Here is a 288,358-nt window from a genome sequence, read left to right as displayed (position 1 = left end):
CATTACTCTTTCTGCTTTTACTTTTTCAGTTTGTACCATCTACAGTCCACCGTCATCTGCTGTTAGTCGGGCTGACATGATGCACCTCATCGTTCAGCTTCCCCTGCCGTTTTTATTGTTTGGTGACTTCAATGCCCATCATCCCCTTTGGGGCTCTCCTGCATCCTGTCAAGTAGACTCACTCTTGGCGGATGTCTTCAACCATCTCAATCTTGTCTGCCTCAATACCGGCGCCCCAACTTTCCTCTCGGACTCTACTCATACCTACTCCCACTTGGACCTCTCGATCTGTTCTACCACTCTTGCCCGTCAGTTCGAGTGGTATGTCCTTTCTGAAACCTATTCGAGCGACCACTTCCCCTGTGTCGTTCGTCTCCTGCACCACACCCCATCCCCACGTCCTTCGAGCTGGAGCATACCGAAAGCTGACTGGGGACTTTACTCCTCCCTGGCGACCTTTCCGGACCACGATTTTCCCAGTTGTGACAGTCAGGTTGAATACCTCACGGCTGTTATCATCAATGCTGCCGAACGTTCTATTCCTCGTACTACCTCTTCTTCACGTCGCGTTTCCGTTCCCTGGTGGAACGAGGCTTGTAGGGACGCTATCCGTGCTCGACGACGTGCTTTACGCGCCTTTCGCCGCCATCCTACGTTGGCGAATTGTATTGAATACAAAAGACTCCGAGCGCAATCCCGTAGAGTCATCAAAGGACGCAAAAAAGCTTGTTGGCCTCTTTCACCAGCTCCTTTAACAGTTTTACTCCCTCTTCCATCGTTTGGGGTGGCCTGCGCCGGCTGTCGGGCATTAAGGCCCACTCCTCGGTACCTGGCCTGACCTCAGGTAATGAGGTCCTTGTTGATCCTGTGGCTGTCTCCAACGCCTTTGGCCGCTTTTTCGCGGAGTTTTCAAGCTCCGCCCATTACCACCCTGCCTTCCTTCCCAGGAAAGAGGCAGAAGAGGCTCGGCGACCTTCCTTCCACTCGCTGAATCTGGAAACTTACAATGCCCCCTTTACTATGCGGGAACTCGAATGTGCGCTTGCACTGTCCCGGTCCTCTGCTCCGGGGCCAGATGCCATTCACGTTCAGATGCTGGCACACCTTTCTCCGGCGGGCAAAAGCTTCCTTCTTCGTACCTACAATCGCGTCTGGACCGAAGGTCAGGTCCTCATGTGTTGGCGTGATGCCGTCGTTGTTCCTATACCCAAACCCGGGAAGGATAGACACCTTCCTTCTAGTTACCGCCCCATTTCTCTTACAAGCTGTGTCTGTAAGGTGATGGAGCGCATGGTTAATGCTCGGTTAGTCTGGATTCTTGAATCTTGACGGCTACTTACTTACTAATGTCCAATGCGGCTTTCGTCGCCGCCGCTCCGCTGTTGACCACCTTGTGACCTTGTCGACATTCATCATGAACAACTTTTTGCGAAGGCGCCAAACGGTAGCCGTGTTCTTCGACTTGGAGAAGGCTTATGATACCTGTTATGATACCTGTTGGAGTGGAGGTATCCTCCGCACTATGCACGGGTCGCCTGCCCCTTTTTATTGATTCCTTTTTAACGGATCGAAAGTTTAGGGTACGTGTGGGTTCCGTATTGTCCGAAGTCTTCCTCCAGGAGAATGGAGTGCCTTAGAGCTCCGTCTTGAGCGTAGCCCTTTTTGCCATCGCGATCAATCCAATTATGGATTGCATTCCACCTAATGTCTCAGGCTCTCTCTTTGTCGACGACTTCGCGATCTACTGCAGTGCCCAGAGAACATGCCTCCTGGAGCGCTGCCTTCAGCGTTGTCTAGACAGCCTCTACTCATGGAGCGTGGCAAATGGCTTCCGGTTCTCTGAAGAGAAGACGGTTTGTATCAACTTTTGGCGATATAAAGCGTTCCTTCCGCCATCCTTACATCACGGTCCCATTGTTCTCCCATTCGTGGAAACAACTAAGTTTCTAGGGCTCACGTTGGACAGGAAACTGTGTTGGTCTCCACATGTCTCTTATTTGGCGGCCCGTTGTACACGTTCCCTTAATGTCCTCAGAGTTCTTAGCGGTTCATCTTGGGGAGCGGATCGCACTGTCCTGCTTCGCTTGTATCGGTCCATAGTCCGATCGAAGCTGGATTATGGGAGCTTCGTCTACTCGTCCGCTCGGCCATCCCTCTTACGCCGGCTCAACTCCATCCACCATCGGGGGATACGTCTTGCGACCGGAGCCTTCTACACTAGTCCTGTCGAGAGTCTTTATGCTGAAGCTGCCGAGTTACCACTGACCTACCGGCGCGACGTACTGCTGTGTCGGTATGCCTGCCGGTTGTTGTCTATGCCTGACCACCCCGCTTACCAGTCCTTCTTCGCCGATTCTCTCGACCGTCAGTATGGGTTGTATGTCTCTGCCCTGCTGCCCCCCGGAGTCCGCTTCCGTCGCCTGCTTCGACAATTGGATTTTGCCCTCCCTACCACCTTCAGAGAGGGTGAGAGCCCGACACCACCTTGGCTCCAGGCCCCGGTTCATATTTATCTTGACCTCAGCTCACTCCCGAAGGAGGGTACTCCGGCTGCAGTGTATTGCTCACGGTTTGTCGAACTTCGTGCTCGACTTGCCGGTCACACCTTTATTTACACCGATGGCTCCAAAACTGACGATGGTGTCGGCTGTGCCTTTGTCGTCGGGGCCGCCACCTTTAAATACCGGCTCCTCGACCAATGTTCGAGCTTTACGGCCGAGCTTTTTGTTCTCCATCAGGCCGTTCAGTATGCCTGCCGCCACCGCCATTCATCGTACGTACTCTGCTCTGACTCACTCAGTGCTCTTCAGAGCCTTGGAGTTCCCTATCCGGTCCATCCCTTGATTCAACGGATACAGCAGTCCCTCCATTCTTTCGCTGCTAATGGTTCTCCTGTCAGCTTTCTGTGGGTTCCCGGACATGTAGGAGTGCCTGGGAATGAGGCTGCGGATGCTGCAGCCAAGGCTGCAGTCCTCCTGCCTCGGCCAGCCTCCTATTGTGTCCCGTCATCTGACGTTCGTGGGGATGTGTGTAAGAGGCTTGTGTCGTTGTGGTGGGATGCTTGGTCATCCCTCCAAGGAAACAAGCTCCGGGCAGTCAAACCGCTCCCAACTGCTTGGACAACCTCCTCCCGACCATCTCGGCGAGAGGAGGTCCTTCTGACCAGGTTGCGGATTGGGCATTGCCGGTTTAGCCACCGCTACCTGCTCTCCGGTGACCCAGCCCCGCAATGCCCTTGTTGTCAGGCATTCACAGTGTGCCATGTTTTATTGTCGTGTCCCCGTTTTAGTCAATTTCGTGTTGTCCTGTCCCTGCCATCTACTTTACCAAATGTTTTAGCTGATGACGCTCGAGCAGCTGCTCGTATTCTGCGTTTTATAACTTTAACTGGCTTGTCCAAAGACATTTAACCTTTTTACTTATTTTATCTGCATCCTTGTCAGGTCCTTCTTGTGTTCCCCCCTTCCCCTTGTGTTGTACTAGATTCCATGTGCTCTAACAACAGTGACTGGGCGCTAATGACCTCAGCAGTTGAGCGCCCTTAAACCCCACAAAAAAAAAAAAAAAAAAAAAAAAATAGCTGCTCTTAGAACGCCTACTGCAACGACAGTGCTACCAGCAAACATCACAGTCTTGCACTCAGAGCTTCTGTGGCGTAACATATACTCGAAAATTACTGTTTGAAAAATATTCAGTATAGAATGTGACATATGACGCATCGAATGAAAATCGAGCTTACGTCACTTTCCTTGAATACTAGAAATAAAGCACAAACCTTACACTGATCCAACACCTGCTCTATTGGGGACAGATCTGGCAGTCTCGTAGGCCAGGAGAATAGTTCGACATCGTACGGCATACGTGCCATGTGTGGACGAGCATTGTCCTGTTGAAAAAGGAGACCATCATACCGCCGGATGGGAGGTAATGCAAGAGAACGCAAGAAGTCCGTAAAGTATTGTTGTGCCGCCAGAGTTCCCTCAGTATCTTTATCTTTTGAACAGAGTTCCCTCAGTGACTGTCAGCCTTGACCTAAAGTTATACTCGATGTCTTTATATACCACGACCCCAGGAGTAGCGCAGCTGTGCCTCTCACAAGCATTGGAACAACGGGACAACACACCAGGTCGCCGCCATGCCCGCTGACGATGGTCTTCCGTGGCAGTGCAGAACCGCAAATTGTCACTGAAAGAAATCGACAGAATTCAACGGCAGTGCCTGCTTTTCGCTTACGGCAGCTTACGTGCGGGATGGTAATTCCCCAGTCTGCTGCTGCTGGTCTCTCACCAATGGTGCATGGTGACACAGAATGTTGCTGGGAGTCCATTACTTGTTCTCGTGTGGCACGCGCAGACGCGAATGTCTTAGGAACGACGTGGTCAGACATGATGGATTCGAACCTTGACGACGAGTAGGTCTACCCCCACGCCCCCATGGAGTCCAGCACCGGGCCACCGTCCCATTCCAGTGCCCCACAAAACTGCATGTCGCGTGATTCGACCAGTCGGCCAGGTGGAGACCCACAATGAGATCCCTCCGTTTCATTTTATGACCGATGCAGATAACGCTGTCTCACACGAGTGCGAGACATCTCCGTGACGTTCACGGTGATCATTCAACTTCTGGCGCTGTTCACGCCCCTTACATATAATACCTAGCCTGGCACCGACACTAAACACGAACAACAATAACGCTCTCAGTAGGCCATTCTAGCTGTCACAGAGAATTGGTTGGTTGGTTGGTTTAAAAGAGGGGGCGGGGTGGGGGGGGAGGGGGTAGGGACCGAATTACGAGGTCATCGGTCCCTTGTTCCGAATAAAACAGTGCCACAGGGGTGAAAATAAAACAAACGAGACTTACAACACAAAACGGAATGAAAGGAAGAACCACAACAACGACAGAAGGGCAGCAAACACTAAAATGGACAAAATTGGACAAGAAAGCCATAGAGAGACGCAAGAAACAGGTACAAGGGAGAAAAACAAGAAAGCAGATTAGCATGGCTGGCTGACCGTAAGAATAGAAAGGAGAAGCCAGCCACTCTGCAACACATTGGAACCTCCACCCTAAAAGCACTAGGGTGGAGGACACAGAGGGAAAAAGGACATGGCTAAAACTTACATCAAGTGATAAAACCTACCCTCACGAATAAAAAACTAAAGCTACTGTTGAGGTATTGTCGCCCAACACCGAAGTTAGGGTGTTCGGAAAGTTAAAAGTCCGCCGCAGAGCGGCTGAAAGTGGGCAGTCCAGCAAGAGGTGGACGACCGTCATTTGCGAGCCCACGGCGACACTGAGGTGGGTCCTCGCGACGAAGGAGGGAACTGTGTGTTACATTGACATCTGACCATGTCTGCTGGGTGCTTCACGTTTCTTGCGAGGCAGTGTACAATGACAGACAAAAAGATCACACGGCTCGAATAATTCAGTCCGAGAACAGAGCGTTGCCAATGCCCAAGTCCAGGAGAGCCAGTGTTCACAACTCAGGCGGTTTTTGCAGCTTCAGCTTGGTGTTTATATCGTCAAATAGAAGCAATATAATAGTTAGGATACAGTATTTATCGAAACTCATTGCAATTTAACTCATCGTATCATTTCGTTTGAAAATCATTAGTCGAGCAAGTAGACACGATTGAAATATAAGTACTCCACGTCCGTAGAATTACTATCTCGACGAACGTTTGGAATCTGTTTCGATGGCTCAGTTTACAGCCTCGTGGTTTACGAACATAAAGGACGAGCGTTCGAATCTAACTGGAGTCAACTGTGTTTTATTTGTTTGTTTTATTTACACCTGTGCAGATAATACTTTAAACCTTAATTCGCTACAAATTGTGGAGCTGTAGGCTTTTCTATGTTCCGCAAGCTTTCAAAAGATTCCGATTTTATAACAGTCTAATATTTAAACAAACAGACGAATGGTCATAGTAAAAATATTGAAAATGGACGTATTAATTGTGATTACCCTCAACCGCCACCAGGTGTCTCTATAGTTTTCAGCTAAGAGGAACGTATCAGCTGACTGGTATACGTCATAGGCACCAGTGGTCGCTGAAATAATGCGTAAACACTGGCAACATAGAGTTACGCACGTTTAGACTGTGAAACAATACTTGGACGACTAGAACTATATCTGTACTGCATATTCGTAAAGAATAAGAAAGAGGAAATTAAAGCATGGAGAATGAATTGGTCTGAAACAGACGTGGCGATGTTAGGCGGTCATTTGTTTAAATGGTTCAAATGGCTCTGAGCACTATGGGACTTAACATCTGAGGTCATCAGCCCCTAGAACTTAGAACTACTTAAACCTAACTAACCTAAGGACATCACACACATCCATGCCCGAGGCAGGATTCGAACCTGCGACCGTAGCGGTAGCGCGGTTCCAGACTGAAGCGCCTAGAAACGCTCGGCCACACCGGCCGGTTAAGTCCCATATTGCTCAGAGCCATTTGAAAAATTTTGTAATAATAATAATAACAGTAATAATAATAATGATAATAATAATTTCTCTATTAGTTTGTCTACCAGCTCAGAGAAAAGTGGAAGCATTGATACATTGTTAACTGTTTCCACAAGCATCGACTGAGTTCACAGGCTAATCACACAAGTAAATTACGCTTCACGTGGTTGTAAATCGCCGAAATTACCAAATGAACCTCAAAATCACCAGAAATATACACATCGCTTTACTACTGAGGAAGGATGTAATATAACGAGGAGCCCACAAAAACATTAAATCAATCTTTTAAAGGTTAGTGGATAGTGAGGAGTTGTTGCCATAAATCCAGAAAAATTGCCCGTGTTGGCGAAATTATTTAACTAGCTCATAAAGATCTGAGAACTGGAGGCACTCGACAACCGGGAACGAAAACGCATAGTTGGACACAAGTCATATTACCAAGAAAATGAGTAAATTATTCAGCCTGTCACCTAAATCAGCAGTGGAAAACAATAAGAAAATCTACTCCCACGATTTATTTATGTTAGTTGTTCTGGACAATCACATGGGATAATGTCAAATGTGAAACAAATTGGAAATACATGTGACTCCCAACTGTACCGAATAAAAGCGTCAGGAGCTGATCAACGAACTCCAGTGCCAGACAATGCAAGAAAACGATTCTTCACCGCGGTGTGGCTTGCTGTTAAAGAGAGCGTACGTTCCTAGAACAGGCAAGAAATGTATTATTTTCTCCTACGTGTATCCCGCAAAAGAACCGTGAACATAAAATTAGAGCGACTCGCGTCCAATCGGAGACTTACCGGCAATCAATCTAACCGCGAACCATTCGTGAGTGGACCGGGAAAGGTGGGAAGTGACAGCGGCACACAAAATAGCCTCCACCACGCACTCCAAGGTGGACTGCGGGGTATACATGTGGAAAAGCTTTTCACCGAACATCATGACAAAGGATCTCGTCTGCAAGTGAGAGGTTGCTCTCTTTTCTGTATGAATGAGGTACGTTTGACTAGATAAAAATTTTGGCGAAAAACATCGAATGGATACTCTCATCCACGTGGTCACCTACCGGAAAACCACTCAGAGAATGTTTGAGTCTCAGACGCATATAAAATGGTACATAAACGTTTTCGAAGAGGGCTATTGGAATCAGGAAACTGGTTATGGAGGCCAGCCAAAATTTCTGCTGCAATGCCTTTCGCGCAAAATACACCACTAGATCTCACCGAAGATAACTGCACAACAGACCATCGAGGTCAGCGTCCCTCACCTGCAGACCCTACAACCTGTGCCCAAACTCTTAACACAGCTCCACTGAACACGTCCTTGCGCGCCACGCTAACTCTCGACACGTATAGACCATCTTCACAAGTGCACGAAAAGTCAGCGAAATTCCTGAGCTGATGCTGTAATAGGAAGTTCATAGCTCACTGCTGAATATCACTGATACTCGCCAAAAGCATTTTATATGAGTATGAAAACTGCAGGATTTCTGCACCAAGGTTAACTGTGCCATGTCAGTCAATAGTAACAAAATATCTTTCTTCTGAAAAGTTATTCTTCATGGTGTCTATGTACTATGTGTAACTCAACAACTCGTAACTGGTTATGAAGTATAAAACGCAATTATCGTGATATTTCGCCTATATTTCTGCAGATAGCGTGAAGGAAAATAATTACATTGTTAATGTCACGCTAAAGTGCCGCATTAAACGAAATATATCAACAGTGTTGTTACCAGTTGTTTATCGGAGTCTTTGCAGATGGGTGTTGCACATTAACCTACAATTTCATTCAGTTCCTGATCAACTGCGTGTAGGGAACTATAGTTCAAACTGGTTGCAGCATTGACTATCACTGGTCGCCTTTAAGACACAGAACAGCTTTTACAAGATAGACTGCCGTTGAGAACTGCATTAAATCAGACCACGTGCTAAGAACCACTACAACAACCCAGCAACAAGAGAAAATAAAATAACGCGAGGAAATAATTATGCAACCCATTTAAATAAAGAGAATCAGTGACATAGCAAACAGTGATTAAAAATGTCCGCAGCTCGTGGCCTAGGGGGAGAAGATAGTGTCGCATTGCGCGTCGAGCGAGCAGGTCGTAGTGAACTTCCGCCTGTGCTGCAGCGCCGCTTGTGTGGAAGCTACTCTGTCTTGCTTGTGTATCGGCCGGAGTCACATCGTAGTTGCGTAGTCTCCTATATCTGTTCCTCGTCGAGCTACTGTTCGTTTCAGTTTTGACAAGAGTACGCGTCGTGTTCAACCTGACTCTTTACAAACTCACGATTGGTTGGCTGATGTTATCCCTGTTACACCTGATCAGGTAGATACTGCTTGCTTTGTGAAGATTTATGATCCCGTTCAAGTAGAACGGCTTCTCTCTCGAACTGGTTCTAAAGTGTCGTTTACACATCGAGATTGTTACGTTAGTCAAGTCCTCCTTGAAAATGCGCCACTTGAGTATACACCGGTTGGAATTCATAACCTTCCTCTTGAAGTGGACGATTCATTTCTTAAAACAGCGTTGCTTCCGTTTGGAGCAATACGGCATATCCGATGTGAACACTGGTCAGCACAACATCGTTTCTGCTGCTATAATGGTACCGGACTGTGGACATGTGCGTTAAAAGGAATATTCCTTCGCACTTAACTGTTTCTGATTACCGAATCCATATTACGTGTTGTTGTTGTTGTTGTTGTGGTCTTCAGTCCTCAGACTGGTTTGATGCAGCTCTCCATGCTACTCTATCCTGTGCAAGCTTCTTCATTCCAAGTACCTACTGCAGCCTACATCCTTCTGAATCTGCTTAGTGTATTCATCTCGTGGTCTCCCTCTACGATTTTTACCCTCCACGCTGCACTCCAATGCTAAATTTGTGATCCCTTGATGCCTCAGAACATGTCCTACCAACCGATCCCTTCTTCTAGTCACGTTGTGCCACAAACTTCTCTTCTCCCCAAATCTACTCAGTACCTCCTCATTAGTTATGTGATCTACCCATCTAATCTTCAGCATTCTTCTGTAGCACTACATTTCGAAAGCTTCTATTCCCTTCTTGTCCAAACTATTTATCGTCCATGTTTCACTTCCATACATGGCTACACTCCATATAAATACATTCAGAAACGACTTCCTGACAAATCAATACTCGATGTGAAGAAATTTTTCTTCTTCAGAAACGCTTTCCTTGCCATTGTCAGTCTACATTTTATACCCTCTCTACTTCGACCATCATCAGTTATTTTGCTCCCCAAATAGCAAAACTCCTTTGCTACTTTAAGTGTCTCATTTCCTAATCTAATTCCCTCAGCATCACCCGACTTATTTCGACTACATTCCATTATCCTCGTTTTGCTTTTGTTGATGTTCATCTTATACCCTCCTTTCAAGACACTGTCCATTCCGTTCAACAGCTCTTCCAAGTCCTTTGCTGTCTCTGACAGAATTACAATGTCATCGGCGAGCCACAAAGTTTTTATTTCTTCTCCATGGACTTTAATACCTACTCCGAACTTTTCTTTTGTTTCCTTTACTGCTTGCTTAATATACATATTGAATACCATCGGGGAGGGGCTACAAACTTGTCTCACTTCCTTCCCAACCACTGCTTCCCTTTCATGCCCCTCGACTCTTATAACTGCCATCTGGTTTCTGTACAAATTGTAAATAGTCTTTCGCTCCCTGTATTTTACCCCTGCCACCTTCAGAATTGGAAAGAGAGTATTCCAGTCAACATTGTCAGAAGCTTTCTCTAAGTCTACAAAAACTAGAAACGTAGGTTTGCATATTCTTAATCTTTCTTCTAAGATGAGTCGTACGGTCAGTATTGCCACACGTGTTCCAACATTTGTACGGAATCCAAACTGATCTTCGCGTTAGTATTTTGCAGCTGTGACTTATTAAACTGATAGTTCGGTAATTTCCACATCTGTCAACACCTGCTTTCTTTGGGATTGGAATTATATATTCTTCTTGAAGTCTGAGGGAATTTCGTCTGTCTTATACATATTGCTCACTAGATGGTAGAGTTTTGTCAGGACTGACTCTCCCAAGGCTGTCAGTAATTCTAATGGAATGTTGTCTACTCCCGAGGCGTTATATCGACTTAGGACTTTCAGTGCTCTGTCAAACTCTTGACGCAGTGTCGTGTGTCCCATTTCATCTTCATCTACATTCTCTTCCATTTCCATAATATTGTCCTCAAGAACATCGATCCTGTGTAGACCGTCTATATACGCCTTCCACCTATCTGCTTTTCCTTCTTTGCTTAGAACTGCCTTTCCATCTGAGCTCTTGATATTCTTGCAAGTGGTTTTTTCTCCAAAGGTCTCTTTAATTTTCCTGTAGGCAGTATCTATCTTACCCCTAGTGAGATAAGCGTCTACATCCTTACATCTGTCCTCTAGCCATCCCTGCTTAGCCATTCGCACTTCCTGTCGATCTCATTTTTGAGACGTTTGTGTTCCATTTTGCCTGCTTCACTTACTGCATTTTTGTGTTTTCTCCTTTGATCAATTAAATTCAGTATCTCTTATTAACCAAGGATTTCTACTAGCCCTCGTCTCTTTACCTACTTGATCCTCTGCTGACTTCACTATTTCATTCCTCAAAGCTACCCATTCTTCTTCTACTGTATTTATTTCCCCCATTCCTGTCAATTGTTCCCTTATGCTCTCCCTGAAACTCTGTACAACCTTTGGTTCTTTCAGTTTATCCAGGTCCCATCTCCTTAAATTCACACCTTTTTGCAGTTTCTTCAGTTTTAATCTACAGTTCATAACCAATAGATTGTGGTCAGAGTCCACATCTGCCCCTGGAAATGTCTTACAATTTAAAACCTGGTTCATAAGTCTCTGTCTTACCATTATATAATCTATCTGATACCTTCTAGCATCTCCAGGGTTCTTCCATGTATACAACCTTCTTTCATGATTCTTGAACCGAGTGTATGCAGAGCAAAAAGGAACACGGTTTCTCTGTAACGAAGGCGGTCATCTCAGATCTGATAAATGGCAACGTGCTACTGTTCTGACGTAGTCTTATCAAAAACATCTTCCTTTAACGTTAGCAGACATAGTATCTTCGCAGTCAACTGTCAGTCAATCTCCAGCTTTAAGCGATGTAGGGGCGACATTACCCCCTACTCCTCGCGAATTTCCACTGTTACGGCGCGTCTCAGAGGGAACGACGGCTCCTGCAGCGCAAGTCAAACCCCGCGCCGGCGGACAGAGGGTGCAACTTAGCTACATAGTTTTCTTTCTTCTTTGATTAGGTTAAGAATACGTGTAGGACGATTGTGCATGTCGTCGCTTGCTGTAATGATACATATACACATGAGTGATGCTAAATCTTATTAGCTTTACGCAAAGAAATGTATTGTCTTCTCTATAACCTTCAAATCGTGAGCGACATCCATAATTTTGTATATGAAATTGGTGAATTTTCTCATGGAAGTTTTTTTGACTAAGCCTCCTGGACACTTTCACAACTCAAACTAATAATCAAATTAATTAGTTTAAGAAGACGTAGCCTTAAATTGCTTGTGCACCCATGTACGACAACAATAAACTATAAAAGTGGAGCGTTGAGGAAGTATGAATGAGAACAGTGGCGTATTTAAGTTTACAAAATAATGACAAGTTCTATTAATCCTTTTGTAAGTACAACTAGCTGATAAAGTTTATACAAAAATCACAAACACAAATCAGAAAAGGCAATAGTATTTGTTTGGCAAAGCATTCATTGGGATGGAAGCTATACAAAGTCTCCATTGAATCAATCGTTTTACAACACAATATGACTTTGTTGACATGAATCCACTGCGAGGCCCAACTTTATTCAAATGGAATAAACTACGACCAAGTATACCACAAACTGTGGTTCACCTGATACCAGGAAGCTGCGAATAACATTTAACAAACTTCCACCGGCGCAGCAGTGTCTTAGCCTTTGACTTTGATTCAGGCGGCAGCAGGAAACGGCGCGCTGTGCACGGGGAGCGGTGCGCTAGGCAGCTGTAGAGTTCTGACGTGTCCACGAAAATGTGAGAACTGAGCGCTCTGCCGTTCTGATTATCAGAACGCGGGAAACTTCCCTTTCAGATCACTGAAATCCCGGCAGATTTCAGTGTGAGGTGCACCCGTTGACTGTTCTGGCCAAATCAATCTGACTCACAGGCACCACGGTGTGTGCTGGAATTATCAAACGTCAGACGGCCGACTCAGGACTAATAATTTCATCTTCATGACCCACGATATGTGCGAAGTGATATGCAGTTCCACTGTCAGTACAGGTGGAAACTGCCACTGGCTCTTAGTCCACCACAAGATGCAGACAACAGGTCTCATCCATTAGGGAAAGGCCGGACGACGACGAAGGTAAAGAACCGCAACCAATTTCCGCCAAGCCCCGCTACGGGAGCCGAATTAGCAAAAACCAAACCGCCCCACAGTGCAGAAACCAATGGAACTATCCTCTGTTCATTGAATCTCCCCTCTTGACTGTCCTATTGGCCTGGTAACCAATCCATACGCAGCTAGGGCGTTCCCGCACTTGCTGAGCAAGCCTCCATTTTGCGCATGACGAGAGGAACCAATCAGCGACTCCAATTTTATCTTGTCCGAAAAAAGAAAATTTTACACTAGGGTAGTGTCGTTCTCATGGTAAGCATGCCCATGTTTTGGCGTAACAGCATCTGCATAGACGAGGTCATATCCCTCATTTACGAGGAGGTCTAATCTTTCCACGCTAACCAATTTCAATTTCTGAATGAATGGTGTTAAGCTTCCCAAATAGTCGTGCCCATCAAATATATTTCTGGCGCTGACTAAATGAACATGGCGACTTCCTGGTGTCAGGGGGGCTTACAGTCTTGCCTCCTCTAGACAGGTACACCAGCTGTTCTGTCCGTATCGTCCCAGGATCTGACATGAGAATGCACAGACCTTTATGACCTTCACACCGTTTGCACATTAGCTCAGTTTACAGCAGTCTTTCTTACATGGCTTCCTCCACCCACTTTCTGCCACATGGTCGCCGTCACAGGTGGACCTAGGGATGTTTACGAGTGTGGAAATCTCGCGTACAGACGTGTGACACAAGTGACACCCAATCACCTGACCACGTTCGAAGTCCGTGAGTTTCGCGGAGGGCAATGGGGAGATCGCCGTTTTTGTTCTTGGTTCCTTCACCAACAACAGTTGATCTGGCATTAAGCTCTCCTGTGATGATTTCTGGGCCAAGTATAGAAATTTAATGAGAGATATATTGGTAGATCCCTAGTGGAAGGTACATATACAGTTGCGAAGAAGATTGGTTTCCTATGTTTTTTTCCTACTTTTTACGACAATAGCTTGTTGTGTTTTCAGTTTTTCCGGTAAATCAAGTCTTATAGCAGCCTGTTGATTTCTATGAGAGAAGGTAACTCTTCCTTGTGAACATCTTCCTCTGCCTGTTTTGGGATTGTGTAACGCGTGACATACGTAAACGAGAAGACTTACGTCTTTGATGATGCATTTTTTTTTCATTAATTCCAAAAAATGTAATGTTTTATCCTAGAATCAACTTCTAGGAGCTTATCTTTAGCACAGAAAGCATTGGCGTGGACAAAGCTATACTATAGTACTATAGTATCACTGTCTTTTCTGAAAGTGAATGTGAGAAGGTTACCAAATTTGTAGAGTGCAACAATATCTTAGACTTGGGCAGATGAGTCTGACGCGTTGCAGATGTAGATGTGTATGTCGCTCCACACCTGCAGAATTTTCATATACACACATCAAAAAAAGTGGTCCACCACCTCGGTACCGAGAGTTTGGGAACCTGCACAGAAAACTGGAATAGAGGTCAATATAAACATCATTTCCGCCCTTCTTATTGCTCATTAAAACCACACATTGCATGTTGTACCACTATACAGCGAGACCTTCAGAGATGGTGGTCCAGATCGTTGTGCACACTGGTACCTCTAATACCGAGTAGCACGTGCTCTTGAACTGATGCATGCCTGTATTCGTCGTGGCATACTATCCACAAGTTCATCAAGGCACTGTTGGTCCAGATTGTCCCACACCTAAACCTCGATTCGGCGTACACCCCTTAGAGTGTTTGGTGAGTCACGTCGTTCATAAACAGCCCTTTTCAATCTATCCCAGTCATGTTCTATCCTGAAGGAAGTCATTCGCTAGATGGGCACTATGGCGTTGCGAATTGTCGTGCATGAAGACAAATGGCTTGTCAATATCCTGCCGATATGGTAGCACAGTCGGTCGGAGGATGGCATTCACGTATCGTACAGGCTTTACGGTGCCTTCCATGACGACCAGCGGCGTACGTCGGCCGCACATAATGCCACCCTAAAACAGCAGGTAACCTCCACCTTACTGCACTCGCTGGACAGTGTGCCTCCAAACACGTCTCCGACAAATGTCCGGTTAAAGGCATATGCTGCACTCACCAGTGAAGAGAGCGTTATGCCAGTCCTGAACAATCCATTCGGCATATTGTTGGGCCCATTTGTACCACGCTGCATGGTGTCGTGATTGCAAACATGGACCTCCCCATGGACGTTGGGAGTGAAGCTGAGCATCATGCAGTCTATTGTACACAGTTTGAGTCGTAACACGACGTCCTGTGGCTGCACGAAAACCATTATTCAACATGGTGGCGTTGCTGTCAGGGTTCCTCCGAGCGATAATCCGTAGGTAGCGATCATCCACTGCAGTAGTAGCCCTTGGATGGCATGAGTGAGGCATGCCATCGACAGTTCCTGTCTCTCTCTATCTCCTCAATGTCCGAACAACATCACTTTGTCTCACTCCGAGACGCCTTAACACTTCCCTTGTTGAGAGCTCTTCCTGGCAGAAAGTAACAATGCGGACGTGATCTCACCGCGGTATTGACCGTCTAGGCATGGCTGAACTAGACAACACGAACCATGTACCTCCATCCTGGTGGAATGATTGGATTAATAGGCGCTGAACATGCATGCTTGTTTACATCATTAGGCGGGTTTAGTTACATCTCTGAACAGTCAAAGGGACTGTGTCTGTGATACAATATCCACAGTCAACGTCTAACTTCAGGAGCACTATAAATTGGGGTGATGCAAAACTCTTTTTGAAGTGTGTGTTTTCGCAGAAACTTTCTGGAAATCGTTTTTATCGTTTCAGTAATGAGGGATCTACGTTCCGGAAGAATGTTGACTAGTTCAGTGCTTAATGCACGCAGAAAATTTTCAGCTTGTAAGCATTCAGCATGAGGTACGGTGGATCATCAGTTCACTTGATCTCATCTGTTCTGCCAGTGGAGATGGATTGCTCCTGCCATTTTGAGCATTTTAAATCGTTAGGGAAGTGAGTATCATTGCAATTGCTGCAGTCAGGTTTTTAGAATCACATTTGCACTGGAAATCAGCTGAGATACACTGCATTTCCCACATTTGGATTCGTTGCGACAATTTTAGAAGGTGTGCTGAAAATTGTTGCTTTCTTTGAATTGTTTGAGTTGCGGAGGTAGTGGATTGGATGGTTGAAACTTATGTAGTACGCAGTGCATCCTGAAATGCTATGAAAGCAGTTTCTCTATGGTTTCGTTGTATTCGTAGATAACACGTAATTTTTTGCTGGGTCGTTTGGTGAGTCGTGAGTAGATGCGGGCTGCTTTTTTTGAATGGGTGTCCCCGCATCTTTAGTTCATCTTCGACTTCTTCATTGGTGACGTCGTGATCGACTCTAGTGGTGACGCCACTTCGGAAGGGTCCACGTGGTTTCCAGTCAGGTTGCGGTTTACTGCGTGAGTTCGTTGACTTGATAGTCGCTCACAGTCTGGTGCCAGTTGTTTTCTTGAGTTTGATTTCAAAGTCAGTTGATAAGTGCTGAGTCTCACGTGGTTCCTTCTAAAATTCGTGTCAGTCACAAATTATGCTAGGTTGAATTGTTTTAGTGAAGGTATGAAAAGACTTAGTAGTTCCCTTGGAGACAGATTTTTAATGATAACAATTCCAGGTTGAATGATCATATCAAACTTCAGAATGGTTTGTTTGACAGTGAGTACCTGGCTGTCGGTCGGACTGAGAATGTTGAGGTTGCTGAGATTGTTGAGGGTAAGTTGGTGACTCTTGGGATTGGCCTGTGTGGTTGTGTCGGATCTATTGTTTTTTGTCAGGTTCCTTGATGGGTGTGTACAACGTTGATTCTGCATGGTGGTGATGGGATGACTCAGTAGCCTTCAAAACCTGCTCGCATTTTCTATTTCTGGCCCTAAACTCTGTGCCTTAGCTTTTGTACACGAGGGCTGACTGTCCTTGGGATAGGACAGTAGCCTGCTGTAACTGGAACTATTCGTCCCTAGGTCTAACACATCTACTGGAACGCACCATTGTGCTCCTCCAACCACTTCTACATCTACATCTACATTTATACTCCGCAAGCCACCCAACGGTGTGTGGCGGAGGGCACTTTACGTGCCACTGTCATTACCTCCCTTTTCTGTTCCAGTCGTGTACGGTTCGTGGGAAGAACGACTGTCTGAAAGCCTCTGTGTGCGCTCGAATCTCTCTAATTTTACATTCGTGATCTCCTCTGGAAGTATAAGTAGGGGGAAGCAATATATTCGATACCTCATCCAGAAACGCAACCTCTCGCAACCTGGCGAGCAAGCTACACCGCGATGCAGAGCGCCTCTGTTGCAGAGTCTGCCACTTGAGTTTGCTAACCATCACCGTAACGCTATCACGGCTACCAAATAACCCTGTGACGAAACGCGCCGCTCTTCTTTGGATCTTCTCTGTCTCCTCCGTCAACCCGATCTGGTACGGATCCCACACTGATGAGCAATACTCAAGTATAGGTCGAACGAGTGTTTTGTAAGCCACCTCCTTTGTTGATGGACTACATTTTCTGAGGACTCTTATAATGAATCTCAACCTGGTACCCGCCTTACCCACAATTGGTTCAAATGGTTCTGAGCACTATGGGACTCAACTGCTGTGGTCATAAGTCCCCTAGAACGTAGAACTACTTAAACCTAACTAACCTAAGGACATCACACACATCCATGCCCGAGCAGGATTCGAGCCTGCGACCGTAGCGGTCGTGCGGTTCCAGACTGTAGCGCCTTTAACCGCTCGGCCACTCCGGCCGGCTTACCCACAATTAATTTTATATGATTATTCCACTTCAAATCATTCCGCACGCATCCTCCCAGATATTTTGCAGAAGTAACTGCTCCCAGTGTTTGTTCCGCTATCATATAATCATACAATAAAGGATCCTTATTTCTATGTATTCGCAATACATTACATTTGTCTATGTTATGGGTCAGTTGACACTCCCTGCACCAAGTGCCTATCCGCTGCAGATCTTCCTGCATTTCGCTACAATTTTCTAATGCTGCAACTTCTCTGTATACTACAGCATCATCCGCGAAAAGCCGCATGGAACTTCGGACACTATCTACTAGGTCATTTATATATATTGTGAAAAGCAATGGTCCCACAACACTCCCCTGTGGCACGCCAGAGGTTACTTCAACGTCTGTAGACGTCTCTCCATTGATAACAACATGCTGTGTTCTGTTTGCTAAAAATTCTTCAATCGAGCCACACAGCTAGTATGATATTCCGTAGGCTCTTACTTTGTTTATCAGGCGACAGTGTGGAACTGTATCGAACGCCTTCCGGAAGTCAAGGAAAATGGAATCTACCAGGGAGCCTGTAACTAATATTTTCTCGGTCTCATGAACAAATAATGCGAGTTGGGTCTCACACGATCGCTGTTTCCGAAATCCATGTTGATTTCTACGGAGTAGATTCTGGGTTTCCAAAAACGACATGATACTCGAGCAAAATACATGTTCTAAAATTCCTCAACAGATCGACATCAGAGATATAGGCCTATAGTTTTGCGCATCTGCTCGACGACCCTTCTTCAAGACTGGGACTACCTGTGCTCTTTTCCAATCCTTTGGTACCTTCCGTTCCTCTAGAGACTTGCGGTACACGGCTGTTAGAAGGGGGGCAAGTTCTTTCGCGTACTCTGTGTAGAATCGAATTGGTATCCCGTCAGGTCCAGTAGAATTTCCTCTGTTGAGTGATTCCTGTTGCTTTTCTATTCCTTGGACATCACACTTCTGGCCCTGTGACTTGGCACATTATATTGTTGAAAAATACCACTGCCATCACGAAACGTGATCGTCATGAAGTGGTGTACGCGGAGTGCAACCAGCGTACGATACATTTTGGGCATAATGGTGTCTTTTACGAGCTCTGCTGGACCCATGGACGCTGATGTGAATGTTCCTCAGAGCATAATGGAGCCTCTGCGAGTTGTCTCTTCCTGCAGTACAGGTGTCAAGGAGCTGTTGTACCGGAAGACGAAGGACTCGCACCCTGCCATCGGCATGATGGAGAATTTATGGCTATTCGTCAGATCATGTATCTCTCTGCCACTGCTCCAACGTCCAGTGCTGGTGGTCGCTTTGCCATTTCAGTCGTAGTTGGCACAAGCATGGGTCATACGCTGCAGAGGCCCATTGTTGGGAGTGTTCAATGCACTGCGTGTTCAGAAATGCCGGCAATCTGCCCAGCATTAAAGACTTATGTCAGTTCCACCAGAGTTCGCCACCTGTCCTGTTCCACTTGTCTGCCCAGCTTATGACGTCCGACACCTGTAAGGAGGGGCGGCCGCCCAACTCAAGAACGTCTCCACATGGCCTCACCTTGGTCCCACCGCCTGTTGTAGACATTCATCAAAACTCTCCTCCAACACCTGCCAAGTCGTTTAGTTTCCGAAATGCTTATGCCTAATCTCCAGGCCACCACAATCTGCCCTCAGTCAAACTGGTTAGATCACGCGCATTCCCCATCCTACACACGGACAGCAAGTTCACTGATACTACATGCACCGTGCGTGTGTCTGATTAACAGTCATTCCTATAAATGTTACGCTGCTGTCACCTGGATCGGTTTATAAGTATGGTGGGTCACTGGTCATTGACCAGCTGTGTGGCTGGATTGAAGAGTTTTTAGCAAACAGAACACAGCATGTTGTTATCAATGGAGAGACGTCTACAGACGTTAAAGTAACCTCTGGCGTGCCACAGGGGAATGTTATGGGACCATTGCTTTTCACAATATATATAAATGACCTAGTAGATAGTGTCGGAAGTTCCATGCGGCTTTTCGCGGATGATGCTGTAGTATACAGAGAAGTTGCAGCATTAGAAAATTGTAGCGAAATGCAGGAAGATCTGCAGCGGATAGGCACTTGGTGCAGGGAGTGGCAACTGACCCTTAACATAGACAAATGTAATGTATTGCGAATACATAGAAAGAAGGATCCTTTACTGTGTGATTATATGATAGCGGAACAAACACTGGTAGCAGTTACTTCTGTAAAATATCTGGGAGTATGCGTGCGGAACGATTTGATTGGAATGATCATATAAAATTAATTGTTGGTAAGGCGGGTACCAGGTTGAGATTCATTGGGAGAGTGCTTAGAAAATGTAGTCCATCAACAAAGGAGGTGGCTTACAAAACACTCGTTCGACCTATACTTGAGTATTGTTCATCAGTGTGGGATCTGTACCAGATCGGTTTGACGGAGGAGATAGAGAAGATCCAAAGAAGAGCGGCGCGTTTCGTCACAGGGTTATTTGGTAACCGTGATAGCGTTACGGAGATGTTTAATAAACTTAAGTGGCAGACTCTGCAAGAGAGGCGCTCTGCATCGCGGTGTAGCTTGCTCGCCAGGTTTCGAGAGGGTGCGTTTCTGGATGAGGTATCGAATATATTGCTTCCCCCTACTTATACCTCCCGAGGAGATCACGAATGTAAAATTAGAGAGATTAGAGCGCGCACGGAGGCTTTCAGACAGTCGTTCTTCCCGCGAACCATACGCGACTGGAACAGGAAAGGGAGGTAATGACAGTGGCACGTAAAGTGCCCTCCGCCACACACTGTTGGGTGGCTTGCGGAGTATAAATGTAGATGTAGATGTAGATGTAGATAATGTCCTGGCTGATCGGTGTACACTCTCTTATACACTCTCCCTAAACACCCCAAGAAATCAGTCATGTCGCTTACTTACCTGACCTTGACCTATAAGGCACATAATGCGCCATATGTGTCTCACCAATTCCACGTTCCTGCTTTTTACGTATTGTAGCTTTCTTCTCCTGGTTGGTTGTCGATACATTTAACATTCCTTAAAATGACGTTACCGACAGACATGTATAATAGAAGTTTTTGTGGAGAACTATATCTTCACGTTGACCAGTGAGGTCGTTTCTACGATCTAATAAGATCCTTAGTACTTAATTAAAAATTTCTTTATATCAGTGACTGGTATATAGGAGTTTGTAACTATTATCCACTGTCCCACGCACTACTGAGACAGCTTGTCTATGCCCTAGTTCACCTGTTCCTGTCGTTCTAGCACCTTCGTGTTTGCCTTCTGCGCATTCCTAAAGACTTCCCTTATCCAGGCTTAATTTAGAAGACAAGACGCTAAAAGCGGTGCCTAATCTTTCTCGATGATATGTGAAATGATGAGAAATCTTGTAATAGACTAACCGAATACGGAAGCCTTCATCGGTTTAGCATTTTCGTCGTATGCGTCTATAAGAATGTTCCCAACTCGATAACACTAATACTCATTAATAACGTATTCAGAATAAGGTATCGTACTTTCATCACATGGAAGGGAATTTTATTCATGACCGCTCTCTTGTTCTATGGGGGATGATCCCAGATTAAGCTATTGGCAGTATCGCAAGAACCCAGCCATAACATGAAAAGATGCAAAATCCTTCCGACCTTACTCATTCCGCCGACCCAATGCATTTATTAATTAATTACCTTGCTAATCACAATGATTTTACAGGGGACTTGCAAACTATTCCCATGTGGGGGGGGGGGTTGAATTTAAAATGAATGAAATAAACGTAAATTGATACTAGTATTGCATCTTTATTAACAAAAGATGAGAAACAGGATCTTTTACGAGAACAAAAGTGAACCTCGTTATTCTTACTCGCTCTGATGGCGTAAGAACATGACCCTATGAAAGGGGGGGCCGGCGGGTTGAAGTGAGGGAGATGGTCCAGCATGACGAGGAAAGAAAGGGATGGCGGGCAAGGAAGCGAGGAATATGACTATTGTGACTAAAAGTTACGTTTCTTTTTAACGATAGAATGAAGTTATCTCCATACGATCGCCGCTACTGTAAACTAAACAGAACAAGTGCTGAGTATTAGGATAAGAACCCGCCAAAGCGGCCTACCGTCGTGAAACAAGTAAGTCTTATCAGTGTCTATGATAACAACTTTCGCCTGAGCGAAGAGGATCAAAGAGTGTGAACCTTTGAAACGGAATCAACAGAACGGAAGGCCAGCCGCTCGCAACCTGGTCACGTGAACTAGTACGAAAACCAAGCCTGTTTCACAAAGGTTGCATATCCAAGAATCTTAGTTCAACGCCCATATCACAAAGAAACGAAGAAGAAAAGAACTAGAACTGATATGTGATTACATTTTCATGCAATTTGGGTGCACAGATCCTGAGAAATCAATAACCAGAATAACCACCTCTGGCCCTAATAACGGCCTCAATAAGCCTGGGCATTGAGTCAAACAGCTCTTGGATGGCGTGTACAGGTACAGCTGCCCATGCAGCTTCAGCGCGATACCACAGTTCATCAAGAGTAGTGACTGGCGTATTGTGACAAGCCAGTTGCTCGGTCACCATTGACCAGATGTTTTCAATTGGTGGGAGATCTGGAGAATGTGCTGGCTAGGGCAGCAGTCGAACATTTTCTGTATCCAGAAAGGCCCGTACAGGACCTGCAACATACGGTCGTGCATTATCCTGCTGACATGTATGGTTTCGCAGGGATCGAATGAAGGATAGAGCCTCGGGTCGTAACACATTTGAAATGTAACGTCCACTGTTCAAAGTGCCGTCAATGCGAACAAGAGCTGACCGAGACGTGTAACCAATGGCACCCCATACCATCACGCCGGGTGATACGCCAGTATGGCGATGACGAATAGACTCCTCCAATGTGCGTTCACCGCGATGTCGCCAAACACGGATGCGACCATCATGATGCTGTAAACAGAAGCTGGATTCATCCGAAAAATGACGTTTTGCCATTCGTGCACCCAGGTCCGTCGTTGAGCACACGATCGCAGGCGCTCCTGTCTGTGATGCAGCGTCAAGGGTACCGCAGCCATGGTCTCCGAGCTGATAGTCCATTCTGCTGCAAACGTCGTCGAACTGTTCGTGCAGATGGTTGTTGTCTTGCAAACTTTTATCAAAGTCGGAAACGTGATGTTACGCATTTCGCCTCCTTACACGAGGCATCACAATAACGTTTCACCAGGCAACGCCGGTCAACTGCTGTTCGTGTATGAGGAATTGGTTGGAAACTTTCCTCATGTCAGCACGCTGTATGTGTCGCCACCGGCACCAACCTTGTGTGAATGCCCTGAAAACCTTATCATTTGCAAATTACAGCATCTTCTTCCTGTAGGTTAAATTTCGCGTCTGTAGCACGTCATCTTCGTGGTGCAGCAATTTTAATGGACAGTAGTGTATTTTTGCTACTAGATGACTGTCCCTAATGACCTCAGTGTTAATTGGAAGCTAAACACTAGTCTTAGAATCTATAGAATTTATGCAGGGTCAAGTGCAGACCTCAGTGTGTGGATGTGTGAAGGTACTGTATTTTCTGATGAAGTATCTAGCATAACATATCTAGTTTCTACGTTTCTTTTGTAACTCGGTTCTTTCCATGCGTTGTCTTTTGACTATATTTTCACGTTTTAAAGAATTTTTTTTTGCATGAGTGAGGTATTAGTCACGTTTCTAGCTAGCTTCTTCTGTACGAGTGGCAATATATCTAGTGGTCTTGCCACATCAAATCTCACACGATGAAGAAAGTTCAGCAGTGTCTGGCCTGGTTAGTAATTGGATGGATTATATTCTGGATATTGAAGGTGCCATTGGATTTGAGGGACTTGTACTCAGCTGTTTCACAGTATGAATATTATTACTATAGATGCAACAAGTGTTAAATAATGCAGTATTCTTGAGGAATAGTATTGATGGGAGAATTTTGTGAGGTAATGGGTGAGATATGGCGCCCTGTAAATATATTAAGTTTGGAGTTGGCGTGGCCACACGGGCTGTTCAGTAAGTCGGGGATCGTCAGCAACAGTGGTGCTGAACAGTAGCTGGAGCAAGTGGGGTAACCCCAGCGCGTGGTCCAGGCCGACCGCGTAGCAGAGAATTCTACACTCCTGGAAATGGAAAAAAGAACACATTGACACCGGTGTGTCAGACCCACCATACTTGCTCCGGACACTGCGAGAGGGCTGTACAAGCAATGATCACACGCACGGCACAGCGGACACACCAGGAACCGCGGTGTTGGCCAAAGAATGGCGCTAGCTGCGCAGCATTTGTGCACCGCCGCCGTCAGTGTCAGCCAGTTTGCCGTGGCATACGGAGCTCCATCGCAGTCTTTAACACTGGTAGCATGCCGCGACAGCGTGGACGTGAACCGTATGTGCAGTTGACGGACTTTGAGCGAGGGCGTATAGTGGGCATGTGGGAGGCCGGGTGGACGTACCGCCGAATTGCTCAACACGTGGGGCGTGAGGTCTCCACATTACATCGATGTTGTCGCCAGTGGTCGGCGGAAGGTGCACGTGCCCGTCGACCTGGGACCGGACCGCAGCGACGCACGGATGCACGCCAAGACCGTAGGATCCTACGCAGTGCCGTAGGGGACCGCACCGCCACTTCCCAGCAAATTAGGGACACTGTTGCTCCTGGGGTATCGGCGAGGACCATTCGCAACCGTCTCCATGAAGCTGGGCTACGGTCCCGCACACCGTTAGGCCGTCTTCCGCTCACGCCCCAACATCGTGCAGCCCGCCTCCAGTGGTGTCGCGACAGGCGTGAATGGAGGGACGAATGGAGACGTGTCGTCTTCAGCGATGAGAGTCGCTTCTGCCTTGGTGCCAATGATGGTCGTATGCGTGTTTGGCGCCGTGCAGGTGAGCGCCACAATCAGGACTGCATACGACCGAGGCACACAGGGCCAACACCCGGCATCATGGTGTGGGGAGCGATCTCCTACACTGGCCGTACACCACTGGTGATCGTCGAGAGGACAGTGAATAGTGCACGGTACATCCAAACCGTCATCGAACCCATCGTTCTACCATTCCTAGACCGGCAAGGGAACTTGCTGTTCCAACAGGACAATGCACGTCCGCATGTATCCCGTGCCACCCAACGTGCTCTAGAAGGTGTAAGTCAACTACCCTGGCCAGCAAGATCTCCGGATCTGTCCCCCATTGAGCATGTTTGGGACTGGATGAAGCGTCGTCTCACGCGGTCTGCACGTCCAGCACGAACGCTGGTCCAACTGAGGCGCCAGGTGGAAATGGCATGGCAAGCCGTTGCACAGGACTACATCCAGCATCTCTACGATCGTCTCCATGGGAGAATAGCAGCCTGCATTGCTGCGAAAGGTGGATATACACTGTACTAGTGCCGACATTGTGCATGCTCTGTTGCCTGTGTCTATGTGCCTGTGGTTCTGTCAGTGTGATCATGTGATGTATCTGACCCCAGGAATGTGTCAATAAAGTTTCCCCTTCCTGGGACAATGAATTCACGGTGTTCTTATTTCAATTTCCAGGAGTGTATGTTGACGCTGTGTCCAGGAATGTGCTTTGTGTTGATGAAGGAGATTTGTATGCCGGGAGTGCCAAAGATGGCGGACTCTGTGAAACCATAATGGCAGACATTTCACAGTTAGTGTAGAAATTAATGGTAGCCAGAGGAATCATGATACCTCAAAAGAAATACGTATGGTACCATTATTTGCACGACAATCAGATTTTTAATATCTTTGTTAGTTTGACGTTTAGTATCTGATTGTATATTATACAAGTAACATTCAGCAACGAATTTCCAAAATCTACACGGTTCATTCGATTTTGTCGATCAATGTGTCTTTAGGAAGCTATTAGTGTAAACCTAAATTAGTATGAATTACAGGCGTGTAACTTGAATAATACATGAGTTATTGGAGGTGAAAGTGGCCGATTACCATTGGTCACGTCAGGCTATAAGTACTCAACAGTTACATGAAAAACGGTAGCTGCATGCTTATAAATATATATTGAACGAAACTTCCTGGCAGATTACTTGCCCGCGAAAGGCAAAGGTCCCGAGTTCGAGTCTCGGTCGAGCACACAGTTTTAATCTGCCAGGAAGTTTCATATCAGCGCACACTCCGCTGCAGAGTGAAAATCTAATTCTGGAAATATATATTTCTTAGTCTATGTCTTTGTTTATATCTGATTTATACTATTCATGAAGAAATTGGTCAAATATATACTGTGTGTCAGAAGGCACAGAGACATTAGGCTACTGGCCTACTTTTGCTTCTATTCCTTTGACGTGTGTTCATGTACTTTCTTTATGTAGTTAATAATGTCTGTTAGAGGGTGTTTATGGCCCAGCCATAGGAATTTTATTTAATTTAAAGTTATTTAAATGTAAATCCAGTATTTCATACCTGTTTTAATATTTTTGTGACTGTGCATTGGCTTGGAGACATTGCGGGGGTGCTCTAACCAATCACAGCGCTCGTTACAATGGTAGGCGACTACTGAAGACAATGTAGAGACTGTAGTGCAGTGGGGGAGGAGCATCAGGTCGCACAGGATACGAGGGGGCTCTGGACGGGAAGGCGCAACGAAGGGTCGCATGAAAAACTTGAAAAGTGTTGAGAAGTTTGCGCGTGGTCACGAGAGACAGAAATATTTCGTATTGCCGATTTGTGCACTTATGAGATTTCCATGGCTTCTGGAGTGAAGACGTAGTATGCGTTTAGAAGTGAATATCTCGTGAGCTATGTTGTTCTTCAAAACTAAATACATGAAGTAGAAATGAATTGTTTCCCTGTTACTCAACATATATTTTATTTAACTGCTGGACCATCGACATCAATAAGTGTTTTGCAGAAATAAACAGCATTCTTAAAAGCACTGCTGATATCGTATTCAACATTTAAAGTCGTTAAAATGGAACTTGTAAATTTTATTTAATAGCAATCTTTCATTTATAAATTTCTATGTTACATTCACAACACGCAGTTGCCGAGTGAAAGGAATCTTCGACCATTCGATTCATATGTGTATTCATATTGTATACTGTAGACTCAGTATTATTTGGAATGTAATGTGGAAACTACGTATCCCACCCCTTAGACAACGAAAATAGCCAAAACTTTTAATATTTCAACTCTGAGGTTGAGGGTACGTACGTAATTGAGGACCACATTTTTTTTTTTTTTTAAAGGCCGCAGAGTACATGATTTTCTTGAGTATAATGACGCGTGAGATAGTTTGAAGTGCTCTTACACCATGTAAAATATATAATTTCCTAAAAAATTTGAATAAAAAGTACTAATGTTCCACAATAATACTTATTAGTTCGTTATGAACTGGCTTTCGGGCTCTACAGTCATCGTCAGGTAACTTAATGCTACATCGATACTCCACACACCTTCAGCAAGCATTCATAGCTGTAAGAAGAATGCTGTACAGATATGTGACATTTTATAACTGTATCGATACAAAACACAGGCATGATGTAATACCTAAGGACTCTAATAAAATAAATCTGATATTACAGCATATTCGAATATAAAAGTATTTGAGTATACAAACAGAAATGTTCTACAAGTTAGTAATTGCATGGGCTACTATGTAATCTGTTCAACTGGTGAATGTAATGAACAGACCAAATAAAGAGAGGGGAAGAAAGAAGTCTATGGGATGTGGGCGTGGAACACTTATAACAAGCATATTAGCTAACGATGAGAGGAATAATAACTGGATGCTACTTTAATAAGGGTGAGTAATGGGACTGTGTTTGGTCATTAAGGATCAACTCAGGGTTCTTTGATTGTGGTTTATTATTGGCCATAATTCAAAGTAATATTAGTTTTCTCCCCTTCGTTACTTTATGGAGAACATCACATGTCATGACATGAATCACATTTACTCAGAGCATGTTCAGCAAAGGTGGAATCTTTCTTTCTCAGTCTCCAGCTCCCTTCATGCTCAGTTATTTTAGTACTTATAGCCCTACTTGATTGACCAACATATAATTTGAAATTCTATGAATTCCACTCTGTTCTATAAGTTGATGGTCTTCTCCCAAGTCCATTGTAAACTTGATTTTACTGTGGTGTGAATTCAGTTGTTGAAAAAATTTACTCAGTTGTAAGGGGTTACCTGTCAACAATCTGGGAGAAGACTCTATCAACTGTTTGGACCTGGCCATTGACATCAGGAACCAACAGCAAGGATTTAAGATGTACAGGAAAGGCACCTCACCATCCACAGCAGTATCAGATAGTTCCCAGCAACCTTCCACTCCATGGAGGACCACATGCTTTCTGCAATCAAAACCAATCCAGACTTTAAAAATGAATTGAAAATAGTTAAACAAACAGCATAAAGTACATCTACATCTACATTAATACTCCGCAAGCCACCCAACGGGGCGTGGCGGAGGGCACTTTACGTGCCACTGTCTTCACCTCCCTTTCCTGTTCCAGTCGCGTATGGTTCGCGGGAAGAACGCCTACCGGAAAGCCTCCGTGCGCGCTCGAATTTCTCTAATTTTACATTCGTGATCTCCTAGGGAGGTATAAGTAGGGGGAAGCAATATATTCGATACCTCATCCAGAAACACACCCTCTCGAAACCTGGACAGCAAGCTACACCACAATGCAGAGCGCCTCTCTTGCAGAGTCTGCCACTTGAGTTTGCTAAACATCTCCGTAACGCTATCACGTTTACCAAATAATGCTGTGACGAAACGCTTCTCTATCTCCTCCGTCAACCCGACCTGGTACGGATCCCACACTGATAAGCAATACTCAAGTATAGATCAAACGAGTGTTTTGTATGCCACCTCCTTTGTTGATGGACTACATTTTCCAAGTACTCTCCCAATGAATCTCAACCTGGCACCCGCCTTACCAACAATTAATTTTACATGATCATTCCACTTCAAATCGTTCCGCACGCATACTCACAGATATTTTACAGAAGTAACTTCTAGCAGTGTTTGTTCTGCTATCATATAATCATACAATAAAGGATCCTTCTTTCTATGTATTCGCCATACATTACATTTGTCTATGTTAAGGATCAGTTGACACTCCCTGCACCAAGTGCCTATCCGCTGCAGATCTTCCTGCATTTCGCTACAATTTTCTAATGTTGCAACTTCTCTCTATACAACAGCGTCATCCGCGAAAAGCCGCATGGAAATTCTGACACTATCTACTAGGTCATTTATATATATTGTGAAAAGCAATGGTCCCATAACATTCCCCTGTGACACGCCAGAGGTTACTTTAACGTCTGTAGACGTCTCTCCATTGAGAACAACATGCAGTGTTCTGTTTGCTAAAAACCCTTCAATCCAGTCACACACCTGGTCTGATATTCCATAGGCTCTTACTTTGTTTATCAGGCGACAGTGTGGAACTGTATCGAACGCCTCCGGAAGTCAAGGAAAATGGCATCTACCTGGGAGCCTGTATCTAATATTTTGTGGGTCTCACACGATCGCTGTTTCCGGAATCCATGTTGATTCCCACAGAGTAGATTCTGGGTTTCCAGAAATGACATGATATGCGAGCAAAAAACATGTACTAAAATTTTACAACAGATCGATGTCAGAGATATAGGTCTATAATTTTGCGCATCTGCTTGACGACCCTTCTTGAAGACTGGGACTACCTGTGCTCTTTTCCAACCATTTGGAACCTTGCGTTCCTCTAGAGACTTGCGGTGCACGGCTGTTAGAAGGGGGGCATGTTCTTTCGCGTACTCTGTCTAGAAACGAATTTGTATCCCGTCAGGTCCAGAGTTCTTTCCTCTGTTGAGTGATTTCAGTTCCTTTTCTATTCCTTGGACAATTATTTCGATATCAGCTATTTTTTCGTTTGTGCGACGATTTAGAGAAGGAACTGCAGTCTTCCTCTGTGAAACACATTGGAAAATTGTGTTTAGTATTTAAGCTTTACGCCTGTCATCCTCTGTTTCAATGCCATCATCATCCCAGAGTGTCTGGATATGCTGTTTCGAGCCACTAACTGACTTAACGTAAGACCAGAACTTCCTAAGATTTTCTTTCAAGTCGGCACACAGAATTTTACTTTAGAATTCACTGAACGCTTCACGCATACCCCTCCTTACGCTAACTTTGACATCGTTTAGCTTCTGTTTGTCTGAGAAGTTTTGGCTGCGTTTAAACTTGCAGTGAAGCTCTCTTTGCTCTCGCAGTAGTTTCCTAACTTTGTTGTTGAACCACGGTAGGTTTTTCCCGTCCCTCACAGTTTTACTCGGCACATACCTGTCTACAACGCATTTTACGATTGCCTTGAACTTTTTCCATAAACACTCTACACTGTCAGTGTCGGAACAGAAATTTTCGTTTAGATCTGTTAGGTAGTCTAAAATCTTCCTTCTATTACTCTTCCTAAACACATAACCCTTCCTCCCTTTTTCATATCCCTATTTACTTCTATATTCAGGGATGCTGCAACGGCCTTTTGATCACTGATTCCCTGTTCTGCGCTTAGAAAGTCGAGAAGTTCGGGTCTGTTTGTTATCAGTAGGACCAAGATGTTATCTCCACGAGTCGGTTCTCTGTTTAATTGCTCAAGTTAATTTTCGGATAGTGCACTCAGTATAATGTCACTCGATGCTCTCTCCCTACCACCCGTTCTAAACATCTGAGTGTCTCAGTCTATATCTGGTAAATTGAAATCTCCACCTAAGACTATAACATGCTGTGAAAATTTATGTGAAATGTATTCCAAATTTTCTCTCAGTTCTTCTGCCACTAATGCTGCTGAGTCGGGAGGTCGGTAAAAGGAGCCAATTATTAACCTAGCTCGGTTATATGCCTTTATGGTTATAGGTCTACACCTCATTGACAATATACTCAGCAAGAAGAAGAAACAGAGGGTAACAACTCTCCTTTACCCACTTCAGATAGTACAAAACCACACTGATAACAAATGGGACCTCTATGCTATATATAGGCTTCATAGGCTCTTGCCAGAATCCAAATTCCAGGAAATATATTCAAGGTCCTTACATTAGGAATACTGTTGCCCACCTTGTGTTCAACAGCAAGAATCAGATTCCACCTATAGAAAAGGATGGAATTTGTAGAATTTTCTGCAGTCTATGCGGCAATTTATGCGTAGGTCAGTCAGATAGGGCTATAACCACTAGACTAACTGAGCATGAAGGCAGTTGGAGACTGAGAGAGACCTTCCACCTTCACTTAACATGCTTTGAATGAATGTCATTCATATGATGGGAAATGTGTTCTTCATAATGGAACTAAAGGGAGAAAACTAACATTATTTAAAATTTTGGCCATTAATGAACCCAGTCACAGAATGCTGATTTGGTCCTTAGTGACCAAACACAATTCTATTACCCATCATTATTAAAGTTGCAGCCAGTTGTTATTCCTCTCACCATTGGCTAATAAGCTTTCCATAACTTTTTTCTTCTTCTCTCTCTTTCTTTAGTCTGTTCATCACTTTCATCAGTTTGTCCATAAGACGCAGCTGTCTGTGCCATTACTCATTTGTAGAACATTTGTTTTTATACACTCAAATAGTCTTAATGTTTGAATATACTGTAATATAAGATTTATTTATTCAGAGTTTCTTTAGGTGTTACATAATGCCTGTTTCGTATTGATATAGTCATTAAATGTCACATATCTTTGTACAGTATTCTTTGTACAGCTATAAATTCTCGCTGAAGTTGTGTGGAGTAACTGTATAGCATTAGGTTATCTGACGATGGCCTCAGAAGCTGAAACGCTGTTCATAAAAACAGACTAACAAATATTCTTGTGTAACATTAACACTTTGTATTGAAGTTATTAATATGTCTATGTTCCTCCAAGAACTGACAAAATATTTTCATAAATATTGATGTTTATTTTATATTTGGTTTATTCCTTAATGAGGTAATTCGCTACATCAATTGTGCAGCTTCTTCTCTAGGTATCAGATCTCATTTGATGCATGTCCTGTTTCATCATATGTTTGTCATGAATATTTTGGTATAGTGTATTGGATTTATGTGAATAATGTATGATGCAATGAGAAGATACAGGCAAGAACTTGTTTGTTGTGGATCTCAAACGGTGACACGTGATTATGAGTGGATTTTTCTATGAAGTAAGGTTCAGTATATGCTGTCAATGTTATGTAGGAGCATTTATGGCAGTTACTTTTAACTTTCACTTGATGTTATATTTGATGTATCCCTGAATACGTGACCTTCTTTGCTAGAAATCAGGCTTGATGGAAGATAAGTGTAGGCACCATCTCATATGTTATGCGTATTCGTATTTTTCAAAAGTTTTAGTTACAGCTATATGATTCCACAGTTGTCTAGATGAAGAGATGGTCCTGCCATAGTATGTTAAAGAGTGAAATTTTATTTGCAGTGATGGTCTCTCGACCTGTGTCAGATGGGTATACAATGTGAAAGATGCCTCGTTTGGTCGATATTTGAGCTATAGTGAGTATCCTGTGAGGATGAGAGGGAATCTGGTGTGTCACAGCTAGCCATTTCCGACTCTTGCTCTGTACTGTGCCTGTGTGAGTGCAGATCTGTTACAATCACTGGACTATCTTTGAGAATTGTTTAAAAAGGTTGGCCTTCTAAGAGAAAATTTGTATGTCCACATGATACAAAAGTGGAATAATCCTTTCGTGTAGCGTGAGAAATAGTGTATTGTATGGAGAGAAATAATAATTGTGATTAAGGTCTCGGTGTGGATCTCATTTTACTAATGCTCGATTAAGATTTACGATGATTATTCCAGACTGTCGTGATATTTAAGACGGCGATGGTCCCATTTCTCTATTCAACAAAGCAAGTATCAGTCAACCTTATGCCCGAGATTCACACTAGTATAATTTTGATAGCGACAGCTTTTTCATCCTGGAATAACTCATTTTTAATGTCTGATTGAAGACAGTGAAGTAACGCCGTTTACATTCGCCTACTTCAGGTAGTGTTTGTGACCTTCTTTTCTTGCCGTACGCTGTTTTTGCTTCCTGTAACTCTGGATCGCATTTAAACTTCCTTGTCAACCTTCCGTCTTCTACTGAGGAACGCAGATTCGCTAGAGTCTCTTGCGACACTCTGTCCCCGATAAAAAACATTCCAGTTGTTCCTGAAATTTTATCTTTCAGTTAAAGCAATAACTCATCATGTGCCTTAAGAATTTTAAATACGTGCAGTTTACATCTAAGTAAACCATTTCAGTCTTTCTATTAATAATTACCAATTGCGTGAAAGTTTGACGTAGTGATGAAAGTGCAGCACTTTTAATTTTTCTGCTATGTTTACCACATATGGTAGGTTATATGTTGGTTTCAGTGAAGGTAGCCACGTTGTAACTCGATATACTGCACAACAGACTTGAATACGTCTATGTCTCTACCCTTCGGCCGTGTTGTGCATTGCTAAGCAAGAAAAAAATTTAAATAGGAAGTGCTCACCATTTACAAAACTAGAGTCTTTTAATGCCTGCTTGTGGTGCATGTGAAAATTAATGTAATAGGAGTGTATTCTACAAGCTCATTATCATAGCAACACCGCTATATAATTATAGCTCAGAACAGTCCATGTTCACCAATGTTGCTGTCATAACATTTAGCACACTCTACTTCTTTCTTCACAACACTTCCCAGACCGTTAACAAAATCACGGTACAAGTTGTAATGAAAGACAAGGACGCCACCAACATCTGAATATCCAAGGGAACGAAGCCGTAAAGTTGATGAGTGGGACTCTGACTATGGGCCAGGCGGTAGAAGCAGCGCAGCTCTATCGTTTCTGGCTGCGGAGAGTCGAACCCAGGAGTAGTCGGCACCGGACAGGAGCTGTCTGCGCCGCCTCTCTGGACAGCGCGTGCGAGATCGCTATCACCACTAACACCTGCGACGACTGCCACGATAGAACTAAAATCTGTATCACCACTGGTTGTTTCTGCTGCTGTGTTAAGACTGTGGCAACTGCATTCCAAGAAGTACCGCACAGTACTGCCGTCATGAATAAACCTAGCAGTACCTGGTGCGCTGAAAGAACCTCCTGGGACAGCTGGCACAGTGCTGAGTAGACTCTCCTCAGCTTGCGGTAGCGATCTGCAAGTGGTCGCCGCTGGCATCTCACTTGCGCTGTAGCTCTCAGACACTGGTTGAGCTAGCGCAAGTCACTCCGCACAAGAAGAACGAGCCCCGCATACCTGGAAACAGCTGTAGGTATAATACCACTGGAGAACAATGATAACATATATGCCCAGTTCATGCCGTGCCACAGATATTCAAACGTCACAGCAGCTACATGTAGCACGAAACACCCTGCATACACCACTTGGCAGAATATCCTCACCGCCCTGCTGGATAAATGGCGCGACTCCAGGACGCCACTATCCCGATAAGACAACAGAGTGACGATCCTCTGGTAGTCGTGGGGGTTCCAAAACAGGTCTGCGGCGACCGCCATCTCCACGGAGACGCAGTGTATCACCATGTAGGCTACCAACCACAGAAAAGTGATGGAATCATTTTTTTTTAGTGTTCACAGCTTGCAACCTGTTTACCGTAAGCGCTGTTATTGCCAGGCTCATGACGAGAATAGCAGCTGCGTACAGAGTACCAGCACGTGTCCTCCGTATTTCAAACCTGTCAGTGTCCACTGTAAATGGCGTCAGCCCGAAAATTCTGCAGATAGCGTGGTATGGTGCTGCAGATCTTAAGAGGTCTCTTCTATTGGCCAGTTCAACGTCGGCTACCATTCCAGGATACCTTCGTTACCTGTCATGAAAGAAAAAAGTTCCCGAGTTATAGCTGCTTGCGTTACACACAGAATTAATCTAAAAATCTCAAGATAGATTTTATTAATAGAGTAAACTCAGTCCTGAGATAGCACTTCCAACATAAATGCGTTTTCCTTAACGAATGTTTTCACAAACCATGATGAAATTGAGTGACGATAGACATGATTAATAAGCGCTGTCATAATTATTCTTTTCCTAAATGTAACATCAGTACAAAGGTGTAGCCAACGTTAAAACACAAAATGTAGACCATCCAGCATAGTTGCCGCATCTCTGGAAACTGCAAATAGTGAAAACTAAGATGACTCGAAAAAAAAAATGGCTCTGAGCACTATGGGACTCAACTGCTGTGGTCATTAGTCCCCTAGAACTTAGAACTACTTAAACCTAACTAACCTAAGGACATCACGAACATCCATGCCCGGGGCAGGATTCGAACCTGCGACCGCAGCAGTCGCACGGTTCCTGACTGCGTGCCTAGAACCGCAAGACCACCGCGGCCGGCTAAGATGACTCGAATCACTCACAAATTGTTGAGTATGATGTGTAAGTAAATCTTGGTTGTCTGGTCATATGTACATTTAACAAAATTGAGAAGACTGACTTTGCTATAATACGTTAATTAAGTACTACAAGTATTTTTACTGGATCGTAAAAACCACCTATAAAGCACATTGCAAAGTTTATTGTTTTGAGTAACTTTGAGGTGTCTTGGTTATATAAGAGACAGAACATGAAAGATTTAAACATTCTGGATAAAGTAACTAGATAAACGAAAGTAAACAAGACAGTAATGAAAGAAAGTTACGCGGAAATATTTTATCACAATAGGGAAAATTACATCTCCTTAGAGATGGAAGCAGTGGTTGCCACTTGAAGGAGCAGGGTCAACAGTCATAAAGATAACCCAAGCAATTCTAAATCATCTGGAAGAATGGAAATGCATACAACATTTCTCCCATATACGAGTCTGGATCCCCCCCCCCTTCCTCCCCCACCCCCCCTGGCCCCCATGAACCACGGATCTTAGTTTGATGCAGCTCCCCATGCCACTCTATCCTGTGCAAGCTTCTTCATCTCCCAGTACGTACTGCAGCCTACATCCTTCTGAATCTGCTTGGTGTATTCGTCTCCTGGTCTCCCTCTACGATTTTTACCCTCCACGCTGCCCTCCAATACTAAATTGGTAATCCTTTGATGCCTCAGAACATGACTAGAAGAAGAGATCGGTTGGTAGGACAAGTTGTGCCTCTAACTCCTCTGCCGGCCGCTGGTGGCCGAGCGGTTCTGGCGCTACAGTCTGGAACCGCGCGACAGCTACGGTCACAGGTTCGAATCCTGCCTCGGGCATGGATGTGTGTGTTGTCCTTAAGTTAGGTTTAAGTAGTTCTAAGTTCCAGGGGACTTATGACCTCAGCAGTTGAGTCCCATAGTGCTCAGAGCCATTTGAACCATTTCTTTCAAACTCCTCTTCTCCCCAATCCTATTCAATACCTCCTTATTAGTTATGTGATCTACCCATCAAATCTTCAGCATTCTTCTGTAGCACCATATTTCGAAAGCTTCTATTCTCTTCTTGTCCAAACTATTTATCGTCCATGTTTCACTTCCATACATGGCTACACTCCATACAAATACTTTCAGAAACGACTTCCTGACATTTAAATATATACTCGATGTTAACAAATTTCTCGTTTTCAGAAACGCTTTCCTTGCCATTGCCAGTCTACTTTTTACATCCTCTCTACTTCGACCATCATCAGTTATTTTGCTCCCCAAATAGCGAAACTCCTTTAATACTTTAAGTGTCTCATTTCCTAATCTAATTCTCTCAGCATCATCATACTTAATTCGACTACATTCCATTATCCTCGTTTTGCTTTCGTTGATGTTCATCTTGTAACCTCCCTTCAAGACACTGTCCATTCCGTCCAACTGCTTTTCCAAGTCCTTTGCTGTCTCTGACAGAATTACAATGTCATCGACGAACCTTAAAGCTTTTATTTCTTCTCCATGTATTTTAATACCTATTCCGAATTTTTCTTTTGTTTCCTTTATTCCTTGCTCAATATACATATTAAATAACATCGGGAGAGGCCACAACCCTGTCTCACTTCCTTCCCAACCACTGCTTCCCTTTCATGCCCCTCGACACTTACAACTGCCATCTGGATACTGTACAAATTGTAAATAGCCTTTCGCACCCTGTATGTTACCCCCGCCATTTTCACAATCTGAAAGAGAGTATTCCAGTCAACATTGTCAAAAGCTTTCTCTAACTCTACAAATGCTAGAAACGAAGGTTTGCCTTTTCTTAATCTAGCTTCCAAGATAAATCGTATGGTCAGTATTGCCTCACGTGTTCCCATATTTCTACGGAATCCAAACCGATCTTCCCTGAGGTCGGCTTCTACCAGTTTTTCCATTCGCCTCTAAAGAGTTCGCGTTAGTATTTGGCAGCCGTGACTTATTAAACTGATAGTTCGGTAATTTCCACATCTGTCAACGCCTGCTTTCTTCGGGATTGGAATTATTATATTCTTCTTGAAGTCTGAGGGTATTTCGCCTATCTCATTCATTTTGCTCACCAGATGGTAGTGTTTTGTCAGGAATGGCTCTCCCAAGGCCGTCAATAGTTCTAATGGAATGTTGTCACTCCCGGGGCCTTATTTCGACTTAGGTCTTTCAGTGCTCTATCAAACTCTTCACGCAGTATCATATCTCCCATTTCATCTTCACCTACATCCTCTTCCCTTTCTATAACATTGCCCTCAAGTACATCACCCTTGTATAGTCCCTCTATGTACTCCCTCCACCTCTCTGCTTTCCCTTCTTTTTGCTTAGAACTGGGTTTCCATCTGAGCTCTTGATATTCACACAAGTTGTTCTCTTTTCTCCAAAGGTCTCTTCAATTTTCCTGTAGGCAGTATCTATCTTACCCCTAGTGAGATAAGTCTCTACATCCGTACATTTGTCCTCTAGCCATGCCTGCTTAGCTATTTTGCACTTCCTGTCGATCTCATTTTTGAGACGTTTGTATTCCCTTTTGCCTGCTTCACATACTGCATTTTTGTACTTTCTCCTTTCATCATTTACATTAAGTATCTCTTCTGTTACCCAAGGATTTCTACTAGCCCTCGTCATTTTACCTACTTGATCCTCTGCTGCCTTCACTACTTCATCCCTCAGAGCTACCCATTCTTCTTCTACTGTATTTCTTTCCCCCATTCCTGTCAATTGTTCCCTTATGCTCCCCTGAAACTCTGTACAACCTCTGGTTTAGTCAGTTTATCCAGGTCCCATCTCCTTCAATTCCCACCTTTTTGCAGTTTCTTCAGTTTTAATCTACAGTTCATAACCAATAGATTGTGGTCAGAGTCCACATCTGCCCCTGGAAATGTCTTACAATTTAAAACCTGGTTCCTAAATCTCTGTCTTACCATTATATAATCTATCTGGAACCTGTCAGTACCTCCAGGCTTCTTCCATGTATACAACCTCCTTTTATGATTCTTCAACGAAGTGTTAGCTCTGTACAAAATTCTACCAGGCGGCTTCTTCTTCCATTTCTTACCCGCAATCCATAATCGCCTACTACGTTTCCTTCTCTTCGATTTCCTACTATCGAATTCCAGTCACCCATGACTATTAAATTTTCGTCTCCCTTCATTATCTTATTAATATTTTGTTTTATTTCATTATACATTTCTTCAATTTCTTCGTCATCTGCAGAGCTAGTTGTCATATAGACTTGTACTACTGTCGTAGGCGTGGGCTTCGTGTCTATCTTGGCCACAGTAATGCTTCCATATGCTGTTTGTAGTAGCTTACCCGCACTCCTATTTCTTTTATTCCTTATTAAACTTACTCCTGCATTACCCCTATTTGATTTTGTATTTATAACCTTGTATTCACCTGACCAAAAGTGTTGTTCCTCCTGCCACCGAAATTCACTAATTCCCACTATATGTAACTTTAAGCTATCCATTTCCCTTTTTAAATTTTCTGACCTACCTGGCCGATTAAGGGATCTGAGATTCCACGCTCCGATCCGTAGAACGCCAGTATTCTTTCTCCTGATAACGACGTCCTCCTGAGTAGTCCCCGCCCGGAAATCCGAATGGAGGACTATTTTACCTCTGGAATATTTTACCCAAGAGGACGCCAACATCATTTATCCATACAGTAAAGCTGCATGCCCTCGGGAAAAATTACGGCCGTAGTTTCCCATTGCTTTCAGCCGTTCGCAGTACCAGCACAGCAAGGCCGTTTTGGTTAGTTTTACAAGGCCAGATCAGTTTATCACCCAGACTGTTTCCCCTGCAACTACTGAAAAGGCTGCTGCCCCTCTTCAGGAACCATACGTTTGTCTGGCCTCTCAACAGGTACCGCTCCGTTGTGGTTGCACCTACGGTACGGCTATCTGTATCGCGGAGGCACGCAAGCCTCCCCACCAACGGCAAGGTCTATGGTTCATGGGTTAACCACTACGCCAAAGTTTCACTCGCCGCTTCAGTCAGTAAGCTATTGACAAAGTTCTTTGGAATGTGCTGAAAACAGTATATGTAACTTATACGTTGCATGAAAAGTAACTGGTGTGGAATAGTACACACCCGAGGTAATCGGACTCTGCAGTGCTGATACCACTGATGAGTGATATGTGTCCCAATTGCAGTCTGTAATTAAATAAGAATAATATTATGTATTGGACAGTTTCTGGATGTTAGCCTAATTCTGTCACCAATCATGCACAAGTTCCGTTTAGCTGCACATTCAACTTATCTTTCGTATCCCACTACTTTAAAGACTTTTTCCATTTCAGTTTTATTGATGTCTACCTCACAAGGTATAAAGTAATCCCAGAGAGTAACCCATCGCAACTTTAACGTAGCACACTCACTCCATCAGAAGTGAAGTCTCCAACTCATTCTCTTCCCGCAGAGCTGAAATATTACGTATCTCCTAGTTGTTCTTCGTCACTTTTGCGTTTTCCCAGACCCATGCAGTATCGACATTGTTATATAGATTGAAGCAATGTTAGTGACTGCTGGCGATCGGATTCCCTTCCTGACCCCATCGCTCCCTTTGGGATAGAGTGTGCGTATCAAATCTGACTGTGTCTAGTGTACAGCTCATGCGAGAACATTCTTCTAAATGTTTACGTAGCAGGTATCTGACGCGGGACGGAGGTTACAGCGCAGTATCTACACAGGTGGATGTGGGAATCCGCATAAAAGCCACCTCTATGCTGGCTGGCCGAAGAGTGCTCATAGGTAATCCATTAGGAAAATTGTACCTGAGCCAGGGTCACCTCCCCGAGTCAGTAAAGCAGTGCGTTAACTCAATCGGATATCTGAGCAGGTACGTACCTCCTACTTACTACATTCCAGGTAACAGCTATTCCCAACGTAAGCATCGCACATCCGTTTTCAAGCAACATTCCTCCCAACACTTTCCTAATCTTGACTCCTTACCTATAGTTTCGATCAGCCCCGTTATCACCAGCCAGTTATGCAAGATATCAGGACTAAGTGGAAGAAAGATAATATGCTTAGGCAACGTGAAACTCGAAGAATCTTGAGTGTGAAACTCATACTGTCGATAGATTTATCACTTCTAGATTCCATAATTTTCATAATGAAAGGTATTTTATGACTAGGAAAATGTTTGTGGTCCGAGTCGGATATTCGATAGAATTTCATGTATACTCCCTTGGAGGCACAGAATGTATTCGTTAACTTAATATGGAGTTCATCGAAGATTAGTACTTTTTTTGACCTAAAAATAATCCTTTACAGTCAAGTGAAGAATCTTTCCTGAAAATAGTGTCCACTTGCAGTCAGCATGATTTATTACTCCATGCTACGAAAGTCAGTTAAATTCGTTGTAATATTATCACCTAACTGTTTCTGTTACTAAGCAGTTGGGTCTTACAGTGTTTACCAATCTCATTGTACATCAGTATATCTGTGTCGCTGTGCTTGCTGAGAGTAAGTTGCTCCTATTCAGATCAATGCAATAATGACGACAAAAATTAGTCTGAAAGTGAGTCGTGAAACATACTTTTCAAGAAATAACTGGATAAAAATCTTCAGTACTAACATAAAGTCAGTGCAACAGTATTTAAATGCAGTCTGTAGTATAAGATTCATTGGTGTAATAACAAGTGAGGTCCGCAGCTCGTGGTAGTGCGGTAGCGTTCTCGCTTCCCACGCCCGAGTTCCCGGGTTCGATTCCTGGCGGGGTCAGGGATTTTCTCTGCCTCGTGATGACTGGGTGTTGTGTGATGTCCTTAGGTTAGTTACGTTTAAGTAGTTCTAAGTTGTAGGGGACTGATGACCATAGATGTTAAGTCCCATAGTGCTCAGAGCCATTTGAACCATTTTGAACAAGTGAGGAAAATGGCGCTTGTAGAAAGTTACGTCAACACACAAGTTTCAGAGTAGAGAAAAATAAAGGTAGAAGATAGAATGTCATGCCAAGAATGGCTGTTATGTTAGAAGCTGATGGAAGTTTTAATAACTGTTTCTCAATAAATGTATAGGAAAAACAAACAACCCTGACAACATGAAGTGCTGGTAGGAAACTGTGGTCGAATCCTTTTAGGTATTAAGAACTAATTGTGTCATGGCTGTATTCCATGTACAAAAGAACGTCACCGGCCGTTAAAAATACAATGACAGGAAGAATACGAAGTAGCTGAGTTGTACTTATTGTGCATGTGCAGTGTAACAGGAGAACATGTGATTCTAGAGCTCTAACAGCAACGAAATCGGCAGAGCACCGATTCTAACTGAGCTTCGATGACACATACAGGTATGTCAGTAGCGTAGCAGTGGGCATATACGAAGCAGAAAATCACTGGCATCAGCAGTGTCAGGTTTCAGCAGATAACATTGTGCTTACTGTGTATATTTAAGGTCATCCCTGTGGAAGGGGGGAGGGGACAGGAGTGGTGCGGAGCGGATGGGAGTGGAGGTCTGGCAATTGTGTCGTCATGTTCTAGGTCAATAACCTCATGACTCCACTGTTCTTGGATAATAGGGCTCATTTGGTTGTGGGTCCCCTATGTACTAATAAATAGACAAGAGACTGAGAAGCGACTCTTCTCAATATTTTTAGCCTCTGGGTCTCATGTGCTCGACTGACAACACAATTGTATTGAGCAAGTTGAACACAGAAGACTTTAACAATTGTATTTGCAGTTAAAATCTATCAGAGAAGTGTACACACAGACCTCTGGGGGGACCTTAGCATGACTAGCTAACAGAAGCTCTTTTAAGTTTTCCATTGTGGTTTGACCTTCTTTTGTTCATTGAAACTCCAGATCTTTATTCAACAAGTGAATGAGTGGTCATGGCATAATAGGAAAACTCAATTTTATTTTCCTACAGCAGTTTGTTAATCTTGAAAGCCACTGTATCTTTCTCGTCATTGGAAGTGTTGGATACTTTACACTGCCTCCACTAACCTCAGTTCTGTTTTCCACACTCGCTAATTATATGCTCCAAATAATTTACTTGCTTCAATGCAAAATGTCCCATTTCTATGCTTAATGTGAGGCATGATGAATGGGACCTTTTAAAAACTTCCTTCTACCACTGAATTTTTTGATTTATATCCTTTGCGAATTCCGTAATGTCATCGAGATTCACTATACACTTCTATCGCCTCAATCTCCTCAAAACTCCATCCAACAGTCGTTGAAACGTGATTGGTCATTTTTCGAACCACATGGCACTCACTGATACTGGGAATGACTCAAATGAACTATAACCGTAGTTTTTGCTCGGTTCTCCTGTCCTACACGATTGATAATATTCACGTGGAGAAATATTTACAATGTGCAAAGTTCTCTAAAGTTTCCATAACTTTCGGTATCGTGAGCATACACAAAGTGAAGTGGGAAAAGTATACTGCAGGACTTTAAAAAGAGAGTAACACAAAGCATAAGATAATATTTAATTGTGTTTATAGTGCGACAGTACGTATACAGTACGGCAGAGGAAAACCTGATTAAATTTTTTCATTGTTCGAGGAGAGGCAGAATGCAGTATAGCTTCAGTACGGCGCTTGTACTCAGGTACACCAGTGCCGATTATGGTAATACTGAGTGCTGCTTGGCCACGCAGCAGAACTGGAGCCATGTGCATACCAGTTAGTACGTCTGAAAGTTATTTGCTGTGAATAGATCGTTCTCACATAAAAAAATTCCAGCATAATCAGTAGCAACAGCACAGCATGAATAAATCGTGCCAGCAGAAATATGCTAAAGTAAAACTAAACCACTGGGACAAATATTGGGATGATTTCCTAATACTAAAAAATCGTCTTACTTGAAATAAAAATGCTAATCCATTCATTATAATTACAATGCTCTATTTTAAACTTTCGCAAGAACAAAAAAAACTGCCAGGAAACCGAAAGCTTTACATTCTTCGCAAAAGTCATACCATTCAATCATTTTACTCTTACGCAAATTGAAATGAATTAAACGGAAGTTACCTAAACTTATTCCATGTCCGACAAACGACTACTCTCCGCTCTATATCTGAGCCAAAGATTCATAAATTCAGTGATACCGCTGTCACTGTCGTGAGTCAGCTATTTCACACATGTCACAGACGACTGCTTCACCCTCGTAACATGAAATTTCCACTCGTTCTGAAACAATCCGGAAATAAATGTCCAGCCCACCTATAAAAGTCCATCTTTTAAGTGAGGGAAATGTAGAAGAAGCATTAATTTATTTATTCCATTAGTTATAGCATTTGTGTTTTTGCCATCATTAGCGAGTGTCAGACCTCGGCCTCGGAGTGTTAGTGAAGCTCTGAACTCAGTGAGCAGCCTGCAGACACTGGGCAGTTTACACCAGTGGCAGGCTGAGGTGAGGTGTCACGGCGTCAGTACCCGGGCAGGTGGAGAACTGCGAGGTCAGGCCCCTGGGCCACCATCAAGCTCCTGTGGAGGCGAGGAGAAGTAGGCACGATGTTGTGAGTGTGCTGAGGTATCCCAGTGTGGACAGGAGCGACAATGGCCTGCAGAACTAGAGTGTGTCGGCACAGGACAGCACAAGACAGCGTGCGATAGGGATGCAACATCTCTCCGGTGTGAACCAGTGGGTGCTCCCCAGGCTGCAGGCAACAGTTCGACACTCTGCAGCATCAAACCTAGGTCTTGCTAGTAGCAGCTGGTGGAGGCCACGTCTAGTAGCGGCAGCTAGATGAACCATACTAGGACGGTGAGTGGCATGGAGCATTTCTCCAACTCTGCTGGCAGTGGCTGATACTGCCTGGCCAAAATTAGCGGGGGTTTACCTACGAAAGGTTTTCTGAGCCAGCATATCTTGTCAGACAGGACAGACAATAGCCAAGTTTTGGGCCAGGACATGTGCTAACCCTGGTAAGCGTTATTACAGCCTGGCTCCTTTACTTCTGCTGTCATCAGTGTTTGGCCGTGGTGGAAGCAGTGAGTACTAGATGTGTGGTAACTTTGTATATAACAATGCCTGGATGGTGATTTTTGCTTCGTTAGCCCAGGGCATCCAAAGCTTCCAGCCACAGAACGTCTAAGCACCCTCCTCTCTCCAGCTATTCTGAACCTTCTTGCGTTAAGGAATGATACATTATCTCTCCCATAAAAGTACAAATAAACCGTGGCACAAAAAAGTGTGATATTTAGAACACTGAGCTTCCTCCTCTGGCGGTAACAATGGCTCTAAACACGCGGGGTATGGAGTCGAAATAGAGTTTGATTACGGGTATGGTTACGACATATCATTGTGCTTCTACACTGTCCTGGACTTCATTACTGTTGTGTCTAGACAAGACAGCCTAGACACAATGAGAGGAAGCCGACAGGCACGCCCTAAGCCAAAGAGGGTGCGTGAGGTCTGAAACAGGATACGTAATGATTGCTATAAAGAAAAGTACGTAGATTCTGTAATACTTAACTTTAATCCATCCTTTTGGTACATCTGGAGATTGTGGCGATACAAGTGAGACTCTTTAGATACATGCAATGTTACTAATGGCGCCTTGCTAGGTCGTATCCATTGACTTAGCTGAAGGCTATTCTAACTATTGGCTCAGCTAATGAGCAATGCTTCGTCCATGTAGTCGCTAGCAAAGTCGTCCGTACAACTGGGCGAGTGCTAGTCCGTATCTCGAGACCTGCCTTGTGGTGGCGCTCGGTCTGCGATCACACAGTGGCGACACGCGGGTCCGACATATACTAATAGACCGCGGCCGATTTAAAGCTACCACCTAGCAAGTGTGGTGTCTGGCGGTTACACCACAATTACCACAGTGGTTGGTTACTAATGACGGAATGCCAATGTCTAGGGAACTTATTACTAGATAATTTAACTGGATGACTCATCTCCAGATTATGGTAAGCTGGGTGAGCGTTGAATATCAACAGTATCAAGGCAGGTCATGACGGGACTGGCAGCCTGTGGCTTCGTAGTGACTTCTTTCTGCATGTTGTTATGGGGCCACCGGCCCGAGTAAAAATACAATAATTATTCGTCATATTATCGACTATGCGAAGCAGAAATTATCGTGTAGGTTACCCAGCAACACCCCATAACAATACGCCGTGTGCTGCTTCCAGTGACAGTATCGTCTTCATTTCAGAGCCTTCCACACACGGATACGTCTCTCGTGACACTATATGTGGAACAGAGAGTCGTCTGGAAAGATGCCGTGGTGCCACTCTTGTCTCCATTACTGCCATACGTCAGCTGGTGAGCCTCCCTCTGCTCCTCCAAGAGTGGTCGCCATGCCGATATTCCGTGGTGGTCCGCACGTCGTTGCACTGTGCTTGCTGCAAGAAAGCATTTCCTGACTCGAAGCAATCATTTCCTGACTCAAAGTAATGATACTACACGATGTTGTAGGGACTCTAGTTCCCTGTGACCATTGAGATCCTGCCTGACACGCTCGCTACCCTCTTAACAAATGACACTGCCATGGCAGGCTTAGTTTTGCGTTTTATTCGGGCAGGTGGTTTTAATCACGTAATCTGAGTGTTAGATATGTTATTTTTGTTTTGAGTGCGGCCTTTGGCCTACGATTTTAGACTGAGTTTTAGTGTGTTTCTTGGTGGTCGGCTTTTCCTTTTTTTTATCTCTATGGTCAGCCAACCACTGTCACTCTCTGTGCGATTTTAATTCGTTTTGTCTGATCTCTGTCTGCGTCTTTCTTGTCCTGTGTCGTCTGTTGTCGTCTTCATCCTTCGTTATTATTCTGTGTGGGTGTTTGCAGTTCTGAAAAAAACGGACTGATGACCAACGCCGTCTGGTCCTTTCAGTCTCACAAACCAACCAACCATTGAGATCCGTGGTGTTGAGTATAGCCCTTCCGAAGCTATCAGTTTCATATTCACCCGGCAGTCGTTGGATGCCAATCGATGCGTGCAGCAACATTGCGGAATGATAAATTGCAGACCCGATAGGTCACCATACTGCTGCAGTCGAACTCCTAAATTTGTTGGTCCTTCCAAAATAAATTTTGACAACTAACATTCACAGGCAATTTATGAATGAGAAACGCGCTATGTAACCTTTCCTTGCATACAGAATGTAGATGGCGTTAGTTTTACCTATTCCAGGTGGTTCTGCTGAAAGGACAACTACCTGCATAGCCAAGTCTGTGGTACAAATACACTTCATGCCAAATGGTCGTTTATTGCATGCCATCTTCATGTTCGTGTTGTTTCTATTTTAATGTGCAGCGGCGTACAAATATTTCTTATGTATTAAAATTCAAGGCGATCGTTTGCCATTATTGTCATACGTTAGTCTGTCTGAAAGATACTAACCTGTTTAACCAAAAAAAAAAAAAATACTAGGATGACTAGAACTATGTCTCAGCAGCTGCACATACTTAAACAACAAGAAGAGGAAGTAAATTCATGGAGAAGGGATTCGCCTGAGCCATTTGTGTACAAGCGACAACCATTTTAATATCCTGTCTAAGGTAACATGGAATCGATACGGACTTTCTTTCCAGTCCGGAATAAAACACATTAACGGTTAATGTGATGAAAGGGAATTCAGACGTATGCCAAAAAATTACATTTTATCTTATCGATTTTCTTAACTTCACAATTTATTTGTTTGTGCAGTTTCTGCAGATCATTTAAGTAAATCTATTGTTCAAGCCTACCTGAGATCCTCGATGTTAATGGTCAATTATTTAATAAACTGCGAGTGGTTGGGTTCAGTAAAAAGTCACTGCAGAAAGAAAGCTGCACAAGGAAACAGAAACTGCTTACGGCATTGTGGACGTATGAAAGAGCACAACAACACCCCTTGTTGTGTACGGGCTGTTTTTCGTTAACTGACTGGCGGAGGGATGGCACTTTGAATGCGAACAATTAGAATTTGTTATAGCGTAGTACGACTAGAACGCATTCAGAAGTATTCATACGAACCTACAAACTGAATTACTATTTAGACAATCTTGACAGGAGTTTCTAAGTGAGAAGCAACTATCTAGAATAATTAGTTAATGTAGTGACTCCGTTAATACTGATGGTTCTTGCAGACGCATACATATTAACCTACTAAATGAATTATTAGTTAGACAATACTGACAGGAGTTTTTGAGTGATAGGCATCTACGACAACTGATTGAATTTAGTAACTGAATTAATAGTGGTGCTTGTCGCCAAGTGATTGCCATATCTTAAGTTTACCGAGTTAATCATTCAACTTCTGCTCTGATAAACAGACTGGAGACCAAACAGGCCAATCTAAAGCTTAATCTCTGGAAAGTTACTAAATTATGAAAGTAATTAATTGTGGGAATAACCGGTGGAAAGCGCATATTTGTATTGAATGAATGAAAATAGTGTTGTCCCATTGAGGGCAAATGCCTTAATTGTGTTATTATCATGGCGTCACATGCGTCGCAGGTGATTCCACCCATAGGAAGAACACAGGACGTCGAATATCTAAATTCTAGTGTCTTTCTCACAAACCCTACTGGAGGCTCAGTGTAAGACGTTCATCAATCCTACTGACATGGAGCTGACTGACGTCGCGGTTTTTCAGTTCTGCAGAAGGGGCTTGAGTTTGCTGCCACAGCTAAGTTCACACCGGTCGCCGTCATCATCAGCGCAATTGAACTGGTTGCGGGGCGACTACCGCCTGAAGCAGCTGAATAAGTACGTCGTGAAACTTGGCGAGCTCTGGCGAGAATAAGCCTACGCACTGGAACGTTAACAGCAGAGAAAGGGTAGCTACTCCAGACCTGAGAGACTGCCATGAGATTGTTGTCTTACACGCTGACAAAGGCAACGCTACTTGACACACACAGTGGTTACGGTTACTACAAGCCACACCACAAGTTGGGAAACGGGGCCAAATTTCTAGTAGTTTACTGTCGAGTTGAGATTTTCACAAATGTTTCGTTCGTATCTTACAGAAAGTAGCAGTACGTCAATAAACAGCCGCTAACAGCAATCAATTAATTTATAGCAATACAACAATTTTAAAAAATTTAAAAAGAAAAACACAGAAGCTAGCAGTACGGCAATAAACTACCTTATAAAACACGCCGCTAACGCCAATCAAAGTAATTTATAGCAATGCAACAATTTAAAAAAATTAAATATCATTAGTAAACAAGCTACTAAAGTAAATACAGAACTTTGCTAATAAAGTACGGTGGGGTAGTGAAGCTACCAACATCGCCATTAAAAAATTAAACAGGTCTCAGCAAACACACGATTAATGGCAGTAAAAGGAAGTTGCAAACTTGGAGGAATTTTAAAAAATGTTAAACAAAAGTGTCCTGGAATATCATTAGAACATAACAGATACGACGAACCCGTGTAAGGCGACCACAAATCACCCACTCAGGGATGCTCAGGCTAGAGAGAATACTGACCAATTTAAATACGCCCGTAAACACAATTGCCACTCTCAGGCTGGTCACTGCACCAACTTTTAGCCAGCGAAAACTTGTTATAAGATGGCTTAACTTGCTGACAGAATTAGAGCTATCCTCGTACAAGGAATCATTACACCACACTGTTCTGAATGAGTGACCACATGATCAACCAACAAGGAGCATGAATTTACTCATAACCCACGACAGAATAGCGAAACAATTAAACTGCCAAAACTACACCTCCCATCGGACGGTAACGAGAGGAGGAGGAAAGATCACTGTCTTCAATTACACCGGTGCCAGGGACAGGAAACCCGGTCGCCGGAGGCCACAAGGCAGAAGAGACGCTGGTTACACAAAATTATTACTTAAGGATTAAACCCTCCAAGAACTTAACTTGAAGTTATGCTCGAACAGGCAGTACACGACCTCCGACGGCAAGGATCCACACATTCGACCGCGCAAGCGTCGCCAGCGCACCCAACACGCCACGGTCACGCGACAACACGCTCTGTCACCGGAGTTCACGTCTTCTCTGCAACGTTGACGGGTAGTGGCAACTCCTTCATTTTAGGTGTCTGCTTTTAAACTCCAGTGTTGAAACGGAGGATTTAAAGTAGCTTGTTAACGTCCCACCAAGGCGAAATGAACAGCAACTACTCGTGGGACGATTCTGTATACAACCAACACACGGGGAGCTCTTCCGTCCACTCGACCCGCTCGTTACACACATCCGACATACATCACGTGACAACTCGGTACAACCGACCACGCCTGCTTCGCGCTGGAGAGCCACACTGCCATCCCGTGTCCACCACATTCTCTGCGCGCAACGCCCTACTTCAGCGCCAGCACACGAGGGTACAACCGGTCAAAGATCTCACTTCCTCCATAGTAGTTTCCCGGAAGCAAAAACGCAGATATGGATAGCAGAGGGAAAAGATAACGAAGCACCCACTTAATGGCAAACAACATATCAAACAAACGCGTCAGGGGAAGAAAAGGAAAAGCAATGCAATCTAAACACAAGGAGTAGCACGTGTCGATACACGGCTCACTACTGTTGTTCTTTCCCACAAGGACTACACTGAGAAGATGCAGAGCCTATTAGATGACGACTTCTGCCGGAAGATCAACAATGACTCGACAAAGGAGGTGGAGAACAGGAATAGGGTTCTTCTCAAGGACGCGGATTTACCAGAGGTGGTCGCCAAGAAACTGTTACCTCTAGGATTTGTACCGAAAAGTCTTTATGGACTCCGTAAAGTCCACAAAGATGGGATGCCATTGCGTTCCATTGTCAGCAATATTAGTGCCTCTACATATTTTCTGGCGAAATACCTGACGGAAAGGCTCAGAGCTTATGTGGATTAATGCCCTCATCGCATTCACAATACTGTGGATTTTGTAAACCGCCTCCACAACTTCAGCGTGAAAGACTCAGACATCCTGGTGAATTTTAACTGCGTTTCCTTATATGATAGGATGCCTCTACGAGAGGCTACAGAGCTTATTGATCAGAAATTTGACGAGAAGACCACTGACCTCCTCAGACGGATTCTTACTTCCACGTATTTTGTGTGTAATGAAGAATACTGTGAACAAATGAAAGGGATCGCAGTGAGCAGCCCACTGTAGCCTGTGGTTACGAATTTGTACATAAAGTACTTCGAGTATATTTGAAAGCACCTTCACAAAGGAATGCGGTACTAAAAGCACTAGTACACAGGGTGCGCACAATCTCAGACGCAGAGAATCTACCACAGGTAATGGAACACCACAAAACTATATTCCGAAATAACCGTCACTCAGAATGGCAGATTAGGAGAGCTCTCCGCCCAACCACAACAATACAACTTGTGGAGACGGAAGTAGTTACTGTGAAAGAGGCAACTACAACTTTTATACTGCATATTGCTGCACCACGGAAAAAAAATCAGACGCATATCGAATCACACAGTAAAAACTGTCTTTCGCCCTCCCAATGAAACAGGAACATTGTTTTGAACCGTCAAAAATGATCTCGGTTTGCGGAAAGCCGACATATACCGGATTCCAAGTCAGTGTGGAAAAGTATATATTGGACAGACAGTGCGCACCGTCGAAGATCGTTGCCGAGAACACCAGGGGCACACTCCAATGACATATGTCAACAAGTTAGTGGTCGCAGACCGCAGCTTGTCCTAGACTCACGCAAAGGAGAAAGAACGTACCAGGTTCTTGGCGCAGACATCAAAACACTGGTACAGCGCTGTTAGAGAGGCCACAGAAATTCGCATCAGGGACAATCGCATTAATCGAGATTGCGGCTTTAATTTGAGCAAGACTCGGGAGCCAGCACTGAGTTTAACTAAGAAGACTGTTAGCAAACGAATCGATCTGGCGACCGTGGTGGGCAGAGTAGCTGTATCAACGCCATCATTGACGCCGATTGCCCGCATCTCGTGGTCGTGCGGTAGCGTTCTCGCTTCCCGCGCCCGGGTTCCCGGGTTCGATTCCCGGCGGGGTCAGGGATTTTCTCTGCCTCGTGATGGCTGGGTGTTGTGTGCTGTCCTTAGGTTAGTTAGGTTTAAGTAGTTCTAAGTTCTAGGGGACTGATGACCATAGCAGTTAAGTCCCGTAGTGCTCAGAGCCATTTGAACCATTGACGCCGACGCTAGCGTCTCCGCGAGTGCTGACGCTCTGCCGCCGGCGGATACCCCGGAGGGAACGGCAGGGATATAAGACAGCCCCACATCCTCAGGAGCTCAGTTCATCAGCGTGACTGTCGGTGGCGACATGTCAGACCGCTGAAATACTGTGCCCGCTGGACTCTATGTGGTGGTCACAAAGTATCCCCCACGTCCTTGGTAGGAAGTGTGAGTTATTATTGCCAAGTGTGTATGCTAAAAGACAGTTTCAGGTGCTGGACCATAATTAAACATCTGTACTTCTTTAAAAGGTATGTTTTTATTACAAACGAACGATCATAAAATGTTGGGGCAGCGCTGTGTACCTGGCGAAGAGATCTTTTGCTTCTAAGTTCTGTCTGACAGAATTTAAAATGGAAGTGTTCGAAAACAGTAAGATAATTAAGCTTTCAATAGCCTACAGCGTCTTTCAAGATCATTGTAATAATGAGGATAATGACCTGTGTTAGACGTAAATACCAAGGCACCGAACAGCGCCGAGATTAGGTAACACCTGGTCCTCCGCTAATTCAGAATTAAATGTAGTCAGTTTGACCATAATCATCAGTAACTGTTATCAGTGCTAGCGAGTGGCATTAGTAACAGTCAGTTATTTTACAACACGCAGAGCATTCGTGCAAGTGTCAAAACTACAAACTAGTAATACTTTAGCTAACCACATGTTGTGCGAGTTTACACAGTCAACACCGAATTCGTCATATGAAAGAACATGTCGAAGCAAAGTAAAAGATCTAGCAAATGGACTCAATGATAGATTAGCGAAAGGACACTTCTGTCTCAAATAAAAATCCTGTTAAGTAACAATGTACTTTCTTTAAAATGAAATTGGCACTTCGGTGAAAGAATGGCCTAGTTAAACACTAGGACAGCTAGCAGTTCCTAACTAAAACGAACCAACCTATTAAAGGTTTGGAAAGCGATTGTCTGAAGTGTAACGCATTTCAGCTGCTCTAACGGGATGGAATATCCGATATTCATATCTACGACGCACTAAGTCACTTCAGCTCAAAATGATGTGTCCCTTGTAACACTATACGCCGCAGTAACAGGTTCATCGTATTTATAAGAAGGTTGCACACTACCTGTTTAAGCTGGGCACAAGATGGTCGGTTGGTTTGGGTGACGGGACCAAAGAGCGAGGTGATCGGTCCCATCGGATTAGGGAAGGATGGGGAAGTAAGTCGGCCGTGATCTTTCAACAGAACTATCCACAATTTTCCCGAAGCGGTTTAGAGAAATCACGGAAATCTTAAATCAGGGTGACCGGACACGAGTTTGAACCGTCGTCCTCCGGAATGCGAGTCCAGAGTGCTGACCACTACGCCACCTCGATCTGTCTAATCACACGTTTCTCGCGCTCGCTTTCTTGCGTCCGTTATTTCCCACATTTTCTGATGGAATAATTAATGTATACCGAGCCCTTTCAATAAATCAATGCACGAGTGCTGGAGTAATAACCGCACGAGGCATATCGTTAGCGCTGTCGTGTGTTCGGTGGTTGTTCCCGTGGACCTGTTCTCCTGATCACAACTCTGTTGCCAGATTATTCTTCTCCAAGGTCAACATACATTAATTCCGGACCACTGGCATTGCTTGACGTTCATATTTTCATTTGCTGTACGTGATGCTACTGTCCGCAGCAGAAGGTGTAATGCGTGAACTTTGTTTCACTTGGCTATACCGTTTCAAAAATATTTCAAATTATTCTCTTTCTTTACGAAGAACAGTTTATAACAAAAAAATCACAACTTAACGTTCACTCGGTAGCGATTACAAGGGTTCCATCGAAGTAATACAACTGTTCATATGTGTGTGAAATCTTATGGGACTTAACTGCTAAGGTCATCAGTCCCTAAGCTTTACACACTACTTATCCTAAATTATCCCAAAGACAAACACACACACCCTTGCCCGAGGGAGGACTCGAACCTCCGTTGGGACCAGCCGCACAGTCCATGACTGCAGCGCCTCAGACCGCTCGGCTTATCCCGCGCGGCGAAGTAATACAAAGCAAATACATCCACGTAAATTACTTATATCTTTGGGTCACACTTTATCGAGATAGGGATACAAAATACCAGTTTTTTCATTTAGTAGACTCTAGTGGTAGCTACAGTATTGTTCTAAACTCTCCATTTACCCACAGTAAAGCAAAGTACAGGATGAGGCAGAAAAATGAACTATTTTAATTAATCTCTAAGAGTGGAATGTTATTATTGGTGACAGTTAATATCAGTCACACGATCCAGGCAGGGCCGCCATTTGCCGAGAGGGAGCAGTGGAGAGGGTCTGTACGTGCTGTGGCTGTGAAGGCCTCTCACGAGGACGGTGGCTGTGTGTTGCTGCTGCTAGACGGGAATACCGCCGTCCATCCGGCGTTACACGGAGTGCTTTACCGTCGGCACATGAAATCATGGTATGGGTGAAAAACATTGAAGTTACAGGAAGCGCTCTAAGCTGAAATCGCTAGGAAGGCCCAGAAGTTGTCACTCACAGGAACGGATAGAGGACGTTACTGTCGCGAGGATACTGCTCAACAGCACCACAACGGCCCTTACACAGCCAAAAAGCCACAGGTTGGTGCGCTGCCTCCTCAATGGACATAATGGATACTTCCTTTTTTCAGGACGAACATGAACTCGCGACCACAGCCTCATCTCAGCGGTATGCTGCCATCGGTGGCACATACCTCGCACCTCAACTTGAACAGTTTCCTGCCAATGAGTATTGGTTTCGGCAAGATGGTGCTACGTCTCAATGTCCGGTTTGGCAACCACATCCTTTCAAGGATTAGAGACATTTTGTGGCTTTCAAAGCCTCCCGACTTATCGATCTGTGACTATTTCTTTTGTGAGTCCCTTAAACAAAGCGTGCAAGATAGAGTTGTACACACAATTGCCGAAATGAAAGACAGCATTCACGCTGAAATCTGAATCATTCCTATAAAGTTGCTTGTACGTCCCATAAACGATTTACAGCGAAGATTGCAAGGGTCAATGTAACAATGGTGCCCATCTACGAAACATTATTTCCCAAACATGAACGGTGCTTGAAATGGCAATACGGAAGGGTTTCGTTGTTGTGACAGAGAAATATACTGTAAGACATTTTCAAACTGTTTTGCTACATCCAAATCCGCCCGCTTTACTTCTACACACTGTATTTGTTAACAGTTACAGATTTCTCCCGAATACGCTTACAACCGCTACATTTCTCTCTACGCGCTTAGTACCCAGGTTTACTGTAATCAATAATTCTTGAATTAGTGTCTCGATCATACACACCTCCCTACAACTATTTGTCTGCGTCCCCCGCTACAGACTTCTACGCCAGCTACTCTTATTGTTACGTTCTGTGAACGCAGCACAGGTCCGTTGCTAGGCAATGTTCTTTTGAACTGATTAACCCAGCTGCTCTAGCCGCATTTAGAAGAAGTTTCGCTGCTATACATCGCCATACTTTTACAACCTGGGAGACACCGGGCGCCTACTAATGGAGGTAAAGAACACACTTCTTCTCTGTTATACCTTATATATCCAGTATGCCGTCCTTTTCACGCTGAACGGTGTGGATTACGGAAGGTCATGGAGTAGCTGAAAATGAAAGCTCACTTTGGTGTATAAAAATGTACAAAAAGCAATAAATTACAATTCTAGTGTCCGATACCACCCGTCGGCTTTGACCAATGACGTAATATGTGCTGTTATTTTGTTTGTGCCGCGTATTGCTGTCAATCAACGTTAAACGATTTCTCTCGATTTCCTCGTTTAGCGCGTATATTAAAAATTCGATGTAGATTGTTTTGTTTTAATCTCGTAATTTTTTTTCGGCATCTTTTGTTGATGAGAGTAGTCGTGATTTATAAGTAGTCGTGATTTATACGGTCTTGATTTCTCACGCTGTTTGTTATGGATGAGTCAGTTGTTTTTACTGCGCTAATTCTACTTCAGAAAATGAGTGACCGTAAATCAACTATAAAATTTTTTCAATCTTTGGACGTCATTGTGAGGTGAGAGAAGGATTTCAGTGTTGCAAGGCCATTTAGATGAATACTTTTGAAGGAAGAGTATTCCTAAAGGTTATTGTTAATTTTTGCATTTATGAAAGTAGTCAGCAAAAGGTACAGGCCTCGTTTTATTAGTTAGATGTTTGTGGGTCTGATACTTTTTCCTTGTTTCACGTTGCTTTTTTTATGTTAGTATATTGTGCGAGTGCTACTTTTTTGGTTTCTCTCGAGGGAGGTTTTTCTGTGGCTTTAATATTTTCTGGTTACAATGGTGGGATAGAGTAGCATGGAGAGCTGCATCAAACCAGTCTCAGGACTGAAGACCACAACAACAACAACATGGTGGGCCGAGGGGTATTGCTGTGTCTTTGCCGGAGGGCTTATGTGATTGACTCGTGGTTTCATTTTTTTCATTATTTTAAAATTTTGCGTCTGATTGAGGGTGGGAAGAACTGATTTGAGTGGTACCTCATTCGTGCCTGGAGTTTGTGTTTCTTATTATTTTTTCATCAGGTTTTCTGGATTTTGTTTCTTTCGTTACGGTTTGACCTTCTGACATTATTATTTCTTGTTACGTCCTTATTTCATTCTTGTCAGCCTCGGTCTTTTACTCCTTTGGAAGTTCACATGCGGTAAGTTTCTATTTATGTAGCCACTTTTATGTTTTCCTTTTCGATGTTCTTGTTACACTTGCCTTATTTTTAATGTGACCCCTAGTGTATCGACTTTACTGAGTGTTATTTGGAGCTACTGCAGCTGGTGTGACTTTCGTGTAGCATAGTTATCGGTTGCCAGGTTTGGTCTTTTTGCGTTTTATTTCTTTGCGTGTGCAGTGATGTGTGCAAAGTCTAGTCGTATTCTGTAGTTCACAAACAAGATCATTTTTTACGCACGTTTCTGATATAAGATTTTTGTACAGATAGTAATATTGGAATTGGTAACTAGAAATGATCTCCTACTTAGGTTGCTTCTACTTACCGATTCCAACTATTCGACAGTTGATTATTTAGATCGTTTTTGCAGTACGTGTGGAAAATATAATAGAACAGGCTCTGCTAACGTTATACTACGCCTTCCACATCGCTGGCAACAGGTTTTACATAACGCTGTTCTATTATATTATATAATATATGCACTAGTAATTGCTCTCGTGTTCTTTTTAATTTCAGTCATCTTCAACTCTTTTAAATGAAATTCGCGCATAAATAGTAGTCGCGTTCAATGTATTATTTTATGGCGTGCTACATTCGTTAGTTTACGAGTATAATCCGTTCCATTTATGGATTATCCATTGCAGCATCTTTGCCTTACGTATGATGTCATTGGTCAAAGCCGACGCGTGCTATCGGACACTAGAATTTATCCGTAGAAAAATGTACAAAAAGCAAAAAATTACAAAAGAATTGTTTGGGTACAGTAAAGAATGAAGATTCGTTTCTCTGACACATGGTCAATATTGGTGGTTGGTTGACGCACTTTTTATCGTGACGGTTCTAAACAGTTTACCATTAATTACTTTTGCGTCAAAATTGTGTTTCGTTATGAAACTAACTTGACTGAAAGTCTGTTCGACTAGCTCCTCCAGCCTACACTTGGAAATGTTTGTTTTTTTTGTGTTTAATATATCAATCATGTATAAAGTGAGATAATCAATGTTCCCTCGAATAATGATATATGTGAAACAGGCCGATTAAACACCATGCCTAAGATTAGGCTAGTCTAACTTCATAGCTTATGGTCCTCTTCGTCGTTCATAAACTAATCTATTAGGTCTACAACTTTGCTTTCGCCACTTGCAATAGATGGCAGCAGCGGGAAGTGGTGGTGCAGGTGGCAGAGTAGTAAGTGTCACAAAATAAGCTGATGCATCTGTGAGCATAGCGCCATCAGAATATTTGTCTGTTTGTGATGGCAACATAATGTTAATCTCGACGGAATATATCAACTTCCATGCGCAGTTCTAGTCGCCTGCTAGAAGTATTAATTTTCTGCGTTAACATGAAGAAATTTGCGGCAGAGGCTCATCAAATGCTGGGTAAGATTTATGGTGAGTTACCTATTAGTGAAATAACTTGCAGAGAATCTGTGATTCAAAAACGGTGATTTTGACATCGAATACCGGAGAGGTGGTGGAAGAGAAAAGATTTTCGTAGCTATTGGAACAGACGGAAACAATCACAGGATATAGTTCTCGAAAGCAATTGATGCATTTGAGCCCAGTCCTGGAAGACAAATGGCCACAATACAGTGACAGTCATGAAAATGTGAATTTGCAGCATGACTGCGCCACGGTTTGATGATGCCAAGTTAAGAAATGATGAAAATACAGAACAATAATGTAAAACTATTTTGGCAAATAGACTTAACGAAGCCAAAAGTTGCGCAGGAGAGGTTACTGAAGAAAGATGGAAACGGTCATTGAGACTGCTGTAACTATACAGGCTAGAAAGAAGCAATCGAGATCGCAGGTCATGTTTCATGAAGATTGTAGGATGAAGACAGAAGGCAGAAGGAAGGAATGAGGCAATGAAAAGAATGCTGGAGAGGAGAACAAGAATTACTGTAAAAGAATACCAGGAAAAGAGAAGTACATAAAGAACATAGGAGGAAAAAGAGAGAATTTGGAAAACGGTGGACTGATGAGTTAGAAGAGAGAAAGACTTCTCAGAAAATAAGGAAATTATATAAGTGGATGAAAGATCTAAAGAAACGATCCGAACTCAGAGCAGTTATCTGTAACTGGAGGAAATGTAATTAGAGGAAAAAGATCAAATTTAGACTGATGGGTGGAGTATTCTAGTGAACTGAATACAGAAACGGAAAACGAAGGTGAGGTTGATGATAGTATCGTAGAGGAGCTGCAACAAGAAGTAAACAAAGGAGGAGAGTCTCAGGTATCAGCCGATGGACCTACACTGAAGAAGTTAACGGTAGTATCAAGACTCTTAAAAACAATAAAGCTCCGGGAGAAGACAATACTACAAGATAAATGAGAACATATGGCGGAGAAAAACTAATAAGGATTTTTTATGAGATTATAGTGGGAAGAAAATATGGCTGAACAGTGGAATACAGTAATACTCTACCCTATGCAGAAGAAACACGACAAAGCCGACCGTGCGAGTTATAGAGAAATTACAATTTTGGATATAGTACATAATGTATAAGGAAAAATCATGGTTGGCCCTCTAGCAATGTATGTATAAGAGTATCTAAGAGACTAACTGTGTGGTTTCAGAACTAATAGATCAACTAGAGATAAGATTTTTAATATCACGCAGATCCTTGAAAGATTTTATGAGCATAACATCGATGTCTACCAGCTGTTCATTTATTTCAAACAAGCTTATGATAAAATCAAAAGGGATGAACTCTCGAATGCAATGCAAGAGGCAGGCGTACCCAACGAACTGGAAAGACTAGTTCAAGTGACTTGAGAAAAATAGTATCTAAAGCAAAGATTGAGGGAGCATTATCAAAGGCATTTGAAGTTAACCGAGGACTGCGGCATGGTAATGTGCTCTCCACTATTCTGTTCAATGTCGCCTTGGACAGGGTAATACGAAAGACACAAAGTGGCAACACTGGGGTACCAGTATTTAATAGAGGGACGTAACGATCTTGAATACACTGAAAAACGGTGGATTGATGAGTTACAAGAGAGAGAGAGACTGTCAGGAAATAAGGAAAATGTATATGCGGGTGAAAGATTATAAATAACGGATCCGAACTCAGAGGAGTTACACTGAAGAGCCAAAGAAATCGGTACACCTGCGTAAAATCGTGAAGGGCTCCCACCAAGTGCTGCAACACGACGTGTCATGGACTTGACTAATGCCTTAAGTAGTGCCGGATGGAACTGACACCATGGATCCTGCAGGGCTGCCCATAAATCCGTAATAGTACGAGGAGGTGGAGATCTCTTCTGAACAGCACGTTACAAAGCATCCCAGATATGCTCAGTAATGATCATATCCGGAGATTCTGGTGGCCAGCGGAAGTGCTTAAACTCAGAAGAGCGCTCCTAGAGCCAAGGCACTCTGTAGCAATTCTGGACGTTCGGGGTGACGCATTGTCCTGATAAAATTGCCCAAGACCGTCGGAATGCACAATGGACATGAATGGATGCAGGTGTTCAGACAGGATGCTTACGCACTTTGTCACCTGTGAGAGTCGTATCTACACGTATCAGGCACGAATACAGAGCTGCACACTCTCCACACCATTACAGAGCCTCCAACAGCTTGAGCACACCGCTGCTGACATGCAGAGTCCATGGATTCATGAGGTCACCTCCATACCCGTACACGTCCATCCGCTCGATACAATTTGCAACGAGACTCATGCGATCAGGCAAAGTGTTTCCAGTCATCATCGGTCCAATTCCGGTGCTGAATGGCACAGGCGATGCTTAAAACTTTCATCAAGGGTACAGATTGGGCCTTTGGCTCCGAAAGTCCATAATCGATGATGTTTCGTTGAATGGTTCGTACGCTGACATTTGTTGATGGCCCAGCAATGAAATCTGCAGCAATTTGTGAAAGGGTTGCACATCTGTCGTACTGAACGACTCTCTTCAGTCGTCGTTCGTCCCGTTCTTGCAGGATCTCCCCCCCCCCCCCTCCCCCCTCCCCCTGCCCCGCAGTGATATAGGAGATTTGATATTTTACGGGATTCCTGTATACACGGTATGCTCGTGAAATTGTCGTACGGAATAATTCCCATTTCGTCGCTACCTCGGAGATGCTGCGTCCTATCCCTTTTGCACCGAGTATAACACCACGTTCAAACTCTCTTAAAACTTGATAGTCGGCCATTCTAACAGCAGCGACCGATCTAACAATTACGCCAGACACATTTTGACTTATATAGGCGTTTCCGACGGCAGCGCCGAATACTGCCGGTTTACATATCTCTGTAATTGAATATGTATGCCTATACCAGGTTTTCTGGTGTTGCAGTGTATAACATTTTGATATCCAGGAGGAAATGGGACCTGGGAGAAAAGGTTAAAAAATTAGAAACATATGGAGCGGAGATGTGACTGACAATTAATCAGTCAAAGACCAAGTGTATGTTAACATCTAGGAAAAGGTATGGTGAAGGAGAAAGAAGCATGACTTTGAATGGCGAGGAAAATGAGCACTGTGAGAGCTTCAAATATCTTGGGCCACTGATAACTGAGAATAATGATATGAGAAAAGAAATGCGTACATGAATTGCAACTGATAACAGGAGTTACTTTGGATGGATTAAAGTGTTAAAAGAAAGAAGTCTTAGTAGGAATCTGAAGCTGACTGTGTATCCTAGAGCAGTAAGACCTGTAGTGATGTATGTTTCGGAGACTTGGACGACAAGGCAAAATGGTGAGGAGTTGTTGCATGGATAGGAAAGGAAGATACTTAAAAAAACTTTTGATGATAGGGGAGCTTTGGCTAATCGGAAATAATGAGATCAGATAGGTGTATAACAAAGCAGGTATCGTGAACAAATAAAGAGTAATAGACTACGTTAGTTGGGACGTATACAAAGACTGACGGAGAACAGCACAGCCAAGAAAGTTTTCAAAGGAAAACCAGGGGGACGGCGTATAAGAGGCAGACTAAGAACCACATGGATAGACGACGTGGAGGAGGAATTGAGAAGAATGGGAGTCAGAAGATGGAGAGTCGAGGCACCCAGCAGAGTAGATTGGGCGTAGATTGTTGAGGACGCCAAGGCCCTACATGGGCTGTAGCGACAAGGAGTAAGTAAGTAAATGAGATCTATGGTGACGTACTTATTAGTGAAAGTACTTGTAGAGAATGGTTACAGCGCTTCAAGGTCCGCCCCCGGTAGCTGAGTGGTCAGCGTGACAGACTGTCAATCCAAAGGGCCCGGGTTCGATTCCCGGCTGGGTCGGAGATTTTCTCCGCTCAGGGACTGGGTGTTGTGTTGTCCTAATCATCATCATTTCATCCCCATCGACGCGCAGGTCGCCGAAGTGGCGTCAAATCGAAAGACCTGCACCAGGCTAACGGTTTACCCGACGGGAGGGCCTAGCCACACGACATTCCATTTCAGCGCTTCAAGAACGGTGATTTTGACGTCGGAAACAGGCAGGGTGGTAGAAGTGGGAAGCTTTTTAAAGCGACTGACACCGAGTGGAAACAATGACAGGAGATACGTGTGGCAATGAATTGACACGTTTGAGCCGAACACTGAAGAGCAGATGGCCACAGTACAGAGCCAGACATGAAACGCTCATTTTGCAGCATGACTGTGCTCGACCGACTTACTGTCGCAAAACGCGTCGAAACTACCCGGAAACCTTGAAATGGGAAGTGATATCCCACTCGTCGTGTTTTGCAGACATTGCTCCCTCTGATTACCACCTTGGAAAATTACTCAAGGCCTGGCTGACCAGTGCTTCCGGTCCTATGAGCAAGTGCAAAATAAAGTCGATCCATGGATCTCCACAAACGACGCCAAGTTCTTCCGCCGCGGGATTCCTTTGCTACCCGAAAGACGGGAGAATGTGGTAGCCCGCGATGACCACTTCGAATCGTCAGTTTTTATAAGCTTTCCGTAATAAAGTCACGAACATCGAGAAAAAACATAGGAAGCTAAGTTGTAGTAATATTCAAATTTCCTCTCGTACATCTGTCACCCTTTTCCTTTGTAACTACCTGCATGTGGAAAATTATTATTATTATTCTCGTATTTTCAAGAGACGGATTTTATAGTTCAATGTCATTAAGTGCTCAGTAGTAAAGGCGCAAACGATTTGGCAATGTGACGAGATCTGACATTTTAAAAAACTTCTAGAAAGAAATTTTTGCCTACAGTTGCATAATTTCTTGAACAGCACATGGTTGGCTGTTCTTGAGATATGTAAGCGTACCTGGCGCTGTACAAACATCAGCACGCTGCCAAGGCATTTACTAGCGCCACGGAGCACTGAACTGTGTACAGTGACATCTTCTGGCGAAAACGCCGTTAATAATGCTGCACACAGTTCAGAGACATATCACGCTAGTAGAAAGCTTTCCTGTGTGCTGCTGTTCGTGCGGAATCGGTTATCATTGATACAGCTGTCAAACCCGACCAGTCACGGAATACTCATGAAATTATATGACTATCCCGACACATATGTGTTTAACGAGTTTAACATTATACTGAAAGTGCCTACAAAGAGGAAACATCGTGTTAACTAAAACAGATATAAAAAAACAAGCAAAGCAGGGAGTCAATTTCTTTCAAGAAGTTTACCATTGGCGAGGAACCTGTTGCAAATAAAAGCTATTAAATGAGAGTGTAGCCTAATCGGATTTTGAGCTTTATTTTTTTAAAAATATTGTTGTTTGTTACCTTCTAGTGTGTCAGTGAGCATAGAGCGCTATTTGTCACTCATCGATTAATATCTAATTGCTTTGTATATCTTCAGTACTACATTACTTTACGAAAATATGATGTGATATTGTAGTTCATTTCCTTTTGTGTTTCAGTCATGCTGAGCTATGGTCCTTCACGTTACCATTCTCTCATTTTTGTACGTATCCCAGTATTCTGTTTCTTACAGCAACTTTGTAAGTCAACTGAAGCTTACGTATACCTTTTGCTCTTCTCGCTGGTGTGGTACTGATTCCATCTCATTGATCTCCTAACGACTATCTTGCTGCGGTACCATCTGCTGCTACTTGCATCCCCCTAGTGCAATAAATTTGGTATTTAATTTAGGTCACGACTCTTCTCGATTCTGGTTCCTGTTTAGGTGCGTATTGATAAAAATATCAATACAGAGCCTGTTTCTGACGCATATATATTACCGTGGAAAGTCTTGAAACATTTTGCACGTATTATGCTAAATTTTCTCCACAAATTTAACGTTAAGAATTCCTATCAAGAGAAGCAAATGAGATTCTGGTAAAAATTAATGTAATAGCCATGTATTCTACAAGTTGGTAATGATAGCAACGCTGTATAGAATTTTAGTGCAGAACAACCCATACTCACCAATACTGCTGCAATAATTTTTAGCTCAGTGTTCATTTTATTTTTTTCAGAGCAATTCCCAGAAAATTAACAAAATAATGGTGCAAGTTGTAACGAAAGGTGATGAGGCCAATAGCATCCGCGTATCCAAGGGAACGATGCCGTAAAGTTGATGAGTTGGACTCTGGTTGCGGGTGAGTCGGCAAAAGTGGTGCAGCTCTAATGCCTCTGAGCTGCGGAGAGTCGAACCCAGGAGTAGCCGGCACAGGACAGGAGCCGTCTGCGCCGCCTCCCTGGACAGCGCGTGCGAAGCCGCCGACACCATTAACACCCGTGACGACTGCCACGATATAAGCAAAATATGTGTCACCACTAGGTGTTTCTGGTGCTGTAATAAAACAGCGGCAACTGCACACCAAGATATAATGCACAGCGCTGTCACCATGAATAAAACTAAAAATATCTGGTGGACCGAAATGACCTCCTGGGACAGGTTGCACAGTGCGGCGTAGACTCTCCTCAGCTGGCGGTAGCGGTCCGCAAGTGGTCGCCGCTGGCATCTCACTCGGGCTGTAGCTCTCAGACACTGGTTGAGCTGGCTAAGTCACTCCTCACAAGGAGAACGAGGCCCACATACCTGGTAACAGCGGTAAGTACAATACCACTTAAGAACAGTGGTGACATATATGTCCACTTCATCTCGTTCCTCTGACATTTCAACGGCACAGGAGCTACACGTTGCGCGACAGAGCCTGCATACACCACTTTGCAGGAGATCCTCACTGCCGCAGTGGAGAATTGGCGCGACCCCATGATGCCACTGCCCCGATAAGACAACAGACTGAGCATCCTCTGGTACTTGTAGGTGTTTCGAAACAGGTCTGCGGCGATCGATATCGCCGTGGTGGCGTAGTATGTCGTCATATAGCCTACCAACCACACGAAGGTATTGGAGTCCTTTTTTCTTGCATTTATAGCTTGCAACGAGTCCTCCACATGTGCTGTTTTTGCGGGGCTCATGACGAGAACATCATCTGCGTACAGTGTACCAGCACGTGTTCTCCGTAGCTCACACTTCTCAATGTTGGCTGTGAACGGCGTCAACCCGAAAACCCTGCAGATGGCGTGGTGTCGCCTATTCGCCATTTCAACATCGGATAGCACTCCAGGATGCCTAAGTTACCTTTGCTGAAAGAAAAAAGTTCCCCAGTTATGGTAAGCAAGATGCTTGCATTACAAAGAGATTTAATCTAAAATTAACGACATACGACTGATTAACAGAGTAAACTCAGACTTAAGACAGCACTTCCTACATAAATGAGTCCACAAATCAATAGGAGAACAATGCAGTCAACATAGCCATGATTAAAAATCTCCTTCATAGTCAATATTTTCCGGCATCTGAAATCGATACAAAGGTACGACCATTGTAGCAAAACAAAACTTGGCCATCCAGTACAGTTGCTGCATCTTACAGACAGCAAATAGTAAAAATTGAGAACTCGAATCACTCACGTATAAGTTCTTGTGTTGACCTACATTCAACAAAGTCAGTAAGACTGACCTTGCCGTAATATATTTATTAAATACTACAAGTATTATTATTGTTACCCAAAAACCACCTATCAAGCTCATTGCAAAGTTTACTGATACGAGTATCATTAAGGAGTCTTGCTTACATCTCAGACAGAGTTAGAAAGATTTCAAAATTTTGGTTAAAGTAAGAAAATAAATGAAAATAAATAATACAGTAATGACAGTGAGTTAAGATAATGTATTGGATCATAATCGGAACCATTACAGGCTGCGCACTAAACTAGCTGGAATGGGAAATGGTTGTTGCCACTTGAAGGAATAGTGTCGACAAGCAAACCTACATCATCTGGATAAATGGAAATTCGTATTCCGTGTCCCCTATACATGAGTTTAGTATCTCAAATTTAATCGGAAGCTTTTCTGCCAATATAGTATTACAGTAAACTGATCTTCTTTGTTATCGTATTCCTCGTTAGTGTAATGCTGCCTTTATTTTATTTGCCTTCCATTTAGTTGTAGCATTTTAATAAAAGTTTTGTCGTGTAAACTCTAGTAGTAGCCATAGTTTTCTTCTGTTTTTTGGTAATTAAGTTAGATCTAAGAAGTTTATTTTATTATGGTGTTCATCCTCGATTGTACATACATTTTTGTGTGAAATAAGATAATGGAGTAACAATATGGGAAGATCAGATTGCTGCTCATCACACAGGCGAGGCATTCAGCTGCAGACAGGCACAATGAAAAAACAGCTTAAATCCTGAGTTTCAAGACAAAGTCCTTCTTCAGAAATAGAAAACACACATGTATACAGACAAGCGCAGTCCACACAGACCTGGCCATTGTCGCTGGACGCCAGGACCTGACTCATGCTATGTCGTGCTTCGGCGCATAGGGACAGTGGTTGATCTGCATCTGTGTGAGTTGTGCTCATGTGAATGCGTGTGTGTTACTTATTTCTGAAGAGGAATTTTGCTCTAAGGCTCATGTCTGTAACAGTCTGTTTGATCTAGCCTGTATGTGACTCAATGGCTACTCACGTGGTGAGCAGCAATCTATCCTTTCCATATTGCTTATTTTATTGGATAATTTGTTCGATTCAGTGGAATTTAACTATTTATTTTTCTGATCGGCCTTGTAATGGTAGGTGTTATCTGCACACCTGTACAAGAAAGAAATATTATTAATGAATGTGAGATGGTGTAAGGAAATTAGATCTCAGTGTGGTGTAGTAAAATACTAGCTAGTGTACCAACAAGGTAGTTTCCCTTTACTAAACCGTATCCTAGTACATATAGTTCAATGGTCTCATCAACTGCTCTGTTGGTGAACATCTTCATTACATTCAAGAAATTGTTTTAAAAGATGTAGAATGTCGATGTCTATAATTTTTTGTATCATTTCACTCAAACTATTCACTGTATACTGACTTCTGCATATACAGTCTTGAGTAAGTATATACACTGTCTTGGTGCTTTTTTAGTCAGATTGCAGAGGTCTTATGCAGCTTATTACTAGATTAATAGGGCTGCCACCTATATGAATTTTTGGTAGTGACTGCAATGTATTTGCGGATGGGTTCATTATGGAGCAATATGTATTCTTCTCTTTTGTGAAATAACTGTTGAAAACTATTTAGAGACTTTTAATTTTTTATAGAAATGAAACTCGAAGATTCTTTTTCTACAGACAGACTTCAGCATGACTTCTACTGTATTCCATTGTCAGTTACTATTGCGTTGTTTATTTTCTCACAAATGGTACTGATGGTTTACATATTGGGGAAAGTCTCAGATATTATCAATGTTCATGTCAAAAGTCCAAGTTGGGAATAAGCATCAGAATACGCAACAGAAGACAAACTTGTCATTCTATGGAACAACCCTGTAAATTCACACATTCAAGAGTGTATAAGTTAAAATGCGGTTGCCGTGAAATAACAACCATAGGACTAACAGGAATATTTCAAAACACTATTCAAGGAAATTGCGAACTTCATTAACATGAAACTGTCTTCACTTAGTTCACACCTAAAACTACAGAAACCCATTCAGTCACGTAACACAATGCCTGGCAGGCCCAGCGACTGCTGAAAACCGTAGGCAAGGAAATACTTTAGATGAAAACATGAAGTTTTACATATCTGGCGAAACATCTTGCGTTGCTTTTAACAGAGGGACGGAGTTAAAAAATAAAAAAATGCATCGAAAATTTCACGAATTCTCTTACAAATGTCTACTGTCGAAGTACATTCCTTTGTAAGATATTCTGTTAACAAAGATAATGTAATGTACAAATGATTAGGTATAAACTGTGATCAGTAGCCGGCCCGTGTGACCGAGCGGTTCTAGGCGCTTCAGTCTGGAACCGCGGGACCGCTACGGTCGCAGGTTCGAATCCTGCCTCGGGCATGCATGTGTGTGATGTCCTTAGGTTAGTTACGTTTAAGTAGTTCAAAGTTCAAGGGGACTGATGACCTCAGATAGGTCAGGAGTCCACTACACGCAACAAGCGGCTACACGGGTATCAGGGGTTGTGTGGCGTGGGCTAGGCGGTTTTTTAGGTTAGATGGCCTTGAGCAAGTACAGAAAGGGCAACAGCCTCAACGGGTGCGGAGCAAAGTCAGGACATGCGGGGACCAAGCAGCAATCGGTATTGTAATTGTCAACTGTCGAAGCTGCGTTGGTAAAGTACCGGAACTTCAAGCACTGATAGAAAGCACCGAAGCTGAAATCGTTATAGGTACAGAAAGCTGGCTGAAGCCAGAGATAAATTCTGCCGAAAATTTTACAAAGGTACAGACGGTGTTTAGAAAGGATAGATTGCGTGCAACCGGTGGTGGGGTGTTCGTCGCTGTTAGTAGTAGTTTATCCTGTAGTGAAGTAGACGTGGATAGTTCCTGTGAATTATTATGGGTGGAGGTTACACTCAACAACCGAGCTAGGTTCATAATTGGCTCCTTTTACCGACCTCCCGACTCAGAAGCATTAGTGGCAGAACAACTGAGAGAAAATTTGGAATACATTTTACATAAATTTTCTCAGCATGTTATAGTCTTAGGTGGAGATTTCAATTTACCAGATATAGATTGGGACACTCAGATGTTTAGGACGGGTGGTAGGGACAGAGCATCGAGTGACATTATACTGAGTTAACTATCCGAAAATTACCTCGAGCAATTAAACAGAGAACCGACTCGTGGAGATAAAATTTTGGACCTACTGATAACAAACAGACCCGAACTTTTCGACTCTGTATGTGCAGAACAGGAAATCAGTGATCATAAGGCCGTTTCAGCATCCCTGAATATGGAAGTTAATAGGAATACAAAAAAAGGGAGGAAGGTTTATCTGTTTAGCAAGAGTAATAGAAGGCAGATTTCAGACTACCTAACAGATCAAAACGAAGATTTCGTTCCGACACTGACAATTTTGAGTGTTTATGGAAAAAGTTCAAGGCAATCGTAAAATGCGTTTTAGACAGGTACGTGCCGAGTAAAACTGTGAGGGACGGGAAAAACCCACCGTGGTACAACAACAAAGTTAGGAAACTACTGCGAAAGCAAAGGGAGCTTCACTCCAAGTTTAAACGCAGCCAAAACCTCTCAGACAAACAGAAGCTAAACGATGTCAAAGTTAGCGTAAGGAGGGCTATGCGTGAAGCGTTCAGTGAATTCTAAAGTAAAATTGTATGTACCGACTTGACAGAAAATCCTAGGAAGTTCTGGTCTTACGTTAAATCAGTAAGTGGCTCGAAACAGCATATCCAGACACTCCGGGATGGTGATGGCACTGAAGCAGAGGATGACACGCGTAAAGCTGAAATACTAAGCACCTTTTTCCAAAGCTGTTTCACGGAGGAAGACCGCACTGCAGTTCCTTCTCTAAATCCTCGCACAAACGAAAAAGTGGCTGACATTGAAATAAGTGCCCAAGGAATAGAAAAGCAACTGGAATCACTCAACAGAGGAAAGTCCACTGGACCTGACGGGATACCAATTCGACTCTACACAGAGTACGCGAAAGAACTTGTCCCCCTTCTAACAGCCGTGTACCGCAAGTCTCTAGAGGAACGGAGGGATCCAAATGATTGGAAAAGAGCACAGGTAGTCCCAGTCTTCAAGAAGGGTCGTCGAGCAGATGCGCAGAACTATAGACCTATATCTCTGACGTCGATCTGTTGTAGAATTTTAGAACATGTTTTTTGCTCGAGTATCATGTCGTTTTTGGAAACCCAGAATCTACTCTGTAGGAATCAACATGGATTCCGTAAACAGCGAATGTGTGAGACCCAACTCGCTTTATTTGTTCACGAGACCCAGAAAATATTAGATACCCGGCTCCCAGGTAGATGCTATTTTTCTTGACTTCCGGAAGGCGTTCGATACAGTTCCGCACTGTCGCCTGATAAACAAAGTAAGAGACTACGGAATATCAGACCAGCTGTGTGGCTGGGATCAAGAGTTTTTAGCAAACAGAACACAGCATGTTGTTCTCAATGGACAGACGTCTACAGACGTTAAAGTAACCTCTGGCGTGCCACAGGGGAGTGTTATGGGACCATTGATTTTCACAATATATATAAATGACCTAGTAGATAGTGTCGGAAGTTCCATGCGGCTTTTCGCGGATGATGCTGTAGTATACAGAGAAGTTGCAGCGTTAGAAAATTGTAGCGAGATGCAAGAAGGTCTGCAGCGGATAGGCACTTGGTGCAGGGAGTGGCAACTGTCCCTTAACATAGACAAATGTAATGCATTGCGAATACATAGAAAGAAGGATCCTTTATTGTATGATTATATGATATCGGAACAAACACTGGGAGCAGTTACTTCTGTAAAATATCTGGGAGTATGCGTGCGGAACGATTTGAAGGGGAATGAGCATATAAAATTAATTGTTGGTAAGGCGGGCACCAGGTTGAGATTCATTGGGAGAGTGCTTAGAAAATGTAGTCCATCAACAAAGGAGGTGGCATACAAAACACTCGTTCGACCTATACTTGAGTATTGCTCATCAGTGTGGGATCCGTACCAGATCGGGTTGACGGAGGAGATAGAGAAGATCCAAAGAAGAGCGGCGCGTTTCGTCACAGGGTTATTTGGTAACCGTGATAGCGTTACGGGGATGTTTAATACACTCAAGTGGCAGACTCTGCAAGAGAGGCGCTCTGCATCGCGGTGTAGCTTGCTCGCCAGGTTTCGAGAGGGTGCGTTTCTGGATGAGGTATCGAATATATTGCTTCCCCCTATTTATACCTCCCGAGGAGATCACGAATGTAAAATTAGAGAGATTAGAGCGGGCACGGAGGCTTTCAGACAGTCGTTCTTCCCGCGAACCATACGCGACTGGAACAGGAAAGTGAGGTAATGACAATGGCACGTAAAGTGCCCTCCGCCACACACCGTTGGGTGGCTTGCGGAGTATACATGTAGATATAGATGTAGATGTAGATGTCAAGCCCATAGTGCTCAGAGCCTGTGATCAGTCAAGTTAATCACCTTCCGATTTAAATTTCATCACATTTGACATTCATCTACCATATCTACAGGGTGAGTCAAAATTATGTGAAGAATTTTAATTCTGTTTCGTTTTTTTACTCCAGTTTGTTAGAACCGATGTCTGATAGACTCACACTTGAGCAGAAAAGAATGATTGCAAGCTTACTGTAAGTTGTGCTGCCGGCGAGAAAAGTGTGGCGAAGGCTTGCAGAACGATTTTCAGGTCGATGCTCGTTAACCAGAAGATTTGTAGCAATTGGATTAGTAGCACACAGTTATCACTAAACTGTATTGCTGAACGTTGAGTGCATTAACTGTGTTCATCAGGTTGAGACTCTGTAAAACGAAAACTCGGAGCAAGTCCTTTTTCTCAAATAGTATTCACATAATTATAACTCACCCTGTATGTGCTGAATACCAGTGGCATACGCTAAAGTAATAATATGTAAATTATTGACAAAAGTTATTGGCATGGAAAATTTACGACAGTCAGCCTCAACCTATCACCAATCCCTGACAGCTGCGCTCGTTATATCTGCATATTCCTTCTGTCTTCCATATCCCAATACTTAAGAGTCTTTTTTGCAGATCACTTTTTATAATCTGCACCTCACAGGGTATAAACAAATTTCCAGAGATCAAACCAACGTATTAACTCTCATATAGCACACTCGTCCCCTCAAAAGTGAAGACTCCAAATCATACTCTTCCCACAGACCTGAAATACTACGTGTCTCCTAGCTGTTCTTCTTCACCTTTGCCGTTTACCAGTTACCTACGCGATCGAAATTGTTATATGTGCTGAAGCTATGTTGGTGATTGTTGGCGACCAGATACCGTTCCTGACGCGACCACTCCCCGTGGCACAGAGTCTGTGTACCTCATCTGTCTGCGTCTAGTGTACACCTCGTGTCTGAGTGCCAAAGCTTCCTTCTGAATGTCTGTGTAGCAGGTATCTGGCGCGGTGTGGAGGCTACGGCCCAGTATTTACACTGGTGGCTGAGGGAAGCGAATAAAGCCACCTCTAGGCCGAGTGGCTGAGGGGCCCTCATCGTTAATCCGAGAGAGGAATTTGCGCGACACGAATCTTCAAATATTGCTCAGTGCAGAGTCTCAAAAAGTGTGTGTAGTGAATACTCAATAGGGCTTGTTTAAATATTTGCGTTTGCCTCGTGGAAGTGTTTCTGCACCCGCCGTTTTCCAACGGTATTTTGAACAGCTGACTGCTGAAGGTCCTAACTGTTCAAACTATTTTGACGATACTGTCGTAGCAGGTCGTACACCTGAAGAACAGTTGCTAATTTTCGTGCTTTGTTTCGTGTCTTATCTGATGCAAGACTGAAGTGTATACTGGACAAGAGTGATTTTTTTAAAACCTGAACTGAAATACCTTGGTTATGGCATAAACCGTCAAGGTGTAAATCCTCTTAAGTCGCATTTGTTAGCTATACGAGGTTTGCATGTTCCTCGCAATGTTACAGAATTGCAGTCAGTTTTAGGGAAAATGAACTATTATATCTGGTTCATACCGAATGCTGCACAAATTACAGCTCCATTGCACCGCTTGCGTCGGAAGAACCTCCCCTTTGTTTGGACAGTTGAGTACCAAGTAGCTTTTCAAAAACTTAAAGATGCATTGTGCAGGGATCGATACTTAGTTCACTTTGATCCTGAAAAACCATATGTGATGCAAGTTAACGTTTCGTGTTACGGCATCGGTGCCGTGCTTTCACACAGAACTGGTGATATAGAGAGACCTATTCCTTTCGCATCAAATGTGTTGTCCAGAGTTCAGTGTAACTATTCACAAATTGAGAAGGACGCTTTGGCTGATGTGAATGGCGTCACCAAATTCTACCACTATTTGTGGGGCACAAAATTCTACTAAATAACAGATCACAAGCTTTTTCAGTCCTTGTTTCATCCCACGAAACCCGTTCCTTTCCGAACTACCCAAAAATTGCACAGATGGGCCTTGTTGTTGTCTCAGTACCAGTACGAGACTGTGTATCGTCCGACTGCTCAACATGGCAATGCGGACGCACATTCACGTCTTCCGATTGGCCCTGATACAGATTTTCTGCTGCATCTCGTTGCCACATCGATGCTCAGGTTTCAATCTTTTCCGCTGAACCATAGGAAAATTACACAGGTCACGGAACCTGATCCAGATTTGTACATTTTTCTAAAATACATTGGCACGTCTTGGCCTCGTTCCATGTGTAGCATAAAGAACTCTGTCGTGCGCCGATACTTTGCATGTCGGCGTAGCCTCGCTATACAGAAATGGGTGATTTTTGTTCAAAATGACAGTGGACACCCATGTGTGTTGATCCCTAAAGCTATACAGAAAGGAGTGTTCAACTTACTTCACCAATGGGGATTTTCGGACGAAACATTTAGCGCGTCGACACTGTACGAGGCAGGGTTTGGACGCCCAAATAGAACAGATGACGTCACAGAGTGACGCATGTGCGGAAAATCAGTCCGCTCCGCCACAAACATCACCTTGGCAATGTGTGCACATAGATTTAGCAGGACCTTCTTGGAACACTCGTTGGTAGATTGCGGTTGACTCGAATAGCAAGTTAACTTTTGCTGTCGCAATGAACTCGACAACGTCACGTAGTACAATTCAGGTGTTTTCCTCTATTTTTTGCCTGGAAGTTTAACTGAAGTAATAGTGTCAGACAACGGACCTCAGTTCACGTCACATGAAACTTTCTGTGCACGCAATGGCATACAACATGTAACTAGCGCACCGTTCCGTGCACAGTTAAACGGCGAGATGCAACGTTTTGTCAGAACCTTCAAACAGTAAATGGCCAAACTTCGCTCCGCACACACCAGGGATAAAGCATTGCAGCTGTTTCTCGACTCCTATCGTTCGCACCCACGAGACGGACCATCGCCGGCGGAATTGCTTCACAGCCGCCGCCATCGGACACTGCTCCACCTGCTCCAGCCTCCTCAACGTCTGGCGCCGAAGGGAGGCTGCAAGTATCGCTTCGCGTCGCATGTTACTGTCTTTTAATGGGTGTTTAGCGGCAGCACATGGTGGGCGCGAGGCGAGATCGTCCGTCGACTAGGCACATGCATGTATCTTATTTCAGGTCCAGACGGCATGCAGCGCCGCCATCACAATCATCTTCGCCACGGTGATCTTTCTGAGCCTCTTGCCCCAGATTCATGGATCCCGAGGACAGCGCGGCCACAGCAGCCGCCAGAGAGTGTCATCACGACACCGCGGGACGATCCCATGGAGACGGAGCCTCCGCCTCCTCCGCCTTCTGTAGTCCTACCGATGGAGCTGGATCCGGCCACACATCAGCAGTCGACACCTTCCAAGTCAGTTTCTTGGCCTCTGGAGGTGAATGCGTACCCTTATGGTTGTTTTCCGGGGGACGTTTCCACCAGAGCGGAGGCCGGACGGAGCGGTACGAAGCTTGACGCCCCCTGCAGCCCCAGCATAGCGTCCACTCGCCGGCCTTCCCTGCCGCTGCCGCGCTCTCTACCCGATGATGGTCCGTCTCTTGGAGGGGGGGAAGTAATTTTCCGGCGTAACATCAAGCGCCGGCACGTCCGCATGGAAACTCACAGTAGAGGAGGCTGTGAGACGAAGTCAGCCAATAGAACGCTGACTAGGACGACACCACGATAGGAACGGCATCTATACGAAGAGAATGTAAGTGCTGCTCCAGCTAGCCTCGATCGCACAAGAAGAGCCGCACTAGAAGACGAGCTGTGATGTAAACTTTATAGCAGTGACTTATGAGCTTGTGTGATCTGCTTGCGTGGAAATTGTATACATAGAGAGATATTGTTTATTTGCATGTCGCCATTTGCTTGCGGCTCATCTTTGTAGAAACGCAAGTTAAGTATTGTCAATTCAACATATCCTAATAAACCCTATTAATAGGATTTGCCTGAATTGTTTTTTAGCTTTCCGGGAAAGGAGATTCCTAGGCATCCTACATTACACGATTGGGCAGGATCCCACAAATAGGATCAGTAAGGTCCTTCGGAAATTCTTCAGTCACCTTCCTTGGCACATCAGTCAATGGTCCCCATAAGAGACCGTCTAATTTCCGGTGTTCTTGCTGTAGAATGATTCTACTTGCCTCAACACTATCTCTCCACTGATAGGTATTAACATTGATCCACCATATTATATCTAGAAAGTTTTCGACAAACTCATTCTCCTTTTGTGATACAACATTGAAGTGCTCTCGATAGAATCTAGCGTTGTCCTGTTTCGCATACGCTGTCCTGTTCCTTATACCACTGTACCCACCTCTCTTTGTTTCCTCAAACCTACTATATTCCAAATACGAAGACTACACTGCTCGACATTAAAACAGAGTAACAAGAAGCATAGTAGATCATTTAATTCTATTTGTAGTGCAACAGTGTGTAACAGTATGGCGCAGAAGTACGTTAGTAATTTTTTTCATTCAAGATGTACAAGGTGCATAGTGGTGTCAGAATGGCGCTTGTATTCAGGTGTCCAGCTTCCGATAATGGTGACCGTGAGTGTTGTTTAGCCGGGTAGTGGAACTGCAGCCAAACGGATGCCAGTTAGTAAGTCAGGGATGTGTGAAAGAAAGATTAATTTATCTATCGTATTAGTTGATTTGTTGCCCTCAGCAGCGAGTGTCAGACGTCGGTCCTGGATGTAAGTGAAGTGCTGAACTCAACTAGCAGCCTCCACAGACCAGCCAGTTTACAGCGGTAACAGGCCAAGGAGAGGTGTCAATGGCGTCAGTGCTTTGGCAGGTGGAGAAGTGTCAAGTCAGGCCCCTGGGCCAGCGTCAGGCTGCTATGGAGGCGAGGAGATGCAGGCACGATGCTGTGAGTGTGCTGGGGTAGGCAGTGTGGGCGGGAGCGACAGTCGCCTGCAGAACTAGTGTGCCAGCAAGAGACAGCAGTCGAGTGTGCGTGAAGTAGGGATGCAATGACTCGTCGACTGGTCAAGCTGAGGTGCGAACCCTAACCCACTGTCAGCCAGTGACTGAAGGTACCAGGTCGACACTACGCAGCATCGGGCCTAGGTCCTGACGGTAGCAGCCAATGCAAGTCACGACTAGTTGTCCCAGCTAGATCAATCATATAAGGTCAAAATGGCATGGAACATTTCTCGAACTCTGCTGGCGGTGGCTAATGCTGCCTGGCTAAAATGGGCAGTATTAATGTGACTTTCACCCACGAAAGGTTTGCTGAGGCAGCATATCTTGTTAGATAGGAAAAATAATTGTCAGATGTTGGTCCAGGACGTGTGGTAGCTCTGGTCGACCTTACTACATTCTGACTTCTTCACTTCCACTGTGTCACCAGTGTTCGGCCCTGATGGAAACGGTGACTCCTAGTAGTATGGTAACTTTGTATATGGCAAGGCCTGAATGGTAATTTTTGCTGTGTCAGACCAGTCCATTCAGAGTTTCTTGCCAAAGAACGCCTAGGCGCCCTCCTATTTTCTGCTGTCCTGTACCTTCTTGAGCCAAGTAATGATGGCTACTGACATCAATCCGGCCGAACCAAGTACAAAGAAACTGTGGCACAACAAAAGAGTGACGTTCATAACACAGAGCTTTCACCTCTGACGGCACCAGCTCCGTTTCGACTAGGTACCCTGCGAGTTTAGAGCCATCTCTAAACACGCAGGGTACGTAGTCGAAATGAAGCCGGATCACAGATATGGGCACGTCATTCGATTGTGCTTTTACTATGTCGTGGAGATGGTTGGTTTTGATGATGGCATTCCAGTAACTCTATAACTTATTACCAGATAGTTTAACTAGATGACACATCCCACAATAAGCTGAGTTGGGCAAGAGTCGAATATCAGCAATATCAAGGTAGGTCATATTAGGATTGGCAGCCAGCAGCTTTATAGTGTCTTGTTTAGATGTAACGTCATGGGGCCACCGGCCTGAGAATAAATATATTAACTGTTGTTCATCTTATCGACTATGCGAACCAGAACTGATCGTGTAGTGTACCCATTGACACCCCACACCAACACGCCATGTGCTGTGTCCATATGACAGCCTCGTGCTGACTTCAGAGACTTGCACACACGGATACGTCTCTCGGGACACAATACGTAGAGGAGAGACTCGTCTCAAGAGATGCTGTAGTGCCACTCTAGTGTCCATTGTTGCCGTACCTGTGCTGGTATACCTCTCTCTGTTGCTGAGATTCCGTGGTGCTCCACTCGTCGTTGCACTTCGCGTTACATGCTTGCCTTGCTGGAAGCAAGCCCATTTCCTGACTCAAGAAAAGTGACGTTACTGTACGATCCTGTATGGCCGAGCCAGTCCTCTCGCACTCTAGTCACGTGCGATCATTGAGGCCTTGCGTGGTTTACGGCAAAGTCAGTATGCACTCATAAATTTCATATTTACGTGGCAATCGTGGCATGCCAACCATCACATGCAGCCACATTGTGGAACTGCAGACCTGATAGGTCATGATACTGCTGCAGTCGAGTACCAGAATGTGTTGGTAGACAGTCCTCGTTCTTATACAAATTACAATAATCAACATTCACATGCCATTTATGAATAAGAAACCCTCTGTGTAACCTTTTATTTTATACAGAATGTGGTGCAAGTAGTATTCACGCCCACTGCTCGTTTGTTGCATGCCATCTTCATGTTCATGTTGTTCCACTATTAATGCGCAGAAATTTACAAACACTTCTCAATGTATTAAATATTAAGGCACGCGGATGCCATTGTTATTACACATTAGTTTGTCTGAAAGACATTAACCTGTTTACCCTGAACTCGCAGACCATGCGTGTACAGGTTCGGTTGCGCGTCCTTCTTCTACCGGCCATGGCAGCTATGATCGCTGAAGTAATGCGTAAACACAGGTAACAGAAAGTTACGTATCTTTCGACTGTGAAAAAATACTTGGATGAATACAGCTGTGTCTGCATTCGTAAAGAACAAGGAAGAGAAAATGACTGCACGGAGAATGGATTGGCCGGGAACAGACTTGTTCGTGATAGGTATTCATTTGTTTCCAAGCGAGAGCCACTTTAATACCCTCTCCGAGGTAAAATAGAATCAACACGGACTTTTCTTCCCATCCCCGAATAAAAAGCATTAGCCATTAATGTCATGAACGGGAATTCAAGATTATAACAAAAAATTACATTTTGTCGTATACATTTTCTTAGCTTCACAATTTATTTGCGCGCGTAATTCGCACCATTGGCCGTATTTCTGCAAGCAATTATAGTATACGTAATGTTCCAGTCCGCTTGAGTTTCGCGATATTAATAATGAATTATTAAATAAAATGCGAGTGGTTTGGTTCAGGAAAAGTTTGCAAGAGGAACAGAATTGCATAAGGAAGTAGAAACTGATTCACGGCATTGTGGACATACAGAAGATCACAGCACCCCTTGTTTTGTGCAGGCTATTTGTCGTTAACTGACTGACCGAAAGTTGGCACTTTGAATGGGAGCAGCCAGAACATGTGTTTCCATAGTACGACTGGGACGCATTGAAACATATGCATATGCCCACCAGCTGAAATATTAGTCAGACAATTTCGACGGGAGTTCCTAAGTGACAAGCATCTATAAAGCATTTCTTTTTTTAATTCTTTCATTCAATCTTAAAGGAGATGTTGGGTTACAGGCCTTTCCAGCCAAGATATTGTTCATTAAGTTTCTTTCGTGCCAAGGTCCTGCATATGCCTTACGTCTGAGAGAAAAACCTCTCTGTCGATAAAACCCGTGTAGAAATTGGTTGCCTGTTATTTGTCTTACGTACGCACATATTGTCTCAGTGGTCTTGATAAAGCTATAGTGTGATTTTGTAATTCGTTGGTCTACAAACGTCCCTGTCCAACTCTGTGGAAGACGAGAAACTTTAAAATCTTGCCGCTGCAGAGAATATTATCTTCTGCTATAGGAGTTGATTGAAGTAATTTGGCTCAGTAAGTTGTTCTCCTCTATATCAGGCCGCTTCATCTTCCCAAATACTTGCACGTGCTCTTGGTTTGTGGACAGTTTCATTGAGTTTTCCAGAGGATTCTGTTGGAGTGAATTGGATACTGCTTCGAGAAAAATATAGGGGGAAAATGAACTTTTGAATTTCAGAAAATTAAACGTTGTATGATAGTGCTACAAGAGTGATTTTGCGAGTCTGTTGTTACGTAGTCTGTTGAGCCCAAATCAGGTGATTTCTTGTTTTATTCCGTATAGTATTTTCTTAGTTTTAAGTGTTCCGTGAAGGGAGTTTGTTTGAAAGCTATGCCGTATATCTTCAGCTAATCGAAGCATCCTCTGGTCAGCAGACAGAGTTTATTTTTACTTTTCGTTAGAATGTAAGAAGAGAAGCTGGTCGCTTCAGTCCACGTGTTTGATATTTCTGAGACGTACAAAATGATGTCGGCTTTCAGCTTATTCAATCTTTGCAGTCGTCTTTCTGGCTACTTAAGAGGTCATCTAGACAAATGTAGACAAGGTATTTACGTTTAGTTGTGGAGCAATTTCTTGTAGACAAAGTCGAATGTGGAGTTTTGGGGTATCCTGTAGTTGGCGATTTAAAAAAATGGCTCTGAGCACTATGGGACTTAACATCTGAGGCCATCAGTCCCCTAGAACTTACAGGTACTCAAACCTAACTAACCTAAGGACATCACACACATCCATGCCGGAGGTAGGATTCGAACCTGCGACCGTAGCTGTCGCGCGGTACCAGACGGAAGCGCCTAGAACCGCTCGACACCCGCGGCCAGCCAGTTGGCAATTAGCAAGATTGCTATGTCTGAATAGTAAAAGTTTACTTTTAATTGGATTAGATCATATTCTCCTTTTACTGGGTTACGTTTCAAGTTTGCTGATGTGGCTGTTGACTTGTTCATTGATTGCATTCGAGGTGGGCGCATGACACCGATAAGTGGTGTCATCTGCGTATAGGACCATGTCTTCATTCCACTACGTGGGTCTTGGGATATCCGCTGTGTATATCGTACATAACAAAGTGGATATGACGGCAGCGTGAGGTACTCCCGGTCTGCGTGTAGAGTAGGACGACTTTTACCCCTGTTTCGTAGTTGTACTTTTCAGTTTCAAATGAGGTAAGCTAATAATTGAACTACTGAAGGTGGGAAGTTGTGCTTTAGCACTTTGTGAAGATGTCTGTACCTTATCAAAAGCGCGTTCTGTGTCCAGAAAGAGGGTAGCAGTTGCACCTGTGAAATTGCAGGCTTACGCTGCATTGTTAATTAGCCGTAATCATGTATCAGCGGGATTTTGTTTCTGAAACCAGCTTGTTCATATGATATAATGCTGTTGTCCTCTGCAAAATGTTGTAGTATGTTGTCAATTATTTCTTTCAAAGTCTTGTCAGTTATTGATAATTATTTTTATATTTTTAAGTTCGGTTTCAAAGTCGGTTTGCTGAGTGGTGAGTTTGACACGGATCTTTCTAAAGTTCATGTCACTCACAAATTGTACAATATTGAATTCTTCGAGTCCAAGTATGAAAAGACTTACCGGTCTCCTTCGGGTCCAGATTTTCAATGATAACAATTCTAGTTAGAACATTCAGACCAATCTTTACTGGGTTCTCACCGGATTATGTGGACATGCTGGAGTTCCATGTCGAGTTACCCCTGAAGCGTACGCATCTCGTGGTCGTGTGGTAGCGTTCTCGCTTCCCACGCCCGGGTTCCCGGGTTCGATTCCCGGCGGGGTCAGGGTTTTTCTCTGCCTCGTGATGGCTGGGTGTTGTGTGATGCCCTTAGGTTAGTTAGGTTTAAGTAGTTCTAAGTTCTAGGGGTCTGATGACCATAGATGTTAAGTCCCATAGTGCTCAGAGACATTTGAACCATTTGAACCCTGGAGCGTACCTTTTATTATCCTTCGCCGTCATGTATCGCAAGAGATTCCGTTTCATGAGGAGAATCATTTGTTTAGCAATGAGTAACTGGTTGCTGGACGCACTGAGATTCCTGAGGCTCCTGAGGTTGTTGGGGTCGATTGGTGACTGTTGAGATTCTACCGGTGTCGTTGCGTCAGATCTGATCATTTTCTGACGTTTTTCGCTTGGCTTGAAGATCGTTGACTCTGCATCATGGAGATGGGATGGCTCCGTAGACTGAAAAACCTACTAACTTTCTGGTCCTAAACACTGTGACTTAGCCTCGGCACGCGCAGGCGCGTTGTCCATAAGTCTGGCTGTCCGGGCTATTAAGCTTAGTAGCAGAGGGCAGTAGCTTAGCAGAGGGCACAACAGTTTTGAATTTTCCTTAGAGGGCGGTGAAAGCGGAGATGTGTACTGAGCGAGAGCTTCGCTGCGCTTCTGAGACTACGCAGCCGACATATATCCCCTTCGCCGCGAGTCGTTCCCTCCGGGGTCCGCTCCCGCGGCCGCGCGTCACATCGAATCTTTGGCAGCCAGGAGAATTAAGAAGCGGGACAGTCTTGCCCTGGTATGTGAGAGTGTGCACTCTTACCTTCAAGAGCTTTGAGTACAGCTCCTAGGAACTATTTAGACAACATTTACAACTGACCAATCATTTTAATTCCTGGATCTGGGACTGCACTGATGGTGTTACGCGGCTGGCAGCCTATTCCGCGCTTAGGAAGGCCACAGGACGTCGAATATCAAAATTCCTACGTCTCTCTGACAAACCATCACTGGAGGCCCTATGCAAGACGTTCATCAATCCGAGTGACATGGAGCTGAGTGACGACGCGAACGAAATTCTGGAGAAGGGACTTAGCTTTGCTGCTATCCCTACCCGTTCCGGACATCGTCAAAGCAGTTGAACAGGATGCGGCGCGACTATAGCCTGAAGCAGCAGAAGAAGTACGTCGTGAAAATAACTGATGAGAACTAAGCCTGCGAAGTCGAGTGTTAGCAGCAGAGAAAGGGCATGTATTCGGCACCCGAGAGACTGCTCTGTGATTGTTATCATACTTGCTGGAAAAAGCAACGCTGCTGTTGCTATTTCCCACAAGGACCACATAGAGAAGATGCAGAGCCTAACATATGACGACTCCTACAGCAAGAAGGAGAACAAGACTAGGGTTCTTCTCGAGGACACGGATTTACCACACGGGGTCGCCTAGAACCTGTTACCTCAAAGACGTGTACCGCCATTTCTTTATCGACTCTCTACAGTCCACAAAGATGGGGTGCTGTTGCGCTCCATTGCTAGTAGCATTAGGGCACCAACATATTTTCTGGAAAAATACCTGACGGAAACACTAAGCTCTTGTGGCGGTAAATGCCCTCATCACATTCGTAATTCTGTAGATTTTGTAAACCGTCTCGAAAACTTCAGGATGAAAGACTCAGATAGCCTGGTGAATTTTAAAATCGTTTCGTTATTCACCAGGGTGCCCTTACAAGAGTCACTGGAGCTTATTGATGAGAAATTTGACGAAACGGACACCGAACTTTTCAGGCATACCTTGACCTCCACGTATTTTCTATCTAGCAGAGACTATTACGAGAAACTGGAGGGAGTCACAATGGGGAGCCCACTCTCGCCTTTGGTCGCAAATCTGTATGCGGAGTGCATCGATGGAAACCAAAGTGTTTTTTCCGTTATGTTGATGACACGTTCGTCATCTGGTCCCATGGAAGGAACAAAGTCCTTGGATTCCTTGCACATTTGACCTCCGTACATGCGAAAATCAAATGCACTAAGCTAACCGAATAAGGAGGAAGATTACCTTTCCTTGACGTCATGGTCAGACAAGAACTGATGGCACTCTGGGTCAGGGAGTCTATCGGAAGAAAACGAATATTTTGGTGCAGTCAGCTGCCACCATCCTTCGCAGAGGAATGCCGTACTAAAAGCACAAGTACAAAGGGCCTGCTATCTCAGACCCAAAGAGACTGCCCCAGAAACTGGAACACCACAGAACTGTATTCCGAGACACACAGCTACGCAGACTGGTAGATTAAGCGTGCTCTCCGCTCCACCACAACAGTAGAACCTGTGGATGCGGAAAAAGTTGTCCAGGAAGATGCAGCTACTGCGTTTATACCATACAATGGCACACTGTCAGGAACAACTGGACGCAACTGAAGAACTACCGGTTAAAAACTCTCTTTTGCCCCAGGTCCTTTCCCAATAAAAAAACTAGCATTATTGGGAACCGTCAAAGATGATCTCGGTTTGCTGAAGACTGGTGTGTACCAGATTCAGTGTCTCTGTGGAAATTTTATGTTGAGCAGGCAGCACGCACCTTCGAAGGCCATTCCCGATAACAGCGGAGGCACACTCCAATGGCGTATCCAAACAAGTCAACGGTCGGAAAGCACTGTTTTTCCGACAATCAGGTGATAGAAAACGAACGTACCAGAAACGTAGCTCTGACTTCCAAATACTGGGACAGCGTCGTTGGAGAGACCACAAAAATTCGCACAAGGAACGATCTCACCAACCGAGATTGCGACTGTAATCTTAACAAGGCTCGAGAACCAGCAATGTGTTTAGTTAAGAATACTGTCTGCAAACGGAACGATCTGGATACCAGGGCGGAAAGAGCTCCATCAAAGGTATCACAGACGCCGATGGTAGTGCCTCCGGGAGTGCGGAGGCTCGGTTGCCGGCGCGAACCACGGAGGGAACGGCTTGAGGACGGCAGTGGTATAAGTCGGCCACACATCCACAGGCGCTCAAATCTTCACGCACGACGCACGGAGTGCTGCTCGAGAAGTCGATGAGAGAGGTGACTTTGCATGCGAAGGATGTGACGGATCGTCGTCCGTTGGGACTGAGCTGATCCCGGTGGCGGCCCCGTCCGATCCCCACCTATGACGAACCAGCTACCGACTCCTGACTATACTAAGGATGACTCTTTTACTTCTGACGCGCACTCTCGTGACCGAGCGTTCATTCTTTTGAACAAGCTCGCTCACGGGGGTCCTACCTTGGCCGAGACGATGATGAAATGGCCAAACTCGCCTTCTGGAACATTCTGAAGGCTGCTGCACTGCTGCACCCGAGGCAGCAAGAGTCGGGTGTGCCACCGAGAGCCTCGCCGGCCGCACTGCAAGAGTTTGCGGGCCCGGCGGCGGCGGCCACGGCGGGTGTTGCGCCGCTGGACTCGACCATTCGAGAGGTCGATGTGCCCCCGGTTGCCCCTCTGGCCCCAGTGACACAGGAAGAGCCCGTGGCTGCGCTAGTTGATGCCCCGTCCTGCGCTAGGGAAAAGTCCGCGGTCTGGACGGGGGCACAGTCTGCTGCAGAGGCCACCGAGATGCGCGCCATCGAACTGCCGGACGCAAATCTTGGTGAGGCGATTGCCGAGGCAGAGCGTCGCGACATCGACCCTGACGATGCCCGCGCCCCCAGAAAGCGCCTCCTTCACAGAGGCTGTGAAGACGGTAGCGAGCTCCTCCCGGAGCACCGCCAGGCCGAGACCGGCAACGAAGACGCAGCGACCCAGTCGTTCACATTCTGTCTCCTGGCAGCCTAATTCGGACGACTTTGTTGCCCCACCCAAACGGCACACCGCCAGGGCTGATGCGCTGCAGCAAACGCAGCCGCTGCCGACCGCCAACACCTTCACGGGCGCCGGCGTAGACGCGCTGGAGGACGGCGACGCGCCTCTGGCGCCGCCCCAGAAGAAGCCGCCACCCCCGCCGGCTATCGTCGTCCAATGGGATGGCGTCTTCAAGAACTTCCAGCGGAAATTTGAAAGAGTGGCCGCGTCCACTACTAACAAGGCCACCGGCCGTGACCTCTACAAGGTCACAGTGACGTCCAATGCAGAGTACCACGCGGTGATGGACACCATCAGCAAGGATGGCCTCCCGTGCTACACGCACCCTTCCCAGCCGCTCAAACTTCTAAAGGTGGTTTTCCGCCACCTGCCCCGCAAGTTTGGCGCGGACTACCTCCGAAAGGAGCTCGAGGACAGAGGCTTTGGCATCCGGTCCACCAGCCTGATGAAGTCCCCTCGAACTCACCGTGACATGCCGCTGTACGAGGTTGTCCCCGTTGACAACCTGGAAAACCGGAAGATTTTCAGATGCACCTGGTCGGCCGTGTCAAGGTCGCGGTAAAGTCGCTTCGGTCCAAAGGCAAGGAAGGCCCACAGCTTATCATGCTAGGAGCTGGACCACGTCTTCCGCTACTGCTCCATGCTGCCCCGCTGCGTAAAGTGTGCGGGACAGCACGAGAGCAAATCCTGTCAGCTCAACCGAGAAGAAAAACCGACGTGCCGCACGTTGTCAGTTACAGAGGCTGTTCGGCCTCCAAACTGGGCCTAAACCAGTAACGGGGCGTGGCTGTTCCTTCTCGTAAAGTGCACCCGTCCACCAGCTTTGCTACGGCCACCGAGGGCGGACCGTCTGCCTCCTCCACCCAGCGTCCGGAGCAGGCAGCTGGCGAGCGGCATCAGCCGACTGCGCCGTCTGCGGCTTCGCCTGGAAGAGTGGCAACCGCGGTACCCACGACTGACGCGCGGTATGCCGCCCCACGCAGGCGTAGCCAGCGCGCGGGCCATGCCACCCCTGCCGCTGCGCAACGGACCGCCGGCGTCACCCTGTCGCGGCAGCAGCCGGCAACTCATCCTGCGCCGCTACTCCAACTAGCTGCCGATGTTCCACGGCAGAAGTATTATACGGAGCTGTCGCAACGAGCCGCCCCGTAGCGGAGGCCGCCCCAGCGGCCCACGCCGCCCCTCGGCTCCCATCGTAGCAGTGCTCCGGTCGCTTTTGCGGTCGATGAGCCAGCTGCTCGAGCAACTCCCAGTGCTCGTCACCGCGATCACGACGGCCCTCCAGGCCGGCGTTGCTGCTTCTCCTCGCCACGGATAATCGCCACATCCGTGAACTCACCGTTTGCGCCTTCAACGCGAACAGCTTGGTCCCCCAGCAAGGGGAATTCAGGGCGTTCTTACGCGAAGAGGCATTTGACATTTGCCTCATGTGGCAGACATTCCTGAAACCGGGAATTCATGTGAAGGTGACAAACTATCGGTGCTACCGCACCGACAGGCTGAGCCACGGTGGCAGGACGGCTGTCTATGTCAAAACTTCCCTCAAACATCACGAAGTCCAGCTACCGCAGCTCACCGCGGTGGAGGCCACTAGTGTGGCTGTCACCACTACGGCGGGGGTTATCAGCTTCGTTGCGGCCTACAGGCCGCCGAGGGGACTGTTCCAGGAGGCTGACTTCCACGCACTGCTGACGTTGCGCGGCAAGATCTTCATTGCGGGCGACTTGAATGCCAAGCGTACAAATGGAAGTCCCGCATCACCAACGCCAGCGGCCGCCGCCTCCTTCGCGCCACACCACGGCATGGCGCGATAGTCCTGGGGCCCTACGACCACACCGTCTTCCCCCATCGCGGCCAGCCTGACGTGCTCGACACCGCCGGACTGAAAGGTGTCGGACACTTCACGTCTGTCACCGTTAGATGCGCCATGTCGTCCGACCTCCTTCCGGTGGTCTTCGACATGGACGTCGTCGGTGCCTCTATGCCGACCGACCGCCGCAACTTCCTCGGCATAGATGAGGCCAGATTTCGTGCCGAGATCTTGGATCGCCTCGAAGGCGCGCCCGACGTGGATGTACAGGGAGCCGACGCAGGGTTGGCCTTCTTCACCCGGCACGCTCTCGGTGCAGCAGAGGCCGCCACTTCCAGGCGGCCGGGACGGCCGCGAGAAATGTCGTGCCAATTCCCGCCGCACATCTTAGAGGCGATCACGCGCAACAATCGCCTCTTTCGAGAGTGGCAGCTCACGCGGCTGGCCGAGACGAAGCGCCGACCCAACAGGGCGCGACGAGAGATTCGGGCCTCCATAGTTGACCACCAGAATCGTGAGTGGGCGGGCCTTGTGGCCACCCTAACGACGACGGGTGGCAGTGATTGGCGGACGGCCAGGCGTTTCTTTCGCCGTCACCAGAGTCCCGCCTCTCCGTGTGGATGTGGACGTTGTCTGCGAGCCGGGTGCGAAAGCCATCGTCCTTGCGGACACGTTCGCGGAAAATTTCCAGCCCACCGATGGCGTGTTCGATGCTGACCACATCCGCCTAGTGGAGGACAGCATCCCGGTTTTCGTCACTGTGCGTGAGCAGGACGACACGATAGAGGAAATCACGGCACCAGAAGTCGATCTGCAGCTGCTTCACCTCAACACCAAGAAGGCGGGTGGCACGGATAGTGTCACCAACTGCCTGTTGAGATTGCTACCGCCAGTGGTGCACCAGTCTCTGTCGGACATCTTCAACAGCATCCTCCGCTCTGGGACTTTCCCTTCCACGTGGAAACGCGGAAGTGGTTGCCATCCCCAAGAGCGGCAAGCACCCACGTCAGGCAGCGAACTACCGGCTGATCAGCCTGCTCCCGTCCTTCTCAAAAGTCTTTGAGACGTTGTACGTGGAGCGGCTGCTACGCCACGTGACGGAACAGCAGCTCATCCCCGAGGGACAGTTCGGCTTCCGAAGCGGCCACTCTACCACCCAGCAGCTCTTGCATCTCTTGCGGACGCACCGCGGGTGACACGCGTGGAGTTAGCGCTTTATGCTGACGACATTGCGTTGTTCACCCGTAGCACGAATGCGGCCGAGATGCGCCGCTGCCTGCAGCTCGAATGTGACGTCCTGGGCGCCTGGTCCACGAAGTGGCACCTAAAGTACAACGCTGCGAAGAGCCATGCTGTCGTCTTCAGGAGGTAGAGGCTACCTCCGCACCTGCCACCGGTCAGGATCGTGGGGGTGGGAGGGGGGGCATCCCACGGTTGCGGACCGGCAAGTACCTCGGGGTCACACTGGACAGGCAGCTGACTTGGCTGCTCCACGTCCGCGACGTCAGAGGGTGAGCGGTGGGGAGACTACGTGCGCTGTACCCGTTGCTCAACCCCTCGTCTAAACCACCTCCACGCCACGGCCTCTCCATGTACCTGGCCTCGGTACGGCCAGTTATGGAATATGCAGCCGTGGTGTGTAACGCAGCAGCGACGCACATTGCGACGCTCCAACGCGTCCAGAATAGGGCGCAGCGACCTGCGCTCCACAAGCCTCCTCGCTACCCCATGAGGCTGCTCCGTGAGGAAGCAGGCATCCCTTTCCTGCGGGATCGCTTCGGGCAAGTCGCCAGGTTGCTCTACAACGACGCAAAACACTCTGACAGCCGTCTAATTCGTGCGCTGGGCCAACAGGTCCACCACAGGCCGACAACACGCTGGTCCGAGCTACTGCGAGAGTAGTTCTCTCCCGCAGTCCCGATGAAGATACATAGAGCGCCTCTATAGCCAGCGACGCTCACTGAGGACAGCTCGTCAAGACAGGCCCCACTGCCAACACCATAGGTGGTCGCAGGAACAGCAGCTCCGCTGCTTACACTGCCTCTACACCTGGCATATGTCGCCAGTGTTTTACAGCGAGCGAGCGAGCGACAAGAGCTCAGCTCGTCAGCGTACCTGACGATGGCGATATGTGTGAATGCCGAAATATTGTGCCCATCTAACACTATGAACCGGCAGTAGACTTCCAGACTGTTAAACTAAGCAAAAAGATTGTTACGACCACCCAGCCTCAGAGGCGCAATGCGCCGTGATGGTTGAGAGATGTGGTTTGGAAGAGATCTGTGAATGACGGCTGGCTGTACAGAGATACACAGACAAGTACGGAATTGACTTTTGTGTCTATAACATAGACTCTCTGGAGGGTATGAGTGGAATTATAAAATCTTCTGTATGTAGTCCACTTTAGCCTCATCATACAAGTACTTGGGCGCTGTTGTATTTGTTTTCCATAACACGTCATTACCCTGTATTGCATATGATGACTTCATCCTTGTCTCCACAAATGTTTATAGCGTCTGTCACGCCATACTTCCTCGTCTGTGAGTGGTTCCATAAACCTGCCACGTCTAAACCTTCCCGTAATAACAACATTGCCAGGGCCTGCTATCTGATGTGTCCATCTGTCGCCTAACTTCTACCTTCCGGAAATAGCTGCCCAAAATTTTCAAGAAGTCTCTAAATCCATTCCTCATCTCGTCCGAGAAGATTCGTTCTGAATTTTTAATATCTGGGTCCCACTAAATTACCTTAACCATACTTATTTATATGTTGAGGACAATCCCCCTAATTCGCAGTGTAGCGTCCCCACACTCAGCTTCTCCCCACACTTGTATTCCATCCTTAACTAACTACCACGTAGCCCTAGCCCTATCATCCCCCTATTAAGTGCTCAAAACTAATTGCTTCCCCGACCAATGCTGGTCAATCATTCTGCTGGCAACTAATTTGTTGGCACATCTACAGCGTGTGCTTGCTTGCGTGTTACACAGAAATTTAGTACGCAAAAGCCTGCTAGAAACACACACCATTCGTAGCTGAAACGCTTACTACAAACACTGCGTGTTGCTGCTGTTCCGGGAAATGGTGTATATGCTGCCACATTTGTTCCATCGAAATTCTCACTTGCTGGGACTCTATTAATTACTCCGACGAAGGCATAAGTTGTGGATTGAGTCTGTTATTTAAATATGTTGCATTTTGAATTGGAAGCTATTTCCGCCCGCGTTTGACTGAACATGAATCGCTTTTCCAGGTTCTAACTCACGATAAAGTTCGAAATTTCTGTGCCTTTCATGCTCCAGTTCCTCTCATAACGCGTGCACTCACGGAGTTGAGGCAGCAGCTGCTTTGGTGTTTGCGGTAGCAGGTGTTTCTACGATTTTATGTATTGTAGTTCTACCCTAATTCAAGTGTTTAGAAAAACACACACATTCCCGTTTAACTATCTCAGACAAAATAATTTACCCACAAATTAATTCTTAGAGCGACTCACCAACCATTTGCACTTAGTACAGTTACTATACAGAAAAAGTTGATGTTACAAGTGTGGTATATGGAAGTTCCTGGCCAGACAAACTACAAAATGGGCACTTCAGAGGTCCTAAATTATAATACCCATCATTACCCCTAAAGAAACATAAGTAAACGGTCTTCTGTGGTTTCGCAAAGGTAACTCTAAACTCGGCGTACCCTAGCTGAAGCAACTAACTCTGACACCGAAAGCATACACCTAAAGTAACGTCAACAAAAGTTGGTAGGAGTGCCAGTTTAATGAGTGGTTTACTTTTGAGTTTATAGGGCTACTTCCATTATTAATTTCTGTTTGGGTCCAGAGTTCAGGTGAAGATGAGCTCATCATGTCTCAATAAGTTTATTTGTCAAAAAAAAGTTCAGTTATGACTAGGAATAGGACACTCAATCGATTTTCTCGGTATTTTTCTCGTAAATAATGTTTTTTTTCCTACATAACCTGAGCGTTCTCTTCATACAGTCTGATTTGGACATGATTCCTGCCATATACCATTTGTTTCTTTTTCTAATTTGACATTCATAGTACCTATATTTTGTCAAACAGTAAAAATATTTTCTACTTTGGGGGAAACTAACAGATCTAATTACACTTACACCTAAAAAAAACCAGTCTGAGAAAATAACGAGATCACAAATATCTCATTCTCTAGGTCAGTCCTGTAAATTTACTGGACCTTGTATTTATAAGTTGACATATTGTTGCCAAAAGAAAATATACATTAGAATAGACAGAAGGAATTTTCAAAACATTATTTATACCACATATGAATCGGACGGCCATGATATTATCTTCATTGGCTCACAGTTAAAACAACAAGTTCCAAGCACGAATGAAAAAGGACAGGTGCTAAATATTTTACAAGAAATAGAAAGTTTCTTATATGTGGTGAAACATCAAGACATTATTTTGAACGAACAGGTCGAACCAAAAAAAAAAAAAAAAATCATTGTAAATTTCACCAATGTCATTCTAAATGTTTCATGTTGAAACGCATTCCTTTCTTTAGATAGCGTGTTAACGTAGGTAACACTATTTAGGAGTGAAATTATATAGTCTCTGGTATAGGAAAGTTAATCATTATCTTCGTATGTAAAGTAGTCTACCATTGTAACTTACACAATAACCAAGTGTATGTGCTGATTGCCACTGGTTTATTATCACTTACTATTATATATGTCACTGGCTAACGTCTGCTATGTAAGTTGTGTGAAAAAACAGTTGTCATGTTAACTAATACGAAATAGTAGTCACTCGACGTAAATCTGCCTGGAAGGATATTTTGTCTTCTCTAAAGTTAGTAGTGCTACTAATGGACATTTGCTTTTGTTACTATCCCAGCAATGTTTAAATAAAGGAATTCTCTGTTGATCAGTTTACGTGAGTCAACCCCAGTACCAATAGCCCTGGTGCCTCGTACTTTTCGTAATCCAACACAAAAGCTCTTTTTCCTGGTTTAGTTTTAATAATCACTATCTCCCAATGTATAAAATAGTCCCAGAGTCCTACCCATATTTTAAACTGCAATGTAACGCACTCATCACATCAAAAGTGAAAGCTCAAAATGATTCTCTTCCAACAGAACTGAAATATTAAATACCTCCTAGTTCTTACAAAGTACAAATTAGTTCCTGCCCTCAGAAGTACAGAAAACATTTTTTCTTCTAACACTATTCGAAATATTGTCCTGATCATGATTCCTTACGTATAGCTACGAGCAGTCCCCACTATCGTCAGCTTCGTTCACTACTAGATGAAAAAATGCAGGTGTACAAGCTATGAAAGCAATACAAAACTGTTGATACTTTTTAAGGTATGGGCCTCGCTAACTCATAAACCTGGCATCTGTATTCAAGCCAGGGTCGCACAAAGGCCTTATAGAGTTGGTGCAGACGCGCTTTGTCGGCTCCCGAAGGCCTATGACTGACACTTTTTAGGATGTTTAACCCTTTGAGACATCTCAGTTTCAGTTCTTTAAGTTGTGGCAACCATGTTAACTTCTCATCAAAGATACGATGCAGATACTTCACCTTTCACTTAAAAGTGAGAACAGTGGCCCCCAGTTTTAAACAGAGGGAAATTAAACAGACTGCGGGAACGATTAAAATCAACACAATCCGTTTACTCTAATGAGAACTTAAAACTTGTGGTGCAAGACCATTCCTCAAACTGCCTGATCGTCAGTTGCAATCGCCGAGTAGCCGTGGTGAGGCTGGAGGATGCACAGAAGATGGAGAAGTCGTCCACAAACAAGGAACATAGTACTGGACGTCGCACTGTGGTTGTAATACTATTGACTGCGCTGGCGAAAGCCGTGACACTTAAAACAGTCCCTTGAGGGACACCATTCACCTGCTTAAAACGTTCAGACAGGACATTGCCAACCCTGTATCTAAAATATCTGTCCGAGAGAAAGGACGCTATGAAGGTAGGTAGACATCCACGGAATCCTCACTAATGGAGCTGCGACCAAATATTATGCCACCAGGTAGTGCCGTCGGCCTTTTCCATATCTCAGAAAACAGCGATAAGCTGTTGCTTACGAAGGAAAGCTTGTTGAATTGCACCTTCGAGCAGGGTCAGGTTATCGAGAGTGGAGCGATACCTCCTGAACCCACACTGGGAGCGACTGAGCTGGGACCTGGTTCAAATGTTTCAAATTGCTCTGAGCACCATGCAACTTAACTTCTGAGGTCATTAATCGCCTAGAACTTAGAACTAATTAAACCTGACTAACCAAAGGACATCTCACACATCCATGCCCGAGGCAGGATTCGAACCTGCGACCGTAGCGGGCGCTCGGCTCCAGACTGTAGCGCCTAGAGCCGCACGGCCACTCCGGCCGGCCAGGGACGTGGTTTCCAGAATCCACACTAGGCGCCGATTGACCATACGCTCCAGTATCTTTCCTATGCAGCTTGTTAGCCTAACACTAAGATAACTAACAGGGTCTGTCCGATCCTTTCCTGGTTTTAAAATTTGGATTAAAATACAGTCCTTCGAAGAGTTAGGAAAGTCGTCAGTTATCTAAATTTTATTGGAGAGCTGAAGGAGGACTTTCTTCTACTGACAGTCCAACTGTTGCAACATGCTGTAGGTTATCAGGACGCTTCCAGGATTCGTATCACAAGCAACTGACAATGCAGAATCCAGCTCCCACAGAGAGAATGGCTGGTTGTATTGTTCCATGATGATGGAACGGAAATCAAGATCGGCCTTCTCCCGTGTCTCCCGATATCGACAGAAGTGTAATCCTGGCTGAAATCGTCCGTAATGGATTTATATGATTCAGCTATTGTCTGAGCTATATTCCTTGTCGATGTTACAACAGACCCGTGTATTCGTACAGCTGCTATTGGCATTCGAGGGTTGTGCCTTGAGATCCTCCTAATGGCTTCCCATACTTTACATGTGAGTGTGGACCTATTGATGTAGTTCAGGAACTCTTGCCAATACCTCTGTTTGCTCTCCCGAATTATTCTCCTTGCCTCTGCATGCACCATTCGAAAGTTTTCAAGATTCTCATCTGTAAGGCAAAGACTAAATTTGCACATTGCTGCCCTCCTGATTGCAAAACGGCACTCATCGTTCTACTAAGAGACAGGTCAATTCCTAGGCTTTTTTGCAGCTGTAATGCGATCCACCCAGTCATGGATGCCGTCACATTGCTCCAAAACAGCTAACTATTTGTAAAGAATACAGTTAGCCTTTCTGAACAACCATCTCGGTGGCTTTCTTTCAGGATCTTCTCAATCAGGCAGATGGATCCAGATAAGGAAATGGTCACGACCAGGAAGGTCATCGTCCACTGCCCACTGAGCAGTGTCTCCAAGTGCAGGCGAGCAGAAGGAGAGGTCTATGGCCGCAGACGAACCTGTAGTGGTGCCATAATCTGTAACTTGACCCATATTCAACAGTATGAGATCTGTTATGTGCAGTAGATCCTCAAGTGGCCGACGCTTTGGCCAAGTGGTGTAAGAACCCCATAGTGCAGTGTGTGCATTGAAGTCCCCTAAAATGAGGAATGGGTGGGGGAGTTCATTAAGAAGATGAGTGATGACCCCACTGTCAAGAGGTGGTAGGTAAAAAGAGCACACAGTAAAGTCAACATGGGCCATTATCCGAACAGCAACCGCTTGTAGTGGTGTTGTTAAGGAAGTAGGTGAGGAGTGAAAAGTGTCCCTTACGAACACTGTAACGCCACCTCTTGTCCTATCGCCAGTAAGGTCTTCTTTTCTGTAAAGGTGATACCCTCCAAGTACAGGTGTGTCAGTTTCGTTAAAATGAGTCTCTTGAAGGCAAGGGCAAAAGGATCTGTCCTGTACAAGCAGTGTCAAGTCCTCCAGATGAGTCCTGTGCCCATTGATATAACATTGGAGTATGGGAGCCATTTCATCAATGTGGTCTTGATTTACCCCTATCTTAGCGCCGAGGTGGTGAGGCGCTTGTAGAGCGAGGCAGGGTGATGAGGCTGACTTTGTCTGATGATGAGGCATCAAAATCCATGATGTCCTCACCATCAGTCAGACATGTCAGAATGACATCTGATGGCGCCCGGGTCAGCTTTTGACCCTAATGTTGAGTTCCTTTCTCCACTCCCTTTCCCAGTAAGAATAAGGGGTAAGGGGGTGGTGAGAGTCACCTTTCTTTTAAGAAAGTTGGCGTTGAGGGGCACTCTGCTTTTGGGGTTCCTTTGGGCTGCGCCCTGCGGAATCATTACTGGTTTCTTCTATTGTAGCTGCCTGGATCACTATGTCTTCACTCGGATTTACAGGTGCTGGTGGTGGATAAAGGCACACTGTACGTCATTTGAGTCGAAGTGTCGACCTTAATGACAGGTTTCTTCAGTATAAGAAGTGGCAAAGACATGGGGTTTCATTGCCTGATACTCCTTCTTGGCTTCTGCGTAGGGGATCCGTTTGGTCACGTAGATTTCCTGAATTTTGCGTTCCTCTGCAAAAAACAGGGTGGGCTCGGATCCAGATTGGGTGGCTCCCAGAGCAGTTAATGCAGACTTCTGGAGACGGATAGTCAGTCCGAGCTTCATGGGCTGCCTTTCTACACTTCCCACAAGTCGTTTCACCTCTGCAACTTAGCGTTGTATGGCCAAAACGGTGAAATTTGAAGCCTCGCATTGGGTTAGGTACATAGGATCGAACCCTAAGTCGGAGTAAAACTGCCATGATGTGTCCAGGTAGCGTTGGAGAATTTAAGGTCACAATAAAATTTGCAGTCTCCTCAGTCTCTCCATTGGTCTTGTGCTGCTTTTTTTCCACATCCATGATCCTCTGTGGTGCCCATTCATGTTTCAGTTCAGGAACATCTATGTCCATAATATCACCGTAGGTTACCACACCTTGGCTGGACTTAAGGGAGTTATGCAACTCAACAATGATGTCTTACTCGCCCAATATCTGTGACTTCATAAGAAGTTCCAACTGCTTTGCCTGGTTAGTCTCGACAAGCAAGGAACCATTTTGCAACTGTTTAATAGCCAGCCAACCAACCCTTCTAAGCCTTTATGGATATAGGAGGGGGACACTTTTTCAAGCGCCCCCTCCTTCCTCTTGATCACTACAAAGACGTTGGGATTTATGACTCCTTGAGCCCCATTACTAATAAAAAGTTGATTATCAGGAGGATTAGCCTCCCTCATTCTTTCTGATGAATGGGTGAGAGAACTCCCAGGCGGTAGACCCTGCCCGCTGGGAAGAGGAAAAGAAGATTTCGAGGGTTCCATTTCGGTCCCACGAGCAGCTAGGGAAATAAGGGTCCACTCAGACAGAGCCCCGCCTTCCTGAGTAAGCCTTTATACAACTGAGGTGCGACAGGTTCCCCAGAGGTTGCCCGCTAACGACTCTTCCACCTCAACAGCCATGGATCTCATCAGCGAGCCGCACACCTTGAGATTGAGGGTTTCTTATAGCGGTGTATTCCATCCTAGCGATCCGGTCAGTGAAGCCAAGATCCCCATTCCCTGAGACACACTACGTTCCACCACCGCGCCGCATGGTGGTCGCTGAAGCGTGCCCAGAGCTTGCGGTGGCAGGGGCTGGCGGCGCTTACCAGTTCGTAGCTGAGGAACCCCGGGGGCGCCAAGCCCGTACTCAACAAAGAAATGCTGAACCCTTGAGATCGTCGACATTCGGTAGGTACTGGTATATCTACTTCTTACACGAGGCATATCTTTGTCATCTCAGAAACAAATAACGTGGAAATACTGTTTGTGAATGAGAGACACCATGCTTGTTCTTCAGTTTATTCAATATGCATGTGGCGTTATTCCTATCCACGTTGTGCTGACGCTGATATTCAAACCGTTCGCATGTAAAAGCATATAGTGCACTTCAGCTAATTTGCCGCTTATTGCATGTCGTCTTCAAGGTCAAAGTCCCACAGCTTTAATGACCATTGGTGTAGATGTGATTCTTCTGTGCCAAATTACGAACTACTCAGGTGACAGTCATTCGTCATTGAATATTATTACTTATGAAAGCACTAGCCTGTTCCCAAGAGCACGGAGTTCACTTGCCTTGGCGGCTGGAGCTGAGAGTTCCTACTGCGCCTTCCTCGGCATTTGTGGTCGCTGAAATAGCATCTGGGAGGTGACAGATCTGTACACTGCATCTGTGTGAAGCGATGCAGAATGTCTGGGCTATCTCTCAACAGTAATAAACGAGAAACACATTGATTAAAACACGAAAAATGAATGGTATGACATTGCTGGACTTTCTCAAAAAAAGGAAGGTAGAACACTTCACGTACAGGACAGTCCTGGAAAAAACTCAGCAGTACGTGATAAAGGGGATAGACTCACGACCGACACAGTACACAATGAACTCTCTGCTCTCGGGTGGGAGTGCTTTCGGGTAAACCGAATGTCAGAGTTTGGCACAGCGAGACCGTCTCACAACAACATGGCGGAGTTGGACGACACGGCCAAATCCCGCGACCTGCTGAAGTTGAAGCTATTTCTTCACATGGTCGTAAATGTAGAAATTTACAACACGCCGCGCACCCCCCAACAATGCCACAACTGCCAGCGCTATGCGCACGCGGGTATCAGATGCGGTCTCGCACCCCGCTGCCGCATTTGCGCTGGCGGTCACACAACCCAACGCTGAAAACTCCCCCATACAGCACCTCACAAGTGCGCCAACTGTGGTGCTGCCCATCCGGCAAACTACAGAGGGTGCATTGCTTACAAAGCAGCTCTGAGGCGCAAAATCGCGAAACATGCGAAACCTACCGCCATCACAGTTCCAAAACCGCCCCGCGCCCAGTAAGAAGTGGAATATCCTTCGCTGGAGTGGTCGCTGGCAGCCCCAGCAGCGCGGGACGGTCAGAGGAGCCCCAGAGCTCAGAACACGCTCAGCAAACACCCCCAGCAACAGACACACAACAGACAAGCACAACGCCTGACACCACACCCGCACCGGGCACACCACACGAAACAAGCAACAACACCCTACCCCCTGAGATCGCGAACTGCAGTCCACCACAGGCTACAGAAAACGCACCCACACAGGGACAACCACAGCGCCAGAGGAGGAGAAGGAGAAACAGCCGAAGCACGAGGAACACGACCACGCCACAACAACCACACAGGCAACAGAACACCAACACCCACGAACACATCCCGGACACCAACTCAACAACTCACATTACACACCCACTCACCACAGAGAATACACAGGCGACCACAACTGCCACACGAACAACCGACTCGCAGGCCAGCCCTCACCAAACGCCAACACTGGAACAAGCGGCCGCTAACACGACCTATAACTCGCAGGCCGACATGACCAACATTACTACAACATTCCGGAGAATAATGGAAACATTATTCCCCGGACGCACGACCACCGAAATAGTCTCGAAGATTATGGGGTGTGTCTTACAACTCTTCATGCAGTTCATGTCGGGTACGCTCAACTGGACTAGCTTCCAAGCCACTATCACACCGCTTTTCACACTACTACATGGATAATACACCACAACAGCCCCGAAACGCAGACTTAAACACAATCACACAGATCCTGTTTTGGAATGCCAACGGGATCGCAAGCAAAAAAGCCGAGATGGCCGCGTTCATGGAGCGAAAGGGTATCCGAATCGCTCTTGTGAACGAAACACTGCTTACGCCTCGCAAACAACTAAATTTCCCAGGTTATTGCGTCTATCGTACCGACCGAGCGGATGACAGGAGGGGAGGCGGCACGGCAATCATCATACACAGAGACATGGACCACACGAACATCGAGCTCCCAACACTTGAAAGACTAGAGGCTACGGCCGTCAAGTTCAACGGAGCCAACGCCACACTGTTATCGCTATACAATCCTCCTAATCACATAGTAACACGCGATATCAGCACAGTACTCAACATAGCACCGCGGGTAATAGCCGCTGGAGACCTCAACGCAAAACACCCTGATTGGAACTCACGAATACGAACCTCCAACGGCAAGAAACTGTACGAACACGCGCTAGGCCGAAACTACATTATACTTGGACCGGACGTACCCACGTTCGTGCCTACACAGGCCCGACATAGGCCAGACGTGTTAGACATAGCCCTCATAAAGGGCATTACATGTACACTCAACCTAACGGTTGAAAACGATCTGGACTCAGACCACATGCCTGTAATACTGCACATGGAAGAGACACTGCAGGACATCGAATCACGCAGGATGCTCAACTACAAGCGTGCGAATTGGACACTGTTCAAGGAAACGCTTGATAGACGCATTCCTGACACACACGAAATTAACAACACACAGCAAATTGATGAGGCTGTGGAGGCTCTCACAACTACCGTCCAAGACGCAATGACTGACGCCATTCCATTTACAACACCAAGACAACACTCGACGGCCCTGCCCCAGGAAATCCTGGGCCTTATCTCAATGAGGAACCGCCTCAGGAGATACTGGCAGCGTACCAGGCGCCCGTTCTATAAACTGCACGTCAACAGACTCCAGGGCATAATACGGAATAAAATTCAAACATTCAGAAACGAACAATGGGGACAGAAACTCGCTGGGCTGGATACCACACGTCCTGGCGTGTGGCAGCTGGCCAGACACTTCACCAGGGAGAAACATTACATTCCCACGTTACAAGGAGCAGACGGCCCAGCCTACTCCGCGACGGAGAAGGCAGAGCTTATGGCCACAACACTTGCAGCGTCTTTCATGCCGAATCTGGTTCCTTCAGACCCAGCATTCACACTTGAAACGGACCAGGAGGTTACACGACTTGTAGCCCAGCCCTCGCGCAACGAAATAAGACGTGCTAGCACAAATGAAGTCACATGGGCTATCAAGCACACCAACGCTAGAAAAGCCCCTGGGCCTGATGGCATTCAAAACCGTGTCCTCCGGAAGTTCACGGATAAAGCCGTAGAATACCTCACACACCTAACGAATGCCATCCTGACACACCAACATTTCCCTGACTTTTGGAAGGCGGCCAAGGTCCTGATGTTCAGGAAGCCAGGGAAAGACCACACCCTCCCACAAAATTACCGACCTATCAGTCTGCTGTGCTCGCTCAAAAAAAATGGTTCAAATGGCTCTGAGCACTATGGGACTTAACATCTATGGTCATCAGTCCCCTAGAACTTAGAACTACTTAAACCTAACTAACCTAAGGACAGCACACAACACCCAGCCATCACGAGGCAGAGAAAATCCCTGACCCCGCCGGGAATCGAACCCGGGAACCCGGGCGTGGGAAGCGAGAACGCTACCGCACGACCACGAGATGCGGGCTGTGCTCGCTCAGCAAGATTGTTGAGAAGGTAATACTAAAACGTATCACTAGGCATTGCATCGCCAACGACACCCTAGGACCGGAGCAATTCGGCTTTAGGAATCACCACTCGACAACACAACTACTCCTCCGCGTAGTCGAACATATAACACACGGCTACAACATGAACAAAGCCACAGGGACCGTGTTCCTAGACATCGAAAAGGCTTTCGATCGTCTCTGGCACAATGGACTCATACGCAAACTAAGCGAAGCTGGTTTCCCGGACGGACTCGTGCGTCTCATACACTCATATCTCACGAACAGATGTTTCAACACTAACGTGCAGGATAAACAATCAACACAACACGGTATCCAAGCTGGAGTACCCAAAGGAAGCATCCTAGGGCCCATCTTGTTTAACCTGTACATTAATGACTTCCCAGCGACACGAAACACGACGTTAGCCGTCTACGCGGATGACACAGCCATCCTCGCGCAAGACTGGAAACCGTCGAACTTCAACTCACGAATACAGACAGCACTCAGAACAGCTGAGCCTTGGCTGGAGCGATGGCGTATTAAAGTAAACGTCGACAAGTGCGAAGCAGTTCTGTTCACACGAAGACCGAAACTACTGTGCAAACACCAACACTGTAGACCGATAACACTACATACACGCCCAATACGTTTCCGAGAGAAAGTCAGATACCTTGGTGTCTGGCTGGACCGGAAACTTACATGGGGGGACCACATCGAATACGTTGCCAACCGAGCGCACGCGAGGCTCAAACAGCTCTACCCAATGCTCAACAGGGCAAGCACACTGAATAGGAGGGTGTCGAGGTCCTTATACATGACACTGAATAGACCTCTGATGACGTACGCAGCTCCCGTCTGGGGATATGCAGCTCCCACACGACTGCGCCGCCTGCAGATAATACAGAACAAGGTGCTACGAATCATCAGCAATGCTCCACGCTACACACGCACCATGGATCTTCACCATGAATACCGCCTTGATACCCTCAAGGAAGTATTCAAGAAACACGCCACACGACTATACAGGAACTCGAGACACTCGAACAATCCTTTCATCCTCACTCTGGGAAACTACGATCACAACCACAGGTGGAAACACGAGCGGCCAAAGACACTGCTAGCTAGGGCAAAACCACCTATGGTAAACTAACATACGCAACAGCGACAAACGCCGGTAAGCCCCTGCATATCAGCAACACTGATTGGCAACTACCAGCTGCTATTAGAACCAACCAACAGGCCACAGCAGGGACACCGACGAGCTCGCACACAGACGCACGAACAATCTGCCAACATTCCCTCACACTGTGCCTCCGGTATATGACCTATCGGACACAAGACCGATAACAAACCTAACTGTTGCAGGTTGCAGGACGCTGAACGAGGACTCTGTACCAGCACCCAGCGCCAGCCGCCGAGCAGCACAAACGCACAACGTCAAGGTATCGACATGCATGATACCCACTACTAACAAAGCCTATCCTTACACAACCTATCGCAGGCAGCAAGACAACCGCTACCGCTCTTGCCGCCCGACCTAACTTTCGCAGAGGTTTTTTTCCCTTGGCTCTTGCTTTGGCACTTTTTTTCCTCTGCCCTTCAAACCGCTACCCTTCGTCAGATTTCGACCAATCTATCTCCAGATGAGCGCGTATTAATGGTTAATCCTAACCAGACGTACGCAGACATCGCAGTACCCACATCCTGCGACACCTCACTTTAGTGAATACTAACCCTTATGCAGAGATGGCAGTAGACCTTTTGTGTTGGCCATCATGCCGGTGTGGGCGTGGAGGGGCTCCACCTCTTTTTTTTTAAAAAAAATTGATGTAGCGTAGGAAGGAAGTAATATTTTGAGTAAGTAATATTTTTTAAGGTGGCTGTCATTTCAATAGCTACTGCAGGAACCGTCGAATCAATACAGAACACTAATAGCCACATGCTTTTTTCTGCTCCATAATTTATTTGTTTGTCTACTTCAACATTTCGTATATTCTCAAACCCTTTGGTGTCCATTTTATATTTTATCGTGCTTCATACTATCGGAATTAATTATCTAACCATTATGTAGCACCGCGTAGTTTCATCTTCATCTCATGAGAGAAACGCACTCGGGCTGCGAACTAACAAGTAAGCAGTTAGTACTTTGAATACATGCAGCCTCTAGACTGACGATTATTACGACAGTTTTTTATTATTTATTTTTTTGACTATATTTAGTGAGTTATTTTATCTCTAAAATACAACATACATTACTTGTGAAAATCCTCCACTTTATATACACTGTGTAAGACGTCGTGGTCTCCTGACCTTCATTGCTTACATATTTCGCCCCCACAATCATATTCCGCACATCAAGATGCTTCATTCGAATCCAAACTCGATAAGATAAAGTCAGTGTCGTATGAATTCATGCAAACGATATGCAAATAACTAGCAAATCGCAAGTGCGCACCGTGGTTGAAATACTCTGGGCTGGCGTACACACACACATTCAAGACACGACGGTCAGAAAAGCTTCTAGTTCTGGAGAGGCAAAACCCGCACGCCAGGACGCCGGTCCCTTCAGAGGTATTCACAGGCAGCTATCTACGTCGCTAGGCCGCCGCCCATAGAGCGGACAGCGTGTGCGTTAGTGAAAGGGGGAATGAACCCATGTTCGGCTTAAAAGCAAATTCCGCTACATTGTGTGGGAGCGCCCAACCTACGCATTCTTTACAAATATAGCACGCAGTTTCAGAGATTTTCACAGGGAGACAGCAAACGCCAAACGCCGATGTTACGGATTTCCAGATTGGTCGCCTTAAACGAAACGTCGTTCTCCCGTTTTAGAAGAGCAGTGCTGATTGGCAGACGATATTTCTGACGCCTTGAGCTGAAGGAGTAATGGAAGGGACCGAAAGATATACCCCTTCACGTCTGGCGTGGAGAGGGGCCGTTCCGTTGTCACTCTTGGAGCGAGAACACATAATGAGAGCGTGTGCGCTCGTACGTGTACTCAAAGAGTGAGGAACAAGTCTCTCCTCAGTACTTCACTGGGAGAGCACCTCTGTCGAGAGCGAATCGGAGAGTGACTCTATATGGAGTCCTGTGTTGGCCGCCACACTTATTGCGCGGTGTGAATGGACAGAGTAATAGGTAAACGCCTGCGAGCGAATTTTTGAGTGGCATCGCAGTAGACTGGTTATCTGACCGGTGTACCACGCCAATAGTTGGACTAGGGGCGAATAGGAGTCCTCGACTTCATCAAGGCATAGGGAGAGTTTGATTGGCGAAGGTCAATCCAGATAGAGTTATCTTATTTGTCAGCAGCGAGCGGGGCAGACAGCAGTCATTGCAGCTTACGGTATTGTGCGCTACAGCTCTTGCGAGCCCCATATTTCCTCGACAACAGTACACTTCACTGCATTTCACATGCGACAGCCTCGACCGTACCTAGCAACATTCTAATGGATAATTATTCAAGTTGAGTAGGCACGGCTCTCAGCCATTCTGCCAAGTCAATACGAATCTTAAACTTTGTATAGAAATTTCATTCCGAAATGAACCCGGAAATAACTTCAGTTCATAACTAAAGGTGCCATTGTGATTTCTCAGAATTTTTGCAAAATAAATAATAATTTTCGTTAGTTTCATGTTTTTCTTACACTAACTAGCACTACTCCAGTACCCAATATCCCACTAGTTACGTAAGAAATTTTGTGAATTTTTGTGTCATTTCCTTACAGCGGACGACTCCAGAAGATATTTATTGCTGAAAGTTCTTCAGGCATTTCTCCTTACAACGTTAGGAGCGACTGTCTGACTCTGTAGTAGTGTGGGGGTGGAAATTGCATCTTGCAGGAGCCACTGGGTAAAGGGTACATTTCAGATTAATCCGTTGCACAGAATGACGGAATAGCAACTCCACACGCTCACAACTGAAGCGCCGAAGAAACTGGTATAGGCACACATACTCAAATTGAGAGATATGTAAACAGGCAGAATACGGCGCTGCGGTCGGCAATCCCTGTATACGACAAGTATTTCGCACATTTGCTAGATTGGTTACAGCTGCTACAGTAGCAGGGTTATCAAGATTTAAATGAGTTTGAATGTGGTGTTGCAGTCAGCGGATTAGCGATGGGACACAGCGTCTCCGAGGCAGCGATGAAATGGGGGATTTCCCCGTACGACGATTTCACGAGTATATCGTGAATATCAGGAATCCTGTAAAACATCAAATCTCCGACATTGCTGCGACCAGAAAAAGATCCTGTAAGAACGGGACCAACGACGACTGAACAGAATGTTCTTCAGAAAATAAACCAGGTAACCCTTCAGTCAATTGAGTAGTACTGCCTTTTGGGTTGAAGACAGAAACAGAAAGTACATTGTCGTGAATCGGAAGACCAACCAAATGAAATGAATCAAATCCAAAAATATTTTCACAGGGACGTGAACGCAGAATTGTAAATGTCCTCGTTTTGGTGTGAGACTGGAATGTGGCAGGTAAACTACACGTACCAAGTAGCGGAATGTCCTGACCGCTACCCGCAGTAAGTCGCATGCAAAATTTTCTTAACTGTGCCGAGCCCAGCTGTCCATAAGTGGCACGATTAAGCAACGAAACGGAAGTGTCAAGTGTCTAACTGAAGTCGCACAAAGCGTCTGACATTGACTAAGTTCTGAAACAGTTTATCTCACTGTCGTTGCACAGCATTTTGGCGGGGTGAAGGCACATCCTGTATTTAATCATTACCAGTACCGGTAGGCGGATGGAGAAAACTAGATTCTCTGAATGTGAAGGTGTTTCACACTTATGAAAGGGAACGTGGGTAGAGTTCTTTTTCTGATGCAAGCATGCAGACTGCACATGAGCTGGCATTCCAGAAGGAAAGCAGGTCACGTTCCAAGAGAGGAAATATTGTCTTGACATGGTTTGACAGCAGAAACATGCTTAACGCTTGTTTACTCTATCCATGACGCGCTGGCCCATTTGCGTGTGGTGGTTGGTGGCACCGTATTTGTTTGTCACTTTGTGTTACACTCCAAATGGGCGCTACCTCAAAGTTTTCCACGGCATTATCACATGAGTCCTGATATTCAATATTTTGTAACACTTGTTTCAAAGTAGGATCTGTCACACTGTACATAGCTGCATCACGAACCATTGTGTCACTATATTGCCGTCCACAGCTACATTGCAAACGACACTGTCGTGTCAAAGACTGAAAGCAGTGACCTATGGATGGCATGTCTGTTCTGACCTTCCCCACAATCGAAATTACTTGTAACGAGCTGCAGCAACCTGCACCTGATCCTCGTATTACTTAGTGAGGGCAGAAACTAATTCTTCAAAAACCAGCAACTGTAGCCTACTAGCGAGAATAACTTCTGAGGGAGTTGATAAACACCTGTACCACCCATTGACAAGAAATGAGAAAGTTTCACAGTACACAGCACTTGACGTGTAGCAGACTGGGCGTCGAAATGAACGTAGTGCTCGTTCCATTGCTCTTGTTGTTCACTGAAAGTTCGGGACGGTGGAATAGCACAGAGACTCTGTCGCGGATGTGGCTGGCTGTTGTGGCGGAGTTGATACAGAACCTGCTTGTGTATTAAGTTATAAAAAATACTTATTTAGTTCGAAAACTTTGATTCGATAATACGAAAACCCTCCGTGTCTCCACGTAGGGTGGGTTTTGAGAGAGAGCAATTTGTTATTTATCCGTAAAAATTTTCCACACAAAAATGAGAACATGGATTTTCTTGAATTACAGCGCCAACTGCCAAGAATCAAAACAAATAATTAAAATGTACGTAGTTTTTATGCAGAATCTGATTCTGCAATAAAAAATGGGGGTTCCCATTTGAAATTTTAAAGTTGCCTCCCGCCCCACCCACAGGGGTCGGGGGGGGGGGGGGAGGGCCTAATTTTAGCACCGGCAGATGTCCTCCTCGAAAATAATCATCTTTGGATTCTGCTCATTTTTTCGTGTGAAGCGTATTTTTCGATTATTCTGGTTTGTCAACTTAAAATTTACACCTTGTATATACAAATAACTGATCTTCTTGAAATTTTTATAAGAGTCTTTGCATGGAATGGAAACTTGAGCGCTGCCAGCCCACCGTTGTTCTTGAAGACAGCTGAGCCTATGATATGGGGTGCGATTTCATATGACAACAGGAGCACTGTCCTGGTTACCCCACGCACACTGACTGCGAAATTCTACGTCAGTCTGGTGATTCGACCTGTTATGCTGTTATTCATGAATTGCATTCCAGGGGGTGTCTCTCAACAAGATAACGCTCGCCTGCATACCGCTGTTGTAACCTAACATGCTCTGCGGAGTGTCGACATGTTGTCTTGGTCTCCTCGATCACCAGATCTCCACTTGAGCATATATGGAACATCATCAGACGAGATATATTCCCGAAATTTCATTACTCTGCGTAAATTATTTTTTAGTGTTTAGTTTTTTGCGTCAGTGTATTTTAAAATTTTGATATAAATATTTGTGTTTGTAATGAAATATTTCATGAGAGCTTCAAGGAGGAGCTTCTAGTTTAGGGACCATTGTTAGACATAAAGATCTCTTTAAAAAGTATGCTGTGAGAAATTAACTAAATTTGTATTTACTTTTGTGTGTGTGTGTGTTAAAAGATAGAAGTTCTAGACCCTACTTAAACATTAGTACCTATTTAAAAAGTGTGATGTTAATATATGTCAACAACAATTTAAAAATTTTGTTTTTTCTTAGTTTTTTACGGTGCGTAAAAGTCATCCTTGAATAACGTTGGTAATGAGAGTATTAATATTACAGGTGTTAGAAAATGATGTCTTCATTACCAATACAGTGAGTTATTCACATTTTGAATTTCCGTACGTATGCACGCCTGTTGTAACCAAACATGTGCGGGCTATTGCTGAGAATATATTGTCCTACCAGTGTGCAAGAGTCTTCGGTCGATCGGTGTACAGAGTGGATTCTGGAAAGCCCCTAAGAAACGTCCCAGGGGCCTAAATCGATGAGGCGACTGTCACGGAAGACCAGATGAGCTGCCCGGAGAACTTCCCTGCAAAACACGCAAACCAGTTGGCGCTGTGTGCGCCGTCGTCCCACCTACGTGCAACTACACAACCACCATATTAATTTGTCCAAGAAGAGGCAAAAAACATTCCTCAATCATGCTGAATACTCTCTGAGAATTCACATTTCGTGTATTCTCAACACTGCACACCAAAGTGCTACACGTAATGAATACCTAAGAGCTGTGTGGTCCTCTCGTGAAGTTGTCCGGGTTTGTTAGCCCACTAGCACGGCGTGTCTTGTTTATTAGCGCACTCGGATAGGTCAAAGTGTGCCTCATCACTAAATAACAGCAGCGCACTGTGTGGCAACTGTTCAAACAACTCTCCACATGCAATTTTTCGCAGCAATAAAATCGCATTTTGCACCACACCCAGTTTATATGGGTTAAAATTGAAAGCGTGGTGAAAAAATCGTCTCACAGAATGATAGTAAAGTGTAAGGACAGCGGTGTGTGTGCCTGCCGAGCAACGACGACATAATTTGCTTCTACGTTTTGCTGTAAAATGGAAATTTTCAGGAACAGAATAATAATTAAGTTTACAACAACATGTATTCTTTTTGAAAATCAGTGTAGTAATGAAGTTAATGACCCACGTTGGACGTAATTACCAAGGCATTGTACAGTGCTGAGATTAGGTAACACCTGGGCCTCCACTGATTCAAAATAGAATATAATCAGTTTGATCATAAACATCAATTTCAGCAGGTACAGCGTCATCGAATATCCCGCATTCACACCTATGACGCACTACTCACTTCAGCTCAAAAGCTTGTAACGTTAAACACCGCAGTATCAGATTCATTGTATTTATATGAAGGCTGGACACTTCCTGTTTATGCTGGGCACGATGCTCGCTCTCTCTTTCTTGCCTTGGTTATTTCTCACACTTTCTGATGGAATAATTAACGTACTTTGATGACATTCCGTACGATGTTATGCATTTCAGTTGTCCGGAGAGGCCGGCCGGAGTGGACGAGCGGTTCTAAGCGCTACAGTCTTGAACCGCGCGACCGCTACGGTCGCAGGTTCGAATCCTGCCTCGGGCGTGGATGTGTGTGATGTCCTTAGGTTAGTTAGGTTTAAGTAGTTCTCGGTTATAGGGGACTGATGACCACAGAAGGTAAGTCCCATAGTGCTGAGAGCCATTTGAACCATTTGTCAGGAAAGCTGGACACAGCCAAAAGTAATATGTGGGGATACAAGAATATTAAGTTTGGATTAATAGACAAATAGTTATTATTATTTAACATTATGGCTTAGTTTTAAGGAGATATCACAGTCGGTAAAGAAACATACAAGAATACTGAGTCCTTTTAATAAGTCACCACGCGAGTGATGGGTTATTAACTGCACCACGCATACCGTTAGCGCCGTAGGCGAACCATTTCTTCTGTGGTTCATTTGCTTGGAACTGTCCTGATCACATTTCTTTGGCAGGATTATTCTTCTCTTAAGTCAGTTCATTGAGTCAGGACCACTAAGTTCACTTCAGGTCTTTCTTTTCATTCACCAACCAAACCACTGAGCCGATAAAACAAACGTTCTTCACATCGTGTTTCCACACACCCATTTCTCCAGTACGCGCCAAAACTTCGCAAGTATCTTTCTTGATATATGTGGTACCATTACTTACAACCTTAACTGTGTTGCGTGAGGTTCTGTTTCAGCACCTTATATAAATTCAAACATATTTCAAATGATCCTCTCTTTTTTTACGAAGAACGGTTTACGGTGCTAAAGCACTTATTTATATAGGCTCAGTAACGATTACAATGCATTCCAACGAAATAATATAAAAGAAATACTTGTATATAAATGTCTTTGGGTCCTGTTTTAATCGAGTTACGATATAAAATACCAGTAGTTCCATCTAGTAGATTTAGACGATAGCTACAGTGTTACTCAAAACTCTCGTAGCCACATAAATTACAGGTAGTGGCAGGAAACGGGCAGTTTTAATTAGTCTCTAAAAGTCGAACGGTATTATTGGTCACACTGAATGTCTGTCATCTGATTCGGATAGGTCCGCTTTTTGCCGACATGGAGTGCTGGAGTGGGCCTGAAATTGCTATGACTATGGAGGCCTTTCACCTTTCACAGGAACGTTGAGCGCTTGTTGCTGCTACACAGGAATACCGTTGTCAGTTCGACCTTAGACGGAATGATCCTGTACCACGTTATAGGTGAGAAATTATGAAGCAACGGGAAGTGCCCTTAAGCTGAAATCGCCTGGAAGAATTGGAAGTTGTCAGTCACAGGAACGGATAGAGGAAGTGCAAAATGTTGTCACCGAGCGAGGCGGCGCAGTGGTTAGTAGACTGTACTAGCATTCGGCCATCCTGATTTAGATTTTCTGTGATGTCCCTAAATCGCTTCACACAAGTGCCAGGATGGTTCCTTTGAACGGTCACGGCCGACTTCCTTCCCCATCCTTCCCTAACCCGGTAGGACCGATGACCCTGCTGTTTGGACCACTCCCCAACCCACCAAGTAACAATCCAATGCATTCTGTGAGACACATTGTGGTTCTAGTGGGATTGTTCAACCGTAGTGTGCAGAGAATTTTACGGAACAATTTAACGTTACAAATATGCAAGATAGAGGCTGTGTATCAGTTAAATGAAAATGGTTACGAAAAGCAAATACATATGTCTGTTGAACTGTTTACTAAAAGTAGGGATAACGAAGTTCTTAAATTTGCTATGGCTGAATGGCAAGGCACATTCTCATCGCAGCGGTTGTGTCACCAAACAAAACTGCCGTTACTGGAGCGACAATTTCCTCAGTAACTCCATCAACCCCCTCACACAGCCAGAAAGTCACAGCAAAGGGAGCCCACTCCTCAGTGGACATAATCGACGCTTTCTTTTTTGAGGATTAACGTTTACGTGCAGTGGGCAGAGGGTTTGTTAACCACATCGTTTCAAGAAATGAGGATATTTCGTTGCCTTAAAGGCCTCCACACTTGTTGATCTGTAACCATTTCTTTTGTGGGTGCTTAAACAAAGGGTGCGTGCTACAAGACTACACACGATTGCGGTACTGAAAGATACCATTCAGGTGGAAATCAGAAACATTCCTATAAATATGCTCGTTCGTGCCCTAAACGATTTGCATCACAGATTGTCCGTCATTGTGACAATGTTGGCCATCTAGGAGATATCATTTCCAAAACACGAACTGTGCGTGAAATGGCAATACTCAAGGGTTTCGTTGCTGTGTATGAAAATGTTTTACAATATATTTCTCGGCCTGTTTCGTCACATCGAAATCGGTCCGTACTTCTGCTACAGTTTTCTCCCGAATAGGCTCACAACCATTACAACGCGTATTTAGGCGTTTAGTACCCCGTTACTTCCACTCCTCTTCTTTGCACATTTCCAGTTCCTCGGCGTGTTTTGATCCACGATGCAACTGACTGCCGACCAGCAACAGGACGTGGGTACTTACTATAACTTCCTTTCTATGTCAGGGCTGCTCCCTCCCTTCTGCCTCTCCATTTCTGCCCACCACTTCAGCTCCTGATGTCAGGGCTCTACACACCCACCAAATCAATCCTTCATTTCCGTGTTCCCACTATTCATCCTACCACCTTCATTTTCAGTATCATCCAACGGCTTATATACTAACTCGCGCACTCCAACCCACTACAGAACAACCAAAGTTTAATCTTCCCACAACTTTTTTAACCAGAGCCGGTCCTTCATCTTTTTAAACGGTAGATGTTGCTCCTTTTTAATCAACATCACCATTTTTTCAACTTACTTTAAATATCTATTTTGTCTTTTTATTCTTGTCTGTTGAACTGTTTATTTCTATTTTTATTTGAAAGGAAGGAAACAACATTATATTTTGTAAGTATCATCGAATAATCAGCATTATATAATCTTTAAAAACATTTTTAAATTCTCCACCTATAAACCTTGCTGTAATGTCCGTACTTACATTTTGTAAAGGCATTTGGCTCAAGAGCGATATATTGTAGCGGAGGGAGACCACCTCCAGCACATATGTGGCGCGAACGACGAAATAACAATAAACAAAAAATCAGAAGTTGGGTCGAAAATTCTGAAGTGCATACGTGATGTACGCTGCTCTGCCATGATCCGTCAGCCGTTAGAAAAGCGAGCCTCTACGACAACGGCGCGTTGCTCCTTCAGCGAATGCATTGTTCCTACTGGTAAACAAACTTTCCGAACAACTCCTTCCAATGAGACCATTCCCACCCTCTGCCTACCATGGCTCGCTTCACCCCACCTCACCCCACCCTGAATAAAAGCAGTAACCTTCGTTGCCATATCCTTTGCGGAAGAAGAGGCAGGATTGGAAAAAATCTACCTTCATCGCGATAGCGCACCTGGACAAAGACGTGCTTTGGCAGTGGCAAAACAGACATTTGAACTATGAATGGTTTCAACTTCCATCCTGCGGTTTTGACGCCTTGACTTTTACCCGTTCCTACGTATAGAAAAATCTGTGAATAATTTTTTTTAGAATTAAATGCGATATTGTGCACACACAGAATCAGACTTCGAAGGTCAAAGCTACCAACTGAAAGGTATTGGACAATGTAAAATGTCTTAAGAAGAGCATTTACTAACAAGTTTCTTGCGTTACTTATACACTCTAATACAAAAAAAAAAAAAAACGACGACTGTGAAGGAATTATGTAAATGGAACGTAAATACAGTAGTAGACGTGCTGTACATGTACAGACAAATAAACGTTCACCATTTCAGAAAAATTGAGCATATCAGTAACCCGTTGGTCCACCTGTGGTCGTTATGCAAGCACTTATTCTATTTGGTATTAACTGACAGAGTAGTTGGATGTTATCCTGGTGGATATTGTCCCAGATTCAGTACAAATGGCTCGCCGGGTAACCAGAATCACCAGATGGTTGGAGTGTCCTGCCCACAACGCTCCAGACGTTCTCAATTGGGGAGAGATCCTGAGGCCTTGATGGCCAAGACAGAATTTGACAAGCACGAAGGCAAGCTGTAGAAACTCTCGGCGTGTTCAGCGGGCATTATCTTGCTGAAATGTAAGGCCAGGATGGCTTGCCATGAAGGGCAACAAAACGGGGTGTAGAGTATCGTCAACCAACGGCTATGCTGTAAGGGTGCCATGAATTAGAAGCAAAGCAGTCCTCTTAGAAAAGAAATGACACTCGAGACAATCACTCCTGCTTGTCGGACCAAATGGCGAGCGACACTCAGGTTGGTATTCCACTGCTGTCATGGGCGTCTCTAGACACGTATTCTGCCTTAAATGGCGTTGATTGGTGAACAATTGTCTTCAGTGAAGAGTCTCGGTGACCAGCGGAGACCTGTCTGAAGACGATCCAGGCAGTTGTGGGATACCAAACTGTCTCTCTAAATGGACGAGTTAAATGCTCACACCTGTCACACAGAATCGTGAAGAAGGAGGGAAAATCCACTACATTGTCTGTTAAGACATGTTTCGAAAGGAAATAGAAATGTCATCATTGATGCTGGTTGGCAGGACGGTTTTGTACTGAATGTGTACATGAGGTTTAAATCCGGTCAGACAACAGGGGCTTATAGCAGCGACATACATTCCTCAACTTATGAAAAATGGTTCAGGGAGAAATTGATACCTAATCTACTTTCTCATACTGTCCTTGTTAGATATAACGCCACTTATCGCAGTAATTATCTGCCTCGTACTACAACATCAAAGTCCACGAGGAGTGAAATAACGTCTTGGTTAACAGAAAAGGAAATTTCTTTAAACAGGAATGTATTGGGGCCCTAGTTGCATTTATTGATAAAATGAACAAACCAGGGTACATCACTTATAAAACAGACAATATTTTAACCCAACATGGTCATACTGACGTACGAATTCCTCCATATCATCCATAGTTATATCCTACAGTGCAGATATGGGCAAGAGTCGTGGACGGTGTTTCTGAACGTAATATGCCATTCAGAATGAACACGTTATTAACACTTATAGATGAACAAATTGCTCCCATAGCAGAAGAAGACTGGAAGAGACGCTGTGAGCACGCAAGTAAAATTGGAGAGAAGTATATTTCACGTGTAGGCTTGCTGGACCGAGCGCTGGAGACGATCGGAAATATGGAAAGTGGAACAGATTCTAACAGTGATAATCATCGTGATGCAAGCAGTATTGATTCCGCAATTGAAGATGAAAGTGAATCTGCTGACACTGCTAGTGGAATTGAAACAGACGTGGCTACTGAAATTGAAGAAACGTGGGGCAGAGCGTTTCCTAAATGTGTTCTGTGTGTGGAAATATTGACAGTGAAATATCCACAGCATTATGTCAACTGACGAACTTATTATTACTAATGTGGAATTGCGTCTGCAATTAGTCTAAGAATCTGTGGACATGCTCTCAACAGTGCAGCTACCACATATGCCCAAATCTAAAGTATCTCACGGCGATGCTTGTGAAACAAAGCCACTTAACGCCTCCAGCCCCAGTGGTCGTCCGCCGCTCTTGCCCTCCCTTGCAATGGAACTCCGGCGCAAAGGAATGTCCTCTGTTTGCAGGAAGTGCGCACCGACGTTCATGTGTGGACGCTACGTTGTGTATTGCCCCGTTTATATGTTTTGTGCCCAGTAACTAAGATGCTCGTCTGGTTGTAACGCAAGACCTGGGTGATTTAATGATGAAAATTCCGTCCGAAACTAATGAATAAATAAATCTTCCCGTGCAGTTTAAAGTGGCCCTCTAAATGTTACTGCAATCAATAATTCTTGAATCGGTTCCTCGTTCATACTCACAGCCTACAACTAGTTGTCTGTGTCCCAAACTTCAGTCTTCTACGCCAGCTGCTGTCATTGTTACGCAGCTCTCGTCCGTTACTGGGCAACGTTCTTCTGAACTGGTGAACCGAGCTGTTCTCGCCGCATTTAGAAGAAGCTCGCTGTTATACATCGTAGTATTTTTGTCAACTGGTGGACACCGGATGCGTACTGATGAAGGTAAAGGACATACTTGTTCTGTGTTATAAATTATGTAAACTGTGTATCGTTCTTTTTACGCTAAAACGTGCGGATTATGAAAGGCTACTACGTACTTTCTTAGACGTGAAAATAAAAGCTCAGTGCGGTGTATAAACCTGTACAGAAAGCAAAAAATGACAAAATAATTGTTTAGTTGCACAAAAGAACGAAGATTCGTTTCTGTGACACATGGCTAACATTCCTCGTCACTTGGTGTGCTTTCCTGTCTTGACAGTTGGAAACAGTTCCCCATCAATTACTTTTTCGTCACCATTGTGTTTCGTTATCAAGCTAACTTGACTAAAATTCTGTTAGATTATCTCCGCCTGCCTGTATTGTGACTTTTTTGTCGTTTGATGGTTAAAGTATCAGTCAGGCATAAAATGAAATACTCAGCGATCCCTGGAATAAAGACATGTAATTGAAACAGATCGGTGTCGCACGGAGTGGTCGCGCGGTTTGAGGCGTCCTGCCACGGGCTGCGCGGCCACTGCTGCCGGATGTGCGAGCCTTCCCTCGGGCATGCGTGTGTGTGATGTTCTTAGCATAAATTAGTTTAACTAGTGTGTAAGATGATCTGACACACATCTGAACATTTGAGACAGATCGGTCAAACACGGCGCATAAGATTGGTCTAGTCTAACTGTATAGCTGTGAGTACTTTTGTGTCTGTTTCTTGTATGTGCCGTTTCAAACTGATTTCTTATGGTCCTCTTCGTCGTTCATAAACAATTGCATTAGGTCTACAGCTTTGCTTTCGCCGTTAGCAGTAGATGGCAGTGGTGACAATCATTAGTGCAGGTGATAAGTCTTAACTGTCACAAAGCAATCTTAAGCATTTGTAAACATAACTCCGCCAAAATATTTGTCAATTTGTGATTGCATTATAAAATTATTCTCCAATGAATATGTCAAATTACGAGCTCACTTCTCGTCATTTGCAGAAAGATGGAATTTTCTGAATTAACATAAAGGAATCTGCGGCTGAGATTCATTAAATACTGGGCAAGATCTCTGTTGAAGTATCTGTTAGTGACTGAACTTGCGCAGAATGATTTCAGCGCTTTAAGAACGTTTGACGTCGAAGCCTGACATGGCGGTGGAAGAGAGAAGATTTTCGAGGTGAGTGAAACCGACGCAAACAATCACAGGAAAGAATTATCGAAAGCACTTGACGCCTTTGAGCCGAACACTGGAAGACGAATGGCTGCAATACAGCGACAGAAACGGAACCGTGATTTTTCAGCATGACCGTTCTCGACCTACTGTCGCAACACACGTCGAAATATACCTGGGAAGGTTGAAATGCGAAGTCCTGCCCCATTCACCTTACTCACCGGACATTGCTCCCTCTAACACGTTTCTGGATCGGTGGCACAAGACCTGGCTGACCAGCACTTCCGGCCTTATGAACAAGTGCAAAATTAGATCGATTCATGGATCTCCTCAAAAGATGCCCAGTTCTTCCGGCGCGGGACTCGTATGTACCCGGAAGATGGGAGAAAGTAGTGATCCGCGGTGGCCAATACTTTCAATCGTAAATTTTTTGTAAGTTTTTCACAATAAAGTCTCTACCTTCGAGAAAAAACAGCGCTGGCAAAGTTGTAGATCTAAGAAGTAACATTCAGATATCTACTCCTACATCTAACATCCTTTTTCTTTCTTACAGTCTTGATGTGCAAAATTATTGCTATTATTATTATTATTATTATTATTATTATCGCCGTATGTTCAGTTAGTGGCCTATAAGAGGCGGATTTTATATTTTAATGTCATTAAGTGTTCAGTAGTAAAGGCGCAAACGATTAGGAAATGTATCGAGGTTTGAAATATTAAATATCTTGTTGAGATAAATTTTTGGTTACAGTCATATAATTTCTTGAACAACACATAGTTGACAGAGCTTGAAAGCTGTAAATATGTTCTAACAGCAGTATACAGCCAGGGGAGCGCTGAACTGTGTACATCGGCTCCTCGTGCCAAACAATTCGTTTGTAATGTTGCATACAGGTCAGAGCCAGCCCACACTAGTAAACGGCTTGGCTGTGGGCTGCTGTTCGTGCTAAACCGATTGCCATTGCAACAGCTCTCAAGCCCGACCAATTATGGACAGTTCATGAAATTATAAGGCTGTATCGCAAAATATATATGTTTAACGCGTTCAACATTATACTGAAAATTGCTACAAGGAGGAAACGTCGTGGTGTACAAAGCAAAAATAAAATGGGTATAAACCAACAACCAGTGGACGAAATAAATAGCTTTTAAGAAGATTGTCATTGGCATGGAACCTGTTGCAACTAAAAGCTAGTAAATAAGCTTCTACCATAATTGCATTTTGGACTTTATTTTGATGTAACATTATGTCTGTTACCTTACAGCTTTTCAGCGAGAGTAGAGTACTATCTATCTCGTATCGATTAATATCCAATTGCTTGGTATATCTTTAGTTCCATATTATTTTTCGAAACTATGATGCGACATTGCAGTCCATTTTATTTTATGTTTCAGTCGTGCTGAGCTGCAGTCCTACACGTTACCATTCTCTCATTTTTTGACGTATCTAAGTATTTTGTTTCTTACTGCAACTGTAAAAGTCAACTGAAGGTCTTGCTTTTCTCGCTGGTGCAGTATTGATTCCATCCCACTGATGTCCTAAGGAATGTCTTGTTGCGCCACCATCTGTTGCTAAGTATGTACCTCTGGTGGAATGCAGTTGATATTTAATTGAGGACACATATGCTCGTGTTTTGGTTCCTATTCAGGTGAATAGAGCTATCTATCGACAAAAATATCACTGTGGAATCTGCTACGCTACCATGTGTAATGCAGCGAAATGTCTGAAACGTTTTGCACATATTGCGACAGTTTTCTCCACAAATTTGAAGTAATAAATTCTAATAAAAGGAAAAAATAAATTAAGTGCTAATCTGCAGTTTGTCGTCTACAATTGACATATGTAGGAGAGAGGTGCCTTTATTTTACGAGGTCCCAATGCATAAGACTACTACAGAATACTACCTCTAGCACTGTCCGACATCTTGTGATGTCGGAGTGAAATACGTTCTTCTTGGTGTCATATTATCGGCTACGTGTTGAGGAACATGTCTTCTGACGGCAGTGTTAATTTTGTTGTGGTTTTCATCGACTGTAACCGTTCTCTTGTGCACGTGCCGAAGAGATTTAACGTTAAAGATAATGGGAACATAATGTTTAATTTTTGGTTAACGTACATAAAACAGCTTTAATTTAGAGACATTGATGACTCTGTATTCTTTGCGATTCGTTTGTAGGAAACTGACAATAGCGACGTTGCTTATAATCTACCGCTAGAAGCTTCCTATATTCCACTGGTAGAATTTATGAAACTTTTTCGCATAATGAGCTTTAAAAATGTGTTCCGCTTTATTAGTGCAACATAATGTTTAGAAACCACGTGGTGAGTCTTATCATGCGTTCTTTATGCTAAGTTATTAATCGAATAATCATTGTGTATTATAGTACAGAAACAGATAGGCGTTATGGCAAGTGAGGCGTAGAAGAATTGCATGTAGTTGTAACAGTATATTTAACTGGCAATCACGGATTGAATGTATGTGAACGAATATAAAATGTTCCTAAGCTAACTATGGAGAGGCATGCTGAAAATGAAAAGAAAAATGCTAACGGGGATACTAAAATGTTTTCCAGCGAAACTTAAAACGAATCGCAATGATATGTTCTTACATTTCAAAAGATAATGTTGGATTCACGCTTTTCGGACGTAAGAAAACTTGCGTTAGACTTTGCACAACGAGTCGGTTTGCCCCAGAATTTCAGTGCAGAAGAAGCAATGGCAGACAAAAAGTGGGCTGAAGATTTCCGTCCAAGCAAAGGAGAATACGAATAGAGCTACAGCTCGACCTGTGAAAAGGAAGTATTTTCGAGACTCTGTGCGGAAACCCCCACAGAAAATCATTCCTAAAATACAGGAATGGTGCAGTGAGTTTTTTAGAAACAGCGAAAGGAAGAAGTGACCAGACGCATGAAGTAAAAAAATGTGGACTTCTGCACTCCTGCGAAGTGGACAGGGATGGGGAAAGGAGGGAGGAAGTTGTGTCGTGATGGCAGCAAATGGTGTCGTGAGAACTAAAACATGGGACATTTCCTTAAACTTAGACTGATAGATATCTTTCAGGTCAGGGATCTAGTTTATAAGGATGTTAAAGTCCATGCACACACTTACACATATTAAGATATCAGATACTTAAGTCGTATCATTTACAGATGTTTAGAAAATTAGATGTAGTGTGGTTTAGTTTTCCAAGAATTTTAGTTCCTTAAATCAGATTCCGAGAACAGCGTCCCACAGTTGAGCATGGCATTGTTTAAATAGCTTTATAACTGGCTGTTTAGACTATAGTAAACAAAATCTCAAAAGTGATTAAATTTAGGCAACTCTTCCCTAGTCGTGTAGGTTATTGTATGCAATAGTAAGGAAATGATTGTCTTAATAGTTACGAAATAATTTCTCTCACTACCTTCATTTAATTTCATTTTTTTAGCTATGGACGATACTATTTGTTACAATTACCACGATTGTAATTTCGACCTTCGGTCTTTTTAAAGTGGTTAAATGTGCTGAAAATACAACAACTGTCAATAAAACAGATAAAATGGATTGAAGCCTACGTTCATTTCATTAACGTTGATTATTGCTGTGTTGTCAGTACCTTTAACGACTATAAAATGACCAAAGGTGGAAATTACAACCGTGTAAATCATAGTAAATAGTACAGTGGATGGTGAATGTGATGCCATTAAACAAATTCTATGGCACTGCCATCCCACAACAAATACAACTGTGAAATTTGTCGTTTATTTCGGTGGTATGGAAGTCAGGAAGAAATGCGAGACCGCAGAGTAGCTTAAGAATTCTCAAAGATTACGTCTGGAAAACTTATTCGTTTTGTGTGAAACATATTAGCAGGTAACATGAAGCGGACCAAAGAAATGTACATCTACATCTGCATCTACATAGTGTTCCGCAACCCACATTACGGTCAGTAGCGGAGGGCACTCTGTACCTCTACTAATCATTTCCCTTCCTGTCCCACTCGCAAATAGAGCTAGGCAAAACCGATAATCTGCACAATGACGAGCCAGAACGTTATGACCACCTGCTTAATAGCTTTCTGTCTGTCTCGGAACGAAATACATAACCTATTCTGCGTATCAGGGAGCCGATAGTTTGTTGGCAGGTTTGTGCAAGTATGTCGCATTATGTGTGTACGCACAGGTCATGTTATTCTCGTAAATAACAGGTCGCTGATTTATGTACGCGGTGATGACGCGCGATAGCGACTCATGCGGGTTGCATAGGATTTATATCAGGCGAATTACTCACAGAGACATCAATGTGATTTCACTACAATGCTGCTCTAACCACCGCAGCGCGGTTCTGACTTCGAGTCACGGGCAGTCATACTGTTTAAAGGTGGCATGGTCGTCGGGGAAGACATTAAGCATGAAGGGCTGCAGGTGGCTCGCAGCTGTCAGCGTGTCTTCGGTTACTACCACAGGTCCTACGCAAGACCAGGGGAATGTCTCCCATAGCTTAATACTGCTCCCCTCGGCCTGCGTCCGTGGCGCACTGCACATTCGAGCCACCCTTCACCACGATGACGGCGTTTGTGGAGACGACCACTGACCTAGTGTAGCAAAAATGTTATTCACCCGAAGAGACGACATGTTTCTGTTGATCGGCCATCGAATCCAGATGGCCCCGTGCTCACTGGAAGCGTAATCGACGACCCCTTTGGGTCAACATGTGAACACGTAGGGGTGGACTGCAGCGGAGATACATGTTCATCAGTGTGCGATGCACGGTGTGCTCCGAAACACTTGTGCGTGCACCAGCACTGTGCTATTTCGGCGGAGATGCCACGGATCACCATCTATCCTACTTTACAGAACAGACAACCCACCGAACCACACGTTCTTTGAAGAGTCGCGGACGTCCAACCATTTAGCACCTAGTTGTAGTTTCGCTGTCCTACCTCTTTTCCGTAGCCGCAAGTGAACAGTCAATCAGCTTCGCCGTTTTCGAGATACACGTTCACAGGCTCTTCGTAATAATAAATTGCCGTTTGTCAAAGTCGCTTACTCAGCGGATTTCCCATTTTCAGCCCATATCTTGGCTAGGGTGGTCTCGCGTCCGTGTCTGCTCCGTTTACATACTTTTGTTATCGCGTCACGTGCCCGCACCGACACCAGCCGGCGTCGTACGTAGCGGTGGGCAGAGGTCCAAACGTCCTGGCTGCTCACTGTACGAATCCGCGCGAGCCCTGCTCTCTCTGACCTTATCCTCATAGTCCTTACGCGAAATGTACGTGGGTGGCAGTCAGCTTCAAATGCCGGTCCTCTAAGCTTACTCAGAGTGTGCCTTGAGAAAAAAGTCGCCTTGCCCCAGGAATTCCCATTTGATTAATGAAAACTTCTGGGCTGAATTGCCGTGGTCCATATATAAAACTTCTTCTCCTTCCTCACGTTTCGTTGCCTACTGCGGTCAACATCTACCGTGGTGAGTCGGCGACTGGCTGCTAGGCTCGCTCGCTCGCTGTAAAACACTGGCGATATATTTCAGGTGTAGAGGCAGTGTAAGCAGCGGAGCTGGTGTTCCTGCGCTTACCTGTGGTGTTGGCAGTGGGACCTGCCTTGACGAGCTGTCCTCAGTGAGCGTCGCTGGCTATAGAGACGCTCGTTGTATCTTCATCGGAACTGCGGGAGAGGACTACTCCCACAGTAGGTCGGGCCAGCGTCTTGTAGGCCTGTAGTGGACCTGTTGGCCCAGCCCACGAATTAGACCGCTGTCAGATTGTTCTGCGTTGTTGTAGAACACCCTGGTGATTTGCCGGAAGTGATTCCGCAGGAAAGGGGTGCCTGCTTCCTCGTGGAGCAGCCTCGTGGGGTAGCGAGGCGGCTTGTCTAGCGCAAGTCGCAGCGCCCTATTCTGGATGCGTTAGAGCGTCGCAATGTGTGTCGATGCTTTATTACCCCACTCCACGGCCGCATATTCCAGAACCGGCCCTACCGAGGCCAGGTGCATGGAGAGGCCGTGGAGTGGAGGTAGTGCAGACGAGGGCTTGAGCAGCGGGTACAGCGCACGTAGTCTCCCCACTGCTTTCCCTCTGACGTCGCGGACGTGGGGCAGGCACGGCAGGAACCTGTCCAGTGTGACACCGAGGTTTCCAGAATGAGATTTTCACTCTGCATCAGAGTGTGCGCTGATATGAAACTTCCTGGCAGATTAAAACTGTGTGCCGGACCGAGACTCGAACTCGGGACCTTTGCCTTTCTCGGGCAAGTGCTCTACCAACTGAGCTACCCATGCATTACTCACGCCCCGTCCTCACAGCTTTACTTCTGCCAGTATCTCGTCTCCTACCTTCCATACTTTACAGAAGCTCTCCTGCGAACCCTGCAGAACTAGCACTCCTGAAAGAATCTCATTATGGAAACATCCCCCAGACTGTGGCTAAGCCATGTCTCCGCAGTACCCTTTCTTTCAGGAGTGCTAGTTCTGCAGGATTCACATGAGAGTTTGTGTGAAGTTCGTCGGCGGTGTACGGACCCCTACGGCACTCCCGCTCGAATCTGCCGGATGTGCCACCATCTGCTCGGACGTGGAATGTGCGGCCCGATAGATACGAGCGCTGTAGGACCACGAGCGACGTCGGTACCCCGTGTACATAAAGTTTGTACACGAGGCCGTCGTGCCACACACATTCTTAGGCCTCGGAGACGTCGAGAAGCACCGCCCCTAGGTACTCCCGCGTGTCCTGCACTCGCATCGCCTGCTCCAGGAGGCGCAACAGCTACTGGGTGGTCGAGCGGCCGCTCCGGAACCCGAACTGTTCCTGGGGGATGAGTTGCTGTTCCGTCACCTGGCGTAAAAGCCGCTCCACGTACAACCTCTCAAAGACTTTTGGGAGAGACTGGAGCTCGCTGATCGGCCGGTAGTTGGCTGCCTGACGTGGGTCCTTGCTGCTCTTGCGGATGGCAACCACGCGGAAGGGAAAGTCCCAGAGCGAAGGATGCTGTTGAAGATGTCCGCCAGAGACTGGTGTACCTCTGGCGGTAGCAATTTCAACAGGCAGTTGGTGACACCATCCGTGCCACCCGCCTTCTTGGGGTTGAAGCGACGGAGCTGCAGATCGACTTCTGCAACCGTGATTTCCTCTATCGTGCCGTCCTCTTCACGCGCAGTGAGAAAAACAGGGAGGCGGTCCTCCACTGGCGGACGTGGTCCGCATCGAACACGTCATCGGCGGGGTGGAAATATTCCGCAAACGTGTCCGCGAGGAAGCTGGCTTTCGCATCCGGCTCGCAGACAACGTTCGCACCCACGTGGAGGGGCGGGACTCGCTGGTGACGGCGAAGGAAGCGCCTGGCCGCCGCCAAGAACTGCCATCTGTCGTCTTTAGGGTGGCCACAAGGCCCGCCCAGTCACGATCCGGTGATCATCTATGGCGGCCGGAATCTCACGCCGCGCCCTGTTGAGGCGGCGCTTCGTCTCGGCCAGCCGCGTGAGCTGCCCCTCTCGATAGAGGCGATTTTTGTGCGTGATTTTCTCTAAGATGTGCAGCGAGAGTTTGCTCGCCATTTCTCGAACCCCTCCTACAACTTCTGGATGGGGATGACAGGTCAGACGGAATCGTCGCCTACGCAGATGACGTCTTAGTTGTAGTAACTGCAAACAACAGAGCCCAGTTAGAAAAGAAAGCCAGTGGAATACAACAAACAACTACTCAGTGGTGTCACAACAACAAACACAGGATAGCCGAAAACAAAACAACGTACACTTTACTGAAAGGATCACTCCAAAGGAATCCTTCGGTTAAAATTGGGGACACAAACATCAAATGAGCACGCATTACGCGCTATCTTGGGGTACACATAGATGAAAAATTGAATTTCCACGAACACATAAGGCTAACAACAGACAAACCAGAAAAAATACTGCACAAACTGGTGAGGCTAAATTCAAAACAGCACCGACTACCTCTACCAGTCATACGTACATACCACTCTGCGCTCTTCGAATTAGTACTCAGCTTCGCAGCTAGCACGTGGGCACATAGACTGAACGTGGTCACCAACAAAGCATCCGTCAGACGAGGGCAGAGAAGTGTCCTACTTAGGCTATACATGGCAAGGTGAGTGGGATGTAAGTGATAAGGGACGTAGACTGCACGACTTCCTCCCTGACGTAAGAGAGAGGTTGAGAATGAAACATATGGATCCCTGCCGCGGTATGGTACATTTCTTAAACGGACACGGAACTTGTCCCACGCACTTAAACCGCGTGAGTCTGAGGCAGACACCTACATGCACAAGCGGGGAAGAAGGTTCCCCAGAACACATTGTCTGTTTCTGCGGGCAATAAGCAGACAATAGACATACACTACACTTAGATTACACAAATACAGACATAGATCTATACACAGCAATAAGAGACGAAGAACATTGGGCACAATTAAACGCACTGCCAAACAGTATTTCAAAAACAAAACGTGAAGAGTATATGCGGACACGAGATTACGGACATGCCTATGTGCAGCGTAACAGTAATCTCCAGAGGATGGACGGCGATATCTACAGTGACAACGAAAATAGTGACAATGAGGAGGAACAGGAGGAGGAAGTTGAGATGTGACAGTAAATAAGCAAAAGTGCTGGCAATCTAGCCAAGAAAACACCAAATGGTGTACATGGATGGGCACCTAAAGTAGTTAATACTTAGGATTAGTAATAAATAGGAAAAGCAACATAATTTCTCTACTAATAACTATTTGTGAGTGTATGTGTGTGTGTGTGTATGTGTGTGTGTGTGTGTGTGTGTGTGTGTGTGTGTGCGTGTGTGTGTGTGTGTGTGTGTGTGTGTGACTGGCGGTTAACGGCTCGAAGAAACCATTCCGAGGTATTCGCCGTCAGACCCATTCGGTGATGGTACTAACATATCTTCTATCTATCCTACCTTCCTTTTATATTCTTCTTAAGAAACAACTACATTTTATTTATATTTCAACCTTAAATTATTGTTATTTTGAAAAGTATCATTCTGTGTAAATGTTGTAGATAAAACAAAAGGAAAGAAAACTGTAAAAAGATGAAAAAGTAAAATTGTAAGATGTACGACCTGTTATAAACAGCGGGTAACAGGTCTATAATTTGGCAATAAATAAAATAAATAAAAACCAATCTAACGGTGACAGACGTGAAGTGCCCGACACCTTTCAGTACGGCGACGTCGAGCACGTCAGGCTGGCCGCGATGGGAGAATGCGGTGAGGTCGTAGGGCCGCAGTACTGTCGCGCCCTGCCGTTGTGTGGCGCAAAGGAGGCAGCGGCCCCTGGCGCTGGTGATGCGTGTGCTTGCGTGTGCTTGGCGTTCAAGTCGCCAGCAGTGGAGATCTTCCCGCGCAACGCCAGCAGGGCGTCGAAGTCAGCCCCCTGAGCAGTCCCCTCGGCGGCCTGTAGGCCGCAACGAAGGTGAGGACCCCCGCCGCAGTGGTACCAGCCACCCCAGTGGCCTCCACCGCGGTGAGGGGCGGTACATCTACATCTGCATGATTACTCTGGAATTCACATTTAATTGCTTGGCAGAGGGTTCATCGAACCATAATCATACTATCTCCCTACCATTCCACTCCCGAACAGTGCGCGGGAAAAACGAACACCTAAACCTTTATGTTCAAGCTCTGATTTCTCTTATTTTATTTCGATGATCATTCCTACCGATGTAGGTTGGAATCAACAAAATATTTTCACATTCGGAAGAGAAAGTTGGTGACAGAAATTTCGTAAATAGATCTCGCCGCTAGGAAATACGTCTTTGCTTTAAAGACTTCCATCCCAGCTCGCGTATCATATCTGCGACACTCTCTCCCCTATTACGTGATAATACAAAACGAGCTGCCCTTTTTTGCACCTTTTCGATGTCCTCCGTCAACCCCACCTGGTAAGGATCCCACACCTCGCAGCTATATTAACAGAGGACGAACGAGTGTAGTGTAAGCTGTCTCTTTAGTGGACTTGTTGCATCTTCTAAGTGTCCTGCCAATGAAACGCAACCTTTGGCTCGCCTTTCCCACAATATTATCTATGTGCTCTTTCCAACGGAAGTTGTTCGTAATTTTTACACCCAGGCACTTGGTTGAATTGACAGCCTCGAGAATTGTACAATTTACCGAGTAATCGATTCCAACGGATTTCTTTTGGAACTCATGTGGATCACCTCACACTTTTCGTTATTTAGCGTCAACTGCCACCTGCCACACCATACAGCAATCTTTTCTAAATCGCTTTGCAACTGATACTAGTCTTCGGATGACCTTACTAGACGGTAAATTACAGCATCATCCGCGAACAACCTAAGAGAACTGCTCAGATTGTCACCCAGGTCATTTATATAGATCAGGAACAGCAGAGCTCCCAAGACGCTTCCCTGGGGAACACCTGATATCACCTCAGTTTTACTCCATGATTTTCCGTCTATTACTACGAACTGCGACCTTCCTGACAGGAAATCACGAATCCAGTCGCACAACTGAGACGATACCCCGTAGGTCCGCAGCTTGATTAGAAATCGCTTGTGAGGAACGGTGTCATAAGCTTTCCGGAAATCTAGAAATACGGAATCAACTTGAGATCCCCTGTCGATAGTGGCCATTACTTCGTGCGAATAAAGAGCTAGCTGCGTTGCACAAGAACGATGTTTTCTGAAACCATGCAGATTACGTATCAATAGATCGTTCCCTTAGAAGTAATTCATAATGTTTGAATACACTATATGTTCCAAAACCCTACTGCAAACCGACGTCAATGATGTAGGTCTGTAGTTCGATGGATTACTCCTACTACCCTTCTTAAACACTGGTGCGACCTCCGCAATTTTCCAATCTGTAGGTACAGATCTATCGGTGAGCGAGCGGTTGTATATGATTGCTAAGTAGGGAGCTATTGTATCAGCGTAATCTGAAAGGAACCTAATCGGTATACAATCTGGACCTGAAGACTTGCCCGTATCAAGCGATTTGAGTTGCTTCGCAACGCCTGAGGTATCTACTTCTAAGAAAGTCATGGTTGCAGAAGTTCGTGTTTCAAATTCTGGAATATTCCATTCGTCTTCCCTGGTGAAGGAATTTCGGAAAACTGCGTTCAATAACTCCGCTTTATCGGCACAGTCGTCGGTAACAGTACCATCGGCACTGCGCAGCGAAAGTATTGACTGCGTCTGGCCGCTTGTGTACTTTACATGCGATCAGAATTTCTTCGGATTTTGTACCAAATTTCGAGACAATGTTTCGTTGTGGAACCTATTAAAGGCGTCTCGCATTGAAGTCCGTGCCAAATTTCGCGCGTCTGTAAATTTTAGCCAATCTTCGGGATTTTGTGCTCTTCTGAACTTCGCATGCTTTTTCCGTTGCCTCTGCAATAGCGTTCGGACCTGTTTTGTGTACCATGGGGGATCTAAATAAAATAAAATAAAATAAAATATTAATTATGTATTATTGTATGATAGTGTTTGGTTGTACTTAATATTTGCGTGACGTTTAATTATTCGGTATCAGACGCTTGACAATGGCTTTTTCGTAAATGTAATGTTATTCGTAGTTGACCGTGAAATAAGACTCAAATAATCGGACTTCGTATTTAAATCGTTTCCAAAGACTGCTGCGGTAGGTGCGGACTCAAATCTAAATCTCAATATTAGAATAATTTGCCAGCCATGTCAATACGTCGTACAGAGGTGACTGTCTACTAAACATAAAAAGTTTACACAGTTAGTTAAATCAGATATATTCAACGAATAAGCCTACAGTTAAATAATTCTACTTACTTTCATAAATATAAATTCTTTACAGATTCGAGTGCCTAGTAAGATTGCAACTCGCAGTGATCTTATATAACATTAAATATGGCGGTGTGCCAGTCAATGAAATATACGTGCTTCCCGCACCACTTATCCAAGACCTCTCTTTCCTTAATCAAACATACGAGTAACGAAAATGTGCTTTTGTTTTATCAGCGACACAGCGCTGCAGTTGTGTGCCATAGGCTTTATTTATTTGTCACTGATTATTTATTTAATTAATATCTCGCGTTTCCGAGGAAACTCACGCTCGGTATGCAAATGTGCCTTTATATTGCCCCCTGAATTGCGAGGCGAAAGGACACACCTGCAGGCGAGCAATTCACCTAAAGGCACAAGAAAATCTAAGTTATCTACAACTATTTACATGACTTACATTATACACATTATACACATTATATACAAACTTTGAATGACGCGGGTGCGCCGTAAAAGTTCTTAAGTTGGCAGATAGAGTGCGCGCATGCGCAGAAGCGTCTGTGTAACTACGGCACTGCCGTTATTTCGTAAATTTAGATCACGCGGCACAGTATTGCAGTTCATATTGTTCGTGTGCGCGCGCATTTCTTAGTCGTTGCACAAAGAAAATATTCCACCAAGATTACATATGAAGACTACATTCTATGACAGGTAACTTAGTTTTAAAATTACAATATTTGTTATAATACAATACAACTTTAGATTGTTGAATGTTCTTAGTTACATAGCATTGCAATGAAATGCTTCAACGAAAAATGTTCTGTTGTTTCAGGTGCGTTGACCTATGCACATCGTGTCGTTATCACAGTTCATATTCATCTGCTGCACAGTACTGTTTCACAGGTTAGTGTCGTCGTGGTAAAGTTTTTTGATCACAGTAACATCGCTGTATAACAACGTGATTGATACATAAGCATGTCCATTTCCTATTTCCATTATAGTCGTTGTGATGCAGTTCGTTGTGACAAAAGGCATTGTTTATTACCGATCAGACGTGACCCGTCGAGTAATTAGTCCATATGCAGTTCGTTTTCGATATTCCGTGGAAGCTTGGTTGCAGAACCTCGGACGGCACATAGCTGGCGTCGATCCTTGGACAGTCCAGGTAAGAGTGTCCGTCACATTTCGAAAACATTTCATTCCCTGAAGTTCCAACCAAAATTCTTCCACCCGTCGTGTTGTTTTCTGGACAGGCACTTTGTGTCCATTTAATCCAGTTAACATCTTGAAGTTGGGTACTGTAGTAATGTCACTAGACGATGCACGAATTATGAACTTCACATATTCAGTTTTTTTTTTTTTTTTTTTTTTAAAGTTTTTCACATTTTGGCACTCGTTATCGTTCAAATTTTCACACAGTAACAGTTACATTATACATCAGTTAAAAAAAAACATAAGTAATCATACATATACACGTCACATATTTTCTTAGCATAAACATAATACAGTTATACATATACATGTTTTCATCATTATTACATAGCTATAAATTATTACATTGTGTCACATTTGATTACATGGATTGCAGATATTTACGTCCTCTTTAACGGTTTTGCTGGGATTTTATCGATGTTTTTTGTGATGTCATCTGAAATTAAGATAGGTTAGACACAACATTCATTACATCAGTAGGCAAGACCAGGCGTTTTCACTACTCAATAAATATTCAAAATAATAAGAGACGGAAAGCTGTTAGATTCCTCGCGTTTTGTGCGTGTGTGTATAGTGTCTGTGTGGCCTTGGCTACTGGTAGATGCTTTTCTTGCTGAGAGATGTGCGTCTAATCTATTTCTCGAAGTAAATGATCGCTTCACAGATGACGTCTGTCGGTTCGTCAGATGTCATACCAAGTCAGTGGTACCTACAGTCACAAATGTTCCGTGAAAAATTTATATATCATTCACTGCTACGTAATCATAAATTTTACTTTAATATTCAGTCTTCTCGGTGGTGCCGCGGCGTTGAAAGAAAAGTTCTTCTGTCTTCAACTGCGTCACTGGAACCGCTGAAATGAAAATTTCTATACTGCTTATTATCTGTGTTGTAGCAAACAGAGTTTTGCGAGTTGCTTAGCAATGTTTTCATGGGTATGACTTTGACATTATTTGGCATGAAATGCTCTAAGATCTCGGTGTGCGTATAGCCCAATAATTTTGTTAGTTCTAGGATGTTGTAACAGATACGCACCAGGATGCGGTATGTTAACAATTATATAATGTCCTTCATATAGCAGACGCCACTTAGCATTGCGTCGTTTGAGTGCTACAGATTTATGATGAGTACGAAGTAGCACAAGCATTCCTACCTCGAATTTTTGTTTTCTTTTTATTATGTTTCTGTGATGTTTGTTTCGTATCCGTGCGTGATGTGTCAGTGTAGTCAATACTTCTTTTATTTTCTGTTCAGGTGTGATTTCCTTGTCTGACAACTTAGGTAATGGTTCTATCCATTGATCGTTCTGTTTGCAACTGAACATGATCTCGTTAGGTGTGTAATTTGTATTGTAAATATTTAAGTTATTGTGTACGTCCTCGAAAAGACTTAGGTAGGACACCCAATTAGTATGTTTTGATGAAATATAGGTCCTCATGAATCGATTTAGTTCTCGGAAAAGTCTCTCAGTCGCGTTACATTGTGGACTAAACTTTGAAATAAATATACTTTTAATGTTATTGTCCTTCAAGAAATTTCTCCATTTGTACCCAGAGTAGTATGCTGCATTATCTGACAGAATTGCTTTAGGTTTTCCCACGTGCGTCAGGTAATCACTTGAGAATCTTCGTATTATAGCATTTGCAGAGGCGGATTTTAAAGCATAAAGTTTTACATGTTTAGAAAATATATCGTAAAAAGCTAAGACATATTTGACGCCTCCAGAGCTTGCTGGATGCGGTCCACTGATGTCAGTACACAGAATTTCCAGGGGTTTACTAGGTAAAATAGAATGTAAATCTGTTTTTATGGATAAATTCTGAGGTTTTGATTTTTGACATATGACACATGTTTTTAGTTCCCTATAAATTTTTCTTCTCATATTGCTAAAATAACAGTATGTACTGAGCTTTGCCAAACACTTTTTCGTCCCATAATGACCCCAAACTAAGTGTGTGTGCCAAATTAGATTACGTCCAGACTCTTTGGGAATGCATACACACCAGTTAGTAGCATTTGGATGTCGGCGGTAAAATAACACATCATTGTGTAACTTGTAATACTTAGTCAAAGGATGGTTGTGTTTTTCTACCAGTAATGTTATTATCTTATACCAGTGAGGATCAGATTTTTGTAATTCAGCCATGTTTCTGCACATATCAATATAATATTGGTGATACTGCTTGTTTTGCATTAAGAGAATCCTGTAGTCATTTATATTTTCTATGTCACTGTTGGTATCATTCATACCTTGTGGAAGTCTAGACAAAGTGTCTGCAATGGTGTTGTCCTTACCTCTTATGTACTTAATTTCAAAACAGTAGTTCTGAAGTGTAACTGCCCATCGTGATAGTCTAGGATGTACAAGTTTACAAGTTAACAAAAATGTCAGGGCCTGGTGATGGGTGTAAATTACCGTATGTTTTCCAAATAAATAATAATTGAATTTCTTGAATGCCCATACTATGGAAAGTGTTTCTAACTCAGTAGTGGAGTATGTACGCTCACATTCAGTTAGAGTGCGACTCGCAAACCCAATAATTCTTATCTGTTCCTCCTCTTTATTCTTTACAACTTGAAATAAGCAACAGCCCAAGCCAGTACGTGAAGCGTCACAAGTCATACAAAAATCTAAATTGAAATCTGGATGGCTCAATATGTTAGCATTCACTAAAGCGTGTTTAATTGTATTAAAGTCATTCTGGAACTGTTCCGACCAGATCCAAACTTGATTCTTTCTGAGTAGATTTAGCAGATGTTTACTGTTCAAAAGTGGTTGTGGCAAAAAACGTCTGAAAAATGAACATAGCCCAAGGAATGATTTTAACTGCTTTTTAGTTCGAGGGCTAGGAAAGTTTCTGATAGCATCTAATTTACTGGGATCCGGACGTATGCCCTGTGAATTAATGATATGTCCTAAATACTTTATCTCACTGCAACCAAATTTTGATTTTCTTAGGTTGGCTGTGACTCCAGCTTGTGCAAATTTTTTTTTTAAATTCTTTGAAGAGTGTCAACGTGATCATTCCAAGATTGTGTAGCTATCAGTATATCATCTACATAGTGTGTGACTGTCTCAACTAAATCGTCGCCAAGCACGGTATCCAGGGCTGTAATGAATACCCCAGAGCTGACATTCAGTCCGAAGGGTATAACACAAAACTGATAGGTTCGCCCCCCGAACATAAATGCAGTATATTTCCGAGAATCAGGAGTGATACCCACCTGCCAAAACGAATTAGCGAGATCTATTGTGGAAAAATATTTTGCATCTAGAAATTTCTGTAATTGCTCTTCTAAATTTTCAGGTTTTGTGTGAACCGGTAAAATTATTTCATTAATAGCTCGTGCGTCTAACACTAACCTAATGCTTCCATTTGATTTTTTGACAACAAGTAGAGGACTACAATAAGGTGAGGTGGATGGTTCAATGACCTTCCAGTCTAACATTTGTTTTAATTCTTGCCACACAGCAGGTCGTTGAGATAACGGTACGTTATATGTCTTATGGTAGAAGATCTTGTGAGGCTTAACTTCAATCTTGTACACATACGTGTTGATAACACCTAATCGTTTGGTAAAAACTTGTAAATATTTGGATAACACTTCCTGTAGTTTTATACGTTCATGTACACTGAGAGCTGTAGCTTCACTTATCTTATGATCAAGCAATGTTTTCAAGTCCATTAGCTCTGTGTCAGATGAGTGTGTTTGCATGTCTTGAATGTCTTTGTCAAGTACTAACTGAACCTTGTACCCTGTACAGTGTTTGTCATGCTTTAGAGTTCTCCTGTCCAAATCAATAATAATTACACTGCCTTTATCATTTAAAATACATTTACCTTTGGAGAAGTCTATAATGCAGTCCTTCTCGCTCATAATATCTATTCCTAATATGCAATTTGTCACAAGGTTTTGTACAACCAGGAATGGCCATTGTACGGTTCCATTACCTATTTTAACGTTTACAAAAACATGCTTCGTAACCCTACATGACTTATTACCTAGTGCAGTAGTTATTTTACAGTTTTGGGCAGGAAACTCAGGCACAGGCTCCAATTCACACATCTTTTTATAGAAATTAAAAGACAAAACGCTCACAGCTGCACCTGTATCTAAGATAATAGTAGTTGGAATCCCACCTACTACACCAGTAGTAGATGCTAAAACAATTTCATTTGTGTTTAAACGACATTGTGTACTGTCTTGTAAAAGTTCATCTGATATATTGTTATTGTGGTTGTATCTTATAAATAAAACAGGTAGTTTTTTGTTTAGAATTACTCGGCATATCATTATTCTGTTGTTCAAGTGTGGTGTCAAATAACTGATTAACATTGAAGTCGCCCCCCAAGAATTCTTCAGCCACGACCTGGGGCAAAGTAGTGACTGTTTCTAGTTTGTTGGATTATCATTTGTACTAGGTACTGACACAGATTGGGGTTGTGCATCAGGTGTCATTTCTATTATATTCACATTCGGATATTGCCTATTATGATCTCCAAACTTTTGCGGTTGTTGTTGCTGTTGCGCATTATAACTTACCTGTCGGTCGTAAGGTATGCTCCAATTTTGTCCTGGTGGCTGCTGTGGTAAAGCAGTGTTTGAATGAAAATATTTATCGCTACGAGTCCAGCCTTGATGCTGTCTTGGCTCGTAGTTATTATTATTTCTATTTCTGTTTGTGTTTTTGTTGTTACATTCGTATCCGTTGTTACCATTGTTGTTATTACCGCGGTGCCTTTTGTATGGATTGCCGCATGAAATGTTATTACTGTTGTAATTGTTGTTTGTATTGGAATACGCGTGTTGATTTTGATTTCCGTATTGAGACGGCATGTGAGTTTGCTGTTTTTGCTGTACCGCGTATCCAACTGTGGGCGCGCCAGAATTGTGTTGGCAAGCATGCATGTTTTGCATACCACTAGTGTAAACATTGTGGCTGCTGTTTTGCCGCGCGAAGCGCTGATCTTCAAGTAACATGTCAACCGAATCTAAAGCTGTTAAAAAATAATCTGAATCGTCATCCGGGATATGTAGAAGTTTTTCCTTAATGTTGAAAGGCAATTTGGCCTTCAACGCTCGGAGTATATCACGCGTTGCGACTGGTTCGTCTAAAAAATGTCCCATGTTCAAGTATTTTTCAAAATATCTGCGTAAGTTACCATTTTTACTGTTAAAAGTTTCAGGTTCTAAAATTTGTCTTCTGAGTCGCTCCTGGACGGATTGCGACCAGAATTTGTTCAGAAAAGCACGCTCAAACTCACTGTACGTGGTACATACGTCAGCTTGACTGTATGCCCAGACAGCTGCATCGCCTTGGATGTAACCGACGATATATGAAATCTTTTTCCGGTCACTCCAAGTGCGTGGAAATGCGTTACTAAAAGATTTAAGAAAAATCACCGGATGAATGGTTCGTTTTTCTGGGATAAAAGCCTGAAATTGCCTGTGTTTTATTAAGCTTTCTTCTTCCTTTGCATTATGATATGGATTTGTTCCACTGTAATTACTGCAATGCTCAGCTGGCGAGTAATTACGATAATGTTGCTGTGGTTTACCATGATAATAACTTGTGTTTGTGTTTGCACGTTGTGGTATGTGTTGTTGTCGTGGTGTGTTTTGTTCTTGTGTGTATGTTGTGTGCGGTATGTGTGCGTCACACTCGTATGTATATTGGTTTCTGAACTGTACATTTTGACTGATATTTTCGTTACATTCAGACTGTGGTTGATCGGTGAATTGTCTCATGGGTGCAGTGACGGATTGTACTGCGTCACTAATCAGCTGTTTGTTATTAGTGATGTATTCCGCTACGGAGTCGTGCACAATTGTTGGTAAATTTTCACGTATGCATCTATCAAAATATTTGTCTTTGTTCTCTACCCAATCATGAAATTCTTTATTAATATTTTGAAAATGAGCTGTGGCATCAGATTGTAAGATGTCAGTCAGGTGTTGTTCAACATCGTCAAATTTATTCTGCACGTCAGTAATTCGTTTTTCAAGGTTGTCGTGTACTGAAGGATATGTTTGAATTTGTTCAGTAAGAGCTTCACACGTGACATTAAGGTTTTTTAATTGTGTCTGTAAAAGTGCTACGTCATTTGTAGTCTTTTCTTGTCTCGTATTAAGCTTGGAAAATTTCGTACTGAGTTCAGTCATCTGTTTGGTCAGTGTGGAGTCTATAAGTTCCACACGATTACACAAAGTGTCATTACATGCCTTGATTGCTATGAGGTCAGATTTAATTTCGTCATTTTGTGTCTTTAAGGTTGCCATGTTTTCCGCGTTCTGTTTCATTAGCACTTGTAACATGTTGGCAATGTTTACTGTTTGCAAGGTCTCTGCCCCCGCCGCGTCATTAGACGTGACGTCATGTATTAACATGGGCTCTGACTGAGACTTTGAAATTTTTGTGGTGGACGGCCTATTGTCAAAACTTCCGTTAACACTTGCGTCAATATTTGATGAATCGTCACTACCGGTTGCTGTCGTAAAGTCATTTTCTAACACTTGTCTCTCGTCCGAGTCGGATTGCGTCTGAATAGTATGTCTTTGCTGTTCCATCTTCGCGTATTGTTTTCTAGTTATGACCATGCCACACGTGATATATATTTCAAGAAATTAATGTTTGACACTGGTTTTAAAATAAAATGCACTTGAGCATGAATCGCTCGTAGCAACAATGGCTGTTTGTTAATTTAAAAATATAAACTGAATATGGGATTATTGTTAATGGCTGCTGCCCATGTTACAACGTATCGTACAGAAGTCGGCCATATTGTACACTCGTGTATTGGTATTGTTGCAGAAGTTATTGTTTAAGGAAAAGTACTGAGAATGAAATTTATCACTGAAAACTGCTACGCGCGAAAGAAATACTACAGAATCTACTGAAGAGCTAATACACTGAATTATGCGTCTGGTCAAGCCTGCCAATGCAAAGATGCTGCGTCTTACCTTATTTTGCTGGAAGCTTCATTGCGTCTTCCCGCAAAATTTTAGAATTGGAAAATATCTTCAGATCTTTGTTATTTCTCATACATTCACGTCCAGGTCCAGAAAGTTAATTTTTCACATGAAACAAAGAGAACAATGTAACAAATGACAAAATAACAAGTCCGACACGCAGTCGCCAATATAAAATAAATAAAATAAAATAAAATAAAATATTAATTATGTATTATTGTATGATAGTGTTTGGTTGTACTTAATATTTGCGTGACGTTTAATTATTCGGTATCAGACGCTTGACAATGGCTTTTTCGTAAATGTAATGTTATTCGTAGTTGACCGTGAAATAAGACTCAAATAATCGGACTTCGTATTTAAATCGTTTCCAAAGACTGCTGCGGTAGGTGCGGACTCAAATCTAAATCTCAATATTAGAATAATTTGCCAGCCATGTCAATACGTCGTACAGAGGTGACTGTCTACTAAACATAAAAAGTTTACACAGTTAGTTAAATCAGATATATTCAACGAATAAGCCTACAGTTAAATAATTCTACTTACTTTCATAAATATAAATTCTTTACAGATTCGAGTGCCTAGTAAGATTGCAACTCGCAGTGATCTTATATAACATTAAATATGGCGGTGTGCCAGTCAATGAAATATACGTGCTTCCCGCACCACTTATCCAAGACCTCTCTTTCCTTAATCAAACATACGAGTAACGAAAATGTGCTTTTGTTTTATCAGCGACACAGCGCTGCAGTTGTGTGCCATAGGCTTTATTTATTTGTCACTGATTATTTATTTAATTAATATCTCGCGTTTCCGAGGAAACTCACGCTCGGCATGCAAATGTGCCTTTATAAGTTCCATCTCTTACCAATTTATGAGGTATGAAACTCTCAAGTGCTGTTGCTACTATATCTTTGAATTTGAGCCACATCTCGTCTACATTTGCATAGTCAGTTCGGAAGGAATGGAGACCGTCTCTTAGGAAGGCTTCTAGTGACACTTTATCCGCTTTTTTAAATAAAATTATTTTGCGTTCGTTTCTGGTGGATTTGGAAGAAACGGTATTGAGCCTAGCTACAACGACGTTGTGATCACTAATCCCTGTATCAGTCATGATGCTCTCTATTAGCTCTGGATTGTTTGCGGCTAAGAGGTCAAGTGCGCATTCGCAACCATTTATAATTCGCGTGGGTTCGTGGACTAACTGCTCGAAATAATTTTCGGAGAAAGCATTTAGGACAATCTCTAAAGATGTTTTCTGCCTACCACCGTTTTTGAACAAGTATTTTAGCCAACATATCGAGGGAAGGTTGAAGCCCCCACCAACTATAACCGTATGAGTGGGGTATTTATTTGTTAAAAGACTCAAATTTTCTCTGAACTGTTCAGCAACTACATCATCGGAGTCTGGAGGTCGGTAGAAGGAGCCAATTATTAACTTAGTTCGGCTGTTAAGTACGAGGGCTATCCACAAAGTACATAACGTTTTTGAATTAAAAATAAATAAAGTATTGGAAATTTTTTTTATTATATACAGATGAAAGCCACACTTCTATACTACTTTTCTACATAGTTGCCATTTAAATTAAGGCACTTATCGTAGCGATGGGAGAGCATGGAAATTCCTTCGTCTTAAAATTCGGCCGCCTGCGCCTTCAACCACGTGCTTACCTTTTCTTGAAGCTGTGCGTCGTCATAAAAACGCTGCATAGCCAACCACTTCTTCATTGCTGGGAATAAGTGGAAGTCGCTCGGTGCCAGGTCGGGACTGAACGGCGGATGAGGAAACAACTCCCACTTAAAAGATTCGCGAACTTCACGAGTGGCATTTGCCGTGTGGGCCCGGGCGTTGTCGTGAATCAGCAAGATCTTTGAGCCCAACTTTCCCTTGCGCTTGTTTTGTATAGCTCTTCTGAGGTTGTGCAGAGTTTGGTAATACCTTTGAGAGTTTATTGTAGTCCCTCTTTCCAGGAAATTCACAAAAATTGTATTTCTACAGGGTTACTGAATAACCACGTGGTTGGAGGCGTAGGCGGCCGAATTTTACGACGAAGGAATTTCCAAGCTCGTCCATCGCTACGATAAGTGCCTTAATTTAAATGGCAACTATGTAGGAATGTAGTATTTAAATGTGGCTTTCATCTGCATATAATAAAAAAATTTTCAATACTTTATTTATTTTTAATTCCAAAACGTAATGTAGTTTGTGGATAGCCCTCGTATAACCTCCACCCATACCAATTCGCACGGAGTATCTACTTCGACTTCACTACAAGATAAACCACTACTGACAGACACAAACACTCCACCACCAATTCTGCTAATCTATCTTTCCTGAACACCGTCTGAGACTTCGTAAAGATTTCAGCCGAACTTATTTCAGGCTTTAGCCAGCTTTCTGCACTTATAACGATTTCAGCTTCTGTGCTTTCTATTAGCTGGCCTTCGTGATGTTTTAGGGGCGCCTTGACGTAGATGGCCGTCTCGCCACCAAGGGTCAGCCTGTCGGTGCGGTAGCACCGATAGTTGGCCGCCTTCACACGAATTCCCGGCAACAGTAATGACTCGCACAAGAGGTAAATGTCAATTGCCTCGTCGCGCAAGAGCGCCATGAATTCCCCTTACTGGGGGACCGAGCTGTTCGCGTTGAAGGCGCATACGGTGAGTTCACGCATGTGGCGGTTATCCATGGTGGGCAGAAGCAGCAAGGCCGGCCTGGAGGGGCGTCGTAACCGCGGTGACGAGCACCGAGAGTTGCTCGAGCAGCTGCCTCAACGACCGCAAGAGCGATCGGGATCCGAGGGTGCCGTTGGGGCGGCCTCCGCTACGGGGGCGGCTAGTTGCGACCGCTCCGTAGAAGGAGATGCCGTGGAACACCGGCAGGTAGTTGCAATGGCGGCAGTCCGTTGCGCAGTGGCAGGGGTGGCCCGACCCGCGCGCCGGCGACTCCTGCGTGGGGCGGCATCCCGTATGCCAGGCGTGGTTGCCGCGGTTGCCACTCGCCCGGGGGATACCGCGGACGGTGCAGTCGGCTGCTGCCGCTCGCCAACGGCCTGCTCCGTTCGATGGGTGGAGGAGGCAGACGGTCCGCCTTCGGTGGTGGCAGCAAAACTCGTGGACGGGTGCACTTTAGGAGAAGGAGCAGCCACGCGCCGTTGCTGGTTTAGGCTCCGTTTGGAGGCCGAACAGCCTCTGTAACTGGCAACGTGCTGCCCGCCGCGTCTCGCCTTTGGCTCGAAGCGGCTCCACCGCGAGCTCGACACGGCCGACCCACTGCACCTGAAAAATCTTCCGGTTTTCCAGGTTGTCGATGAGGACAACCTGGTACAGCGGCATGTCTCGGTGAGTTCTAGGGGTCTTCATCAGGCTGGTGGACCGGATGCCATAGCCCATGTGCTCGAGCTCCTCTCGGTGGTAGTCAGTTCCAAACTTGAGGGGAAGATGTCGGAAAACCACCTTCAGAAGTTTGAGCGGCTCGGAAGGGTGTGTGTAGCACGGGAGGCCATCCGTGAAGATGGTGTCCATCACCGCGCGGTACTCTTCATTGAACGTCACTGTGACCTTGTAGAGGTCACGGCCGGCGGTCTTGACAGTAGTGGACGTGGCCACCCTGTCAAGTTTCCACTGGAAATCCATGTAGGCGCCGTCCCATTGGACGACGATGGGCTGCGGGGGCAGCGGCTTCTTCTGGGGCCTCGTCGTCCTCCGCCGCGTCCGCATCAGGCTGCCGGGAGGCAGCAGGCGAACGACTGGGTCGCTGCGTCTTCGTTGTCGGTCTCGGCCTGGCGGTGCTCCGGGAGGAGCTCGCTACCGTCTTCACAGCCTCTGTGGTGGAGGCGCGGGAGGCCCTAGACGCCTTCTTCCGCGGCCTCGCGGTGTCAGAGGTCAGGGAGGCGTTGTCGGAATCGTCGTGCGTCACAGCCCGGCGCTTTCTGGGCGCGCGGGCATCGTCAGGGTCGATGTCGCGACGCTCTGCCTCTGCAATCGCCTCAGCAAGCTTTGCGCCCGGCAGTTCGATGGCGGCCACCTCGGTGGCCTCTGCAGCTGACTGTGCCCCCGTCCAGACTGCGGGGTTTCCCCTAGCGCAGGACGGGGCTTCAACTAGCGCAGGCACGGGCTCTTCCTGTGTCTCTGGGGCCAGAGGGGCAAACGGGGGCACATCGACCTCTCGAATGGTCGAATCCAGCGGCGCAACACCCACCGAGGCCACAGCCGCCAGGCCCGCAAACTCTTGCAGAGCGGCCGGCGAGGCTCTCGGTGGCACACCCGACTCTTGCTGCCTCGTGTGCGGTAGTGTAGCAGCCTACAGAATGGTACAGAAGGCGAGTATGGCCGCTTCGTCATCTTCTCGGCAAAGATAGGACCCCCCCGTGAGCGAGCTTGTTCATAAGAATGAACGCTCGGTCACGAGAGTGCAAGTCAGAAGTAAAAGAGTCATCGTTAGCGTAGTCAGGAGCCGACTGCCGGTTCGTCATAGGTGGGGGGCCGGACGGGTCCGCCTTCGGGATCAGCTCAGTCGCCTGAGCTGGCCCCGACGGACGACGATCCGCCACACCCTTCGCATGGAGAGACACCTCTCTCATCGACATCTCGAGCAGCACTCGAGTGCGTGCGTAAGCGCGTGTGTCGTGCGCGCGTCGTGTGGCTGCTAGGCGCTGGAGGTCCCGCTTATACAGAGAGCTTACATGGCGCCACCTCTCATCACGTGCTTTCGCCTTTAAAACTATCTCTGGCTAGTTCCATCTCTCTCGACTACAGGTAATCGATTGTCACTTCGTTGGTGCAAAGTCGACCGCCATATCTTGTCTAGTTTTATTTCTTCTTATTTTTTATTAAAATTATTTTCGTGCTTGTAGATCTCTATAGCTTCTCTATACATGCGTATATAATAATGTGAGGTCGTAGCTATCATCACCGTCTTTGGAAACGTGTTCCGCTACAGCTGATTTGGCAATTTGTCCCAATCTACAGTCCCTTTTGTGATCCGTTAGGCGGGTATTAACACTCCTTTTAGTTGTTCCAATGTAACAGCTACACGGAATTTTATACACACTTGGGGTAGCTAACGGGTGTCGTGCGTCTTTCACCGATCTTAAACTTTCTCTAATTTTCTTGGTGGGTCGAAAGATTGTCTCCACTTTCTCAATACGATCCGTGGTGTTATTAATAAATGGAAGTAAAACTTTTCCAACCGACGTTTGTTGTTGTCGTGTATTTTCGGACACTTTTCTTCTAGGGTGGAGAGCTCGATCTATCTCGTTGTCAGTTTACTCATTTCTCTTGAAAGCCGTTCGCAAATGGCTTAATTCATATTGCAAATAAATAGGCTCACAGGTTTTATTAGCCCTGTCCACAAAAGTTTTTATGACTCCTCTCTTCTGCCTAGGATGATCATTCCGTGCAGCTGTGGCATGGTATATATTGGAACAACTAAAAGGAGTGTTGATACCCACCTAACGGACACAAGAGGAACTATAGATTGGGACAAAATGACAAATCAGCTGTAGCGGAACGCGTTTTCAAAGACAGTGATCACGAAATAAAATTTACTGAGACAAACGTGATAGCTAGGACCACACAGTATTATACCTGCATGTGTAGAGAAGCTATAGACATCTGCAAACACGAAAATAATTTTAATAAAAAAGAAGAAGAATTAAAACTAGACAAGATACGGTGGTCGACTTTGCACCAACGAATTGACAATCGATTACCTGTAACCGAGAGAGACGGCACTAGCCAGAGATAGTTTTAAATCGAAAGCACGTGATGAGTGGTGGCGCTATCTAAGCGCTCTATATAAGCGGGACATCCAGCGCCCAGCAACCGGTCCCCGATTCACCTCGGAAGATATTGCCCGCAGTAGGCAACGAAACGTCAGAAAGGAGATGAAGTTTTATATGTGGACCACAGCAATTCAGCCCGGAAGTTTTAATTAATGAAGACGCCGGCCGTGAAATCTTACATGTTATGATTAATTCCCATTTGAGTTACATAAGCATCTCCGTAATACTTGCGTGTTTTACGTACCTATCGATAACAAATCTAGCAGCGTGCCTCCTAATTGCTTCGATGTATTCCTTTAATCTGACCTGGTACGTATCCAAACCACTATAGCAGTATTCAAAAATACGAAGCACTAGTGTCCTATATGCGGTTTCCTTTACAAATGAATCACACTTTCCCAAAATTCTCCCGATTAACCGAAGTTTACCATTCACCTTCTCTATCACACTCCTCACATAATCGTTGCATTTCATGTCGCTTTACAACTTTACTGCTATATATTTAGACAATGTGATTGTGTCAAGCAGTACACTACTAATGCCGTATCCGAACACTACATGTTCATTTTTCCTTTTCATCCACATTAACCCACATTTTTCCTCATTTAGAGCCAGCTGCCTTCCATCACACCAGCTAGAAATTTTGTCTTATTCATCTCGTATCCTCTTACAATCAATCGACTTCGACAGCTTCTCCGAATTCTCAATCCACCTACTACGTTCATAGTTCTCCAGATCACGATTTACAGTCCGCTGACACTTTGTCCATAAAAACTTTACATCGATGTTACTGGAACTACATGATGTCAGATCACTGACTAAGTGAGACGCTAACGACTGTTTATCTGCTCTTTGTAGCAGAAATACTCTCCTAGCCTTCTTGACTGATGAAATAACTTCCGTAACCATAGTCGTTATGATGTCATCATGATCCCCGTCTCTATACTAACGCTATCGACAAGGTCCGGCCTGTTAGTACCTACAGGGTCTGAGAGATCTCCATCGCGTGTGGTCTGCCGAAGTAGGTGCTCAAGACAGTTTTCAGAAAATATGTTCAATAGTCTGAAGTGTGGTATTCTAGCACACTCTTGACACTGAGGGTCACGGCTCAAATGGCTCTGAGCACTATGGGACTCAACTGCTGAGGTCATTAGTCCCCTAGAACTTAGAACTAGTTAAACCTAACTAACCTAAGGACATCACAAACATCCATGCCCGAAGCAGGATTCGAACCCGCGACCGTAGCGGTCTTGCGGTTCCAGACTGCAGCGCCTTTAACCGCACGGCCACTTCGGCCGGCCGAGGGTCACGGAATATTAAATTCCCTTACAGTTTCCGAAATGGAATGTCCCGTGTTTCTAGCTCCAGCGTTCACAGTCTGGTAATTCTTGTCGTGCGGCCATAATCACGGCGGAAGCCTTTTCAGATGAATCACGTGACTAAAACTGACAGCTCCGTCAAAGCATTGCCCTTTTATACCGTGTACTTGATATTACGGCCATCTGTATATACGTATATCGCTACGCCAGTTTTGTCACCTCAGTGTAAACGAGTCTGAGGTGAGAATATTCTTAAACGACTGTAATATGATTTTTATTAATTAACTCAGGACTTATAGTCGTACAGAAGTAATTGAAACATTCAGAACCAATTGGATCAGCAGAGCACGGTATTTTGGTAGAAACACCTGAAAACCAGTCCTCCATTTGTTCCATACAAACGTAACATAAATACTAAACTGCACTTGACCTTGTATTGAAATGGAGAGCTTTTGTCTTAAAGAGAAAGTTGTTATGGTGCGCTATACTAATAATATAGGTTGATAGCTTACAATTTTTGTCAAGTTTGCTTGCGCTTAGAAAAGTTATCATTTGCTTCTTACATTTGCTTTCAGTATGAAGTTAATGTTGGATCGTTAAAACATAGACTATGTCCATACATGCAGCGTTTCGTTCTTAATAAGAAAAGCTTAGAAATAAATAAGCAATCAATACGTTTAGGCGGCTCCGGTACTAGTTAACTTTTCCGATATCATCGAGGTATCGCATCGATTCTGGTTCCGAACCCCTATAACTGAAGTCAGGGCTGCCCAGAATCATAGTGCCGAATGAACAATAATTTGTCGTTCACAGTACATTAATCGTATTCCATTGAAACCACGAGGAAGGTTCTGGGACCCGCAAATAAGCCAATAAATTTCATTTTTTGTAATTGTAATACAATGAAATTACTAAACATTGTGAAACAGTACATATTCTAGGCTCGAAATGGCAAACTTATTGACGTCGTGGTTTGCTTGGGCCCACATTGTTATGATGTTTATGTGTAGTGGAACAGTTGTTACCTCACTTTTGGAAGCTATTTCTGTTGTGACGTATTTATCCCATTAGACAGAATGGAAAGTTTTACTGCTGCAGTAACATAACGGCTGCACTAGTTGCACCAATGTTATACACGGACGTTATCGCTGCATTTATTTCCTCGAAATCTATTTATTTCGGCCATGACTGTATTGACTGTGACTATCCACTACACGACTACTAACTGATTCTGGTCGTTTCCCCACTTGTTAGTGAGTGCTACGTTGCTAGTTTGTCAGGACCTGCCCTCTTCAATCTCTTTTTCAAATCATTTAACACGCAAGTGGCACAATACTGCAGCGTAGCTAATAGCATTTCGTGCTGCAGATCACAAACTCAAACACAGCCACTAGCATTAATTTGCTATTAAGTATTTATAAGTTAAGGAAGGTTCTTGATATGTGTAATGTTTGTGATGTTTGTGTATTATGGAATATTCGATGTAAGTATGAATACCAGCATTCTGAAGTATTCGCTGTTTACATCAACACCAGCATTCTGCAATATTTGATGTCTGTATAAATAGCTACACTCTCCGTGCAGGAGTTCACTTCTGTTGTAGCTCCACGTTGACGTCAGTAATAAAAATTGCTTTAGTTCTAAGTGGTCTGTTTCGCTGATGACCATACCTACGGAATTGGACTTGACTATGGTTTCGACGTGACAACATTACGAAACATTAGTGTCAAATTGCACTCTTAAAGTAATTTGCAGCGAAGCAATATGTCAATAGAACATTGCTCTGGCATTATTCCGGTTACTAATATGTGGGGTTTTACTAGTCATGAGGGATGTTGTGAAATCCAGTTTGAAAATATCGGGACTTACGGACTTGAGAATAAAAGATGTCTTTGTGACAAGGATCTAAGATTCGGAACATAAGAGGCACGTAAATTAATATTTTCTTATAATACATTGATACAGCTACACTTGCATACAAAAGATAGGTTCTTCATATACATATATATATATAATTAGTCATGACCTTTCACCACAGACAACGCTGTGGCCGATAGCCTTCACTGAACGACCGACAGCAGCGGCGTTTCCGTAGAGTTGTCAATGCTCACAGACACGCAACACAGCGTGAAACAACCGCATAAATCAATGTGGGACGCACGACGAGCGTACCCGCTAGGACAATACGGCGAAATTTGGCCTTAATGGGCTATGTGCAGCAGACGACCGACGTGAGTGCCCTTGTTAACAACACGACATCGCCTGCAGCGCCTCTCCTGTGCTCTTGACCGTATCAGTTGCACCCTGGATAACTGGAAATCTGTGGCCTGCTCAGACGAATACCGAGTTCAGTTGATAAGAGCTCGTGGCAGAGCTCGAGTGTGGTGCAGACACTACGAATCCGTGGACCCAAGGTGTCAACAAGTGTTAGCTGTTGGTGGCTCCATAATAGTGTGGTTTGTGTTTATATGGAATCGACTGGCTACTCGGTTATGTTCGGCTACTTGGAAAACATTAGCAGCCTTCCATGAACTTCATGATCCCAAACAGCTACGTAATTTTTATGGTAGACAATACGCCATGACAGCGGGTGACAGTTGTTTGCGAATGGTTTGAAGAATATTCTGGGCAATTCAAGCAAACGATTTGGCCACACATGAACTCCGTCGAACACTTATGGTATATAATCGAGAGATCAGTTCGTGCACAAAACCCTGCGTCGGCAACACTTTCGCAGTTGAGTCGAAGCTACGTTGAGTTGCTGCACTACGCCGAAGAAAAAGAGCTGCGACCAGATATTAGGAGGTACGCCATGTCTTAAGTCGCTTGCTTGCGTCCGTCTGTGTAGGTAGGCTAGTCTCACGAAATTCTGTGGCGCCTTTTACCCGATTTTTACTAACAGATACGCTGATTCGTGAGGAAGGTTTTAGCATGTAGTTCATATACATTTGATACATACTGTCTGAATTATGACGAATTGAAATGGAATTGTGAAAACGATACTCTACACTAAAGTATCGTAGTAAATATGGGCAATGACGGAAAGATAACCACTTCATTATCTGGCTGTGATGAGACACAGTTTGAAATAATGAACCAACAAATCCCCTCCAATCATTTGAGAAAAATTGCATTGCGAAGAAAACATGCGAATCCAAAATATGTGGTGTTTATTTTTTTTTCTAGGAGTAAAATTTTTTTCCAAAAAGCAACTTTGATTCGTTGACTGGCTAAAACCGGTACGGATATTTTTCGGTATTTGTTTGGCCTTTGTCATATCAGGTGCTTTTATTTTTTATTAATAACCGGATAAAGTAGTCGCAATATCAATTACCCATTGCAACAATGCTAAACCCGTCCGTTTTTAAATAAAACGTTTCTTAAGGTTCAAATGGTTGAAATGGCTCTGAGCACTATGGAACTTAACATCTGAGGTCAACAGTCCCCTTAACTTAGAACTACTTAAACTTAACTAACCGAAGGACATTACACACATCCATGCCCGAGGCAGGATTCGAACCAGCGACCGTAGCAGCAGCACGGTTCCGAACTGAAGCGCCTAGAACCGCTCGGTCATAACGGTCGGCTTTTTTTAAAGCAACGAGTGTTTTTTATTCGTAAAATTTGCATTGCTTTGAAATATTGAGTTATAATAGAAAACGAGAAGAACGGTCAATTCTATGTTAATAACAATACCAACAGAAACGGGCATCAAACGAATAGTATAAGAATCGGTATAGCTTTACTGGGTCTATAATGTACCAGTTACCATGTGGCGTGGGCTATCAGATGGTATGCGTGTAGAAGCAGTGTGCAGGACTTGGGCTATCAGGTCTATACGGCAGTTTCTCACTGTCATAGTCGAACATCACTCGTATTACAAAATGGAACCATTCCTCATCTGAGGTATTGAAGTGTGGTATCAGTGAATTACGCTATTCCATTACTTTAAAAGATTAAAAATGGGAGAAGTCACAACAAATTTGCGACATCATATAAGGGTAGAACTTGGAACTTAACAATTCACTCTCAGTTTAAAATAAAACCACAAACCAACTCATCTACTGCCTGTATACACAACATGCCTTTATCTGCTTTTAACAAATGAAAACGGACAAATTAACACAAAAAATAGAGTTCTTCAACCTCAGTTTTTACCCCATAGCACAGACTGTTTGCAATGCCCAAGAAGTGGTATGAACCGCTATTACAACACGATTTTTGAGCAGAGATACAAAAATTTCCAATCAGTAGGATAACACTGGGTATTTTTAGTAGTACCCAACCACGTCTCACTTTTGGAGAAAAGCGGCTTTTTTGTTTGACTGTTAGCTCAATATTGTGATTCTTTGTGTTTTGAAACTGAGGGAGAAAATATGTTTCAATCTTTGTTCGATTTCCATCCTTATTTACAGAACATAAACGGAAGAAAAAACCGTATATCGGTTATTTCTTAAACCAGTTATTTTGAGCGCTTTTCACAGTTCAGTTAAACTGTCATTGAAAAAACCGATATAACCGAAAACCCGTCGTTTCAGCCAAATAATCGCCATCGTTACTGTCAGCTTTCTGCCTTTCTTTAATCAAACCCAGATATGGACGCAGTTCTCTATGCGGCATAGAGAGTCTGTAACGAGAATTATACGTATAATAATGTTTTTCTTTATGAATTTAGATAAATTAATAATAGCAATGTGTTGAATTTCTTTTTCGATTCTTTTCGTGTCATGTTAAAGAAACTGTGAGTAACTTTTGAAACGAATATTATTTATGTTAGATTTCAAATAATGTGGTAATCAAAGGAAAGTGTATTTAATGTTGAAACTATTGTAAGATGTGAAAATTGTAATTTATACACTTGGTCCATACGTAGGTAATGCATTAGGATATGTGTAGTAGAAAACCTGTGGTGAATACCCTACCTGTAGGGGAGCGGGAAAAGGTGGAGGCAGACGAGGCGGGAAAACGCACACTGGGCGCGGTTCGACACAACGGGCTCAGTAACACAGTCGGAGGCGAGCAACAGTCGGAAGTACACGTACTGTACCGAGGAGGCTACCCAGGAAACGTGGATTCCATTGAGCCTCGGATGAACCGATTCCGACGACTACTTGGCATGGCTATATTCTGAGGCACAAAATTGTAAAAATTACGACGCTAAGAAGATGGAAAGTGCCGATGTTGTGTGAGCCTTAGCCGTGCTTGTATGTGTGCCGTGCTGCCCGCTATCTCGCTGCCCGCCAACCGCCGCACCGACTTGCACAGGTCAAACATTTATTTCATCTTTAGAAGTGTATCTGTGTGGACCAGTGTCGAAACTGATTCTAATGGTTCAATAATAACGTGACTTTTACCAGAATTGCTTTAGCCATGACTTATCCCGATCACTGACCTAGACAGGATCCTTACCTCGTATTGTGCAATCCGAGTATCCTAAACTGAAAGTTTAATGTTTGTGTTAATGAAAATTATCAGCAGATTAATCTATGCCATAAAGGGATCTAAAGTTCTGTGTGTTGTTGCAAATGTTGGTAAAGAACAAAAGAGTTTTTTTTTGAATTGAGTTAGCGATGTTATTTAATTAATTTGAGACAGAAATAATGACAGTTAAATTATTCAGAAGTGAGACAAAAGAGTAGTTATCCAGAGATTGATAAATTTTGTGTGTTAATTTGCCTTCAGTACTTAACAGTTTCAGTATAACCACTATAACAGTTTCAGGCCCCCCCCCCTTTTTCTCTTATCCATTCGTTCAAACCTTGATGTGTACTGCTCAGATTTGACCAGTAAAGCTAAATTCTATATTATACCTAAGTGTATTATTGTTTTTCCATCTTTAATAGTAACATTGTATATGTGCTTTCAAAACTGCTAATTGTAGGGTAATCTATGCCCGATTTCAGTCTGCTCAACATACAAAATGCAGTTAGTAGCAATCATTACTGTGTGGTGTTGTGTAAATGTAGTTCGTCCAAATTAGTACAAAAAGAGAAAACTTTAGTTCAGTGGATTTTTCGAGTTCCAAACTTTGCCATATAACGCATCATTACTACGTGTTACTATGCTTGTACATGCACCCACTTGTACAAGGAAAAACTCACTAATTGCCTAAGTAGGCTGGCGACCGAATTGTTAATTATAGGTAGCACCTACTGTGTGCACTTCTTGTCCATGCGAAAGAGCAGTTATACTCTACATTTACTTGATGCATCACTGTAGTTATTGACTGAGTACAAGTCCGATCTTGCTTCTATTAGGTACACGCGGTCAACTAATGTACTAAAATCCTTGTTTATAAGGTGAAGCCCGTGAACTTATTACAGTACAGGCTTTATATAGCTAACCTACGTCCGAGCAGGGCGGTAGTGTTACAAGTGGCTTCCCGGTGACAGGACATCCAGTTGTTGTCGGTTACAAATTAACGTAAAGATTGAACAGTGGCTGTTCAGTGGCACGAATAGCAATAAACTTTAGCAAAATAAACTGCAGTGTGAGTCAAGTATAATAGTGTGGTATAGTTGGCATTCAATATGGACAGGAACGTAGGCAGGGTAGATGCGCCAAGTGAAATGGAGAATGCGGCTGGCAGTAGCCGGAGTTTACGCGGCCAGATAACAGATGGCGTTAGCGAAAGACAGTTGGCGTACATACAATACCACGAACATGTCAATGAACAAATTGAAAGGTTGAGATCGCCTCGGACACAGCAAGGGACAAAACAGGAGGCAGAGGGCGACTTTGTAGATGATAGTGGGTATGTGAACGAATCCACTGACATATTTGATTCACCACAGATAAAGAAAGAATCGAAAGAAACTTCTGAAGTAGAATCGGAACACATCGATCCTGTAGAACAAAACAGTATAAAAATTTTAAGTATGAACGACTTATTTGAACAATTAACCAAACAAATTGCAGGACAGAATGATCAGCTTCAAAAACAAGTCGGTAGTCAGATTAATCAGCTCAAAACACACGTTGACGAGCAACTCAAAACACAAAATGAGCAACTTCAAAAACAAGTCGGCAATCAGGTTAATCAGCTTAAAATGCACGTTGACGAGCAACTCAAAACACAGGTGGATCAAATTAAAGCACAGGTCGAAGGACAGGGAATTAAAATTAGTAAACAAATAGAACAGGTAGAACAAAAAGTGGGTAATTTAAGTTCTGTGGTAAATACTCTGAAATTTGAAATTGATGTTATTAACAAAAATATGGATACTATGCAGGAGGAAATTGGAAACATTAATAGTAGATTCGATGTTGAAATTCTCAACATCCAAGAGAAAGTAGAACCTCTGGTTGAAACTAAGGTAGACGAAAAAGTTTTCGGTCTTAAAACTGAGGTCGTAAACAAATGTCAACATGGGATATCGCAATTGAAAATGGTAGTTTTAGACACTGAAAGGGATTTAAGTAAAAAAGTATCCGAATGTGTTCAAAATTGTGAACAAAATACTACGAAAATTCAAGGCAGAATTTTCGATCTGGAGAGCAAAATTAATGATAGGCCTGGTGTTGTCTGTAATGGCACACCAATTACGAAGCTGTTAGAAGGCGAGGAACGCTTCGATCCAGCCAAGAAACATAACGGGTCGCATCCGTTAGATTTTATCAAAAATTGCGAGAGAGTATTTCCTGAGCACTTGTCTGATCAGGAAAAGATAAACGTAGTAATAAGCGCCTTAGCAGGCGATGCTAAGCGCTGGGGAATAAATTTAAATACCGAACGAATGACGTTCGAAGAATTCAGGCAAAGATTTACGGAAGAATATTGGTCTGAACAAAAGCAGGACCATTTATGGCGGGAGTTCATCATGGCCAAACAGCATGATAACAGGGGCAGGAACTCTTTGAAAGATTTCTGCGAGTATTGGTACCGGAAATTAACGCATTTAAGAGGTCGAAGATCAGATTCAGAAATTATCTGGGAGTTATATAAAAAACTTCCAGAAGATTCAAAGAGGTATGTAGGAAGCAATCATCGCAGCTTCCAAGCATTTCTCGAAAGAGTCGAAGACGAAGATCATTGGCGCGAAAGTCGTGCCAATTATCAAAAATTTGGTAACCACACTAACCGACGCCATGACGAACGAAACGATGGCGATGGATTTCGCGTCAATGTAATACAAAGAGGAAGAGACAGAGGAAGAGGCAGAGGAAATAATCCAGGTCGCGGTAGAGGGTATACCGCGCAAAACAATAACGACGCGGGAAACTAATTTCCGCGAACGTTGCGGGCCAAACGGAAGCGGACAATACATACCGGCCCCGATTCAAGAAAAGATACCGGACCGACCGTAATGTAATGAGACAGGCTAGGGACGAGCATGGAACGCCGCGACGTGTTGTGGCGAAACAAGCGTCAGGTGCGAGCCAGAATGAATCATCGCTGCCGCACAGAGCGCTACATGTTAACAGGCGAGTGGAGCATCAGAGGGCAACGGCCCAGCCTAGCCGAACATCTGTTCGGAAAGAAGCCGCTAGCAATACGGCAGCAGTAGGTACGAACGTAGCAGTCAGAGCTAAAGAAAATTTTACGAGTGATAATTCCGTGGCAAAGGAAACAATAATTGAAACTGTGAATACACAGAGAGGTGCGGTTAGCAGTGTTTGCAATGAGGTAAAAGGCGATAATGAATTAGCAGAAGTAACTGATTGGCGTGTGCAGATCGATGATCTGTACAAGGGCCTAAAGCAATGTGAGTGGGAGGATTTTAAAAGGGAGTATGAGGCGAAGAAATTAGTTGGTGGAAAGAAAGATAGTAGTGACGTCCATAAAGTGACGTGGCCCAAATTTGAAGAGGGGAGAATAAATAGCGCCGCGCAAAGTACGCGTGCTGCCGATAGGAGGAAGGTTAATGATAGGAAGAATTTGGAGAATGAAATCCTCAGCATTGACGAAGAATTAACTTCTGCTAACAGTCCGCCAATAGTACAAGCTGCTACCGAGAGGCACCGTGGAGAAGGGGTAGATGATTACCTGAAAGTAATTAAAGTCCACGAGGATTACACTGAATATGAAGTCACAGTGGATATAATAAAGCTGAGGATGAGGTCGTTTTGCCAAAGGAGGAGATTGAATTAAGATCTAAGCCTGACGACAATACAGAGGAAGAACTTAGTGCCTGTCTCAGAAAAGCTTTTATGTTAGAACCTGAAAGCGATCCGGAATGGTCGGATTCCGACGATAGTTCAGATGATGAAAGATACGCAAATACAGACGAAAATGAATGTACTAGCGCTCCCTATTGTGCAAAAGTAGCGTGCTTAAGTGAATCTGATGTTGAGGAAGAGAGTAGTGATGAATCTAGTGAAGATGAATTTTCAGGTGTAAAGGAAAATGAATATACTTTTACTGAAAGAGGGTATGAGAAAATCAGTGAAAATAATAGGGATGCAGTTAATTGCGGTATTGTACCTAACGATGACGACGTATCAAAACAAAATCCAGACGTTGAAACAGAACAAAGAAAGAAAGAACCACCGGACGACTCAGGGTTTATTTCGCGAAGAGTTCAGGTAATTAATGACTTTGAACTTCCGGAACCCAAGAAACCGCCAGATATATGTGAAGTGAATGTTAAAAGCATATCTTGGGACGATGTTATTGTCGACCCGGATTTGCTCAAGGAAAACCACGGTAATGAAAAACATTCGACGGTTAAACAAACTATAATACCAATTGAAATTTATAACGTGGAACTGCAAGTACTTCTTGATACTGGGTCTCAGATAAGTGCAATTTCTCAGTCATTTTTCGAACATATTTGTGATAAGCCTGGGCTAGTAATTATGTCAGTGACAGGTGTAAAAATTGTTGGTGCAACTGGTAAGGCTAGCAAGCCGGTAAAGAACCAGATTTTGGTTGAATTTAGTATAAAAGGACAAAACTTTGAACACGATTTTTTGGTTGTGCCAGACTTGAGTACTGAAATGATTTTGGGGATAGATTGGTTGGATAAAGAAAAGGTTATTATTGACTGTAGCCAGGGAGTGATCAAAATAAATAGTACATTTAGGAATTTGGAATTAAATTTTGAGGAAAGTGGGAAAGTGTTTGATTCAGAAATCGATTCTTTGTTGTTGGAGATCGACCAAGGGAATGATGGGTTGACAAACAAGTACGAGGTGTACCATGTCCAGAGAATATTAAATGAGAGTGACGAGCAGGGGCAGGAATTTAAGGGAATGGTGGAAAATTTAGAGGGAATATCTCCCGTACAGAAAGCAGAATTACTTGAAATTTTAGATAGTAACCGCCCCGTATTTTCGGACAAACCCGGCCTAGTTAAGAATTTTGAATATCAGATTGAGATCATAGAGCATAAACCTTTCTTCGTAACACCGTTTTCGATACCCATATCAAAGAGGCAGGCTGTTCAAGTGGAAATAGATAAAATGATAGAGTGGGGGGTAATCGAACGAAGTAGCAGCGAGTATAATAGTCCCCTTATCATAGTGAACAAAAGGGATGGGGGAGTGAGAGTAGTTATCGACGCCAGAACTTTGAACAAAATTGTAAAGAAGGAAATAGACAGACCTGAAAATCTGGACGAAATGCTCCAAAAATTTTATAACGTGAAGTATTTAACCAGTCTGGATATGACAGCCGGATACTGGCAAATCCCATTAAGTAAAGAATCCCGTAAATATACCGCTTTTCTATTCGCCGGGAAATGCTATCAGTATAAAGTAGTGCCGTTTGGGCTTAGCACTTCTGTGGCAGTATTTATTAGGGCACTGGACTTTGTGTTAGGGAGAGAACTGAGTTCCCGGCTAACCATTTATGTAGACGATTTGCTGATTGCTACAGAAGCATGGCAAGAGCATTGCGAGTTGTTGCGGAAAGTTTTTGTTGCTCTACAAGCAGGGGGCATGACACTTAAGTGGAAGAAATGTGAATTTGTGAAATCGGAAATAAAGTTTCTGGGGCACATTATTACTACAAACGGCATTGGCAAGGATCCGGAAAAGTTAAGTGCAATATCAGGATGTCCGGCTCCTAGAAATAGAAAACAGTTGAAAGTCTTTTTAGGTTTATGTGGATTCTATAGAAAGTTCGTCAAGGGGCAAGTTTTTAATAGTCCTCATCTGAATAATTTACTTAAGAAAAATAGTGCTTTTGTGTGGACTGAAGGGTGCATGAGAGATTTTGAAAAATTGAAGAACGAACTTTTGAATGACAATATTTTGCATCACCCCATACTATCAGAACCTTTCCATATGAGTACTGACAGCAGTGCTTATGGAATTGGTATAGAAGTTTTCCAAGAAATCTGTAATGACAAAGAAATCGAACACAGGACTATCGCATTTGCAAGTAGAACTCTAACAAAATACGAGAGGAACTACACTATTTCGGAAAAGGAAGCTTTAGCCATTATATGGGGGCTAAAGAAATTTAGAAATTATCTGTGGGGCCATAAGCTCATCATACATACTGACCACAAAGCTTTAACTTTTCTTAAAGATTGCCGTTTACTTAATGGTAGGCTGACTCGTTGGGCTTTGTACCTACAACAATTTGATTACGATATTTGCTATGTTAAAGGTACTGAGAATTATGTGGCAGATGCTTTATCTCGATTGCCTAATGGTATGAGTGAAGTGCCAAATGAAAATGGTGAAGAGGGTACTTTTCAGATAAGGTATATGAAAGAGGTTTCAGGAAAGAGGAAAATGGAGCAGATATGTAAAAATATGAGATACCATCAGAATGAGGATTCAACCTGGAAATCAGTGAAGGTAAATTTTGACAGTGTACAGTATCCTCAGATTAAGAAATATTACAAAATATTTAAAGGCATTTTATATAGGAGGAAAGATTTAGCCACTGAGGAATGGAGAGTATGTTGGCCACACCAGTTTGATACTGAGGTCATAGATTATTTTCATTTAGCATTGGGGCATAGTGGGCCAAAGAAGTGTTTGGATAAATTGAATAATGTAGTAGTGATTGTTGGTAGTGTCAGTAAGAAGGTAAAGGAACGAATTAAGTCATGTGATGTCTGTCAAAAAGCCAAAGTGCCAAACAAAACTAGTAAGGGACCAATGCAAAGCACGTTGCCTGAAGACACCCTAGACTTATTATCGGTAGATTTATATGGTCCCCTCCCAAAGACTTCGGGGAATTGTGCATATATTTTGGTGATATTGGAAGTATTTTCAAAATTTGTGAAATTATACCCCTTGAAAAAAGCAACAGCAAAAGCTGTATTTAATAGGATGGTCGAATACTTTAGGACCATCGGGAAACCCAAAGCAGTACTATCTGACAATGGACCCCAGTTCATATCCAAAATTTGGAAAGAAGGAATGGAGAGAAATGGTGTGGAGGTTAAATATATCTCAGCTTATCATCCTGCTAGCAACCCGGTTGAAAGGTACATGCGAGAAATCGGGAGATTGTGTAGAACATACTGCAGTCACAATCATAGAGCCTGGGGCAGATTTATATCGGATTTTGAGAATGTCATGAACACATTACATCATGAAACTACAGGATTTCTACCGGAAGAAACTTTGTTAGGCAGAAGTAGTAAAAGTTTAATTGAAGAAAAACTAGAGTTTCCATCTTGTACAAGTTTGGTATTGGATCAAAAGAAAGAATTGGTGATAAAAAAGGCAAAGCAAGAAGCTGAATCTAGATCTAAAAGACACAATAAAAATTTAAAAGTTTTAAAATTTAAAATTGGAGATTATGTTCTTTTAAAAACCCACGAAAAGTCTAGTGAACTAAACCATGAAATTTCAAAATTTAAATATATTTATAATGGACCATATATAATACAGAATATTCCACACGACAATGCTTACTACCTGATCCACCCAAAATCCAAAAGACCTTTAGGTGTAAGAAATATTGTGGACCTGAAACTGTATGTACCTAGGAACGAGTAAATGTGCTGTATCTTATGCTGAACCCAAGTTATTCTAAATGTATCTAATCTTTGTAAATGTCTGTATACCCTTGAAAGTGTGCTAATGTAGTTATGTGAGTTTCAGATTACCAATTGTACTGTGACTGTAAAAATGTATGGAGAAAAGGACTGAAAAGAAAGGATAAATGCTATCAGCCAGATAAAAGATGGGACTGTCAAAAATGAAAATAGGCAGTGTATAAACCATAATATGAAGGACTGCCAAATACCAATGAGGGCAGATAAATAATCGATGGAAAATTGCAAATGTGATCCAGGAGATGTGACAATATGAAGTGAGAAGGACTGCCCAAATCCGCATAATAGGCAGCAAATATATGTAATTAATGTTCTGAATATATGTGTGTGTGTTTTGTTTAGTAAGTAAGAAAATGGACTGCTATTCAAAGCAAGCAGTGACAAATTATCTTATGGTGTATACAAAATATGAAATTGTTTTTGTAGTTAAATGTTTGTATTCCAGAATTTTAAATTATTTCTTTGAGAAATTTAGAAAAAATAAGTAAATTGCTATTTTAGTGAGGTTATGATGGGAAGTTGGACTGTGCAAAAAGGCACTCGAGTAAATGACAAGTAGTTATTCTTGAAGTGTTTAAAAAATGTAAGCTTATATACAGTGAGTAAAAGGAAATATGTAGTGTAAATCTTTTTGGGCAATTAAGTAAAGATTCGGAACCACTGTATAATTGTAAGATTTAGTGTTCCCATAAAATTTGGACTTAAGAAAATTTTCTGGAAACAGGGGCATGTGTAACGAGAATTATACGTATAATAATTTTTTTCTTTATGAATTTAGATAAATTAATAATAGCAATGTGTTGAATTTCTTTTTCGATTCTTTTCGTGTCATGTTAAAGAAACTGTGAGTAACTTTTGAAACGAATATTATTTATGTTAGATTTCAAATAATGTGGTAATCAAAGGAAAGTGTATTTAATGTTAAAACTATTGTAAGATGTGAAAATTGTAATTTATACACTTGGTCCATACGTAGGTAATGCATTAGGATATGTGTAGTAGAAAACCTGTGGTGAATACCCTACCTGTAGGGGAGCGGGAAAAGGTGGAGGCAGACGAGACGGGAAAACGCACACTGGGCGCGGTTCGACACAACGGGCTCAGTAACACAGTCGGAGGCTAGCAACAGTCGGAAGTACACGTACTGTACCGAGGAGGCTACCCAGGAAACGTGGATTCCATTGAGCCTCGGATGAACCGATTCCGACGACTACTTGGCATGGCTATATTCTGAGGCACAAAATTGTAAAAATTACGACGCTAAGAAGATGGAAAGTGCCGATGTTGTGTGAGCCTTAGCCGTGCTTGTATGTGTGCCGTGCTGCCCGCTATCTCGCTGCCCGCCAACCGCCGCACCGACTTGCACAGGTCAAACATTTATTTCATCTTTAGAAGTGTATCTGTGTGGACCAGTGTCGAAACTGTTTCTAATGGTTCAATAATAACGTGACTTTTACCAGAATTGCTTTAGCCATGACTAATCCCGATCACTGACCTAGACAGGATCCTTACCTCGTATTGTGCAATCCGAGTATCCTAAACTGAAAGTTTAATGTTTGTGTTAATGAAAATTATCAGCAGATTAATCTATGCCATAAAGGGATCTAAAGTTCTGTGTGTTGTTGCAAATGTTGGTAAAGAACAAAAGAGTTTTTTTTTTGAAATGAGTTAGCGATGTTATTTAATTAATTTGAGACAGAAATAATGACAGTTAAATTATTCAGAAGTGAGACAAAAGAGTAGTTATCCAGAGATTGATAAATTTTGTGTGTTAATTTGCCTTCAGTACTTAACAATTTCAGTATAACCACTATAACAGTTTCAGGGCCCCCCCCCCCTCCTTTTTCTCTTATCCATTCGTTCAAACCTTGATGTGTACTGCTCAGATTTGACCAGTAAAGCTAAATTCTATATTATACCTAAGTGTATTATTGTTTTTCCATCTTTAATAGTAACATTGTATATGTGCTTTCAAAACTGCTAATTGTAGGGTAATCTATGCCCGATTTCAGTCTGCTCAACATACAAAATGCAGTTAGTAGTAATCATTACTGTGTGGTGTTGTGTAAATGTAGTTCGTCCAAATTAGTACAAAAAGAGAAAACTTTAGTTCAGTGGATTTTTCGAGTTCCAAACTTTGCCATATAACGCATCATTACTACGTGTTACTATGCTTGTACATGCACCCACTTGTACAAGGAAAAACTCACTAATTGCCTAAGTAGGCTGGCGACCGAATTGTTAATTATAGGTAGCACCTACTGTGTGTACTTCTTGTCCATGCGAAAGAGCAGTTATACTCTACATTTACTTGATGCATCACTGTAGTTATTGACTGAGTACAAGTCCGATCTTGCTTCTATTAGGTACACGCGGTCAACTAATGTACTAAAATCCTTGTTTATAAGGTGAAGCCCGTGAACTTATTACAGTACAGGCTTTATATAGCTAACCTACGTCCGAGCAGGGCGGTAGTGTTACAAGTCCACGACAAACAAATGCAGCAATGAGCCTCGACAATGCATCACACTGCGTGCTAAGCTTCACAAAGGAAGTACTGTATCACAAAATAAACAACTTCATTTCGCCAGTACTTCATCTCCTTCCTTCTAAACTTCACAGACGTTCTCCTGCGTAACTTGCAGAAAGTGTACTGCGGAGAAATTGCTAAGCCAAAACTTGGAGGATGTTTAGAGAATGAATTTTCACTTGCAGCAGAGTGTGCGCCGATATGTAACTTCCTGGTAGGTTAAAACTGTGTGCCTGAACGAGGCTTGAACCTGGGATCTTCGCCCTTCACGCACAAGCACTCTACCAACTGAGCTACCCAAGTACGATTCATGACCAATCGTCTCAGTTGGTAGAGCACTTGCCTGTCGAAGGTAAAGGCCTCAGGTTCCAATCTCACTGCAGCACACAGTTTTAACCTGCCAGGAAGTTTCATATCAGCGCACACTCCACCTCAGGGTGAAAATTCATTCCATAAACGAGCTAAACTTGTATTGTCATGCGTGGTTTATTATTATTATTTATTTGCGTCACCTCTGCCAGCCTCTGACAAAAATTGAGTCATTCACACACACATACACCCATGATTCGCATACAGTTTTTGCATTCGTTGTAAACATATTTCTAACAAAACGTTTTGCTCCCATTATTGCCATGAGATATCACTCCCTCCCCAGTTCAATATGGAACACATAACATTCATGCCTCCAGTCAACTTTCCTGTCGCGTACCACTTACATTGCATAAGTTATATGGAAGTGACGATATTTAATTAGTTAACGTTGTTCTCTTAAATTTATTCATAACTCCACGCAGTAGCCTGCTAGCAAAATACGCTACGCCACACAAGCTGTCTGACTCTACATACTTAATGCTACCTGTGCGTAGTCGGGCTGGGTCACTCGTGTGCGAAGGCAGATCAGAAAGTCTTTGCCCCTATTTTCTATAAGCTACGTAGTTTCCACACTGATTCATACATGTGTCCCATTGCAACACTAAATCTGATGTGCCCCTGGAAAAGAATTTGTCTGGCCGATTATGGAACCACCTTCGTACTGCTGTCTTCGTTCATTATTACTTGTGAATGGCTGGTCTACCAGGAACTTCTTCAGTGGTGCTAAAACGTGCAAATCAGTAGGGGCGAGGTCTGGACTGTATGGTAAGTGGTCCACAATGGCTGGAGCTTTTTGGCAGTTCTGAGTGCCACATGTAGTCTCGCATTGTCGTGCAGCAGAATCACGTTGTCCACATCGAGAATCCCTCGGCCTTCACCTGACGGCAGCTCTTGGATGTGACAGTGTGGAACAAATACTGTCGACGTTGACGGCTGAACCTTGTGGCGTGAAATCCATCAGGAGCAGTCCACGCCTATCTCAAAAGGTCGTTAAAAAGGCTCTGAGCTCTATGCGACTTAACTTCTGAGGTTATCAGTCGCCTAGAACTTAGAACTAATTAAACCTAACTAACCTAAGGACATCACACACATCCATGCCCGAGGCAAGATTCGAACCTGTGACCGTAGCGGTCGCTCGGCTCCAGACTGTAGCGCCTAGAACCGCACGGCCACTCCGGCCGGCAAAAGGTCGATAACGTCACTTTCCCAGCAGATGGCGCTGAAAAGATTTATTTTATTTTATTTATTTATTTGTTTATTTTTTATGTCACAGGCGAACCTGGATGTTTCCACAGCATGCTCTGGTGCTTGCATTCCGTTATGAAATGCAGTATCCACGTTTTATCGCCAGTAATATTGGGGTCCAGGAAACTTTGACCCCCCTTGGAATACCATTGCAGATGATTCAGGGAAGACATCATTCGCTTGCCTTCCATCATGTCGTCCAACTGCTTAGGCACCCACTGACATGAAACCTTCCGATACCATAGCGCTCCTGGAACGATGTCGAAAGCACTCCCATACAATACGCCAAGATGTCGGGAAATGGCCGTGATTTGCACGCAACGATCTGCTTTCAACATTGCATCCGCGCGGGAATATTGTCATCAGTCAGCAAAAAACGCGGCCTCCACGATCGCTCATTGAGATGCTAGGCTTCATGGCCTTTGTCGAACTAACAACACCACCACGACCTCACAATTCTCAAAACGAATCAGTTTTCCCCACATGTGGGCTGCATTTCCCTGTAGATCTCGATGGATGTTCGTCCCTTGCTCCATAGAAAACAAATCAAGCTTCGTTGCTCTAACGCCACGGACGTGTGAACCACAACCGCCGTGCGGCGGAGCTACCGGAAGATAAGGCCGGAACGAACAAAGGTGGGTCCAACGCTGGGAATGGATATGTCGACTTCGCATTTATAACCGTAATTAGGCTACAAAAAGTAGGGGCTAGGACTTGCTGATTTGGTCTCACACATGTAGTGTCCCCCGTCGCGTTTCTCAATCTTTATCTGATGGATAATTTCGAGAACCACTGTAGGTATTTTGATACGGTTCTCACTGATAGACAAACTGTTTTATTTACAAGGAAGGCTTGTGTCTAACATTTATTACCGCTACGCCAGACAACTCGTCCGGCTGCAGGCACAAGGGGAACCCGCCGTAGGCGGCTCTCTGGCGCAGTGGAAACTTGGTAGGTTGAAAGAGGAGCGAAAATAAAGGGACACGTACTTCGACTTACAGTCAATATTTTTCGAGAAAATCACACTCCAGCTTTCGACGCGACTCCGTCAGTCCACTAGCGCATCGTACACTACTGACCATTAAAATTGCTCCACAGCGAAGATGAGGTGCTACAGACATGAAATTTAACTGACAGGAAGAAGATGCTGTGATATGCAAATGATTAGCTTTCCACATTGCGCACTCACACAAGGTTGGCGCCGGTGGCGACACCTACAACTTGCTGACATGAGGAAAGTTTCCAACCGATTACTCACACACAAACAGCAGTTCACCGACGTTGCCTGGTGAAACGTTGTTGTGATGCCTCGTGTAAGTAGGAGAAATGCGAACCATCACGTTTCCGACTTTGATAAGGGTCGGATTCTAGCCTATCGCAATTGCGGTTTATCGTATCGGGACATTGCTGCTCGCGTTGATCGAGATCCAATGACTGTTAGCATAATATGGAATCAGGATAATGCACGACCGCATGTTGCAGGTCCTGTACGGGCTTTTCTGGATACAGGAAATGTTCAACTGCTGCCCTGGCCAGCACATTCTCCGGATCTCTCACCAATTGAAAACGTCTGGTCAATGGGTACCGAGCAACTGGCTCGTCACAATACGCCAGTCACTATTCTTGATGGACTGTGGTATCGTGTTGAAGCTGCATGGGCAGCTGTACCTGTACACGCCATCCAAGCTCTGTTTGACTCAATGCCCAGGCTATCAAGGGCGTTATTACGGCCAGAGGTGGTTGTTCTGGGCACTGATTTCTCAGGATCTATGCACCCAAATTGCGTGAAAATGTACTCACATGTCAGTTTTAGTATAATATATTTGTCCAATGAATACCAGTTTATCATCTGCATTTCTTCTTGGTGTAGCAATTTTACTGGCCAGTAGTGTACTCATCCTAAATTATACTAAGGACAAAGACACACACCCATATCCGACCGCTCATCTAATCCCGCGCGGCTGTAGTTAACTGCCAAAGCATTTGCAGCGAAGCGGCAGAGTTCGATGTGCATCTGGAAAGCAATGAAGCCTACGGAATCTGAGGTACAGAAACGTGGTTGCGCCTGACAGTGATAGCTACAACGGTTTTGGGAAAATTTAATTTACTGTAAAAAAGATAGGGTAGTGGGAAATGCGGTTGTTGTATTTGTCTTAGTGAACAAGGAACTCAGACCCACCGAGACAGAATTTGAAGCTGAATGAGAGATTCTTTGGGCAAGACTCTTTGGGAAAAATGGCAATTGTATAATTCGATCGACATCGGATTCACGTCCTAAATTTAGAGGAAACCTCATTTGTTTGCACGTAAGTTCCCCAATCATACCGTAATCATTGATGGAGATTTTGGTCATGCAGCAACCCAATTGTAAAATTACAGTTTTGGTAGAAACGATCATGACAATTCATCCTTGGAAATGTTATGCAATCCCTTCTTTGAAAACTACTTAGAACATAAAGATTGGAAACGAACTCTTGTACACGAACTTTTGTGTACAGTCACCCGTGAGTGAGACAGGAACTGAAATTTAGGCTACCGAAGCAAAAGCTAAAGTGTTTATCTCCAGTTCATATATTCCTCTGCAAAGAAAAAACCCGGAAGAATTATCCTACTTTAATTTTCGTAGCATGTATAACATACCTTGAGCCAAAATATAATGAGATATCTCGAACAAAATGACAAAATGACCTACTTCATGCCAGCCAGCTTATTTTCTGTATACGTCGAAGATGGGAGACCCAGCTCTAACATTAATCACGTGATATAGTCAGAGTTTTGACCAAAGCAGTCTGACAGATGCAGTATTTCCTGATTTCCGAAAAGTATTTGACCCAGTACAACATCTGCACTTCCTATCAAAACCAATTCTAGAATATTGCTCATGTGTGGAACCTGTACGAAACAGGAGAGCTTTAAGAGTCCGAGGAGTGTAGTTCACATAGTAACACTGTCAGCAGGGGAGTAAGGGTGGCGGCACCCGATATTCAGGACAGAGATGGTGCTGGTTCATCTGAAGGGCCGCAAGGTATACCTCCCATGAAGAATTTCGACCATCAGTCCCGCTAAACAACACTTCCTCAACGGTGGGAAAGTGCGCATAGTATGTCATGTAAGAGGGAATAACACATATACAGTCGATTTTGAAACTGTTCTTCCGTATTTTTTTGTGAAAAAAGTTACAGTTTCCCTTCACAAAGTATCATACAATGAAAGGATAAGAGATGTTAATATCAAAAATCTAAAAACAAGATTTATGTGACTCCTTGCTATATTCGCAACAACTTCTCAGATATAAAATCATTGGAAGGCTAAAAGCTCTTAGAGAAGTCAGTGAGCACGTAAGGCAATAACTCAGGGACAGTGCTTTACCGATCCCGAACACTACGTTGTTTTAAAAGTATACGATACTTACGAATGGCAGACCTCTTTCTGTTCCAGTATAAATAACTGCTTGACAGCTACTACATTAAGATACGTTATTCGTGACGTGCACAGTTTGCCAGCCGGCCGCGGTGGCCGTGCGGTTCTAGGCGCTGCAGTCCGGAACCGCAGTACTGCTACGGTCGCAGGTTCGAATCCTGCCTCGGGCATGGATGTGTGTGACGTCCTTAGGTTAGTTAGGTTTAAGTAGTTCTAAGTTCTAGGGGACTGATGACCTAAGATGTTAAGTCCCATAGTTCTCAGAGCCATTTAAACCATTTGAACAGTTTGCCCGTAAAATGCTGTTCAGCTGTGTTTCAATTTTATTAAGGCAGATTCAGCAGTGAAATCATGGTTGTCTAATGGGGTTGTTTTAAATATGATCTCAAATTGAAAAAAAACTACTGTTTACAACAGACAGTGATGAGAAAGATGTGTAAAACGATATAGAATGTCCACGAGATTGGTATGTCTCCACAGTATAAATTGCAGTAATTATCTGATCAAGTTTTATATTGTAAAATCGTTAATTTTCCAATTTATTGTTTATTCCTCACTACTATATTATAAAATAATGAAGTAATTATGAAACAGATTGTGTCTGTGTCTGTATGCGTATGTAAGTGGGCGTATGTGTGTGTGTGTGTTTGAGAGAGAGAGAGAGAGAGAGAGAGAGAGAGAGAGAGAGAGAGAGAGAGGAAGAGAAGAAATTATTACTTTGGATAAGAGGCAATACAAGGTTGTACAGTATTTTGGAGCTTAGAGGTTTAGATATACAAATACGTCTTTACATAAATGATGCATAATTGTAATCCTAGAATCACTTTTCACATTATTACGGAGCTATGGTAATGTATACAGTCAACACTGTGTTTCACAGAAATAATTAAAATACCATTTTCATCTGCCGTAAATTTCTAGAGATCTGTAATTATAACTGCATATAGCAATAGCGCTTAGCGTTCATCATTATCTTTCACCATTTAGCGTTAACTATTTGCTGTTTACCGTTAGTTATTCAGCATTTACTGTCTACCATATAGCACTTACCATTTAGTGTCTACCATTTAGCTTTTAGAGTTACCTGTTCAGTGTTTAAAGTCAAGCATTTAGTGTTTACGATTAGCTTTCAGCATTTACTCTTTAGCGTTTATCATTTATGGTAGTATTTAATGTTTAGTGTTTATGGTACGATATTTACCATTCACCATTATATGTTTTATGTTTACCTTTTAGCATTCACTGGAGGTTATGTGGGGCATAAAGAACAAAACTCATCTATTTCAACCATATTGGAATTTTGTTACTTCTCTATAACTGGTCCGAAAAAATAGAGGTAAATTATAAAGGATACATTCGCTCTATAAGTAAGTTATGTAACTTGAATACCATTTTATATTGGAAATAATGTATATATTTGGCTTTCAAATACATAACGAATATTTTTGACTTTCAAGTGTAGGCTGCACGTTTTACTGCATTTCTGACACGTCATTTAAATATTACAAAAAATGGGAATGAGGGTATGGCACCGTTGGCCGAGAGGCCCCATCTGGGGAAGTTCGGCCGCCAAGTGCATGTCTTACTTCAGCAGAAGCCACACTGTGTGTCTTGCCCGCCGGTGATGAAGATGGAATGAAGATGAGGACAACACAACAGCCAGTCCACGAGCGCTGAAAGATCTCCAATCCGGCCGGGAATCGGACCAGGTTCCGCTTGCCCGGAGGATGGGTCGGGGGGAGGGGGGGGGGTGAGGCAAGCACCCAGCAAAGCAGGTGGACATTTAAATATTACTCTCTCACTGGTTGGAAAGATGAGAGAATTGTTCTGTTTCCGTCATCTTGGAATTTTAGTATTGTGATGGAGGTAAGGAGTACTACACTGTGAACGGTTGGAGATACAGTGGACTGGGAGGGGAGAGGGCAGGGGAGAGTGTTTTTAACTTTCTGTTTACAGGATGTCTTGTTTTAATACTTTTCTCCGATTCCTTGGTAAATGGCAGGAGAGATGTCGGGGAATGAAGCACAGCTGAGCTAGCTACTTCACGCCGAGTCACACTTCGTCGCTGTGTTAGCGGTTCTATGTGCCTCACCCGTCGCTGTTGTCGCAAACCTCATGTGGACGGAGTGTTTTGGCAAACTGTCAACAGTACTGCCCATTGGCTTATTTCATTACCACACTGGTTGTGCTGGTGCCCACTGCGTATATGTGACTTGCAAATACTTAAAAAAAAATTAGCCTTCCAGCGAGTAAATAATCAATGCACTGCCGTTTATTGATTCGCAATAGAAGACAGCAGTCATTAGTATGATGTACAAGAATCTTCCAGGTGTTATTCCTTCATATACTTTTTCTACATTCATATAATGAGTTCCATACGCAAATTTTCTTACAAGGCTTTATGCCGGTGTAATATTTTACCCTTGTGTATACTCTTTCGTAAAGTAATGTATGATGAAGAAATATAGCGCTATGACTAGTCCTAGGTCGTTGTCACCATGTAAAAACAATTGCATTAGAAATTACAAACGACGTCGTTTATGAGCTAAAGAAGACAACAGCTAGCCTTGTTGATTACAGACGGTATACTAACGGCAGTTTGCGATCTTGAACCGTGTGGCTGGCTGTGGTTAGGATGTAAACAATAAGTTTATTTCAACTAGCAAGCTGCTGCACGCACACATTTTGAGGTGGTTCTATAATGAAGCTAATAAACTTTGCCTTATTGGCGTCTTGCTTAAAAACAAAATGTGGGGGTGCAGCAACGTGTAGTCAGTCGTCAGTTTTTCTGCAATCATAATATCGTCTGGCGAAAGGGCGGTCATTTTCTAATCTTGCGGAAGTGTTACAGCATCAAGGAACCGTGCAGGATTTGAGGAAGAATATTGTTAGGCATAAATGTCTCCACATACGAAAAATGAATTGACCAACATATACTACCTCCCCGTTCAGGATTTTGCGGAGATGTTTTTAATGTATCAACAGAGTGGCTGGCTCACCCAAGATTTTTGTAAGCGGTCAGCCGGTTACATTTCCCTGTGTTGTTATTTTAGCTCTTCTGTGTTTTGTTTTCACTCTGTTTTACTTTCTATATCTTTCTTGATCTTCCCTCCTCACTGGTTTTAGTGCATGTGAGATTGCCTGTCCGATAGGGAGATTTTCTGGTCATTTCGAGGGCACGTTTGTACGACAGATTTAGTTCTTATCCACATTCGTTTGTTTCAATAAATGTCAGGGCGCTGATAACCTCGCTGTTGGGCGCCCATTAGATGCCAAAACACACACATACACCTTTCAGGAATATATAGAAGGGGTTCGTAACGCCGTTATGGCTTTGGAGCTTGAGTGATGAGGAAGCGATCGAAACTGCTGTATTCTGCAAGGGGCTAAGCTCGAAGACCGATCGCGCTTGATATTTTGCAATAAGCCCGTGACTTTTGCCGAATTACACAGATTAGTGCATCAGGTTGATTCGATTCGTTTCACCGGTACTAAGCGGGAAGGTGCGAGGTGCTTTTCACAAAAACCGAGAGTTGGACAGGGCGCGGAGAGTAGTCGAGATGCCACGTTGGTTAAAGCCAAGTGGTGTTTCCGATGCGGTGATCCTGGACTAATGGTGAGCCGGTGTCTTGCGCCACGTAACCAGCTTCTGACCAGCTGACACCGAAAGCGTGCGGGTGTGTTGAAGTTAAAATCTCCTATTTAATGCTGCAGCCGCATTCGACGTTCTGTAAATTCACTTTTGCCCCTTGTTTGTGCTGCAGTAAACCATGAATTCGTGTGTGCTGTAATTGATTCAGGCAGTATCCTTTAACTGCTTGATTATTACTTGTATATTTTCAGTCGCAGCAGTTGTGAGTTTCCTAGCCTAAAGCCGGTCTTGCAGGGAGGTCGTACTGCCAATGGGCAGGTGTTGCCTCTGACTGGTAGCTATGAGTTTTCTTGGCCCGTCCAATTCGAAATTGTCAAGAATTTTTTGCGTTAATGGCCTTGTGTTGCGACTGGATTCAGCGTAGTAGTTTTATCATGAATTATGTGGGTAGGACGTTTTTTTTTAAATTTTACCCCAAAAAGAGCTACGAATTGTGCCAGTGTATTCCGGTCACAGCGAAAAACAGCGTTACTGTGCATGATGTAAGTCATGTAGGTCATGTTTGCGATCCTGAGGTCAGTGATTCCGGTGTCAACCTGTGGTTGATTATAGGCTATTAAATAAGAAGTTGGTCTTTGAATCTGTGCCGCTGTCCGACTTGCACCACTGTTTCACCTGGTTTTCTGGTTCTCGTTTTTTTTTTTTTTTCTATTCTCGATCTTAATCAGGCTTACCACGAGATCCCACTGACTGAAAATTCTAGACAACTGACAGCGTTTCGTCCGGATTGTATTATGTTCGAATTTAGCCGTGTACCATTTGGCTTATGGATTGGGGCTGCTGTTCTCTCCAGACTTAGGACATAATATTGGGGGATGTAAAATTTAAATGCCGGCCGGAGTGGCCGAGCGGTTCTAGGCGCTACAGTCTGGAACCGCGTGGCCGGTACGGTCGCAGGTTCGAATCCTGCCTCGGGCATCGAAGTATCTGATGTCCTTAGGTTAGTTAGGTTTAAGTAGTTCTAAGTTCTAGGGGACTGATGACCTCAGAATTTAAGTCCCGTAGTGCTCAGAGCCATTTGAACCATTTTTGTAAAATTTAAATCAGGTTGTTATTACTTAGATGACATGGCAATTTATAGTACTACCTTCCAACGACATTTTCAATACCTGGAGGAGGTTTTGAGCCACTTTCTTGCCACTGCCTTACTGAGCAGGAGTTTTCTTCCCCTGATCATTTAGTTTCTGCTGGCCGGATCCGAGAAGATCAAAAAAGGAGCACGTACTTTCAGATATTTCCCCCGCCTAAATCCAAGAGGGGTGTCGTCCGGTCCATTATGACAGCGAACGACGAAAGTTCATCCCTAATTTTGCCCCCCTTGAACCAGATGCACAAGAAGAATCAGACATTTGAGTGCAGGGTGTCACAGCTGTCTCCCTGATTAACCCTCCAGTGCTAGCCATTTCTGACTGCGCATATCTGTTTTGTCGTGCAGACCGACGGTTCAAAATTGGGTATCGCTGCGGTACTCTTCCAGGAAATCAGGGAGAACGTAGACCAATTGCGTGCGCTTCAAGGTCCCTTTCGCCAGTAGGACTTCAATATTATGTTTACGAGTGTGAGGGCCTGGTGGTAGTGTTCCCCCTCGAAAAGTTTGTTCGACGTCGATCACCGTTAACTTTGTCTTGGAACGGACAACGAAGCCTTAAGTTGGGTACTCGCCGGCCCAGGAACACGGGACGAATTGTCCAGCGGGCCATGGCATTTCTGCGTTTCGCTTTACCATCAGGCATATTAGGGGAACTGACAACGCTATGGCAGAAGCACTGAGTCGAATGTTCGAGCAGAGGTGCAGTCACCACAATAAGGAACAGGGAATAAGGGAACCAGCTTGGGTTGCTGAGGTAGTAACCATGGTCCGTAAGTTATTTTGTAATTTGGAACACCATCAAGACCAAGACCCTGCTCTGTCTAAGACTGAACAAAATTTATTAAGCGGCAAATCATTGCCGAATATAGCATGCAAAAGGGAATATTCTGTTATTACAGCAAGCGGGATAAGCAGACCAAGATTTGTGTTACGGAAGACTTGGTTGCCGCAATTTTCCATGGCTTTCATAAGTCTGTGATTGGACGGCATTTAGCAATCTGTTGGATCCTTGGCTGGGTTAGTGACTTTCTTAGTTGACCATGCTTGTATCAAGATATATAGCATTTGGTGGGACAGTGCCATGAATGTAAAATTGCTAAACCCAGTTCCAATATACAATGAAGGCTTTCACGACCAGATGGTACTGTTGTTGATAATTCTTCCGTGTTATATGGCCGTGGTCCATGGAATTCTTCTATTCCTAACGTTTCGTCCAATACTGCGTTGGACATCCTCAGAGGTATGGCTGGTCCTGCTGAGTGCGACTACTCCTACGCATGCACCAGTGGAAGAGATTATTGTGAATGTGGAAGCAGGGATTCGAACCCTCCCTAAGGCAACTGCTAATGCAATTCGTTTTGAAATCACAAGGGTCTTATGCCATATTAAGCCATTGGAGAGTAATTTAACTAAGGAGGAGGAAAAGGCCCTCAGGGATTTAAATGCGGACGAAGGGATAGTTGTTCTTCCATCTGATAAAGACAGTGCCACTGTGGTGATGAACAAAGAGGACTACAGAAGTACGATTTTGGATCTATTAGTGGCGGGACATTACAATAAACTTAGAAGAGACACGACAGCTGTTATTTTGAGGAAATCTAATACGTTGATAAAGTCTTCTGCTTCCATTCCACACAAAGATAAAAACGTTTTGCTAAGGAGTGAAGCTAAGAGTCCCAGACTTTATGGCTTACCTAAAGTTCACAAAATAAATCTCCCTCTGAGACCCATTGTTAGTGCGATCGATTCCCCTACTTATCAAATATCTAGGTATCTAGGTACTCTTCTACAACCATACATTGGTAAGACTGATTCTTATGTGAGGGATTCACGTCATTTTATTGGGAAATTGAAGCTCTAACCTTGGCTCCTGAAGACATTCTTGTCAGCTTTGATATTGTATCTCTGTTTACTATGATTCCGGTCAATGAAATTATGGTTCACATAACGGAAGTTTTCCCTGAAGATTTTACCGTTCTGTTTAGACACTGTCTCACATCTAGCCAGTTTCAGTGGGATGAGGACTTTTATGAGCAAGTGGATGGTGTTGCCATGGCTAACCCGTTGAGCCCTGCGATTGCCAATTTTTACATGGAGAAATTTGAACAATTAGCTTTGAATAAAGCAAATAAGAAACCATATTGTTGGTATCGTTATGTAGACGACACATTCGAGGTTTGGACACACGGTAAAAATGCCTTACAAGATTTTTTTCATTATCTTAATAGCATAAACCCTAAAATTCAGTTTACCACTGAAGTGGAAAAAGACCAGGCTATTTCGTTTCTCGATGTGTTAGCCATGAGACAGACCGATGGCAGTCTAAAACATAAAGTGTTTCGGAACAGCACACATATTGATAGATACTTACATAAGACCTTCATTCATCACGCCAACAAAAAAGGTGTGTAATCAAAAGTTTAGTGGACAGGGCAAAACGGATTTGTACGCCGGAACATCTGGATACGGAACTGAATCATCTGAAACCGGCCTTCGAAAAGAATGGGCACTCAAACAAAGAAATTAATGGAGTGTTAAGATCTAATAACAGCAGGCCAAAGGACAAGCATGGTACACAGCAATGGAAGAATACGGTGTCTCTTTACCTTTCATTAGTAAGGTTACAGATCGATTCGGCAAAATTTTGCTGAATCATAAAGTGAAACCGGTATTCAAACCTACCAGCAAAATAGGACAAGTACTCCGTTCGGTTAAAGATAGAAGGCCACCATTATCATCTAGCGGTGTGGATAAAATTCCGTGTACTTGTGGCAAGATCTAAATTGTTACAACGAAAAGAAGTGTGAATACGAGGGTAAAGGAGCATAAAAGTCATTGCCGACTGGGAAAAATAGATAAATCGGCCGTTGCGGAACATGCACTTCAGTCAGGTGACCTTGTAGTTAAGTTTTCTGAAACTACAGTTTTGAGTGATACCTCGAACTATTATCCACGACTGTATAGGAGGCTATTGGAATTTATAAACATGAAGATAATTTTAATAGAAAAGAAGAGGCCTTGAAATTAAGCGAGATATGGACAGTGGCGTTACAGAATCGATAAGTGATTTTTATCTATGACGGACTATTATCGATAGTTATATTTTATCTTTGACTAGTTTCCTCTCTGCTACTATGTGCAAGATAGACCACGCCCACTTTCCTCGGTATTTAGGCCGCTTTCCGACGCCCGAGTCGTCAGTCGGCAGGACTCAGCAGGTCCAGCCATACCTCTGAGGATGTCCAACGTAGTAATGGACAAAACGTTAGGAACAGAAGAATACCATGGACCACGGCCATATAACCCGGAAGAATTATCAACACAGTTCCAATACTTGCAGGGGATTTTTGAAATCGTCAAGTGACCATTTTCTCATGAATACGCTCTTTGTTGATTACGTCCGCTCCTCCCGTGTAATAGTGACAGCAACTGGTACATTCTGTTCATGTGTTGATGCCTGCTCAGATTAGCCTGGTTGGTACCAAGAAGTAGGGTGACTGCTGGGTGAACTGTTCTTCACTTGTCACCAATGTTTTTCATAGTTGTCACTCCCTGTACCATTACCGTGCAATGCTCCTGTCTTCTTTTCTACAACTGGTTACAGATTCTGCTTCGACAACGCACGATCTCATTCGACGACTATACCATACTGACCGAAACCATGATTTGTTGAAGGAGTGAACTACAATCTGCAGGCAGTCATTATTGTTTTCCATTCTCATTCACTCCTCAAGTGGGTTCCTTATGTACCATGGTTTAATTTGGCTGTTAATTACATCTACCATGAAGTCCTTAAAACCACCGCACTTCCTTGATGTTTGCTCATGGTCTCAACTTCCCTTGGCCAATCTGTGGTCAGTTAATGCCCTGCTCCCTCAGAAATGGACACGTGACCTAATTTAAGAGAACTGGAAACAAGTGTGACGAAATATTAGTATCACACACTAGAGGCAGGTGCGCCGTTACAGTCAGGGGCAAAATGAGTTAAAGGTGCCTGTTGGTGATAAGGTTTCATCTAAAACCTTTCTGCCGGGCGTGAAGATATGGCCCCAATTTCTCATAAATTGGCACTGTGCTTTGCAGCACCTTGTGAGGTAATCCTGGTTCTTAAGGCAGTTACCCAAATGGTACGTAACATTGCTACTGGGAAGTTTTCTAGAGTACATATCTCCAAGGTCAAGGGATGGACCTAAATTCCCTGTTCCTCGTTCGACATAAATTAGCGGACGGGCGTTGTGGAGATTTTGATGGGGAATAATGAGCTGTGGCGCTTGATTCGATATATCACTAGTGGGCTGGCTCCCGATCCTTGCGTGGAAAATTGTGTGGCTGGTGGTATGAAGCAAGTCCCACAGATGACGCGAGTGGTATGTCGGCATCGAGTGAGTCCACAGAATGAGGAAGCGGAGCTGCACTATGGAGCGCAGCAGCAGTTGCGAACTTAGAGATGGTGGCGTGTGTGGAGTCAAGGAGAGGGACTGTGCCCTGGTCGGTGAGGCTGCCTGCCTGTGTGGTGTTTCGACGACAGTCTCACTGCTGGGAGGAGCGAAGAGCTTCAGCTGCTGATTTTCATCCAGCACCTCTCGGTGACCCATGTGACCAATTCCAGTTTCTGAATGTGGTAAGACACTTCTTCTGATAATGGCATGTTTACATGTAAAGGACAACGTCCTACGGTGCTTTAAATTTATAGTGAAACTTATGGACAAGAGTTCCAGCATTTGTTGAGGCGTAATTAGGCTCCACTTAAGACAGCTAATGTTCTGAAGCAATGTGGTAACGAAAGTGTTATGTAGTTGTGACTGTTAGAAAGATCGCTTTGCTCTTATTAGCCTAATATTCTGCCATGAAGTTTCGGGAATTCAGCCGCATAAATTCTGCTTCTTCTTCTAATATTTCGGCTGTATATCTTTCAGCCATCTTCAGAGAGAGCCGTACGACTGACGCTCCAGCGCTCGCTCCATCCTTTTAAATTTGCGGAACGCGCCACTGTGCATGCGGCCACAGATGAACAAGGAGCCAGTGATGTTGAAACGTCCCCTTAGAAAAATTATACAAGACTGTGCTTAAACTGACATACAATATTTTTTTTAGTGCAACGCAATCTGACTTTCAGAAATCCCTACAAAAGAATGGCCCTTACCAACATTAACCTGTACCTTTCACAAATCACTTACCTCACAAAAATCTTCGTTACTCAAGCTACTGCAATACAGCGAGCGCCACTACTGCCAGCTAAATAAAAGATTCAAACTAAGGAAGGCACTAACTACTGATAGGCATAGTTAGCAAATGAAAGATTTTAATAGAGAACAAACACTGTATTTACCTTAATAGTCATATTATATATAGCAGTTCATGACAGTCTTACAAATTTCAAAACTCCGCCATCTCTCTCCCCACATCCATCACTGCTGGCGGCTCACCTCCAACTGCGCAACGCTACGCGCTTTTCACATCTAGCTGCCGCTGCCCAACACTACAATGGCAGACAACAATGCAAACTAGCCACAGACTGCACACAGCACAGCCAGTGATATTCATACAATAAGAAAATCTAAACAGCCTACTTTCATAGCCCCCATGCTCCCCACAAAAAATTTTACAAATTGTTTTGGGCAGTGGCCAATACAGATTTAAAAAATTTTTTCATAATTACAATAACAAAGAAATCAAATGCACACACTTATTGATGCAATGTTGGTCAAAAGCTAAAATTTTCTCACAGTCCATAAAGATAGTCCTGATCATTCGTCATAATAGTGATTACAGTTTTTTTTCCAAAGTCTCCTTAGTAAAAGAAATTACACACAGAAGTAGTGGATTTCCATGCAGTCTTGAAGAAGTTGTGTTGTCCTTCCAACGGAAAGACAGTGCTGACTCTTGACATGCAGACAGGTAATGGGCCACAACAGAGCAAACCCACAGCAGAGTCATTCGAAGTTTTGAAGAATATTGGTAGGTAGGTCATCACAGAGCAGAACCACTGTAGTCCTGGTAGAGATTACGGTACTGGTGGGCCACCAGAGGTGCGGACCCACTGCAGTCCTTGTAGAAATAATGGTACTGGTGAGTCAGCAAAGGTGTAGACCCACTGTAGTCCTTGTAGAAATGGCCAGCAGCCATCTGTTGTGACTGTGCAGGTACACAATCACCACTGAAGAGTCTTGCGGATAATATAGTAAGTTCATAACCAACACTTGTGCACTCACAAAGTATTTGGAATTGTCCTTAGAACCAGTAATGCTGTTATCCAGTCCCTTGCTGAATTATAACACACGTGCAAACACTAACAGTCTCTACTTCTCACATATTGTCCATATACTATGACCAACAGAAATGTGTGCAGTTAAATGTAACTTACAAGTTGCTTAATTTGATGAACTGGTGTCAATTACAATTTTATAACATAAGAATACAATAACAAAGGTACAAAATACATCATTAAAGAACATAACAATACAGATAACATTTGTAGTACAGGCTTTACAAAAAAATCGAAATAACATATACACCAGTGTTACGGGAATTATGACATGAGTGCATAGATAAAAGATCAGAATAACTTTCGGAATATCAACTTCACACATGAGCATTAAAACAAAACAGAATAAATAATGTCTAAATACCTTTATGAAGAAAATAATATAGTATTTGAAAAATTCTACAACATAAATCTTATTAGCTAAACACATAAAGACAGGAAAAACACAAATACACAAGGGTACACAACCACATAGAGGGATGACACAAGATGAAAGGGCAGGGTTTGTTTTACTGCAGTATTTTGCAAAGAAAACTTTCTTTACTTCTCGGAGATCTCCCTTCATTCGTCATTATTCCCAAAAAGTCCTATCTATGCCTGCTTTCTGTATTCTATTCATATTTCTCTCAAAATAATTGTTTCTCAGTGTACAATACTCATTTCGGCCCAAATCTTTTTCATATAACTTGTCAATGCATTTTTTCCCTATTGTCCATAGTCAGTTTCTTATATAGTCTACCCCCTCTTAAGCTAACTTAAATCTACTGAGCTCAGATGCTAAACTAAGGGACGAGGCAATGCAGCAGCACAAAACAATTAACACAAACAGCAATGACAAAATATTCAAACTGGCCAAGCAAGCAGCAATATTACAACTAATATTATGCAATGAGCCGCAAACAAGAAAAATAAATGAGTAGTAAAACTGGCTTAACAGAGTAATGTAAAGTGAAATTTAGTAGCACTATGCCTGGCAAACAGCAGAAGCAAAAGCAATAAATTATATCTAAACATCACAACGCTCAAGCAGAAAAATATTACAGTAAAGACAACAATGCTGATAAGGGAAATGTATAATCACATCTTAATGTCTATGTAATTAAAGTGGTGCACCACAACAACTTATTGTAAAAAAAAATATTACCATGTACTTGAAAAGAATTATATGTATGCAGTTACTGTTACTAGTCCCTTCTTGTTGTTCTTTCCTTTCCAAGTGCTCCTTTTTTGAAGAACGTGGATCACAAAATTATTATTTAATGGATCTGTTGACAGAAAGTGTTCACATTAGCAAATGCATTTTATTTTATTTTATTAAACCAATGCTGCAACACAGCTGGAAACTAGATATCAAATGAAATAAGCAACTATGTACAAAGCATAAAAATATCATTCAATAGTCATGTGGCATTTCATAAGTTAGTAGAAATTCTCTCAATTCTCATGGAAAGACGCTTGACATAGTTAGGTGTGCAGATGTAAGTATCTTTCCAAGTAATGAGCATGTCGTATTTGCGATGCTTTCTACAAAGGAATGTCAATAGCGAGGATAATGGCCTCTTTTTTTTCTACACCTAATGGCTTTCTTTTGTCAGACGACTACCTCTCAGCTGGGCGCCCAAAACGCATTACGTGCAGGTGGTCACTTAACTTTCTTACCGAAATATTTACGACACCAGTTTCTGCTACAGTGACAGTCTCACATAAAAATATTTTCACAGGTTGAGAATTTGCGTTACAAATGTGTAGAAAATAAAATCCTATAAATATAACGGTGTCCAAAAAATTTTCGTTGGCATTGTAATACATTCACGCATTTACATACATTTCATAACTCTTAAAGTACGATTCTTGGTTTCCAACAACCTTCTTCACAAACCAGAGTCCCTAACAACTAATCATTATTCCTTACCTTATTCGTCGACACTTCTTCAATATTTCATCATAACATATGTAGCATAATCAAATTCCTCATATAGCATCAGCTTATTGATCATAAACATACCGAAACAGCATAATACACATAGTCATCGTAATAATAACATCATAACACCTCAGTCAAATCTCAAAAACGTCGTAGCTTTCTGCAATAATTTCAAAACCTAAAGAAAATTCTCTGCTCATTTCAATAGTGTCATCTACCTCAAACGTACTTTAAAAATCATGATCCCATACCAAATATATCATTCAAAGCTCTCATAATATCACAATGGGTCCGAAAAAATATGAACAGTTTACAAAGTACAGACAAAATACAATTTCATAAGTGTGGAGTTATCCAACTGTGTAATTGCGTAAACATCTGTCACTGATGTAGTAAAAAAATGTTTATCTCTCAGTTAAATTATCAGATAGCTGTGTAATTTGTGTGTTAGAGAAATATGGTACCGATGTGTAAAGTTGTATAAGCAAATACCATATTAGCTAGGGCTCCTTGTGCTTGCCAAACACATGGTACACAAAGTAGGCGTGTACCCCCCTGAGGATTAATGTAATTATACCCTCAGGTGTTACAAATTACAGCAATGGAATGAAATGTATCACGGAAAACCTTTGTATCATTGTACTTCTAATATCTTTAAAAAATAAATGTTTTAAGTACAAAATTAATCACTCAAATACGTGTACTGTAGCGCTAAACTGTGCATCTTGTTGTAAGATAATCTCTGTGGAAGTGTCGTAGTTATCGTCCTCCAAAAGCTAAGTTCTGCAGAAGTCAATGTACTTACCTCATCATAAACGAAAGTGAAAATCTTTGTGTATAGATATCGTAGTTATTACGTACCTGCCCGTAATCAAGAAAGTACTATAATGTAACATATTGTTGTGCTACGGAAAAGGCTGTCTCATTGTAGCTATACCACAAAAGTTACTACTGAAACATGTTTTACATTCCAGAATAATACATAAAACTGTGCAGACATAAAACAGAAACACTGCAAAAGCAACATTGTAAATTGTCACTCATTAGTAGCGTCGTGATAAAATCGTGTAGCTGTTACATAAACTAATCACTGTGTCATCTGGTATCTCACATAAGGTACTTTAAATCCAGAATGTATTTTCAAGTAAACCAAAATGTTGCATAAAAATCTCATTAGCAGTACCAGTATGTGTCCTAAGTATGTAAGCCTGATAGTCATTACGTAATTGTGCAACTAACAAGCAAGAATGTACAAATACAACACTGTGTCGTCTGTTCACTATAACAATGCATTCGTAATTTCTGTTTAAAAATGTTCCCTAGGTTCCAGACTGGATATTTAACTTCAAACATTGTTGCATGTTGACAGATTCTAAGTCTGACTAAGCATACTAGTAATGTAAAGTGAAAAATTTTATTGCAAAGACTAAGTTAAATAGCAGATTATCTTTCAATAAACGGTTTTACATGAGAAACGTGGTGCAGTCCTTTACTCTTCCTAGTACTCAGAGTTTCAACTTGAACGGAATTATCATGCGGTATACGTCGGTGAGGAGTGCTAAAATTTTTCTCAAGGTTAGCGTCTATGTTATTTTTCTCTGAGCCAGCCGGCGCACGCGGCTGCCTGCGGTGCGAGTCATTGTCTGTTCCTTTGTTGGCGCGCGTCGTTATTGGGATTTGGAGGTCCAACTTCTACAAATTCACCTTGCCCAGAGGGCCCAACCCTGTTTAAATCCCGCCAGTTCTGATGAAATTCAGGTCTGTCGTTATGATTATATCGTCTGTCGTCATGTCGGTAGTTCCTGTAGTTTCTTTCTTGTCGGTTAAGTGGTGGAGAATTTCTCCCTGAATTATCACTGCACAGTGGACCGTTGCATCTGAAGTTATTTTGTCTCCCGTGATAATAATAGTTCTCGTTTCCAAATTGTCTGTTTCTATGATTGTCTCTGTCATACTCATTACTATGGAAATGCGATCTTTCCCTGTAATTATTACTACTCTGCCAACGGTTGTCATGCGGGTGGTGTCTGTTTCGGTCACGATTTACGTTGAAAGAATAGCCTTGTCGTATCTTATTTCTGTCTTCGCGGAATAGTGACGGATGTGATCTGTAATTGTTGTGCTCCTGTTTCCGCGTTCCCCGATTGTCAGTGTCAATTTCCAGTTCTTGTAACAGTCCCTGAAAAGCCTCAATGTCTTCTTTGCAACGTCCTGCTAAAATAATATGTCGTAAATGTTCAGGTAATTTGATTAGAAAATGCGGATGAGTTCTGAGGGGCTGTATGGGTTTGTCAGGTACTGATTCTTGTGCAACATGTCTTCAAAATATTTCACAAGACTGGAAAATTCAGATTGTTCGAAATGTTTCATCATTATGATGCTATGTTTTACTCGGTCTTGTGTAGCTTGAGACCAATATGCTGAGAGGAAGGCATGATAAAAATCTCCTTCATTGTGGCAATCGTGAATGACCTATCGCATTCTTACAGCTGGTTAATTCTCCAAGTAGCCACACATAAATTCTAACCTGTGCTCCAATGACCAGTTGGGAGGAAAACAATGAGAGAATTGATGGAGCCACGCTTGTGGATGAATGTCGTTGCCAGAATTCTTAAATGTTTTGAATTTACGTGTAGTAATGAACAGCTTATAGTCAAATTCATCATGTCGGCGAGTCGCATATCGGTCATTGTTACATCGTGTCGGCGGTTCCATCTCAAAATTCGGTGCACCTTGCCAATTTCTTTCATAATTTCCGAAATGTCCTGTGTTATTATTTTCTGGCTTTTCCGTATTTCTAAGTTCCTCTTCCCGTGTTGGACCGCGAGTGTCCTCTGAAATATGTAATTTTTGTATTACTTGTGCCAACTGATCTTGTACTTCCCGGATTTCTCTTTTGTACTGTATATTGATTTGATTCTGATTTTGTTTGAAGTTCTTAATTTGTTCATACTCTTCTGTGTCAGTGATGGCTACAGGTCTTGTGTCACTCAGATCATCATCTACCTTTGCAGATAAGTTAGTGAACTGATCCGAAAGTTCGGCTACTTTCTCCGATAGTGTACTTATTTCCTCAGTGTGTTTTTCTGAACCAAGTTTCAGAGTATCTACTGTGTCCTTAAAGGTTTCCTGAGATTTTGCAAGTTGCGTAACCAAATCGGTAGATGCAACTGAGTCAAATTTAGCTTGCACAGGTCTCATGATTTTCATGAACAATATTTTGCAGTTCTTTTATGGCTGCTTCGTGATTCTGTAATGCATTTCCATGCCGCGAAAGAATAGGTTGAAAATGCTCACAAATTTGAGTTTTTACGTCATTACAGACTTTTTGACATTTCGATTCAATGTTATGTAACTCAGTAGTTAAATCTTCACGTGTTTGTTCAAGAGTTTGTTCCAATGAGTCTAACTCTTGAAGCTGTTGCTGTGTTTGTCTCTGATTTTGTTCGATCGTGTCTAACTTTTGAAGATTTTGTTCCATTGTGTCTAACTGTTGCTGTGTTTGTCTCTGGTGTTGTTCCATTGTGTCTAACTGTTGAAGCTTTTGTTGCATTAATTGTAACAACAATGCTCTGGTGTCTGAAACATGTTCCTCAGTGCTTTTCGGCAGTGAATTTGCACCGGCAACATTCACATTTTGACAAGCGGAAAATGTGTCTTGACTCATTTGAGAAAACGGCGAGAACCCAAAACCTGAGTCTACAGTATTTGCAATATTGTGTCCTGTCATTTCGGATTCCTGAGGCGAGCTGTTGCCGACCGATCGATCGATAATGCTTCCCCTTTCACTGCTTGTTTCACTGTCTACACCATTATTTGACGCCCGCTCCATTTCCCTATGCACAGTTACCAAATTACTACTTTGAAAGTATTTTACTTCATTACACAGTGGTGCTGATAAGCTACGCTCGTCGTCACTATTATTTCTCTGTTTACTTTGGAGCCTAGTGTTACGTTTTTCACACGCCATTATTGTCACAATATTTCACACGACAACACAGAAAAGCACAATTTGAAGAGCAAAAATAAGAGAACACATTAACATAGCACTGAAAATAATATGTAGTTAATTGCAAGCGCAGCTGCGAAATACTTGGTGCAAATCTACATGCATGCCACAACTGTTTTACTGTACAACAATGAAAGACTGCAACTACAAAGGTGACTCTCTCTACAATTACGCGCTAGCAATAAACAATAGCTACACTAATTACACAAACTACAAGAAAAAAAACAGAAGATTCCAGTGAGGTATCCTACGCTAAGGGTCGACATATGAAACGTCCCCTTAGAAAAATTATACAAGACTGTGCTTAAACTGACACACAATATTTTTTTTAGCGCAACGCAATCTGACTTTCACAAATCCCTACAAAAGAATGGCCCTTACTAACATTAGCCTGTACCTTTCACAAATCACTTACCTCACAAAAATCTTCGTTACTCAAGCTACTGCAATACAGCGAGCGCCACTACTGCCAGCTAAATAAAAGATTCAAACTAAGGAAGGCACTAACTACTGATAGGCATAGTTAGCAAATGAAAGATTTTAATAGAGAACAAACACTGTATTTACCTTAATAGTCATATTAATATAGCAGTTCATGACAGTCTTACAAATTTAAAAACTCCGCCATCTCTCTCCCCACATCCATCACTGCTGGCGGCTCACCTCCAACTGCGCAACGCTACGCGCTTTTCACATCCAGCTGCCGCTGCCCAACACTACAATGGCAGACAGCAATGCAAACTAGCCACAGACTGCACACAGCACAGCCAGTGATATTCATACAATAAGAAAATCTAAACAGCCTACTTACAATGTTGATCGGCGGCAAAGACGTAACATATGCATGAGTTACGTCTGTGGCTGCGCATTCGATCCATGCTGGGAGATCGATGTATTACTGGGAGCTGAACTGTAGCGACGTCTTTGTAAGTTCAATATTGAATCTGCTGGATTCCAGGATTTATCTAATGTGAAAGCGCTGTCTCTATCAATTAAATTTTTCGCCAAGCGGATTTCAATGGCCTCATTTACCACGGAGTCCCAGAAAGATGAAACAGAAGTCAGAATTTCGATATTTTCATATACCATAGAGTGACCAGAATCAATACAATGCTCTGCCACAGCCGATTTACTGGGTTGTAAGAGCCGAGTGTACCTGCGATGTTCCGTACACCTCTCTTGGACTGTACGATTCGTTTGTCCGATATATGAAAGGCCACATTTACATGGTATCTTGTAAACTCCAGGCTTGCGGAGTAGTAAGTCATCTTTAACGGAACCCAGGAGTGCAGCCGTCTTCGCCGGTGGACGAAAAATCACTTTTACTTTATGTTTAATGAGGATCCGTCCTATTTTGGATGAAAGGCTTCCCACATACGGCAGGACAGCCATGGATTTAAATGTTTCCTCGTCATCTTCTGCATTCCTTAGGGACACCTAAGGTTTTATTTGTAGTGCCTTACGTATCTGTTGTGGAGAATACCCGTTGTCCTCAAAAACTCTCTTCAGATGTAAAAGTTCGTCTTTTAAACTACTTTCATCAGATATGACGTGCGCTCGGTGTACCAAAGTTCTTAGAACACTACTCGTCTGCGAAGGATGGTGACAGCTATTTGCATGTACAATATAAGTCTGTATGGGTCGGTTTCCGATATACTGCATGACCCAGAGTGCCATCTTCTTTGTGCCGAACCAAGACATCCAAAAATGGAAGACATCCCTCCTTTTCCACTTCCATTGTAAAATGAATTTGTCCATGGATGGAATTCAGATGGTTTAAGAAGTCCTGCAATTTGTCCTCGCCATGGGGCCACACTACAAAGGTGTCGTCAACGTACCTCCAAAACACTGTAGCCTTCAAACTAGCAGACTCCAGGGCCTTCTCCTCGAAATCCTCCATAAATAAACTGGCCACCAAGGGTGAGAAAGGACTACCCATGGAAACATCATCAGTCTGTTCAAAAAAGTCGTTATTAAATAAAAAGTATGTGGAGGTCATCACATGGTGAAACAAAGGTAAAATCTCCTTATCAAAACTTTTTCCAATGAGATCTAAAGATTCAGAGAGAGGTACCTTAGTAAATAGCGACACTACATCAAAGCTGACTAATAGATCAGAGGTGTTCAGTTTCAAAGATTTTAATTTGCCAATGAAATCTGCAGAGTTTCTTATATGATGATCACATTTTCCCACAAGCGGTCTCAATAGTGACGCCAGGTGCTTGGCACAATCATAGTTGGGAGAACCAATATTGCTCACGATAGGACGTAGAGGAACGTCTTTCTTATGGATCTTTGGGAGTCCATAAAGCCTTGGAGGCACTGCACCACTTGGTTTCAGTCTTCGTATGACTTCCGGTGGAAATGGGGAGGCATTCAATAGCGACGCCGTCTTCCTTACTTCCTTATTGGTGGGGTCCTTACTGATCTTCCGGTACATACTATCATTCAGTAAGCTGTATATCTTATCATGGTAGTCGTCACGTGACATTAAAACAGTGGCATTACCTTTATCAGCAGGGAGAACCACCGTTTCAGAATCTTGGCGGAGCATACGTAGTGCAGTCCTCTCTGCCACAGATATATTGCTTCTAGGTGGGCGAGCCTTGATAACTGCTCGACAAGTTTCGCGTCTTATTTCATCTGCAGAATCCGTAGAGAGTGGTCGAACAGCTTCTTGAACTGCACTGATGAAGGCAGGTATAGGCAAAACCTTTGGCGTGGGTGCAAAATTCAGTCCTTTGCTTAAGACCATCATTGTAGCATCGTCCAAATCTCTACCCGTCATATTAATGACGGAGCGTCGAATGATACTTTCTTGCTGTGGAGATGGCTCAAGTCAGCTGAACTTTGCAGTCTGTCTTGATGTCGCTACCTCACGAACACAGTGTGATTTGGCCCATGTTGTACCCTCTATCCAGTTCCAAGAGTTGCTGGGTAACTCCACAGACATCTTTAGGTGCAGACGATAAAGTTCTTGAGAAACAAGATCCAGCTTCCTTCGTGTAAAAAGGATCCTCTCCTTAACGATAGCAGAACCAGCTTTAAATAAAATCTTATTCATGGAAGTCGATTTTATAAAATGTACTAACCTGGCAAACTTCGGAATTATGCCATGGTCACGGCACCTCAGTAAAAAACTTAAAGAGCTCAATAATCTCGCTCTCAAGTGTCGTAGCTTGTCCAGTCGTCGAACACATAAAACCATCACCTCCCCAAAGAGGTACTTGATGTGAATCTTCAGGTTTTCGCGGCGCAAAGACTGCTCCATTAAGTTTCGGGAATGCAGCCGCATAAATTCTGCTTCTTCTTCTAATATTTCGGCTGTATATCTTTCAGCCATCATCAGAGAGAACCGTACGGCTGACGCTCCAGCGCTCGCTCCATCCTTTTAAATTTGCGGACCGCGCCACTGTTTTAATGTCACGTGACGACTACCATGATAAGATATACAGCTTACTGAATGATAGTATGTACCGGAAGATCAGTAAGGACCCCACCAATAAGGTGGTAAGGAAGACGGCGTCGCTTTTGAATGCCTCCCCATTTCCACCGGAAGTCATACGAAGACTGAAACCAAGTGGTGCAGTGCCTCCAAGGCTTTATGGACTCCCAAAGATCCATAAGAAAGACGTTCCTCTACGTCCCATCGTGAGCAATATTGGTTCTCCCAACTATGATTGTGCCAAGCACCTGGCGTCACTATTGAGGCCGCTTGTGGGAAAATGTGATCATCATATAAGAAACTCTGCAGATTTCATTGGCAAATTAAAATCTTTCAAACTGAACACCTCTGATCTATTAGTCAGCTTTGATGTAGTGTCGCTATTTACTAAGGTACCTCTCTCTGAATCTTTAGATCTCATTGGAAAAAGTTTTGATAAGGAGATTTTACCTTTGTTTCACCATGTGATGACCTCCACATACTTTTTATTTAATAACGACTTTTTTGAACAGACTGATGATGTTTCCATGGGTAGTCCTTTCTCACCCTTGGTGGCCAATTTATTTATGGAGGATTTCGAGGAGAAGGCCCTGGAGTCTGCTAGTTTGAAGGCTACAGTGTTTTGGAGGTACGTTGACGACACCTTTGTAGTGTGGCCCCATGGCGAGGACAAATTGCAGGACTTCTTAAACCATCTGAATTCCATCCATGGACAAATTCATTTTACAATGGAAGTGGAAAAGGAGGGATGTCTTCCATTTTTGGATGTCTTGGTTCGGCGCAAAGAAGATGGCACTCTGGGTCATGCAGTATATCGGAAACCGACCCATACGGACTTATATTTACATGCAAATAGCTGTCACCATCCTTCGCAGACGAGTAGTGTTCTAAGAACTTTGGTACACCGAGCACACATCATATCTGATGAAAGTAGTTTAAAAGACGAACTTTTACATCTGAAGAGAGTTTTTGAGGACAACGGGTATTCTCCGCAACAGATACGTAAGGCACTACAAATAAAACCTTAAGTGTCCGTAAGGAATGCAGAAGATGACGAGGAAACATTTAAATCCATGGCTGTCCTGCCGTATGTGGGAAGCCTTTCATCCAAAATAAGACGGATCCTCACTAAACATAAAGTAAAAGTGATTTTTCGTCCACCGGCGAAGACGGCTGCACTCCTGGGTTCCGTTAAAGATGACTTACTACTCCGCAAGCCTGGAGTTTACAAGATACCATGTGAATGTGGCCTTTCATATATCGGACAAACGAATCGTACAGTCCAAGAGAGGTGTACGGAACATCGCAGGTACACTCGGCTCTTACAACCCAGTAAATCGGCTGTGGCAGAGCATTGTATTGATTCTGGTCACTCTATGGTATATGAAAATATCGAAATTCTGACTTCTGTTTCATCTTTCTGGGACTCCGTGGTAAATGAGGCCATTGAAATCCGCTTGGCGAAAAATTTAATTAATAGAGACAGCGCTTTCACATTAGATAAATCCTGGAATCCGGCAGATTCAATATTGAACTTACAAAGACGTCGCTGCAGTTGAGCTCCCAGTAATACATCTGTGGTGTCACCGCCAGACACCACACTTGCTAGGTGGTAGCTTAAATCGGCCGCGGTCCAATTAGTACATGTCGGACCCGCGGTTCGCCACTGTGTGATCGCAGACCTAGCGCCATCACAAGGCAGGTCTCGAGATACGATAGAGCACTCGCCCCAGTTGTACGACGACATTGCTAGCGACAATAAGGACAAAGCCTTCCTCTCATTTGCCGAGAGTCAGTTAGAATAGCCTTCTGCTAAGTCCATGGCTACGACCTAGCAAGGCGCCATTAGCCTTACCTAGTTTGAGAGTTATCGTATAAATGTCTCAAGAAGAACGCTGTATTCATCAAAGAATAAAAGTTAAGTATAAAGCAGCTACGTACTTTTCTTGCTACCATTCAATAGTTATCCTGTTCCAGACTTGACGCCAGTCGGCGTGTGTGTACGCGTGCCTTTCTTTCGGCTCCCTTCCCAGTGTGGCGTAGCAAGCTTGTTACGCCACAACAACATCGATCTCCCAGCATGGATAGAATGCGCAGCCACAGACGTAACTCATGCATATGTTACGTCTTTGCCCCCGATCAACATCACTGGCGCCTTGTTCATCTGTGGCCGCATGCGCAGTGGCGCGGTCCGCAAATTTAAAAGGATGGAGCGAGCGCTGGAGCGTCAGTCCTACGGCTCTCTCTGAAGATGGCTGAAAGATATACAGCCGAAATATTAGAAGAAGAAGCAGAATTTATGCGGCTGCATTCCCGAAACTTAATGGAGCAGTCTTTGCGCCGCGAAAACCTGAAGATTCACATTCTGCTATGAGTTTGGTGGCTATTATTGATGTTCCAGTAATAATATTCATTGCTTGACTTTTGCTTGAGTACCCAGTTTTTTGCAGCTTCAATTACAAGCTGTTGCTAATGTGAACAGGCTGTGTTTGTATAGACTAATGTAGTAACCTTACTCTCACTTCCCTTAGGTGGAATTGGTTTGTTCCCCCTTTGTAAATTTTCATCCTTGGGTGCAACAATATGTTCATTTAGAGTTTTAGTGTGCCGTAGTTGAGTACATCTGGGGGGCCTGGTGATCTGGGTAGTTGACAGGCGGCAGTTTAGGGCAGATCTCCGCTGCCATGGCCGGTCACGGATCTGGTGCTGCTCCCTTAGCGACTGATGCACTGAGGTGCCGGTGTTAGAAAAGGCCGAGCCATCTCATGTCGGTCTGCTGGCAGTTGGAGGTAGGAACTGTGAAACAGTAAAACGTTTACTGTATGTGTCTTACTCTCTTATACACATATGGCTTTATTCAGATGTCTGCGAACGGTTAAATTCGGACTTTACTTCGCACTGATCTCTTGGTGTTTAATGAATCATTTGTTGAGCGCCTTGGGGCGTTTGGTCTTAAATATCTTAGACCTCGTGAGCACAGTGGTGCATGTTCCTTAATTACAAGTTGTACGCTGCAGTAGGTACCGGGAGATGAAGAATCTTGCACAGGATAGAGTAGCATGGAGAGCTGCATCAAGCCAGTCTCAAGACTGAAGACCACAACAACAACAACAATGGGAGGGTTATTAACATAGTGCAGTAAGAGCCAGGCGCGTATTTTTCAGAAATTGCAAATATTATTCAAATTGTTTTGAAAAGATAAATTGTTATTTACAGGTCGTTTAGTTAGCGTTAGGCGCATATTTTTTTTAAGTCTAAAATTCATTTATATTCTTATGAACATCAAAATTTTGGAGTATTGTGACGTGTATTAACTACAAACTGTTTACTGTGTAATCAGTACTTCATTGGTGTATTTCAAGCAGGATTGCTGCATTGGTCCACACACTCACTGGTTAAACTCGTAAAAATAAATTATCGAGCAATCCGTGAATGAAATTGCCGTTGCTGCGCTAACCATCCCACTCCACAGCCTTGTATGCTGAAATGTCTCTATGACAGCCCCCCTCCCTCCCCACCCACAGGGTACACCACTCTTTGGTCAGTTCGTGCTTGGCTACCATTAGGCCTCAGCCTTTGCAGCATCTTTTGCCTTCTGTGCTGCATGTCTTTCCTCCTGCTATCCTTTTTGCGCTGCTTTGGAGGACCTGTCTAGGATATTTTTGGGAATGTGTTCTGAATTTTCAGTAGCCTGACATCAGAACAGGCCCCACAATATTTTTTTTCTTTCTTTCCACTTCGTACTCAATCTCCGATTATTCATCCGCTTCAACGCTTGAGGTTCCTCTTTATTTGTTTCTCCTCCATCGCTGGGTGCTCCTGAAAGCTAGCCCATGCATCCACCACATAACAGGTGACTGGGTAACACGTAATTCCCAGCCCTAGGTAGACAGGTAGGGTCCGCATGCACTCCCTGGTACAGGACAGCCCCAGGGAGAGGTGACTGATTGCCTGAGCTATTACCTTCCAAATTTCCAACTGGGCACTCGGTCAGGAGCTTGGAAGGTGTGACATGAGGCGTGAACGATCACCTGAAGTGGGTATGCCACCCCTCTGAGAAGGGGCCCAGTTGGAAGGAGCACGCCATTGCGTTTGAGACGCTGGCAATCACGGGGGATTTTCTCACAATGATCCAGTCACCATCTCAGTCTATATCTACTAAATGCAGATAGAATGAAGATAAACATTCCTAGGCTCTCTCAGCTTCACATCGGGTCCTTGTGGTCTCATATACCGAAGAAGGTCAGTCCTTTTCTACAGTTAATCCATTCAGAGAGGTGCTGATGCCGTTACCGGCCCTGTGAAATGTTGCTCTCCTTTATGTAATGGCAATTTGCTTAGGAAGACTAATGGTGATACTCAAGCCCAACGACTGCTGGCAGCTTCGCTCCTCCATGACTAACCTGGCTGAATTTTCTCGTGTTGTTATTTGCACTCGGTTGCTCGACGATCTGACAGTCGTGAATGAAGTCCATCGGATAATGTAAAATGTTGATGCAACCTTAGTGGCTAAATGCACTCATTTTCTTACGTTCGATAGGATAGTGCTCCATCAATGATCAGAGCAGCCTATAAAGTCATCAAAGTCCAGCTGTACATTCCAAATTCGATACAGTACTACCAGTGTCAACCTTACAACCACACTCGAAGGTCCTGTCGAAACAGAATCAAATGTGTTACTAGTGTTAGGGATGCTCATGAGGGCGATGGCCCACCTCCTTCTTCCCTCTATATCAACTGCAATGGCAACCACGCAAGGATGTCCCGTGTGTCTCGACGAGGGGACCGTCTGGGAGATCTGGGTAAAGAAAAAGTCCTTATATTGTCTCTCCCAAGCTGCTGGTTACTAGAAAGCCCTGCGTTTTACAATCTGGCACTTACACTACTGTTCTTGCTACACCTCGCTCCACGAAGGACACAGCGACGCAGGCTTGAGACCTCAAATTCTGCACCAGAGTTGTAAAATCGCCCAGTGTCACGGTAGGATCCCCATCTCCTGCAGCTGTGCAAGAAGTAACTGTATCTCCACCTTTGGGGTGAAATTAACTGCTACACACCGGGAAGCTGGAAAGGACAGAAGGAAATCTCCCATGAACACTTCTTCCATCCCTCTGGCCAACAAACATGCGAGTCTTCCTCCGCCAACCGCAAAGGCTCCCAGAAATGATACAGAGGTAAATGGTCTCTTTTGCCGAATCAACGATCCTCTACAACGGTGTCGATGGTGCGCACCGCCTACCGTTTATCCGCCCTGGAATCCGCAGGACAACCCAGTTAGGATGCTGATGTCTTCGTAGATCTCATGGAACAGGATCCTCCAGCCTCTGAACCCTGTGGCAGTGAGTCTTGGAAGGCTGGCACTCGGTGACTGCATCGGTGACAACCCTTCACTTTTTTCCCTTCTCCGCTTTCCCTGTCGTGACTCTTCCCCAATGGAATGTTCACAGCATTAGATCCGACAAGTAAAAATTACGGCTGCTCTTGAAATCACGGCGTTCACTTCTTTTCTGCCTCCGGAAAACAAAATTGCGTCCTCCCGACTGTTTTGATCTCTCGCATTCCTTTCCAGCTGGCTTACACCTTCCCCCGAGGACGGCATTCTGTCTCATCCTGGATGAGCAGCATTGCTTATCCAGAATTACATTTATAGTCAAACCGTCTCAACTGCTGTTGCAGTCCACATTTTCCTTCCTCATTTCAGCTTTTCTCTTTGAAATGTCTACATCCCTCGATCATTAGGTGTTGATCCACGCCGATTTTGCAGCTATCGATATCCGTTCCGAGATGTTAACTTTTCGGCGCTTGTGTGTCGGTTGCGAGGTGGCTCGGCGGTGAGAGGATCGACGGGCGAGCGAGAGAGGTTGTTTGAAGGTGGGTAGAAGACGGTGCGATTGCCCGAGGAAAAGAGGTAACCCAGTCGGTGAAGAGGTGTTTCGAAAAGGCATTGTACAGGTGACAGTTCTAACGCTTGTGTCTTGAGGTGGTCTGCACAGCCAAGCAGTTGGTGGCCGTTAACCGATTACATTCTATCGCAAGACTGCACTGGCGACCTACTTCTCTGACGATTGTTTGGCTAGCGTGATAAGGTGACATCATTCTATTTAAGTCTCTCACTGGCCATGCACTTTCTGCCTTCCATATTGCAAGTGCTCAGTTATGAAAATCTGTCGGTAATCCATGTTGTGGTCGGACACTACGCAATTTGTTGCACCATTCTGCTCGAACTGTTGTTGCTTGGTGTCTAGCAACGTCGGCATTCTGCCTTACCACCGAAGCCGTGGGGCTCCTACATCTATATCAACATCTACATGGTTACTCTGCAATTCACACTTAAGTACCTGGCAGAGGGTTGATGGAACCATTTTCATACTACTTCTCTACCATTCCAGTCTCGAATGGCGCGTGGGAAAATGGAACACCTAAATCTTTCCATTGGAGATCTGATTTCTCTTATTCTATTATAATGATCATTTCGCTCTGCGTAGGTGGGTCTCAACAAAATATTTTCGCATTCGGAAGAGAACGTTGGTGATGAAATTTCGTAAATAGACCTCACCGCAAAGAAAACCGCCTTTGTTTCACTGACTGCCACTGCAGCTCACGTATCATATCACTGACACTTTCACCCCCATCGCGCAATAACACAAAAAGAGCTGCCCTTCTTTGCACTTTTTCCATGTCCTCCGTCGAACCCACCTGGTAAGGATCCCATACCGCGCAGCAACATTGTAGCAGAGGACGGACAAGAGTAATGTAGACTGTCTCTTTAGTTGGTTTGTCGCATCTTCTAAGTGTTCTGCAACAAAGCGCAGTCTTTGTTTTGCCTTCCCCACAATATTATCTATGTGGTAATTTCCAGTTTAAGGTGCTCGTAATTGTAATTCCTAGATATTTAGTCGAATTGACAGCCCTTATATTTGTTCGATTTATCGTATACCCAAAGTTTATCGGATTTCTTTTAGTACCCAAGTCGATGACCTCGCATTTTTCTTTGTATAGTGCCAATTGTCACTTCTCGCACCATACAGGAATTCTCTCTAGATCATTTTGTAATTGGAACTGATCGTCTGATGATTTTACAAGACGGTAAATTGCAGCGTCACCTGCAAGCAATCTAAGGGGGCTGCTCAGATTATCACCTAGATCATTTATATAAATCAGGAATAGCAGAGTGCGTATGACACTACCTTGCGGAACGCCAGATATCACTTCTGTTCCATTCAACGATTTACCATCTATCACTACGAGCTTATTGTGTATATTGTTTTAAAACTGAGTGTTTAGTTTGTTCCAGAGAGTGTTGTAGGTCTTGAACTGTATGATGTACCAAAGTACGCTAACTCCGTGAGATACTTGTGCGGAGGTTTGAATTTCGGCACCAACCAAGGGCTCGATTACCGTAAGGATTGAATGTCATTTGGTGTTTATTTGGGATCATCATGCGTAGAAGTGAGCTCAATCGGTGACTTAGGAAAGGCTCAGGATTGAGATATTTTAATTGTTGCTTGTAAGCTATATTTAGCAGTCGCAATTTGTTTTCATTCTTGCGATACTGCTACCGTGCCTTTTTACTTAAAGTTGTTATAATTAATTGATTTTGGTTTTATTAACATAGCACTGTTTCAGACATTTGGTTGTAGCGAGTTGTTGCTGCACCAGCACACGCGATTCCTTGGATTATAATTGTTGGCAATTTGTTCTACACCTGCGCCTAGGTGGTGGGTCTGGGCTACACCTCCGGGTTCTCGCTTGTTCTCGCATCTGACGGAATTGAACCTTCGGTTAAGACCCAGGTGCACCCAGTGAGATCCGTGAGAGTTAGCCGTTTGGGGGGTGGGGGGTCACGCCGAAAGTGAAGTCTGACGCACCCGCTGTGCTTCGCGCCATCCGTCGGTCCGATAAATCGGGCCCGAGCGGCACAACCAGGTGTGGACCGCGTTAGACGCTCCGACGGACGTTAATACCCGCACTTGGTCGATGCCGTGAGCTGGGAACTATTTGTAAGAGAAGTGTCTGATGTATATTATTTCCTGTCTAGTTGGGAGCCCGTATATAAGGTTACTGTTTTTTTAAACGAATGTATTAGGGGGAAGATTTTAAAACTATCTGTAAGTGAATTTAAGATAGCCCCTTGAGCGTTCAGTGTTCTCTATTTTCTATAAGAAGGGTATTACCTTTCTCATTTGAATAGTTGTTATACATTCATTGCAACTGATACACTTCATGTATAAATGATCTCTCACTGAGAGTTTATTATTATAAATGTTATTTCTTCACTATTCTGTTAATACAAAATATAGTTCTTCTTTCTTTTAAAAACGAATTTATTTGGGTAAGGTTTTAAGTCTGTCTGTAAGTGAACTTATGGTAGTCCTTTAGGCGTTCAGTCTTCTATTTTTTATAAAAGGTTATTATCTTTCTGATTTGAAAAGTTGTTACACTTTCTTTGGTTTTTAAAGCCAACTGAGGGGCTTCATGTACAAATGTTCTCCCACTTCAAGTTGATGACAATTGTTATTTATGTAGATTGACTTCCATAAATACTGTGAACAATAAAAGGTGAATGTTCCCCTGCCCTGAGGTCCAGTTCTTCCACTTAGTCGTTTGGGCGTTTTATGATACATTGAGGTAATACCGATATAAGGTGTCACCAAGGAAGACTTCCTCCAGCTTATTGGTCAGCTCCCTCACCCCTTGTGCTGCTCAGTGACTTCGGTGCACACCAACTCCTCTGGGGCTCTTCCAGAACCTGTCCGAGGGCAGTCCTCTTGGCTGGCCTTCTCAGTTAACTCGACCTCATCTGCCTTAAAACTAAAGCACCCACGCTCCTTCAGACTCCGCGTACACTTACTCCCATTTGAACCTCTCGTTCTGCACCACCAGCTTGCCTCTCGTCTCGAGTGGTCTGTTCTCTCTGACATGTACTCGAGTGATCATTTCCCGTGTGTTATCCATTTACTTCTCCTACCCCACCAATGTGTAAACCCAACTACCAGCTTTCTAGGGCTAAATGGAGGCATTACTCCTCCCTGGCGATCTTCGCCGAACGGTATTTCCCCGGTTGACATGAACAGGTACAATACCTTACAAACGTTATCCTTACCGCCACAGAAAGCTCTATTCCTTGCACTTTATCTTTACCTCGCCGTGTCCCGGTCCCTTGGTGGACAGAGGACTGTCACAACGCCGTCTGCGCGCAGAGTCGTGCTCTCTGCTTTTCTGATCCTAATCCTACAATGAGGAACTGCATGCTTTATAAATAGTGACGTGCGGAGCGTCATTCTATTCTTCGGGACAGCTAAAAAGCTAGCTGTATTTCATTTACTAGATCTTTTGGCAGTTCCACTTCCTCTTCAGTCGTGTAGGCTAACCTGCGGCGGCTCTCTGGAACCAAAGCCCATTCCCCAATTTCCGGCCTGATCGTAACGGATCTCATTGTGGACCGCATCGCTATCTGCAACACCTTACGCCGCCATACCCTTTTACTCTCAGAATTATGATCACTACAGTGCTGCCGTTACTACGATGAAGCTAAACCATCGCGATCTTCAGCCTCGGGGCTGGACGATGTTCTCATTCAGACGTTGCAGCACCTATCTCTTGTGGGCAAGCACTTTCTCCTTCATACATAAAATCGCATCTGAGTAGATTGCACGTTTCCCAGACACTGGCGTGAGGCCACTGACATACCCACACCTAAGCCCGGTAAGGACGAACGCCTTCCTCCTACTTACCGCCCCATTTCCCTCACCAGGTGTGTTTGCAACGTGGTGGATCGTACGATTCACGCCCAGCTGGTATGGTTTCTCGTATCTCGCAATTTATTAACCACTGCCCAGTGCGGGTTCCGAGAGAGTCGTTCAGCATTCGACAATCTCATCACTCTGTTAATCTATTTCAGTAACGATTCTCTGCTGAAGCACCAGACTGTGGCTGTCTTTTTTGATTTGGAGAAAGCCTACGAGACCTGCTGGACGACTGGTACCCTCCGTGCTCTGTACACTTGGGACTTCCGACGTTGCCTGTCCTGTCTCCGTCAGGAATTTTTAAAAGACGGAATTTTCTAGGTCTGGGTGGATTCTGCCTTGTTGGACATCTCCATGCAGAAAAATTGGGTGCTTCAAGGCTCTGTCCTGAGCGTCGTCCCCTTTGCTGTAGCCATTAAAGCTGTTATGAACTGTCTGCCACCGGACATCTCTTTCTCCCTTTCCGTCGACGATTTTGCCATCTGTTTCATTTCTCCACGGACCTGTCGCCTTGAGCGTCGTCTTTAGCGATGTCTTTACTCGTGGAGTATCGACTACGGTTTTCGCTTTTCTACTGACAAAACAGTTTGTATGAATTTCTGGCGGCGAAATGGGTTTCTTCCAGGGTCTTTTCACCTTGGGCCCATTACCCTTACGTTCGCTGAAATTACGAAATTCCTGTGACTCATTCGTGATATAAAACGTTCTTGGCCCTCTCATGTATTTGATCCGACCGCCCGCTGCACCCGCTCTGCAGTGTCCTACATGTCGTACGCGGTACTTCCTAGGGAGGGTATGGGACCACAAATCTCCATTTGTATCGATCCACTGTCCGTTAGAAACTGTACTATAGGTGTTTCGTCTATGCATGTGCACGTATCTCTATCTTACACCGTCTAATTATAATCCACAATCGTGGAATCCGTTTGGGCTTTTACACTACCCTGGTTGAGAGTCTCTGTGCAGAAGCTGCTTAACTACCGTTGTCCTACCGCCATTGACTTCTCCTCTGCAGATGCGCATGCCGTTTGTGTGCCGTGCGTAGCCACCCATCCTGTGCCACCTTCTTCGATGACTCCTTCGACTGCAGTATGCAGCACGTCCCTCCTCTCTGCTACCTCCTGGAGTTCGCTCTCGGCTATTGCTCCAGCACCTTAACATCACACTCCTTGCCACTTTCCCGATTGGAGTGAACCCTTCACCACATTGCCTTCGTACGACAGCCCGTGTTCCCCATGGGCTTAACTCACTTCATGAGGAAACAACTCCAGATTCGATCTATCGCTGTAAGTTTCTCAACAGTTGTACACAACATACAGATAGTACATTTGTATACACTGATGGCTCTCGTACCGACCATGGTGTCGGGCGTGCCTTTGTCATTGGCACCGACGATTTTCGTAACACTACTCACTATTTACAGAAGCACTCTTCGCCCTGTACCAGGCCACACAGTACATCAGGCGACACAGAATTTTCAGTTGTCTCATCTTCTCTGACTCCTTGTACCCTTCAGAGCTTCTGCGTGCTGTCCACAGACCACCCTTTAGTGCAACGGGCCGAAGAAACCTTCCACTTGCTTCCACTTGCTCCCTCTTGAGGGAACCACCGTGATGTTTATGTGGGTTCCTGGTGCGTCATCCGCAGCTCGTGGTCGTGCGGTAGCGTTCTCGCTACCCGTGCCCGTGTTCCCGGGTTCGCTTCCCGGCGGGGTCAGGTATTTACTCTGCCTCGTGATGACTGGGTGTTGTGTGATGTCCTTAGGTTAGTTAGGTTTAAGTAGTTCTAAGTTCTAGGGGACTGATGACAATAGATGTTAACGGGCTTGGCCGATGTCCTCTCGGCCCTCTCGCCGTGAGGAGATCATTTTAGCCAGATTCCGTATTGAACTCTGTCGTTTTAGCCATCGCCATTGGTTGAGTGGTGACCCCCCCCCCCCCCCCCCCCCAACGCTTTGTGCTTGTTGTCATCAGCCTTTGTCAATTCGCCATTTCCTGACAGAATGCCCCCTTTTTTAACCACTTACGTTCTGATGCCTGTATGCCGTCTGAATTACCGGCCGTTCAACCGAGCGACGCGCGAGATGGCGCCTGTTTATTACTTTCTATCCGTCGTAGCAGTATGGCGAAGGACATTTAATCTTTAGTTCGGAACCTCTATTGTATTGCGTATTTTATGGAACTTTCTCCAAGAGTAAGTCCTTCTTCTTAACGCTCTTTCCTCCAATCGAATGGGCTTAACGTGTAGTCGTTTTTAACTCCTTTTTCGTATTTGTGTTCTAAGGATCTGACATGGTCGCATATGACCTTAGTTGTTTTTGCACCCTAAAATGAAGCAAAACAAACTTATGACCGTCCTTTCGTATAGCAATTGTGAAACATTGCCGGGTTCACTAGGCCATTATATATGTAACCATTTCTGTACGTCATTCTCGTATTCACAGTGCCAGATCTGCACATGGTGACCAAATTGGAACTAATTTTTTTCAATCAACATTGAATAACTGTTGAATTCGTGGTTTTTTGATATTATCCTTACACAACTTCTGATGTTACTGACTTTTTTCTCTATTGCTCACTAAATACTGACACATTAACTGATAAAAATGCGTACGCACTTCTGTTCTCCGCTGTTAGTCGAGTCTGTTGAGTAAACTCTAATCGGAATGTTACATTCAAATTTGGCGAAGTGCAATTACGCCTCTTATTACTGTCTTTCTGTTCTTTTGTGGTACCATACGTACCAGTATATCAGTAGAGAAATTACTATCTATCAGGGATGGCATATCAACACGTTGGGTTAATTTCATGAAACAGGTTTGTGGATGGTACTGCAGTGGTGAGTACTGGGATATTTTTATGGTTTCTATTTGTGTTTAATTGGGAGATGCAAATGTTCGTGTGCTTCCCTGCAAAAGGAACTTGTAGTTCTATTGAGTGGTCATTTGTGAGTTGCTAGGTCACTAGTTCCCGTAGAGAAATCCTTCGTCAGGTTGGTGGCATTTAAGATGCTTTTGAATGTTATTAGGAGTGTGATATTTCGATCTTGTGGAATCAGAACTAACTTAGTTATACATTAAAAAAGCATTTCTGAAAAATAATTTTTGGAACTGCACACTGCATTTAATGTTGGTGTTTGCTGTGCGGATACCTATATTGAAGTTCTGCTTGAAAAATCTTTTCTTCTGCTAATTACATGAACTATTGAAATGGAAATGAAATCCCACGCTTCTTTACAGAGCGTAGGGGAACGATGCGGGAGACCCGCACCGCTTTACTAGGCAATGTCCTAGTGGTGGTGGTTTGCCATTGCCTTCCTCCGACCGTGATGGGGATGAATGATGATGATGAAGACGACACAACAACACCCAGTCATCTCGAGGCAGGAAGAATCCCTGACCCCGTCGGGAATCGAACCCAGGACCCCGTGCTCGGGAAACGAGGACACTACCGCGAGACCACGAGCTGCGGACGATATGAACTATTACTGTGTATTAAATGTTTATAATTGTACGGAATCTTAGTCTAAAACATTGGACGATTATTGACTGTAGATATTGTAACAGTTGTGATACTAAATGTGACACTTCTGTCACTGAATGTAACTGGGTTTTATTTTTTGATGCTGTCAATTGTCAGGATGAGCAGTCTAAAGCATTCTGTCAGGGTGAAAATATTAAATAAATTAACTTCTCTCTCTTAACAACATGTGGGCAGGTTGGGTTCTTCCTTAGCTCGGGTATGAGATTGAATGAAACATCATTTTTACATAAGATAACTTTTATTGAAGATTTGTACAACTGTATCATACTGAATGTTCTGGTTCGGAGAGCGGCAGCTGTGTCGTTTGTGAAGTCTTTTGCTGCGGCAGCGGCGGCGGCGGTGGCGGCGGCGGCGTCTGATTACGCGTAGCGGTGTGTATCTCGTGTCGCCGTCTCGCCCAGTTGACTGGAGACGCGCAGCGCGAGGTGGCCCGTTTAGTTATTGCGAGCGAAGTCGTGCATCGGATGGTGATACCTTGGATGTGGCGTCCCAGTGTTTCTCTTCTCTAAGCGGCCGCGTGTGTTGTGCGTCGACCAGCGTAGCGGCGCGGCGGGGCAAGGCCAGTGTCCTGGACTCGAACCACGGACTCCCGCTTGCCAGTCTTCGGCTATCAGGTCTTCATCCCAGCTCACAGGTGACTGCTGATGTGAGTCCATCTCCTTCCCATCCTCACGAGTCACCCGGGTATGTAAAAATCAGACTTCAAATACCTTTTAACTTCTGTCTTCTGGCGCCGCGGCTGCTGCTTGCTATTCCATTACAGCGGCGGACTTGGTGCGTCTGTGCATGATGCAGTCTCTTCTTGCATGACGGTCTTCAGCACCGAAACTGACTGAAAACTTCTTCGTCTTCTTCGTCTCTCCTCTCCGTCTCCGTCTCCGTCCCTGTCTTCGTCTCCGTCTCCGTCCGCGTCTTCATCTCCGTCTTCATCTGTCTGGCCCACTGCGTCTCGCGTATTTATTCACTTCAATTTACTGGAGGTGAACGACTTTACGGTCATTGGCTCTTCTGTCACGTTGAGAAGCTCCTCGAAGAATCTTCTTAACGTCAGTCATTGGCTCTTGGAATGTAGGCGAGGGCCTTTGCTCACACGCGACGACTTAGAAACACGTGAGCCGGTCATTGCCTCTGCTGTCACGTTGAAAAGCTTCTCGAAGAATCTTCTTAACGTCGGTCATTGGCTCTTGGGATGTAGGCGAGGGCCTTCGCTCACATCCGACAACTGAGAGACACGTGAGCCGGTCGGGCGATGCCCTGACGCCTGAATCGACAGTGCCTGCTTATGTGGAACTTGCTGACTTCACGGTCATTGTCTCTTCTGCTCTGCTGTTGTGCCCGCTGTGTGCCAGTATGTAACTCTCTAAACTAAACCAAGTTTTTCATTTATATTCTGATTTCTAGTTCACTTTGATTTCACTAATTTATTTACTTAAGTACCACTCAACATTCCTCCACCCTTCGGAGAAATTCGCCCTCGAATTGACCACTCAACAATATGTTTATCCTGGTTGGTGGCCTTAAGTATCTGTAATGAAACTTGTTCTGCGTTTCTGTGGACTGTTGTAATAGGCAGTTTAATTAGAATGGAATACTATGAGTAACTTTGATTGCCAATTTCATCGTTGTACTTTGCAGTGATGACAAGTCGTAGTTAGAATAGTGGACCAATTCCCATCCTTGAAACCTCTCGCGTTCCCACCACCCTCCCCTCACGATTATGTTAACTGTAAATTTGACAGAGTGGAGTGTATAATCATTTTCATATTTCTTAAGAATACTAAATACTTTGCAATCCATGGATCTGATGATTTTACGGGATTCATTTGCTTGGATAAAGTGTATACTGCACCCTGTAAATGTTGCCGCATGAGCAACTTAAAGCCACAAATCTGAATTGTTTCAGATTTCTAATACTAATTGTCTACTGCTTGTGTTTAATACTAACGCCTTTCTGAATTATTAAGCTGCGCTTTAGTGCGCACTTGCAGTAAAACTGATGCTATGTTGTTGTGAGACGTTGGGTTGGATTCAGCTCAATGTATTTCATGTTACTTCAGTCCCCAAGTTACCCCTCATTAGAACTTTGTTTGCAAAATTGTTGCACTCCACAGGGGATGGCATTCCCATGTTACAACAGACTGCATAGTACTAAAAGGAAGTGTTACATCCAAACAGATTAATAGCACTTGAGGACGAAAATCTTAGGCAATTATAACTGTCATAGACTAGTAGACAAGAAGTGAAAGACCAGGAAGATAGAATCAATGGGAGAAGGGAACAATCTGAGTTACATGATAGGCTAGGAACTGCTCCAAGACAGACTCTTGCGAGTCAGGTCAAGGAGCAAGTGGCTAGTCATACAACAATTATGGCAAATCATGAGGAGGGAGTAGAACTACTGAAAGTCAACAGAGAAAATAATGTTTGAGGAAACAGAAACGGCTGATGAAGTGGTTACTATTGTAGCCCAACTGGCTACTTGCTATAAGCAGAGCTTGGATAGCCCAGTAATCTGTAATCCAGTGTTTGTGACTGAGCTCACAGTGTGTTGGGAGCACCTGCCGACCACAAGGCACATGTCAAACCAGTGTTGAGAGATGAATCCGAGGTAAGATTATTTTCATTAAATATACAACATGTTTATGTCACGTCTTTGTATGAAGCATTTGTATAACGATTGGAATTCACGATATCCAGTATTTTATGGCGCTATACGATAAGTTCGTTTATTTGGATAAAAGCGTGTGGGTCCTGAAGATGGCAAAGTGATTTGCCAAGACTGGTTGCTTCCAGAATAAAATAAAATATCTTAAAGTATACGGATGGTGGTGAAGTTTATTGACACTGAAATGTCATTGGCCTCGTTAAAAGTGGATTATCAATAAATTAGGAGCTGGCAGTCCTAAGTTCAGTAAGGAGAAGCGATTCCCCACCTAAAGTGGTTTTGTGAATGCTGTCCCAACAAGGAGTAAAACTTCAAACACGAAATTTTATGCCTGCAAACTAACGTATATCTGTTTCTGTTACCACATAACCATCTCCGATGACTTCAATGTCAGTGGAAAGTTAAAACACTAGTTTTAGAATAGATAGAACTTGCGCAGGGTAAAGTGCAGACCTCTGTGTGTGGGGACCTCAGTGTGTGGTAGTGTGGAAGTACCATATTTTCTAGTGTAATATATCTAGTGTTCCTGCTATTGTGCCAGTTAACTGTCTTTGAGTAACCCAGCAGCTTCCACGTGTTCTCTTTTGAGTATATTTTCAAGCTCTATAGAATTTTTTGCATGAGCGAGACATTAGTCACGAGTCAGTAACCTTCCCATTTTGGATCTCGCACTATCAACAACATTAAACAATCTCACGCCTAGTTAGTATTAGGATGGATTATCTTGTGGTATTCCCGGCGTTAATAGACTCGTCTGTTGCACAATGTGACTATTGTTATTATAGTGCAACATGAAATGACGAATTTAGTATTCTTGAGGAGTACTATTGATAAGAGTGTACAATGATGTTAATTATGACGACGAGTGAAGTAGTGTACAGCGCTCAAGCAGATCACGATTTCATTATAGATGTAGTTACCATATGTAATACACATATACATATGTTTTCTATCTTTTCGTTTATACACTAATTAGGTGATTTTCTACATACATTGTGCAGTTTCTTCTTTGAGTGTCAGGCCTGATTTGATGAATGACAACTTGCATTATATGATTTTATGAATATTTTGATATAGTGGTATAGTTATATGAATAATGTATGCTATAATGAGATGATGCAGGGTAACAACTTTTGTTTGTTATGAGGTTGAAACTGTGACACTTGTTTATGAGTGGATATTTTCTATTAGTGAGCAGCTCCAGTACATGCAGCGAATGTTATGTAAGAGGATTTAAGGAAGTTATGTTTAGCCTTCAACTTTATTTTGATGTTTTCCTTGAATGAGTGACATTCTTCTTTGATAGAATCCAATCCATATGCAAGACATGTGAATGCACGATCTGACATGTTCTGGATCTTATATTTTTCAAAAGTTTCAATTATAGCTGTGTGATTCCACGGTTTTCCGCATGAAGAGATAGTGCAGTACCAGTGGAAAGTGAGTTTTGATTTGCAGTGGTTGTGTCTTGGTCTGTGAAATTAGTATACGATATGAAAAATGCCTCGTTTCGTCGATACGCTCTGAGGATGAAAGTGAATGTAATGTGTAGTGACGTTATCATCTTAGCGCCCAGCGGCTCATTCTGACTGTGTGCATGATGAGTGTAGCAAGCTCAGGGTCACTCCTGTCAAGGCAGTGCACATTTCAGCATTCATTTTCTGTGCTATTTCCTACTCTTGTTCTGACCTATGTTTAAGTGAGTGTAGCTCTATTACAATCACTGTGTTGGTGTGAGAGTTGTTAAAAAATGTTGGACATCTACGAGAAAATTTGTGCGTCCACATGATACAAACGTTGAACGGTTCATTCGGTTGCGTGAGACATATTGGGTTGTGTCAAGGAAAATAATAACTGTGATTAAGGTCTCGATATGGACGACGTTTCACTGATGCTTGACTATGTTTTACGATGGTTTCTGCAGGCCGCGGCCGTCGTGGTGTTTCAGACTGTGACGGTTCCATTTCTCTATGCAACTACGCGAGTAGTAGTCATCTTTATGTCCGAGATTAACACTAGTATAATTTTTGTAGCGGTAGCTTTTTCGAGCTGCAGTAACTTATAATTGACGTGCGATAGAAGACAGCGACGAAACACCGTTTACATTCGCCTACGTCAGGTAGTGTTTGTGGCACTCTTGTGTTGCCGCGTCCTGTCGTTGGTTCCTGTAGCTCCGTGTCACGTTGCAACCTCTTTGTCAAACTTCCGCCTTCTTCAGACGAACATAGCCTCTCTTGCAACATTCTGTGCCCACTAAAAACATACCAGTTGTAGCTCCTGAACTTTTTTCTCTTTCACGTAAATGCAACGACTTTTCATGCATCAAGAATTTCAAATTCGCGCTATTTGTATCTTGATCTAAGTAAATTATTTGTCTTGCTATTAATAATTATCCCTTGCGAGAAAGTTAAACGTAGTGAAGAAAATGTTGCAGTTTTGTCTCCTACAGTTTCGACCGTTGGGAGGATATACTGCGCAACAGGTATGTGTACCTGCATCCTCGTACCCCTTAGCTGTGTTGTGCAATAATAAGCAAGGAAAAATTTTCAAGCAGAGAGGTCTCACCATTTACAGTACTACAGAGTTGTAATAGTTATCTATGGTTAAGGTAAAAATTTAATAGACATGAATTCCACAAGGTCGTAATCATAGCAACACAGACATCGACCTTCAGAACAGTCCATATTCATCAACACTGCTGTAATAATTATAGCACACTGTTTTCTTTTTCAGAACGCTTGCCAGTAAGTTAACAAAACCACGCAATATGTTGTAACGAAAGACAAGGAGGCCACCAACATCCTCATGTCGAAAGGAACGACACCGTAAAGTTGGTGAGTGGGACTCTGGCTGCGGGCCTGGCGGCAGAATTGTCGCAGCTCTACTGTTTCTGAGCTGCGGGGAGTCGAACCCAGGAGTACTCGGCATCCCTGGACAGCGCATGCGCGACCGCTATCACCATTAACATCTGCGACGACTGCCACGACAGAACCAAAATATGTACCACCACTGGCCGTCTATGCCGCAGTGATAAGATTATCGCAACAACGTTCCAAGAAATAGTGCACAGTGCTGTCACGATGAATGAAACCAAGAATGTCTCATGTGCCGAAAGAACCTCCTGGAACAGGTGACACAGTGCGGAGTGGACTCCCCTCAGTTTCCGGTAACGGTCTGCAAGTGGTCGGCGCTGGCACCTCATTTGCTCCGAAGCTCCCAGACACTGGTTGAGTTGAAGTAAGTCGTCCTTAACCTGAAGAACAAGTTCCACGTACCTGGAAACAGCTGTTGGTACAATACTATTTGTGAAGAATACGGGGAAAAATGCCCAGACAGTGCCGTTGCTCGGACGACCCAGCTTAACAACAGCTATAATCAGAGCAAGAGACATGACGTAAACTGCAACGCAGGAGATCTTCACTGCCCCGCTGGAGGAACGATGAGATTCCAAGACGCCGCTGTCCCGATAATACAGCAGAGCGAGGATCCTCTGGTACTTGCGGGTGTTCAGAAAAAATATCTGCGACGACAATCATCACGGTGGTAGCTGAGCATGTAGTGATATAGACAACCAACCACACAAAGGTGATGGAATTCTTTTTTCTCGCGTTCACAGCTTGCAACCGGCTTTCCACAACCGCTATTATTACTAGCCTCATGACGAGAACAACAGCCGCGTACAGCGTACCAGCACGTGTCCTCCGTAGCTCACACTTCTCAGTGTCCACTGTGAACGGCGTCTGCCCGAAAACCCTGCAGATGGCGTGGTATGGTGCTGCAGATCTTAAGAGGTCTCTTCTGTTCGGCATGTCAACATGGGCTAGCACTCCAGGATACCTTTGTTACCTGTGAAGAAAGAAAAAGTTATGCAGTTATTGTAAGGAAGATGGTTGCATTACATAGAGAATTAATCTATAATTTTCTACATAGACCTAATTAACAGAGCAAACTCAGCCATGAACACTTCTACGACAAATGATTTTTCTTTAACTCTTGTTTTCACAAACGATTAGGAAAATGAGAGAGTAACCATAGGCATGTTTGAAAAACACCGTCATAGTCATTATTTTCCGACATCTGAAATCGATACAATGCTACAACAGTTATAACAAAACAAAAACTTCACCGTCCAGGACAGTTTCCGCATCTCTGCACATCGCAAAATGTGGAATCTAAGAACTCGAATCACTTATAATTTGTTGAGTATGATGTGTAGGTAAGTATTGGTAGTTTGATAGCCAAGTTCTTATGTTCATTTAACAAAATTAATAAAAATGTTTATTAATTACTACAAGTATTATTATTGTTACATAAAAACCACCTACCAAGCACATTGGAAGGCTACTGTTATGAATATATTTAAGGCGTCTTGCTTACATCTCTGACAGAGCCTCAAGACTTTAAACATAGTGGGTAAAGTTACTATATAAATGAAAATAAATAAGAAAGTAAACAAGGAAAAATAAGAGGAACTATTGGATAGTTATGGGGAACAGAACAGACCTCGCATTAAACCCGTTAGAGATTGCCGCTTGAAGGAATAGTGTCGACAGTCATCAAGATAAGTCTAGGAAACCTAAATCATCTGGAAGAATGGACATCTATATTCCGTTCCTCCCGTATACAAGTTTAGCAACTCAAATTTTACCGGGGCCTTTTTGTTATCATGTTTCCTTGTAGGCGTAATGCTGCCTTTTATTTTATTTCTACTACCATATAGAGGAGGCATTGAGTTGCAGCCTAAATACCGAGCTTTAAGACGAAGTTCTTCTTCAGAAATGGGAAACACACACATACTCACAGAGCCACAGTTCACACAGTAATAGCCATTGGAGCCTGACTCATGCTAAGTCGTGCTCCAGTGCCAGGAGACAGTGCCCATGTCTGTGTGAGTTGTACCTATGTGAACCTGTGAGTGTTTCCTATTACAGAAGAAGAATTTTGCCCTAAAGCTCAGTATGTTAGCAGTCTTTCGGATGAAACCTCTCTGTGGCTCATCGCCTCATAATGTGGTGAGTAGCAACGTATCCTTTCCATATTGTTTATATTTTGCATTACTTATTCAATTCAGTGGAGTATATATATTTTTCTCATCGCTCTTGTAATATTAGTGTGTCATCTACATATTTATAGAAGTAAAGAATTTTTTATCCGTTTCGGATTGTTGTAAGGAATTTAGTTCTCAGTATGGTGTAGTAAAATATTAGCTAGTGTACCAGCAAGATAGTTTCACTTTACTGAACCCTATTCTAGTAAATTTAGTAGGTTATTTAACTTGGAATATTTATGGGAGAGTAGTAATCCTAGTAAAGCAATAAAATTAGTGTACTACTATTGCGTTCATCTTATAATGCGTCGGTGTATTATTTTCGACAATTTGAATGGTCTCATTAACTGGCCCGTTTGTGTACATGGTGATTACATCCAACAAAATGTTTAAATGGGATAAGATGTCGACGTCTATAGTTTGTTGTATCACTTCACTCAAACTATTTACTGTATACCGGTTTTTGTATGTACAGCCTGAGTAGGTGTATACAATACCTTACATTTGCGGGTCGGTTCATCATGGGGCAATATTTTTTTTCTCTTTTCCCAAGTGAATGTTTAGTACTATTTAGAGATTTTTAAGTAGGACAGTCATCAATTGGTTGAGTGTTTTTTGTGCCAATGATGTTATTTTCGTTGGAGACTCGAAGATTCTTTTTATGCAGACTGTGTTGAATATTACTTCTCCATTTTCTTGTTAGTTACTATTGCTTTTTTTGTGTTTATTTTTTCACAAATCTTCTCATATGTTTCATATTGGGGAAATTATCAGATAATATCAAACGTTCATGTCAAAATTCCAAGTTGAGAATAAGCATTAGAGCTCGCAACAGAACACAGTCTTGTCGTTCTAGGGGAAAACGCTGTAAATTCACCAATTCAGGAGTGCGTAAGTTAAAATGCTGTTCCCATGGGATAACATACATAGGACTAACACAAATATCTCGAAAGTGTTCATAGAAGACGGGAATTTCACTGTCATGAAACCGTCTTCAACTAGTTCAAACTTACAGCTACAAAAACTCAGGTAGTGACATAACACAATGGCTGGCAGTCCCAGCCACTGCTGAAAAATGTAGGCAACTAAATATTTTAGATGTCATATGAAGTTTTACATGTTGGACGAAACTTCCTGTCATTGCTTTGAACGAAGAGACCGAGTTACATAAGAAATTCATCAAATTTTTTGGAATGCTTTTACAAATGTCTGTTGTTGAAATACATTCCCACGTAAGATATTCTGTTAACAAAGATAATATACAAACGATTTTGTAGAATCTGAGATCATTCAAGTTAATCTTTACCCTTGTATATAAAGTACTTCACGTTTGACAGTTAAACGTTAACCAAATCTATTGAGTGAGTCAGAATTATGTGAAGAATCTTAAAAATGGTTCAAATGGCTCTAAGCACTGTGGGGCTTCATATCTGAGGTCATCAGTCCCGTAGAACTTACAACTACTTAAACTAATCTAACCTAAGGACATCACACACATCCATGCCCGAGGCAGGATTCGAACCTGCGACCGTAGCAGCAGCGCGGTTCCGAACTGAAGTGCGTAGAACTGCTCGGTCACAGCGGCCGGTGAAGAATCCAAACATTGTCTCGTTTTTTACTCCAGATTGTTAGAACCCATAGCTGATAGACTCACATTTGAGCAGAGAAGAATGTTTGCAAACTTACTGGAAGTTGTGCTGTCGGCGACGAAAGTGTGGCGAAGGTTTGCAGAACTATTTCGAAGTAGACGGTCACCAACTCTTTTACCAGAAGGTTGTAGCAACTGGATTAGTAGCAGACAATTATCACTAAACTGTAATGTTGAACTTTGAATGAGTGCATTAATCGTGTTAATAAGGTTTGGACCCCGTTCTCGGAAGAAGTATTCACATAGTTATGACTCACCCTGTATATGCTGAATACCACCGACATATGCTTAGGTTATAACATGCAAATTATTAACGTAGGTTTTTGGCCTATGCTAAAAAGTATACATAACTTGTTTGTTATATGAAAATTAACATGGGACAGTATCCCTGAGGTAAATGTATTCTTCAGCGCCAGTGCCACAGTTAATGGGTGTGTGTCCCAATTCGAGTCTGGAAATAAATAAATAAGAATACAATATATTGAACAATTTATGATAGTCTCATTCTCTTACCAGTCCCTGACAAGTTTGTTCTTCTACCCTTGTTATATCTGCACAATCCATTTATCTTTCGTATCCCAACACTTAACCAACTTTTTCCAGTTCAGTTTTAATAATCTGTGCCTTACAGGACAAAAAGTACTCCAGAGGGCAACCAATCATATTAACAATAAAATACAGCTCACTCGTCCCGTCAGGAGCGAAGACTCCAGTCACTTCTACTGCACAGAACTGAAATACCGCGTATCTCCTAGTTCTTCCTCTTCACTTGTTCCATTTAGTCGTTCCCTACGGGATCGAAACTGTTATGTGCGTTGCAGCAATGTTGGTAACTGTTGGTGACAGGAAACCCTTCCTGACGTCACCACTCCCTGTAGACAGAGTCTGCTTACCAAATCTGTCTGCATCTAGTGTACAGCTCATGTTTAAGTGTGACAAGTTTCTCCTAAATGTTTATGTAGCAGGTATTTGGCGCGGGACAGAAGCTGCTGGCCAGTATTTATCTCGGTGGATGTGGGGAACCGCATAAAAGCCACCTCTAGGCTGGCTGGCTTAAGAGCGAGGAGGATTCGATCTGAGACTGGGTCACGTTCCCGACAATCTCAAGCGGTGCATTAACGCGCTCGGATATCCGGGTGGGTACGTTTCTCCTTGTTACTACACACTAGATATCTATTATTACCAGCATAAGTATCGCACATCCTTTCTCACTTTTCTACATCATCATTCCATACTGTTCATTCCCACACTGTTTGTAGCACACAAAATAATTTTGCAGTTAGCTCTGTTCCCACATTAATTCAAAGTAGCTTCCTTGTATTTTGTGGTACCTTATCACATAAACTGACCCTTAATGACTATGCATGGAATTTAATTCGTTATCTTCTTTATGAAAGATATATCCTAAAACTATACATCATTGACAATAGTTTCCTCTAATAGTAACAATGGTTCCCAGTTTCCACCATGCATTTCCAAAGATCAATTTTAACATGATGTGCAGGACCCTTCACCTCTGTGGGGCTATACTCCCTGCTCCCCAAGCTTTCCGTCCTTCTACTCCTTCTTAAAAACATAACATTGCTGATATATGTATTTGCACATTATAATCCTCAAACCGCGCAACGTATAACGTGTAAGGTCGACTCGCCACTGACATATGAACCTTCTGTCTATTGCGCCAGTCAAGAAGCACCCCACTTCTACAGAGGTTCCTTGTAGCATCAAATATTACTGGGAACGCCATTCAGTGGGTATTAAGTTGCCATTCTCATTTAACAGTTGATTATTTGCACTTCGTCTTCTACCATTGCATGTCTTACTCCTTCAATCTCACTTTCAGTGTTCCACTTTCCCGCATTTTATACATTATGGCTGGCGACACTCCTTTCACATATGACCCAAACGTACTCAGCGATAGAAATTCACATCAGTAGAGGATGCATTTCTCCTATCGAGGACCTTTATCGCTATACGTATTTCTTGCAATATATTGGGTACGTTAACAGGTTTCAGTCAGAGCCTTCGGAAGTACTTCACTCACCTTGCTTGACACACCACGTGGTAGTCTGCATAAGAACACCACTATTTCTTTATGTTCTGCTTGTTTTAGAATGATTCTATTTGCCTCAACATTACCTCAATATGGATACTCCATATTTTATCTACAAGTTTCGACAGACTCATTCTGCTTCTGTGATAAAACATTGAATGTCTCTGGTAGAATCCAGCGCTGTCCTGTTTGTTACACCATTGTACGCACTTTTCTTGAGTTCCTCAATCCTAGTTTCTTAAGCCACAGTGGTAACGCAACTTGATGATCTCTAACATCTGCGCATCAGCCCACAAACCCGTATTTGCAACCGCTGATAGACTACTTACAAATGCCATTACATCCTCTCCTGTCGGGAGCAGTCCAAAAGACGAGATTATTTCCTCCTTTGCTGTACTCAACTCTTTATGTACTTCTTTATTCTCTTCTCTTAAATGAGCTAGGTACTGCTACGAGAACTGACCTGCTTCCTCAGTGGTAACTGTCTGTGTTCCTCATTCAACCACTGCGTGGTTTTTATGCAATAAAGATAACAAAAATCGATCGGAGAAAACAGTAAATACCAACATGAAGACTTAATATATAGGTAATAGTGAGATTCAAGCACTGCTTCCAATGCTTGTGGCGGACCGTAAGACAATCAGACTGATGTCGCAGCCATTGTGACCATGCCAATGGCATGTACAACACATCACCGGGGCTGATAGTGTACAGGAAGCACTGTAGCCTAGCAGTTTACGTGGTGCACACCACACAGGACACATGCCTTGATGTTCCTCCCCAGTATTCTCCCAAAACTAAGGCACCCTAATGTGTGACTCTGGCATACCATACGCTACCCTTAAATACAAATGCCATCTAACGATTCACCATCACACTTGCCATCAACCCGAGAAGGCGAAAGAACAGTCTCTGGACTGGCGCTACAGTCGTGATGACGACCTATGTTGCGACTGTAGACATATTCCTAATAATTCTGTCATCATTTGTGGCGGTGGCTCCAGCACTTCTCATAAGAGTTGCAGTTTAGCATGGGGATGAGGCTTGGATCAAGTACCCCACTACCAGTTATAGTGATCATTAGCGTTGCTTACTCGGATGGAGGATTTGAAGCCAATTGGCTGTAAACTGGTAGCGGTTTCCATACGTTAAAGCTTGCTAAGAGTTTTAGTAATGACTATTCCTCATTGGAAGTATCAGAGAAACATACAAGCCACAATAATATAATGCCGGCCGCGGTGGTCTCGTGGTTCTAGGCGCGCAGTCCGGAACCGTGCGACTGCTACAGTCGCAGGTTCGAATCCTGCCTCGGGCATGGATGTGTGTGATGTCCTTAGTTAGGTTTAAGTAGTTCTAAGTTATAGGGGACTGATGACCACAGCAGTTGAGTCCCATAGTGCTCAGAGCCATTTGAACCATTTGAACCAATAATATAATGAGGTGGTGAATAAAGTATGGTCGTTTCTTATTAGATGTTAGGAACTCATTGTATCATGCCTATACTCGCTGAGTTCCTTTGAGAGAAGAGACAAAACAGCGAGGTCATCTATCTCATCGGATTAGGGAAGTATGATGAAGGAAGTTGGCAGTGGCCTGTCAAAGGAACCATCCAGGCATTTCCCTGAAGCGCTTTAGGGAAATTACAGAAAACGTAAATCAGGAATGAACCGTCGTCCTCCGGAATGCAAGTCCAGTGTGCTAACCACTACACTATCTCTGTCGGTTGGCTATATTCCAAGTACTACTAATATGCTGCTGGGCATTGAAAACAGTAGAACAGGAAGTATAGCAAATCTTTTAATTCTGTTTGTAGTGAGACAGAACGAATACAGTATGGCAGAAGAATATTTGATCAAATTTGTTCATTATTTGACGACACACAAGGTACAGAGTGGCGGCAGGATGGGGCTAGTATTCTGGTACCCTGCTACCGATTATGGTAATGGTGAGTATTTTTGTTTGGACAGCAGAATTAGAGGCAAGGGATGCCAGTTGGTAAGTCAGGGAAGCGTGGCAGAAACATTCATTTATTTATTCCATTAGTTATAGCGGATGTATCGTTGCTCACAGCAACGAGTGTCCGACGTCGGCCCCCGACTGTTAGTAAAGTGCTGAACTCGGCAAGCAGCCTTCACAAACAGGCCAGTTTACAGTGTCGTAAGACCCAGGTGAGGAGTCATGGCGTCAGTACCTCGGCAGGTGGAGAAGTGCAGAGTGAGGCTCCTGGCCCAGGGGGTCACTCTCCTAAGGAAGCAAGGAGACGCAGCCGCGGTACAGTGAGTGCGCTGAGATACCCCAGCGTGGGCAGCAACACAGTGGCCTGCAGAACAAGCGACCCTGCAAAAGAGAGCAGCCGAGTGTGCAGGCAGTAGGGACGCAGTGACTCATCAGCTGGTCAGTCTGAGGTAAGAACGCTGATCTCTCGGCTGGGCGTCGTAAAGTCGGCAGCAGTCGGCCAGTGGGTGGTCCCCTGGCTGAAGATACCAGGTCGACGCTCTGCAGCATCGGACCTAGACCCGGCCTGTAGCAGCCAGTGGAGGCCACGTCCAGTAGCGGCAGCTAGATGAACCATATCGGGCTGGTGAGTTGCATGGACCATTGCTCGAAATCTGGCGGCAGTGGCTAATGCTGCCTGCCTACAATGGGCAGCATTGATGGGGGTTTTACCCACAAATGGTCTTCTGAGGCATCATATCTTGTCACTTGGGACAGAGAATAGCTAGGTGTCGCCCCGTGACATTTGGTAACGCGGGCCAGCATTGCTACAGTCTGTCTCCTTTACTGCAGCAGTGTTCGGCCCTGATGGAGGCGGTGAGTCGTAGATGTGTGGTAAATTTGTAAATCACAAGGCCTGGATGGTGATTTTTGCTGTGATACCAGGCCATCCAGATCTTGTTGACAAAGAACGCCTAGGCGGCCTCCTTTCTCCTGCTATACATTCCTGCCTTCCTGGAAGCAGGCCCATTTCTTGCTTCAGGGTAAGTGATGTGACAGTATTATGCTGTACTGCCACGCAAATCCTCTCGCGCTCTAGTCCCGTGCGACCATCGAGATCTCGCGTGGTGTTGAGTAAAGGCGTACCAATTTAGTATTTACGTGGCAATCGTGGAATACCAACAATGTGTGCAGCAACACTGCGTATTTGCAGACCCGATAGGTCATGATACTGCTGCAGATGTGTTACTGGACAGTCCTCCTTGTTATACGACGTACAGCAACAAGCATTCAAATGTGATATTTGAATTAGAAACCCGTTGCATTACCTTTCCTTGTACAAAGAATGCAGCTGGCGTTAGTCCTATTTACATTGTATGTTTGCACTGTAATGAAAATCAACTTCATTTAAAAGCAGCAATTCAAAGTGTCAGGGGCGAACATATGTTCTAACGTATTCAATTAAAAGGTACATGGGTAGTAATTATCGCTGAATATTACTTCGTACGAGAGGAACTGACCTGTTTCCAGCGAGCACGCAGGCAGTTTGCAGTTAAAGGTTCTGTGTTCTTACTCCACTCTCCTCGGCAGCTGTGATCGCAGAAATAAAGTATAAAAGCTGGCGGCAGATAGATCTCTATGTTTCGATTGGCCAACGACGCTGGTCGTTTGGGCTATCACTCAGCTGTACATTGGTAATGAATGAGAATGATTTATACAAGAAGTGGAAATCGTCAGAAACTGACATGGCGGAGAACGGAGGTATTTTTTTTAAGGCGACTGTCACTTTAACAGCCTTCGCAAGGTCTATGGAATTATTTCGGAGAGGTCAACGCCTTTCCATACGTTTTCTCTGCTACACAAGTCCTTTGATCGCTTACTTTACTCCATACGTCATCTTTCCTCAAAGACGTTACCTTCAGTCAGGTATTTAACATTTTTAAATTCTCCACCCATAAACCTTGCTGTAACGTCCGTACTTACATCATGTAAAGGCATTTGGCTGAAGAGCGATATATCGTAGCGCTCAAAGACCACCTCCAGCACATATGGGGCAGGAACGGCGAAATAACAATAAACAAAAAATCAGAAGTTGGGTCGAAAATTCTGAAGTGCATACGAGATGTATGCTGCTCTGCGATGATTCGTCAGCTGTTAGAAAAGCGAGCCTCTTCGACAACGGTGCGTTGCTCGTTTAGCGAATACATTGTTCCTACAGGTAAACAAACTTTCCGAACAACTGCTTCGAATGTGACCATTTCCATCCTCTACCTACCATTGCTCGCTTTACCCCCACCTCACCCTACCCTGAATAAAAGCAGTAACCTTAGTTGTCACATGTTTTGCGGAAGAAGGGACAGGACTGGAAAAAATCTACCTCCCTCACGATAGCGCACCTGGGCAAGGAAATGCTTTGTCAGTGGTAAAACAAACATTTTAACTATGATTAGTTGGAACTTCCATCCTGCCGTTTTGACGCCTTATGAATTTTACCCGCTCCTACGTATAAAAAAATCTGTGAATGAAATTGTTTTAGAATGAAATGCGATATTATGCACACACAGAATCACACTTCGAAGATGAAAGCTAGCCGCTGAAAGGTATTGAACAATGTAAAATGTCTTAAAAAGAGCATTTACTAACCAGTTAGTTTCTTGTTTTAAATATACACGCTTAAAAAAAACAAAAAAAAAACAAGAAAAACATGACTATGAAGGAATTATCTGAATGAGACGTAAATACAGTAGTAGATGTGCTGCACATGTACAGACTAATAAACGTTCACCATTTCAGAAAAACTGAATGATTTGTTCAGGACATAGAGCATCACAAATTGAGCAGTAACCCGTTGGTCCACCTGTGGTCCTTACGCAAGCAGTTATTCTACATGGCACTGATTGACGGAGTAGTTGGATGTCATCCTGGTGGATATTGTGCCAGATTCTGTAGAAGTGGCGCACTGGGTAAGAAGAATCACCAGATGGCTAGAGTGTCCTGCCCAGATCGCTCCAGACGTTCTCAATTGGGGAGCGACCCTGAGGCCTTGTTGGCCAAGACAGGATTTGACAAGCACGAAGGCAAGCAGTAGAAACTCTCACAGTGTTCAGCGGGCGTTATCTTGCTGAAATGTAAGGCCAGGGTGGCTTGCCATGAAGGGCAACAAAACGGGGTGTAGAGTATCGTCAACCAAAGGCTATGCTGTAAGGGTGCCATGAATTAGAAGCAAAGCAGTACTCTTAGAAAAGAAATGACACTCGAGACAATCACTCCTGCTTGTCGGACCAAATGGCGAGCGACACTCAGGTTGGTATTCCACTGCTGTCATGGGCGTCTCTAGACACGTATTCTGCCTTAAATGGCGTTGATTGGTGAACAATTGTCTTCAGTGAAGAGTCTCGGTGACCAGCGGAGACCTGTCTGAAGACGATCCAGGCAGTTGTGGGATACCAAACTGTCTCTCTAAATGGACGAGTTAAATGCTCACACCTGTCACACAGAATCGTGAAGAAGGAGGGAAAATCCACTACATTGTCTGTTAAGACATGTTTCGAAAGGAAATAGAAATGTCATCATTGATGCTGGCGCATAGGACGGTTTTGTACTGTATGTGTACATGAGGTTTAAATCCGGTCAGACAACAGGGGCTTATAGCAGCGACATACATTCCTCAACTTATGAAAAATGGTTCAGGGAGAAATTGATACCTAATCTACTTTCTCATACTGTCCTTGTTAGATATAACGCCACTTATCGCAGTAATTATCTGCCTCGTGCTACAACATCAAAGTCCACGAGGAGTGAAATAACATCTTGGTTAACAGAAAAGGAAATTTCTTTAAAGAATAATGTATTGGGGCCCTAGTTGCATTTATTGATAAAATGAACAAACCAGGGTACATCACTTATAAAACAGACAATATTTTAACCCAACATGGTCATACTGACGTACGAATTCCTCCATATCACCCATAGTTGTATCCTACAGTGCAGATATGGGCAAGAGTCGTGGACGGTGTTTCTGAACGTAATATGCCATTCAGAATGAACACGTTATTAACACTTATAGATGAACAAATTGCTCCCATAGCAGAAGAAGACTGGAAGAGACGCTGTGAGCACGCAATTAAAATTGGAGAGAAGTATATTTCACGTGTAGGCCTGCTGGACCGAGCGCTGGAGACGATCGGAAATATGGAAAGTGGAACAGATTCCAACAGTGATAATCATAGTGATGCAAGCAGTACTGATTCCGCAATTGAAGATTGAAGTGAATCAGCTGACACTGCCAGTGCAAGTGAAACAGACGTGGCTACTGAAAATGAAGAAACGTGGGGTGGAGCGTTTGCTAAATGTGTTATGTGTGTGGAAATATTGACAGTGAAATATCAATAGCATTATGTCAACTGACGAACTTATTATTTCTAATGCAGAATTGCGTCTGCAATTAGTCTAAGAATCTGTGGACATGTTCTCAACAGTGCAGCTACCACATATGCCCAAATCGTAAGTTTCTCACGGTGATGCTTGTGAAACAAAGCCACTTAACGCCTCCAGCCCAAGTGGTCGTCCGCCGCTCTTTCCCTCCCTTGCAATGGAACTCCGGCGCAAAGGAATGTCCTCTGTTTGCAGGAAGTGCGCACCGACGTTCATGTGTGGACGCTATGTTGTGTATTGCCCCGTTTATATGTTTTGTGGCCAGTAACTAAGATGCTCGTCTGGTTGTAACGCAAGGCCTGGGTGATTTAATGATGAAAATTCCGTCCGAAACTAATGAATAAATAAATCTTCGCGTGCAGTTTAAAGTGGCCCTCCAAAATGTTACTGCAATCAATAATTCTTGAATCGGTGTCTCGTTCATACTCACAGCCTACAACTAGTTGTCTGTGTCCCAAACTTCAGTCTTCTACGCCAGCTGCTGTCAATGTTACGCAGCTCTCGTCCGTTACTGGGCAACGTTCTTCTGAACTGGTGAACCGAGCTGTTCTCACCGCATTTAGAAGAAGCTCGCTGTTATACATCGTAGTATTTTTGTCAACTGGTGGACACCGGATGCGTACTGATGAAGGTAAAGGACATACTTGTCCTGTGTTATAAATTATGTAAACTGTGTATCGTTCTTTTTACGCTAAAACGTGCGGATTATGAAAGGCTACTACGTACTTTCTTAGACGTGAAAATAAAAGCTCAGTGCGGTGTATAAACCTGTACAGAAAGCAAAAAATGACAAAATAATTGTTTAGTTGCACAAAAGAACGAAGATTCGTCTCTGTGACACACGGCTAACATTCCTCGTCACTTGGTGTGCTTTCCTGTCTTGACAGTTGGAAACAGTTCCCCATCAATTACTTTTTCGTCACCATTGTGTTTCGTTATCAAGCTAACTTGAATAAAATTCTGTTAGATTATCTCCGCCTGCCTGTATTGTGACTTTTTTTTCGTTTGATGGTTAACGTATCAGTCAGGCATAAAATGAAATACTCAGCGATCCCTGGAATAAAGACATGTAATTGAAACAGATCGGTGTCGAGCGGAGTGGCCGCGCGGTTTGAGGCGTCCTGCCACGGGCTGCGCGGCCTCTCCTGCCGGAGGTGCGAGCCTTCCCTCGGGCATGCGTGTGTGTTATGTTCTTAGCATAAATTAGTTTAAGTAGTAAGATGATCTCACACACATCTGAACATTTGAGACAGATCGGTCAAACACGGCGCATAAGATTGGTCTAGTCTAACTGTATAGCTGTGAGTACTTTTGAGTCGGTTTCTTGTATGTGCCGTTTTAAACTGATTTATTATGGTCCTCTTCGTCGTTCATAAACAATTGCATTAGGTCTACAGCTTTGCTTTCGCCGTTAGCAATAGATGGCAGTGGCGACAATCATTAGTGCAGGTGATAAGTCGTAACTATCACAAAGGAATCTTAAGCATTTGTAAACATAACTCCGCCAAAATATTTGTCAATTTGTGATTGCATTATAAAATTATTCACCATTGAATATGTCAAATTACGAGCTCACTTCTCGTCGTTTGCAGAAAGATGGAATTTTCTGAATTGTGCTATTTCGGCGAAGATGCCACGGATCACCATCTATCCTACTTTACAGAACAGACAACCCACCGAACCACACGTTCTTTGAAGAGTCGCGGACGTCCAACCATTTAGCACCTAGTTGTAGTTTCGCTGTCCTACGTCTTTTCCGTAGCCGCAAGTGAACAGTCAATCAGCTTCGCCGTTTTCGAGATACACGTTCACAGGCTCTTCGTAATAATAAATTGCCGTTTGTCAAAGTCGCTTACTCAGCGGATTTCCCATTTTCAGCCCATATCTTGGCTAGGGTGGTCTCGCGTCCGTGTCTGCTCCGTTTACATACTTTTGTTATCGCGTCACGTGCCCGCACCGACACCAGCAGGCGTCGTACGTAGCGGTGGGCAGAGGTCGAAACGTCCTGGCTGCTCACTGTACGAATCCGCGCGAGCCCTGCTCTCTCTGACCTTATCCTCATAGTCCTTACGCGAAATGTACGTGGGTGGCAGTCAGCTTCAAATGCCGGTCCTCTAAGCTTATTCAGAGTGTGCCTTGAGAAAAAAGTCGCCTTGCCCCAGAAATTCCCATTTGATTAATGAAAAATTCTGGGCTGAATTGCCGTGGTCCATATATAAAACTTCTTCTCCTTCCTTACGTTTCGTTGCCTACTGCGGTCAACATCTACCGTGGTGAGTCGGCGAATGGCTGCTAGGCTCGCTCGCTCGCTGTAAAAGACTGGCGACATATTTCAGGTGTAGAGGCAGTGTAAGCAGCGGAGCTGGTGTTCCTGCGCTTACCTGTGGTGTTGGCAGTGGGACCTGCCTTGACGAGGTGTCCTCAGTGAGCCTCGCTGGCTATAGAGACGCTCTTTGTATCTTCATCGCGACTGCGGGAGAGGACTACTCCCGCAGTAGGTCGGGGCAGCGTGTTGTCGGCGTGTAGTGGACCTGTTGGCCCAGCCCACGAATTAGACCGCTGTCAGATTGTTCTGCGTTGTTGTAGAACACCCTGGTGATTTGCCGGAAGTGATCCCGCAGGAAAGGGGTGCCTGCTTCCTCGTGGAGCAGCCTCGTGGGGTAGCGAGGCGGCTTGTGGAGCGCAAGTCGCAGCGCCCTATTATGGACGCGTTGGAGCGTCGCAATGTGTGTCGCTGCTGTGTTACCCCACTCCACGGCCGCATATTCCAGAACCGGCCCTACCGAGGCCAGGTGCATGGAGAGGCCGTGGAGTGGAGGTAGTGCAGACGAGGGGTTGAGCAGCGGGTACAGCGCACGTAGTCTCCCCACTGCTTTCCCTCTGACGTCGCGGACGTGGGGCAGGCACGTCAGGAACCTGTCCAGTGTGACACCGAGGTTTCCAGAATGAGACTTTCACTCTGCATCAGAGTGTGCGCTGATATGAAACTTCCTGGCAGATTAAAACTGTGTGCCGGACCGAGACTCGAACTCGGGACCTTTGCCTTTCTCGGGCAAGTGCTCTACCAACTGAACTACCCATGCATTACTCACGCCCCGTCCTCACAGCTTTACTTCTGCCAGTATCTCGTCTCCTACCTTCCATACTTTACAGAAGCTCTCCTGCGAACCCTGCAGAACTAGCACTCCTGAAAGAATCTCATTATGGAAACATCCCCCAGACTGTGGCTAAGCCATGTCTCCGCAGTACCCTTTCTTTCAGGAGTGCTAGTTCTGCAGGATTCACATGAGAGTTTGTGTGAAGTTCGTCGGCGGTGTACGGACCCCTACGGCACTCCCGCTCGAATCTGCCGGATGTGCCACCATCTGCTCGGACGTGGAATGTGCGGCCCGATAGATACGAGCGCTGTAGGACCACGAGCGACGTCGGTACCCCGTGTACATAAAGTTTGTACACGAGGCCGTCGTGCCACACACATTCTTAGGCCTCGGAGACGTCGAGAAGCACCGCCCCTGGGTACTCCCGCGTGTCCTGCACTCGCATCGCCTGCTCCAGGAGGCGCAACAGCTACTGGGTGGTCGAGCGGCCGCTCCGGAACCCGAACTGTTCCTGGGGGATGAGTTGCTGTTCCGTCACCTGGCGTAAAAGCCGCTCCACGTACAACCTCTCAAAGACTTTTGAGAGGGACTGGAGCTCGCTGATCGGCCGGTAGTTGGCTGCCTGACGTGGGTCCTAGCTGCTCTTGCGGATGGCAACCACGCGGAAGGGAAAGTCCCAGAGCGAAGGATGCTGTTGAAGATGTCCGTCGGAGACTGGTGTACCTCTGGCGGTAGTAATCTCAACAGGCAGTTGGTGACACCATCCGTGCCACACGCCCACTTGGGGTTGAAGCGTCGGAGCTGCAGATCGACTTGTGCAACCGTGATTTCCTCTATCGTGTCGTCCTCTTCACGCGCAGTGAGAAAAACAGGGAGGCGGTCCTCCACTGGCGGACGTGGTCGACATCGAACACGTCATCGACGGGGTGGAAATTTTCCGCAAACGTGTCCGCGAAGATGCTGGCTTTCGCATCCGGCTCGCAGACAACGTTCGCACCCACGTGGAGGGGCGGGACTCGCTGGTGACGGCGAAGAAAGCGCCTGGCCGCCGCCAAGAACTGCCATCTGTCGTCGTTAGGGTGGCCACAAGGCCCGCCCAGTCACGATCCGGTGATCATCTATGGCGGCCGGAATCTCACGCCGCGCCCTGTTGAGGCGGCGCTTCGTCTCGGCCAGCCGCGTGAGCTGCCCCTCTCGATAGAGGCGATTTTTGTGCGTGATTTTCTCTAAGATGTGCAGCGAGAGTTTGCTCGCCATTTCTCGAACCCCTCCTACAACTTCTGGATGGGGATGACAGGTCAGACGGAATCGTCGCCTACGCAGATGACGTCTTAGTTGTAGTAACTGCAAACAACAGAGCCCAGATAGAAGAGAAAGCCAGTGGAATACAACAAACAACTACTCAGTGGTGTCACAACAACAAACACAGGATAGCCGAAAACAAAACAACATACAGTTTACTGAAAGGATCACTCCAAAGGAATCCTTCGGTTAAAATTGGGGACACAAACATCAAACGAGCACGCATTACGCGCTATCTTGGGGTACACATAGATGAAAAATTGAATTTCCACGAACACATAAGGCTAACAACAGACAAAGCAGAAAAAATACTGCACAAACTGGTGAGGCTAATTTCAAAACAGTACAGACTACCTCTACCAGTCATACGTACATACCACTGTGCGCTCTTCGAATTAGTACTCAGCTTCGCAGCTAGCACGTGGGCACATAGACTGAACGTGGTCACCAACAAAGCATCCGTCAGACGAGGGCAGAGAAGTGTCCTACTTAGGCTATACATGGCAAGGTGAGTGGGATGTAAGTGATAAGGGACGTAGACTGCACGACTTCCTCCCTGACGTAAGGGAGAGGTTAAGAATGAAACATATGGATCCCAGCCGCGGTATGGTACATTTCTTAAACGGACGCGGAACTTGTCCCACGCACTTAAACCGCGTGAGTCTGAGGCAGACACCTACATGCACATGCGGGGAAGAAGGTTCCCCAGAACACACTGTCTGTTTCTGCGGGCAATACGCAGACAATAGACATACACTACACTTAGATTACACAGATACAGACATAGATCTATACACAGCAATAAGAGACGAAGAACAGTGGGCACAATTGAACGCACTGACAAACAGTATTTGAAAAACAACACATGAAGAGTATATGCGGACACGAGATTACGGTTATGCCTATGTGCAGTGTAACAGTAATCTCCAGAGGATGGACAGCGATACCCACAGTGACAACGAAAATAGTGACAATGAGGAGGAACAGGAGGAGGAAGGTGAGGTGTGACAGTAAATAAGCAAAAGTGCTGGCAATCTAGCCAAGAAAACACCAAATGGTGTACATGGATGGGCACCTAAAGTAGTTAATACGTAGGATTAGTAATAAATAGGATAAGCAACATAATTTCTCAACTAATAACTATTTGTGAGTGTATGTGTGTGTGTGTGTGTGTGTGTGTGTGTGTGTGTGTGTGCGTGTGTGTGTGTGTGTGACTGGCGGTTAACGGCTCGAAGAAACCATTCCGAGGTATTCGCCGTCAGTCCCATTCGGTGATGGTACTAACATATCTCTCATCTATCCTATCTTCCTTTTATATTCTTCTTAAGAAACAAAAAAATTTTATTTATATTTCAACCTTAAATTATGTTATTTTGAAAAGTATCATTCTGTGTAAATGTTGTAGATAAAACAAAAGGAAAGAAAACTGTAAAAAGATGAAAAACGAAAATTGTAAGATGTACGACCCGTTATAAACATCCGGTAACAGGTCTATAATTTGGCAATAAATAAATAAATAAAAACAAATCTAACGGTGGCAGACGTGAAGTGCCCGACACCTTTCAGTACGGCGACGTCGAGCACGTCAGGCTGGCCGCGATGGGAGAAGGCGGTGAGGTCGTAGGGCCCCAGTACTGTCGCGCCCTGCCGTTGTGTGGCGCGAAGGAGGCGGCGGCCGCTGGCGTTGGTGATGCGTGTGCTTGCGTGTGCTTGGCGTTCAAGTCGCCAGCAGGGAAGATCTTCCCGCGCAACGCCAGCAGGGCGTCGAAGTCAGCCCCCTGAGCAATCCCCTCGGCAGCCTGTAGGCCGCAACGAAGGTGAGGACCCCCGCCGCAGTGGTACCAGCCACCCCAGTGGCCTCCACCGCGGTGAGGGGCGGTACATCTACATCTGCATGATTACTCTGGAATTCACATTTAATTGCTTGGCAGAGGGTTCATCGAACCATAATCATACTATCTCCCTACCATTCCACTCCCGAACAGTGCGCGGGAAAAACGAACACCTAAACCTTTATGTTCGAGCTCTGATTTCTCTTATTTTATTTCGATGATCATTCCTACCGATGTAGGTTGGGATCAACAAAATATTTTCACATTCGGAAGAGAAAGTTGGTGACAGAAATTTCGTAAATAGATCTCGCCGCGAGGAAATACGTCTTTGCTTTAAAGACTTCCATCCCAGCTCGCGTATCATATCTGCGACACTCTCTCCCCTATTACGTGATAATACAAAACGAGCTGCCCTTTTTTGCACCTTTTCGATGTCCTCCGTCAACCCCACCTGGTAAGGATCCCACACCTCGCAGCTATATTAACAGAGGACGAACGAGTGTAGTGTAAGCTGTCTCTTTAGTGGACTTGTTGCATCTTCTAAGTGTCCTGCCAATGAAACGCAACCTTTGGCTCGCCTTTCCCACAATATTATCTATGTGGTCTTTCCAACGGAAGTTGTTCGTAATTTTTACACCCAGGCACTTGGTTGAATTGACAGCCTCGAGAATTGTACAATTTACCGAGTAATCGATTCCAACGGATTTCTTTTGGAACTCATGTGGATCACCTCACACTTTTCGTTATTTAGCGTCAACTGCCACCTGCCACACCATACAGCAATCTCTTCTAAATCGCTTTGCAACTGATACTAGTCTTCGGATGACCTTACTAGACGGTAAATTACAGCATCATCCGCGAACAACCTAAGAGAACTGCTCAGATAGTCATCCAGGTAAATTATATAGATCAGGAACAGCAGAGGTCCCAAGACGCTTCCCTAGGGAACACCTGATATCACTTCAGTTTTACTCGATGATTTGCCGTCTATTACTACGAGCTGCGACCTTCCTGACAGGAAATCACGAATCCAGTCGCACAACTGAGACGATACCCCGTAGGCCCGCAGCTTGATTAGAAGTCTCGTTGTCAGGAACGGTGCCAAAAGCTTGCCGGAAATCTGGAAATACGGAAACAACTTGAGATCCCCTGTCGATAGTGGCCATTACTTCGTGCGAATAAAGAGCTAGCTGCGTTTTCTGAAACCATGCTGATTACGTATCAATAGATCGTTCCCTTCGAGGTGATTCATAATGTCTGAATACAGTATATGTTCCAAAACCCTACTGCATACCGACGTCAATGATATAGGTCTGTAGTTCGATGGATTACTCCTACTACCCTTCTTAAACACTGGTGCGAACTGCGCAATTTTCCAATCTGTAGGTACAGATCTATCGGTGAGCGAGCGGTTGTATATGATTGCTAAGTACGGAGGTATTGTATCAGCGTAATCTGAAAGGAACCTAATCGGTAAACAATCTGGACCTGAAGACTTGCCCGTATCAAGCGATTTGAGTTGCTTCGCAACGCCTGAGGTATCTACTTCTAAGAAACTCATTGTAGCAGATGTTCGTGTTTCAAATTCTGGAATATTCCATTCGTCTTCCCGGGGAAGGAATTTCGGAAAACTGCGTTCAATAACTCCGCTTTAGCGGCACACTCGTCGGTAACAGTACCATCGGCACTGCGCAGCGAAGGTATTGACTGCGTCTGGCCGCTTGTGTACTTTACATGCGACCAGAATTTCTTCGGATTTTTTACCAAATTTCGAGACAATGTTTCGTTGTGGAACCTATTAAAGGCATCTCGCATTGAAGTCCGTGCCAAATCTCGCGCGTCTGTAAATTTTATCCAATCTTCGAGATTTCGTGTTCTTCTGAACTTCGCATGCTTTTTCCGTTGCCTCTGCAACAGCGTTCGGACCTGTTTTGTGTACCATGGGGGATCAGTTCCATCTCTTACCAATTTATGAGGTATGAAACTCGCAAGTGCTGTTGCTACTATATCTTTGAATTTGAGCCACATCTCGTCTACATTTGCATAGTCAGTTCGGAAGGAATGGAGACTGTCTCTTAGGAAGGCTTCTAGTGACACTTTATCCGCTTTTTTAAATAAAATTATTTTGCGTTTGTTTCTGGTGGATTTGGAAGAAACGGTATTGAGCCTAGCTACAACGACGCTGTGATCACTAATCCCTGTATCAGTCATGATGCTCTCTATTAGCTCTGGATTGTTTGTGGCTAAGAGGTCAAGTGAGTATTCGCAACCATTTACAATTCGCGTGGGTTCGTGGACTAACTGCTCGAAATAATTTTCGGAGAAAGCATTTAGGACAATCTCTGAAGATGTTTTCTGCCTACCACCGGTTTTGAACAAGTATTTTAGCCAACATATCGAGGGAAGTTTGAAGCCCCCACCAACTATAACCGTATGAGTGGGGTATTTATTTGTTAAAAGACTCAAATTTTCTCAGAACTGTTCAGCAACTATATCATCGGAGTCTGGAGGTCGGTAGAAGGAGCCAATTATTAACTTAGTTCGGCTGTTAAGTACGAGGGCTACCCAGAAAGTACATAACGTTTTGTAATTAAAAATAAATAAAGTATTGGAAATTTTTTTTTATTATATACAGATGAAAGCCTCACTTCTATACTACTTTCATACATAGTTGACATTTAAATTAAGGCACTTATCGTAGCGATGGGGCAGCATGAAATTCCTTCGTCTTAAAATTCGGCCGCCTGCGCCTGCAACCACGTGGTTACCTTTTCTTGAAGCAGTGCGTCGTCATAAAAACGCTGCATAGCCAGCCACTTCTTCATTGCTGGGAATAAGTGGAAGTCGCTCGGTGCCAGGTCGGGTCTTTACGGCGGATGAGGAAACAACTCCCACTTAAAAGATTCGCGAACTTCACGAGTGGCATTTGCCGTGTGGGCCCGGGCGTTGTCGTGAATCAGCAAGTTCTTTGAGACCAACTTTCCCTTGCGCTTGTTTTGATACGCTGTTCTGAGGATGTGCAGAGTTTGGTAATACCTTTGAGAGTTTATTGTAGTGCCTCTTTCCAGGATATTCACAAAAATTGTATTTCCACAGGGTTACTGATTAACCACGTGGTTGAAGGCGTAGGCGGCCGAATTTTACGACGAAGGAATTTCCAAGCTCGTCCATCGCTACGATAAGTGCCTTAATTTAAATGGCAACTATGTAGGAAAGTAGTATTTAAGTGTGGCTTTCATCTGCATATAATAAAAAAAAATTCCAATACTTTATTCATTTTTAATTCCAAAACGTAGTGTAGTTTGTGGATAGCCCTCGTATAACCTCCACCCATACCAATTCGCACGGAGTATCTACTTCGACTTCACTACAAGATAAACCACTACTGACAGACACAAACACTCCAGCACCAATTCTGCCTAGTCTATCTTTCCTGAACACCGTCTGAGACTTCGTAAAGATTTCTGCCGAACTTATTTCAGGCTTTAGCCAGCTTTCTGCAGCTATAACGATGTCAGCTTCTGTGCTATTTTATTAGCTGGACTTCGTGATGTTTGAGGGGAGTCTTGACGTAGATGGCCGTCCCGCCACCAAGGGTCAGCCTGTCGGTGCGGTAGCACCGATAGTTGGCCGCCTTCACACGAATTCCCGGCAGCAGGAATGTCTCGCACACGAGGTAAATGTCAAATGCCTCGTCGCGCAAGAACACCATGAATTCCCCTTGCTGGGGGACCGAGCTGTTCGCATTGAAGGCGCATACGGTGAGTTCACGCATGTGGCGGTTATCCATGGTGGGCTGAAGCAGAAAGGCCAGCCTGGAGGGCCGTCGTAACCGCGGTGACGAGCACCGAGAGTTGCTCGATCAGCTGCCTCAACGACCGCAAGAGCGATCGGGATCCGAGGGTGCCGTTGGGGCGGCCTCCGCTACGGGGGCGGCTAGTTGCGACCGCTCCGTAGAAGGAGATGCCGTGGAACACCGGCAGGTAGTTGCAATGGCGGCGCAACACGAGTTGCGGGCTGCTGCCGCGGCAGAGTGTCGGCGGCAGTCCGTTGCGCAGTGGCAGGGGTGGCCCGACCCGCGCACCGGCGACTCCTGCGTGGGGCGGCATCCCGTATGCCAGGCTTGGTTGCCGCGGTTGCCACTCGCCCGGGGGAAGCCGCGGACGGCGCAGTCGGCTGCTGCCGCTCGCAAACGGCCTGCTCCGTTCGCTGGGTGGAGGAGGCAGACGGTCCGCCCTCGGTGGCGGCAGCAAAACTCGAGGACTGGTGCACTTTACGAGAAGGAGCAGCCACGCGCCGTTGCTGGTTTAGGCCCCGTTTGGAGGCCGAACAGCCTCTGTAACTGGCAACGTGCTGCCCGCCGCCTCTCGCCTTTGGCCCGAAGCGGCTCTACCGCGACCTAGACACGGCCGACCCGCTGCACCTGGAATATCTTCCGGTTTTCCAGGTTGTCGATGAGGACAACCTAGTACAGTGAGATGTCTCGGTGAGTTCCAGGGACTTCATCGGGTCGGTGGACCGGATGCTAAAGCCCACGTCCTCGAGCTCCTCTCGGAGGTAGTCCGCGACAAACTTGAGGGGAAGGTGGCGGAAAACCACCTTCAGAAGTCTGAAGGGGTCGGAAGGGTGCGTGTAGCACGGGAGGCCATCCTTGCAGGTGGTGTCCATCACAGCGCGGTACTCTTCATTGGACGTCACTGTGACATTGTAGAGGTCACGGCCGGAGGCCTTGACAGTAGTGGACGTTGCCACCCTGTCAAGTTTCTGCTGGAAATCCATGTAGGCGCCGTCCCATTGGACGACGATGGGCGGCGGGGGCGGCGGCTTCTTCTGGGGCTGCGCCAGAGGCACGTCGCCGTCCTCCACCGCGTCCGCATCAGGCTGCCGGGAGGCAGCAGGCGAACGACTGGGTCGCTGCGTCTTCGTTGCCGGCCTCGGCTTGGCGGTGCTCCGGGAGGAGCTCGCGACCGTCTTCACAGCCACTGTGGTGGAAGCGCGGGAGGCCCTAGACGCCTTCTTCCGCGGCCTCGCGGTGTCAGAGGTCAGGGAGGCGTTGTCGGAATCGTCGTGCGTCACAGCCCGGCGTTTTCTGGGCGCGCGGGCATCGTCAGGGTCGATGTCGCGACGCTCTGCCTCTGCAATCGCCTCAGCAAGCTTTGCGCCCGGCAGTTCGATGGCGGCCACCTCGGTGGCCTCTGCAGCTGACTGTGCCCCCGTCCAGACTGCGGGGTTTCCCCTAGCGCAGGACGGGGCTTCAACTAGCGCAGGCACGGGCTCTTCCTGTGTCTCTGGGGCCAGAGGGGCAAACGGGGGCACATCGACCTCTCGAATGGTCGAATCCAGCGGCGCAACACCCACCGAGGCCACAGCCGCCAGGCCCGCAAACTCTTGCAGAGCGGCCGGCGAGGCTCTCGGTGGCACACCCGACTCTTGCTGCCTCGTGTGCGGTAGTGTAGCAGCCTTCAGAATGGTACAGAAGGCGAGTATGGCCGCTTCGTCATCTTCTCGGCAAAGATAGGACCCCCCCCCCCGTGAGCGAGCTTGTTCATAAGAATGAACGCTCGGTCACGAGAGTGCAAGTCAGAAGTAAAAGAGTCATCGTTAGCGTAGTCAGGAGCCGACTGCCGGTTCGTCATAGGTGGGGGGCCGGACGGGTCCGCCTTCGGGATCAGCTCAGTCGCCTGAGCTGGCCCCACGGACGACGAACCGCCACACCCTTCGCTAACGGGTGTCGTGCGTCTTTCACCGATTTTAAACTTTCTCTAATTTTCTTGGTGGGTCGAAAGATTGTCTCCACTTTCTCAATACGATCCGTGGTGTTATGATTAATGGGAGTAAAACTTTTCCAACCGACGTTTGTTGTTGTCGTGTATTTTCGGACACTTTTCTTCTAGGGTGGAGAGCTCGATCTATCTCGTTGTCAGTTTACTCATTTCTCTTGAAAGCCGTTCGCAAATGGCTTAATTCATGTTGCAAATAAATAGGCTCACAGGTTTTATTAGCCCTGTCCACAAAAGTTTTTATGACTCCTCTCTTCTGCCTAGGATGATCATTCCGTGCAGCTGTGGCATGGTATATATTGGAACAACTAAAAGGAGTGTTGATACCCACCTAACGGACACAAGAGGAACTATAGATTGGGACAAAATGACAAATCAGCTGTAGCGGAACGCGTTTTCAAAGACAGTGATCACGAAATAAAATTTACTGAGACAAACGTGATAGCTAGGACCACACAGTATTATACCTGCATGTGTAGAGAAGCTATAGACATCTGCAAACACGAAAATAATTTTAATAAAAAAGAAGAAGAATTAAAACTAGACAAGATACGGTGGTCGACTTTGCACCAACGAATTGACAATCGATTACCTGTAACCGAGAGAGACGGCACTAGCCAGAGATAGTTTTAAATCGAAAGCACGTGATGAGTGGTGGCGCTATCTAAGCGCTCTATATAAGCGGGACATCCAGCGCCCAGCAACCGGTCCCCGATTCACCTCGGAAGATATTGTCCGCAGTAGGCAACGAAACGTCAGAAAGGAGATGAAGTTTTATATGTGGACCACAGCAATTCAGCCCGGAAGTTTTAATTAATGAAGACGCCGGCCGTGAAAGCTTACATGTTATGATTAATTCCTATTTGAGTTACATAAGCATCTCCGTAATACTTGCGTGTTTTTCGTACCTGTCGATAACAAATCTAGCAGCGTGTCTCCTAATTGCTTCAATGTATTCCTTCAATCTGTCCTGGTACGTATCCAAAACACTCTAGCAGTATTCAAAAATACGAAGCACTAGTGTCCTATATGCGGTTTCCTTTACAAATGAATCACACTTTCCCAAAATTCTCCCAATTAACCGCAGTTCACCATTCATCTTCCCTATCAGAGTCCTCACATAATCATTCCATTTAATGTCGGTTTACAACTTTACTCCTATATATTCAAACAATGTAATTGTGTCAAGCAGTACACTACTAATGCTGTATCCGAACACTACATGTTCATTTTTCCTTTTCATCCACATTAACTCACATTTTTCCTCATTTAGAGCCAGCTGCCTTCCATCACACCAGCTAGAAATTTTGTCTTATTCATCTCGTATCCTCTTACAATCAATCGATTTCGACAGCTTCTCCGAATCCGTACTAACCTTTAGTGTCGTCATTGCGCATTCCACTTTGAACTCAGAGTGCAACAGCCTCTGCCTCTACATCATTTTCAGAAGTTCGTTCTTAAAAAAATTGTTGGTCTTTTCCGTCCTCAATCCACCTACTACGTTCATAGTTCTCCAGACCACGATTTACAGTCCGCTTACACTTTTTCCATAAAAACTTTACATCGATCTTACTGGAACTACATGATGTCAGATCACTGACTAAGTGAGACGCTAACGACTGTTTATCTGCTCTTTGTAGCAGAAATACTCTCCTAGCCTTCTTGACTGATGAAATAACTTCCGTAACCATAGTCGTTATGATGTCATCATGATCCCCGTCTCTATACTAACGCTATCGACAAGGTCCGGCCTGTTTGTACCTACAGGGTCTGAGAGATCTCCATCGCGTGTGGTCTGCCGAAGTAGGTGCTCAAGACAGTTTTCAGAAAATATGTTCAATAGTCTGTAGTGTGGTATTCTAGCACACTCTTGACACTGAGGGTCACGGAATATTAAATTCCCTTACAGTTTCCGAAATGGAATGTCCCGTGTTTCTAGCTCCAGCGTTCACAGTCTGGTAATTCTTGTCGTGCGGCCATAATCACGGCGGAAGCCTTTTCAGATGAATCACGTGACTAAAACTGACAGCTCCGTCAAAGCATTGCCCTTTTATACCGTGTACTTGATATTACGGCCATCTGTATATACGTATATCGCTACGCCAGTTTTGTCACCTCAGTGTAAACGAGTCTGAGGTGAGAATATTCTTAAACGACTGTAATATGAATTTTATTAATTAACTCAGGACTTATAGTCGTACAGAAGTAATTGAAACATTCAGAACCAATTGGATCAGCAGAGCACGGTATGTTGGTAGAAACACCTGAAAACCAGTCCTCCATTTGTTCCATACAAACGTAACATAAATACTAAACTGCACTTGACCTTGTATTGAAATGGAGAGCTTTTGTCTTAAAGAGAAAGTTGTTATGGTGCGCTATACTAATAATATAGGTTGATAGCTTACAATTTTTGTCAAGTTTGCTTGCGCTTAGAAAAGTTATCATTTGCTTCTTACATTTGCTTTCAGTATGAAGTTAATGTTGGATCGTTAAAACATAGACTGTGTCCATACATGCAGCGTTTCGTTCTTAATAAGAAAAGCTTAGAAATAAATAAGCAATCAATACGTTTAGGCGGCTCCGGTACTAGTTAACTTTTCCGATATCATCGAGGTATCGCATCGATTCTGGTTCCGAACCCCTATAACTGAAGTCAGGGCTGCCCAGAATCACAGTGCCGAATGAACAATAATTTGTCGTTCACAGTACATTAACCTTATTCCATTGAAACCACGAGGAAGGTTCTGGGACCCGCAGATAAGTCAAGATATTTCATTTTGTGTAATTGTAATACAATGAAATTACTAAACATTGTGAAACAGTACATATTCTAGGCTCGAAATGGCAAACTTATTGACGTCGTGGTTTTCTTGGGCCCTCATTGTTATGATGTTTATGTGTAGTGGAACAGTTGTTACCTCACTTTTGGAAGCTATTTCTGTTGTGACGTATTTATCCCATTAGACAGAATGGAAAGTTTTACTGCTGCAGTAACATAACGGCTGCACTAGTTGCACCAATGTTATACACGGACATTATCGCTGCATTTATTTCCTCTAAATCTATCTATTTCGGCCATGACTGTATTGACTGTGACTATCCACTAGACGACTACTAACTGATTCTGGTCGTCTCCCCACTTGTTAGTGAGTGCTACGTTGCTAGGTTGTCAGGACCTGCCCTCTTCAATCTCTTTTTCAAATCATTTAACACGCAAGTGGCACAATACTGCAGCGTAGCTAATAGCATTTCGTGCTGCAGATCACAAGTTCAAACACAGCCACTAGCATTAATTTGCTATTAAGTATTTATAAGTTAAGGAAGGTTCTTGAAATGTGTAACGTTTGTTATGTTTGTGTATTATGGTATATTCGATGTAAGTATGAATACCAGCATTCTGAAGTATTCGCTGTTTATATCAACACTAGCATTCTGCAATATTTGATGTCTGTATAAATAGCTACACTCTCCGTGCAGGAGTTCACTTCTGTTGTAGCTCCACGTTGACGTCAGTAATAAAAATTGCTTTAGTTCTAAGTGCGTCTGTTTCGCTGATGACCATACCTACGGAATTGGACTTGACTATGGTTTCGACGTGACAACATTACGAAACATTAGTGTCAAATTGCACTCTTAAAGTAATTTGCAGCGAAGCAATATGTCAATAGAACATTGCTCTGGCATTATTCCGGTTACTAATATGTGGGGTTTTACTAGCCATGAGGGATGTTGTCAAATCCAGTTTGAATATATCGGGACTTACGGACTTGAGAATAAAAGATGTCTTTGTGACAAGGATCTAAGGATCGGAACATAAGAAGCACGTAAATTAATATTTTCTTATAATACATTGATACAGCTACACTTGCATACAAAAGATAGGTTCTTCATATACATATATATATATAATCAGTCATGACCTTTCACCACAGACAACGCTGTGGCCGATAGCCTTCGCTGAACGACCGACAGCAGCGGCGTTTCCGTAGAGTTGTCAATGCTGACAGACACGCAACACAGCGTGAAATAACCGCATAAATCAATGTGGGACGCACGACGAGCGTACCCGCTAGGACAATAGGGCGAAATTTGGCCTTAATGGGCTATGTGCAGCAGACGACCGACGTGAGTGCCCTTGTTAACAACACGACATCGCCTGCAGCGCCTCTCCTGTGCTCTTGACCGTATCAGTTGCACCCTGGATAACTGGAAAACTGTGGCCTGCTCAGACGAATACCGAGTTCAGTTGATAAGAGCTCGTGGTAGAGCTCGAGTGTGGTGCAGACGCTACGAATCCGTGGACCCAAGGTGTCAACAAGTGTTAGCTGTTGGTGGCTCCATAATAGTGTGGTTTGTGTTTATATGGAATCGACTGGCTACTCGGTTATGTTCGGCTACTTGGAAAACATTAGCAGCCTTCCATGAACTTCATAATCCCAAACAGCTACGTAATTCTTATGGTAGACAATACGCCATGTCAACGGGTGACAGTTGTTTGCGATTGGTTTGAAGAATATTCTGGGCAATTCAAGCAAACGATTTGGCCACCCAGATAGCCCGACATGAACTCCGTCGAACACTTATGGTATATAATCGAGAGGTCAGTTCGTGCACAAAACCCTGCGTCGGCAACACTTTCGCAGTTGAGTCGAAGCTACGTTGAGTTGCTTCACTACGCCGAAGAAAAAGAGCTGCGACCAGATATTAGGAGGTACGCCATGTCTTAAGTCGCTTGCTTGCGTCCGTCTGTGTAGGTAGGCTAGTCTCACGAAATTCTGTAGCGCCTTTTACCCGAGTTTTACTAACAGATACGCTGATTCGTGAGGAAGGTTTTAGCATGTAGTTTATATACATTTGATATATACTGTCTGAATTATGACGAATTGAAATGGAATTGTGAAAACGATACTCTACACTAAAGTATCGTAGTAAATATGGGCAATGACGGAAAGATAACCACTTCATTATCTGGCTGTGATGAGACACAGTTTGAAATAATGAACCAACAAATCCCCTCCAATCATTTGAGAAAAATTGCATTGCGAAGAAAACATGCGAATCCAAAATATATGGTGTTTATTTTTTTTTCTAGGAGTAAAATTTTTTTCCAAAAAGCAACTTTGATTCGTTGACTGGCTAAAACCGGTACGGATATTTTTCGGTATTTGTTTGGCCTTTGTCATATCAGGTGCTTTTATTTTTTATTAATAACCGGATAAAATAGTCGCAATATCAATTACCCATTGCAACAATGCTAAACCCGTCCGTTTTTAAATAAAACGTTTCTTAAGGTTCAAATGGTTGAAATGGCTCTGAGCACTATGGAACTTAACATCTGAGGTCAACAGTCCCCTTAACTTAGAACTACTTAAACTTAACTAACCGAAGGACATTACACACATCCATGCCCGAGGCAGGATTCGAACCAGCGACCGTAGCAGCAGCACGGTTCCGAACTGAAGCGCCTAGAACCGCTCGGTCATAACGGTCGGCTTTTTTTAAAGCAACGAGTGTTTTTTATTCGTAAAATTTGCATTGCTTTGAAATATTGAGTTATAATAGAAAACGAGAAGAACGGTCAATTCTATGTTAATAACAATACCAACAGAAACGGGCATCAAACGAATAGTATAAGAATCGGTATAGCTTTACTGGGTCTATAATGTACCAGTTACCATGTGGCGTGGGCTATCAGATGGTATGCGTGTAGAAGCAGTGTGCAGGACTTGGGCTATCAGGTCTATACGGCAGTTTCTCACTGTCATAGTCGAACATCACTCGTATTACAAAATGGAACCATTCCTCATCTGAGGTATTGAAGTGTGGTATCAGTGAATTACGCTAGTCCATTACTTTAAAAGATTAAAAATGGGAGAAGTCACAACAAATTTGCGACATCATATAAGGGTAGAACTTGGAACTTAACAATTCACTCTCAGTTTAAAATAAAACCACAAACCAACTCATCTACTGCCTGTATACACAACATGCCTTTATCTGCTTTTAACAAATGAAAACGGACAAATTAACACGAAAAATAGAGTTCTTCAACCTCAGTTTTTACCCCATAGCACAGACTGTTTGCAATGCCCAAGAAGTGGTATGAACCGCTATTACAACACGATTTTTGAGCAGAGATACAAAAATTTCCAATCAGTAGGATAACACTGGGTATTTTTAGTAGTACCCAACCACGTCTCACTTTTCGAGAAAAGCGGCTTTTTTGTTTGACTGTTAGCTCAATATTGTGATTCTTTGTGTTTTGAAACTGAGGGAGAAAAAATGTTTCAATCTTTGTTCGATTTCCATCCTTATTTACAGAACATAAACGGAAGAAAAAACCGTATATCGGTTATTTCTTAAACCAGTTATTTTGAGCGCTTTTCACAGTTCAGTTAAACTGGCATTGAAAAAACCGATATAACCGAAAACCCGTCGTTTCAGCCAAATAATCGCCATCGTTACTGTCAGCTTTCTGCCTTTCTTTAATCAAACCCAGATACGGACGCAGTTCTCTATGCGGTATAGAGAGTCCACGACAAACAAATGCAGCAATGAGCCTCTACAATGCATCACACTGCGTGCTAAGCTTCACAGAGGAAGTACTGTATCACAAAATAAACAACTTCATTTCGCCAGTACTTCATCTCCTTCCTTCCAAACTTCACAGACGTTCTCCTGCGTAACTTGCAGAAAGTGTACTGCGGAGAAATTGCTAAGCCAAAACTTGGAGGATGTTTAGAGAATGAATTTTCACTTGCAGCAGAGTGTGCGCCGATATGTAACTTCCTGGTAGGTTAAAACTGTGTGCCTGAACGAGGCTTGAACCTGGGATCTTCGCCCTTCACGCACAAGCACTCTACCAACTGAGCTACCCAAGTACGATTCATGACCAATCGTCTCAGTTGGTAGAGCACTTGCCTGTCGAAGGTAAAGGCCTCAGGTTCCAATCTCACTGCAGCACACAGTTTTAACCTGCCAGGAAGTTTCATATCAGCGCACACTCCACCTCAGGGTGAAAATTCATTCCATAAACGAGCTAAACTTGTATTGTCATGCGTGGTTTATTATTATTATTTATTTGCGTCACCTCTGCCAGCCTCTGACAAAAATTGAGTCATTCACACACACATACACCCATGATTCGCATACAGTTTTTGCATTCGTTGTAAACATATTTCTAACAAAACGTTGTGCTCCCTATATTGCCATGAGATATCACTCCCTCTCCAGTTCAATATGGAACACATAGCATTCATGCTTCCAGTCAACTTTCCTGTCGCGTACCACTTACATTGCATAAGTTATATGAAAGTGACGATATTTAATTAGTTAACGTTGTTCTCTTAAATTTATTCAGAATTCCACGCAGTAGCCTGCTAGCAAAATACGCTACGCCACACAAGCTGTCTGACTGTACATACTTAATGCTACCTGTGCGTAGTCGGGCTGGGTCACTCGTGTGCGAAGGCAGATCAGAAAGTCTTTGCCCCTATTTTCTATAAGCTACGTAGTTTCCACACCGATTCATACATGTGTCCCATTGCAACACTAAATTTGATGTGCCCCTGGAAAAGAATTTGTCTGGCCGATTATGGAACCACCTTCGTACTGCTGTCTTCGTTCATTATTACTTGTGAATGGCTGGTCTACCAGGAACTTCTTCAGTGGTGCTAAAACGTGCAAATCAGTAGGGGCGAGGTCTGGACTGTATGGTAAGTGGTCCACAATGGCTGGAGCTTTTTGGCAGTTCTGAGTGCCACATGTAGTCTCGCATTGTCGTGCAGCAGAATCACGTTGTCCACATTGAGAATCCCTCGGCCTTCACCTGACGGCAGCTCTTGGATGTGACAGTGTGGAACAAATACTGTCGACATTGACGGTTGAACCTTGTGGCGTGAAATCCATCAGGAGCAGTCCACGCCTATCTCAAAAGGTCGTTAAAAAGGCTCTGAGCTCTACGCGACTTAACTTCTGAGGTTATCAGTCGCCTAGAACTTAGAACTAATTAAACCTAACTAACCTAAGGACATCACACACATCCATGCCCGAGGCAAGATTCGAACCTGTGACCGTAGCGGTCGCTCGGCTCCAGACTGTAGCGCCTAGAACCGCACGGCCACTCCGGCCGACAAAAGGTCGTTAACGTCACTTTCCCAGCAGATGGGGCTGAAAAGATTTTTTTTACTTTATTTATTTATTTTATTTATTTTTTATGTCACAGGCGAACCTGGATGTTTCCACAGCATGCTCTGGTGCTTGCATTCCGTTATGAAATGCAGTATCCACGTTTTATCGCCAGTAATATTGGGGTCCAGGAAACTTTGACCCCCCTTGGAATACCATTGCAGATGATTCAGGGAAGACATCATTCGCTTGCCTTCCATCATGTCGTCCAACTGCTTAGGCACCCACTGACATGAAACCTTCCGGTACCATAGCGCTCCTGGAACGATGTCGAAAGCACTCCCATACAATACGCCAAGATGTCGGGAAATGGCCGTGATTTGCACGCAACGATCTGCTTTCAACATTGCATCCGCGCGGGAATATTGTCATCAGTCAGCAAAAAACGCGGCCTCCACGATCGCTCATTGAGATGCTAGGCTTCATGGCCTTTGTCGAACTAACAACACCACCACGACCTCACAATTCTCAAAACGAATCAGTTTCCCCACATGTGGGCTGCATTTCCCTGTAGATCTCGATGGATGTTCGTCCCTTGCTCCATAGAAAACAAATCAAGCTTCGTTGCTCTAAAGCCACGGACGTGTGAACCACAACCGCCGTGCGGCGGAGCTACCGGAAGATAAGGCCGGAACGAACCAAGATGGGTCCAACGCTGGGAATGGATATGTCGACTTCGCATTTATAACCGTAATTAGGCTACAAAAAGTAGGGGCTAGGACTTGCTGATTTGGTCTCACACATGTAGTGTCCCCCGTCGCGTTTCTCAATTTTTATCTGATGCATAATTTCGAGAACCACTGTAGGTATTTTGATACGGTTCTCACTGATAGACATACTGTTTTATTTACAAGGAAGGCTTGTGTCTAACATTTATTACCGCTACGCCAGACAACTCGTCCGGCTGCAGTCACAAGGGGAACCCGCCGTAGGCGGCTCTCTGGCGCAGTGGAAACTTGGTAGGTTGAAAGAGGAGCGAAAATAAAGGGACACGTACTTCGACTTACAGTCAATATTTTTCGAGAAAATCACACTCCAGCTTTCGACGCGACTCCGTCAGTCCACTAGCGCATCGTACACTACTGACCATTAAAATTGCTCCACAGTGAAGATGAGGTGCTACAGACATGAAATTTAACTGACAGGAAGAAGATGCTGTGATATGCAAATGATTAGCTTTCCACATTGCGCACTCACACAAGGTTGGCGCCGGTGGCGACACCTACAACTTGCTGACATGAGGAAAGTTTCCAACCGATTACTCACACACAAACAGCAGTTCACCGACGTTGCCTGGTGAAACGTTGTTGTGATGCCTCGTGTAAGTAGGAGAAATGCGAACCATCACGTTTCCGACTTTGATAAGGGTCGGATTCTAGCCTATCGCAATTGCGGTTTATCGTATCGGGACATTGCTGCTCGCGTTGATCGAGAACCAATGACTGTTAGCATAATATGGAATCAGTGTAACGGATCGTGCAGCCACGTGTCCATCCCTGAGACAACAGATGAGGACGTTTGCAAGACAACAATCATCTGCACGAACAGTTCGACGACGTCTGCAGCAGCATGGACTATCAGCTCGGTGACCATGGCTACGGTTACCCTTGACGCTGCATCACAGACAGGAGCGCCTGAGATGGTGTACTCAACGACGAACCTGGGTGCACGAATGGCAAAACGTTATTTTTTCGGATGAATCCAGGTTCTGTTTACAGCATCATGATGGTCGCATCCGTGTTTGGCGACATCGCGGAGAACGCACATTGGAAGCGTGTATTCGCCATCGCCATACTGGCGTATCACCCGGCGTGATGGTATGGGGTGCCATTGGTTACACGTCTCGGTCACCTCTTGTTCGCACTGACGGCGCTTTGAACAGTGGACGTTACATTTCAGATGTGTTACCACCCCTGGCTCTGCCCTTCATTCGATCCTTGCGAAACCCTACATTTCAGCAGGATAATGCACGACCGCATGTTGCAGGTCCTGTACGGGCTTTTCTGGATACAGGAAATGTTCAACTGCTGCCCTGGCCAGCACATTCTCCAGATCTCTCACCAACTGAAAACGTCTGGTCAATGGGTACCGAGCAACTGGCTTGTCACAATACGCCAGTCACTATTCTTGATGAACTGTGGTATCGTGTTGAAGCTGCATGGGCAGCTGTACCTGTACACGCCATCCAAGCTCTGTTTGACTCAATGCCCAGGCTATCAAGGGCGTTATTACGGCCAGAGGTGGTTGTTCTGGGCACTGATTTCTCAGGATCTATGCACCCAAATTGCGTGAAAATGTACTCACATGTCAGTTTTAGTATAATATATTTGTCCAATGAATACCCGTTTATCATCTGCATTTCTTCTTGGTGTAGCAATTTTACTGGCCAGTAGTGTACTCATCCTAAATTATACTAAGGACAAAGACACACACCCATATCCGACCGCTCATCTAATCCCGCGCGGCTGTAGTTAACTGCCAAAGCATTTGCAGCGAAGCGGCAGAGTTCGATGTGCATCTGGAAAGCAATGAAGCCTACGGAATCTGAGGTACAGAAACATGGTTGCGCCTGACATTGATAGCTATAACGGTTTTGGGAAAATTTAATTTACTGTAAAAAAGATAGGGTAGTGGGAAATGCGGTTGTTGTATTTGTCTTAGTGAACAAGGAACTCAGACCCACCGAGACAGAATTTGAAGCTGAATGAGAGATTCTTTGGGCAAGACTCTTTGGGAAAAATGGCAATTGTATAATTCGATCGACCAGCGGATTCACGTCCTAAGTTTAGAGGAAACCTCATTTGTTTGCACGTAAGTTCCCCAATCATACCGTAATCATTGATGGAGATTTTGGTCATGCAGCAACCCAATTGTAAAATTACAGTTTTGGTAGAAACGATCATGACAATTCATCCTTGGAAATGTTATGCAATCCCTTCTTCGAAAACTACTTAGAACATAAAGATTGGAAACGAACTCTTGTACACGAACTTTTGTGTACAGTCACCCGTGAGTGAGACAGGAACTGAAATTTAGGCTACCGAAGCAAAAGCTAAAATGTTTATCTCCAGTTCATATATTCCTCTGCAAAGAAAAAACCCGGAAGAATTATCCTACTTTAATTTTCGTAGCATGTATAACATACCTTGAGCCAAAATATAATGAGATATCTCGAACAAAATGACAAAATGACCTACTTCATGCCAGCCAGCTTATTTTCTGTATACGTCGAAGATGGGAGACCCAGCTCTAACATTAATCACGTGATATAGTCAGAGTTTTGACCAAAGCAGTCTGACAGATGCAGTATTTCCTGATTTCCGAAAAGTATTTGACCCAGTACAACATCTGCACTTCCTATCAAAACCAATTCTAGAATATTGCTCATGTGTGGAACCTGTACGAAACAGGAGAGCTTTAAGAGTCCGAGGAGTGTAGTTCACATAGTAACACTGTCAGCAGGGGAGTAAGGGTGGCGGCACCCGATATTCAGGACAGAGATGGTGCTGGTTCATCTGAAGGGCCGCAAGGTATACCTCCCATGAAGAATTTCGACCATCAGTCCCGCTAAACAACACTTCCTCAACGGTGGTAAAGTGTACATAGTATGTCATGTAAGAGGGAATAACACATATACAGTCGATTTTGAAACTGTTCTTCCGTATTTTTTTGTGAAAAAAGTTACAGTTTCCCTTCACAAAGTTTCATACAATGAAAGGATAATAGATGTTAATATCAAAAACCTAAAAACAAGATTTATGTGACTCCTTGCTATATTCGCAACAACTTCTCAGATATAAAATCATTGGAAGGCTAAAAGCTCTTAGAGAAGTCAGTGAGCACGTAAGGCAATAACTTCAGGGGCAGTGCTTTACCGATCCCGAACACTACGTTGTTTTAGAAGTATACGATAGTTACGAATGGCAGACCACTTTCTGTTCCAGTATAAATAACTGCTTGATAGCTACTACATTAAGATACGTTATTCGTGACGTGCACAGTTTGCCAGCCGGCCGAGGTGGCCGTGCGGTTCTAGGCGCTGCAGTCCGGAACCGCGGTACTGCTACGGTCGCAGGTTCGAATCCTGCCTCGGGCATGGATGTGTGTGACGTCCTTAGGTTAGTTAGGTTTAAGTAGTTCTAAGTTCTAGGGGACTGATGACCTAAGATGTTAAGTCCCATAGTTCTCAGAGCCATTTAAACCATTTGAACAGTTTGCCCGTAAAATGCTGTTCAGCTGTGTTTCAATTTTATTAAGGCAGATTCAGCAGTGAAATCATGGTTGTCTAATGGGGTTGTTTTAAATATGATCTCAAATTGAAAAAAAAAAACCTACTGTTTACAACAGACAGTGATGAGAAAGATGTGGAAAACAATATAGAATGTCCACGAGATTGGTATGTCTCCACAGTATAAATTGCAGTAATTATCTGATCAAGTTTTATGTTGTAAAATCGTTAATTTTCCAATTTATTGTTTATTCCTCACTACTATATTATAAAATAATGAAGTAATTATGAAACAGATTGTGTCTGTGTCTGTATGCGTATGTTAGTGTGCGTATGTGTGTGTGTGTGTTTGTGTGAGAGAGAGAGAGAGAGAGAGAGAGAGAGAGAGAGAGAGAGAGGAAGAGAAGAAATTATTACTTTGGATAAGAGGCAATACAAAGTTGTACAGTATTTTGGAGCTTAGAGGTTTAGATATACAAATACGTCTTTACATAAATGATGCATAATTGTAATCCTAGAATCACTTTTCACATTACTACGGAGGTATGGTAATGTATACAGTCAACACTGTGTTTCACAGAAATAATTAAAATACCATTTTCATCTGCCGTAAATTTCTAGAGATCTGTAATTATAACTGCATATAGCAATAGCGCTTAGCGTTCATCATTATCTTTCACCATTTAGCGTTAACTATTTGCTGTTTACCGTTAGTTATTCAGCATTTACTGTCTACCATATAGCACTTACCATTTAGTGTCTACCATTTAGCTTTTAGAGTTACCTGTTCAGTGTTTAAAGTCAAGCATTTAGTGTTTACGATTAGCTTTCAGCATTTACTCTTTAGCGTTTATCATTTATGGTAGTATTTAATGTTTAGTGTTTATGGTACGATATTTACTATTCACCATTATATGTTTTATGTTTACCTTGTAGCATTCACTGGAGGTTATGTGGGGCATAAAGAACAAAACTCATCTATTTCAACCATATTGGAATTTTGTTACTTCTCTATGACTGGTCCGAAAAAATAGAGGTAAATTATAAAGGATACATTCGCTCTCTAAGTAAGTTATGTAACTTGAATACCATTTTATATTGGAAATAATGTATAAATTTGGCTTTCAAATACATAACGAATATTTTTGACTTTCAAGTGTAGGCTGCATGTTTTACTGCATTTCTGACACGTCATTTAAATATTACAAAAAATGGGAATGAGCGTATGGCACCGTTGGCCGAGAGGCCCCATCTGGGGAAGTTCGGCCGCCAAGTGCATGTCTTACTTCAGCAGAAGCCACACTGTGTGTCTTGCCCGCCGGTGATGAGGATGGAATGAAGATGAGGACAACACAACAGCCAGTCCACGAGCGCTGAAAGATCTCCAATCCGGCCGGGAATCGGACCAGGGTCCGCTTGCCCGGTGGAAGGGTCGGGGGTGGGGGGGGTGGGGGGGGTGAGGCAAGCACCCAGCGAAGCAGGTGGACATTTAAATATTACTACACTGTGAACGGTGGGAGATACAGTGGACTGGGAGGGGAGAGGGCAGGGGAGAGTGTTTTTAACTTTCTGTTTACAGGATGTCTTGTTTTAATACTTTTCTCCGATTCCTTGGTAAATGGCAGGAGAGATGTCGGGGAATGAAGCACAGCTGAGCTAGCTACTTCACGCCGAGTCACACTTCGTCGCTGTGTTAGCGGTTCTATGTGCCTCACCCGTCACTGTTGTCGCAAACCTCATGTGGACGGAGTGTTTTGGCAAACTGTCAACAGTACTGCCCATTGGCTTATTTCATTACCACACTGGTTGTGCTGGTGCCCACTGCGTATATGTGACTTGCAAAAACTTAAAAAAAAAATTAGCCTTCCAGCGACTAAATAATCAATGCACTGCCCTTTATTGATTCGCAATAGAAGACAGCAGTCATTAGTATGATGTACAAGAATCTTCCAGGTGTTGTTCCTTCATATACTTTTTCTACATTCATATAATGAGTTCCATACGCAAATTTTCTTACAAGGCTTTATGCCGGTGTAATATTTTACCCTTGTGTATACTCTTTCGTAAAGTAATGTATGATGAAGAAATATAGCGCTATGACTAGTCCTAGGTCGTTGTCACCATGTAAAAACAATTGCATTAGAAATTACAAACGACGTCGTTTATGAGCTAAAGAAGACAACAGCTAGCCTTGTTGATTACAGACGGTATACTAACGGCAGTTTGCGATCTTGAACCGTGTGGCTGGCTGTGGTTAGGATGTAAACAATAAGTTTATTTCAACTAGCAAGCTGCTGCACGCACACATTTTGAGGTGGTTCTATAATGAAGCTAATAAACTTTGCCTTATTGGCGTCTTGCTTAAAAACAAAATGTGGGGGTGCAGCAACGTGTAGTCAGTCGTCAGTTTTTCTGCAATCATAATATCGTCTGGCGAAAGGGCGGTCATTTTCTAATCTTGCGGAAGTGTTACAGCATCAAGGAACCGTGCAGGATTTGAGGAAGAATATTGTTAGGCATAAATGTCTCCACATACGAAAAATGAATTGACCAACATATACTACCTCCCCGTTCAGGATTTTGCGGAGATGTTTTTAATGTATCAACAGAGTGGCTGGCTCACCCAAGATTTTTGTAAGCGGTCAGCCGGTTACATTTCCCTGTGTTGTTATTTTAGCTCTTCTGTGTTTTGTTTTCACTCTGTTTTACTTTCTATATCTTTCTTGATCTTCCCTCCTCACTGGTTTTAGTGCATGTGAGATTGCCTGTCCGATAGGGAGATTTTCTGGTCATTTCGAGGGCACGTTTGTACGACAGATTTAGTTCTTATCCACATTCGTTTGTTTCAATAAATGTCAGGGCGCTGATAACCTCGCTGTTGGGCGCCCATTAGATGCCAAAACACACACATACACCTTTCAGGAATATATAGAAGGGGTTCGTAACGCCGTTATGGCTTTGGAGCTTGAGTGATGAGGAAGCGATCGAAACTGCTGTATTCTGCAAGGGGCTAAGCTCGAAGACCGATCGCGCTTGATATTTTGCAATAAGCCCGTGACTTTTGCCGAATTACACAGATTAGTGCATCAGGTTGATTCGATTCGTTTCACCGGTACTAAGCGGGAAGGTGCGAGGTGCTTTTCACAAAAACCGAGAGTTGGACAGGGCGCGGAGAGTAGTCGAGATGCCACGTTGGTTAAAGCCAAGTGGTGTTTCCGATGCGGTGATCCTGGACTAATGGTGAGCCGGTGTCTTGCGCCACGTAACCAGCTTCTGACCAGCTGACACCGAAAGCGTGCGGGTGCGTTGAAGTTTAAATGTCCTATTTAATGCTGCAGCCGCATTCGACGTTCTGTAAATTCACTTTTGCCCCTTGTTTGTGCTGCAGTAAACCATGAATTCGTGTGTGCTGTAATTGATTCAGAAATTAGCCTTTAACTGCTTGATTATTACTTGTATATTTTCAGTCGCAGCAGTTGTGAGTTTCCTAGCCTAAAGCCGGTCTTGCTGGGAGGTCGTACTGCCAATGGGCAGGTGTTGCCTCTGACTGGTAGCTATGAGTTTTCTTGGCCCGTCCAATTCGAAATTGTCAAGCATTTTTGCGTTAATGGTCTTGTGTTGCGACTGGATTCAGTTTAGTAGTTTTATCATGAATTATGTGGGTAGGACGTTTTCTTTTAAATTTTACCCCAAAAAGAGCTACGAATTGAGCCAGTGTATTCCGGTCACAGGGAAAAACAGCGTTACTGTGCATGATGTAAGTGTAAGGTAGGTCATGTTTGTGATCCTGAGGTCAGTGATTCCGGTGTCAACCTGTGGTTGATTATAGGCTATTAAATAAGAAGTTGGTCTTTGAATCTGTGCCGCTGTCCGACTTGCACCACTGTTTCACCTGGTTTTCTGGTACTCGTTCTTGTTTCTATTCTCGATCATCGTCAGGCTTACCACGAGATCCCACTGACTGAAAATTCTAGACAACTGACAGCGTTTCGTCCGGATTGTATTATGTTCGAATTTGGCCGTGTACCATTTGGCTTATGGATTGGGGCTGCTGTTCTCTCCAGACTTCGGACATAATATTGGGGGATGTAAAATTTAAATGCCAGCCCGAGTGGCCGAGCGGTTCTAGGCGCTACAGCCTGGAACCGCGCGACCGGTACGGTCGCAGGTTCGAATCCTGCCTCGGGCATGGATGTGTCTGATGTTCTTAGGTTAGTTAGGTTTAAGTAGTTCTAAGTTCTAGGGGACTGATGACCTCAGAAGTTAAGTCCCGTAGTGCTCAGAGCCATTTGAACCATTTTTGTAACATTTAAATCTGGTTATTACTTATATGACATGCAATTTATAGTACTGCCTTCCAACGACATTTACAATACCTGGAGGAGGTTTTGAGCCACTTTCTTGCCACTTGTCTTACTGTAGAGCCTTCGAGAACTAATTTAGCTGAGCAGGAGTTTTCTTCCCCTGATCATTTGGTTTTTGCTGGCCGGATCCGAGAAGATCAAGAAAGGAGCACGTACTTACAGATATTTCCCCTACCTAAGACCAAAAAGGGCGTCACCCGGTCCATTATGATAGCGAACTTCTATCGACGAAAGTTCATCCCTAATTTTGCCCCGATAGTGGCCCCCCTTGAACCCGGTGCATAAGAAGAATCAGACATTTGAGTGCAGGGTGTCACAGCTGTCTCCCTGATTAACCCTCCAGTGCTAGCCATTTCTGACTACGTATATCTGTTTTGTCGTGCAGACCGACGGGTCAAAATTGGGTATCGCTGCGGTACTCTTCCCGGAAATCAGGGAGAACGTTGACCAATTGCGTGCGCTTCAAGGTCCCTTTCGCCAGTAGGACTTCAATATTATGTTTACGAGTGTGAGGCCCTGGTGGTAGTGTTCCCCCTCGAAAAGTTTGTTCGTCGTCGATCACCGTTAACTTTGTCTTGGAACGGACAACCAAGCCTTAAGTTGGGTACTCGCCGGCCAAGGAACACGGGACGAATTGTCCAGCGGGCCATGGCATTTCTGCGTTTCGATTTACCATCAGGCATATTAGGGGAACTGACAACGCTATGGCAGAAGCACTGAGTCGAATGTTCGAGCAGAGGTGCTGTCACCACAATAAGGAACAGGGAATAAGGGAACCAGCTTGGGTTGCTGAGGTACTAGGCATGGTCCATAAGTTATTTTGTAATTTGGAGCACCATCAAGACCAAGACCCTGCTCTGTCTAAGACTGAACAAAATTTATTAAGCGGCAAATCTTTGCCGCATATAACATGCAAAAGGGAATATTCTGTGATTAGAGCAAGCGGGATAAGCAGACCAAGATTTGTGTTACGGAAGACTTGGTTGCCGCAATTTTCCATGGCTTTCATAAGTCTGTGATTGGAGGGCATTTAGCAATCTGTTGGATCCTTGGCCGGGTTAGGGAATTTCTTAGTTGACCTTGCTTGTATCAAGATATATAGCATGTGGTGGGACAGTTCCATGAATGTAAAATTGCTAAACCCAGCTCCAATATACAATGAAGGCTTTCACGACCAGATGGCACTGTTGTTGATAATTCTTCCGGGTTATATGTCCGTGATCCTTGGAATTCTTCTATTCCTAACGTTTCGTCCAATACTGCGCTGGACATCCTCAGAGGTATAGCTGGTCCTGCTGAGTGCGACTACTCCTACGCATGCACCAATGGAAGAGATTATTGTGAATGTGGAAGCAGGGATTCGAACTCTCCCTAAGGCAACTGCTAATGCAATTCGTTTTGAAATCACAAGGGTCATACTCCATATTAAGCCATTGGAGAGCAATTTAACTAGGGAGGAGGGAAAGGCCCTCAGGGATTTAAATGCGGACGAAGGGATAGTTGTTCTTCCATCTGATAAAGGCAATGCCACTGTGGTGATGAACAAAGAGGACAACAGATGTAAGATTTTGGATCCATTAGTGGCGGGACGGGACATTACAATAAACTTAGAAGAGACCCGACGGCTGTTATTTTGAGGAAAACTAATACGTTGATAAAGTCTTCTGCTTCCATTCCACACAAGGATAAAAACGTTTTCCTAAGGAGTGAAGCTAAGAGTCCCAGACTTTATGGTTTACCTAAAGTTCACAAAATAAATCTCTCTCTGAGACCCATTGTTAGTGCGATCGATTCCCATACTTATCAAATATCTAGGTATCTAGGTACTCTTCTACAACCATACAGTGGTAAGACTGATTCTTATGTGAGGGATTCATTTTATTGGGAAATTGAAGCTCTAACCTTGGCTCCTGAAGACATTCTTGTTAGCTTTGATATTGTATCTCGGTTTATCACATAACGGAAGTTTTCCCTGAAGATTTGACCGTTCTGTTTAGACACTGTCTCACATCTAGCCAGTTTCAGTGGGATGAGGAGTTTTATGAGCAAGTGGATGGTGTTGCCATGGGTAACCCATTGAGCCCTGCGATTGCCAATTTTTACATGGAGAAATTTGAACAATTAGCGTTGAATAAAGCAAATAAGAAACCATGTTGTTGGTATCGTTATGTAGAAGACACATTCGTGGTTTGGACGCACGGTAAAAAAGCCTTAGACGAATTTTTTCATTATCTTAATAGCATAAACCCTAAAATTCAGTTTACCATTGAAGTGGAAAAAGACCAGGCTATTTCGTTTCTCGATGTGTTAGCCATGAGACAGACCGATGGCAGTCTAAAACATAAAGTGTTTCGGAACAGCACACATACTGATAGATACTTACATAAGAACTTCAATCATCACCCACAACAAAAAAAGATGTGTAATCAAAAGTTTAGTGGACAGGGCAAAACGGATTTGTACGACGGAACATCTGGATACGGAACTGAATCATCTGAAACAGGCCTTCGAAAAGAATGGGTACTCAAACAAAGAAATTAATAGAGTTTTAAGATCTAATTACAGCAGACCGAAGGACAAGCATGGTACACAGCAATGGAAGAATACGGTGTCTTTACCTTTCATTAGTAAGGTTACAGATCAATTCGGCAAAATTTTGCTGAAACATAAAGTGAAACCGGTATTCAAACCTACCAGCAAAATAGGACAAGTACTTCGTTCTGTTAAAGATAGAAGGCCACCATTATCGTCTAGCGGTGTGGATAAAATTCCGTGTACTTGTGCAAGGTCTACATTGGTACTACGAAAAGAAGTGGGAATACGAGGGTAAAGGAGCATAAAAGTCATTGCCGACTGGGAAAAATAGATAAATCGGCCGTTGCGGAACATGCACTTCAGTCAGGTGACCATGTAGTTAAGTTTTCTGAAACCACAGTTTTAAGTGCCACCTCGAACTATTATCCACGACTGTACAGGGAGGCTATTGGAATTTATAAACATGAAGATAATTTTAATAGAAAAGAAGAGGCCTTGAAATTAAGCGAGATATGGACAGTGGCGTTACAGAATCGATAAGTGATTTTTATCTATGGCGGACTATTATCGATAGTAATATTTTATCTTTGACTAGTTTTCTCTCTGCTACTATGTGCAAGATAGACCACGCCCACTTTCCTCGGTATTTAGGCCGCTTTCCGACGCCCGATTCGTCAGTCGGCAGGACTCAGCAGGACCAGCCATACCTCTGAGGATGTCCAACGTAGTATTGGACAAAACGTTAGGATCAGAAGAATACCATGGATCACGGCCATATAACCCGGAAGAATTATCAACACCAGTTCCAATACTTGCAGGGGATTTTTGAAATCGTCAAGTGATAACTTTCTCATGAATACGCTCTTTGTTGATTACGTCCGCTCCTCCCATGTAATAGTGACAGCAACTGGTACATTCTGTTCATGTGTTGATGCCTGCTCAGATTAGTCTGGTTGGTACCAAGAAGTAGGGTGACTGCTGGGTGAACTGTTCTTCACTTGTCACCAATGTTTTTCATAGTTGTCACTCCCTGTACCATTGCAGTGCAATGCTCCTGTCTTCTTCTCTACAACTGGTTACAGATTCTGCTTCGACAACGCACTCTCTCATTCGACGACTATACCATACTGACCGAAACCATGATTTGTTGAAGGAGTGAACTACAATCTGCAAGCAGCCATTATTATTTTCCATTCTCATTCACTCCACAAGTGGGTTCCTTATGTACCATGGTCTAATTAATCGGTTAATTACATCTACCATGAAGTCCTTAAAACCACCCACTTCCTTGATGTTTGCGCATGGTCTCAACTTCCCTTGGCCAATCTGTGGTCAATTAATGCCCTGCTCCCTCAGAAATGGACACGTGACCTAATTTAAGAGAACTGGAAACAAGTGTGACGAAATATTAGTATCACACACTAGAGGCAGGTGCGCCGTTACAGTCAGGGGCAAAGCGAGTTAAAGGTGCCTGTTGGTGATAAGGTTTCATCCAAAACCTTTCTGTCGGGCATGAAGATATGGCCCCAATTTCTCATAAATTGGCACTGTGCTTTGCAGCACCTTGTGAGGTAATCCAAGTTCTTAAGCCAGTCACCTAAATAGTACGTAACATTGCTACTGGGAAGTTTTCTAGAGTACATAAATTAGCGGACGGGAGTTGTGGAGATTTTGATGGGGAATAATGAGCTGTGGCGCTTGATTCGATATATCACTAGTGGGCTGGCTCCCGATCCTTGTATGGTAAATTGTGTGGCTGATGGTATGAAGCAAGTCCCACAGATGACGCAAGTGGTATGTCGGCATCGAGTGAGTCCACAGAATGAGGAAGCGGAGCTGCGCTATGGAGCGCAGCAGCAGTTGCGAACTTAGAGATGGTGCCGCGAGTGGCGTGTGTGGAGTCAAGGAGAGGGACTGTGTTGTGCCCTGGTCGGTGACGTTGCCTGCCTGTGTAGTGTTTGGACGCCGGTCTCACTACTGGGAAGAGCGAAGACCTTCAATTGCTGATTTTCATCCAGCACCTTTCGGTGACCCATGTGACCAATTCCAGTTTCTGAATGTGGTAAGACACTTCGCCTGATAACGACATGTTTACATGTAAACGACAACGCCGTGCTCTGCTTGAAAGTTCTAGTGAAACTAATGGACAAGAGTTCCAGCATTTGTTGAGGCGTAATTAGGCTCCACTGAAGACAGCTAATGTTCTGAAGGAGTGTAATATGTGATAGTCAAAATGTTATATAGTTGTGACTGTTAGACAGATCGCTTTGCTCTTATTAGCCCAATATTTTACCTTGAGTTTGGTGGCTATTATTAATGTTCCAGCAATAATATTCATTGCCAGGCTTTTGGTGGAGTCCCCAGTTTGTTGTAGCTTCAATTCAAAGCAATTGCTAATGTGAACAGGCAGTTTTTGTATAGAGTAACGTAGTAACTTTACTCTCACTTCCCTTAGGTGGAATTGGTTTGTTCCCTCTTTGTAATTTTTCATCCTTGTATGCAACAATATGTTCATTTAGAGTTTTAGTGTGCCGTAGTTGAGTCCATCTGCGGGCCTGGTGATCTGGGTAGTTGACAGGCGGCAGTTTAGGGCAGATCTCCGCTGCCATGGCCGGTCACGGATCTGGTGCTGCTCCCTTAGTGACAGTGAGGTGCTGCTGTTAGAAAAGGCCGAGCCATCTCATGTCGGCCTGATGGCAGTTGGAGGTAAGAAGTGTGAAACAGTAAAAAGTTTACTGTATGTACCTTACTCTCTTATACACATATGGCTTTATTCAGACGACCGCCAACGTTTAAATTCGGACCTTATTTCGCACTGATGTCTTGGTGTTTAATGAATCATTTGTTGAGCGCCTTGGCGCGTTTCGTCTTCAATATCTTACACTTCGTGAACACAGTGGCGCATGTTTCTTAATTACAGTTGTTAATAGGAAGGTTATTAACGTAGTCTAGTAAGAGCTAGGCGCGTATTTTTCAAAAATTGCAAATCTTGTTCAAATTGTTTTTAAAAGATAAATTGCTATAGACAGGTGGTTTAGTGAGCGCTAGGCGGATATTTTCTTAAGCCGAAAATTCATTTATATTCTTACGAACATCAGCACTTTGGAGTACTGTGAAGAATATTAACTACAAACGGTTTACTGTGTACTAAATGCTTCACTGGTGTATTTCATGCCGGAAGAAATTTGCTGCATTGGTCCACATATTCACTGGTTAAACTTGTACAAATGAATTATCGTCCAAACTGTGAATGATATTGCCGTTTCTGCGCTAACCATCCCACTCCATAGCCTTGTATTCTGAACTGTCCCTATGACCGCCCCCCCCCCCCCTCGTCGTCACCACACACAGGGCACACCAGTCTTTGGTCAGTTCTTGTTTGGCTACCATGGGGCCTCAGCCTTTGCAGAAACTTTTGCCTTCTGTGTTGCATGTCCATGCTCCTGCTATCCTTTTTCCGCATCTTTGGAGAACCTGTCTGCGATAATTTTTGGAACGTGTTCTGAATTTTCAGTAGCCTGACATCGGAACAGGCCCCACAATTTTTTTTCTTTCTTTCCACTTCGTACTCAATCTCCTATTATTCATCCGCTTCAACGCCTGAGGTACCTCTTTATTTGTTTCTCCTCCCTTCCTGGGTGCTCCTGAAAGCTAGTCCATGCTTCTGCCATGTGACAGGTGACTGGGTAACGCGTAATTCCCAGATCTGGGTAGACACTTAGGGTCCGCATGTACTCCCTGGTACAGGACAGTCCCAGAGAGAGGTGACTGACTGCCTGAGCTATTACGAGGGTCACTCCAAAAGAAATGCACTCTATTTTTTTAATTCCATCTTTTATTCTACATGTGTGACATTTTTACAGTGTGTAGATACATCCTTCAGGAACAATATTTTCATTTCTCCACATAATTTCCCATCTTGGAACCAGCGCCTGTATACCCCCACGTTAAAATTCTGGACCAACCTGTTCGAGCCACTGTTTGGCATGTTGCCCAAGGGAGTCATCATCATCAAACCTTGTTCCACGAAGAGCGTCTTTCAGTTTCCGATAGAGATGATAGTCACATGGGGCCAGGTCAGGATTGTAAGGCGGGTGTTTCAATGTTTTCCATCCGGCTTTTGTGATCGCTTCCATGGTTTTTTGACTGACATGTGGCCGCGCATTGTCGTGCAGCGGCAAAACATCCTGCTTTTGCCGATGTGGTCGAACATGACTCAGTCGAGCTTGAAGTTTCTTCATTGTTGTCACATATGCATAAGAATTTATGGTGGTTCCACTTGGCATGATATCCACCTCTAGCAAGAGTCCTTCGGAATCGAAAAACACCGTAGCCATAACTTATCCAACAGAAGGTGTGGTTTTGAATTTTCTTTTCTTGGGTGAATTTGCATGGTGCCACTCCACTGATTGCCCCTTCGTCTCTGGTGAAAAATGATGGAGCCATGTTTCATCACCTGTCACAAATCTTCCAAGAAATTCATCTCCACCATTCTCGTACTGTTCCAAAAGTTAGCTGCATACCGTTTTTCTTGTTTCTTTGAGAGCCACTGTCAACATCCTGGAAACCCACCTGGCACAAACCTTTCTTAATGACAACACTTTCAGTATTCTGCAAACACTTTCTTCCTCTATCCCAACGTAGCGTGACAATTACTTACTGTGATGCGTCTGTCAGCAGTCACCATTCCGTTAACTCTCTGCTCATTGTCTGGAGTGTGTGCAGTACGAGACGTGCCGCTGAAAGGACAATCTTTAATATTGCCGTGCCCTCTTTCATGACATAACCTGTTTGCCCAATGACTAACTGTACTGCGATCGACAGCAGCATCTCTATACACCTTTTTCAACCTCTTGTGGATGTTTCCCACTGTCTCGTTTTCACAGCACAAGAATTTTATGACAGCATGTTGCTTCTGACGAACATCAAGTGTAGCAGCCATCTTGAAGACATCCTGTGACGGCACCACTCACGGGAACAGGTTGAACTAAGTTTTAAAACAAGCAGGAAGGATGTATCTACACACTGTAAGACATTCACACATGCAAAATGAAAACTGTATTCTTAGAAAAATAGTGTGCATTTCTTTTGGAGTGACCCTCGTACCTTCACAAATTTCCAACTGGCCCCTCTGTCAGGAGCTTGGGAGGTGTGACATGAGGTGTGAACGATCACCTAAAGTGGGCATGCCACCCCTCTGAGAGAGAGGGGGGGGGGGCAGTTGGAAGCAGGACGCCATTGCATTTGAGACGCTGGCAAGCACGGAGGATTTGTTCACAATGAGCCAGTCACCATCTCAGTCTATATCTACTAAATGCAGGTGGAATGAAGATAAACATTCCCAGACTCTCTCAGCTTCACTTCAGGTCCTTGTGATGTCACATACCGAAGAAGGTCATTCCTTTTCTACAGTTAATCCACTTAATATTCAGAGAGGTGCTGATGCCGTTAGTGGCCCTGTGAAATCCTGCTCTCGTTTATGTAACGGCAATTTGCTTGGGAAGACTAATTGTTACTCAAGCCCAACGACTGGTGGCAGCTTCGCTCCTCCATGACTCACCTGTTCATGTTGAGGCCCATCGAAAGCTGAATTTTTTGCGTGTTGTTATTTGCAATCAGTTGCTCGATGATCTGACCATCGTCAATGAAGTCCATTAGGTAATGTAAAATGTTGATGCAACCTTAGTAAAGTGAATTCGGACGCACCCACTGAGCTTCGCGCCCTCCGTCGGGCCGACAAATCGGGCCCGAGCGGCACAACCAGTTGTGGCCCGCGTTAGCCGCTCCGACGGACGTTCATATCCGCACTTGGTCGATGCCGAGAGCTGGGAACTATTTGTAAGAGAAGTGTCTGATGTATATTATTTCCTGTCTAGTTGGGAGCCCGTATGTAGGGTTACTGCTTGTTTTAAACGAATATATTTCTGGAAGGATTCAAAAATGTCTGTAAATGAATTTACGATAGCCCTTTGGGAGTGCAGTATTTTCTATTTTCTATAAAAAGGGTATTACATTTCTCATTTGAAAAGTTGTTATACATTCATTGGTAACTAAAGCCAAGTGATAGGCTTCATGTGTATATGATCTCTCACTGGGAATTTATTACTATAAATGTTATTTCTTCACTATTTTTAATACAAAACACAGTTACCCTTTCTTTTATAAACGAATATGTCTGGGAAAGCTTTTAAATCTATCTCTAAGTGAACTTACGGTAGCCCTTTGGGCGTTCAGTGTATCCTATTTTTTGTAAAAGGATATTATCTTTCTGATTTGAAAATTTGTTACACTTTCTTTGGTATTTAAAGCCAACTGAGGAGCTTCATGTACAAATGTTGTCCCACTTGAAGTTTATGACAACTGTTATTTGTGTAGATTGACTTCCATAAATACTGTGATCAATAAAAGGTGAATGCTCCCCTGCCCTAAGGTCCACTCCTTCCACTTAGTCGTTTGGGTGTTTTATGATACGCCGAGGTAATACCGGTATAGGTGTCACCGGGGAAGACTTCCTCCAGCTTATTGGTCAGCTGCCTCACCCCTTGTGCCTGTCGTCTCGAGAGGTCTGTTCTCTTTGACATGTACTCGAGCGATCATTTCCCGTGTGTTATCCATTTACTCCTCCTACCCCACCAATGTGTATACCCAACTGGCAGCTTTCTAAGGCTAAATAGGGGCTTTACTCCTCCCTGCCGAACTTCGCCGAGCAATATTTTCCCAATTCTCATGAACAGGTACAATACCTTACAAACGTTATCCTGACCGCCACAGAATGCTCTATTCCTCGCACTTTATCTTTACCTCTCCGTGTCCCGGTCCCTTGGTGGACTGAGGAGTGTCATGACGCCATTTGCGCTCGAAGACGTGCTCTCTGCTTTTCTAACCCTCATCCTACAATGGAGAAATGCATCCATTATAAGCAGTTGCGTGTGCAGTGTCATTCTATTCTTAGGGACAGCAAAGAAGATAGTCGTATTTCATTTACTAGATCTTTTGGCAGTTCCACTCTCTCTTCTGTCGTGTGGGCCAACCTCCGGCGGCTCTCTGGGACCAAGGCCCATTCCCCAATTTCCGGCCTGACCGTAACGGATCTCACTGTGGACCGCATTGCTCTCTGTAACACCCTACACCGCTATTTTTCGGAGATTTCGAGCTCTATCCATTACCGCCCTACCTTTCTCCATCGGAAACGGATGCAGGAGGCCCGGGTGATACTCATTTCTTCTCAGAATCGTGAACACTACCATCCTGCCTTTACTACTAAGAAGCTAAACCACCGCAATCTTCTGCCTCGGGGCTGGACGATGTTCTCATTCAGATGTTGCAGCACCATTTTCTTGTGGGCAAGCACTTTCTCCTTCATACATAAAGTCGCATTTGAGCAGATTGCACGTTTCCCAGACACTGTCTTACCAATATCTAATTCCTGTAAGGACAAACACGTTCCTCATACTTACCGCCCCATTTCTCTCACCAGGTGTGTTTGCAAGGTGACGGAACGTATGATTCATGCCCAGCTTTTATGGTTTCTCGTATCTCGCAATTCATTAACCACTGCCCAGTGTGGATTCCGAGCGAGTCATTCTGCATTCGACAATCTCGTCACTCTGTCAGTCTATTTCATTTACGGTTTTCTGCTGAAACACCAGACTGTGGCTGTGTTTTTTGATGTGGAGAAAGCCTACGAGACCTGCTGGACGACTGGTATCCTCTGTACTCTACACACTTGGGGTTTCCGACGTTGCCTGTCCTGTCTCCGTCAGGAATTTTTAAAAGACGGAGTTTTCAAGGTCCGGGTGGATTCTGCCTTGTTGGACACCTTCATGCAGAAAAATTGGGTGCTTCAAGGTTCTGTCCTAAGCGTCGTCCCCTTTGCTGTAGCCATTAAAGCTGTTATGAACTGTCTGCCACCGGACATCTCTTTCTCCCTTTCCGTCGACGATTTTGCCATCTGTTGCATTTCTCCACGGACCTGTCGCCTTGAGCGTCGTCTTTAGCGATGTCTTTACTCGTGGAGTATCGACTACGGTTTTCGCTTTTCTACTGACAAAACAGTTTGTACGAATATCTGGCGGCTCAATGGGTTTCTTCCAGGGTCTTTTCACCTTGGGCCCATTACCCTTACGTTCGCTGAAATTACGAAATTCCTGTGACTCATTCGTGATATAAAACGTCCTTGGTCCTGCCATGTATCTGATCCGACCGCCCACTGCACCCGCTCTGCAGTGTCCTACATGTCGTAAGCGGTACTTCCTAGGGAGCGTATGGGACCACTAAATTCCATTTGTATCGATCCATTGTCCGTTCGAAACTAGACTATAGGTGTTTCGTCTATGCATCTGCACGTCTTTCCATCTTACACCGTCTGATTACACTCCACAATCGTGGAATCCGTTTGGCCTTTTACACTGCCTTGGTTGAGAGTCTCTATGCTGAAGCTGCTAAACTACCTCTCTCCTACCGCCGTGACTTCTCCTCTGCAGATACGCATGCCGTTTGTGTGCCGTGCGCGGCCACCCATCCTGTGCCTCCTCCTTCGATGACTCCTTTGACTGCCAGTATGCAGCACGTCCCTCCTCTCTGCTACCTCCTGGAGTTCGCTCTCGGCTATTGCTCCAGCAGCTCAGCAAGACGCTACTTGCCACTTTCCCGATTGGTGTGAACCGTTCACCACACTGCCTACGTACGGCAGCCCGTGTTCACCTTGCACTTAATTCACTTCGTAAGGAAACTACTCCAGATTCGATCTATCGCTGTAAGTTTCTCAACACTAGCACAGAACTCACAGATAGTACATTTGTATACACTGATGGCTCTCGTACCGGCCGTGATGTCGGGCGTGCCTCTATCAGTGGCACCGACGACTTTCGGTATCGGCTTCCGGAACACTACTCACTATTTACAGCAGGACTCTTCGCCCTGTATCACGCCACACAGTACATCAGGCGACACAGACTTTTCAGTTGTGTCATCTGCTCTGACTCTCTGTACCCTTCAGAGCTTCTAACTGCCGTCCACCGTCCACCCTTCAGTGCAACCAGTCCAAGAAAGCTCCCTCTTGAGGGAACCATCGTGACGTTTATGTGGGTTCCTGGTACGTCGGTCTGACGGGAAATGAGGCCGCTGACGCTGCTGCCAAGCCTGAAGTCCCCCTACCCCGCGCCGCTATCTCTTCCATTCCTTCCCATGATCTCCGCGTTGCCATCTGTCAGCAGATGGTGTCACTTTGGCACCACTACATGTCTTCCCTTCATGGCAACAAGCTCCGGGGAATAAAAATATCCTAACTGGCTTGGCCGACGTCCTCTCGGCCCTCTTGCCGTGATGAGATCATTTTAGCCAGATTCCGTATTGAAGACTGTCGTTTTAGCCATCGCCATTGGTTAAGTGGTGATCCCCCACCGCTTTGTGCTCGTTGTCATCAGCCATTGACAGTTCGCCATTTCCTGACAGAATGCCCCCTTTTTAAACCACTTTCGTTCTAATGTATGTATGCCGCCTGAATTACCGGCCGTTCAACCGAGCGACGCGCGAGCTGCCACATGCGTATTACTTTCTATCCGTCGCAGCAGTATGGCGAAGCACATTTAATCTATAGTTCGGAACCTCCACTGTCTCTACTGAGCATTTTATGGACCTTTCTCCTTCTTCTTAACGTTCTTTCCTCCAATCGATTGAGCTTAACGTGTAGTCATTTTCAAGTCCTGTTTCGTATATGTGTACTAAGGTTCTGACATGGTCGCGTATGACCTTAGTTGTTTTTTCGCCCTAAAATAAAGCAAAAGCAACCTATGACCGTCCTTTCATTTAGCAATTGTGAAGCATTGCCGGGTTCACTAGGGCATTATATATGTAATCATTTCTGTACGTCATTCTCGTATTCACAGTGCCAGATCAGCGCACGGAGACCAAAATTGGAACAAATTTTTTTCAACCAACATTGAATAACTGTTAAATTCGTGGTTTTTTGATTTAATCCTTACACAACTTCTGATGTTACTGACTCTATTGCTCATTAAGTACTGACACATTAATTGATAAACATGCGTATGCACTTCTGTTCTCCGCTGTTAGTCGAGTCTGTTGAGTAAACTGTGAGTGGAATGTTACATTCACATTTGGCGAAGTTCAATTACGCCGCTTATTGCTAAACTATTGTATTTCTGTTCTTTTGTGGTAACATACGTATATCAGCAGATAAATTACTATCTATCAGGGCTGACATATTAACACATTGGGCTGACTTCATGAAACCAGGTTTCTAGATGGTACTGAAGTGATAAGTATGTACTGGGATATTTTTTTCGTTTCTATTTGTGTTTAATTGGGAGAGGCAAATGTTCGTGTGCTTCCCTGCAAAAGGAACTTGTAGTTCTGTTGAGTGGTCAACTGTGAGTTGCTAGGCCACTAGTCCCCGTAGAGAAATCCTTCGTCAGGTTCGTGGCATTTAAGATGCTTTTGAATGTTATTGGGAGTGTGATATTTCGATCTTGTGGAATCGGTACTAACTTAGTTATACATTAAACAAGCATTTGTGATCAATAATTTTTGAAACTGAACACTGTATTTAACGTTGGGGTTCGCTGTGTGGATATCTGTATTGAAGTTCTGCAGGCAAAATCCTTTTCTTCTGCTGATTATATGAACTATTACTGTGGATCAATCGTATATTACCTTAGTCTAAAACTTTCGACGATTATTGACTGTAGATACGTTTTTCCCCGTTGGTGGCTGTAGTATCTGTAATGAAACTTATTACTGGGTTGCTGTGGGCTGTTGTAATAGGCAGTTTAATTAGAATGGAATACTATGAGTAACTTTGATTGCCAATTTCATCGTTGTAATTTGCAGTGATGACAAGTCGTACCTAGAATAATGGAGCAGTCCCCATCCTTCAATCCTCTCGCCTTCCCAGCACCCTCCCATCTCGATTATGTTAACTTTAATTTTGACAAAGTGGAGTTTATAATCATCTTCAGGCGCCAGTGGATTTGGAAGACTTGGACTCGGCTGTTGCACAATATAATTATTGTTTTTATAGTGGAAACTTGTAATGAGGGATTTAGTATTCTTGAGGAGTACTATGGATGAGAGTGTACAATGATGTTAATTATGAGGACGAGTGACACAGTGTGCAGCGCTGGAAAGATCACGATGACATTAGAGATGTAGTTACCATATGTAATACACATATACATATATTTTCTTACATTTCGTTTATACTGTTGTGACTTGGCAAGACAGCCAAGCCACTAGGAGGTGAAGCAGAAAGGCACGCGTTTAAGCTCACGTAGGCTGGCGTGAGGTCTGGAACAGTTAAAGGATTTGAGTCTAGCAAATAAAGTACGTAGCTGTTGGAATTTTTAACTATCGTCTCGGCAAATGAGAGCGTAATTTGTCAGTGAACCATCGCTAGCAAAGTCGGCTGTACAACTGGGGCGAGTGCTAGGAAGTCTCTCTAGACCTGCCGTGTGGCGGCGCTCGGTCTGCAATCACTGACAGTGGCGACACGCGGGTCCGACGTAAACTAACGGACCGCGGCCGATTTAAAGGCTACCACCTAGCAAGTGTGGTGTCTGGCGGTGACACCACATATACACTAATCAGGTAATTTTCTACATACATTGCGCAGTTTCTTCTTTCAGTGTCAGGTCTGATTTGATGAATGACAAGTTACATCATATGATTTTTGTGAATATTTTGATGTAGTGGTATTAGACTCATATGAATAATGTATGTTATAATGAGATGATTCTGGGAAACAACTTTTGTTTGTTGTGAAGTTGACACAGTGACACTTGTTTATGAGTGCATTTTTTCTATTAGTGAGCAGCTCCACTACATGCTGAGAATCATATGTAAGAGGATGTAGGCAAGATATGTTTAGCCTTTAACGGATGTTTTATTTAATGATGTTTTCCTTGAATGAGTGACATTCTTCTTTGATAGAATCCATTCCATTTGCAAGTCGTGTATGCACGATCTGACATGTTGTGGATCTTATATTTTCCAAAAGTTTCAATTAGAGCTGTATGATTACACAGTTTTCTGCTTGAAGAGATGCTGCAGTCCTAGTAGGCTGGAAAGTGAGTTTTTATTTGCAGTGGTTGTCTTGGTCTGTGAGATTAGTATATGATGTGAAAAATGCCTCGTTTTGTCGATACGCTCTGAGGATGAAAGTGAATGTAATGTGTAGTGAGTTTATCATCTTAGCGCCCAGCGGCTCATTCTGACTGTGTGCATGATGAGTGTAGTAAGCTCAAGGTCACTCCTGCCAAGGCAGTGCACATTATGACATTCATTTTCTGTGCTGTTTCCTGCTCGGGTTCTGTCCTATGTTTAAATATATGTAGCTCTATTACAATCACTGTCTTGGTGTGAGAGTTGTTTAAAAAGGTTGGACATCAACGAGAAAATTTGTACGTCCACATGATACAAAAGTAGAATGGTCATTCGGTTGCGTGAGACACGTTGGGTTGTATCAAGGGAAGTAATAACTCTGATTAAGGTCTCGATATGGACGTCGTTTCACTGATGCTTGCCTATGTTTTACGATGGTTTCTGCAGGCCGTCGTGGCGTATCAGACTGTGATGGTCCCATTTCTCTATGCAACAAAGCGAGTAGTAGTCATCTTTATGTCCGAGATTAACACTAGTATAATTTTTGTAGCGGTAGCTTTTTCGAGCTGCAGTAACTCATAATTGCCGTGCGATAGAAGACAGCGACGAAACACCGATTACATTCACATAGTTCAGATAGTGTCTGTGGCACTCTTGTGTTGCCACGTCCTGTTGTTGGTTCCTGTAGCTCCGTGTCGCATTGCCACCGCTTTATCAAACTTCCGCCTTCTTTTGAGAAACATAACCTCTCTTGCAACATTCTGTGCCCACTAAGAACATTCCAGTTGTTGCTCCAGAACTTTTTTCTCTTTCACTTAAATGCAGTGACTTTTTATGCCTCAATAATTACAAATTCGTGCAATCTACATCTTGATCTAATTAAATCATTTGTCTTGCTATTAATAATTACCCCTTGCGTGAGAGTTAAACGCAGTGAAAAAAATATTGCAGTTTTGTCTCCTTCAGCTTCCACCGTTGGGAGGATATATAGACTTGAATACTTACATCCTCGTACCCCTTGGCTGTGTTGTGCAATAGTAAGCAAGGAAAGATTTTCAAGCAGAGAGGTCTCATCATTCACAATACTACAGAGTTTTAATAGCTATCTATGGTTAAGGTAAAAGTTAATTTAATAGGCATGAATTTTACGAGCTCGTAATCATAGCAACACAGTTATCGACCTTAGTGCGGAACAGTCCATATTCATCAACATTGCTGTAATAATTATAGCACACTGTTTTCTTTTTCAGAACGCTTCCCAGAAAGTTAACAAAACCACGGTATAAGTTGTAATGAAAGACAATGAGGCCACCAACATCCTCATATCCAAAGGAACGACACCGTAAAGTCGGTGAGTGGGACTCTGGCTGCGGGCCTGGCGGCAGAAGTGGCGCAGCTCTACAGTTTCTGATCAGCGGAGAGTCGAACCCAGGAGTAGTCGGCACACGACGGGAGCTGTCTGCGCCGCCTCCCTGGACAGCGCGTGCGAGGCCGCTATCACCATTAACAATTGCGACGACTGCCACGACAGAACCAAAATATATACCACCTCTGGCCGTCTATGCGGCAGTGATAAGGTTATCGCCACAACGTTCCAAGAAATAGTGCACAGTGCTGTCACGATGAATGAAACCAAGAATGTCTCATGTGCCGAAAGAACCTCCTGGGACAGGTGGCACAGTGCGGAGTGGACTGTCCTCAGTTTCCGGTAGCGGTCTGCAAGTGGTCGGCTCTGGCACCTCATTTGCTCCGAACCTCCCAGACACTGGTTGAGTTGACTTATGTCGTCCTTCACCAGAAGAACAAGTCCCACGTACCTGAAAACAGCTGTTGGTACAATACTATTTGTGAACAATATGGGGAAAAATGACCAGAGGGTGCCGTTGCTCGGACAATCCAGCGTAACAACAGAGCAAGAGACATGACGTAAACTGCAACGCAGGAGATCTTCACTGCCCCACTGGAGGAAAGATGAGACTCCAAGACGCGACTGTCCCGATAAGACAGCAGAGTGAGGATCCTCTGGTACTTGCGGGTGTTCAGAAAAAGATCTGCGACGACAGTCATCACGGTGGTAGCGAAGCGTGTCGTGACATAAGCAACCAACCACACAAAGGTGATGGAATCCTTTTTTCTCCCGTTCACAGCTTGCAACCGGTTTTCCACAGGCGCTATTATTACTAGGCTCATGACAAGAACAACAGCCGCGTATAGCGTTCCAGCACGTGTCCTCCGTAGCTCACACTTCTCAGTGTCCACTGTGAACGGCGTCAGCCCGGAAACCCTGCAGATGGCGTGGTATGATGCTGCAGATGTTAAGAGGTCTCTTCTATTCGTCATGTCAACATCGGCTAGCACTCCAGGATATCTCTGTTGCCTGTGAAGAAAGAAAAAGTTATGCAGCTGTAGTAGGCAAGATGCTCGCATTACATAGAGAATTAATCTATAATTCTCTACATAGAACTAATTAACAGATTAAACTCAGCCATGAACACTTCTACGACAAAAGATTTTTCCTTAACTCTTGTTTTCACAAACGATTAGGAGAATGATAGAGTAACCATAGACATGATTAAAAACACCGTCATAGTCATTATTTTCCGACATCTGAAATCTGTACAAAGCTATAACAGTTATGACAAAACAAAAACTTGACCAACCAACACAGTTGCCGCATCTCTGCACATCGCAAATTGTGGGAATTGAGAACTCGAATCACCCATAACTTGTTGAGTATGACAAGTATGTAAGTATTGGTTGTTTTATCGCAAAGTACTTATGTTCATTTAACAAAATTAATGAGAATGGCCTCGCCGTAACACGTTTATTAATTACTACAACTATTATTATTGCTACATAAAAACCACCTATCAAGCACATTGCAAAGTCTACTCTTATGAATGTCTTTAAGGAGTCTTGCTTGCATCTCAGACAGAACCTTAAGTTTTTAATAATTGTGGGTTAAGTAACTAAATAAATGAAAATAAATAAGACACAAAGAAGGAAAAATAAGAGGAAATATTGGATAGTTATGGGGAACAGTACAGACCTCGCATTATACACGTTAGAGATTGCCACTTGAAGGAGTACTGTCGACAGTCATCAAGATAAGCCTAGCAAACCTAAATCATCTGGAAGAATGAAAATTCATATTCCGTTCCTCCCATAAACAAGTTTAGCAACTCAAATTTTTCCTGAGCTTTTTTATTATCATGTTTCCTTGTTACCGTAATGCTGTCTTTTATTTTACTTCTACTTACGTGTAGCTTTTAATATCCGTTTAGTCGTCTAAAGTGCTATTTAAGTTAGATCTAAATAGTTTATTTTATTATGATGTTCACTCTCAGTTGTAAATCTATTTTTGCATGAAATCAAATAATGGAATAACAGCAGTACCATATAGAAGAGGCATTGAGTTGCAGACATGCACAATGAAAAAATAGCCTAAATACCGAGCTTAAAGACGAAGTTCTTCTTCAAAAACAGGAAACACACACATACTCACAGAGCCACAGTTCACACAGTAATGGCCATTGTCTCTGGACACTGGAGCCTGACTCACGTTAAGTCGTGCTCCAGCGCCTGTAGACAGCGGCCAAGTCGGTGTGGGTTGTAAATGTGTGAACGTGGGCGTGTTTCCTATTACAGAAGAAGAATTTTGTTCTGAAGCTCAGTGTGTTAGCAGTCTTTCGGATGAAACCTCTCTGTGACTCATCGCCTCATAATGTGGTGAGTAGCGATGTATCCTTTCCATACTCTTCATATTTTTTGATTATTTATGCAATTCAATGGAGTATATTTATTTTTCTCATCGCTCTTGTAATATTAGTGCGTCATCTACAAAGAATTTTTTATCCATTTGGGATTGTTATAAGGAAATTAGTTCTCAATATGGTGCAGTAAAATATTAGCTAGTAGACCAGCAAGATAGTGTCACTTTACTAAACCATATTCTAGTACATGTCTTTGGTTATTTAACTTGGAATAGTTATGGGAGAGTTGTAATCCTAGCAAAGCAATAAAATGCGTCTACTACTATTGCGTTCCTCTTATGATGCGTCGGTGTATTATGTTCGACAACTTGAATGGTCTCTTCAATTGTTCTGTTGGTGTACATGGTGATAACATCCGAAAAAAATGTTTTAGGTGCGATAAGATGTCGACGTCTGTAGCTTTTTGTATCACTTCACTCAAACTTTTCACTGTATGCTGACTTTTGTATGTACAGCCTGAGTAGGTGTATACAATACCTTACATTTGCGGGTTGGTTCATCATGGGGCAATATTTTTTTCTCTTTTCTCAAGTAAATATTTAGTACTGTTTAGGGATTTTTAATTATGACAGGTGTCAAATGGGTGAGTGTTTTTGTTTTCTTAGCAAATGATGTTACTTTCGTTGGAGATTCGATGATTCTTTTTATACAGACTATGTTGAATACTCCTCCTCCATTCTTTTGTCAGTTAATATTGCACTGTTAGTGTTTATTTTTTCACAAATCTACTCATATTTTTCATATTGGGAAATTATCAGATAATATCAAACGTTCTTCTCAAAATTCCAAGTTGAGAATATGTATCAGAGCTCACAATAAAACACAATTTTGTCATTCTAGCGGAAAACGCAGTAAATTCATCAATTCAGGAGTGCATAAATTAAAATGCGGTTGCCATGGGATAACATACACAGGACTAACAGAAATATTTCGAAACAGTATTCATAGAAGGCGTGAAATTCACTGGCATGAAACTGTCTTCATCTGGTTCACACCTTCAGCTACAGAAACTCAGGCAGTGACATAACACAATGGCTGGCAGTCCCAGCCACTGGTGAAAAACATAGGCAACTAAATATTTTAGACGAAATATGAAGTTTCACATGTTGGACAAAACATCCTGTCATTGCTTGGAACAAAGAGACGGAGTGAAAAAAATTCATCGAATTTTTTCGAATGCTTTTATAAATGTCTGTTGTTGAAATACATTCCCATGTATGATATTGTCTTAACAAAGATAACATACAAATGATTTTGTAGAATCTCAGATCATTCAAGGTAATCTTTACCTTTGTATATAAAGTACTTCACGTTTGACAATTAAATATTAAGCAAATCTATAGGGTGTGTCAAAATAATGTGAAGAATCTTAAAAATGGTTCAAATGGCTCTAAGCGCTATGGGACTTAAGATCTGAGGGCATCAGTCCACTAGACTTAGAAGGAGGAGTAGGAGATTAGTGTTTAACGTCCCGTCGACAACGAGGTCATTAGAGACGGAGCGCAAGCTCGGATGAGGGAAGGATGGGGAAGGAAGTCGGCCTTGCCCTTTCAAAGGAACCATCCCGGCATTTGCCTGAAGCGATTTAGGGAAATCACGGAAAACCTAAATCAGGATGGCCGGAGACGGGATTGAACCGTCGTCCTCCCGAATGCGAGTCCAGTGTGCTAACCACTGCGCCACCTCGCTCGGTAGACTTAGAACTACTTAAACCTAAGTAACCTAAGGACATCACACACATCCATGCCCGAGGCAGGATTCAGACCTGCGACCGCAGCAGCAGCGCAGTTCCGGACTGAAGTGCCTAGAACCACTCGGCCACAGCAGGCGGTGAAGAATCTTAACTTTGTCCCGCTTTTTAATCCAGATTGTTAGAGCCAATTGCTGATAGACTCTCCTTTTTGCAGAGATGAATGTTTGCAAGCTTACTGGAAATTGTGCTGCCGGCGAAAAAAGTGTGGCGAAGGTTTGCAGAACGATTTCGAAGTAGACGGTCACCAACTCGTTTACCAGAAGGTTTGTAGTAACTGGATTAGTAGCAGACAATTATCACTAAACTGTACTGTTGAACGTTGAATGAGTGCCTTAATCGTGTTGATAAGGTTGCGACCATATTCTCCCAAAAAGTATTCACATAGTTATGACTCACCCTGTATATTCTGAATACCACAGACATGTGCTAAGGTGATAACATGTAAATTATTAACATAGGTTTTTGGCATATGCTAAAAAGTATACATAACTTGATTCTCATATGAAAATTAACTGATATGGGACACTGTGCCCCAGAGGTAAATGTATTCTTCAGCGCCAGTGCCACGGTTAGTGGGTGTGTGTCCCAATTCGAGTCTGGAAATATATAAATAAGAATACAATATATCAGACAATTTATGACAGTCTCGTTCTCTTACCAGTCCCTGACAAGTCTGTTCTTCTACCCTTATTATATTTGCACATTCCATTCATCTTTCGTATCCCAACAATTAAAAACTTTTTCCAGTTCAGTTTTATTACTCTGCACCTTACAAGATAAAAAGTAATTCCAGAGGGCAAAGCATAATATTAACTTTAATACAGCACACTCGTCCCGTCAAGAGCGAAGACCTCAATCACTTCTCCTGCACAGAACTGAAATACCACGTATCTCCTAGTTCTTCCTCTTCACTTTTTCCATTTACTAGTTCCCTAGGGGACCGACATTGTTACATGGGTTGAAGCAATGTTGGTAACTGTTGGCGACTGGATACCCTTCTTGACGCCACCACTCCCTGTGGACAGAGTCTGCTTACCAGATCTGTCTGCATATAGTGTACAGCTCATGTTCAAGTGTGAGAAGTTTCTCCTAAATGCTTACGTAGCAGGTATATGGCGCGGGACAGAGGCTGCTGGCCAGTATTTATCTCGGTGGATGTGGGGAACCGCATAAAAGCCACCTCTGGGCTGGCTGTCTGAAGAGCGAGGAGCATTCGATCTGAGTCTGGGTCACCTTCCCGGCAAACTGATGCGGTGCATTAACGCGCTGGGATATCCGGGTGGGTACGTTTCTCCTTGTTACCACACGCTATATATCTATTATTACCAGCATAAGTATCGCACCACCTTTTACAGGGAAAATTTATCCCAACACTTTTCTACATCATCATTCCATACCCATAGCTGTCCACACTGTTTGTAACACACACAATACTTTTGCAGTTAGCTCGGTTCCTACATTCATTCAAAGTAGCTCCCTTGTATTATGTGGTACCTTACCACATAAACTGACCTTAATGACTATGCATGGAATTTAATTCGTTTTTCCTTTATGACAGATAAACTCTGAAACTATACATCATTGACAATAGTTTCCTCTAATAGTGACAATGGTTCCCAGTTTCCACCATGCATTTCCAAATATCAACTTTAGCATGATGTGCAGGACCCTTCACCTCTGTGGGGCTACACTCCCTGATCCCCAACTCTTCCATCGTTCCACTCCTACCTAAAAACATAACATTGCTGATTCTTGTGATTGCACATTATAATCCTCAAACCACAGAACGTATAACGTGCAAGGTCGACTCGCCACTGACATATGAACCTTCTGTCTGTTGTGCTAGTCAAGAAACGACCCATTTCTTACAGCATCAAATATTACTGGGAACGCCACTCAGTGGATTTGAAGTTGCCATTCTCATTTAACAGTTGATTATTTGCACTTCATCTTCTACCATTGTACGTCTTACTCCTTCAGTCCAACTCCCAGTGTTCCACTTGCCCACATTTTATACGTTGTGGCTGGCGACATTCCTTTCACATATGACCCAAACGTTCTCAGCAATAGAAATTCACATCAGTATAGGATGCATTTCTCCTATCGAGGACCTTTGTCGCTATACCTATTTCTTCCAGTATACTGGGTACGTGAACAGGATTAGTCAGGTCCTTCGGAAATACTTCACTCACCTTCCTAGACGCACTACGTGGTAGTCTGCATAAGAACGCCACTATTTGTTTATGTTCTGCTTGCTTTTGAATGATTGCATTTGCCTCAACATTATCTCTACACTAATAGGTGTGTGTGTGTGTGTGTGTGTGTGTGTGTGTGTGTGTGTGTGTGTGTCTGTGTGTGTGTGTGTGAAATCTTATGGGACTTAACTGCTAAGGTCATCAGTCCCTAAGCTTACGCACTACTTAACCTAAATTTTCCTAAGGACAAACACACCCATGCCCGATGGAGGATTCCAACCTCCGCCGCGACCAGCCGCACAGTCCCAGACCGCTCGGCTAATCCCGCACGGCCACTGGGAGGTATCAACATGGATCCTCCATATTTTATCTACAAGTTTCGACAGACTCCTTCTGCTTTTGTGATACAACGTTGAATGTCTCTGGTAGAATCTCGTGTTATCCAGTTTCTTATACCATTGTATCCACTTTTCTTGAGTTCCTCAAACCTAGCTTTTTAAGCCATCGTGGTAACGCAACTTGATGATCTTTAACAACTGCGCATCAGTCCAGAAACCCGTATTTGCAACCGCTAATATATTACCTACAAATGCCATTACATCCACTCCTGCCAGGAGCAGTCCAAAAGACGAGATTATTTCCTCCTTTGCTGTACTCAACTCTTTATGTACTTCTTTATTCTCTTCTCTTAAATAAGCTAGGTACTGCTACAAGAACTAATCTGCTTCCTCAGGGGTAACTGTCTGTGTTCCTCATTCAACCATTGCGTGGTTTTTGTACAATAAAGATAACAAAAATCGATCGGAGAAAACAGTAAATACCAACTCGAAGACTTAATATATAGGTAATAGTAAGATTCAAGCACTGCGACATAGAGCGACAACCTTCTACTAGAACACATAACGAATGTGTGACTGGCATGACACTTCTAAATTTTCATTTATTTCTTTAAACTAAAATTCCCATATTACACTAATATACTAATAAAAAGTTTAAAATGTATCCATTTATTTAATAGTAAAGATTACTTTCTGGTAATGACAATTAATTAGTTTACTTGTTATTGGTTGCCCTTCGACATGCAGACACATGCGCGTCAAGAATCTGGAAAGCAGAGCACATGCCAGGATGCTGCAGTGCCCTCCCACTCTGCTGCGCCAACGATTTTTAAATTTACGATTCTACGTCACACTATAGGTGACTGCAGTAGCGAGCTGAGTAGTATCAGGCTGAAGCAGACGTATTTTTAAGTCTAAATTTGTTGCGTTTCCATTTTAGATAGATGTTAGACAGTTTCATTGCAATTTTTATTTTCCTACGTATTTGTCACAAGTTTTTATATTGCAGTATAAAATTACTGCAGCCACACAGTTGCTTGAGAATATTTACTTGCATTTCGTCTGTCTTTCCCTTTTAATGGGCCACGCCAGTTTGCGTTATACGCGATATCTACCTTCTATCTGGCAAATGTGAATGCGTCCAGAGAGAATGGTTGTGTTCTTAAGTCCGTTTTGTGTCATTTCTCCGACAGTATGGGTTATGTTAGTATCCTTCGCTTTTAGTTGTAATCTAACTGGATTAACTAATGTAAATACGGAAGCATACTGGTGGTAGGTATTTCATTACGTGATTACACGTTTTGCAGCCTATAGAGAAGGTTTCTGGAAAACTGACATCAATGAACATTTTTGGTGATCAGCCACCTTAAGCTGATGGTATCCTCTTATAGCTGATAGCCCTCGCCTATTGACGAGACGGTTCTGAAGTCATATTTCACTAAATTCTTTATTGATACTCTCCCAAAACCCACTAACTCTACACAACATATCTGATTTCTCAAATTCGAACGTACGCCCCACGTCGAGGCTGTGTTTAGCCGCTGCTGATTTGTCTTTATGCCCCAGGCGACGGCGCATAATGTGTCCCATCCACCATTGCGAGATGCTGTGCTGCACTATAGCGACCTATTGGTGGCGACACTCTGAAGGAATGTCACACACTGAAGCGCCAAAGAAACTCGTATAGACATGTGTACTCAATTACATAGATAAGTTAACAGTCACAATACTGCGCTGTGGTCGGCAACGCTATATATGACAACAAGTGTCCGGCGCAGTTGTTAGATCTGTTACTGCTGCTACAATGGCAGGTTATCAATTGTTTAGGGGGGTGGGGGTGGGGGGGGGGGGGGGTAAGACGTCAGACAGGCCGACTTGGAGCAGGAGAGGCACCACACGACATTTTAATTTCCACTGTCTATACAAATAAATTCATAAAACTTCGCCAGCATGACCAGAAAGGACTCAGGATTCATACTCATAGCAGTGGAAGTTCAAAAAAGTAACAAAATAATTTTTTTTAACATGTGAAATTTCATCATTTTTTCACTTACTGTTGGCTGCATTTGTTGCTATAGGTACACTTTTCTTCATAAGTAAGAGAGATTCTTCGATGAATTTTGCACAGCATGCAAACCATACTTAAGGGTGTATGAAACTCAAGAAATTATTTAATTTATGAAAAACTGAATGAGCTGTTACATTTTAAACTTCATGTTAAGAAAAAAAGTCAAATTTTATAATTAATTATCTCAATTTTTCCACAGTTTTTAATAGATTTGGAAAATTTTAGAGTTTCATACAACTGTAAGAATGGTTTGTATGCTGTGCAAAATTCATCGAAGAATCTCTCTTACTTATGAAGAAAAGTGTACCTATCCTAACAAATGCAGCAAATAGTAAGTGAAAAAATTATGAAATTTCACATGTTAAAATATTTATTTTGTTACTTTTTTGAACTTCCTCTGCTATGAGTATGAATCCTGAATCCTTTCTGGTCATGCTGGCAAAGTTTTATGAATTTATTTGTAAAAGTATAGACAGTAGAAATTAAAATGTCCTGTGGTGCCTCTCCTGTTCCAAGGCGTCTGACGTCCTACCTCCCTTAAGTCAGTTTGAACGTGGTGTTATAGTTGGCGCGCGAGCGATGGAACACAGCATCTCCGAGGTAACTACGAAGTGAGGATTTTCCCGGACGATCATTTCACGAGGGTATCGTGAATATAAGGAATGCAGTAAAATGTGAAATCTCCGTTATCGCTGTGGCTAGAAAAAGATCTTCCAAGAATGGGATGAACGACGACTGAAGAGAATCGTTCAACGTGACAGAAGTGCAACCGTTCCCCATGTTGCTGCAGATTCCAGTGCTAGGCCACCACGAAGTGTCAAATTGCGAACCACTCAACGAAACATAGTCGATATGGGCTTTCGGAGCCGAAGGCGCTTCAGTTTGGAACCGCGCGACAGCTACGGTCGCAGGTTCGAATCCTGCCTCGGGCATGGACGTGTGTAATGTCCTTAGGTTAGTTAGGTTTAAGTAGTTCTAAGTTCTAGGGGACTGATGACCTCAGATGTTAAGTCCCATAGTGCTCAGAGCCATTTGAACCATTTGAAGCCGAAGGCCCACTCGTCTACCTTGATGACGTCTCACCTGGGCCCATCAACATCAACAATGGGTGTTGATGACTGGAAACATATTGCCTAATCGGACTAGTCTCGTTACAAATTTCACCGAGCAAATGGACGTGTACAGGTATGGACAGAGCATCATGAATCCATGGACCCTGCATGTCAGCAAGGGACTGTTCAGGCTATTGGAGGGTCTGTAACGGTGTGGGGCGTCTGCAGTTTGAGTGATATGGGACACCTGATAAGTCAAGATACCTCTCTGATTGGTGGAACGTACGTAAACATTCTGTCTGATCACCTGCATCAATTCGTGTCCATCGTGCATCCCGACGGACTTCGGCAATTCCAACAGGACAACGCGACATTCCACATCTCCAGAATTGCTACAGAGTAGCTCCAGGAACAGTCTCATGAGTTTAAACACTTCTACTGGCCACCAGACTCGGCAGACAAGAACATTATTGAGCATATCTGGAATCCTTGCAACGTGCCGTTCAGAGGAGATCTCCATCCACTCTTACTCTTACGGATTTATGGACAGCCGTCCAAGATTCATGATCAGATTTTAGAAAACATAGTCAGCGATCTTGAAAGTAGTTAAAATTAAAATTTACAACAGTCTTGATCGCAGTCTTATTAAAATACTTATTAATTGGAGTGAATAACCGGTTTCGACTCTATGAAAGAGTCATCTTCCGACTCTGTAAAGATATATTGCCAAAGTAGTATAGACGTTATAATAAGCATATAAAATATATATAAATATAAGATAAATAGTAATAAATTACACCCAGAGCGGTGGATGGACACTGCTCGATGAGTTCCGTCGACCCTCGACGCTCGTGTAACAGCTGACTGTGCATGGAGGGAACGGGTATTAATAGGGCTGGTCACACACACCGTTCTGAGTAGGACATCATCAGAAAACACGTTCATGATTACATAACTTAAAATATAACCACAAAGGAACATTTACAGTTGGAGTAAATCGTGATGTAAATTATTGATCATTAATCGTCAGTGAATATAAATTATGCTACTAAAATGGTTCATTGGTATGAAATAAGTGTTAGAGCATGCTGCCTGCCTTCTAAACTCAGAACTACAAAATCTGCACCAAGGACTGTCGTTGCCCCAGCGTTTACGTGGATTTTGTAGTGTTGGCAGAAGATCCAACACTGTGTTGCTAGAGAAGGCCGAAATGCACGCGCTTAAACTCACGCAGGCTGGCGTGAGATCTGAAACAGGATACGTAATGAATGCTATAAAGAAAAGTACGTAGCTGCTAGAATACTTAACTTTAATCCATAATTGGTGTACATCGCTCTTGTACAGATATAATCTCCATTTTAATATAACTTGGTGATGGCGCCTTGCTAGATCGTAGCAAATAACTTAGCTAAATGCTATGCTAACTATTGTCTCGGCAACTGAGTGCTTATTTGTCAATGAACTGTTGCTAGCTACGTCGGCTGTACAACTGGGGCGAGTGCTAGTAAGTCTCTCTAGACCTGCCGTGTGGTGGCGCTCGGTCTGCAATTACTGACAGTGGCGACACGCGGGTCCGACGTATACTAACGGACCGCGGCCGATTTAAAGGCTACCACCTAGCAAGTGTGGTGTCTGGCGGTGACACCACAGATTTTTGCTCTCTTCTGATGTCAGCGCCATGGAAAATAACTGAACTATCTCGGAACCACACCAACTTTTATGTAATAACAGCGGAACGATGTTACTAAAGTGCATCGATAGCTGCCGTGGAAACGGCGTTCTAGCCCGGTGAGATAGGCATCAGATGATGAGAGATTATTGGGTACTGCGAAACATATCTCAAGGGTTGACAATTCGACAACGAAAACTGTGTCTGCGTAGATATGTCGGCGGTTGCCATGGAAATAGCGTCTTATTCTCACTGCGACAATCTGTGGTGCTGTAACAAGGTTATAATTGCCGGAATTTGACGCCTTTTATCATTATTAGCGTAGTATACGTCATAATGACAAAATTATACGTCATAAAAGCTTAAAATTACGTTATTTTCTAAAATCTGTTCACAAGAAATTGCCTATGTCAGGTTGGACATAGTATAGGTTGTAATATTGGCAATAGATGCTAATGAATGTGTATGGTGATCGGTGGGAACCAGGTGCCTGATTTCGCTATGGCAAAGTACAAATCGGACATCAAAAATAAGCGACGACTAGCATCCTTTGATGGTAAAATATGGATAACAAAATAAAAAATAAGAAAAGTGTGAAGTGACATTTTACATGTTGTTGTGTTGTGGTTTTTAGTATAAAAACCATTAGAAAAATGAGATCCACATAGTTAAAAACGTAGTTGTAAAATACTAATGATAAAGCAAGCGTCAGAAGTGAAACATGGACGGTAAATAGTTTGGACAAGAAGAGAATAGAAGCTTTCGAAATGTGGTGATACAGAAGAATGCCGAAGATTAGATGGGTAGATCACATAACTAATGAGGAGGTATTGAATAGAATTGGGGAGAAGAGGAGTTTGTGGCACAACTTGACAAGAAGAAGGGACAGGTTGGTAGGACATGTTCTGAGGCATCAAGGGATCACAAATTTAGCATTGGAGGACAGCGTGGAGGGTTAAAATCAGAGAGGGAGACACATTCAGAACGAGGTAGGTTGCAGTAAGTACTGGGAGATGAAGAAACCTGCACAGGGTAGAGTAACATGGAGAGCTGCATCAAATCAGTCTCAGGACTGAAGACCACAACTACATCAATACGAAAACAAAAGAGCAGTTCTTTATAATAGGTCTTCAAAAAGATCATAAAAATGTTTTTCCCTAAAGTCTAGCTTTTCACTGAGTAGAGCTAGGAGTTCACTTTTACGATGTGCATAGATTTCAATTTTGTCTAATGCATTAAGTAACGGTCCTTTTGGGGCAGAGTGAAGGATTTTTAAGTTCGCATGAATTAATCCTTCGGAATGGTTGCAGTCATGCAAATGTTGGCCAAACAAGGATTTACTACGACTGGTACCAGCCACATGTTCTTTAAAACGAATATCAAAGTTACGGCCAGTTTGTCCGCTGTATTGTTTTTCGCACTCATCACATTGTATTTTATACATTCTTGAATTTTGATATTTAGTGTTTTTTTGATTAATATTGTGTCTGAGTCTATTTTGAAGCTGATTATTGGTGACGAATGCTATTGTGAGCTCGGTATTTTTAAATAATTCATTTATTTTATCGGAGATATACCCCATGTATGTATTTTTGGACTATTTTCGATGACCGGATTCAGGTGCACTATGTGTATCCTGTATCTTATTAAACATGAAGTCAATGTGATTGGGATTGAAATCATTTACACTAGCAATCTGCTTCAATATTAGTCTCTCTTTCTGTAGTTCCTCTGTGGTGAGTGGTAATTCATGCACAGTCAGCTGTTACACGAGCGCCCAGGGTCGACGGAACTCATCGAGCAGTGTCCATCCACCGCTCTGGCTATAATTTATTACTATTTACCTTATATATATATATATATATATATATATATATATATATATATATATATTTTATATGCATATTATAACGTCTGTACTACTTTGGCAATATATCTTTACAGAGTCTGAAGATGACTCTTTCATAGAGTCGAAACCGATCACTCACTCCAATAAAAGATATTTTAACAAGATTGCAATCTAGACTGTTGTAAACTTTAATTTTAAGATTCATAGTGTCAGTTCCCCCCAGCACTGGTTCACACATTAGTCGAGTCCATGCCACGTTGTGCTGCGGCACTTCTGCGTGATAGAGGAGGCCCTACACGGTATTAGGCAGGTGTGCCAGTTTCTTTGGCTCATCTGTGTAAAAGTGGTTTGTAATGCCACTATGGATTTAGAGATTGATGTGAGTGAGGAGGCGGAGGCGATTAGAGCTACTGCATTCTCGATGGGGTTAAGCCAGAAGATCGATTGCACTTGAAAGCTCTGAAATAAGCCGATGGCTTTTGCGCAATTAGACGGATTAGTGGTTAACACAATTCTTTTTTTTTCTTTTCGTTATGTCGATACGAAGTGGGAAGGAGGGCCGAGATCGGTTGTCAGAAAAACCGACCGGTGGGCAGGGAGCAGAGTGTAGTCGGTATGCTGGGTTGGTTAAGACCAAGCAGGAATTCCGTTGTGGTGATCCCAGACAGTCGGTGAATCGGGCTTTGAAATTCAAATTTCCTACTGGATGCTACAGCGGGATTAGAGCTCCCGTCAGTTCATTTTTGCCCCGTGTTTACACTGTAGTAAATCAGGAACCTGTGTGTGATATAATTGATTCAGGCAGTAGCCTCTCATTGCTTGAGTATAATATTTGTAATCGCAGCATTTGTAAGTTTCCTAGCCTACAACCGGTCTCGCAGGGATGTCGTACTGCCAGTGCATAAGTGTTGCTTATGAATAGTCGCTGTAAGGCGAGTATTTCTGTGCAAGGGTTTTCTCGGCCCGTTTAGTTCGTTATTGTCAAGCATTACTAAAGTGATGCTTGACTTCTCCTTGTTTATTTTACTCCTCTACATAAAGCATGTAGAATTTCACTATTTATCACACAAAATCACATACTTCTTTGCGATTTTTAAAATAATACACATAAATGGACTGTTAGAGAACTGACTTCAATTTTCTGAAACCTTATACGTGTCCGTAGCAAGTAAATTTCCATACAAAACTAAATTCCAATGCTTAAATTTGGACGTAAAAATTCTTCTCAATAGGTACAAAAACAAAAGCCTACAAAATAGTTGAGGTGATGGTACTCACGACTCCAGACAGTAGCGCATCACAATCGATAATTCGCTCTCGGAACACTCTCACTGCACCAGCTGTATGGGTTGGCACTACACCGAGGACTATCACTGGCCGCAGCTGCCAAACATGGGAGTCACGTGTGTGGATGGAGATTGGTCGATGCCCCGTTAAACACCGGAGCACTGAGCTGTGGCAGACGGGAATCCATTGCCTCACAGGTCGAAAGTTACACCCTTACCTTTCACCGCGCCACTGACATCACCCATGCCTCTTCCTTCCTCCAGAAGGCCATCACTGACGCTGTGGAGGCCCCAGTTCCTGTCAGACTCATTCAAGCTCACCGCCCTATGTGTCCTCCACGGGCCGCCCTTCTTAAACGCCGGGACTGGCGCCACACACGTACACGCCTCAACTCCACTCTCCATGTCAAGGTCCTCCAAGTACTGCTCAGTCTTCCACTGCCTTACTGGTAGCCATTGCACCCCACATGACTCTGTTCTCCACGACAATCACACCACCTCAGGAAGGCTAACCATTTTGCTTCCTACCTATTTGAGGTCTTCTCCATTCCTGTTGATCCCCATTTTGATTACTCCCTCTTCCCCACCGTCCTTGAATGCACTGATATCTCTGTCCCACAGCTCGCTCCTAGTTTCCAGTTCTTGGATCAGTTACCCTCTCAGACATAAACACTCCCATCACCGCACATAACGTCACACTCGGCCTCTGCTCCAAACGCAACACCACCCCTGGTTACGATGATGTCACCTACGGCCACCTCAAGAAATCCCCCCCGTCCTTCCTGGTCCCCTTACTACCCTGTAAAACGGCCTCCTCTCCACTGGCTTTTACCCTGACCTGTGGAAGACTTACTGTGTCCTGCTGTTCCCTAAACCCAACAAACCCCCCTCTGACGCCCCTTCCTATCGTCCCATATGCCTCACCTCCTTGTTTAGTAAGGTCTTAGAATCCATCCTCTCCTGCCAGATTCATCGCCACCTAAACTAGTAGCACCACCTCCTTCGCTCTACCCAGTGTTGCTTCTGGCCCTCCTTCTCAGCCAATAACCAACTCCTTAACCTTACCAATCCTCTTTCCCTCCAACGTAACTCCCGCTGCTCCATTGTCTTTGTTTCCCTCGACTTCAAGAATGCCTATGACCATGCCTGGGATCCCAAGCTCATCTTCAGAATCCATACTTGTGCTCTCCCTATCAATTTCGTCTGTCTCGTTGCTTCCTTGCTCTCCCTTCCTCCCATCTATGTCAATATCCACAATTCCCACTCCTGTACTTCCTAGCCCACTGGAGTGACCCAAGGCTCCATCCTTTCCCTTCTCCTCTATTTCATGAATTCTGACAACATGTCCAAACCTTCCCTACCTGTCCATCTCCTCCAATTTGGTGATGACACCACCTTCCTGGCCCTTTATCTTAACCTTCAAAGGTAAATGTCTCAATGTACACTCGAAACCCACCTTGACCAGTTCACTACTTAGTGCAACCAGTAGTTCCTTCGTATCAACCCCTCCAAGACACGGTCAATCATCATTGGCTGCACCACCCCCTCCTTCCATCTCCATGATTTCTACCTAACCATTTATGATCGTACTATTCACCTCACTCCTGCCCTAAAATACCTTGTTCTCAGTCTTGATCGTCATCTATCCTGGACTCCCTATTTCCTTATGATCCAACAAAAAAGCCCACAATAGATACCTGTCTGGCCGGATGTGGGGGCTGCACCCTTCCATCATCCTTCATACCTACAAGTCCTCGATCCGCCCCATCCTTTGTTATGCCAGTGTCGCTTGGATTTCTGCACCCCCCCCCCCCCCCCCCCCAGATTCTATAAAGCCTTCCAAATCCTGGAACACCATGCACTTCGCAACGCCTTCCATCCCTCATGTGCATCCTCTATGACCTCATCCCCTTACCCACCTTCTTCTCTCCCTTGAACACATCCGCACCCTGTACATTGTCCACCGATTCGATATCCCTACCCTCTTGTGTCCCCCTGTACAAGTTAAAAGTGTAAAAATCACACAGAGCGAGACAGTTAAAAGAAAAAAAAAGGAAAACACTGGAAACGATGGAGCACTCATGTAGAATAAAAACCACCGAGGGACTGGATGCCAGAGAGGAGGGGAAAAAAAGCTATAGCAGGCAGTTCTCTTCAGTGCGCCGAGTCGTGTACAGCTTCCAGTTACCGCCGAGTCTACAAGCTGCACTGTTCGTCCGTCGTCTCCGGAATTTAGGCTCCAAAAGCATCATATACCACTTCTGGACTCTACATGGGCGTCACTCAGAGGCACAGTGACAGAACTTCAATATTTTACAGGACTTGCAATAATTTCAAATGTCTAATTGTGCTGGACATTTCACATGAAGAAGCATCATTTAAGTCGAGTATTTCTTCGTATTTAATAAATACCATTTTATTACTATATGTTGAAAATCTTTCTGATCGAAGATAACGTACGCCTCCTTCTTGCACTCCCAACGATTTATATTAAATGCTGGGTTCTACAGAACTGCATTTGATTTTAACTGACACACTAAGTATTTAATTGGAGAAACAGACAAATCCCCGCCACAGTTGTCCTGAGGTTCTTCCTCTGAATAATGCTCTTGTTCCACAGCAGAATTGTGATCATCTTTTTCGTCTATTTCTTGACCTGTATCAGTGACACATTTCTCAATCCACCGACTAACAATTTCATCAAACTCGAGGAAATTAAAAGTGTCACGTTCCTGCGACCAAATTTTGTAACACACCGTGCTGAAGAAAACAGGCACTTAGTTCGCGAGGCTAGATCTAGGAGACCCTAACACCTGTCAGTAACACGTGTAACAACAAACAAAGAACGCAATATCGTAACCGACTTTAAAACATTGTAAAGTTGGCAATTTATGGGGGATAGGGGACAGTATAGAAGCATTCCATTACAGCTGAACTTACAGAGAGAGTTCGAACATTTTCACGCCATCTGGGAGACCACACCTTGTGAGCTGAGGGTTAAGGATATTTTGGGCTGCGACTGAATTCAGCTTATTGATTTTATCCTCTATTATGTAGACGGGACGTTTTCTTTTAAATTTTACCGCAACTAAAACGTCAACTGTACCGGTGTTTTCCTGTCAAAGGAACCAACGCCGTTACTGTGCAGGATTGTAAATTTAAGGCAGGTCATTTTGGTGATTGTGAGGCTGAGGCGATGCTGCTCCTTCTGGACGAGTTTTCGGAGTCTTTAACTGACAAACCAGGTGTTATCAACACGATTCAATACAGAATCTGCCTTGCTGACGATTTTCAGTGCGTCAACCCCAATATAGATTGACACCACCCGAAGCGAAAATATTGGGTCAGCTGGTGGAGTGGATGATCTGTGATGAGGTTATTAGGTCTCCTACCTCACCTTACGCCTCTCTTATCTTTCTAGTACCAATGGGTGACTGGTGGTTGATCATACTATTAAATAAGAAGTGTGTTCGTGAATCTATGCCACTATCCAACTTGCACCACTGTTTCACCTGCTTTTCTGGTGCTCGGTATTCTTCTATTCTCGATCTTAATCAGGCTTACCACCAAACCCCATTAGCCAAAACTGTAGACAGGTGACAGCGTTTTGTGTGGATTGGAATTTACTCGAATTTATCGGTATACTAATTGGCATATCAACTTGGGCTGCTGTTCTCTGTAGACTTTTGGATAACGTTTCCGGAGATGTAAAATTTAAACCTTAGATGACGTTGTAATTTACAATATTACCTTCCAACAATATCTGAAACACCTGGAGGTGGTTTTGTGCCGAATTCTTGCCACTGGTCTTGCTGTTAAGTCTTCCAAAATTAATTTAGCTTAGCAGAAGATTTCTTTTCTTGGTATTTGGTTTCTACTGGCGGGACCCGAATGGATAGAGAGAGGACCAAAGTCTTACACAAAAAACAAGCAAAGACAGGTGTTGCCGAGTTCATTATCCATTATTTTGTTTAGAAATACTTCTATAGTAGAGGGAGATGACCATTCAGATTTGGCACAACTTTGGAAAGTAGAGAAGTCCTGATCGCACAATCCTTTATTAAGCGTCATGCGTTTAAATATTTTATCGTCAGACTGAAGCTGTGGAATGAACTGTACAAGAAAGTAATGACAGAAAATATACATAAGCGTGTATCTAAGTACGTATTCCAGTACACAGATATTCCAAATAGTATCGTAGTTCCATAAAAAACAAATTTTAGTACAAGTTCACGAAAGCGAGCACATGAACTGAATACAGTATAAATCTCATGTCATGTAGGCATATTTTTCAGTCCCATCGTCTATCGAATCGAACCAGTGCCAAACAGTGTGTGGCGACTGAACTTACGAGAGGTAAACGATGGCCTGTAGGTGGTGCTAGCATTGACTGAAGAATGCGAATCAAACAGTAAGTTTACTTACTAATGCGATTAAATACATGTCAGCACTGCGTGAACAAATTTGACAAAAAAATTGTAACTCTTATAGAAGAGATACTCATACTAACGCCATAAAAATTGCGTCGTTAGGTAACATCGTAAAAAACGTTGCAGACGTAGTCTTTAGTCAGTAATCGAAATAGAAGACAATTTTAGCCATTAACTGGTGAGGTACAATACAAATGTAAAATCAATATGAGCAATAAGTAAAGAAGGAATAATAACGAATAAGTTCACATGCATCACAAAATAAATGTACATAATTGTCACAAAATGTAATGAAATGACATAACAGACTCATTTAGATGAGCTAAGATTAGTGGTTACAACTTGAAATGTAAGATGTATTACGCAATAACTGGGCATTTTTTGTTTTTTAATACTATTTAACTTAGTGTTAGATCGTGCATATATAACAACTCTCCTTAAGCTGACGGCTGAGGATATCCAAAACGTCCTAGCATATTGTGACCAAAGATGTAAAGTTAGGATCATTTGGTGACAAAAACTGATGCCTAGGCAATCGTAATATTGGTCATACTGTTTCGGACTTATACGTTATGCATTGCGATCGTGTATAACAGTATGGGATTGTAGAGCTATACATAACAAAGTAAGCTCTTTGAGTTGCTAGCGAAACCCAAAACTTCACCTTTCGTAATTTTTTTTCTATACTGTAATTTCATTCCTACGGCCCCATATGGGTAAGGGAGGGCTGGTAGTGGCACAATCCGCTGCTCTTCAACCGATGATACAGTTAAAAAGGATAAAACATACAAAAGGCGATGAGATGGGAGCCATAAAAACTTAATAAGGAGAGACAATGGGGGTTAAAATACACACTTACACAGAGACGTTAATTGTAGGACAGCTAAAAAAGTCCACATAAAGATAAAAAAGCACAGTTGGCGATTTTTGTAACACATAAAAATACACGGAAGTTACACAAACAAGTCAAAAGTTGGCCACAGTATTACAAAACGCCAGAACGACGACACTTTAACAACAGCACGAGATGAAGGACACACGACAAAGATTAAACAGTGCCAGGAGGATTCGGCCGAGGGAGGGGACATCCTGAGAGGAGGGAAAGATGGGACAAAAGAGAGCAGTGGTAGACGGCGTCTAGAGAAGGTAGTGGAAAAGGAAATTGGTCGCGGGGCGTACCAAGGGCCAGGAGACGAGCGGGATAGGAAGGGAGAGAGAAGGCAAGTCAGGAGGGAGTGCAGAGATGCGGAAGAGATGCACTAGAAAGGGAGAGGGCGTGGCAGGGAGGAAAAAACTACTCATGGGAAGACAAAAGAATTGGAGTAGGAGCCATGAGGAGGGAGTGGATGGTGAAGTTAGAGTTCGTAGGAGGAGTAGACATAAGGGCGAAGCTTATCATCTGGGAGGGGTATGCACTGGAAGGCACGTCAGTAAAGGAGGCTGAGAACGTGGAGATGGAGAGAGGGTGGCACACAACAGTAAAGGCACAGCAACAGGCTCTGGGTAGGGAGGATAAGAGACAACAGGGGGTCCGAGCAATCCAGTCTGTGGACAATGTACAGGGTGTGGATGGGTTTGAGGAAAAGGAGAAGATGTGGGAAGGGGTTGATGTGATAGAGGATTTGTATTGGGGACGGGAAACTGATGTGGATAGCAGGGCAGAGTGCATGGCGTTCGAGGATTTAGAAGGCTTTATTGAATATGGGTGGGGTAGAGATCATGGTGACTCTGGTATAACGAAGGATGGGGCTGATCAAGGATTTGTAGGTGTGAAGGATAATGGAAGAATGCAGGCCCCATGTCCAGCAAGACAACAGTTTCAAAATGTGGAGTCTGTTGTGGGCTTTGTATTGGATCATAAGAGGATGGGGAGTCCAGGTGAGGTGACGGTCGAGGGTGAGGTATGAGGGAGGTGGATAGGACTACCATAAACGTGTGGTAAAAATTGTGGAGCCAGAAAGTGCGGGTGGTATGACCTGGGTCTTGGAAGAGTTGATGTGAAGAGCCACTCGTTGCACCATGCAGTGAACTGATTGAGGTGGGTTTGAAGGAAGACTTTGGCCCTGTTCAAGGGGAGGATACAGGTCCAGAAAGACAGTGTCATCAGCAAATTGGCAGCAAATTGGCAGCAAATTAGTAGAAGATGTGAGGCGGTATAGGTTTGGGTGTATCTGCAGCATAAAGGAGATAGAGGAGAGGGAAAAGGATGGAGCCTTCTGGCACGCTCATGGAGGGATAGAATGCATAGGTGTTGGTATTGTGGATAGTGACATAAGAGGGACGACAGGAGAGGAAGGAAGCAACGAGACAGAGAAAGCCCTGGAGTTTAAGGAGTAGCCTGGGATGCCAGACATGGTGAAAGACAGTCTGGAGGTCGAAGGAGACATAGAAAGAGGAACAATAGGATTTACATTGGAGGAAAAGAAGACTGATAAGCTTAAAGAGCTGGTCATTGGCTAAGGGAGAGGATTGGAAACCACACTGGGTAAGGGGAAAGAGGTGGTGCTGATTAAGGTGGTGATGAACACGTCAGGAGAGGATAGACTCAGAGACCTTAATGAACATAGAGGTGAGAGAGGCGAGATGATAGAGGGTGGTCTGTCGGGATTTGGGAACAGCAGGATGTGGGAAGTTTTCCAAATGTCAGGGTACAAGCCAGTGGAGAGAATGATGTTGTCAACGTAGCAAGGACAGCCAGGACGAAGAGGGGGGATTTCTTGAGGTGGCAGTAGGTGACACTGTTGTGACAAGTGATGGCATTGCACTTGGACTGGAGTATGAGTTTGATGTCATTTGCTACAATGGGAATGTTTATGTGTGATGAGGGTCCAAATACTAGAAACTGTAGGCGAGTGGCGGAACGGAGATATCAGAGTGTTCATGGCTGGTGGGGAAGAGGGAGTAATCAAAGTGAGGATCGTTGGGAAAGGAGAAAAACTTGGAGAGATGGGAAGCAAAATGGTTAGCCTTACTGAGGTTGTCATAGGAAAGGTGGTCATGGTGGAGAAGGGTGTACTGTGGGGTAGGATGACTACCAGTTAGGTGGTGGAAGACAGAGGAGGAGTTCACAGGGATGGTGGAGCTGATTCATGTACATGCGTGTCGCCAGTCCTGCTGTTTCTTTGCTGTTCAGAGGTTGCAGATGTGTACTTGCCAGTGTCTGGGAGGGTATCTTAGTCACAGGTGCAGAGGAAGGAGCAGTAGTGCCTGTGGAATCCATGGAGGAGAAGGACAGTGTGTGGAGGAAGTGTAGGGTGGTGACGGTGGATACATTTGTTAGGAACGTGGACCTCTACGGCATTAGTGATGGTCTACTGAAGTAACGAAGAGGCATGTGTGATGTCAGCGGGATGGTGGTAGGCAAGATGGTGGTTTTTGACCTGTGACGCAATGGATTCCCAGTATGCATCCCAGTCAGCTCGTTGGTAGTCATGGACTTGGCAGGGCAGCCAGCAAGGGGCTGGATTGAGGCAATGTGCTGAGGAGATGGTGTGAACCACTGGGAGGTGATTGGTACCAAAAGGGTCAAGGATATCCGTGGCAATACGACCAAGGAGGTAAGGGCAAGTGATGATGACACCTGGGATGGAGTTACTTTTAGAATGGGTGATCTGTAAGAGGGGAACTAGATTACCATGGAGGGTAGTGAGGAACTGGTGCCACCACTGAAGGTATCAGGGTCACAGTTGACGATGTTGAGGCATGTGGTAATAACATAGTTGTAGAAGGTGGGCCATATTGGGACATGAATTCATAGGGAAGAGGAGCTGTGGGTTAGTTGTAGATAGTGGATAGTTGCACAGGTGATGACGGGGGGGGGGGGGGAGGAGAAAGACGTTGAGAATGAGGTGTTCGGTTGTCATTGAGCAGGGGTTGTGGTAGGACAGGGACATAGATATACGCTTCAGGTGTCCAGTAGTGACCCCACCTCCCTCTAGCAAAAGGGGATTGTCAGTGGAGTGAATGAGGTACAGAGAGGTGCAGACAACGTGATGATGTTGGAGGAAGGTTTCACTAAGGATGAAGGAGTTGACCTGGTGATGGGTCAGGGTGTGCATGAAGAGGTATTTGTTGGCAGGGTGGGAGCAAATGTTGATGTATAGGAGATGATACTGTTGGCGCGGCATGGGGGCAAGGTGGAGAGTGAGTGGAGGGAAGAGAGGGGCTCAAATGAGGATGTCTGGGTGGGTGAAGATGTAGTGGGCCTGGTTGTGGGAGTATGTAGTGTAGGTATTGAAATGAAAGATGGATCAGGTGGCAAGGGAGATCTGCTGGAGGGTGCGAAGGCGTTGGAAGGGGTGGATATTCTGGAGTATGATGGTCAGGAAACAGATGATGTTGTCAGCTGTGTGGAATGGGCAGAGGGAATGGATGGATTGGATGGGCTGATCGATGGTGTGAATGGGAACAGTTAGTTTGGGGGTGGTGGGAAGGAGTTTGGCCTTGCATTTGGAGGTGTAGATGGGGTGCGATTCGTTGCAGGTGTTGCAGGAAGGAGGGGAGGCGAGGTTAGGATATTGTTTGAGGAAGTGGGAGGCTTTAGAGTAGGGGCAGATGGGGGCAAGGTGGTTGAAGCTTTGGGTGATGCGGCCATCATAGAGGAGACAGCATTGGTGGTGATAGCATTGAATCGGAGAAAGGAAGGGATTAATGGGGTGGCAAAAGGTGATGCATGGAGGAGGTGGACTCTGTGAACACATGTGCCAAAAGGGTAGGGCTGGAGTTGTTACAGATACATCAGGCTGAGCAGATTTCCAGGGCAGGGTGGGCATTCAATTCTGCCAATAACTTCACCTTAATTACCACAAGGATGAGCTTTGCAATCACAGTGGTGAGGGTTTCTGGATGATGAGGGCTTTAGGATTGACAGGAAAAGGAGGAGGTAAGTAAAGATGTGAGAGACATGTGGGCTAAAGGTGATATGGAGAAGTTTCCGGAAGAGGTCAGTGTGGAATGAGAAGGGGAGTGGATAAGGACAGAGCCTCTGTGGGGCATAAGCTGAGCAATAGGGGCACTGGGATATACTTGCAGATTTCTAGTGTTTAGGCAGTGAGGAATTTAGTATTGGGTTTGGAAATGACGAATGTATGTATGGTGGGGGCTGGGCATGCAAGAGGGGTGGGCAGTGGTTTCTTGGAAGGGGGGGTGGAGGTAGGGTCAGCACTCGGGCGTTTGAAGGTTTTTTGGCAGGTGTGGCCTGGAAGGAGGGTGAGGGACTGGGAGAGGTGGCGGAAGGCAGGGCCCTCATGAGAGGTGGAAGCACTTTGTAGGGAGGGTGGGTGTCTGTGGTGGCGACTGTGGAGCGGTGGTCCATGTCATGGGCAGGGGAAGTAGAGGAAGTCATAGCAGGGCGAGTGGGGAGTGCATGAGAGTCATCCGTACACGTGGTAGTGGTGGGAATGGCGGCAGGAGCACGAGCAGGAGCAGGGGGAGGAGCAGAAGCAGAGGCAGTAAACAGGTGAGGGTACAGGGGATAGGTGGATATGGCAGGGATGAAGCTGTGAAGAGAAGAGGTGGGGCAGATGGGGGAAGCTGGAGGAGGGACTTACAGAGGTAATGGTGGGGGGCAGAGGAAGGAGGGGTGTATAGAATCGTGGTGGTTGGGGTGTCCATGGTGGACTTGCAGCCTAGCAGCAATAGGTGGCACGAAGATAGGGAAAGAGAACTTAGCAGGAGCATCTTCCGTAATTGTTTTGTCTTTATTGTAATTTCATTTCCCGGCCACTTATGGGCAGGTGACGGCTGTCAGTGGCACAGTCCGCCACTCTTCAACCAAGTGACACTACAAATAAAAAGATGAAATGACACACATAAAATGTGATAAAAAGCGGGACATAAGAACCGAAATAAGTGGAGACAATGGAGGTTAAAATATACACTTACTTGAAGATGTTCATTGAAGGACAGGTAAAAAATTTCGAAGAAAGTTAAAAAAAACACAGTTGGTGTTTCGTAGAGCACATAAAATACACATGCACGAGTTATAAGTTGGCCACTCCAGCATGAACACACTTAAAAAAACCACCGTAAGTGATTAGACACATGTGAAGAGGGATAGAATCTGTCAGGAAGGGCCTGCCAAGGGTAGGAGGCCTGAGAGGAGGGAAAAAGAGGGTCGGTGGAATGGGGGGGGGGGGGGGGGTAGGATGAAAAGAAAAACGGAGGTTGGGGCGCGCACCAAGGGGCAGGAGTCAGTAAGGATGGGAGTTGGAGGGGGGAAGGCAAGTCAACAGGTGACACAGAGACACAGAATGGCAGCATGGTAAAGGGGTGGCGCTCAGGGGAAGGGAAAAGGAGGGGAGAGGAATCCCTGAGGAGTAGGAAGGGGGAACGTAGGGTTAGAGTTGGTAGGAAGGGTGGAGATCAGGGTGAAGCTTATCATCTGGAAGGGATAAGTGCTGGACGTTGTGTTGGGAAAGGAGGTGGAGGGTGTGGACATGAGAGAGGGTGTTTAAAGGTGCGACAACAGGCTGAGGGTAGAGAGGACAAGAGACAACAGAGGATATGGGGGATCGAGTTGGTGGATGATGTACAGGATGCAGATGTGTTTGAGGAAATGGAGAGGGTGTGGGAAGCGAATGAGGTCACACAGGATCTCTGTGGGGGACATGAGGTGGAAACAAAAGGCAAGGCGGATTGCATGGTGTTCAAGGATTTGGAGAGCGTTATAGAATCTGGCAGGGGCGGAAATCCAGGCAACGCTGGCATAACAAAGGATGGGGCTGATCAAGGATTTGTAGGTGTGAAGGATTGTGGACGAATCTTAAAGTTTACTGAAATTCTATTTTACAGTGTGTTGTGACGTATTGTTCTTAGCTAAAAAATGTGTACTGTGTAGTTCGAAGTTCATACAGGAAGAAATTTGCTTTTTTTGTGTCCATGCACCCACAGGTTAATCTGGTACAAATAAATTTTCATCATGCAAACTGTAAATGATAATGCTGTTGCTGGGTTAACCCTCACACTACACAGCATTCTGTGTTGACCTGTCCCAATGACAGTCATTCCATTTAGCAATTGTGAGGCATTGCCAGGTTCACTACTCCATGGTATATGGAAACGTTTCTACAAGTCTTTCTCGCATTCACAGTCCCACATTTGCACCTGGAGACCAAAAGTGGAACAAATTTTTTTTAAGACGTAAGTCAGTTCCAAGTAAGCGCATTAGAGTATCTACCAAGTTTCACTGCCGTACGATAATTACAGTCCACACTGCACCTCAACGGGCAGCTGCACTTTAGTTATGACCAACTGGTATTTTTCACTCAATATTTCCACTGCTTCAGACAAGGAAACATGAACTTCATAAATGTAAGGTATCTAATAACACAACGAAAATTTGTAGAACTTACTATAGTAATATTGTGCTATAATTAAATTATTTGAATACTTTAGAATTTACTATTAGTAATAGAGTTACTTTGCTTTTACGTATAGGCTATTAAATTTTATCTAATTTTTGTCTCTGAAATTGGGGATGTATTTACGTGAATAACAATGCGCGATACAAGTTCGCCAAGTTGACGATTGCCGTTGTTATTCATTTTCTTTTCTCTCGTAACTTGAGTGCGAAATAATATTCGGAAGATTGCAGCTTCTAGTGTAGACGTCGATCTACTCGAAAACAATTATTGTAACCCACTAAACATACGTAATAATATTTTAAAATACAATGATTCTGCACCTACAAGAAGAACAATTTTTGTGCGAAAAATATCACAGAACATGTACCGTTTATTCGATGCAATACATAGTTTACAATGTAGCGTTTCTCTAACAGTGCATTCTTTTTTCATCTGATGTTTGAACTTCATTTTAGTTGATCTGTGTTAGTGAAAGGTAATTTATACACCTTGAAATATACTCTAGTCAATAACTGTTACATTCAAGCATCTTCATTCGATCCTTACACAACTTCTCATGTTAGTTATGTCATTATTGCTATGTTGCTCATTAAATACTGACACAATAGCTGATACACATGTGCATGGACCCCTGTTCTCAAGTTGTTAGAGGAGTCTTTCGAGTGCACGCTAAGGGGAATGTTACATTCTCATCTGACGAAGTGCAATTACGTTGCTTATTGATAAAGTACTGTCTTTCTCTTCATTTGTGGTACCATTTTTTTATGTGTAGAGAAATTACTATCCAATACGGTTGACATATTAATATGTTAGGTTGATTTCATGAAACGAGGGTTGTGCATAACAGTACTGAAGTGGTATGTGTGTACTGGTATATTTTTATGTTTTCTACTTGTGTTCAGTTGGGATGGGCAAATGCTCCTGTGCCTTGCTGCAAAAGGAACTTGTAGTTGTACTGAATGGTCAGATGGGAGTTGATAGCTCACTACGTCCTGCAGAGATTCTTTGTCAAGTTGGTGGACTTTAAGATTTTTTGAATGTTTAGTACGAAAGTGATATTTTGGAACTGTGAATGGCTCAAGGAATTTATCGAGATTAGCAAAGTTAGTGGTACTGGTAGGTGAAGTTTGTCAGATAGTGATGTTTCCGTAGGTGGAACTTGATGAGTGATACTACTGACGTAGGATTATACTTTCTGAACTTGTAAAATCACAACTATCTTAGTTTCGCACTACGAAAAAGTTTCTGGTACACATTTCTGGAGCTGAACGCTTCATTGGAGATCTATATTGATGATATGAGTGCAAAAACTTGTTTCTGGAAATTGTATGAAATATTGCTGTCTTTGAAATGTACCCAACTGTATGGGATCCTATCCTAAAAAGTTTCCAAACTGATTTGCTGCAGCTGTGTCTATGCCACTGAGCATTCTTATGGACCTGCAGTTCATCTGATGCCTGTTGGATATTTTAGTACATGTAACGAAACTTATTACTAGCTTTCTGTTGGCCGTTGAAACACACCAGTTTAATTAGAATTGAGCAGTAGGAGTAAGTTTGACTGCCAATTTCATCGTTTTACTTTGCAGCGGTAAAAGTTTCAGCATAGTAGAGTGGAGAGTTGGACCAGTCCCCACCCTTCCATCCTTTGGCCCTTCCGCCTCCCCACCCTCACTATGATATTAACTGTGAAATTGAAGAGTTGAGTTCACAATTTTCAAATTTCGTAAGAATGCTAAATGCATGCACTGCGATACATGGATTTAATGACTTCATTAAATTTACTTCTCCAGAGGAGTTGTATACTGAACTTTGTAAGTGTTGTCAAATGAGCAAGTTAATGTCAGAAATCTAAAACGTCTCAGGCTACTTTAAATGCTGATTTATTACTCTGCCTTTTACTGCGCACCTGCGGAGAAACTAATATTGTTTTGTTTTGGGTAGGTGGACTGGATTCAACTTAGTGTGGTTTATGTTACTTCACTCCCTCAGTTATCCCTCTTCAGAAGTTTTTTTGGAAATTTTTGTGGGATGAAAGTTCCATGTTACAACAACAGACTGCACTGGACTACAAAGAAATGATAAAATTAAACAGATTCATTGCACTTGAGGAGGGAAATCTTAGACAATTATAACTGTCAATATCTAGTCCAAAAAAAGTGCTAGAACAGGAGAATAATGTTTGTGGAAAAAGGAAAAAACGTGAGTTACAGGATAGGCTAGGAGCTGCTCCAAGTCAGACTATAGCGAGTGAGGTTAACAAACAAGTAGTCATGCAACAGCTTTTTAATAGCTTGAACATGAAGTAGGTGTACTGAAGGCCAACACAGAAAGTAGCATTTCAAGAAACAGAGAATTGTGATGAACTTTCTACAGCTGTAGCCAAACTGGCTGCTAGTTTTAAGCAGAGCTGAGGTATACAGCGTGGTCCATTGATAGTGACCGGGCCAAATATCTGACGAAATAAGCATCAAACGAAAAAACTACAAATAACGAAACTCGTCTAGCTTGAAAGGGGAAACGAGATGGCGCTATGATTGGCCAGCTAGATGGCGCTGCCATAGGTAAAACGGATATCAACTGCGTTTTTTTTTTTAAAAAGAGGAACCCTCATGCTTTATTACGTATTCGTAAAGATATATGGATGTTTCAGTTGGACCACTTTTTCCGCTTTGTGATGATGGCGCTGTAATAGTCACAAACGTATAAGTACGTGGTATCACGTAACATTCCGCCAGTGCGGACGGTATTTGCTTCGTGATACATTACCTGTGTTAAAATGGACCGTTTACCAATTGCGGAAAAGGTCGATATCGTGTTGATGTATGGCTATTGTGATCAAAATGCCCAACGGGCGTGTGCTACTTATGCTGCTCGGTATCTTGGTTCAAAATGGTTAAAATGGCTCTGGGCACTATGGGACTTAACATCTGAGGTCATCAATCCCCTAGAACTTAGAAATACTTAAACCTAACTAACCTAAGGACATCACACACATCCATGCCCGAGGCAGGATTCGAACCTGCGACCGTAGCGGTCGCGCGGTTCCAGACTGTAGCCTCTAGAACCGCTCGGCCACATCGACCGACTCGGTATCCTGGACGACATCATTCAAGTGTCCGGACCGTTCGCAGGATAGTTACGTTATTTAAGGAAACAGGAAGTGTTCAGCCACATGTGAAACGTCAACCACGACATGCAACAAATGATGATGCCCAAGTAGGTGTTTTAGCTGCCGTCGCAGCTAATCCGCACATCAGTAGCAGACAAATTGCGCCACAATCGGAAATCTCAAAAACCGTCGGTGTTGAGAATGCTACATCTACATCGATTGCACCCGTACCCTATTTCTATGCACCACAAATTTCATGGCGACGACTTTGAACGTCGTGTACAGTTCTGCCACTAGGCACAAGACAAGTTACGGGACGATGACAGATTTTTGCACGCGTTCTACTTGGCGACGAAGCGTCATTCACCAACAGTGGTAACGTAAACCGGCATAATATGCACTATCAGGCAACGGAAAATCCACGATGGCTGCGACAAGTGGAACACCAACGACCTTGGCGGGTTAATGTATGGTGCGGAATTATGGGAGGAAGGATAATTTGGCCCCCCTTTTATTGACGGCTATCTAAATGGTGCAGTGTACGCTGATTTCCTACGTAATGTTTTACCGATGTTACTACAAGATGTTTCACCGCATGACAGAATGGCGATGTACTTCCCACATGATGGAAGTCGGGCACACAGCTCGCGTGCAGTAGAAGCGGTATTGTATAGCATATTTCATGACAGGTGGATTGGCCGTAGAGGCACCATACCATGGCCCACACGTTCACCAGATCTGACGTCCCCAGATTTCTTTCTGTGGGGAAAGTTGAAGGATATTTGCTATCGATATCCACTGACAACGCCTGACAACATGCGTTAGCGCATTGTCAATGCATGTGCGAGCATTACGGCAGGCGAAGTACTCGCTGTTGAGAGGAATGTCGTTACACGTATTGCCATATGCATTTAGGTTGACGGACATCATTTTGAGCATTTATTGGATTAATGTGGTATTTACAGGTTATCACGCTGTAACACCATGCGTTCTCAGAAATGATGAGTTCACAAAGGTACATGTATCAAATTGGAACAACTGAAATAAAATGTTCAAACGTACCTACGTTCCGTATTTAACTTAAAAACCTACCTGTTACCAACTGTTCGTCTAAAATTGTGAACCAT

General features: G+C 43.9%; 1 non-coding gene across 1 annotated transcript; it reads left to right on the top strand.

Annotated features, from left to right (window-relative positions):
- The first annotated feature begins 241,429 nt into the window (after positions 1 to 241,429).
- Trnap-ugg lies at positions 241,430 to 241,513 on the top strand. Its single transcript has one exon. It is a non-coding gene; the product is annotated as a tRNA-Pro (tRNA).
- The last annotated feature ends 46,845 nt before the right edge of the window (positions 241,514 to 288,358 follow it).

Source organism: Schistocerca americana, chromosome 6 (genome assembly GCF_021461395.2).
Source record: "Schistocerca americana isolate TAMUIC-IGC-003095 chromosome 6, iqSchAmer2.1, whole genome shotgun sequence".
Classification (NCBI taxonomy): domain Eukaryota; kingdom Metazoa; phylum Arthropoda; class Insecta; order Orthoptera; family Acrididae; genus Schistocerca; species Schistocerca americana.
This window is presented reverse-complemented; position numbering and strand designations above follow the sequence as displayed.